The sequence below is a fragment of the Metopolophium dirhodum genome, chromosome 9, assembly GCF_019925205.1.
Source record: "Metopolophium dirhodum isolate CAU chromosome 9, ASM1992520v1, whole genome shotgun sequence".
Classification (NCBI taxonomy): Eukaryota; Metazoa; Arthropoda; class Insecta; order Hemiptera; family Aphididae; genus Metopolophium; species Metopolophium dirhodum.
Window position 1 is genome coordinate 17,945,483 of NC_083568.1, and position 258,424 is coordinate 18,203,906.

The following is a 258,424-nucleotide window of genomic DNA, read 5'->3' on the forward strand; positions in this document are numbered from 1 at the left end:
ATTGATTGAAAATATTATAATATCAAATTAAAAGACATAAAACCTGAAATACTTTCATATCATAAGGTTTTTATTTTTTTTGATTACCTATAATAGTATTTTTGTACAATGTATACGATAACGAAATAAATATACTGATAATTAAGATATACGCAACAATTAAATATCTACTAATATAATGAGGATTTATTATTCCAAATTCGGTCTACAGTTAGTGTGATTTCTGAAAAAACAAGTATTTACTTATTGAAGGGTTTAAATGCGTGTTGGAATGTGATGAGTGGTGACATTAAAATATTATTGAGGAATAAAAGTTTAATAACACTTTTGTTGCGCAAAATAGTGCTAATTTAAAAATATCATTAAATTCATTACTTTTATAATATATTAGATCAGGATTTGTTCTGAAATACTCTTTGAATATTATTATCAGTAACGTGTTAATAGAAGTTTTGAGTTTTAGTCGACGAGTTCCATAAGTCCAACCACAAATTACGGTTCCGTATAATATGGTAAATGATAATAATATATAATATTTTATTGTGCCAGTGTATTTATTGCAACCAGTCTATGATTATTTTATCAGCTACTATCATAATATTAGGTATTTAGTGACTTGTATATAATATATGTTTTATTAAACAAATACCTGTATATTTTATTATAACATAATGTTGACAAACTATATACATAACTATATTTTACATAGCTGTAAAAAATAGGTATTCATTTTTCGACAAAATATAATAATAATATTAGGCGTTTCCACGTCGGTCCGGAGACGCGTGTCGTGGCGCTGTCCCGAACTATAATGTGCATCGCACGGCGGAGATATTGCTCCTACCGGCGGAGGAGCATTTTGAAATTCGACTGCGCTCGCGACAGTCATCGGCATCCCATTCGAGAGGGTTGTCCGCGTGACCGCAACGGCCTCCGCGGAACACACATGTGTGATAATACGCAACAACAATAGTTATTATTATTTTTCGTCATCGCAATAATATTATCATAACCATTACTATAATAGTATTGTTGCCGTTATTACATAAAGCCACGCGGCCGCCAACGCGTGTGTGCGTGCAGATACAATTTTTCAGACATTGAACAGCATAATATTATAATTTTTTTTTCATACCCGCGCAGCACACGGAAATACGACATTCGACCGTATTTTTAATTTTTAATTAATTTTCACTCAACTATGATCTTCGGGCACACGTGGATTTTCGTCTGTACGTTGGTTGCGTACTGCTGTAAGTATTGATAAGTAAATTAATGTCTGCTAAATTATAATAATATTACAATATTCGAATATGTGACGAACTAACGCAATATTTACGAGATCGTAAGAGACAATAAAAGCAATGCATCCCTTATTAATTAAAATATACGTCAACGATTCTAAACAGACGATTCTAAGCAGACGTCGGTACATAGACGTGAAATATTTTAGGCATTTTTTTCTAATTCTTTCGGTACGTAGCTATAGGTAAATAATTTGTTTAACTTCTACAAAAAATAATTAAAAATAAATATGTTACGTCAAAAATGGACGTGTCGAGAGTATACACTGGAAATCAAACAGATTTAACTATGAAATGTGATAGCACAGAAAAACGCGTATAGTCCAAATATTTTATCTAACCTAAATTAATATTTATTATGTGTTATAACGTGAATTTATAGTTTAAACCTAAAATAGGTAGGTTAAGTCTTAAATTTATTAATTTTAAAGTATGGTTGCGGTTTTATATAACTAATAAAATCCACTACAAATAGGTCAATATTTAAAATGTATAGCTGTACAGGAGACGTACATTTGGTCAAATTGCTTCTAATATATTTAGTGGGTAATTACCTGAATAAATATTTTAGTACGGTCTCTGGCTGATCAATGGTGTAGCCCAAAACAAAACAACAATTATCCATAAGTATATTGCAATTAAAAAAATATTACAATTACATAAACCATTGTTATTATAATTGTTAGTCCTGAATAAAAAAAAAATAGTATAAAAATAATAGTGTTTTCAATGACATATTTTCTTTGTTAAAATATAATAAGGGACATCGCCGAATACATATATACGTATAGTATACACAAACTGTTCTTTTCAATTACATCATTAAACTAAAAGCTTGATATAATATAGCATAACAGCATAACAGCGTAACAGTATAACAGCCTTAGATCATTAACTTAAAAATCATAAAACTTGTTACTAAAAAGTAGTGTAATATTAACAAAAACAACTATGCTTGAAATTGTATATTAAATATAAATTAATAAACTAATTGTATAGTGTTATTTTTAAAAAAGTACATCGCACAGATACGCAGGTACCTATATATTAATTGATTAAATTTAAATTTTAGTCTTCGATTTATAAAATACAAAACACTATGAGATAAAAAAAATTTTAAAACCATTAAATTGCATAACTAATAAAATACTATATGTACAGTATTATATTTAGTCCACAAATGGACAATTATTGAACAATTTTTAGTACATATAAATAATTAAGTGGATTCATCTCAATTTTACGTAGGTATTCTAAATTTTTTTTTACGAAATACATTTTTCCACATTGTATAAGCGATTTAAATATATATATATATATATATATATATTTTTTTAATACAATATTTAAAAATTAAATTATACAATTTTTATATTGAATTTAAAACTTTTTCGTTTCAAAAAAATAATAAATACGGGCTGTTTAAATATTACTCACAGCTTACAACACAATAAAGACAACTTATTTTTAATTCAAAATTATAAAAACAGTTTTATAATTGATTTGATTTTAATAATTTTATTTAAGAATAAATCACAAGACTACAAAAGTGGTTTTTAGTTTTTAAAACAAACTTTGATTATAACTTCCTTTGAGTAATAAAATATTTTATCTATTCACAAATGTGTTGGTGAAATAAATATTACCATAGTAATATTATACTACACAAGCTCATGCCGTCTATTTTTATTCGCATTATTTTAATTCAATTTTTACCATAAATATCATATTATAAGCCATGTTATAAAAGTAATCTAAAATAAAATTCAATAAAAGATATATTTATAGTCCTTTGATTTGGAGTAACTTATTTAAATTCTTTATACTCACTATGATGGTGTTTTAATATTTTATATTATGCACCCTGTTGAGCATTCTCTGTATATCAATTAGTGAAATTTTTGAGATAAATAAATAAGTAATTTTTATTTTGTGTGGTTAACTATACAAAAAGGACCTCTATATAATAATTTAAGTTGGCGTATTTCCCTTGATTTTGATTCGTATCCAATTATTTTGTATTCTTTTTAGATTCTGAGCGGAGTGATGAATGTATTTATTTTACAATGATGCGTGTTTTTTTAAAATTAATTTTTATTTTTGTGTCTTTCATTAAATTTTGGAGTAGTAAAATTTCTTTAATTTCCTTCAATCTTGTTTCTTGTTTGATGGGAAAGTGAATGTAGTTGGTGCATCAAGGAGGTTACAATTCTCAGAAATTTTCAAAAGTACCAGAAAAACAAAAAAAAAAAAATTAATAAAAAACGGGAATTTCTTCGACAAAATCGATTTTAGTAAGTATTTAGTGTAACTCTAAAATAAATGACCCAATTTCTAACTCATAATAATTTGCATATTTTCGTGATTTTTACGTATTTTGTCAAGATTTTAAATTGAAATGCTACAAAAAAATATTGTAACTATGGATTTTTAATATTTTTCAAACGCCATTGTAACAATATATTAGGATCCTTGCATTACATTTTCAAGCTTTTTTATCCAACAAATAAAATTTAATTGACACATTTCGAAAAAAAACCAAAAAAATTGGAAACTGAAAATGTCTGTAAATAGTTAAAAACAAACAAAAATATTTTGAAAATTTTATCATGTATAGAAAATGATAATATAAACAACCAGTTAAAATTGCATGTTTCTATGGTAATTTCTTTTGGAGTTACACCAAAAACCAAAATCGATTTTGTCGAAAACCAATTTAGCATACAATTTCCAGGTTTTCCTTAATTTTTTTTTTGATTTTCTCGGCGCTTTTAGTAAGTAGGTTATTCTGTAACCAAAAAATATAAAAACACAGTTATTTTTTATAGTTATTTTATGTTCAAAATTGAACGAAATTACATAATATTTAATAACCAAGAATAACGATTTTAGTTATTTTTTTGTAATTTTATAATATCAATTCAACTTACTGGCTAGCGTTATAAATATGTAATAAGGATTAATTAAGGAATAACAATACAAAATATTTAATATAAAATATTCTGGACTGGCAAACCGTCTCCGTTCAGAATTGTTATTCGTATACAATGATATTATAATATCATTGAATACAAATTTAGTACCATCCATTACAGTGACCCACTTATAACCTACTGTACAGCTGAGCGACATCAACTTATCCGCTTTTTTTTTATAACTATTTTAACTATTTTACACTAAAAATATTATTTCATACGATAGATAATTAATAGTTTTATACAATATAATATGCACTGAAAGAGATGATATGATATTATGTGTTTACCAAAGATTGAATCAAATTTAACAGACTCGTGTTTATGTATTTATATAAACGGATCCGGTGCAGATGCGTACAGTCTATTTTTATAATTTGTCTCACTCACGTACAGCGTATTTACACAGAATAACATAAAGTCTCATTTGCGTACACACTCATTTCCCTTCACACTTGGTCAGGCTTAGGGAGGAAAAATTATGAGGATGTTTATACCACGATTTATATACCCGTGTATAATAACTATACCAGTGATCCAGCATTGACACTAATGTGAAGTATATCGTAAATTATTTAAAGTGATGCCCGCGTATGGCCTTTCGCTCGCTGCGCTGCGCACGGACAAAATAAAAAAACGAAAATATCCCTCGACTTGTTATGCAACACCGCCTCAAGTAGGTCAAAGGCCTACCTATATTTAGGCGGCAAAAGTATACGTAGGGAATTCCCAGCATTTTACGCTGTGTACGCAAATACGACTATAATATTCGTTTGTAGTTTGAACATCGATAATTATTGTGTGCGCAAGTGAGACGTACGCATGTGCACCAACATCATATATAAATAAAACGTCTAAGTTTAAAGAGATATTACATAAGTCCTTATAATTTGTTTGAATTGTATGGACATTTTAATTTTACACAGCTGAAAGACACGTTTTGATAAGTGATAACAATTTATTATTTAATATAATCTGTAATGGCTCAATTCAAAGTATTACAAAATATTGTATAATATTATTAGCTAGGTATCAACAAAAGTAAATGATAAAAATAAAATTAAGTTATAACGTAGTTATATATTATTAAATATAATACTATGCGAAAGTAAGGATAATAATTTTGATTAGAACTTAAAATGTAATTTAATTTGGGTTGAAGTTACGTAACGGGTTTAATTAATACAACATTAAATTACGTGACAAAAATTATGATTTACCAGCGAAAAAATCTTAACATTTTTATAACTTATAAATCTGAGTTTACATATAAATATTCTGTATTATAATGGCTTGTGTACTTTTACATATTATCTTAATTAAAATAAAAATTTTAACTTTTATTTTATGCTGTACGTACTTACCATTATTTAGTGTCTACGAACAATGTACTTAATTAATTTAAATTCCTTTTACCCACCTATCTAATCCACATCATAGGTAGGTACACTTATTTAGTATGAATAAAAAGTCTTCTGGTATTTTAAATTTTATTTGAACAGTGATATATACATTTTTAGAGAATTTTTTCATTTTAATGTACATATTAAATACACATTAAACATAGATGACTTGGGATCGTTTTGAAATAAGTTTTTCACATTCAATATTTATAATATAATGTAGGTACGAATTGTATTCAGTACCTATTTTATTGAACTGTATGTCTGTATGCACAGACATGTGCTTAGCTAACAATAACACTACAATGTCAAACGTTTAATTTTTACAGTAAATTGATACATTTTAACTTTTTAAATGAACTATTAAGTAAATAAAATTAAAACTTGTTTGTTAATGTACAATCATAATCTTAATTTGTGTTGTATCATGATTCCCAAACCACAATTTACAAGTAACATAGGTCCAGAACTTTTCCAACTTCACTACAGAAGATTCCTTGTCAAATTTACCACTAACAGAAATCCTCCGATTATTATAGCAATGTCCTTGAAAACCATCCACGGTAAACTACATTTGAAACTCAAAGAAAATGGTCAAGAGGCCATCTAAAGTTTAGATTTTAAACTAAAATTAAAACCAACAATAACAACCGACAATTCATGGTGCTATTAATGGATACCTTCCCAACTATGTAGTCATCTATACCATATTGTATTAATCTTGTAAGTTATTATGTAAAGATTACTAAATCAAATCAAGTTACTTATTAAACATACAAAATATACTGATATTTAATGATTTTTCATACGAATATTTCTAATTTATCGTACATACTAAATGGATTATAATATTAGTTATTACTTCTTTTTTTATACAATCTGTAAAGGAATATTTTTTACAATAAGCACAATTTATTGATGTTGTGGATTTATAAAAAAATAATAGAAAAAAAAATAATTAAATTTACAACTTTTCAGACAGGGACTTTTGTGAAGTGACTATCCATTGATTGAACTTCATAACATGTAAATATAATATTAATGGTTTTTTTTTAATTTACAATAATATACACAATAGAGTTAATTCAGTAATTAAAATAGTATAATAAATTAATTCACCGAGCAGAAAAAAAATACATTTTAATTAATAATGCATGCGTGTACACATTTGTATCATAATGAAACAACTTTTATATATACATGAAATTTTCACTAAAAGCATTAAAAAATATTATAAAACCTATAATATGATATTGTATTTATTGAAATGTTTCAATTGTATTATTGATTTTTAGTGGAGAAAAATACATACATTTATTTTTAGAAATTAGGTATATTATTTAAACTGCCTTCTTAAATTGTCTGCTGTTACCGAAAAAAAATCAAATTAAACTACTCGTTTCATTCTCTCCAACATTTTCATGGTTTGACTAATTTAGCATTTAACAATAATTGAAGAATAACTTATAAAAATACGATAAAAATATGTATAGATTGAATTCCATTTTGAATCAATGAATAAATTTTAATTTTAATTTTTTTAATTTTAACCTTGAATGTAATAGAATGACGTAAGTTGATTTGAAATTTGGACTGGTAAGCGATAATATGACACAATAATTAATGAGGTGGTTTATTACCTAAAAAATACGTGTAGCAGTGTTATCTGCCATTATGTATACCTCTAGGTATAAAAATAATCAAACAGTAATTAAAGTAGGTGCGTCGTCTTGGCACCCATAAATCGTCAAAACCCCCTTAGCATATCTCATTGTTTTGTACCCGATTTGCATCCATTTGTACCCTCCATACAAAAATTTGCGCCCCTTTCCCTTTTACGCAAAACCAAATACCCCGTCCGGGTGCTGTAACGACGTCGTATGGCAGCCGGAACCACTAGAAGTCAACCGATCGATTTCGGACCTATCACATCTTTTTATACCCGATTTGTACCCATTTGAACCCTCTACATTTTTTTTACCCCTTTTCTTTTTACGCAGAACCAAATCCCCCGTCCGGGTGCTGTAACGACATCGTACTGGCACACAGCGACTTTATTGGATACGCAGTGCTTGGTGTTTTTCAAAATCTTTGTTTTTCGGTTTACCTAAATGTAATAACTCATCTATGGTAATAACTAATTGCATTATATTACTATTTTATGCGAGTATATAAGTATATTGTTATTTGACAAAATTACTTTGTTATATTTTACTGAATAAAATGTTCAATTCTCAAGTTTTAATACAAAATCACGTTTTGATAATAATCTACTCCATTAACATCTTCAAATGTATATGGAGGTTATGTTAGTGGAATCGAATACATCATGTTAATATACACTTATAAAGACCAATATCTCCGTTTCATAATAATTTGAAAAGCCGTTTAATTAATACTGTTTTTGAAATACAAAATTAGTTTTTTTTTATTTATTATTTTGGTTTATTTTTTGGTAGGTACGAATACTACAAAATAAATTAAAGTTCCAGTGAAGTTATAAGTTCAAGTTACATTTAAATGAAGTTCCTGTTAAATCAAAGTTAAGTTCCATACAAGTTTTATTAAAGTAAGTTCCATATAAGTATTATTAAAGTTGAGTTCCAGCGAAGTTCAAGTTAAGTTCCATATAAGTACTATTTAAGTTGAGTTCCAGCGAAGTTCAAGTTAAGTTCCATATAAGTTTTATTAAAGTTAAGTTCCTGTCGAGTTAAATTCAGATTAAAGTTAAGTTCCATTTGTTAAAACTTTTTTTGGAACTTAACTTTAACTGGAACTTAACTTTAATCTGACTGGAACTAAACTTTAATAAAACTTATATGGAACTTAACTTGAACTTCGCTGGAACTCAACTTTAATAATACTTATATGAAACTTACTTTAATAAAACTTGTATGGAACTTAACTTTGATTTAACTCGACTGGAACTTAACTTTAATGAAACATGTATGGAACTTAACTTTAATAAAACTTATATGGAACTTAACTTTGATTTAACAGGAACTTCAGTAGAACGTAACTTTAATTTAACTTGAATGGAACTCAACTTATAACTTCACTGGAACTTTAGTTATTTTGTTGTAATTTAAAAATAGTAGGTATTCGTGGATTTATGAAACTTTTTGAGTATATTCTTATAATTATTTAAATACACGATAGCTATCATCTTCTCCGAATACTGCTGAATACGAAATTAATAATTATGATTTAATATGTTAATTTTAAATGTATCCGATATATTTTAGATTTTAGATTCTGAGCGGATCGATGACTGTATTAATTTTAAAATTATGTGTTTTATAATTTTTTAATTTTTAAAATTATTTTTTCTTGTGGTCTGTGTAAACGATAAGTATTTGTAATAAAGATTCAATTTTCATACATAATATTATATTTAGCACTCAGAATGTATTCATATGTTTATTTTTAGTTTAGTTGTAGGTATTTAGTAAATAATAATAGGTATACGAAATTCAGTTTTCGAATAATAATTTAATGTTTGTTTTAGTACCTACACCATAATAGGGAACTAAAATGTTGTAAAATTTCAATTTGGTAGGTGTAGTGTATAAATGATGTGGGTACAAATGTATTTTTGGTGTTTTTATGCTGTTGTAAGATCAATTTATGAGAATCCTTGCATTAAATTGTAAGATTTTTTTATGTGTATAATTATTTTATAGAAAATACTTACATATAAGTCGATCAGAAACTATTTCCACTGAATGTTAATAGTAAAAAGCTATTAAAATATATATTATTTGTATTTATTTGTTAATAATAATTAAGACTTAAATATTAGCAGTAATATTGTTCCTTTCACAAAATGTTTTTTAATTATTCTTAATTTAATTTACATTTATACGTTTGGCATTTATCTCAAAGTGATCTCTGAATAATCATTCAATGATGAATTTAATAGTTACATTATCGATTACATTAATTATTGGATTATAAATTAGAATAAACCACAGTTTCCAGCTTCTACTACAATATTATTTTATGTTTTTAATTTTTAAAATGCAATCTGCACCTTGTGCCGGTGATTTCACACGTAATATAATAAAATTGATACTAGTAATGGGTACCTGATTGTTGAATTAAATTATCTACACGATTTCAAAAAAAAAATATCTATGAAATATAAACATCCGCATTTATATTAACTATAAATTCTTAATTGTATGAGCTATACATATTACATATTATATTTTTCGAACAAATTATTTAAAAAAACAAGAATAATTTCTATTTTATGTCACACGGGTTGATCTAGCAACTGACTGCTACGACAACTGTGCAATTTTTTTTAAGCATAATCCGTTTTGAAAACGTCCAGAAAAGAGTCTGTTTTAAGACTGTGTGTCTTGATAACAACTAATTTAATTTAAAGTGTATTGTTATATTATATTATAATAAAAAATAATAATTATAGTAAAATATATAATTGCAAAACATTTAATACCTATATCTAGCCATCTAGGGAATAAACCACACTAAAAAAGGTGTAAGTATGCTAATAAAATACATGATCAATGATAATGATAATGTATTTATGTATATAACATTATATTGTTTTAAAAACTTCGCGCAAACCTAAGGTTATACCTGCAGGTGTATAGTACCTATATGCAAAAAGGTACGTATTAAACTTGGTGTGGTGAAACAAAGACGGCCTTTGGACTGTTCGGTCTCGTGTATTTTATACATTGCGCTTATAGGATTGAGCTTATAAACGCTTGGCAATAGATATTTAATTTAAGTCTTAAAGTAAATCTAAAATAGTAATAATATGAAAACAAACTTACGCGTAAACATGGACTCTTCCGGTGAAACCTAGCTAGATAGTGCCGCCGTCGCCGAAGAAACAGCTATCTTCATCCATCTTCATTTCGCTCCGAACTAAAACTTGAAAGTATCGAAATATTTTATGAAAATAATCGGATCATAACGAAATGTGTGAGTTTGTATTAGAGTATGAGTACCTATACGGTCTGTTGATAAATCGTATACACTTTTACATAAATCTTTGTGATCAGCAATGTACTTATTCTGGATTTCTATTTCAGTTATAGTTTGCATGCCAAATGTAACTATGCAAAACTGGTCCGCAAGTTTATAGACATTCTATTATTCGAATGCATTATCCCGCCAGTTCCTCTAGACATAGTGTTTGAGAAGTTATATTTTTTTGGTATCTAATTAAATTGCTATATGAATTTTTATAAGTTACTGCTATGTAGGTACTTGTGACTTGTCCAAAACTCGACTACCGGGTTTTAAATAAAGTTGTTCTATACTTCAATGGAGTGGATTGTTGCTATATCAAAAACGGGATTTTGTATTAAAACTTGAGAATTGAACATTTTATGCAGTAAATTATAACAAAGTAATTTTGTCAAATAATACAATATACTTATATACTCGTATACAGTAGTAATACAATGTAATTAGTTACTACCATCGATGAGTTATTACATTTAGGTAAACCGAAAAACAAAGATTTTGAAAAACACCAAGCACTGCGTATCCAATAAAGACACTGTGTGCCAGTACGACGTCGTTACAGCACCCGGACGGGGGATTTAGTTTTGCGTAAAAGGGAGAGGGGTACAAATTTTTTTATAAATAGTACAAATGGATGTAAATCGGGTACAAAATAATGAGATATTTTAGGGGGTTTTGACGATTTATGGGTGCCAAAACGACGCACCTAATTAAAGTGTTTCAAAATTTTTTGTAAACATTGTTTAGGTATAACGATTGAAAAATAAAAGTTGGTTGCTTAAATGGTGGCTTGTAGGCAGGAGCGGCGTTACAATGGGGCCAGGGTGGGCAAGTGCCCCCCCAACATTTTATTTTGCCCCTCTTTTGCCCCCCTACAGTTTAATGTTGAACATTTTAATCTAATCTGAAAATATATTTTATATTGAGCATTTTATTAAATACTATAATCTTAACATATTATAAAGCAAAGTCCCTTTTTCTTTCTGTATGCTTGGATCTTTAAAACTACGTAATGGATTTTGATGCGTTCATCTAGTCGATCTAGTCATCTATCGAGCTATCAGAAATGTTTAAAGAGTAGTTTGAACCACGTTAGATTTATACCAATTGCTATACCCAATTCACCACAAATAAATTGTTCACCTTGGTCGATTTAGTTCGCGAATCTACCCACATTTATCTGTGAACTGAGGTACCTAAGTAAGTACACCAAAACCAAAATACACTAATTTAATTTTTTTTTTCAAATTTTTTGGCGGGCGTAATCAGGTTGTAAGTATAACTAAAATGATGTTGGTGTAGTTAATAGCCTCAAAAAATGACTCGACCATTTTCAACATAAGTTATTTCAATAGATTATTACTTGAAAATTGGAGGGTGCATACAGCTTGATTTTTCAACTCATATAGGCTAAGAGCTCACATATGATTTTTTTAGCATATGAAAAAATAATTTTTTTTTGTCAATCTAAATGGTTGCAATTCATTATATATTATACTAATATTATAATTAGAAGAAATATGGTAGGATATACATTTTGTACAAATATATTTATTAAAAATACAAATCTTTGGCCTTGACAACGTTGGGCGAGACAGCTAGTATATTATAATATAATTCTATCCTAATAATTTTTAATTATTTATATTCATTTTATACTAATAACTAATGGTATGTTGATAGTTAGATATAATCATAATAATAAAATAAAATAAATAATTCTAACATCAAGGCTGGGCAAGTAAATGATTTTTTTTAACTCAGTTAAGTTAAGTTAATAAACACCAATAACAAGAAGTTTAAAGTTAAAATTTAATTTAACTCAAGGTTAACTCAGTTAAGTTAAAAGTTAATACACACTTTTTGTTAACTTTTTATTAAATTAAAAAAAAGTTAATTTGTTTATACAACGCTAGCGTTTTTAATTTTTTTCCACCCAAAACTAAATTTTAGGATATAGTGTTAATACTTCATATAGTGTTTCCATGTAAGTTAGATTCGAATGATATAAATTTTTAACTTTAAACAATTTACGATACATATTTTTTGACATGAAAACGAAAAAAACTGAAATAGTGAAATATTATCAAATTAAAAACAAAATAAATTAACTTAACTTACTTCTTAAAATGAAAAATTAACTCGTTAATTTCACGTTAATTAAGAAAGAAATTTAGTAAGTTAATGAAAAGCCAAAAGTAACTAATCAAGTTAAAATAAAATTAACTTTTTAACTCGTTAATGCCCAGCCTTGGCTAACATAATAAATTGCATTTTATTGATTTTTATTTCAATAGGTAATACCAATATGATGCTATTTAGATACTTAAAAAGCCCTCTCTGTATTTGTTTGATTGCAATGAACATAAAATATGAATGTGCATATAACACATTCGTATGTCATACACTCATACGTCATATAACTTTATTACAAGTTTATATAAAACATATTATAAGTACTTTAGGTTATACCTTATACCTACTTTGGATTCCATTATGTTAAAAATATGTGAGTAAATAAAGACATTTTATTAATTAATTATTTTTTTTGATTATTTAGAAATATAGCATATTATACCCAAAACATTTTTAGCAATACTTTCTAAATATATATTATATAAGCAAATTAGTGGGTGATTTCTATTATAATTTGCCCTTGTATCGCCACCCTAATGAAAAATATCTGGCGCCGCCACTGCTTGTGGGGAACACAATTAAAATATTAATCATACTACAATAATTAAATTGTAAACATTTACAAATAAAGAAATAGCAACAACAACAAATTCGAAGAAATCCGATGTAATGACAGTTTTTTTTCATTACCTAAAGAATAATATCATAAAGTTGATTTTATTTAATTTTTGCAGACACAAATGTAAATTAGTAAGTTTGAGTAAAAGTGAACTTTTAACTACCTATTCACTTAAACCAAACGTAATTAGGTATACACCCCTTATAAATCCAAGTACTGTTGAGTTATATATTTCTCAAATATCACTAGAATTTTTGTGTATAATTGATTAATGATAACCTTAACTGTATACATTCTAAAATGTAATGATATGATGATTTTTAGTTAAAAAATGTATACATTTTAAGTTAAATTGAATCAAAATTTAAATTACCCAAGAGTAAATTAAACCGTCTAAACTTTATTACTAAATATTTATTTGTAAAAAGTAAAAATTAAATCACAGTGTAGGTGGATTTTAAAAATTTCAAAAATAACTAATACAAAGTTAATTTTATTGAAAACCAAGTGACATCGATTACCAAGTCAAGAGCTGTACCTTTTTATAATTTATAAAAAGAGGAGCAATTAACTCATGATGAAAAGAAATGAAGAAAAATTGAAAGAACTACAAAAAAATAAAAATAATTGAAAAGTTCAAGGTTTTGTAAGTATAAGGTTATTTCCAGTACGAACAATTAATTTATAATACATTGGTCCTATTTTTTTTTCGCAAATGGGTAAAGATGTTTGTATTTTTTTTTCTTTTCTAAACCACGTTTTCTTCTGCTTGCCATATATACATATATATATTATATATATAAGCGTTATAAGCCATATTTATTTATAAAAATAAGAAATTATAACTATATAATAACAGAAAAATGAAAAATCGACAAATTGTAGTTTTTTTGTATTGTATTGCAGCTTTTTATTCTGCTCGTATATAATAGTATATAATATAATATAATGTAATAAACTATCACATGCATTTTATTCTATTGTTGTTAAGACAGTAAATGTCTTTTGTATTGAGCCTTCCGTCAAGTTTTAAACGATGTCTTTACGTCAAAAATTAATTAACCTTTAACACTGTAATAAAATAGCTAGCTTGTAGAATCATCCTTATCGGGGCTAATTGATTGTCTGTGTTCCATTATTGTATCCCCTATATTATCAAAGCTTAGTTCCTTTGGATACTGAAGTCTTCATAATTTATCATTGTGTATTTAACGTCATCAAAAACAATATTGACATATTATAGGCATTAATAATCATAAAAAATCGTATACACACCATGACGGTCTTCCAAATGTTGTGTGATATAAATGGGGGAATTATATGTATGGATGTTGCACGATCCCTACCATTTTTGAGATGATTTTTATTTATATAATATTATATTAATACAATATATTGTTTTTGAGTTCGATAGAACTGCGTGGAAATTTGTACATACATACATACATACATATAATATATTAGATACAGTTTATACATAATTGTGTATCCACTATATTGTATTCAGTAAAAATAAATTTAAAATACATATATTTTATCGTTTATCTCAGGTTGTAGTTGCATAATATCGAATTTGTTCGTGAATCATGATAATATTTGCCCAACTATTTTGTTGGCATCCATTATTTATTAGTATATAGGTTTGTTTCAATGTTTCATATTACATACCGTCCAAATGCTAAACAAATAAAAAAGCAACTATATCAACTCGTATAATATTCACAATAATGCACGCTATCTTATGTATTCCCCATAGTGTCAAGCTGCGTACTTCAAAAAACGCGAATAAAATTTTATAATATTGTTAACATTTTAAACGAATGATTTGGACAATTTATACCAAGCTTTTTGGTTAGAGAGGACGCCACTCCCGCATGATGTGCTGTCTCCGTCTTACAAACGTACGACACATACCTAACAAATTTGTGTTCAACAGTTCCAATTCCGTGTGGTAAGACCATCTGACCATACATATAATAATATGTGTTTTATACTTTTATCGTGGATTTTTTTACGATATTTTTATTTTTCAAGCAATTTATGAGTGGGAGGTACGTACAATTTTACAATTTTAAAATGTCCATAACTTATTTAAAATAGGAATAGTGTAAAAAAAAATGTATTACAATTATAATATTAAAGCTTAGGTTTTACACAAAATCATCGGAACTGCAGAACACAAAATTGCTATGTTTGTAGGACGGATACAACACATCACACGGGTGTGGCGTCCTCTGAATAGAATGATACCTACGTAAAAATAATGTAACGAACATCGTCTTCAGCAATGCCACACAAGTGTCAACTGTCATCAATTTTTAGATTCTGAGCGAAGCGATGAATTTATTGATTTTACAATGATGTGTGTTTTTTAAAATTTTTTTTTGTGTCTGTCATCACCTTTTAGGACAGTAAAAATGCTTGGATTTTCTTCAACAGTAACTTTTCTGATAGGAAAGTGAATGTAGTTAGTACTTTGGGAGGTCAAAAGTAAACATTTCTCAGTAATTTACAAACACGACATGAAAAACAAAAAAAAAATTAAGGAAAAACGGGAATGTTTACAAAAAATCTGTTTTTGAGAAAATCGATTTTGGTTTTTGGCGCAACTCTAAAACAAATGATCGTAGGTACATAACATTTTGACTGAATGTTTATATTAGCATTTTCTATACACCATAACATTTTCCAAATATTTTGACTTATTTTGAGCTGTTTACGGACATTGTCAAATTCCATTTTTTTTAGTTTTTTTTTCTATAAATATCAATAAAATTTTATCTGTTGAGTAAAAAAGCTTGAAAATTTAATAGAAGGCTCCTAGGTTATTGTTTCAAAGGCAGATGAAAAAAATTAAAAATCCTTAGTCACAGTTTTTATTTATAAGCATTTAAAGTTCAAATTTTGACAAAATACGGAAAAATCACGAAAATTAGCAAATTATTTTGAGTTAAGAATTCATAAAAATTTTTCTTTTTAAATCTAAGATTTGAAAATGTAATATAAGATTACTCATAAGTTTGTCTACCGTTATCAAAAAAAAAAAATGTCTACAAAAAACTTAAATTAATTTTTTATGAGCGTCTGAAATTTATATTTTTACAACATTTGATATTCATTCGATTTCTCATGTAACAATTTCCTTATTTTATTGTAATTAAAAAACGAATGACTGTAGATACTTGAAAATTTCACTGAATGTTTATATTAGCATTTTCTATATACCATAAGATTTTGACTCTTTTTGAGCTGTTTACGGACATTGTCAGTTTTCAATTTTTTTAGTTTTTTTTTATAAATATCAATAAAATTTTATTTGTTGGGTAAAAAGCGTGAAATTTTAATATAAGGCTCCTGATATATTGTTCTAATAGCAGTTGAAAAATATTAAAAATACATAGGCACAATTTTTTTTTATAAGCATTTAAAGTTCAAATTTTGACAACATTTATCAAATTTATAATTTATTAATTATTTTATAGTTAAAAATGTATAAAATGTTTAATTTTTATGGCTAAGGATTGAAAATTAAAACACGGCTCCACGTAAATAGGTTATATATAAATTACTTTATTCACAATAATATCATCAAATATACTTGGTAATATCATAGGCTGACTGACCGTTTTCGCTCAGAATCGTTTTTTTTATACAATGATATTATATCATTGAATTCAAATTTAACACCATCCATTACAGTAACCCACTTGTAACCTACTGTACAGCAGAGCGACATCCACTTATCCACCTTTTTTATAATGGCTGGTAGTGCATTGGCTTTTTTTAAATAAAAAAGTTTTGAATATAAGTCGACCGTGCTGTAGGTTTTTACAGTCACTAAATCAAAAAATAAAATTGCAATATGGGTACGATTAAAATAATATGTATTTAAGTATGAGATGATATAATATTATTTATAAATAAACAACAACGCCGAAATGATTTTTGGAACGGTTTTTTAATACGCCTATTGTCTTACGTCTTTTGTACGCCTACGCATCATAACTTACGTCACGCGATGATGCATTGCGTATAACATAAAATATATTATTATTGTATTGGAATGACAATCATACAAGTCTTGCACTTAAACTAATCAAACCACACTTGTAAAACGATTTTTTTCTGGATTTTTGAGATTTGTGCAGTATGTGAGTCTTCAGTTGTTATATCAGCTCTATTATAATAATTTTTGCGAACAATTTCACTATAATTGAACAAAGATTACAGGTATATTTTAACAATAGCTTCGAGACTTTTTTTTAATCTTTCTTTCCCATTTTATACAGATTCGTTGGACTTTATTGTAGTCACTTCTTGCATCTGACAGTATTCATTTTAGTTAAGAATTCGACTTGAATATTGATTAAATGTATCCCCACGTAGCGGCGGGTTTGGAATTTTTTCATGTAAGTTTAGTGAAAACGTCAGGCATATTGTTGACTGTACCTACTAGTAAACCACGGGTGTGCCGCCGTGCGTACCCGTGTTTCCTGTCGGTACGATTTTCTTTACCGTTTGGTCAGATTTTGGATTATGACCATGGGGAGGGTACTGTTGTCTTCGTTATGTCCTCCCATATCCCTGGCCGTACTTGCACAAGGGGGGTTTGGAATTCATCCCTAAGCCCTTAGACCTTAGTGTGGTGCTGTTCGCGCGTTCTGCACTGTGATTGGTGGTCCTCAAAAGGATCGTTTTCTTATGTGGTGATGCGTACCGTTACAAAATACTATATATTTAAATTAGGTATAACTTTAAAACTATGTCCGACTTCCAAATGTTGACTTCACCATCGTTTACGAATGCTTAACTACATAGGTACGTTAAAACAAATTACTGATTACGATGTGTACCTATACCTAAATTAATAATATTTTGATTAAGTCAGAAATTTGTTTTAATTTAATGTGTAGTAGAAATAAGATAACTGGCTGATTGTGTAAATTATGATTTCATCATAAATCTAAAACACGTTAAAATACGTAAAAAAAAAATCAAAATTCGTTATAGGCGCTGTGCGCGGCAGTAAAGTACAATTTTGTACGCATTCGTATAAACGTAAAATCGCAAACTTTGAAAAGATATAACTTCCAAAATGATCATTTCCACAAATTCTTTTTTGCTTCGTTTAAAAAAAATGCTGGGTAGAGTAAATGTATTTCTCAATATTGTTTAAGGAAAGATTACTTATCAATTTTTTTTTTTGTACCAATTTTGTTTAGAAAAATACATGTTGTGTAGAGTATATTTTTCCAGGAAGCAACATACCAAGTAAGGTGCTATAGCACTTTATCACCCCCCTCGGGATCTGTCCCTGACCCGACCTATGACATTAAAATATTTCATACATTGATAGATAAATAGTTTTGGACAATAATTTGAAGGAGGTTTCCAGGTTGGTTTATCCACAAATATCACACATGAAGCAAATCATACCCAATCATATAATATAATATGAACATATGTATAACAACCAACGGAAATAAAATAAATCAGATAAATACGAAAAATATATTTGAGATTTTTCACAATTATCACACATAACTTATCTCATCTCACTAATTCCAGTTTTAGAATTTATTTAGAGGATTATTTTTGATGAATTATCACAAATGATATACGTACCTATATATGGTCATATCAACACACTACATATGTACATAATATTGAACAAATCAGTAGAAATATGACATCTCAAAATATTAACATCTCCAACAAATTTTTTTTTCAGAAAATATCAAACATATTTATGACGTACTGAAGACCCGTTGTTGTTATGTTTGAAATTTGAATAAAAGAAATTCACATTCATAAAAAATGCAAAAGCATGATAATTTTGTATTCATAAAATCATTCGATGCCAATGACATTATAATATAAATCAACCAGACGAATTCAGTAAAAAAGTGTATCAAAGACGTTCTGGAATATAATCATGGAATGTAAAAAGTCTAATTTAATGGAGATGAGATAAATACTATATTGACAAAAATATAATATATTATAAATGTGTTATTATGTAAATATTATTTAAATGTGTAACCAAATATTTTTAGAAATTAATTCAAAGTAAAAACTATCGATGTTTGTAATATTTACATGATGTCAGTTTGACGTTAAGTTTTAAATTGTTCGATATGAAATATTATATTAAAATAATGTCTGAAACAAAATTTTTAACTAAATCCAAAAAAAAGATATCGTTTTTTTTTTGTTGCTTACCTATACCAGGTATTGTCATCATTATTATTTATTACGTAGACAACTTTGATGTTAATATTTAAACAACAAGTATTTTAATATAAACATTATTCGTGTACAAATAATCAATATTGTCATATGATTCGTACCAAAATATCAGACCATATTATTATTCTTTAGGTGGGTACACGTTTATTGAAAAATAATGTTTGGTAAGAAGATTAGGTAGCTATACTTTTAAGATATAAACATTATAAACATTATGCTTGTAAGTTTGCAGCAAAATGTTGTGTATTTTTGTGTGTAAACAAATACGGTAACATACAAGTAGGTACATATTATAATATGCAATATAACATATTATCAGTATTAAAAGTAATTTCATTTTTTTGAAGAAAAAAACAGAATATACGACTTTGTTCATCATATACGCAAAAACGTAAAATAAATATTGATCTCGAGAAATTTATCAAAACATATTATTAAAAAAATGGATTTGTATATTTTTCATAAACACTGTGTTCATTGGTCATGGCGATAATAATTAACAGCCTAATATGGGCTTATTAGAAAACAAACGTAGGCATTTGATTTCGTGAGTATTTTTATGACTGTGCCACACTATACCGCGGTTGAACACTACAATAAATGTATATTACCGGTAGGTACTAATTGGTATTCATACAGCGTATGTCTGCTTTATGTTTTAATTATTTCTCAATTTATTTGAACCGTGCATTTTTAAACAATGCATTCCATCAAAAACACTCATCACTGATAGTAAAAATGATTTTTTTTTTTTTTGTTTATAAGACAATATGTAAATCCACGTACACTATAAAATTAATTATTAAAATGTAAATATTGGTAAATAAAATTGACCATCTATCGTTTTGCCGTTAACTCGTATAGTTTTATTTACTTTTTATTTTGTTAACTTGGTATAACCCATTCAAGTAAATATATTTTTTTTCAACAATATTCATAAATCTATACATTATGAACTGCGTAAAATTATGAAAACTGTTCATATTTTAGATTTCAAATCCATCCTGATTGAATAGTTTGAGTGTGGACAAAATAATAAATAATTATATTAAAGAATCACTGGCAAGGATGAATTCGTAAGATAAATGTGTATCAAAAATTCAATGTCTAGACAACATCTGCTATATAACTTTTACATACAAATTTCTGGAAATAGATAAATTTACACACCATAGTAGATAAATCCCATTAATAGGTACATTGGATTGTATCTTTAGATACCGCACAGTGTTTTAAGAAATAGTTTTTCCCATTTTTCCTTAAAATTCATTCTTTTTTTTAATTTTAAATAAAGTGAATTTCGTTTTCAATTTAAATATAAATAAGAGATGTAAATTGTAATTTGAATATTTTTTCCACCTCGTTGAATATTAATTGTTAATATCTTTGATTTATTTATTATAATATATTTAGGTACTTTATTTCAATAAAACATTAAAAAAAAAGTATTTCAACCACGTAAACCGGTAACGCCGTCATATTTTAGAATGGATTATGAGTAAAATATGATTATAATTTTAGAAATAATTTTAAGTCTTAAAATTGCAATGAGCTTACGGTCAGGACTTTAAGGTGGGAGGAGTGATTTTGTGATGCTTCTAGCCTCTATGTCAGGGATGACAAACTTTTTAATTACTCACTGTCAATAAAAAATTGCATTTTATTATTCGGATTTGAACGACACAACTAAAGTTGACTACAATACAAACGTATATTATATTTTATATGATACGATCGGTCGTGACAAATTATAATATCGCATTATCTAATTTACTAAATTGTTTTTTCGTGAGTAAATTAAAAAATATTTTTTTAGCTCTAAAAATCTATAAGACAAAACTTTACCAAACTCGCAGTAGAATCAATATTTTCGACTACTCTTTTTGATCAGTTGTGTGTGTGTTTGTGTCATATAACAACAATAATGATATAAATTTAAAATTGTACCTGTCCAACAATTCAAACAGAAAAGTGTTGATACCTTTGCACAATATAACGTTAGTGAAGTAATACGTTATTGCATTTTTTTAATAACAAGTACAGAAATTATAGAGTTCACATTTTGTTTTAATTGGGTAGAAAAAACTTAATTTCGTTTGCAGGCCAAAGTACAGCTTACAATGTACATAATATTTAAGTAGTACGTCATACATTTTCAGACACGTTCGTGTTAAAAAATAAAATATAATATAAAGTCACGTTTTCTAATAAATCTAGTATTAAGAATATTATATAAAATATGTGTTAAAAAAAAAAATTCATAAGAGTATTATATTATATTATTGAAAATCCATACAAGTTATTTGTATTATTTATTATGTTTGAAAACTATGCACTTGCAATATAGCTAATATCTATATTATTTTACGAAATTGTTATAATTCGATACATAAACTGTAGTTAAATAGGTACACGCATTATGTATTTAATATACTGTATAATATATAATATATCAGACTATAAACTATGTAAAAGTAGAATTATAATTTATATTCAAACGATTTTGAAATGTTTACGAGTATAATACTTACAATAACAAACTTTTAAGAAGTTCAAGTACTTAAATATTAGAACAATATTATTTGTAAAGTCTCATTTGTATTCTGAATAATATAATAAGGTACCTTGACAATATTCTGATTTTGTCGTCAAATAAACTATATATATAATATTATCATGAATTTACTATTGGACCAGAGTTAAATGAATAATTTATGGACTACATAATTATTTAATATGAATATAATGAAATGCACAATAAAATAATGCGATTTTGCGTTTTATTATAAATCACCTTTATTACCGGGTATATACTTTCTGGAAAATAGAGTGACTAGACTGTGCTGTTTTCTTCGCCTCTATCATATAAATATACAAGGCACAATGACATTCAGAACTTATTTTGTTTAAAGACATTTTAACTATGAAACTTAAGACATTTCGGTTCAGCTTCAAGGCGTTAAAAATAGCATCCTTCTTGGTTTATTGTTTTAGCTTGGTGTCATTCGAGAGCTAAAAAATAGCAGTTATTACCAAAAAAAAAAAAAAAAAAAACGTCTGTTAAGTGTAAATGCAATACGATAAATAATTTGGTAAATGGTAAATCCAAATTTTAGACGACTATAGAATATCCTACTATTATGTATTATGTTAAGAATTAGACAATATTAAAATACAATGCTCAGTATTATAAGAAGTGCACTATTGTGATACAACACAGACTGCAGACTATGACCAAATATCAAAATTCGAGTGCACAATATATTAATAATAGTTAAATGATATATATTTTAAGAAGACGCGATACGTTTTCGCCGCCTGTTTCACGAGTAATGCACAGCGTAAATGACATTCCGTGTTTATGGCTCCATACAATATTTTAGTTACGGTACATGGATCCATTAAACATTTTTAGTGCTTTTATCAGAAGTTTTTTTTTTAATTATAAAATGTTTACATAAGTTATTAAAAATTAAAAATACAAAAAAGTAGAACAGTATTTAAAACAACTCTGTACCAACGCATATCTTAGAGGCATTAAAACAAAAAAAAAAAAAAAAATATTAAAAACACAGAAACCGTCTTTGTTTGAACAACATTTAAAAAGGGACTTACTATAATACCTACGCAAACTCAACTCTATAAATTTAATGTTATTATTTTTAAATGTTATTATATTAATACCTTTATTATAATGTTATAGTTATCGACGGTCGTTGTGCGTTTTACGGATTTATGTCGAAGTATATGATACGCACATAGTCACGTAGCCGATGTCGACGTGTGACGTTTATTATAATAGAACAAATTTAAAAAAAAAATTGCCCGAGGATATGTACCCATCGTCCATTACAGGCAAATGATGGCAACGACTGTTTGGTCACTTTTATACAATACTCGATTGATATAATTACCGTTACATAATATTATATTACGGGTTCCAATCATCCATACCATATCGCGAGAGCCATTCCCTCTTCCCATTTTACGATCCAAGTTTTTAATGAACGATCCATTTGTCAGAGTTATGCGCTCTTTGATTTGATATTTTGATACATTTTTTTTTTGTTATATTAAGTTAACTATTTGCACTATATTTTACCGTTGTAGTTACCAATAAGTACATTGTTATAGCCATTGGTACCATTGTCAACAGCCGATCGGTGTATTATATACATAATATATGTATATAAAATATAAAATAAAATATTACCTACTCTATTAACGATGGTGCATGGTAGATACAAGTTATTTGATTACAATAATTTCAAAACAACAAAATGTGGTCACACGCGAACACCCTTCAACGAGTAGTTAAAAATAAATAGGTATACATAGGTAATTTACAAATACATAATTCGTAAATATTCCGTTTTCGTAAAGTTAAAATCGTACAACATGTACATCATACACATACGTCGAGGTCTATATAAATGTAAATATTTAAACCGTGTGCGTTCACAACGATTTTTAACTGCATGATTATGAGTACCTATGCGTAGCCGACGTCGACGTGTGATGTGCGTTGTAATTCAAACAAATTAAAAAAAAATTCCCGAGGATATGTACCCATCGTCCACGCTCGGCAAATTATGACAACAACTGTTTTTGTCACAATTTATACTGCAATACACGATTGTTCTAATTGCCGTGATATTACCTACGCGACTAACAATGACGATGTATTGTGCAAGTTATTTGATTACAACAATTTAAAACAACAAAATGTGGTCACACGCTATAATATACACCATCCCCCCGGACAGACATGCCGCGACGAGTGGTTAAAAATAAATGGGTACCTATAATAATACTTATACGAATCCATAAATATTATGGATTATTCTGTTTTTGAAAAGTAAAAATCGTACGACGTATCTACGTCGCGCACGAGGCTTATATAAATGTAAATATTTAAACCGTGCGCCTTCACAATTACTATTAGTGTGTGTATGCAATATTTACAGCCATTCATTTCGACATAATATGCACATATTGTGCAAGGTGGATTCGAGGAATGGAAAACATCGATACAAATGAGAAAATTATTAACACAACTATAAACAACGTCACGCCGAATAAACACTCGGACCATGGCCGAACAAATAAAATGAAATAACCCGATTGTTGTAACGGTTGTTTTCGAAGTAAAAAAAAAAAAAAAAATACGAAATTAATCGTTGAAGGGAAATATTCCCGTAATTGATAAATAACTTAAACTTTTTCATATTATTAACTTTGTCGACGACTTTCTAATTATTTTGTCATTCCTTTGAACGGATTTAATTACATTATTACCAATTGGCCGTTAAAAACTTTTTGTTTCAGACAAAAATGTTTCATCTATATACTAAAATATATAACAATAATAATTGTCGGAGCTAAACACAGATAAATAAATATCCCATGGTAATAAATTACTATTTTTAAAATGTTACAAATTAAAATAAAATTCAATTAATTTCCACAATATAAGCGAGCATTATTATTTACTCATATATACATACTTACGCACATATAATAATTTAATTAACAACCACTGTCGAGTTTCGTTTTAAAATCATTAATTGAGTTTTATAAAAAATTAGTATGTCAAGCACTTACAAAACGATTTATTTATTATAATTTTTTTTTTAAACTCTTCGTTTTTCAGTAAGTTATAATTTTAAATATCTTTACTTGGAAAACATTTTTAAAACTGAATGTTTAGTTATGTAGAACTACGGTATTAAGTATTTTGTTTTTATTTTTATTCCGTATTCTTTCCCGTAAAGTATGTTTAATTCCAATCATTATAATTTTAACTCGCATATAAAATGATAACAACGATAATATTTAAACAAAACGCTAACCATTGCTATTTTCTTTATTCAAAATTATTTGGATATAATACACTTGAGTATAGAATATATTCTCTATACTATAGATAATTAGATACTTAAACAAAAAACAGCTTATAACTTTTTATTTCGTATTTTTGAGTTTGGTATAAATTACTTATTAAAATGTCCCCCTATTAAATATGCAACGCATAAAATTAAAAACAAGAATAAAGTTTTACATTTTTTACTACAATTTAATCTATTTTTTTTGTTTTATGGAGTAAACTTGTTAGATAGGCTGTAAATTAATTTTGAGAGAAAAATGTATTTAAGAGTATTTTAAGTTTAGCCATATTTGCTTAATTTATGGTTGGTATCATTTTATGTACATAATTTAAGAATACTATACAACAAAAACATTTTACAGAAATTTCCATTTTATCCTGGAACGGTAGATAATCATAGAAATGTAGGGTGGATTCATTTCAATTCGTACATTGAAAGTTGTACACATTTCTTCATTAAAGGTAGGTACCCTAGGATTTCCATTATTCATGTTATTTTAAATACGCATTAGAACACACGCACAAATTTAGCACAAACAGAAGAATTTTAACATAACCGAAAAGACAAAATAACAATATGGCGAGTACCAGCATCTGCTAATCAACATTTTAATTGAAATTCAAAAGGGTGATTTTTAAATTAATTTTATTTGAATAAATATATAATATATTGTGAAAGTTACCGATAAACAATAGCGGTACATAATCACCATAAACTTTGTTTTGATGTAATATAATACAAAGTTAATTTACATAGGTACGCATATTAGGTTGTATTTGTTTGGTTCCAAATAAAAATGTATTACTAATTTTTCTAAAATAATATTTGTCAACACGTACAATTTTAGGTAATTTTAGATAATCATATTTTATTTAGATGATCATACAAATTTCAGTTTCATAAAAAATATGCATGGCTAGTTGCTACTGTAAATTTTAATGTAAGAAACCATCACTAAAATCAAAGTGTGATAAAATATCAAACGGTGATAGGGACAATAGTGTTGACTATTTTACAATAAAAACTCAGATTACAGTATTACAGTTACAAAAACAATACGTTTAATATGTCCAAAATAAAAAATATAAAATTATGAATATTTTTTGAAAAAAAAAAAAAAATTGTTTCATATTTATAGACTATACTAAATAATTACCTATGGTATAAATAAATGATACACGTAAATACTAATCAGTCGCCAACATGTAGGCATAACCGTTTAAAATTCACTGATCAACAATTAATTTTTAAAAAAAAGGTGGGTAAGTGGATGTCGCTCTGATGTACAGTAGGTTACAATTGGGTTACTGTAATGGATGGTGTTAAATTTGAATTCAATGATATAATATCATTGTATAAGAAAAACGATTCTGAGCAAAAACGGTCAGTCAGCCTATGATATTACCAAGTATATTTGATGATATTATTGTGCATAAAGTAATTTATACATAACCTATTTACGTGGAGCCTTGTTTTAAATTTTCAATCCTTGGCCATAAAATTGTATTGATATTTATAGAAAAAAAAACTAAAAAAAATGAAAACTGACAATGTCCGTAAACAGCTCAAAAAGAGTCAAAATATTTTTAAAATGTTATGGTGTATAGAAAATGCAATTGTAAACATTCAATCAAAATTTCATGTCCTTACGGTAATTTGTTTCAGAGTTACACCAAAAACCAAAATCGATTTTCTCGAAAACAGATTTTGTGTAAAAATTCCCGTTTTTCACGTCGCTTTTGAAAACTACTGGGAAATTTTTACTTTTGATCCCCCAAAGTACCAACTAGATTCACTTTCCTATCAGAAAAGTGACTGTTGAAGAAAATCCAAGCACTTTTACTGTTCTAAAAGGGGATGACAGACACAAAAAAAAATAAAAAAAAAAAAAACACATCATTGTAAAATCAATACATTCATCGCTTCGTTCAGAATCTAAAAATCTCTTAGTTCTCATTTCGTTTTTGTGGTTTTCTGCAACTGTTCTGCGAAAATTCGCGCACAATTAAATACTGGAAAACTAATTATGCCGTCTACTGAAATAGAAAATACAAGTAGGTCCCTATTATATACATTATAACACAAAAACAAACAGTATGACGTACCACAATATTGTATATAACTAACAGTGGCGTAATTGCGAGGGGGGCAAGGATGGCGCTTGCCCCCCTAGAAATGTTTGTGGGGGCAAGAGTATCATTTTGCCCCTCCAAATAATCCACATTTAAAAAGTATTCTTAACAAGTCTGTTAACATAATATTATAATATTAAAATATTTTTTTCCTCAAACTACTCTATAAAAGTTTATATTTATTTTTGGTTTTTCTTGTTGAATAATATTATGTTGACGTAGGTATTGTCAGTGTTACTCGCATTATTCATGACTATTATTATCCGTGATTTGTGAACACGTTATTATCTTGAAATCGCGATTATTACTATAGGAACGGCCGAACGGGAGGTTGATTTTTTGCCCCCCCCCCTAGATTTTTATCCAGTTACGCCACTGATAATTAATATTATAGTATTAATATATTACTTAAGATTATTAAGCTATTAAATATCAGTAAACAAATATTTTATCGTATAATAATTGTTTGACTCTCTGATGTCGACAGAGTTTATAGTTCAATTATTATAATATGACGTACCAGTCGTACCACACGTTAGGTTATAAATGTTTCTGTTTTCATCAACATATTATGTTCTATGATGGTTTCGACGTATTTTCCGGAGATCTCAAACCAATTAATATAAATAATATAATTTATCCCGTCGGTTTACTGCACAGGCTTAATGTTATTGTTATTATTATTATTATTATTGGATTCTCGGAATTCCGTGTCAATCATAAACCGTTCGCGGGCGTACGTACATATTATATATTCTGTCATTCACACACGAGATTTGATTGCCTCTAATACGTACGGAAATAACAAACGTAATAATATGCGTGTACTGCAGATTTACTCACATTCGAGTGAGGAGTCTTTAAAAAATTTCTCGTTTTTAACAATAAAAAGAACAAAAAAAAAAAAAAAAACCGACGACGAATAATGTACACACGTGAGTTTTCACCGCTTTAATATTTCGATGACGCGTGCAAATTATATTGACAGTAATTATTGACGTTTTCGTGTTGTGCCGTTCAATTTAAATACTATTATTCTAATAATTTACGTCGAACGTCGTATTATTATATTTATATATTATATTGCATCCGTTTTGTTCGATTATATGCATTTCGAACGCGGTCGGTTTGTGTTGCTAATGCCCTTTTAACGACGCTTATTGTGAACGGCTACGGTGGTAGAAGTCAGGACTTATGCAAAGGCACGCGTTCTACCTTTTATCAAAACGCCGTACATTACGTGATATAATATTCGTCTAAATGGCGATACTGAATGAAAAAACCATGATTTTTGTAATCCAGGTGCGCCAATCACGTCCTATTTTTTTTTTTGACGAAATTATCACTGGGTGCTCGCTCATGATGTTTTATATTATATATAATACGTTACATGACCGATGTGTATCGGCTAATCCAACACATGAAAACAAAATATGTATTCAAGCGATATCCGACGTGAAAAGGATTTTTATCATTAAAAACAATTATTATTTGACGAGAAACTGAAAATACAAAAAAAAAAATAAACACATAACGTGACGTCAAAAACAAATTTTTAAATCGCGTTCAACGCATAACATATTGAATCCATTATTTGGCAGCTATCAAATCAATTGTTATATTATTATTATAGTTATTAGAAACGCTGTGCCATTTCGACGTTGAACTAATAGTAATAAAACTAATTTACTTAATAAGAAGGTAATTATTCGATTCCTAGGTGCCTATAGGGGTTCTGTTGGTGATAACTACTGAAAAAAACAAAAACAATTAAATCATATAGTTATTATAAGGTACTTGAAATAATACGAATGATTACATTATATGATTGTGTGTCGTTGCTCACGATGTTTATATCTTAAATAACAATATTACATATTTTTATATCCGTTAGCCGGCGCAGTGTATAGGCAATTTCGGTACACTGGCGTGTGGGTGGCCAATATCATGATAAAATTATTATATTTTAATATCTGACCCGATAACCTTGTTCGTTTGAGACAAGTGCCAGGGCCGTCGTTAAGGGTAGGCAGTGCTAGCATTTGCCTAGGGCCTCGCAATTCGCACTTAAATTTGATACCAAAATATTGTTCAAAATTATTACATTTTTTAGTTTTGTATTCATATTATTTGTTTAATGGAATGATTAGGTATATAACAATGTACATTTGTATTTTGTATGGTGACAAATATTAATTATGCTGTTAAGATTTAATTTATATTGGGTATTGTAGTTTAATTTAAATTTAATGCAGTACCGCCAGTACCTAAACATTGTTTTTAGTATATTATTGCCGTTGTAGACGTCTTGTAGCCCACACTCTTACCAGTGGCACGTCAAGAATCAAGATAACATAATAATATTATCGCTATTAATGACTAACCAGTACGGCAATACGCCGTGCTGTACGCTCGTGGATATTAATAGCTATTTGCTTTATGTATATATATTATATATATCTTTATATATAAATGTGAAAATGATAACCTTTGAGGTCTATGTTCTCGGAAACTACTGAACCGATTGTTATGATTTTTTTTTTAAATTGAAGAACTCATTGCAGAAAAGGTTTATGGTATTTGATCGATTCTCTAACTTAATAAACAAAGGAGTTATCAAGTATTATAAATAATGGCCTGTTACGTAATAATAAATAATAATAATAAATCAGTATTATTCTCAACTCCTATAACCTATAGCAACCATTAATAAACAACAATTTCTATCGTAAATCTCAAAATTAAAAAAAAAATAAATAAATAAAATAAAATCCTATTCTAACCTAACCGTACTAAAATCCGAAAAATAAATAAAAAACAAATTTAACCCTTTGTAAATATTAACCTATCTTCTTCCCAGAGGTCTAATCTACCAACTAACTATATAAATACACAGACTATAACTATACAGACTAAACTCTGGAACTACTTATCAGATCTTATATGTATATTGACAAAAGACAATAATACAAATCAACAAATATGCTCGATTAACCAATAGCAACCAATATACCTATTATAAACAGTTGGATTTTCTTAAAATTTTCTTTTATATAAACCTTCTCCGTGAATACTCTTTTGTTTAAAAAAAAATCAAGACATTTATAATATATACAAGAAGATCTGATGAGTAGGTAATTCCAGAGTTTAGTCTGTATAGGTATGGTCTGTGTATTTATATAGTTAGATTTATATATAAATTAATGTTTGTGGGTAGATTGGACCTCTGGGAAGAAGATAAGTTAATTGACAAAGGGTTAAATCTGTTTTTTTTATTCATCGGATTTTAGTACGGTTAGGTTAGGATTTTGTATAAATTGATTATATTAATCCACTGTAGGTGGAATTAAGTAAAAACGACAAACTTGGTATAACATTAATACTTTAGAGTTATATACTATAATCATACACTTACACACAAACAGCACGGGCCCCGCGATCTACCGCAGGTAGATTGCATACCTGATAATGTACTACTGTGAATCAGAATTTTTATTTCGGGCAACGGAAAAGTTAAGATAAATTTTGAACACAATACACCGAATATTAAATAACGAATTGAACAAAGTTTGAGTCATATAGAGTTGATACATTTTACGGGCAATGAAGTGTTCGGGATCAGCTAGTATATTTATATTTGTTTAATATACTAGCTGAGAGATCATTCTCAAAATTAAAGCTTATAAAAACATATTTGAGGAATACAATGACTCAAAACAGATTATCTGGATTAGCAATGCTATCCATAGAAAATGAAATGGCTTCAGAACTCAATTTCGACTCAATAATTGATGCTTTTGCAGCTAAAAAATCCAGGAAAAAAATGTTTTAATTTTGCATCATGAATCATGATCAATCAAATTTTGTTCTTAATGTATAATTATTATATAGTTTAAGCAATAAAAAGTATATATATTTTTTTTTTAATGTATTGTACATTATAATGTTCTATTTGAAGTTGACCACTTTAATTAAATTTGTTGTTAAATAAAATTGTTTTTTTCTTTTAAATCTATAGATACATAAAAGAAGATGTCCTGATTGACTGACTGACTTACCATACCTAATCAACTTTGCGTAACTACCTATAGGATTTAATTGTACAGATATATTAGGTATAATTATTACACATTTTTGGTCATATAGACGTAGGTAAGTCAGAGGGCTGTATGTTCCCTAAATCTTAAACGCTACCCACGCTTTTGATTTTCATAGTATTATTACTATTATTGATGAGAAATCTTAATGGTTTTATTCTACAATAAATTATGGGGCCTCGCATTTCACAATTTAGATATTGTCTAAGGCCTCGCAAATCGTAACGACGGCCCCGAAGACAACGATTAATTGCAAACAGCGGGGAATTATTTGTAGATTTCAAGCAGTGCGTGACTGCTTGAGTTACATCATATGGTTGTGAGTGTTCGTATAATGAATTATGAATCTTTAGTCATAGCCCATAGGTTCTATTTTTAATTTTGATAAACGTTGACGTTGAACAAATATTATAAACTGTAATAAATACATCATAAGATTTAATATTATAAGATAGTCCATTTATAATTTATCATTTTATTTGCATTAACACCGGACACACACGCGTTTGGGGGAGGGGTGAAAGCGGAGGGATGGTTTTTTAGGTCCGGCCACTCAAAATATCAGAAAACTAAGAAATAAAAAATAGAGCACCATTAATTCACAACGACTACCTACACAAAGGTTATGACATTTTTTTCAATACATATCACGCACATTAGATTATATTATCATCGTGACGTCGGATAAAAATGTTGTTACACGCGCCGTCTACCCGACGGACTGTTGATGTTTTCTATTCCCGATAAATATATTACGGTCGAATTCACACGCGTCCACGCGAGTCGTTTATTACATAATAGTATACAAAGCGAAGACGTGCAAACGTATATCACTATTATGCGCAAGGTCGCATCATAGTGTTTTCCTGATGTACGGTCGGGCCCAAAAGAGCGGTTGTGTGTTATTTTTTATATCATATTTATTATTTTCTTCCCCCTTTTCTTTCTAGCCGTACGCTTCGCCGGCGAAACACCACGTCCAACGACGACGTCTGGAAATATATAAGTACCTACGCGATTTATAAAAACTATCTGTTCGGCCGTCCGACCGACCGCTCTATTCGCTCGGATTCGCGTGTGACTGATTCTGTCGTGTTTCGTGTGCGAAAGGCTTTTTGAAATATTACGGTATAATAATGATATATTATTATATGTGCACGGTTTTGCGCGCGTCCTCACGTTGTATAACAAACGATATCGGAGTTCGGCCTCGGGCATAACCCGTTCGAATCTATTACCATAACAGTATTATATACGGAAGAACCTATATATTATAGAGTTTTCGCGGTGTATGTACGCACGATGAGCCGTGTCTGGGGGATTAGACTAAGACAACATTTAATGACCCCGGCCGGTGGCCCGCGAAACGTCGAAACAAAATAATAGTAACAATACGGAAAAATATAATACAATGTTTCTAAATTACATAATGTATATTATATTATATATCGTATATAATAATATAATATATTGTCATGGTTATTTATTCTAACTTAAGGCCTGTGATCAATATACTGATGGAAAGGAACGAGTTAAAATGTTATGAAGAAATAAAAAGCCTGAGAGAGTTCGTTATGCATGTTTCGAGTTGATTAATCGTATTAAATTGTACCTTGGCAAATATGTGTCGTATACTTTAGGTTAATAAGTCACAGACATGAAAAATTTACCAAATTAAATAAACTTTGTTCGTAATTTTCAAAAATTTTAAAATATGTATTGTGCACTATAATAATAATTGTTATGATAAATGTATGCTCATTTTAAATTTAAAGCATTAATATACGAATAGTTACATATTTTAATTACCGATACCTACTTTTTTTATATTTATTTGACGACCAATATGGACCGTGTCCAACGTTACAATGACATCAAGTATTATATACAAAGCGTTATGTAACGAAAACAACTTTTAATTTGACCTGCCGGAAAATAAATAGGATGACCCGTCGAAGTGAGCAACTGTCATATCTTTCTAATGCACCCTTGACATGACGTTGTATAAGTATATCGATTATAATTATTATATAAGCTCTTATATCGAATTTAGTGGTATATTGTTTTAAGTCCTCCACTGGAGCCTGGGATTATATTCATTTGTTTAATTTTCAATGGACGTTGTCGCCGTCGTCTAAATTTTTTAAAAACAAAAGGAACACTGACCATTTTTTGGACAAATATATTTACTAAACTTTATGTTTGTTGAAAGCATAATACTCAAAACACTATTTTCTGTAGTGTCTTAATATCAAAATATTCTGAATACTACATTTATTTCTTAGAAATATTCATTATAAATACACTTAAACAGTATTTTACCTGACATTGCAAACAATATTTTAGTTTAGCATTTTAACATTTCATTTCAAATTTCAATTGCAGAAATATCTCAATATTTTATAAAATTTGCTGTGAACTTTAATAATACTCAATAGTTGTGTTTTTTACTCGTATTTTTTATAGATAATGATATACACATATATAAATAAATGAAAAACAATTGATATTTCAAATTTTCAACAAAAATATTCCACTGACGCAAAATATGTAAATATATTATATCAGACTTGTAATAAAAATAAAATATATTATGTTTAACATGTCTGTACTGTCAATAACAATATTATACTATAGAATCATAATAATAGCTATAGTAGTATAGTAGTTAATGATGATCAATAGTACCATAATTATAAGGTCGACGATAAGTCGTTTCTTAGAATAAAAAAAAACTTTAGAACAAGATACGTCCACTTAATATTATGTTATCCATAAATATTTATGTTGAAAAATAAATTCAATGTTTCACATTTTTATGAAATGAAAACTTCAAACACTAGTTTAGCTGAACCCCTGTAGACACCTAAATAATAGATCAAACACTGAACACGTAATATAATTATTATTATATAATTTTATGACAACCATATTTTTAACTTTATATTGAGTCGTGGTCACAATTATAGCTGCGATACGTCTATGATGGAAATTGTGGTTTATAACGTATTGGAAAAGTGTGAAAACACTACGCAAAAATAAGCCCACGATAACCAACTACAAACTGGGCGTGCCTTCTGGTGTTCCACGCACTACCTATATATTATTATTATTATATTACAATTATTATTATTATATTTATATTATTATTATTATATTATTATTATTATTATTATATTTCTATTATTATTATTATATTATTATTATTATATTACTATTATTATTATTACAATATAATTTAAATTACACGATCCATTATGTATCATTTCGCCGGCGGTGCGCCGACGACAATTTACTATACGCATTATGTTGTCGCTCGCCGCGGCACAGAGTTTAATTTTCTTGCCAATTTGGCACAGCGAAACTCACTAGAGCCGAAGCACGTCGCGTATCTAACAACAACAGAATAACGGCAAATAACACGCTACGTGTACCCCCTCCCCCCCAAAATAAAACTCCATCATTACCTGCGAACGATACCGTCGTCATGTGACGTGAGCACATAGTATTATATATTCATATGTGTTTCGTCGGAGCGTTTTCATCGCCACCGTTTTTGACAAATAATAAATCTTTAAAAGAAATAAAATGCACTCACTCACAACTAAACTATAGAACCATATTATTACATTATATACGGAGTGGTTTATTCTACGTAGTAATTCTCAACGTTTTTTTACTCAACGTTTATTTACTCGATGCTCCCATTTAGGATTTCAATATCTCAACAACCCCCATCCGTTTTTAAAAACACCAGTGATATTTTTTTTCGGTTTTACACAAGTACAGTATATAGCAGGTTGGTACCTAATGTGTTGTAAAATATAAATCGTTTTATTGTTATACAGGGTTATTCATCAAGCATGCATTTGTTTAAATTCTGATTTCGAAAACTTTAAATATACTAAAATAGCATATTTTTTTATTATTTAAATTTTGTATATTATTTAAGGAGTGACGGAACAATATTAAGTATTTAAAATGAGAAACACTTTTTTATTGTATATTATTTATAGTTTTTTTTGGAAATATTGAAGTATTTAAGTTAAAATTTGAACGAACAGTTCCCGAGCTACTCTCAAAATTATTAATCCCCGTCGTAGCACACACAGAGTTGGGAATTACTTACCTACTGCAGATTTGATGTATGGCATTCGTAATTTAAATCGTAATATAGTGTATTACAATATAGGTGTTACACTATATTATACTGTCTTAAGTTAAATGGATCAACTTATAATATATTATTATTACATTCTTGTAGTTGAGATTTGTAATCTAAACACTTCTGTGCACAATACAAACCTTATGAGGAAGTAGGTAATAATATACACAATTATTAATATATAAATATATTAATTCATAATACGAATTTCATATCTAAATATATAGGATAATCGCCAATTTACTGCCTCACCCTGTATATAATTCGTATTATGAATGGCATACGTTAAATCTGCAGTGATTTCAAACGTCTTGGGCATTTTTGATTTTAAGGTGGTAATTTTGCTCATGCAGGGTGGGGCAGTAAACAAGCGATTATCATATATATTTAGATATGAAAATCATTCGTTTCACTGTCCCATCCTGTATTACACAATATTGTACAAAAAATGGATCAACTTATAATACTATATAATTATTACACTGTTGTAGTTGAGATTTTTAATCTAAACACGGCACTTCTGTGCACAAGCAAATCTTATGATCTTATATTCTTATCTAATAATAGCATATTATGCGTAATATATTGGTATTGTAAATTTTAAACTCACGATTTGTGGAGCGCGATGCTCCTGTCCGACAAAACGAATTGAATGTGAATTCAAATGGAGTTAGTGCCTAACCTAACCAACTCGGGTTTGCGATGACGAATAGTGAAATTTGTTAAAATATCATCAATATTGCCCAGTTGACGGTTTACGTGTGAACCTGTTTTATTATATTAATATTATAACACGAGATGTGTTAAACATCACAAACTACTAATTCAATAATATATACGATACCTATGTACACTATATTACAGTCCGTTAAAATATGTAATGGTTCTTGTCGATTAATATTATTTTATCATCGTTGCGTCTTATTGTATATAATTGAATATTTAGATTTTTAGATTTTGTAAATAATATGATACATTGATACGTATTTTTTTTGTATATGCGTAAAATAATACACAATATGTGAACAATTATGTTACAATAAACGCAACTACGCAAGTGATCGAGACGTATATTGTGTCACGTAGACACACACACGACACACCTTAATAGAGAAGAAACCCCGCACCCATTGATGCAAATTCATGAATTTTAAATACGACTTTAAATTTTAATTAATCTAATTTTACCGTAACGAATAAAAAAAAACCAACATAATATCATTTTTATATTTAAACATTAACGCTGTTTGTTTGGTTTTTTTTTAACCTATAAATAATTGAAATTAATTGTATTTTTTTTTTGAATATCAAAAAATCGTTACTCACACTAAACACGTATTGTTATCTCGTAATAATTAATGGGTTCATTAGAAAAATTTTTAAATATACTGGAATTTAGGTATTGTAATTAAATACTATTTAATCTGTTCGCATAAAAAGTACTAACTACCAGTTTAGAGTAATTATTATGTTTTACCTATTTTAAAAATTTGTATTCAGAGAATCGGTAAAAATGTGTTAAGTAAGTGGTAATAAAATTCCAAAATTTTTCAACAGTTAATTTAATTTCGGAATATCGGTGTTTTTAATTATCCAGCTTAATACTACTTAATTGTTTGTGCGATTGTATAACAATTTCATTTAATATATACCGTTTCGAACTTAATATGTTAAGAATTCAAGATGAAATCCAATATGGCGTCATTCGTATTTAATGTGCTAGCTATAATATTTTTTTAAGAACACAATTACTTATTTATAGAAATAAGAGGAAAGAATAATTAAATTAAATGAATTCAAACATCTTACTGTCTTTGTCTTACGCATAACATATATTTTGAAACTTGAATTTGTATTTTTTTTAAAGAATTCTTGAAATTCGGTTTTTTTACGATGAATATACACTGTAAAAATACGAAAAGGAACATTGTTTAAGTATGAAATTACAATCTTAAACAATGCACACTGTACATGTTTTCTAAGATAACAAAAAACAAAACATGTTCGGTCAACGCAGATAAACATTTTCTTCGACAGTTATTTGTAGATATATTAGTATTCTTGTCCCAAAGCTAATGTGAAAGAGATTCCTTGAAAATTCAAAAGTTGATAAAATAATTTTGTTATGTTTAAAATAAAATTAACGATATTAAAATAGCCATTAACAAAAAGTATAAGAAATAATAAATAATTTTACCAACATAATATTTTTTGGTTTAGTAAAATGAATCTGAAGACTCTGAACTTGGTTATGTCAACATGATACCGAGTTGAATGATCGTTAAAAGTTTAATGAAGTTATATATTTCATAATCACTATCATGGTTTCATCTTCATTAAAGTTACAAAACTACATAATCTAGCTAAATAATTATTAATGACAAAACAAAAAGTTACAAAACCATTTTAAGTATACTAACTAAATAACTAATGAAAATATGTTAACATGAAAACATGAAAACGTATTTTATAAAATCATTTTTTTTCAATACCTACGGCCAGCCAAGATTCATGTCCATGTTCAAATTTAGGAATCAGATTGTTGATAATGTAGGTCTTGCACTATGATGTAAATATTATCGAAAAAAAAAAAATGATAGAATGTTGACTCGACGTTTATAGGGCAAACAGACTACCACTGCTGTGACCAATGATGAATGACTAAACATTTGGAGTTTTTTCCATAACTATATTATAATAATCATAAATAAATAATTTGTGAATATTTTTAAGGATGAGATTATTTACCGTTAGCGTTGACCGATAATATTATATTCCAAATTTATAACAGAGCGTTCTGTAAACGATAATACCAAAATTGATGATTTTACTTTTTTACTTTTTTACGAATAAAAAATCGTTGATTCTATTTTGCATAAGCTCCTTCCAACTCGTTTATCTTAAATCCTGTATTAATAAAACCTTATTAAATGTTTTCACTGTGCCGTGTGTTTTGTCGTATATTTGATTGTGCCAAATAAACTAAAATATAATATAAGATTTTTATAATGCAAAAATATAATAATATTCCACAGAAAACCATAATTTTTTCAACATCATGACTTATCTAAATCTAACGATTAATTTATGACAACGTTATCGCAGATTTGATATATTAGATTAAACAATGCGCTCGATACTATAATTATTAGTATTATTTATAAAACCAGAATTCTCATACAACGAGGAACTGATCATGGCTAAATATGATCGCAACTTTGTGATACGCAGGTGTCATGGCCGCCACTGGCAGTGAATTTTATCACTTCGATTTATTTGCTAACAAAACCATACAAATTATCAATTTCTTGGCTAAATAAATCCAAAAATCACCGCCAGCTGAGATTCCTTTCCATGCTAAGACATGCAATCATTGTACGTGCGCAGCCCATAACGAAAATGCGTCTCAATGCGATCATACCTATATATTTAGCCATGGAACTGATATTATAATATTAGATTAAGATACCATAGGAATAATTAAAATATAACAAAATACCAACGGGATACAAAGAGTTGGATTACATTTTAGAATGAATAATTACTACGGTCCGCAGAGATTATGTCATAACTGAATTCCCTTTTCGTCCCTCAAGTCCTCGGGTGGGACCGTTTAGGGACTGTTTTGATTGTAATGTATGAAATATTATATATGTATAATAGTGGAAACAGAGTAATGTTCTTCTATATGTTTGAAATTCAAAATCAAGTATTGTTATTAAAGTTAAACGCGAGTATTAGTATGCCGATGACGTGATTTTGTCTACGACAAAAAAGAAGTAATTATTCCAAATGATATCGTTTTGTGGTACTTGTTTAAGGTTTTAGTAGATTATTAAAATATACGAATATATTGATATATAATAATACATTATTTCTTGGATTTGAGTACGGACGACGCATAAAGGGTAAGTTCTCAATAATTGAAAACTTAGGAGCAACAACAATAGCATCTCCATATTAAAATTGATTTCTGGTTGTACTCTATTAAGAAAAAAAAATTGCGTCGGTTGTTCGTTATTATACTGCTACAATAAGTTAGAAGATAATATTAATTTTTTTTACACAAATATTTGATGCACTAAGAGTTAAATCAAATTAATTTCCATCTTAATATTTTATGTTTTAAAGATGTGGACTATTTAGAATGAATAATTATTACTACGGTCTGCGGAGATTACGTTATGACTGAATATAGTGTAGTCACTCAAGTGCTCGGGGGGAACCGTTTAGCGACTGTTTCTGAACGTAAAGTATGGAATATTATATATTATGTATAGTCTAAACAAAATAATGGTTTTCTGTATGTTTGAAATTTCCATCAAGTATTGTTATTTAGTCAAACGCAAGTATGTCAATGACGTGATGTTGTCTAAGACAAAAAAAAAACAATTCGAAATAATATCATTCTGTGGTACATATGTATAATGACGGTCTAAGTAAATGATTAAAATATATACGACCATTGAAATATAATAATAAATATTATTCATTGGATTTTTCTGCATTTTCCTGTCGTTAAGGTTTCGATAATAATTATCCTTAAACAACTATAATTGGTTATTACCTTGATTTTTTTTTTACAGATAATCTTCGATGTACTAATAAGATGAAAATAGTAATTTCTTGGTATCTTAATATATATTTTATACTGTTTTATGTTTTAAAAAACATAGCGTGTAGGTTTGTCAATTCCATCGTATTGTCCCTTGGTCGGAGCTAGATGACATTTAAATACAAAATAGCAATGGATTACTATAATTCTAGTAATATTACTATTATATTCCTGTTGAATAACATTATTTATATTAATCTCAAATAATAACTTTTTTAAACAACAGCTCTATATATCAGTATTCAATATTGTTAAAATAACGTAATTTAATTTTTTTTTTACTTAGTATTTTGCAGAACAACTGTAGTTCCAATAACGCCTTATGGTTTACTGTCATCATAGTACAATTGCAATGCAATAAACAAATAATCAATATATAATAACATACAACGACACGTGTCGTTAAAAAAATAATTTCTATTGATATCATCATTTACATCTGAACATCTTAATACGTTATTTAAAACCCAATCAATCAACATGCCCCGATTTCCCCTACATAATATTATTAATGACCGTATTTTTGATTTGTCGTTAAATATTAAGCATATTTACGAGAATTTCTTAGGTCTTAACAACCAGTACGTATCCGCGTGAACAATTGGAATATGTAGGTTATACTCGGCGTAAGTATTCTGTTCGATAATCGTTAAAGTGCAGAAACGTGTGTGTTCGTAAGGGCGTGTTTTAATGATTGGGTTTGATCTGCAAGTGTGTCTTATTTTTAATTGCATTATCATGTCACAAATAGAGTCGTATTGGAAATGGTACACTTTTACGCTTCTCTCGTCGACTGAATTATTGTAACGCCTTAATACTATGAACACATATTATAATATATAATGTACACGTAGGATCCGAATGAATGGCGAAGTCTATAGTCTGTTTATCAATAACGTTGATTGCGTTCGGTATTAACCAGCTGTCCCGTTTTATTCTCCATTAATTGCATGGCCGCTCATATATGTGGGCAGGTATACACGAATAAAATTATTACGGATTAATTTTTAATAATAAAAAAAATGTTATGGTGACATTTTGACACCCATTAAGCTCTCTTTGGGACATAAAAACGAAAAAATAACATATTGTATAAAGTTATAATAACAATATAGTGAATTTACCTATACATTTTTCATTTTTTTTTTCACAAACCCTTTAGAGTTTTAAAACTCACATGAAATTGAAATAATGTTTTTGAAAAAAATATATTTATATATTATATTATTATGGTACCTGCTGCAGTATAATCATTAAGAGAATTATATTTTCGTGTTTTAGTTTCAATTGTTTTTTGTTTATTCGTTACTACAGTAGATATAATATAATTACCATTTAAATTCCAATAAATACTGACAACTTTTAAACTGGACAAGTTTAAACACCTAAAAATAACAAAATACAAAACATTTCATATTTATATTGTATAAAAAATGAACTGATTTTGATAAATTATTATTTTAAAAGCTGTTCAATTATTTCGATGAATGTATAATAAGCAGCTATAGTGAGTAGTTATTACTAACGAGTGTACCGTGGTTCACGATCAATATTTGGTTCATATAATTTTATTGAATGATAAACCAAACGATCAGATAATGATAACCAAAATAAAACTATATAATATAATAGAAAGTAACAATGTTACGTTTATTATAATATTATAATATATTATTATAGTATACGATCTTCATATATTTATATATCACTATTTTTAAATATGTATTTAATTACTTTTAGATGAGTAACAAACTGCACGTTTTCTCAATGATATTATCATCTAATGTAATATTTAGTATTTCATTACTTTTGTTTAATCTAAAACAGAATACCATATTTTTTCTTATTAGAACAAACAAGAATACAATCTGTAATAACATTTATACAATAGGTATTATGGGGCCTTGGAGAGGGGGGGGTTTACCTAAAAAACAAATGTACGCCTATATATCAAGTAATACTATATTTTAATATAATTAATAGCTTCTAATCACAAAACTTATTTCATTATAAAATTCCAGTGTTGATTACTGAAACTTACTATCAACTTAATTAGTTAAATACTACAAAATATATGAAATAGTTATTGAATAATGTTATGTATTTTGTACAACAAACGTCCCTTGAATTTAAAAACATAATTAACAAGCCGGGGATTAATTCATTTTCTTAAAACTCCCTCGTAAAATATTTTGAAATGCAGGTATGCATTAATAAAATATTAATTTATTGCAATTAAACTTAAAAATCGTTTGATTGGTAGTAACAGGTATTTTATCAAAAATGTAATGAGGTAGCTAGTGTCCTTGGAGGTACATAAATAATTAATATTTATTTATTATTAATTAATGTTTCCACGAATAGCACAAATTAAACACATTTCGGCAAGGCTGGGCATTAACGAGTTAAAAAGTTAAAGTTAAGTTAAAAAGTTAATTTTATTTTAACTTTTTAACTTAACTGTTCACTTACTAAATTTCTTTCTTAATTAACGTGAAATTAACGAGTTAATTTTTCATTTTAAGAAGTAAGTTAAGTTAATTTATTTTGTTTTTAATTTGATAATATTTCACTATTTCAGTCTATTTCAGTCTATTTCGTTTTCATGTCAAAAAATATGTATCATAAATTGTTTAAAGTTGAAAATGTATATCATTCGAATCTAACTTATATGGAAATATTGTATGAAGTATTAACACTATATCCTATAATTTAGTTTTGGGTTGGAAAAAATTAAGTACGCTAGCGTTGTATAAACAAAGTAACTTTTTTTTAACTTAATAAAAAATTAAAAAAACGTGTGTATTAACTTTTAACTTAACTGAGTTAACCTATAGTTAAATTAACTTTTAACTTTTAACTTTTTGTTATTGATGCATATTAACTTAACTGTGTTCAAAAAAATCATTAACTTGCCCAGCCTTGCATTTCGGACAGGATACAGGTTAATAATGAAATTTAATTTTGATCACCCATTCCGATTCGCTTACCTCGGTGCACAACTATAGTGGTATCTATAATGTTATAAGTATTACTATTGAAAACAACGATAACAATCCTAAGGACTTGAGCTGATATTTGAGCAGTTGTATTAAGTTTTTCTTTGTTTCACTCGCAGAAACTATGTGGAATATAATAATCGTAAAATGGCTCATTCAAAGTGCTGTGTAGCCTTTAATAATAACCAATCTTTATAAGAGCGCTACGCGAAAGTTTTTGAGCACTTCTTCCATAGCTCTAGTCATGCAAGTACCTATTAACAAGAAAATATAGAATAAACATTTTGAAATTGTGTAATAAAACCAATACTGCATTTTTCACTTGCAATATTATATCATGATTTTAAGCCGATGATTAAACAATATTAATTTGGTTGGTTAGATAATTATATTAAACGGTGAGTAAGACGAAATAGTTTTACGTTATTATGTTATTATTTATAGACGTATAGTGGTTAATCGCATACTTATTTCCAAAAATGTGTATACGAGGCGTACACCACAAACAAAAACTATCGCGGAAGGCGTGTTTTTATACACATATTATAAAAATGATTAGAGTATGATATTGTTTTGATTTAATGTCGTCTGTTAATAATAAAATCAAAACCGCACGTGTCTTCTAGGCACATCTGTTTATTTATTATGATATTTTAGTTAATATACAAACGACTTAACGCCATCGCAAATGATTTGGTTTTTGGACACCTAATTAATTATTGTTGTTTCCGATTTTCATGATCAAACGAAAAAAACATTCGTTGGGGGGGGGGGGGGAGGAGTGTTGCTTACTCGTTTATAATATGGACTGCTGGCACTCGGAAATATCATGATGTGATTTCATTTTTCAAATACCGCATGCCACGCAACTCGTATAATATATTAAAATGACACGACTCGAGTTTCGTGTGTGCCAATAGGTAGGTACCTATAGTGTGTTTATTCCCCGACATTTTTATTGCGCAACCTTTGTGTTCCCGGTGTAGTTGTTGTCGAATAAATGAAACGAACGGCGACGTCTTTTCCCCGCGAACCTCCCGCTGCGAACTGAATATTTTCACCGCTGGCGAGAAGGATTTAAGTGTCTGTGCATTAACAAGACGTAACAACTGTAAGACACGCAAAATATTTTAAACTTAACACGTGCGCCACACTCTTCCCGGCGGTGGCCGGAGTGGACTATAAAACGTTCGTCGGACAGAGTTTAATAATACCACGTCTACAAACAAATTATTTATTTATTTTCCAGGCGGAGATTTCAGTTCAGACACGGATGTGCTGTGTAAAAACAGTCTGGACACTTGTCTGAAGAACGTGTCCGTCCTATTGGATCACACCGGTCTGAACGGTATTCCGAAATCGAAGGCTGACGTGGACGTAGTTTGCAAGTAATGACAAGAAACACTAAGCAAGTGTGGTGATCGTGTGACATAACGCTACTCGATATTTTCCACTTCGAAGAAAATTTATGAACTATAAATATTTATTTATTTCAGCATAATTCAATTATAATGCAATAATAACAATAATAATAATATTAAAAGCTGATACGTATACGAACTGAGCTAACCTCATGTCTGGTACACGGAGTTCCTATACCTAGATAATTACAATATTAATATATAGTAATAATATATAAAATTTCTTATACAGTTAAAAAATTCACTTAATTTTTTAGATATACAATAGCATTGATTAAATTATATTACCAATATTAACATCAATGTTTCCTTAATTATTTATATTTACATAGAATATTATACAAATTTTTTATTAATAAGTAACCATTAATAATTGTAGATTGGCTTAGTAGAAATTAGGCAATTCTTACATTTTATTTGTTTTTATGGTGATAGACAAAGCTTTAGAAAAAATCAGTTAAAAAAATAAAATGCCTGTACCCAGCCCAAAAACATATTTATGTAAAAAAAAAATCACTTTTATAAATAATTATATTATTATACATTTTAGTTTCATTTTGCCTGATTTATGAATAAATCCCTATACCTGTTATTGTACTGTTGCCAAACAATATAATTCATAAAATACGCTTAGCGCTTAACGCTCGATGCATATTATTATGACCCTTTAAAATATTGTACCTAACTGTTTCGAGTTCATTATAATATTAAATAGGAATGATTCATTACGTATTAATAAAGTTGAATTCTCATTATCAGATACCCGCAAATAGTTTGCAATATTTGTGTTTTAGTTGCATAAAATACATTATGCGAGTGCTGCTTGTAAATAATCGGGGAAATCTTTTATTAATGTCTGTAGTCATTATGACTGTACCGAAGAGTGTGTCGGTCTGATCGAATTGTATGCAACGTAAAATTAAAATTATTAATAATATCAAGAATACAAAATATTAATACACAAATCGAGTGAATACTGAATAATAATATAATATAGACTTGATGAGTGATCATACGTACTGATTCATTTAAAAGCCTTTGCCACTCATTGTTAAGAAAAGTTTTAATTTTTTTGAAAATATTATTATTACATTAAATAACATTTTTGAAAGAAAAAAACATAATTATTTTGTTATCACTTTTATGTTTTTACTTTTTTAAATTCCTATATTATCTATTTTTGTTTTCATCTTTATATATTTAGAAAATTTTTAGAGTACTTCAATATATAAAAGTATAATTTCAAACGAGTAGTTATTAAATAATGAGTACCTAATTTATGAGCGTAGTAGTGGACCAACATTTAGCGGGAGATACAGAGACACTTGTTCTAACTACTCGTTTGAAATTCAAATTGTAGGTATGTATCAAAATACTTATAAAAATATTTTGGTTCATAATATGAAAGTAAAAATGTACCTATACCTATTGTCATTCAAAGAAGTAAAAACTTAAAAATTATCAGAATAAAAATTGTGAAAAATTAAAATTTTTTGAAATAATGAGTGTTAACACTAAAATAGTTCACTTTGTATATTATAATAATATTATAATATATTATACGTATGTGTGTTTATTTAAAATTACAATAATATATATTATCAAATATTTGTTTAATTTTAATTAAATCTTATTTTTTTTAAACATTGTATAAACAATTTTCAACTTCATAAAATTATAATCATTTATAATGATGGGACGAGTATTATAATTTGCAATTTAATGATGGATTATAATTTATTTCAGTCATATTATTATACTATTTTAAGTCATAATTTATTCCATTCGTTGACAATGGTATTATTTATATTGATGGTGTTGAATGTTGATAAACCTTTTTTGTTGTGATAAATGGATTTGTAATTAAATATAATACTTAGGTATTTCTGAATTTCATGCAATTATATGATAATTATTATTATGTTTAAACAGAGGGTTCAAAATGGGAATGAAGTGCTTCGATGATTTTTCAAATTTATGTCTATCATTAGAAGAAAAAAACATGGTCAGCGACAACGTAATTGGAGCCAAATATACCTTCAAATTTTTGTGCGACGACGAAAAATTTCAAAAAGGTAAATGAAATTAAGTGTATCTAATTTAATTATGATTAATTGGGGAAATGCCTCTTACTATGGATCAAGTCAATTATTATTTAATTAAGTATAGAAAAAAAATTTCACTAAATTATACCATTTTACATATGAAAATGAGTCCCGAGTTCAACGTTAAATTTACTATTTAATAATAATACTAGATATTATGATGTATTAATTTATTTTTAAAGTGATTTTAGATTCTGATCGAAGCGATGAATGTATTGATTTTACAATGATGTGTGTTTTTTTTTTTAATTTTTAATTTTTTTAATTTAATATTTTTATTTTTGTGTCCGTCGTCACCTTTTAGGACAGTAAAAGTTCTTGGATTTGCTTCAACAGTAACTTTTCTGATAGGAAAGTGAATCTAGTTGATACTTTGGGGGGTCAAAAGTATAAATTTTCCAGTCGTTTTCAAAAGCGACGTGAAAAACAAAAGAAAAATTAAGGAAAAACGAAAATTTTTATGCAAAATCTAACCTGAGAAAATCGATTTTGGTTTTTGACGCAACTCTAAAACAAATGACCGTAGGTACATAAAATTTTGACTGAATGTTTATATTAGCATTTTCTATACACCATAACATTTTCCAAATATTTCGACTAATTTTGAGCTGTTTACGGACATTTTCAGTTTCCATTTACTTTAGTTTTTTTTCTATGAATACAAATAACAAATATAAAACTTTATTTGTTGGGTAAAAAAGCTTGAAAATATAATACAAGGTTCCTACTATATTGTTATTTGTTACTATGATATTTGAAAAATATTAAAAATCTTTAGGCACAGTTTTTATTTATAAGCATTTTAAGTTTAAATCTTGACAAAATACGGTAAAATCAAGAAAATAATCAAATTATTTTGAGTTGAGAATTCCTAAAAATTTTTCTTTTTAAATCTAAGATTTGAAAATGTAATACAAGACTGTCCTTAAGTTTGTCTACCTTTATCAAAAAAAAAAAAATGTACAAGAAAGTCAAATTAAATTTTTATGAGCGTTTGAAATTCATATTTTTACAACATAAGATGTTCACTCGATCTCATGTAACGATTTTCTTATTTTGTTGTAATTAAAAAACGAATGACTGTAGATACTTGCAAATTTCACTGAATATTTATATTAGCATTTTCATAAAATTTTGACTCTTTTTGAGCTGTTTACGGACATTGTCAGTTTCCAATTTTTTTAGTTTTTTTTCTATAAATATCAATAAAATGTTATTTGTGGGTAAAAAAGCGTGAAAATTTAATGCAGGGCTCCTGATATAATGTTACAATAGCAGTTGAAAAATATTAAAAATACATAGGCACAATTTTTAATTTAAAGTTCGAATTTTGACAAAATGTATCAAATTTAAAATTTAATAATTATTTTGTAGTTAAAAATGTATAAAATGTTTAATTTTATGGCTAAGGATTGAAAATTTAAAACAAGGCTCCACGTAAATAGGTTATATATAAATTACTTTATTCGCAATAATATCATCAAATATACTTGGTAATATTATAGGCTGACTGACCGTTTTCGCTCAGAATCGTTTTTCTTCTACAATGATATTATATCATTGAATTCAAATTGAACACCATCCATTACAGTAACCCACTTGTAACCTACGTACAGCAGAGCGACATCCACTTATCCGCCTTTTTTTAAATTGAAATGCCCATAAAAAAAAACGAGTAAAATGTCCTGAATATTAAACAACAATAGTTTTTAGAATGAAATGTAATCCATGTTTACAAATCAAATATTATCAAAACTCAAAACCTATAATTACACATAACTGTTGGTAATCGAACCTTAGTCATTCAAATAATACCAAATGGTTTTTGAAAACTAATTATGTAATTTCAAAGATACATTACTAAAGTAACTACCAACTGTGTCAAATTGTCAATCTATTAAGAAACTGTAATTATGAAACTTTTGAGGTGCACCAATACGAAAAAGTAATTTTAGAGAAAACTGAAATAACATATAATATATATCTAAATGATAATTATAAAATCAATATAAATATATTCCTCTGTTCACTCGGATGATTAAACTATGAGCACTATTGCATAAATTAGTATTCTTATAAGATCTTAATAATTTTTTCGAAATAAAAATATACTCTATTTTTAGAAATAATCCAAATTATAAGATCTTATGAATTATTTTAGACAAAAATAATAATTGTGTATAAAATATTTTTATTTTTAATTTTATATCATAGCACCTAAATGTAATACGATGTTTTAAACATTCTTCTAAAAATATATTTTTGTTTGATAAATATAGTGTTAGCGTAACTTTAGAAGTTAGAAGTTAGAACTGTAAACTTAATATTCTATGGGTTTGTAATCAAGGTTTTAAAAGCACGTTATTAAATTAGTTATATAGAAGTAGTTTTTTATTATAATACTTCAAAGTCCAAAAACTGTCACCGTTTGTACGAAAACTTTCAAGTCATTTCCTGGAAAATATCTTATTCGTTCTGTACACATTTTACTAGACCGACGTTTAAATGGTGAATGCGGATTCAAACTTTTTTTTTTCAAATGAATCGTCGCTTCATACATTTAACTATATAATCATAGAGATAAATTGGTGCTCTGTTGTCCAGGCAAACCTTAGAAACGAGAAGAATTTAGTTAATTTGGGTAGTTACTTTTAAAACTATATTATATTTTATTTTCATGAAACATCATTAAGAACATTCTTAGTTATCATTATTTATTCATTGAGTGATATTATAATAGACTGTAGTACTCTTACATTCTCACAGAACCGCAATCAGAGAAATAGGCTACCTACTGTTTAAAAATAGTATTTTCAGTTTTTATTTTAAATGTTTATTTGAGATTTAACTAGCTATTTAGTTTATTTATACACGATCACGATCAAGTACAACGAGAATCTCTATTGAGTGAGTGGTCTCTAAGATTTAAATCCGAACTAACGTTATATGTATATACGTATAGTGTACACATAATGCTTTTCTGCGTGCTACTTGAATGGCGGAAACGTTTAAAACGTTTTTCTGTGGGATTAATTTCTAGAAAATAATTCATTAGCTAATAGGGATAAAGAAGTTTCTCTGAAAACCCGTTTAGAATTTATACTTTTTGTTGAGACTTTCATTGTAACACAATAACTTGAGTACAAGAAACTACGTAATTTATAAGTATAAAGTTAAAAATTTAAGGTAAAAAATTGTGAGAAGACGAGCAGCAGTAAAACTAAAGTTTGTCTAAATATTTATTTACAAAGTTAAATCAGCGTCGAGGACACGGTAAGCGGTTAACAACAAATTTAATAATCGTTGTTTTTAGCGAAAATATTAAAAATAATTTGAAAACTTTTTTGACAGAATATACTGCAGGTATAATTATGTTTCAACATTTTATGACATTTTAGCTATAAATTTGTTTGGTTTACATTATGCGTATATTTTTGTGATTATATTGAAAATGGCATTAAATATTTAAACATAATATAACGTAATATTTATTGTATACCACAGTTTAATTTCAATTGATGTTATTATAAATATAATATGATGTATGTATTTTTATGTAATATGTATTTATGTAAATAAACGTGATTCACTTGATCGCATTTAACTTAAATGCGTGAAGTGGACCTGTTGACTCATTGAAATGTGAACAAAATTGGTATTTTATGGAGTAATTGGTTCTAACACATTGTGTTGGCCTAAACTTATCGAAAATATTAAAGTTTTAGAAAACAAATTAATTTTAGAGTTTAATTGTTTCTAATTGATCAGCACGTAGGTATAATATCTACAAAACATATTCTTATCAACCAAACTCTGCAGTACAGGTTTATGAGCGTTTACTTATTAAATCAGGTTACTGTGTTTTTCTGAAATACAAGAAATTAAAAAAAAAATAATTGAACACGCCACCAACCATCGTTAATTTTAATCACGGTACATCGTACCAACATTATTATAAAGCAAGTTCATAGATTTTAGAGTAACTATAGATTTTAAATCTCAATATCATTATATATTCATATACCTAATGCTATTTAGGAATACTAAAATAAATTGAGATTATTTAATGGTAAACATTTTTATTTTCATAATAATACTATCATATTAACATTAAATAATTATTTGAATAGGGGGGACGAGGTGGCCGAGTGGTCTAACGCGACGGATTCGGCACAGCCGGTCCGAGTTCGATCCTCGACCACTGGGCGGCATTTTTCTCCGTGCAAGTCACGGTGTCCGGAGAACAAGTGCCGCCATCCCCCCACCCCGGGGCACGGCAGAAACCTACGGGTGCCCCATTAGAAATTCTGCCAAACACAACACACACGTGTACCAACCTACCCAATATAAAACCTACCAAACCTACCCAATATAAAACCTACAGTGCCCTCCCCACACCCAATGGCCTATGTTGCCGCGGGTTACCCAATAAAAAAAAAAAAAAATTATTTTTTTAACCATCGAAATCAAAGAAACTGTTTTTATTTAACACAAATCGCACACTCAACTTGTAACCGGGTCACAGGGAAATGAGAATAACCAAATACATAAAACTCAAACCTTGTTGTCAATAGTCTTAATCCGTGATAACTGATTTTATTTTGTGTTCTAATCCTTATATTCGTCCTAGGATAAAGAATATTAATTGCAAAACTACATCGAAAAATATATAAATTCAAAACAATATACAAAATTATTTTTAATTATATTAGTATACAATATTATTCAAAAACTCGTTTAGTGTTATGATATTATTATGATTAAAAATAATAATACCTATGTCATATTGATGTTTACACGATGAAACAGGAAATAAATATATTTACAAACAAATGAGTGTTATTGTTGTATAAGGTAAATAGTTATTTCACACTTCACCTGAAAATCTGAAATTCTAATAGAATAAAATAAGGAACCTAAATACACGGGGTTTTCATAGTGGAAAGTCATGAATAAGATGATCACATTTTATTGAATCATAATTATATTATATTATTATTTATTACTATCATTATTATAGTTATGGCATTTCAAAGTATTTTTGGGGTCATATTTTTTTATAAAGACTATTGTGCGTATGGTAAAAATCTGATTGAATTTTTGGATTAAAACTTAATACATAATATATAACATGGTCAATGAGGTACGTCATAAATTCAATATGTATATAGAATACCTATAGACTCAGTGATTGTCATATAGTTGAAATAGTATCAAAATAATAATATTTTATAAAAAAAAAGTGTATATCGAGTCGTAGATAAAATCCCGATCTCGGTTTAATTGTTATTATTACATTCAAACTATTATGTATACCTATCCGAAAGTATAATATTATAATATATTATTCCATTATGGCATTACAATATTACATAAAAACCAAGTCGTAACAACAATAACAACAATATGCGATGGCCTACACATTTTACATACAATTCTCAGGTTAAATTATTTTAATATATAGTCAAAAATAAGTAAAGACGAATATAATTAGAAAAATTTAGAAGAATACTAATTTGATTTGAAATTATTATAATCACTAATCAATATAATATTCACGTATAAATTATATAAAAGTATGCGAGGTATCCTGTCGTTACATTTTGAGATTTTTAATCTATTTAATTTTATATCAACAATTTTTTTTTGGCTATGTGTTACAAGTTTGAACAATGAGCTTATTCGATGATAATAAATAAAATAAAATAATGACATGGAAAACAGAAGAAAAAAGCCTTCCAATGAAGGTACGGAGATACTACTTTGGTAGGTAACAATTATTCTTTTAGATAAGCAGGTCACTATATACCACTGTCTTTTTACCCTTCATTTGAGATTTCCTGGAATAGCTGGGGATGATAATTCGGTGATAATATCGTTGGGATGGTGAGTATGTCTGTTGGAGAAGCGCTTATAATAGACCTTTCCTAGTTCAGTGACAGTGGATATTTTGAAGTCTGAGTAAAGAGTAATATTGGATACGTAGAATGGAGCTTTTGAGATAATGCGGAGAACATTAAATTCGAATCTTTGTAGATAATCGGTATTAGCCATTTTGGCTGAGCCCCATAGCTGGATACCGTAGGACCAAATGGGTCTTAGCGGATAACAATTGACATCTTAATAATTTATGTAATTACGTGTAGTTTACGCAAGTAATTCACTCCAATAAATAATTAAACTTAAAATTTCACACACAAAAATACTTTTGTTTTACTAAAAATCGTGTATTATATAGACTGTAATATATCACTTAAACCTTAATATCTATTATCTTATAGTAATTTATATTATAACTTAAACTCCAGTTGAATAAAATATACGATAAAAATGGATTTACAAATGCTCTGCTCTTATAATGGTAACGAATAATACATTTTTTGAGCACAGAAAGTACAGTCAATGTATACATAATATTATAATAAACACGCTATTCTTGTGTTATGTGTAAAACCCAATGTTAGCTAAAAAGGAACCTACGATTTATTCTGAACTTGGTACAATATTGGTAAAATGAACGGAACAAAGTTGAAATAGAACCACAGAGTCAATAACTTTTTTTTTCTAAAACATCTATTGGTTTAGAAATCTAAACGTGTTTATTTCATTTTCCGGCCAGTTTTTGACCCTACCTTCAGTTCCAGAAGTCCAAAAAACTAGTGATTAAATTATAGTTGTTTGTTTGTTATGTACTGTTGGTATATGTAGGCCTTTTTTTTGTCTTTATTAAACCGTCGACCGGGCAACCAACGTTTTGGGGTCGATTAAGTACGATAAAAAAATATTGAAAACGTTAAAATAACAACAACTTGATGATTAATTTTAAAATATTGGGTAGGTAGTTTATAATATTATTCTGCATTTGACTAACCCTCCTAGCCTAACCACATCAAGTAGTTTAAAAGTGTAAAATGGTCAAAGTTTTGTACCCATATTAATTATTACTAAACAAATAATATAGGTACCTATATGGCTGAATCTATATATAGTCGAGTGGGTTGTATCGAAGGTCGTAAGTAGATATAGTGATAATTTATAATATGTATTTATTTATATAATAAATAAATATGATTTAACCTTCGCTTCTGAGTACTTCACAAGTTTTAAAATAATACAAATCATAATAAATAAATAAACTTGTGAGCACAATTAAAGGTATAATAAGTAAATAATATTATCTACACCGAACACATAATATTAAACAATGTTTTAATAATAATATCGACGAAAGTCAAAAGTCTAAAATCCCAACGGTGACCAATTAAATTTTTTTCAACCATCGGTAGGTAGTCATTTACGCTATATTTTTACCCTAAACAGTCAAAGAGTACTTCTGTAATATATTTATTTAGGTAATTGGCTAAAATTGAAATTAAATTTTATATGGCCGAACTTTTTAATAAATTCAATAAATATATATATATATATAGTTAATTAATGACGCTTATACGGTTTGTAATAATTAAAACATAATATATTATGGCTGTTTTCTCTATTGATAAACAGGCTGACAGAATTGTCAGACAAATCGTGTGGATTTATGACCGATTTACAATATACCGGCCGGTTACACGCTATTAACTCCGATCAAAGTTTTGTAAATACTGGTCTCGTATATATTATTATTATTAATTGCTGGAATATATTTTCTATTTGAGAAATGCCAAAATAACTATATACAGTTTGTAAGCGTACACATAAAAACAATAAATTAATTTAAATTACATAATATTGTGTGCTTTAATAAACGGTATAAAGTATAAACAACAAATATGTACTTACCTATGTACTTAGAATGTTAAATAACAACATAAATATCAAGTTTTTGATAGTTTAAACTTTTCTCGTTATATATTTGTAATAAAATATATATTCTGGAATATATTCACACTAGTATAATTATTATTTTAAAAATTGATTGTTTACGGGTCCAGGAATAAGTTAGGTATTTCCATTGTTTTCTACCTCTGAAATATAACCAACAATTTAGTCAAGCCAACATATTATTATACATTATCTCATAGATAATACCTGAATTGGAAAAAAAAATCTTTGCGTTCAGTATTATAGAGAAACCGGAAAAATATTGCAATACCGTTCTAATTTATTAAATCGTCCAAAGCTTACATTTTATAACCTACTTCTATTATAGCGATTATTAGAACTTAGAAATACTATAATTTTATACAACACTCTATATTTCTAATGAATGACGAAATTAAATAATTTATAACTATATTTTTGAAGTTTATACAGTTTTTATTTTTCAATGTTGTAATTCCGAATTCCAATGAATAATAATATTATTGTTATTATGATATTACGGTTTTTGCAAATCCTTAAATGCATTACAGTATTACAAAATATGCAATCCCATCGAACCTTAATATTAACATTTCTCTTGTTTTGAATATAATACTTAACAAACTTTTATGACAGAACAATATAATTTATTACAATAAGTACATAATATATAACCAAATCATTTTGTATTCTAGTCTTAAAATGACGTCACATAAATGGTTGTTATATTTAAATAGATAGATATTCTGTTATTCACTCGAATAAACAAGAAACATACAGGAAATACATGGCCACGTTAATCCATCGCATGAATAAAATTATTATCTGAAGTGGTTTTACAACGAAACACCTAGCTATTACTATTAAGTGAATTAGGTAATGAAAGACGACATTTTCAGTGCAATCTCGTGTAAACAGTTTTCAAAATAATCATTTATGAAAAAAGTTATGGCAGTCTGAAATAGGCAACCGGAATGAAGATCCTTTCATTCCTAAAATTAAATTATTATTAGGCGTGTTATTTTATTCAATAAAGTAATAATAATAAAAAAAAATGGCTATTCGATGCCTTTGAAACTAATATTACTTTCATTCATTTTTATAATAGGTTTACCTATACCAGGTAAGAAATCCCTTCACAACCATTGATGATCGATCTGCGTCAATGCGTTTTTGCTATGTTGAACGATTGTATACGAAAATAAAAATAAGAAACATAGTATAACGTCCTCAAACTATATTGGTTTTGTAATGACACATTTTAGAAATAAGCTTTTTTAGTGATGCCAGTGAACATTTTTTTGAGCAAGAATACCTACAACAAAAGTTTCATAGGTATAGCCTTCCTACTTAGATTGAAAATTCGACACAAGCGGTACTCTAATGAGTTCATTCCTGGCATTTTTCATTTTAATTTTCCAGTAAATTGTGTAAAACAATTAATAATGATACTGCAATGGACACCTGAATAACCATCTCAGTTAGAAAATAAAACCATGGTTCTAAAAAAACTTTTGTTAGTCTAATTGTTGCTGTCTATTTATATTAAAATGGTGCGGTTGATAAGAAAACATTTTTAAAAAAAGTATGGTGATCGTGTGACATAAACGTGTAACGGTTACTCGATATTATCCATTTCGAAGAAGATGTATGAATCATAAATATGTATTAATAATAGTAACCATTAAGTGTACCTATATAAGTCTAGAGGGAATTAGGCATAGGCGCAATCCATTTTGCAGGGCTAACATTTTTAACATCGACGTGAGTGGTGAGGAGGAGGGGCTTCGATAATGCATAACTAAAAAACTGTATATTTTTGGGAAGGTTATTAGGATATTTGGAAGGGCAAGGAGGCTTAGCCCCCCTGCGATTTTCGCCTATGGGTGGTTTTACAATTAGGTAGTTTTTACATTTTATTCGCTATGGCGATAAACAAATCGTTACGCAAAATCTATTAGAAAATAAAAATATCTGTACCCAGCCCCAAAACATATTTACGTTAAAAATTAAGTTTAAAATTATTTCTGCTTTTATAATAGTTCCACAACTACATTGGTATTAAAATATTATTATATTATTAATTTTATATATTTTATTATTTTTATAAGACATGAAATGTTTGGTTTAAAAAGATTAAATACAAGATTAAAATTAGGTAACTAAATATTTTAACTATATATGCATAAAATATCTCTAATACCATGCATAGTGATTTAATTTAATGGACCTTAAATATTTTAATCACTTCAATGTGTTAAATTTTTACGACGGTAATTTTGTTACTTCTTAGTTTTTTGTATTAAAATTTATTTTTGTTTTGTGTATGAGATAATTAAGTATATTAAATTTGTAAAATTGCACTCGTAAATAATTCTTATCGGAACACTATAAATATTCTTAGTTCCAATTTTTGTATTGATGATTTAATATTGATTTAAATATTATAAAATACAATAAAGGTTTGTGTGGAAATAAGTTAAACGAGAAGTATACCCAGTTAGACGTATGGTAGGGGACTATGATAATATTATACTCTGCCGATATTTGGTTGGTTTAGTATTAATCATCAATATGGTAGCAGCCAATAAGATTACGCACCAATACATCTTTAAAATATACGTAATCAGACTGGTTCGTGTATAATTTATAAGACTAATAATTAACTTCTTTTTTTCATACAAACGAAAACGCTGCAGGTTAATCTGAACATAATTTTAATTTTCAAACTATGAATTGAACGACTCTGTCTTAAAAGTTGTTTAATTTATTAAATGTATTTACAAAACCCGTGCTTATAACAAGTTAACATTTTTATTGGAAAAACGTCGTCCGAGAAATAGCTTTGTGGACAATTAATAATTTTAAGTCATGGTATATGCATAACTAATATGTTTCCATCATAGTGTAACAGCAGGGCTTACATAAATAATCGTTTAAGACATTGTTTGAAACAAAAAACACATTATGTACCTAGTGCCCACTTTGAAAGTTGAAAGCATTTTTTATAATTAAAACCATATTATTTGAGACATTTAAAATCAACTATAGTAAAATTTACTCAAACTAAAATAACATTTAAACTAGTTACTTGGTAATTGTGGGGCACGTCTTGGTTTGGCAGGGTGGATTTCAGAGGACACCAAGATACAGTCAAAGTTAGTGTTTTTACGGGGGATCCATTTGCCGTAAGGCAATCATCATTTCAGAAAATAAAAAATTTTTTAAAATTTTCTTACAAGTTTATAGTTTTAAGTCATTCCAACACAACATTTTTGGAAAAAAATTATATTCATTTTTATCGTCATAATTTGTTTAGGTTTTTAGTCTTGAATGACGACATACATTTTTAATTTCATATTCTGAAACAGAACATATTATACGGAGTATTTTTATCTATAAAAATTAAAGTAGTTCATTAATTATAAGTATAGGTATTTAAAGTTTTAGATAAGTGGAGTAGTGGACTAACATTTTGAGGGGAACCACTGTGTACCACTCCACTCTTCTCATCCGAACTTTAAATAACTCATAAACTACTCGTCCTAAATTCCATTATTATACATCAAAATGTACCAAAAGTATTCTGTTTTGGAATTAGGAATTAAAAATGCATATTGTCATTAAGAAAAGTAAAGAATAGTAAAATAGTTGTTTTTAACGACTGATAATATTATGACTATTATAAAATATAAATATTAGAATATTTTCAACAACGTTAATAGTTTTTGAAATAATGAGTGTATTTATGTTAAATGGAGCAAATGGTGAATAATGTATAAACATCTTTTTTGTTATATCTCAATTCTCTGTTATGTATATAACTGTAAAGTGTATGTCAAATTGACACAATAAGCATTTCTACGTGATACGTGAATAAAATGCGCGACAGGAAAAAACTCATTAAAGTGACGAAAGAAGCCATTTATGACGTGCTTATTAGTTATTATAGTAGGAAATTACGACATGATTTACGCTTCAGAAGTCTACGCGGATTACCAAGAACTGATAAAAGATGATAAGTTTTGAATTTGTGGATTTGGATGAGATGATAAACGATCATGTGATCTATTACAGTTACATTTGGTTTCTTCAATTACGGTTTTCAATTTTGGATTCGTGTGTAATGTTAAGTTTGATACGTTGGGAGGGGCTTTATATTTAGTTTTCCAAAAGCGTTGTTTTGACAAAATTGAATTTTATTTATATTTCATTTTTTTGTGTTCCACCACAACTGAAATCCATAAGCCCAAATTGGTTTTAAGAGGGTTGTGTACAAAAGCACGACTCATGATCAGACATGGAACTGACACTTTCAAATTTTTCACGTGGATTATCCATATTTTACAAAAGTACAATAAATATATATAAATTATAGTATTAAATACTAATATCAGGATTATGAAATATAAAATAAATAATCAATAATATTATAAAACTATGTACGTTATATTATTTGATATTTTGGTGATAAGGTTTGTCTAGGAGTTGTAGTATTCAATACGTTTATTATATTTAATAAGACGTGTACTGTTTCGAGTTAATGATGTATGTGATTTTTAAGCCATTAGCATTTCACGAGACTGTAAGACTTTGTAGCCGAGTTACTCGTATTTCATAACATATATCTAATAAGCTAGGTACAATAAATCACTCTATAGATAGTAAGCAATGAGATCAAAGGATTGATCGGGGATTTATGTAAAAAAATAATAAATACCCAATATATTATTACGACGGTCGTCGAACTGCACCTTTAGGTGCTATATTATTAGGTACTAGGTAGGTGCCTACTGCAGAGTGCTTTCTGTATAAAATGGTACGTCGATACATAATAATACTGTATACGTGTATATACATTATGTGTGGATTATTTTAAGTAGGTACCCACCCGAAATCTATTTCCTTATAAATTACGTTTGCGTTTAAGACAACAGCAACGGAGAAACACTTCAACTTTTTCGCGTGCGTGTTTACAAAGAGAGGAAAATCAAAAAAAAAAAAAAAAATAGTAAAGAAATCTGACAATGTCCCGCTTCAAACCAATGGGTATTGTATATATTTGTTCGCGTATATACATACATTTATCTATATATGTAAATTTTATATAAGTGTTATACATATATATACACACACACAGAGACACATAGGTACAAACGATAGCGAACTTATTCGGTATATACAAAAAAAAAACATAATATACACACCGACCGTACCGCAGAAAATATAAATACGTCCCCAGCTCGATTCTCGCAGGTAAATCCGTTTTCGTTCGATTTGGTGGGAGACTTTTTTCCACTCCCTCTTGTGTATTCTTGCGTTTTAGATTTTAACTGTCGACAAACTTTGGAAACAAACATTAGTCGTACAGCGAAATCAAAACCCACGGTTGTTAAGTTTTTTTTTATCAAACTTTGCACGCCACTCATATTTGCGATGTGCATAGCAAAGTCAAATGATTATTATCTCGAAACCAATTTTGTGACGACATTGAAAGTACTGAAAAGATAATGTTATTTATAATATAGCAATGGCACAGCCTTAAAATATTTCATTTCACTGGAAATATTTTTCATCGTATGATATAATATGACATGACACGGGATGGTTATCTCATGAATCAGCTGTCAATATCTCAGGAAATTCGAGGAAATATTAAATTATTTTTTTCATAACGTTAAATTTACTAAACACACGCCTCATCTTTATCATAATACATATTATAACTCTGATTTAGGAACTGCCTCGCGCGATCCAAACGCTGAATATTATATGTAAATTATACAAGTTGATTCACCAAGTATAATATATTATTATGTCCACCCCAATTTTTCCTTTTATAATAAATGTATTCAAATTCTGATTTTTGGAACTTTTAAATATACTTAAGAGTTAAGGGTCATATTTTCAAATACTTAGATTTTGTATACCATTTATGGAGTGTCCTGTGGTGGACAGTGATACCAATTTATTATTTTCAATTCAGAATCAACATTTTTCCTGTAAATTGTTAACCGGATTACTTCATTGAACATTTTTAAATTTTTACATCGAAATTCAAACTAGTAGGCATTAGCTTGTATTTTTTTTAAAGTAAGTATATTCTCTTAAAACTGTACACCAACGTCACAACTTTTTGGTTTTGAATTTTCTCAGTACAAATTTCGATCTCGGTTTAATGGGCATTATTGGAGCATTCCCCAACTTGTTGGAATTAATTATCGTCAGTAGAACTTTTTAAAATTGTTGTGCTTCACTTCATAGGGGGGGGGCAACTATACGCACGTAAATATTTTCAATTTCTATCGATTATTACCTATGTATTTGGTCAATGGCGTGAATATCTGGTTTAAAACGATAATTACCTGTGTATTTGTATTTGGTCAATACCGTTAATGACCTGTGAATAATGTTATTTTCCGTTTAACGGTCATTATTTCCGTAACATAGACATATTTTTATTTTTTTTTTTGGTTTCATCACTACATGTTAGCCGTACGCTTTCACAATCCTTGGCTCCCATGCAGCATAAAGCACCCATGCAGCATAAAGCACCCATGCAGCATTAACATCTTAATAAGTATGACGACTCAGAAACTACGTGTTCGAATTTTGATTTAGAAAAATCAATGTATTCGAAAAAAATTAACTTCTCAATAATTTACAGTTGAAAAGTTGATTTCGTTTAAAAAAAAATAAGTTATGTGTCATCACAGTACACATCTGTCATTTTTTAATATTATTTTAATTCACGACCACAACGAAATTCGATTTATACTGTTTAACGTTTTGCAGACTACTTGAAGTATACGGACTGTTACCGGGCGATCAACTCGGACTGGGACTCGTGCACCGCACAGTTCATGTCTCTGGTCCGCGACGAGATGAGCGGCAACCAGTCAGAGGACGCCAAGGTGCTGAACCTGTGTTGGTAAGCCGTATATACTATAATATTATTATATTGGTCCTCTATTATATGTAATATAATATAGTATAGTCTCCTGACCTGCGATGGCCATCATATAATATAAAATGACTATTAACCGCCTAGGTATAAACCGGTACTATATTATATGCACATATAGCATATTATAATATATTAAATTGTCATCGCGTGCCGCGGTAGTATTGTTATTATACGACGGAAGCAGCAGATGTCGCTTAACACCGACTAATCTTCCGCGCCCTTCCGGTAGCGGTCCACGAGCTGCTGTACAGTTTATATATATGAATATTGCTCATAGATACGATATAATATATTATATGGAATAAATGTACACCGCACGCGTAATAGTCGCATCATCCCTATCCCCCCCCCCCCCTAAACACGCACCGCTCGTCATGAATGTACTCGTCGCGACTATAATAATAATGGTCTATATCATATTATTAATATTCGCGAGCAACAATCTAATATATGATATTGTGTATTATTGTTGTCTCGCCGTATACCTGTACACAATAATAATATGAGCGCACGCTTGTACCTCGTGACACTAAATATTATTATACATATACCTACCTAATATATATATATGACATATTATTATGGGTGTGTGGGTGTATGCCAACGTATTTGTACCGGGACGGAACAAGATTGATCGTCCGGATTACCCATCTATGATAATACGCACGAATAATGCGCATACAGAGTGAGTATATTTTAATGGCGATCGTCAATCGGTATCTCCGCCATCGAGTTTAAACGATTTACGTGTACAGTGGCTAGGTATCTTTTATTCACGGCCTTAAAGTGTTGCATTTTATTATCTATATAATGATATGTCCGGGGACGTGATAACAGTATTCCAGCACTCCAGTGTCACCACTCACAGCTCATTTCTATTCTTTGAATATTTTATATTATAATATTACATAATACTAGCTGTAAGATAAATGATTTATATAACACATAAATGCTACTCAATATTTAATCATAATATCAAAATGTTTTACGCTCCCTCACCTTCATAATAAAATGTATACGAATGCATATATTATAATTTATAATATTCAATTAGTGGTATCGACTAATGTTTTTTTAATGGTGTCTAACTATACATAAAAATGTTTTTAAATTAAAATATATAGGTACCTATTTTATAAATAATATTTAATTTTATTATCAACGTTCATATAAAACAATATAATATTGAACCAATTCGGTTAAAAAATAAAATTTTCTTGTATATGAAGACACTACCCAGAACTTGTATATAGACAGGTATATATAACGTCTCTGGTGCATATCACGAGACTGCAGTTTAAGTGTCCGCCGTCCGGAACCGTCTCTGCGTTTCATGGCCAAGAGGACGATACAATATTATTTATTATTTTCAAAGCGACAAAAGGAAATAAACGGACATAAAGTTTTTATTTGGTAAATACCTCTCGGGACCAGAATAGTATTACCTACGTTATTGCGGGGCATGTCCGTATCTACGTGTTTGGTTTACTATAACGATAAAAATGCATTATAAATACATCGTTGAACTGGTGCACAAATATTCAATGTATACTGGTCTAGTTTAGACCGTTATATAAGTAGTAGTTTTGGCGCAAATGCTTAGTCCTTATCCTTACATGTAGATTATTAGTACTATAACCGCAAGTAGCAGTATAATAGTATTCGGTGATGGTTTTTATCTCAATTTCAAACGAGATACATCGTACTAAATACATACTTGCAAATTTGCAACTCACAAATATAAATTTGTTGTTAACAACTGGTCAGTTGCTTGGTAAATGTAAATTATTCATTTTTTAAAACATGTAAAGTATAATAATTTTTCAAAATAATAAAAAAGGGGCTCACCATTTTTTCAAAAAATAATTATATTATTTTGTACGTTGGTAGTTCAATTAATATTATATTGAGGACGACCGTCGCCAATAAAATTGAAACGATTATAAATGATTGGCAAAATTGTTCTAATTATGTTTTTAAGCCTGTGGGTTATTATTATCGTACTATAGTAGTGCAAAATGTATTCCAGAAATCTCTAAGCCGTAGTATTATCTTTGTCAGGTCAATATATGATGACCTTAACAGTTATTTTAAATAACTAAACAATATAATTTAAAAATATGTTGAGTATAATTTTTTTTAAATATGTTTATATATTATGTAATATAATAATAGGAAAGTTCAAATAGGTAGGTAGTCGAGTTTCAAATCGACCATAAAATAAAATTATCGGCACGCCCCGACAATAAAGTGTACAATATATATATATATATATATATATATAATATAAACCCATAATAATATGGAGCCTCTGAGCCAATTCCAGTATAACGATTCGACATAATCGTCAAGATCGTCGATGAAAGTGTAAAACCATCATGATAAATTATCGTTCTTAATATTTTTTCAATATTATAGGCGAAGCCTACGCATAATTATTATTTCCGTACGGTGGTGGTGCAAAATTTATCCCGAAACAGTCTTTAAACCCCGGTATTATATTAACTGTCGAGTTTACCAGATGGTCTGCAGGTCAAGTCGACCCTACGGTAGATAGTCCTATGGTTTATACTGCCGTTTTCACCACGTGTATATAAAATTATTGAATTTATGCGCAAATGTGTAAATATTTCGACGATAAAACCTCAATTTATTCGCGTATAAAATCGCTTACCAAACGGTGTCTCAACTAAATCATTACAGCACCGCAAAAGGCTGCCTATATAATGTGTATAATTCAGCGTGAATTGGTTACCATATTATACCATATTATGCTATTTTATACCAACCATATCATTTTACGATTTATTTTCCTATCCATACTGCAGTCTAAGATGAAATGTCGTGTGTGACTGCTGTTGGCCCCGTCTATAAAGTTAAATCCAATTATTATAATAACAATTACATTTTCAGTAACCAATGGCAACCCTAAACAAACAAATATTCGTTTTTCGTGAGCCAACAAATCCCTGTTTGAGGGATTTACATATATGTAAAATTTAAAAATTTTGCTTCGAGGTGCACATCCTCGGATATAGGATGACTTATGAACCAAATTTCAAAACCACGAGTGCTATATAGACTTGGTTGTGGATAGCTTACACACACACACACACACACACACACACATAGTTTGCCTTTTATTAATATATATTTATGTTTTATCATTTAATGTTAATAATTAATGTTTTTCAATTGTTAACGTTAATTTTAATTTACCTAATGTATCCCGTTGCCAAAAGTGTCAAAAATAAGAGTAATTAAATTTGTTCAGTATAAAAATTAACGTAAAAATGTATGAATGGTATTTTTGGTATGGATGAAAATCGTAATTCATTTTAAATGGAAAATGACAACCATAGTTTAAATTATTGTTTAACAGAAATAAAAGTACGTAGGCTTTGCTCTACGCCGTAACTCAAATTTGACATATTCACAGGAACATACAAATTATATAACAATGTTACAAAATTGATGCTAGCATTCAACAGTAAGTTATATGTACATTTTCAAAAATATTTTCATGTTTATCTGGTTCATCAATTATTAATTGTATTCCTTTACCAAAACGAGTAGTTATATAACTTAAATTTTTTAGTGATACGTTAAGCAAATACATTTTATTATTCTGTGCTGGGCGTAAATGTATTGTAGAGTAAAATTCCATCCTATTAATAGGAGTAAGGATGATATTTTTTTACCCTTCTGTATATTCCTGACAAATATTGTTTAGAATCAAATAATACTTACATAAAAAACTATTTTACCTTTTATGTAAGAAGGAAAACCCATTCTATTTATTTATTTGCAGCGACAAGCTAACCAGTTAATTTCAAAAATGAAATTACTAATTACAATTACAACAAAAAACTCTATTTTAAGTACTTGAACATACCTCCATTTTCTACTTATAAAGTTATTAACTCCTTAAACATCTGTGCCTTTTGAAATTCATCAACAGATAATCTAAAACAATAGAGATATCATAACGCTTGTAAAGTCAATATCAAACATAATTGTTCTTTAAAAGATATTCAAATTAAAAAAAAAATACATTATAATTTTTAAAGTTTCATTAAAAATCCAATGTAAAACATAAAGAGTTTCATTAAAAAAGTTTTAAACTTTTTACTTTTAACTTTTAAGCGAAATGATTATTTCACTATGAAAATAATATTTAAAACATTAATAAATGATTTTGAAAACACATGTATTACAATATTAAAATACACTTGGTATTTCTTACAAGACTGTTTAATAAATAATAATATAAATATATACAATTTAATTTAAGACAAAAAAAATCTACGAGACTACAAAGGGATATAATCCTAATTACGAAGCACGTCAATCCTGATAAAATAATATCGAATTATAATAAGTATGAATTTAAATTCAATCGACTCTTGTGAGTTATGTCTTGTTACAAAACAATTATTTCCTATCAATCATACCTCTCGTATTAATGTATTATTCATAATTATAGTTTAGTTATTTAAAATTCAAAGACATATAGGGCGTATATCTCAATCGAAAGCCTGCCCGCTAAGCACGCTACTCTTTCGTGTCGTCGTGTCTAATATAATATTTTGCATTTATTTGTACAATTCATAAATTGATAAGATAATCAATAATCCAATTATTATACTTTGACGAAGCTGCCATGCGAATAAATAAATAATAACTAAACGAAGCTAATATAATATATTGTATAATATACTATATAGATATCATTATCAGTCATGTCATATAATATAGCATAAATAGTTATTTTTTTTATATTAGTTAATACAGTTAATTTGTCAGAGCTCGATCGTGTGTTAGAAACCATTTTGACACGATCGACCGAATTTTTTAGCCAAAATATCGAAAATGCTGTGCTATATGTTATTATTAGAAAGAGTTAATATTAGAGTTAATATTAGTATATAGGTAGATACTTATTTCTGTAGGAATAGTTGCTACACGGTGCCACCGTTTTACTACTCTACAAATCAAATATAGCCATCTGAATTTCCATGAAAATCTAAACACTCTTGGGGGGTGGGTAGGTAACAGGGATGACAGAAATGCATTTCGTGTAAATAAGTGCTTGGAATGGTTGGCATTCGTTCCGCTCTTCAGAGACTCTGTAAATCTAAAATATTTTCCAATCTGCTTTCTGGGGAACGGCAATCACGTTCACAAAGTGATAGATGTGGCAACGTCTCAAAAATAATTTAATGCTCAATCGTAACCTACTGCAGTTATTGCGGTTTACCTCACCCCTACACAGTGTTCGGATTAGATAAGTAGTTTTTTATCTAGATAAAGATAAAGATAAATACTTTTTTATCTAGATAAAAAAAAGTTACAATTTTTTTTTAAATGGGTTTTAAATTTAGATATATTTCAGTTGGGCACTAGGAACATAATAATAATAACGATGATATAAATAAAAATAATAACATTATTTATAAGCCATAAACATGGTTTGAGAACCTGTATAAATATTTAAATGCGTTTGTACAATTTCGCGATTTTTATCAATAAAAAATGTATCTAGATGAATTCATTTAGATGAGTAAAAAAATTATCTAAGATGAACGTTTAGATACCTTGTAACTATTTATCTAGATAAGATAAAAGATGAACAAATAATTATCTAGATATTCATCTCGATAAATTTATCTAGATAAGTCCGAAGACTGCCCCTACACTCCTTTCACAGTAGCTTTGCAAGTCAACCCTCAATTTAAATACCATAATATTATATATTTTATAGTTATGAATCAGACGAATTCCATAAATACTCAAATATCATAGAGGTTCATCGTCATAGATTTTGAGTTTTACTCTTATTTGTTCAAATGTTATTTTGACGAAGAAATCCAATTTCAATAGACATTTCTAATACATCTTGTAACAAGGAAACTAATTTAAAAGTAGCTTATTCAACAAGGCATTTTAAGGTTTATTGAGGGCCATTATGTTCATGGGGTTATTAGAGCGAAAACAAGTGTTTAAAATTAAGCTTTATACCAAAAAATTCTTTTCTTTACCATCATTTTTTTTCTTTAATATTTTACTGAAATAAAAATAATGTGAATTACAATAACGTATTATTACTTATCCACTGACCGTAAAAATAATAAGTAGGGTACTCCGTCAGAAAAAAAATATAAACATTTTTCGAATTTCTCGTACTTGCCTACTTACAACCGTAAATTATATAACGAAATACATTTTCCAGTTGTTATTACAGTTAAACAATTCACAGTGGAATTTCAATATAGTTTCATGAAAAAATATCACTTGTAATTAAATAGTGATTACCGCTCTTGTAAACTTCAGGCACATTTAAAGTAACATTATTATTTGTACACGATAATTAAAATCTTCAACGTCCTTTTATATTCAACTACTAAATTTTAAAACTTAAAAATCTACTCACGATGGTACATCTATTATTTTTGGCTTTAATTATATCGATCGTTTTCTTCTTTTGAAATGTAGGTATTAATATGAAAAAGTTTTCTTTAAATGTTTTAAATTTGTTCATTGACACTGCCTATAAAACCAAGATAAACATTTGTAGAACAAAATAGTTTACTGTCTGTAAGAAATACCAACTCACTTACTCACTACTTCTGAGTTTGTCTAAATATTAGTATGTTACTTATACGTACACATTAACAAATTTTCGTACCAAGTTTTGTGAATAATTGTGACGTGGAACTTTTCTTCAAATGTTTTTATTTAATTATACAACCCTGCAATTCATCTCAAAGTTAATCTTTAGTGTTGCGAGATAGTGAAAAAATAAAAATTATAAATATATACCTATTATACTTGATTTAAAGAATTTAATTTTAGTTAATTTATACATAATTAAATACAATTGTTACTTAAGAAAATGTAAATTCTCAACCATTGTTCAACTATAGTATATTGTAGACGCAAATATGCAGTATTCGATCAATTTTTAAATGTTTGTGCTTAAACGATAGATTTAAATATGTTGTGGTTTATTTTTCAGTTGAAATTTTCAGTCAAAATGTGTATAATTTATAATTTTTTACTTCTATTATCTAAAATTTTAATAATACACGTGATATTCAGAATTGTCTCTATCACTAACCTTAATATAGCCCGATTTAGGTATACAAAATTGTTGATCAACATTTTATTTTATTAACATTTAATAAGAATCTCATAGTAATTGTAAATTGTAATAGTACAAAATATAATATTTTCATGAACGACAATGATGATTTCATTCAATAAGACTTTAATATTGTTGATTTTCTGTTGTATGGTAGTGTATTGTTTAAAGTGTTTTCTGAATTTACTGGGAAATTTAAAAAATGACCATTTTAATGGACCATCTGTGACCAATTTCTAATCGATAAATATCGTGAGAAACAATTAAACCATTCGATTAGACAAGTAATGGGTTTACAAAAAAAAAACAAAAATATAGTTAAACAAAAACGCACTCTTTTGCAAGACCAATAGATTCTTTGTTATCTGCTGAATCAACTGAATCCGAATCCGAAATAAGAAGAGAATTAGAAAAAGTCAATAAACGATAATACACTTCCACTCTGCGTAGTTTCTTCGACAATCTTTCTTCGATTTCATACTACATTACTACGAAGTTATTGCCTTATTCATATAGTCCACATTACTACGAAGTTATTGCCTTATTCATATAGTATGATCTACTATATAATATAATAGAAAGGTCATCTGTGATTGAAATCTCATAAAATGACAATAGTTTTTGACAATATATTAATATGCTTTCCGAGTTATTTGAACATGTATATATTATATTCAGCTAATACAAATATTTTATTTGTTTGTGTTTTAAATGTTTGAATAAATACAATACATCTTCTATTGTGGTTCGAAAGAAAAAAAATTGTTTGCAAGAAGTACGTTTATATTTTAAAGATATTTAATACATTTTCGATTTCAGCTCAAACAATATATACAATTGACAAATAAAATTGATTCTTTCGTACACGATGACGGTGTTTTTCAAATTAGTTGTTATAGTTTATGTATAGTTACATAGTGATAAAAGTCACTTATTACATAGAGGTATACCAATATAATATTAAGCTATAATATATATATATATATAAATTAATGTTTGTTTGTTTGCCCTCCATATGGGTACTCAAATACTACTGGACCGTTGGACCGTGTTCAATAAAAGTTTTATCAATAGATGACTTGTGACTGAGGGGAGGGGGGTATTTATATTTTATTTTTGTAGGGTGGCTCACATGCGAACATATAATATAGCTATAATATTATATATCACTGTTAAACCCAGTAGGTACTCGATTTTAATTGAGATAACCATAAACCATTTGCATGGCATTTATAAATATTTACTCTAATACACTTATCGGATTATCTGCTTAAGCTCTACAAAACATCTCCAGATCAATAACGAGTGTAGCAATATTTAAAGATTTTAAAAGAATTTTACACCAAAATGTTATATTTTATTCGAATCAACAACACCAATTTTCTACATTACATTATTAGTATTTCTATTGTACGGTGTGAAGAAGAAAACGAATTAAACGCGTGTTTATAATAATCAATATAAAACATTAATAGGTGGTAATATAACTAAATAATTAGATTGTGATTTAAAATGTATTAATTAAATTATGTTTTTAATAAAACAAGTACATAACTGCGATATCATGTTTTATTATTAAAATGTATAGCGCGTTTGCTGTCTGTTGCAGAATGCAAATGAGTTGGGGCCCTTACTTCGGCATCTGATTGTGCTACCCATGATAATTAAAATATATTTATAAACATTTTGATGAGTATTTATTTTTCAGAATATAGAATATAACATTTATATATTATATTTTTCAAGAGTACAACCAGATAATTCAATAATAAATAAATAATAATTTAGACTTTAATTTGTATTACCTACTTAATATGTAATTCACTTCGATGAATTGAATTATCACTGAAATATTTATGCTCGCGGACATTATTTATATATATTTTTGTATAAACGGTCAAATTGTTCGATGAATTAGACATTAGGATAGAAAATAAATGCTTTTTCCTTGTTAACTTAATAAGCTGGTTATCCGGTATGCTAGGTAATGTTATAAGTTTGAAATATATTTTATTTTTTAATCTAATAGAAATATATATAATATGGGGTCTGATCATATTATAGAAAATAATTCTGAGTTAAGCTCTTACCTATATAATATTTTCTATTGACATACCATTTTTTTTTTTTGTAATTTCGGCAATGTCATCGATTTAAAATATTGACAGTTTGTAATTTTGATACAAACAATAATATTTCTACCTATTAGAATAATAAATAAAATAAGTTCCATTTTCAATCTATGCGTTCATAAAGTGAAAAAATATTAATTATTTTTTCAAACCCATTCCATTCACGCAACCTCAATAATGTTATTTTTATTCCCTTTCTCACATATTATACTTATTGTGCTTATTAATGTATATATTGCATATTTCTTAAAAAAATAAAAATAAAAAATCATACCCATAATAATATCTACAAAGTGGGTATGATCTTACTGAAGGTATCTAAAAAAAAAAAATTTAAGTTTAGATATTGTTGAACAGCGTGTGATAAATTCTTATACTAATATACGAACCAAACAAACTCAAACAATAAACGTGATGAATTATATTTTATTTTGCAGACTTTGAAAATCGAAACATTTACATATATTGTTTTGAATCCGTTTAACTGATGGAAAAGTGAAAATTCCATATAGATTAATGAGTTTCCTATAGTACATTCTCTCTTTTAACTCCCAAAAAGGCCTCCCTAAATATACAAGCATTATTGCGCTAAAAAAGGCGTGACGAGAGATTTATGTGCCATTTAATCAGTTTCGCGGAACAGCCATCAATCGAAAACTTTTGTATTGTTTTACTTAGCGACTTAAAAAATGTATCGAAAGTCGTCAGTAGCTAAGTAGTGCCTACGCATTTAGATCAATCGCAGGAAAACGAGTAATTAATGTTATTCGCACGGAATTTTGAACACTTTATTATGCGACCCACTGAGATAAAGTTATTATTATTTCATACAAATGATCGTTATAACTGTTGTAGTCTGTGGGTGTATAACAACTTGCGTATACTATTCTACAGACAAACGACATTGGCTGTTTAATAATTCGTCCCATTCGTAGTTTTTGTGCGGTCGTAATATCGTGTCTTGTGCTACAATATTATGTAGTATCTGTGACCCACCCAACCTAAATCATTAATTGTCTATTTATTAATTAATTTCACGGGCCGGAAGCCCTGCGAGTAAATGATTCATTCAGGTTATTTAACATTGACTGTGATTGCAAAGGCAGACAATGACGCAACAACGTCAACTTTCCAGAAGTCGTGCGTTGTAAACTTTACAGCTGCAATGGGTACCTTGTGGTAACCGTACATGGTAATAATATTATACCAAATATCAAATACTTAACAGTATCGCATAAACCTATATAGTTCGGTTCTGGGAAAAATATGAGGGAACCCTGTGATACCTGTAGCCATCATGTACCTATTAATGCGGACAACATCAACGCGATAATTGAGTGAAATATTTCATGCTTTAATGGTTTATCTTTATTATGACGTGCTGTATTCATCGTACCCATTCATTCGCGGCAGCACTTGGGCATAATGTTATAGTGTTGGAGAGTTTCGCCGGCTGCAGAAAATACGACTTTCGATGTCCAACACTATAATATAGACGTTAATATATGCGACGCTGACCTTTTGGGAAATTATCATGCAAGTATTTATGACACATACGTCGTTGATCGCTCGGTAAACGGAAAAAAGCGTGCACAATATTCGTATAAAAAAAAATTCACGAATCCTCAAAAACGTGAATATCGTCCTCGATTTGTTAATAATTATAATTCAATGTCCGATCACAACCCCGGATTACGTACACCGTTGCGGTGGACAAATCAAAAACGTGCACAATAAACCGTACATTCACATCGTGGTATATAAGGTATCGTGTGTGCAGTGTACATATAGGTACCTAACCTTAACCCAAGACACACATATCATTATCCGACCAAGTCTGCGTCTTCTCCGCGTATGGACATAGTTTTTGTATATATTATCCGCACGCGACGTCTCTACTGTGATTTTTTCGTATCTCTCTTTCTAGTGGTAGTTAGATAGGTACCTATAAAAGCGAAATGGAGTGAGAGGAAGATATAGAAGATAGGATATAGTGGTATACGCGCAGGTAGATTCGACCGTTCAATACTAACTAAATTGTCTTCACTAAAAATCGCAGGAGAAAAAACCCGCATAATACTTTCAAACAGGCAATATATATTATAAATAAGATAGAAAAAAATCCGAATAAAATAAATCCGTTCGGTCAAAAAACGTTCAAACCGCAGGATCAACGGCTTATTTGAGAATATATTATTATTTAAAACCGCGTAGTAGGTGAATAAAAAAGCGAAATCGATCTATATAATATAATGTAGGTACGCCATACATACGCTTTCCCATACGAAACGATTCTATTTAATTTATGAACTTAATTCGACGTATACGGTCGAAATTCGAGACGATTTCGTGTTTGAAAGTGAATTTATTGGTTTCACGGTGATGTTTTTCTCTGACTTTTTCTACTAACACTGTTAGGTATACTGGCAGGAGCGCACTAAAACATCCACGTACCAAACGCACCTCTGAGGATCGGAAATCAATATAGGTGGAAAAAAATTTGGAGAGATCATGTTTCAACATGTCCTCAACAGTTTCTCGGAGTGTAGAAAAAAGCTCCCGTCGACAACCAATCGAAATAATGAGAATAAATGTTGCAAGCATGCGCAATTTTAACCGATCTCCGCCCAAAATCGTCATTCGAAATTGATGATTTATTGTTGGTTTTGATTTTGATATTACAAAACACAACCACCTAACTATAGCGTCGAGGTATTCATCAAAGACCACGGTGAGTCTGAACAGGTCTCTGCAGTATTTTATCAGGTTTTTTTTCTACGTTGAACAATTATTGTTTTAAACAATTATTGATTTTATAAAAGAAAGAAATGTTTTCTTCCGAAAAATCCACCTTACAATCTTAAAACAAAGTACATTGCCCCTGTGTACATTTTTTGTTTTTTTAATAACATTAATTACCTATTCTGTCATATTTTTAAAAATAAATTTGGGTGTCTTATTCAAATGCATTTTAATTAAACTGGATCTCTTTGTACTACTAGTTCTGAAAAAGTTTTATTGTTTTATACAATAACAAAAAAACGAGTTTCCTGGCTTACTTTTTATTCCAAATAAAAATCAATTTAACTTTTAAAACTAACTCTTTTCTTTGTTAAATAATGCAAATAGTTTTGTCTTTTAAAAATCTCTTCAGCCTTATTAAAATGTATATATAAGAACCATGAAACTCACTCAACTCTGAACTCAAATTCGTTTCGTAGGTTTATAGATCATAGGTAATTGTAGCAATTTGCAGGTGCCTCCCTACTTAATGCGATGTATACATAAAAATATTAATACAATTCGTGACGTATATTATATTTAATATAAACTATTAATGCAGAGTATTTAAATTTTTTTATTGATCGTTTTTTTAGCTCTGGTGACATGGGCCATTAGCTTATACATTCTTACATTATACATTAAATATGTTTTTGGGTAACAATTTGGTTACAGTAACAGGGGGGGATTTTGTGACTTATGACTATAATATATTTCTTAAATGTATTTCTCTATTTCGACGGTACCTACTGAGGAATGACATGACTTTTTCTGGTTGACACTCGGGTCCAATTATTTCATATAAGTTCGTTGGTATATTAAGTTTTTCCCTTTCTTCTTCATTTTATCGGAATTCTGTCATCGGGTGTTTTACTGTGAGGGTAACTCCGCATGAGGTGCATTCCGTCGGTGGTTAGTTCTTAATGAGGTTAGGTTCATGTGTGAGGTGGGTGTGGCCGATTCTCAGTCTGTTTATTATTATTTCTGTTTTTCTTGAGGTTTTGTATTGTGGCCAGGGATTTATGCTTTGTTTTATTTCACGTAAGTTGTTGTTTTGGTTTAACCAATGATTTCGCCATATATTTTGTGTGATTATTTTTAATGCAGAGTATGTCACTAAATATAAATTAAACCAGTCGAGTGCCTTATAGTCGACCGACATAATCGCGATGGGTAATATCATATCGAAACGTGAGAAAAACACGTTAGGTATTCCCAATCCACTATTTTTGTAACTTTGTAAGGCCGGGTCACCAAACTATAGCCATCAACTGTCAGCTGACGAATAACACAACAATATATTATGTATAGTATTAATAATAATTTCAATAAATAATACAATAGTTGTAATTTGTAGTGAAAATATTTTAACATTCACTTCTTATTAGACACTTAGCAATTATTATTTTATATACTTCTAACTTTCAAGTATAGAAAAAAAATGTACAAGTAAACGATTCGCATTTGCAATATCGGTAGTACTGAAATATGCTTCTAAAAAACAAACACATAAACAATACATAATATTTTGTAACAAGTAATATTGTTATACTTGTATAGGTACTATAAGAATAATAACCGACATCAAACGTTCACAGTATACGCGCAGGTGCGTTTTTATTATGAAAAAACATATTTCCAGTACTCGTATACACTTGACATCCGTTTTAATATTTCGAAAGCATTTAATGTTTTTATTTATTTTTTGAATGCGAATGAAAATCTATAAATACGTACTCCTTATTATAGTATGCCTACTATTATATGATTACATACAATGGTAACGGTTATGCGAATACAATTGTAGATAACTCGACATTCTAAAAGTAGTTATGTCTACATAATATTATATTGTTACAAAACAACATATATAATATTATGATGATTAAAAAGTTTCATTTGTTTTCGAACATATTATATTAAAACTCTTGAACCCTTAATTCGTTATCGGATGTTTGCGCAATTCATTATTGTACACAACGTCATAATATATTATTACATCGCCGAAAACAATTAAAATAAATATATTAGGTAAGTAGCTAGTTAGGTAGGTATATGAAAATGCCAATTAGTGGCAGTGAGTACAACAGACATCTCATTAAGCTTATTTATTATAATGTATAATTACACTCTTTTTTACATTGTGTTGTATCTTATAATGCGATTTTAAACAATGATGGGCTAAATATAGTTTACTAAAGACAAAAAGTAAAAATTTACCGTTTAATAATTTGAAAAATTATCATAAATCAAATTGTAAAAATATTTTTTTTTTAATATAGGTACATTTTTAGAGTGAAACATGTTGATACATGAAATTACTCAAGTTTAAATTGCATTATAGAATAGTTAATAGACACAGTAAATTAATTATGAAAAAACATTTAAGAAATCGTTTGTCGATGTTCACGGCAGAGTGTGATCTATGAGTAAAGAAAAATCACGAAACAATTGCAAAACAAATGTGTTAGGAAACGATAAACTAAAAAAATCAATTTTTGTCCAAATTATAAAAAATATTAAGTCTATGGACTTAAATTTGGAATATTTTCAAAAGTATTGGGTGGTTTATCCTTTTATGAACAATTTAAAATTATTATAAATATGCCCTATAATAAGGGAACATAATATAATCAGTTTAGCCCACCGACAGCCGTGCACGAGCTAGCTATACGCTACTTATCGTTCTTTGTGATTGAACATTACTTTTAAATGTATAATAAAAATACCCACTATCCTGATCGAAAGCGTGCGAATCAAAGTGAGTATCTCGACACCAGGGGAGCTGAGGATCACCAGAATCCTATAGGAATTCTTTTTGAACTTAATGCGTTTGACGGCGCAACGTTCAGGCAATAATGGTACATAGCTGTGTAGAAAACCACTTTAAGAGTATATTCAATATTGACACATTATTATATTATTACTACATGTATGGCACTCCTCGTGTATTATATTTTTTTTACCCATGACCGTCATTTTCAGCGACTTTAAGGATAATAGTCGAGTTCTTGAGTTGTGCCATATGTGCTGACCATTTAACAGGTCCGTCCCGTACTTTCTCTGAAGTCCGTGATCAAGGTTCTCGCTGAACATATTTTAACCTTAAATGTTCAAGAAATACTGAGTTGTTTTTTTTTTTATAATATTTTGACTGAGATGAATTTTCTGAATAGTATTTTGACCCACGGAAATGGATATATTTTGCAAATCATATAAAAAAGCTTGGCTTAATCGGATATTTGTCACTTAAAATGAGAACCGACATTTTTATTTTTAGGGCTCTTGCAGATTTCAGTACAAAAGATAAAAACAATATTGTTAACAATGTCTCTATTAATCTATTATAAACATAACAATCACGTTGATCAAAGTTTTGTTTTTGGTATATTTCATTCTTTAATATAGAGTATTAGAGTCAAGTTCAATTTAATCATACTTTTAGATTCTGAGAGAAGCGATGAATGTATTGATTTTACAATTATGTGTTTTTTTTCAAATTTTTTTTTTTGTTTTTTTTAATTTTTTTTTTTTGTGTCTGTCATCACCTTTTAGGACAGTAAAAGTGCTTGGATTTTCTTCAACAGTAACTTTTCTGATAGGAAAGTGAATCTAGTTGGTAGTTTGGTGGTCAAAAGTTAACATTTCCCAGTAGTTTTCAAAAGCGACGTGAAAAACAAAAGAAAAATTAAGGAAAAACGGGAATTTTTACGCAAAATCTGTTTTCGAGAAAATCGATTTTGGTTTTTGTTGTAACTCTAAAACAAATTACCGTTGATACATGAAATTTTGACTGAATATTTATATTAGCATTTTCTATACACCATAATATTTTGACTTATTTCGAGCTGTTTACGGACATTTTCAGTTTTTTTTTTCTATGGATGTCAATAAAACTTTATTTGTTGGGTAAAAAAGCTTGAAAATTTAATACAAGGTTCCTACTATATTGTTACTATGATATTTGAAAAACATTAAAAATCCTTAGTCACAGTTTTTATTTATAAGCATTTTAAGTTCTTGACAAAATACGGAAAAATCACGAAAAAAATCAAATTATAATTAGTTGAAAATTCATAAAAATTTTTCTTTTTAAATCTAAGATTTGAAAATGTAATACAAGATTGTCCTTAAGTTTATTTACTTTTATCAAAAAAAAAAAAATGTCTACAAGAAAGTCAAATTAAATTTTATGAGCGTTTGAAATTCATATTTTTACAACATTAGATATTCACTCGATCTCATGTAACGATTTTCTTATTTTGTTGTAATTAAAAAACGTATAACAGTAGATACTTGAAAATGTCACTGAATGTTTATATATTAGCATTTTCTATACACGATAAAATTTTGAAAATAATTTGACTCTTTTTGAGCTGTTTACGGACATTGTCGGTTTTCAATTTTTTTTCTCTAAAAATCAATAAAATTTTATTTGTTTGGTAAAAAATCGTGAAAATTTAATATAAGACTCCTCCTAATATACCGTTCTAATAGCACTTGAAAAATATTAAAAATACATAGGTACAATTTTTTTTTTATAAGCATTTAAAGTTCAAATTTTAACAAAATTTATCAAATTTATAATTTAATAATTATTTTTTAGTTAAAAATGTATAAAATGTTCAACTTTTATAGCTAAGGATTGAAAATTGAAAACAAAGCTCCGCGTAAATAGGTTATTTATAAATTACTTTATTCACAGTAATATCATCAAATATACTTGGTAATATCTTAGGCTGACTGACCGTTTTCGCTCAGAATCGTTTTTCTTTACAATGATATTATATCATAAAATTCAAATTTAACACCATCCATTACAGTGACCCACTTTTAACCTACTGTACAGCAGAGCGACATCCACTTACCCACCTTTTTTTCTATTTGTTTTAAGGAAACAATTTATGTCAGTAAACTAGTAAGATTATTATACATAATTTTACAGTTTATGCACTGAACTATTATATACAGACAGTAGGTATATAATTATTGTAAAAAACGAAACTTGAGTAAATAAATATTAAATTAAATTTTTTCATATTTTTAAGTAAATAAATGATAAAGGTAAGACGAAATATTTCGAATGCATGACTTTGAATTTAATTTGGGTTTTTGTTACTGTTTAAAGGACTAATGTCACAAATGACTTAATATTACACCTATTATTAAAAAAATGTACACGCAAGCGCAAAACGTATTTTTTTTTTTATTTGTAACTTCCTTTTTTGTTTTAATAGAATATAAATTATTTAAATTATTTAAGCAATTTTGATTTCTTTTATGTTTTATTTATCATATTTTTAACACAGTCCACCTATAATTCTACAATGTTCCGTGTAATTTAGTATGTTTTTTTTCTAACTGTGGTGTCGTTATACTATTAAAAAATATGATAAATACTACATGCAAAAATGATAACTGTGGCTCACTCTTGGTAAGTGAATTTTTAAGATAAAAAAAAAACTTTACAAGTCAAAGTTGCTTAAAAAAATTTAAATAATTCAAATTCGAACTCAAAAAGGAGTTACAATTTAAAAAAAAATTTGTTTTGTCCTGCCTGGACATTTTTTCCAAAAATATGTGTAATATTAAGTCCTTTTATGCAGTGAAAAAAACCCAAATGAAATTCAAGGTCATGCGCTCCAAATATTTTGTTACCTTTGTCGTTGAATACACAGTATATTATAGAGGATGTAGTACCTTTTATGAAATTTTAAATTTATATACTGCAAACTCGAAATATATATAATGTAAAACAAAGGTTCTTTTGTGCTAGACTGTCAGATATTTTAATTTGAAACGGTTAGATACACATTATTTTTCATAAGAATATATTAATGATTCATTTATAGCAACTTGCAATACAATGGTATACATTTTTGATCTTATATTCTTATTCAAGTACAAATTATTACAATAAAGACATCTTGGAGATTATATTTAAAATAAACCGAGTCTGAATGATTCTATACCTAAATGTGAAGTTTTTATTACTACACATTTCTAGCATACAATTGTGAACATTTTTATTAAATTGGCTTGTGTATAAACATAAATATATATCATGGTTTAAACATATACCCACCATGATGAAAGGAATATTGAATCACCACTAAACTGTTTTTCATATAAATTATTTAAATGTTAAAATTAATTGAATGTTCATCATTATTATTTATTTCTTAGCCAAAGTTGATAAAAATATATATTATATTATATATACCTAATTAATAATAAATAGCATTTTATATAATCACAAGTTACTGTAACTATGCAATTTATTAATTTGTTCATAACCTCTGATGTTTTATGATATATTTTGTTAGTAAATTATAAAAAATTGAAATTCATAAATCTTGACTGTTCATACATTTTTTATTGTTTTAGCGCAAAACATGGTTTTCTGAACTGTGTCTATACTACAAGTAAAATCAAGTGTGGTATAGAAGAAGCTATTTTTATAAGAAAAATTGCTGATACATTATCTGAAAATAAATTTGTGTCATCAGCGTGTCGACATATTGAATTGGGACATTGTAACATAGCTCAACAAACAGCGTACAGTGTATTCACAATAATGTTTAATATATTTATAGTTACATGGTATTACAAAATATAATGTAAAAATATCTTGTGACAAAAATTATTTTATATTTTTTATTGTAAACAATAAGTAAACATATGTTGTATTGTTAATACTAACTAGTAACTAGTATAATATATAGGATACACAAGGAACGTAAGTTATCAATAAATTATTATTTTTAAGACACTAAGGTTTGTCCTTTACACATTTTATGTTTGTAGCTATTAATTAATAAAAAATAATTGAAGAAAGCCAAATAATTTAAATAAAGTAGTTAGTATTTTTAATTGTGTAGATACTATTTATTGCAACTAACTACATTTGTCGAGCCAGGACTAAATTAATTTTTCCTGATAACTGCTTATTGTGTATCCTTTATACCACAGTTCATGATGTATATCAATCATAATAATATAATGAGATCATATATAAACAGTGATTATTATGCAAATTATAAAAAATGTAATCAAATTAATTTTTTTTATATACATAATATTTATGTAATATAACATGTTCTCAATTTAATACTTTACGTTGATTTTTTAGTAGTAGTTGGCAATAATTGATCAGAACTATGTTTAGAGCTTTGTTTTTCAATGCCGATCAATAAACCGGCCAGTCCATACATAAGGGATAAAAATAATGCAAGTGATTGAACAATTACATAATGAGATATTGACATCCCTATATCCAGCCAACTGCCAGTATTTTTTATTAGAAATAAAAAATGAAGACCCATTATGTTGGACATGGCTAGCATTAGAACAAACACATTGATTGGTGGTATCTAAAATTAAAATATTTATCTTAAATAATTGATCATTTATCTCTAACAAAAAAAAAAGAAAACCAACCTTTAATTTTATACTGGTGAGGTAGAATGTACAACAAGTCAACAAAATAGGAGCAAGTATTTTGAACAGAACCAACCCCATAATAATAAATGGTGAAAATACTGAGACAAAACACCGTCCAATTGATGGATCAAATGAGTTAATAGATGCAATATTTCCAGTGCCGAAAAAAGATCCAAAGCTAAATAACAACTATAAAAGCTTGTCCAATTAGTTTTTACATATTAACTGTACTGGTAAATACTAATATGATCTTTGCTTACGAAAAAAAATGCATGTCTCCATTGAGTCCATAAGGTTTGACTAGAGACTTCAGATTTAATCACAATTTTTCTCCAACATGCTAATGTTATTACTAGAACAAGCATGAATAATACTTCAAAGTTTAATGATAGTTGAATATAAGGAATACCAATTGATAAAAGAACTGTTGTTTTGTTTGATAAGAGATTTGAGGTTTTTCTGATTAAAAACATTGACAAAACTAAAAAAAAGTACAAACATTTTTAATATTATGAAGAGTAATTTTCATAAATATTAAGTATAATAAAATAGTATATTACTTGATATTGTCCAAGCAACGATTTGGTTTACTGATGATAACCCTTGTTTATTTTCCATACTACTTGATACATTCACAACATTTACAATACCTATGAATAAGAATAATACTTGTAAAAATGTAGTAATCTTACGCACTCCATTTTGGTTTGTGTAGTGCATTACTCCGGCCAATAACAAAATAATTGCACCTAAAACACTGGTTTATACATTTTCTATTAAATAACATTCTAAAGGATATATACATTTTAAGTATTTACACGTAAATTATATTTGCATGACCATCAATAATAATTACTGTGGGGAAAGAAGCAAATAATGCAGAAGAACCAAATACTAAAACTATTTGAGAGGGTGAAAATCCTTTTTCTATCGAACAGCAAGTCATCCAAAAGCATAGTATAGATAAGGCTAAAGTTAGTACGCGACGTTCAAAAAATGTCCACACCTATGATTAAAGAAATAATTGTTAGTTGTAAGTTTACCTACTTTTAAGACTATTTCAAATTTACCAATAGTTCAATACCAATCAAATAGAATAATATTTCAAACAATTCTAGTCCTTTAACATGTATTATCATTTGCTTTATACGTGATAAATTAAATATCTGTAAAATCTTAGTAATACATATGCACCACAGTATTAATGGCATAAATGTGTACACATAAAACTGCATTGGAAGGGATTGGGCTATAATAGAATCAGTTATTTTAAAATTAAAACCAATTAATTCAACACATAGGTATTCAAGAGAATATTTACCACTAATAACAACTGAAGAACACACAGCAACTGTTAAAAATGTTCCATTGATTAATAACTTATGGAGTCTATTAATTTTTCGACACTTTTTAATAGGATTGGATTCAAGTATGAGTAGAGTAATCCAACCAAGACTAATAAATGTTATACAAAAAAGAAGTGGTAATTTGTAATATGTATTATAGTAATGAATTCCTTGTAAACTTAAATTTATCCACTCATAACATAGTTTCACCTATAAAACAATTAATCTTTAATAACATTAATCATTATCAATATTGTAATATTATTGGTAAAAAATTACACATTCGTCAGTTTTTGAGAGTTTAATCAATTTTGTAATATCTTGAAGATATTTATCCTGAACACTAGTACTGAGTGATTCATAAGGTGAATAAAATAATTTAAACAATTGCTGTTCAATTTTTACACGTGCTGTTGAAAAAGCAGCATTTAATTGTAGTGCATTAGCCAGAAGATATTTGGCTCGATCTTTAGCATCAGTGTTAAATAAATTTAAAGGTAAAATACCCTAAAAATAATTATAACTGATTATAAATTGTTATTTAAATTTTTAAATGAATACATACAACTGAATGTACAGGTATAGGTATACCAATTAGAGTAGCCATAAGTGGTGCAACATCAGCTTGATTAATATTCACTGGCAAGGAGTTTGAATGTTTTTTGGCATATGATAGTCCAGCACCCCAGGTAACTATAGGTACTTCAGTTTCGCTAACTGAGCCATCTCCATGAGAACCTATAAATATAATTATAGTTTAAAGATTAAATAGCTCCTAGGACACATCAGTGTTCAAAAATCTTACCCCAATCCGTCATACCGTGGTCAGATGTAAAAACATATGCTGTACGGTTATCGTTATAGTAAGATTCTAGTAACTGTTCTATTTCTTTAATACCTTTTTCAATATAAATTAAGTTTTCTAAATATTCTCTAAACATAACATAGTTTTTGAACTTTAAGGAATATAAACAGGAATAATAATAAAAATATATCTTAAGAACTTACTTTGAATGTGGTTTGTCAATATGTCCAGAAACATCTGTACCCAAAAGATGTAAAAATAATACTAATTTTTTTTTCATCAACCTCTTTTGAATCATTTCATCATTTTTTGATTCATCAAAGAACAATTTAACTTTGTTAATTACCCATTCCGACAAAAATACACTAGAACCATTTTTGCCACTAAAATCTTGTAGATCAGAATCATAGGTATAGGCGTGTACATTTCCCGCAATCGCTCCTATAAAATAACATACAAACAAAATTTAAGTTATTAATAATGTAGAAAAATTATGATATTATAATTACCTTTTTTGAACATTGAAACAATATCTGGACTACCCCAAGAAATGGTTGTATCACTTTTATTAAATACTGAATCAAATTCAACAATATTATCTTTCCATCCCTATAAAATATATTTTAATATAAAATATTTTTAACAAGAAGTATATTTGTAATACCATAAAAGATAAAAGATTTTATATCTTTTATTGATGAGTACCAAATAAATATTATAGGTAAATTATAAATTATTGGCGTACAAAACTTGGTATAATATTTGATAATTGTTAAGTTATAACATAAATAATTTTGTAAGTAATTTTTCCTAATGCAAGTATCAACGGCAGTAACTTCTTACTGATTGACAGTAGTTTAGCACAATTACTAATTATATTTATTTTTTCTGTTAGACGTATTACATATCAAAATTTTTTGAAAATAATATCAATGCAAATGGTATAGGTACAGGGTATAACTGTAACAGGAAGACAAATTAAATAACTTTTGTAATAATCAATAATTTTTGTTTTTACTGACTTTTGTGTTACACTTATAATATTATTTTTTATTTTTTAATACTGAAAATATAAATTTTAAATTTAATTAAAATTTATTTTGGTAAATAAAAATAGCCAATTAATAAATTTGGTTATTAGAAAACTTTTGATTGTAAAAACATTTATCTAAGACAGGTGATTTATTTTTTTTAAAGTAAAACTTATTAATTTTAAAAGTAATAACTTTTTAAAAAAAATTTTAACAAGTACTTATTTAAAAATTCTCATAAAATATTTAAAACATGTTTTTACCGGTCGTTACATCAGATTTAAAAATTCTTATTTTCAGTATCAAAAATTGAAATAAATAATGTTATACATGTGGCAAAAATGTCAATAAAATATATATAAAAGAAAAATTTTAAAAATATTGGTTAGAGCAAAAGATGTTTCATTTGTCAGGTCTTCCTGTTACACTCTGTATTTGTGAGTATCAAAGTAGATATAAGATCTTCAATAACGATATTTAACAATTTCATAATAGGTACTTTAAAAATAGCTGATGGATCTTCATAAAATCCAGCTATAAGAGCTATATGACCAGGACGTGACTCAGTTGGCACTCGAGTACGGCATATACCATGTGTAGCACTGGTTTTCAATAAATGTCTGAAAAATATTAAATAATAATAATATTAATGAAATAAAAACAATGTTAGTAAATTTGTTATTGGTTGGTACTTGAAATATAGGCTATTTCCATTGGCATAGTTGTAAAAAGTATCTGCACGTAATCCATCCCCAACAAATAGTACTAGACGATCAGCCGGTGGTTCGTAATCGACATGCTGGTCTGGTATACCACTAATGATTGGCGATTTGAAATAAATATCAAAAATAGAAAGTAATAATATCAACTGAGCAAATAATCCCAGTATTAAAATTTTCAAATTAACCATAATTTTTTCCTTTTTAAAATAATTTAACACAATGTAATATGTAAAGTATCTGCATAAAATATATTAAAAATGTAATCTATACTGTGCAAGTATATCCATCAGAATTCACAGATACATTTAAAATAATTTAATAGTAATGATTAATAATGTTATCATGTCAAAATCTATATTAAATACACATTACACACCACAACAATAAATTACAGTCACTCAGTCCTCAATTCTGAATGTTTTAAATAATAAATATTAATTCAAAATTGTAAATACCTAATAAACAAATAATATATTTATTATTATTTATATTATCTACGATTAGGTACGATACGGTCTTACGATAAGGTTTTTAGATTTATTATTTTGTAAGCTGATAAATGATAATCACGATTTACGATAACATACGCAGGTTAAACATCCGCGGCCTATATAGATAATATAATGTATTTTTCTGGACCGTCAATGACTCTCCAAATCAGCTGTGGAACTACTGACTGGCGACATCTAGTGGTATTTAAATGGAAACTCAACAATTCTAAACATAATACCATGGAACAATACTACAGTTCAGACGTGTCGTATGCTCGTATATAACTATATATACAAGCTATTGTATCGGCTTAACACTTTATATTGCTAGATGGCGCCAGTCAGTAGTGTTCCAGTGCTGTTTTGGCGAGTCAACTGTTCTATGATTTGACGGTCTCCTTATCACAATTCGTTGTGTAAATCGTAAATCGTGATGAAAACAATATTCTTATCAATTATATCTAAAGACTATTTTAATTTTATTGTTAAAAATTGTTATCACTTATAAGCTATTAAGTTTAAATGGTTTAATAAAAAATAATAGAAGTTTATAATATTTTGGTAGTGTCGAAAGAAAAAAGAAAAACTGAGAGTGGTGTTAAACTAGCATTGTCTTCCGGTTAAATTGTTAACTATTAAAAAAAAAAAGTGATTCAAATAATACAGCCATGAATAATTCGAGTGCCGAAGGTTTACCTGCCGTTATAGAAAGTTCGGATTCGTTTGATAGCGGCATCAAAAGTTCTTCTCGATCTCCATCATTAACATCCATTGACAGATGGCCTATATTTTTTTCATCTTCCAGAAAATCTAGACCAGAACGAAAATTTCCTAAACGTAAGTCATGTATAAAATTTCAATGTAATGTAAATCTAATCTGTATTTATCAGTTATCAACCATTATTTCTTTGTGGAAAAACCATTCGTCCCTCAACAAGTGAACACTTAATAGTTAATACTTCATTTTTCTAACTATGTAGAAAAAATTAGTAAATTTAGTAAGCTAACTTTAGCTAAACAGGTAATTGAAAATATAAATTTAGCCCTTAACGAAATACTGTCTATTCATATGGAATCACAAATAAAATGCATTGTGTATTTATCTTAAGTACGGGCTTATGTATAAATGTACCTTTATAAAGTATTTTAAAATTACCACAAAATAAGCAATAAGTTTTAAAAAAATATCAGAAAAAATCAGCCCATTGCGGTCTATTGTAATTTGTAACAACTAGTAAAGCTTTTACAGACATATAGTAGTTATAACTTATAGTTGTCATTGTTTGTTAACAATAATACCTAGATTTAAAATTAAAATACGCTAACCCAGTAGGTTATTTTAAGTGTTAATGAAATTAAGATAATGTTATAGTCTTTTAGCTGTAACAACATCGAAGATTACATTTTATAGACATAAAAATGTTTGTTAAAATGGATAAAAAAAAAAGCAAAAAAGTTATACACATTGAAAATTAGACTATTTAATGAATTTAAACTAATAAGAACTTGGTTATTTTATTTTAATAAAAAATGTTTAATACCTATATAATATCCAAGTGAATAAAAGTGAACCAATGCTACTTATAGGTACCTGACTTATAAGTTATAAGTGTTTACAAATAATTTATTTTAAATAAATATTATTTTATCAGTCATTCATTATGCAACTATACATTGATTTGTTATTAGAGCATACTGTTATTGTGATCAATAAAAATTATCACTAGGTAGAACCTATTTCTCCACTTTCTTCTTAACATTTCCCATAAAAAATTTATAATTTTTTGTTCTCAGTGAAAATTATTGAACAGTTTAAAAATATTATTGAAAATTTTATCTTATTTAATTACCTAATTAACAATAAATATATTATGTGTGTTATTGCAATTTTTAATTTTATTAAAAGTGAGACCACATTTATTTTTTGATTTGTTAATGTGCATAAAAAAATATTTTTAAATACCTAATTGCTCGCCTAATTGTTATGCAAAAATATGTAACAAAGCCAAATAGAAAGGGTGTGTAGTTTTAACAATATGACACAAGACATTTTGTTTAAATTTGCATAAAATTAGGAATATCAAATTGTTGTTTTTCTATCTTGAGACCTACCAAAACCTTGTTTCTTATAATACCATTAGCGGAATTTTGGTGAAATTACTGGGGGGCTGAGCATTATAATATGCTTATTACACCTATAGATACCACTGTACTAGACCCGCTCGCAATTATTTATATCAACAAGACAATTTACAAAGTTTGACATACTAAATAATTTGACCATAATTAAGTACAAAAAAAAGTTATGTGCCTTATCTTTAACATTTTAGAAGTATCCTAAACAGAAGTTATTAAGTTATTCATATTTAACTTAGAATTATAACCAATGGCGAATTTAAGGGTTCAAATAAAATCGGAAAATCCATAAGAGGTGCCTCGTACAAAATGTATAAGTCACATACTTACCCCCATAGCATGTTAGTACGTAATTTCATTGAAACCAGGATGATGCGCGACGTGGACGATTGCTGATAAACAACCTATGGGGGTATTATTACTTATTATTAATACTACATAATTACGATCATTCCAAGTTATGATAATAAGTTAGTAAAATCTTACGAATTTAATTAAATTTTATCACAGAATACTTTTTTATGATTTATTTTTTAATTCAGTTATTAAATATGAATTTTACAATTATAACTATTATTGTATATTTAGTCACTTTAAAATTTTGTGGGCCAGGGGGGCTAAAAACTGTACTTTGAACTTCTGGGAGGAACTTAGCCCTCCCCGATTTCCGCCCATGTATAATCCTACAAGTTGAAAAAAGCATAACTTTTAAGATTGTGCCACAAACTATTAATTTTGGAGAAAGAAAGATTAGAGACAATGTATTACTCAATTTATGTATGTGAAATGCTTTAACGTTTTAGCTTAAATAACTGGAATGGTATCTCAATACCAAGGATTTTTATTTTAAATAAATTGTGTGGATTCCATAACAATTTTAAAAATAAAATTAGTAAAATAATCAGGGTTCTTGGGTTTAAAACATATTATGTTTATAACAGTGTAAAATCCAAGTGAATATAGTGTTTTTTTTTTTTAATGAAAAAATACACCAGCTGAAAATAATTAACAGTCTACTCTCTTTATATCTTTATAAAAGATTACCAGAGCAGGACAGCCCTTGCTTAAATAAACTATTAATTATTTTATTTTAGGTACTTATTATAATATGACACTCCCTCGTATATTCTGGAATTAAATAATTCAACCTCAACCTTCTATAAAAACAGCTGATATCTTTTAATATCATTTGATTTTTAACGTAAAATAAAATAACCTATGGTGTACCTATTATTGTCTTATAATATTATAATTACAAATTACAATACTATAAAAATCACCTGCTTTTGTTTTCAGTGGCTTATTTACGGGGGGGGGGGGGGTCCATGGGTAACATATTGTGTTTGTCAAGAGGTTTATGAAACAGTTTCAAATAATTGCATACAAGTTTTTGCATATTATCATTAAATACCTATAATATTGATGATCGACTAATTGATGTATTAATAGAGTTCAGATTTTAAAGTATAATAAAATAGCAAAAAAAGCCTAAAATTGTTTTAAAAAAGCAAAAAAAGCATGACCAAAAATTAACATGGACCAGGAATAAAACTGAATAGTAAAAATTATTTTTAATTAAAAAAAAATTAACTATCATGTATTTTGCTAGATTTGCTGTAGTGAAACTGACTTTATTGTCCGATAGGATGTTTTTATAATATATAGAAAATGAATGCTCTACATCCACTGCAGGGATCGATACAATAGGTTTTTTTTTAAATTTTAAATCAAACCCATGTTAATTAATTTTGTTTGATGAAACGCCACACAGATTATTATTAATTATTTCCACCCTTTGCTTTTTAAAAGAACATAATTTAGTTTACTCGTAATTGCAGTTGCAATATCTCCATTAGCTTCATTCAACTTCTTTTCTGCGTTTAAGACAATATTTATACATTTTGTCAACGACTTGCCTAAAATGATACATATAATTTTGTATTATGATATTAAATTGTTTCAATACTTTGTTAAAAGTTACCTTTTCCCTCTAAAATGGTGTAATAATATCAGGTAGAAATCCAACATTTGTTGAAATATACGCAAGATTTGATTGAAGAGATAGTATTTTTACATTACTTTGACACATTGAGATTCTTCTTGAAAGTCTTAATACATTTAATAATCAAGCCGGTAACGAAAACAATAATAATCCAATATAACCATTTAGTCCGTATTCCAGGTCTTTACATTCCTTAATAATTTAATTAAAATATAATTGTATTATATTTATAATATACAAATTTCACTGCACATAATTGCAAAAAAGCAAAAAAAGCATTTACATAAAAAAATAAAAATCAATTGATTTATTCAACTAGAATGACATGAAACAAATGTATGTATAAAAATTAGATTTCTATCCCATATGTAAAAAAAGAAACATATGCTTTAAAATCCTAGCCCTAGATATTAATTTGTAGACAAACAATAGTAATTGTTTGTTATAAATTATAATGAAATCCTTATTAATTGATAGTACCAGCTATTTATTTTTTATTTTACACATCTATAGGAAGTATTCCTACAAAAAACAAACTGATTATATTTAAGTATGAAGGTAAACAATTTTTTTTCAAACCAAAGTTCTAATTGTTACCATTTAAACCAGTTGGTAAATGGTATTTAAAGTTTAATTCATGTATCATTCTAATATTAGTATATTTTATTATCGTAATGTTTAATTCCGGTGTTGTATACTACCTACCTATAATTTTTATTTACATAATTATTTTTTTTTAATATGTGTTTATATGAGCATAATATAACATCAATGTACTATAGTATAAGTCCATAGTATAATTGTATTAAAATATACAGAGTACTCTGAGTACTCTTTATCTCCAAAAGTATCTAATAACTTTTCCCCGACTTTTAGTCTTTATAAAATTAAAGATATAAAGACACAATGTGTTATGTACTTATGTAGGTATATATGTAGGTATTTCCAATATTTTATATTGTTTTTATTTTCTATGTTGTATTTATTGGTATAAACATTATTAACACTTGAATTTTACCCACAACCTCTATTTTTAACTTAACAATCTATGAAAATGTCAAATATTAAAGAAATTGTTTTTAAATGTATAACCATTTACAATTTAGATGGTAGGAAAGAAGTAATGGTAAAAGAAGCAAGGTCATATATAAACATTCTAAACGCTTATAATTCATTAATTATTAATCATAAACTTTTCCATTAATATTCAATAGGTACATCAATATTTAATATTTATATATCAATGACCAACGTTGTTGGAAAGTATTTTGTTTCGGGTTATGAATTTAGAAAATATAAAAATTCATATTTAAATATCAAAAATTGGTTTTGCTATAACACCGGGCAATTAATTAAATAAATAAATAAAGGCAATGTGTTGAAAATATTAGAATTTTGTTTGTTTAAAAATATCCAAGATTTGAAAAAAAGTTATCTCATCAAATATAAAAATAATAAGTATAAAGGTTTTGCTTGGAAAAAAAATCACTCTGTATAGTTATCTATGATACTTGATTACTGTGTTGCGCTCTGACCGCAGATACGTGTTAAATCTCAAGGGACGTAGGCGTAACAGTATACAAAATTAAATAAATACCATTTAGAATATACATACACTAAACAGATTGTCTAATTATTTGTGATATTTCTAAGCTTAGTCTATTACAATGTAATTTAAATTTTCAATCATATACAGATAGGTTTATCCTCAATAACTTACCTGCAATTGATATGGGTATCACGCATTCATGCCACATGAAATATAATCATTGATCAATTACATTAAATATTTTGATCGCACATTTTTACCAATGTAACCTAACTAAATGTCTTAACTTATCAGAACATCATTTTTAAAAAAAATAGGGAATATCGCTGTGTTAAGTAGGTCACTGTAATGGAAGTGTTAAATTTGAATTCAATGATAAAATGATAGATCGTTGTATAAAATGAAAAACTATTCCGGAGACAGTCTTATATTATTTCCTTGGATAATTTATTATAGGTATAATTATATTGCCATTAGTAATTTATTTTTATATTTGTAATACAGTAGGTTGATATAATTTTTCCCAAAAACAAATCGGTATAAATAACTTAAAATTAATCTAAATATTTGAAAATTTAATTAATGCGTTTGTATAGTAAAATGTAAATAATAATCTAAATTTATATGTAATGAAGAATAGTATTAATTATTGTCTGTAACATAGGGTTCAAGATCTTAAATATGGGTGGGGGTGGGTAGGTATTGAAATTTGAAAAATAGGACATTTTAAAGGTCGGTATAATACCATTATGAGGGGTAGGTCACATACAAATATTTGAGTAACACCAATTTTTTTTATGATACACCACTGGTATTAACAGTCAACAAATAATATTTTTTTAATTGCAACAAAAACTAACTTTAATTGTTAATTTTGACCACGCCCTTATTGTCTGGAACTGTCTTTTCCAATCGCCATTTCGCTGAAATTCTCAATACTTGAAATTTCATTTTAGATTCTGGGCGGAGCGATGAATGTATTGGTTTTCCAATGATGTGTGTGTTTTTTATATTTTTTTTAAATTATTTTATTTTAGTGTCTGTGTACACGTTAAGTAGTCGAAATAATGCTTCGATTTACAACTTCAGTTTCTTGTTCGATGGGAAAGTTAATATTGTTGGTGCATTGGGTAGGTCAACATTTTAGGAAAAACGGGAATTATTACGCAAAATCTATTTTGGTTTTTGGTGTAACTCTAAAACAAATGACCGTAGGTACATGCAATTTTGACTGAATGTTTGTATTAGCATTTTCAATATACCATAACATTTTGACTTAATTAAGGCTGTTTACGGACATTTTCTTTTTCTAATTTTTTTAGTTTTTTTATTCTAGAAATATCAATAAAATTGTATTTGTTGGGTAAAAAAGCTTGAAAACTTAATAGAAGGCTCCTAATATATTGTTTCAAAGACAGATAAAAAATATTAAAAATCCATAGTCACAGTATTTTTTTTTAAGCATTTAAAGTTCAAATTTTGAAAAAATACGTAAAAATCAAGAAAATAATCTAATTATTTTTAGTTGAGAATGTAATACAAGATTCCTCATAAGTTTGTCTATCTTTATGAAAAAAAAATGTCTACAAGCAAATCAAATTAAATTTTTATGAGCGTTTATATTTTTACTGCAAGATTGGATATCACATCTAGCGGTTTTGTTATTTTTTTTTTTTTTTTTGTTAATTTGTTGTAATTCAAAAACAAATAACTGTAGATATATGAAAATTTCACTGAATGTTTATATTCTTATAACTCTTTTTTTGTTGACTCTTTTTGAGCTGTTTACGGGCATTGTTACTTTTAAATTGTTTTGGTTTTTTTTTCTTTAATTGTTAATAAAGTGTTATTTGTTGAGTAAAAAAGCGTGAAAATTTAAAACATGGCTCCTAATATATTGCTGAAATAGCAGTTGAAAAATATTAAAAATACATAGACACAATTTTTCTTATAAGCATTTAAAGTTTGGATTTTGACTAAATTTATCAAATTTGAAATTTAATAATTATTTTGTAGTTAAAAATTTATAAAATGTTCAACTTGTATAGCTAAGGATTAAAAATTTAAAACAAGGTTCCACGTAAATATAGGTTATATATAAATTACTTAAATTACAATAATATCATAAAATATACTTTGTAATATCAATATATCATAGGCTGACAGAGTGTCTTCGCTCAGAATCGTCTTTCTTCTACAATGATACTATAATGACGTAACACTATTACAGTGACCCACTTGTAAACTTCTGTACAGCATAACGACGCCTACTTGACCACCTTTTTTTTTTAAAAGTTTTTTTGTGAACTAAAAATTTTTGCAATGGATAATAACACTAATAAAACTCTTGGTAGATAATTTTGCTATGCAAAGTCATTATTAATTAATATATAGGTATAGACTATAAATGTATAATATATAAAAATAACAAATTAAGATATAGCTATCAAAGTACACAAAAAAATTAATACAATTTATTTTTAGCCACAACCATTCTATAATAAATATTAATTATCGGTTTTATCGCATAATGTATGATTCTCCAGTATGACTCAATCATCAAGTTTCGAGTATTAATATAATTTTTAGTTTCTGAACGGAGCGATGAATGTATTTATTAATGCATTTGTACCTATTGATTTTACAACGATGTATTTTTTTCAATTTTTAATTATTGTTTTGAATTGTCAAAATAATGCTTTGACTTTGAGCATGATTTTGGAATCATAGAAAATTAGATCTAGTTTGTAAATTGTTGAGAAATAAAAATTGAAAATTCTCAGTATTTGGAAAATAATCAAGAAAAAGAAAAAACGGTTTGTGACAAAATCAATTTTATTTTTTTGGTGTAGCTCAAAAACTAGGTACTTTAAATTTTCACCAAATGTTTCATTGACCATTGTCGACAATGACAAATTTTTTAAAAATATTTCGAATTTGATTTTAGATATTTTATAGGCATAAGAGAAAAGTTTCATTTATTTCAGTTTTTTTTAATTATTGCCTATACAGGATACATATTTTTCTTTCGGCTTGAATTTTTAATATTAGCAGCCAAATTTATAGACGATACTAAGAAAATCTTAGTATTTAAAGTAAGTAAATACTTTTCACGACTGGTATTTATAAACAGTACTATAAGTTTCTCATAATTCATTAGTTGTTATTAGTGTAATTTAAAAAAAAGTTTAGCGACAGTAAGTTTTATGAGCACCTTGACAAAATTCTTCAAAATTACGAAAATTTGCAAATTATTATTAATTAGAAATTCATATAAAATGTTCAACATTTACCAAAAAAAAAAGTAAAAGTGTACCGGAATATTAAATTAATCTTTTAAGAGCGTTAGAACTTAGAAGTTCAAATTTTTATGACATTGGATATTAATTTGTAAATTAACGATTTTCTTATTTCTTTGTAATTCAATTACGAATAACGTAGATGCTTGACATTTTCGCCAGAGTTTTTTTTCATAATTTCTGATATTTTTAACAATTTATAGACATTTGAAAATTGTATAGATTTTTTTTTATACAAATCGATAAAAAAATTTTGTTGGGTCAAAAACCTTGAAAATTTAATACAAGGTCCCTCATACAGTTGAAAATATTTAAGATTGGTACATAAGAACGAGTTTTTTTTATTAACATTTTGACAAAACTCCTCTGTAAAATCTCGAAAATGTGCAATTTATTTTGTAGTTAAAAATGTTTAATAACTTCAATTTTTATAATTAAGAATTGAAAATAATACAAGGTTCTTATGAGTAGTTTAAACTGTATAACTTGTGAATGTGAAACCAAAAATTCTATAAATATATGTATATCTACACGATTTTTTTTATAGATATTTTAAGTTCAACATTAGACATTTAAACAAAGAATAACGATTTTTGTTATTTTGTTGTAATTTAAAATTATTATTCGAGGGTAATACTTGAAACGTCTAAAGTATATTATTATATTTTATATATACAATGACGTTTTCAAATTCAATTTTTCCGAAAATCAATTCAACCTAGGTACTTAGTGTATTACTATTTACTAATGTATTACTTTAAAAATATATTACTTTAATAAGAATAATATCATCATATATAGGTACTTAATAATACAGGACCGTCTTAACTCAGAATCGTTTTTCGTACGTTATAATGGTTGTTATTATCATTGAATTCAAATTTAACATATCCATTAGTCATTACAGTTATCTCTAGACACCTACTGTACAGCAGAGCGTAGCAATGAATTCCTGAATTGAGAATGTTTTGCGTTTAGAATCTAGTTTGTGTTTTTTTTTGTTTCATACGTCACCTTTAGGAGCAGTAAAAATATTTAAAAGTTTAACGTAGAGGGTGATTTTGGGTTGAAAATTGGATCTAATTGGAACATTGAGTGTCAAAATAAACGCGGATAAACTAGAATTTTAATGCAAAACCAGTTTGACAAATCGATTATATAATTTTGCTATGATAAGTACCTACTCCAAATTTTTACCAAATATTTATATTATAATTTTAGACATGAAATAATTTGTTACTTTAGGTCGAACGGTATCGAATTTATCAGTTATAGCTACTGGTCTGTACAAATTTTAAAAAGAATAGGTAATCAATGCTGCGTTCACCTACCTTTTAGGGCGAATGAGGCGACCCCCTGCATGAAAAAATACATTTATAAATTTAAGATCAACAGACTTTTGTCTTGATTTGAGAAGTGTAGGTCTCCTTTGTAATGAGTTGGTACCTATAAAAACGATATTTGCAACGGTACCGACTTTAACACCTCCTTCAAGCACCAATACTTTGAAGATTTGTATCTCGCATACAAATCAACGAAAAATAAAAACTTTAACGCGCAAATAAAAAAAAGAAAATAATTTTATTAATTCATAACCTTTTTATCATATGTTACCATTTTAAAATCAAAAGTTGATAGTGATTTATTCAATAAATATATGAGGGAAAAACTTAAAATATACAGTTTTAGAAAAGCATAAATCTAAAAGTTAAAAAAAAAATTCGACAAAAGTTAATACTTTTCGAAATAATTAGTGTACCCACTGAAATAGATCACTTCGTATAGGCTTCATGGGTACTAAGTTATTTATATCGAAAATACAGTCACAATTTTTATTTATAAGCGTTTAACATTCAAATTTTTACAAAAACTATAGAAATTTACAAATTATTTTGTTCGGTAGGTTACAAGTGGGTCACTGTAATGGATGGTGTTAAATTTGAATTCAATGATATAATATCCTTGTATAAGAAAAACGATTCTGAGTGAAAACGGTCAGTCAGCCTATGATTTTACCAAGTATATTTGATAATATTATTGTGAATAAAGTAATTTATATATAACCTATTTACGTGGAGCCTTGTTTTAAATTTTCAATCCTTAGCCATAAAAGTTAAAAATTTATAAATTTTTAACTACAAAATAATTAATAAATTATAAATTTGATAAATGTTGTCAAAATTTGAACTTTAAATGCTTATAAAAAAAAATTGTGCCTATGTATTTTTAATATTTTTTAACTGCTATTAGAACGATATATCAGGAGCCTTATATTCAATTTTCACGCTTTTTTACCCAATAAATAAAAATTTATTGATATTTATAGAAAAAAAACTAAAGATATTGAAAACTGACAATGTCCGTAAACAGCTCAAAAAAAGTCAAAATATTTTCAACATTTTATGGTGTATAGAAAATGCTAATAAAAACATTCAGTGAAATTTTCAAGTATCTACAGTCATTCGTTTTTTAATTACAATAAAATAAGAAAATTGTTACATGAGAAATCGAGTAAATATCAAATGTTGTAAAAATATAAATTTCAGACGCTCATAAAAATTTAATTTAAGTTTCTTCTAGACATTTTTTTTTTGATAAAGGTAGACAAACTTATGAGTAATCTTATATTACATTTTCAAATCTTAGATTAAAAAAGAAAAATTTTTATGAATTCTCAACTCAAAATAATTTGCTATTTTTCGTGATTTTTCCGTATTTTGTCAAAATTTGAACTTTAAATGCTTATAATTAAAAACTGTGACTAAGGATTTTTAATTTTTTTCATCTGCCTTTGAAACAATAACCTAGGAGCCTTCTATTAAATTTTCAAGCTTTTTTACTCAACAGATAAAATTTTATTGATATTTATAGAAAAAAAAACTAAAAAAATTGAAAACTGACAATGGCCGTAAACAGCTCAAAAAGAGTCAAAATATTTTGTAAATTTTATGGTGTATAGGAAATGCTAATATAAACATTCAGTCAAAATTTCATGTCCCTACGGTCATTTGTTTTAGAGTTACACCAAAAACCAAAATCTCGTTTTTCCTTAATTTTTCTTTTGTTTTTCACGTCGCTTGTGAAAACTACTGGGAAATTTTTACTTTTGACCCCCCAAAGTACCAACTAGATTCACTTTCCTATCAGAAAAGTTACTATTGAAGAAAATCCAAGCACTTTTACTGTCCTAAAAGGTGATGACAGACACAAAAATAAAATAAAAAATAAAAAAAAATAAAAAAAAAACACACATCATTGTAGAATCAATACATTCATCGCTTCGCTCAGAATCTAAAATATAAGATCCCTCGTAGTTTTCTCGACATCTGATTTTGTTGTTAGGAAGTTTAGAGGAAAATGTACTCTATCCCCGCCCCCTAAAAATAAACCCTATAGGTGCAAGGATTGTCATTGTGCACTGATCATACAGATATACAATAATACAATATAAATAAACGAATATGGAATTGTTTGAAGTTTCAAACCCTGGTTAACGAAGGTGGGGTGAAAAGGTAGTATCCGTAGCGATGCATTGTGTCTAAGCTAGGTTTTATTAAATATAACAATTTTGTTATAGTCTAGGACTCCAGGAGCTACTAACGGTTTGACCTTACCCATTTTAGCTGAATATAATGAAAAAGCCAATAGAAGGGTTGACTGGATCGTTGGGAGGGGAGAGGATTAAAAAAAGTCAACCAATTTTAGCCAATAGTCAAAACTAAATGATTCTAGATTATTTAAAGATGTTATAAAAAATCGACAGACAAAAATTCGGACTCAAAACATATAAAAAAAATGTTTATATAATTGTATTTTATTTTTTATATGTTTAAGTCCGAATTTTTTTGTAACATCTTTAAATAATCTAGAATCATTTTGTGTTGGTGGCAGACACGCTAAAATATCGGTTGACCTCCCCCCCTCCTAAGCTGTTCAACATTCTGCCGATTTGTTTATTGTATTCAGGAGGCTCGATTCTACATAGACTATAAAAAAATAAAGTTAATTAAAAAGGTCAAACCATCTGTAGCTCCTGGACCATTATGTTTTGGCTATATTTTTCTTAAAATACAAGTTAAGTGCCGGTGACCAGTGCGGATACAAGGAGGCGTCTATGGGGGCTGAAGCCACCCTTCCTTACGCTTTTGAACATTTCACTCTTGCCTACCTAATTATATAATATATGGAATAAAAAAGCTAATTTTGTTATTAAAGTTTGTTATTATTATTTTATAATATGCAAGTATGATGAATATTTTATTTACTATAAAAATTAAACTTAATGCCTATGCTTTCATAGTTTTATGTACATATACTTGAAGTACAGTTTTTCGTCTAACCCATTAGCCCTCCTCCCTCTTTAATTTCTAGATCCGTGCCTGCCGGTGACAGATCGTCATCAAACGGAAGAATAAAAATTGAAATTGAAATATTCTTTACATTTTTTTTCGTTCTAAGAGCGTCCTTCAGATCGACATTTTGAATCTCAATCGTCCCCTTGGGCCTCACCCTATTTGTGAGTACTGAGTTATAAAACCCACCCCTTCTGAACTGCGGTAGGTAAATAATAAATGTACCTATCTTTCCGTAGGTACCTACTGCTTTGAATTTTTAAATGTAATATCGTAAATATGATGAAGTGAGAGAACACGCGCGTTCCGTTTACAGTGCGGTAAATAGTGTTTAAAAAAAAATATTGACGTCAAGTCACACCTACACATAACACACGCACGCATACATGTCCCACCACGTCAAAAAAATCAGTGCACAAAATACAAATCACAATCGCCAATTATTCATGATTTCAGTCGGCCGTCAGTGTATGACGTGTGTTATGTTTTCACTACGCCGCCGCTGCGCAAGAGCACTGAGCATAACCGTACAAAATCGATTGTGTTACTTTTTTTTTTGATCGATTGTTCTGCATCACGATTGTTCGTTACATTGTTGCTGATTCAAAATATTAGACCATTGTCAATACTCAATATCGATAGTTATCATTTACGAATTACGATGACATAATAATATTACAATATTGTTATTTTTAACTTTTTGTCGTTTATATAATTTTTTTCTTGTCTGCCGCGGTCGCCGATGATTTTTCTCGCAGGCCACAATCGTAACCACTTCGATTTCGTCAAGAAAGCGAGTGCGCGCGGAATCGATGTCACGTACAACAACTACAAGTATACTCATCACAAGGCACAATCTAGTGAATAGTATCTACAAACAGAACAAACGTCCATACTATCGTAGTATCCTGTGTTCGCCGCGTAATGTATTTACTATATAGCGCGACCACCGAGCAGCAGGCAGGCAGCCAGCCCCCAGCGGCCGAGCAAGAAATCAATACTTTCCACCGACACCTAGTGGGACGGTGTCGTGTACGTTTTGAGAGGCGTTCTCGTCGTACACCGTCTTAATAAAACGAATTCTCGAGTCAAGTCTTGTAAGTTCGTCAAGTCAATATTTCGATAAATGTGAACCAGCTATTGTGGTGGCTTTATAATATTGTGTGTTTTTTTTTTTTTTACTTCCGTTTTTTGTGCTTCTCTATAATAATGTATACCTAGTGATCAATAATCCGTGACACCGCTTTATGATTTTCCATATTGTTATATGACCACCATAATATTATTGCATTGTATCATCGCTTGTCAGTTTTTTTGTTTTGATTTTTTTTTATATTTTTTTGTTTTTTTGTTTTTAGTCCGAAACCGAGATACCTACTTACCACCCATGTATGTTTGAGTAAACGATATAAATCAGGGGAGGAGGCTCAGAACAATGTCCGCCAAACAGACGCCATCAATCATTGGCAAAATTTACAGAGCATATGAAAAGCCGTCCAACCACAGTCATTGCGTTGTTCTGGAAAATCGTATGCAAGCTGAAGTGTTGTTGTTTGAAAACAACACTCTGTGCACGGCCACCGTCAGTGAGTTTGACACGTTCAAACGACAGTGTGTCAAAATAGTAGACGCCTACGGATGCCTTGGTGTTTTGAATGTAAACATCGAGAATAAAGTAGCACTGTTCTTGGTGTTGGTGACTGGGTGCCAGTCAGTTGGCAAGATATCTGATGCAGAAATATTCAAAATCACGCAGACCACGTTTGTTTCATTGCGTAAGCAACAGAGCGATGACTACGCATCCGAAGTACGGAAGCTTTTAAACAGTGGTAGTTTTTATTTTTCAAGGTATGTGTCACAAGATGTTCGTTTTGATTTGACCCTATGTGCCCAGAGACAATGGAATAACTGTGTTCCCGATAAACGTTTCTTTTGGAACCGCAATTTACATGTATATTTTATTCACTTTGGAATTGATACCTCCCAATGGTTAATGAAAATTGTTTGTGGCAGTATTGAGATAAAAACTGTTTATGCAAGACACAAGCAAGCCAGAATTGCTATAATATCAAGATTGAGTTGTAGAAGAGCTGGAACTAGGTTTAATGTCCGTGGTTGTAATGATGACGGTTATGTTGCAAATTTTGTTGAAACCGAACAAGTTATATACTTGGATGATGAGGTTACTTCTTTTGTGCAAATAAGAGGTAGTGTACCACTATTTTGGGAACAACCAGGAATGAATGTTGGAGCACATAAAGTAAAACTGTCAAGAAGCATAGAATCTTCAGCGGACGTTTATGAGAAACACGTTAAATCATTAACAGATTGTTATGGTAATATAATTTTCATTAATTTGTTAGGTGGAGCAAATTCAAACAGTAAAGAAAATGAATCTGCCTTGAGCTATGCATTTGAGCAAAAACATTCCACTTCAGCATTTTCTTTCATACCATTTGTTGCATTTGATTATCATCAAGAGTTTAAAAGTAATGGTGATAAGAGTCTACACAAATTGAAGAATTCAGTTAATCCATATTTAGACTCATTTGGTTTGTTTTATGCAAAAGGTAACTCTGTTGTAAAACACCAAACAGGTACCATGAGAATAAATTGTACCGATTGTCTTGATCGTACAAACTGTATTCAAAAATTTTTTGCTCTTGATATGTTGGCCAAACAACTGGAATTTCTTTGTCAAAATGAAACTGATCAAATAATATCAAGATTTGAAGAAGTATTTCAACAGCTTTGGGTAAACAATGGCAATGAGATAAGTAGAATATATGCTGGTACTGGTGCAATACAAGGGGGATCTAAATTATTGGATGGAGCTCGATCTGCAGCCAGAACTATTCAAAATAATCTTTTGGATTCTAGTAAACAAGAAGGATTTGATATATTATTAGCAGGTAATGCCTTTAACAATGAGTTGTTAGCAAAAGCTAAAGCATTACTTCCTTATAACACTTGGCAATGTCATCCAGATTTGGCAGAAGAAATGTGCAAAAAGTATAAATCTTATACTTACACGAGTAATTTAAGAATTTCTGTTGCTACATATAATGTTAATGGAGGTAAACATTTTTTGAACTTTGATTCTAGTAACTTGGAATCATTATCCAAATGGCTCTTGGATCCCTATAAAGTCTCCTTATTTGATCCATCAAAAAAGTTCTTCCTAAATGATAATAATAATCTTCCTGATATTTATGCAATTGGATTTGAAGAAATTGTTGACTTAAATGCCAGTAATATTATGGCTGCTAGTTCAAACAATGCAGACTCATGGAATAAAAGTCTTAAAAACATTTTGTCTTCTAAAAGGGATTATGTCCTACTTACTAGTACACAACTAGTTGGTGTTTGTCTGTTTATATTTGTAAAACCAGAACTATTACCTTATATTAAAGATGTTACTACAGACTTTGTTAAGACAGGAATGGGAGGAACAACTGGTAATAAAGGAGCTGTAACAGTGAGATTCACTTTAGATGCTACAAATCTTTGTTTTATATGCTCTCACTTTGCTGCCGGGCAATCACAAGTTGCTGATCGTAATGCAGACTTCAATGAAATAGCGAGAAAATTGAAAATTCCAATTCAATCGAATGATTATGTATACTGGTGTGGAGATTTTAATTATCGGGTGGATATGGATCGTTTAGATCTCATAAATCATGTACTAGATGGAGACTTGGAAGAAGTTTTAAAGTATGATCAACTTTTAGCTCAATGCAAGGATAAAAAAGTATTTGAAAATTTCTTTGAAGCTCCCATAACTTTTCCTCCAACTTACAAATATGACATACTATCAGATGAATATGACTCTAGTGATAAATGTCGTACACCAGCTTGGACTGATCGAGTACTTTGGTACTGTAATGAAAGTAATAGTTGGCCAAACGGTAAGCAAGTATTCTATGGACGTGCTGAAATCAAAGAGAGTGATCATAGGCCTGTAACGGCTTGTTATGAAATTGAAATTCTGTGCGTTGATCAAACCCAGAGGGAAAGAGAATTGAATGTAATATGGAATGAATATGGACCAATTGATGGAGTTATTTTAGTACATATTGAAAACACTGACTTTCCTCTAAATGATGAATCATTTAAAAATATAATGCTTCAAGGTTTGGGTTCTTTTGGTAAAATTTTAAATGCCAGATATTTCACAGATCATGCTGAAATCACTTATGAAAATGGTCGTTCTGCAGCTAATGCTTTAAAAATAAAACAAATATCAATCTACAATTATACTCTAATTTTAACTGCTAAAGATAATAATTGGGCATTAGCTATAAAAAATGAGATTGAAACTATCACAAACAACATTGTGCCCTTATGGACGGATAAGTTGAGACCAGCTCCAATGAGACCTCCATTACCTGCAAGGTCCGATCAAAGTCCGAATTCTGATGGAATGCCGAACTATCCACCACCCTCAAATGTTCCTTTACCACCATTACCCCCAAGACAAAGAATGCCTCCTCCACTCCCCCCTAGAAATGGGTGATGCTACTGTGTTAACTTAAGTATATTATTATGAGTCCAATATTATAATTATTAAATAACTTACCTACTGTATTCATAACATTACATTATATTTTAATTGTATGCAAAATTATGTTTTAGAGTATAGGCTATTGTTATTTATGCTAATTATTATCTTCTTTAATGTTACTTTATTAACTATTATTTATTAGATATTTATTTTAAAATTATATGTGTTATTTAATGTTTACATTGAACAAATAAATACTACATAACAATAATGTTATTTACTATGCATATTTCATACTTTGTTTTTGTTATTTAATTTTTTTGTTGTGTTGTTTTGCATTAGGATTATAGTTCCTGAAATTGTGTTTGCATGTTATTATTTCTGTTGTTTTTTTAATATAGTATTATTATTTTATTAAATTTGATTTTGATTTTAAACACAATGCTGGTACACATGAACCTTACTTATCTTTTATCTAAGATTTGTTTTGTTTTATTTAAAAACAAGAACGATGATGTTAAATAAATGGATGCAAAACTTGGACCCAAGCTCTCAAGATTTGTACTTATGTAATTTCCGGGTGTCAGTTGAGGGCGAATGGTTATGTTTACGTGAAATAACTGATGATCCATTATCTGATATTTTTACATCACAATGTCTTACATCTCCAGACTTACCATTCTTATTAGGTATTCAGTTACTTAAAAATCATGATAATTGTTATTAAAATACCATTTTATGCTAGAATAATACAATTTAAATTGTTGAATTTAGATCGTGACCCTGTGTTGATCGAGAGACGTAACCTGGTAAACATATCCAAGCTGATTGTTAAAGAACTAATTGAAAATTCACTGAAAAATGGACGTATGCTTGATTCAGATCATGCACCTTTACAACACTTTTTTATTGTCTTGGAACATGTCCTAAGACATGGGTTACGCCCTAAAAAAGGACTTTTGGGCCCCAAAAAAGAATTATGGGATATATTACAAACTGTTGAAAAGTTAACACCGGATGCACAAGAATTAACAAATAGTATTCGAGATTTACCTACTGTCAAGTAAATTTAAATTATTTTAACATATGAACTTTTTTAAATTACTATTTTTTCAGAACTCACATGGGTAGAGCAAGAGCTTGGTTGAGAGTAGCCTTAATGCAAAAAAAGTTGGCGGATTATTTAAAAATTTTAGTGGACAATCGTGATGAAGAATTAGTAGATTATTTTGAGCCGGATGCTTTAATGATGAGTGACGAAGCTATTATTATTGTTGGCCTTATGGTCGGCCTTAATGTTATTGACTGCAATTTATGTATTAAGGCAAGAATTCGCAAGATTTAAAATAATAAGCAAAATGTAATTTTGTTTATAATTTTATAATATGTTATTAGGAAGAAGATTTAGATTCACAACAAGGTGTAATTGATTTCTCATTGTATCTGCGCTCAAGTCATCACCCTAATCATCATATACAAGGCACTGTCAGTTGTCCTGATAGTCCTTTAGGTCTAGAGTCGGAAAATATGAATGTAGTACTTGATCAAAAAAATTATATAGAAGAACTTAATTGCCACCTCAAGTATGTTTTATGTACAATTTAATGTTGCTAGATAACCATTTTAATGGTTTTTAGGGCAACAGTGGCAAATTTAGAGTCCAAAGTAGAAACGCTTACAACATCAAATACTTTAATTAAAGAAGAACTTGATATGGCTAATAACAGTTATGCAGTGTTGAAAGAAGAAAACCAATTAATCAAAAATCAGTTGATCAAACAAAATGATTCTAAGAATGTAGATATATAATTTTAAACTTAATATAACAATAGGGATAAGATCAAATAAATTTTGGTCTAGTATTTCTATAAACATTCAGTTGTAATGTTGATAGTTATCTATATTATAAATTTATAAATATTACAGGCTGAACCTGTGACTATTGATGTTCCTACTGGAGATATGGATACACTTAAGCAATTTGCAGAGAATGAAAAGAAACAAAGAATTGAAGCTGAAAAGGAACTTCATTTACAAGTACATATTGTTGTTTACGAAATAAACAAAAATTGAGACAACTATTGTTTTATGTAATTAGATGAGCCTTAAAGCGGAAATGGAGGTTGCAATGAAACTTTTAGAAAAAGAAAGTCGAGAAAAACAAGAAAATATTGTTTCTTTACGAAAACAATTAGATGACATCAAAATGATTAATTTGGAAATGTATAAAAAATTACAGGTGAGACACACAACTAAATTAATATATATTATTAATTTTTTTGTTAAATATTAGTATTTAATTATGGTTGATGACTTGGTTATTTAAAATGTTATAAAATGTGATCTACAATATTGGGTCGGGAAATGATCAGGAATGTGAAGAAGACTTGACCAAAAAAGCTGAAATGGTGAGCCGGCTTCAAAAAAAAACTGAACAGATTGGTTGTTTGCTGAGCAATTTACAGTTCCACGACGCACAACAATTAAGATTGAGAAACAATGCTGGCATGAGGAATTCAAATTCAGACACTAGATTGGCTTCTCGACCAGACAGATCACTTCACCGACAGTCATATACTCCAGTTTTGAAAGAGAATGCACCAAGTCCTGAACCATTAACTGATCCCGAACAATCTAATAATGTTTAATTTAATATATATAAATATATAAAAATAAATATATATACTTATAGTTAAAATGCCAAATTTAGAGTAAATAATAAAAATTAGGTTAATTTTCTTCATATTTCTTTATCTATATAAACTAGTTGAAGGTTTAATTACAGGAGAGTGAGAGTTCGCTTAAGCACAAGTCAGAGTTTGTTTCTAAACTGGAATCAAAAAATGTAACATTAACCGAGGCTTTGAAAAAAACTGAAGAGGTGTATGTATTTATTAATTCATATTCTTTTATCTTTGGAAGGTCAATGCATCTAAATGCAATATCTATTTATTTGAATTTTTTTACATAATATTTTCATGGCATTTTGATTGTATAATTTATGAAAAACTATACCATTCAAAATGTCTGATAATTATGTTTTATAATAAAATTGTATTTGGGTGCATAATTTGTTTACGTAGGAATTAATAAATAAAAAAATGATGCGAGCCACAAACTATAAGTGAATAGGTTAACGATTCTATACTATTTATCTTTTATATTATCAACTTTTGTATTTACAATTATTCTGTTTTAGTGTATAAATGTCATTTAGTTTATCCAATATAAAATTTAAACATTATTCTATACACTCTTATATTCCTACATGATGACTAATGTAAACCAAACTTTGTATTAGTACTTTAAGTATTTGTTTTTCTTTATACCATTATTATTATTTTATAATATTTTAATAAAATATAGTATAAAGTGAGTTATATTGAATAAACTACTTATTTAATACTTATGCAATCTTCAATAATATCCCAAAAGTATTGTCCTAAAAAAAAATTGATCATTTACTTTTATTATTTTATTTTATTTAAAGGTTTTCATTTGTAGTTTTATGTTTTTTGCTTTTATTTTTTAATTATTCACACAGAATATGTTTTTGAAAAGTATTTTCTGTCAAAATCGACATTAAAAACTATAACATAAAATGGTTGTTAAAAAGTGTATAATAATATTACGATCTATAAAATGCACTATTACGTTCATAAAATAACAAACATTTTCAAAAATAAAAATTGTATTTAAAATCATTTCCTATTTTAAAATCTGGTGGCACTACAAAAGTTGTAAATTATCTCATTGTTAACCTTTCCCCTGTTTTTTTTTTTATGAAACTGATTAGTTTTAGTAAAATCAGTTCTTTAGATAGTTAGATTAGAACATTGATTTTGAACTTCATTGTCTTGATTCTAAAGATACTACATCTTTGATGATATTAATTAGCATTGCTGTTCGAGGGCAAGCCAACATTTCTACCTTTCCAACCTCTTACCTAGCAAGATAACTTCATCTTCACTGACTGAGTTGATTTCCTTTCCCTATATCGTCTCACCTGACTCTTCTCGTGTCTTGCTAATGATGAATCATTTTGGAATCATGTTAAATCTAGCATTTGACTAATCAATAATGTGTAATTATCTCTATTATAGTGTTATCTATTTTATTTTATTTTATTTACTATGAAATTGTCATATTGGCTTTTTGTTTTTACAAATAAGAAATTTGTCAGTTTTACTAAAATACCTCAAAAACATATTCTATAGACAACAATATGTGGCCAGAATGACAATATGATAGGATCTTTTATGATTTTTAAATTTTTTTCACAATTAAAATAGTGCTCGCAACATTTTTTTATTTATTTATTTTTATTTATATAAAATGTATTTCCTTTCCATTTATTTCCTTGATAATTGTAGATCAAAAAAAAATGAAGAGGAGAAGAAAAAAATATCTGATTCGGTACTTAGATACCACGATCAAATTGCTGGACAAACAACAACTATCGTGAAATTAAAAGAGGATTTGGTTAAAGAACAACAATCTAAGTCTGTCCTTGAGGAACAATTATCCAAGGCAGGAAATCAAACAACTCGTCTTGACGAAGAAATTGTTCAACTTAAAGCAATGTCAAATGTAAACTATTGTCTTGGTTTTTTAATCATTTACAATTTTGTTTAATCAAAATTTATTTTCACATGTATAGGAATATGTTCATTTACAAGAGGAACATCACAGATTGAAAGATAAGTATCGAGGCCAAGAACGAGCGCTTGAAGAGTTAGCCGATCAGTTGAAAAAAGAGATATTAAAATCCAATGAACTGGAAGAAGCCGCTAACAGTACATTGGCGCAAGCACACTGGGAACGCGACAATGAGGTGGCCAATTGCAAAAAATGTGAAAAAGAATTTAGCCTTACGAGAAGAAAAGTAAGACAATGTTTATTTATTGAAGGATATCATTCTATTTTGTTCTTGTAAATGTTTATTAATTAATTAATTTATATGTATGTATGGTTTTTATGTTACAAAAACAGCATCACTGTAGAAACTGCGGTGGAATATTTTGCGCCCTGTGTTCAGACAACACAATGATGTTGCCTTCGTCTGCTAAACCTGTTCGTGTTTGTGATGACTGCAACTTACTGCTTGTTGAAAGATACTCAGTCGTACCGAACAATTGACATAAGTATTAATAAAACTGAACATTTTATTTTTTTAAATACATAAAATTAAATATAATAGGTATTTTTATTTTATAATACAATAATTTATGCCGATAAGATGCATGATCTATAGTTTTATTAAGTTTATATTTTATATTGCCATAACTCATTACTTATAAGTATAATGTTTATCAATTAGGTGCCTGTGATTTATTCAATATACGTTTAATCAAATTATTACTATACCATATTATGATGTGTATATACAATATATATATATTTATATCTTAGGATAATTACCTATTATTCTTTAAATTATATAACATGAAATTATATTTTTCTAGTTGACGTACATATATTTAAAAATGGTTATTTTTGCTGCTATTAGTAGTCATAAGTTCTTGTTGATTTTATATACACATTGAAGTATAGAATATTATATTGACTTTATTTAGAAAAACATATTTTTGATATAGAACATTTTTATGTAGCCAATATTAATTAAATAGACTGCTAGGTATATAATATAATATGTTGCATTTTAAATAATTGTTAAAACATAACAAGCTATATTACTCTAATTCAATATTCAATACAACTATTTAGTTTGTTATATTTCACAAGATAATATTTTTTTAAAACATTAAGTATAAGTTATATTATGTTAAAATGTAATTTCTAATCTATGAATATTATATTATTGTTATACCAATGTTTTATATTAAGATTTTACAGTATGTGAGTTGTCATTAAATAATTATAATATATTATATATTTTTATAACAGTAATGTTTCATAATTTAATAAACATGCAATTATTAATATTTAGGTGTTATCTTATTTGTTGATGAAGAAGGCTTATTGTATTGATATATGAGGAACTTAATACCCCAGTACACAAATTCAATAATTGTCAACAAACTAAATCCCAAAAACAGACCTGCAATGCCTCCAAATGACACTAAATGATCATAAAAAAAAGTATGAAACTATTATTCAATGAATCAAATAAAACAATATATATTAATTTCCATAAAAAAAATAAATAGGTAACTGTCATAATATGTACCTAATGTTATATACATAAAAACATTTTCAATAATTATACCTAATAAGTAATAATGAATGATTATTCAATTCCGGCTATTTAGTATTTGTACATTAAAAATTATAGTCCTATAATATAATTGAGAGGTTATTACTTATTATTATTGTTTATAAAAAAAATTGTTATCTGTCTTGATCAGCAGTCCCCAATATGTGGTAAAACTGAATTGTACATTCTAATCGTTCTATAAAATCGAACATTCTACACTTTAAAAGAGTAAATAAAATAAAATAAGAAATTTTTTTTAAATTTTATTGGTATATTTTAGTTACTTTTAATTATTAGCATTCAAAATGTAAATATTAACCACGAATCCATATACCCGGGGTAAAAAAAACACCCAATGGAGGCCTATTTTTAAAATGTATTCATGGCACGGCATGCTACCTGCCAGTAATTTTCAAAATTAATATTTGGCCCTTTTCAAAATTTTAGTGGAGACCGCTGGTTTAGATGATATAATAATAATACATTTTTTTTTTCAGGACATTACAGCTTATAATGGTTTAAAATGTTTAAATAAATATTGAATAATAAAAAATAATAAATACATGACAGTCTATAAAATAGGTATAATAACGTAATCTTTATTACTAATAATAATTATTGGAAATTAATCTGAACATTAATAAACGATGAGCCTGGAATAAGACAAACAATTGGCTTGCTTAAATATTGCTTAAATATTGCCATGGCTATTAAAAAAACTCAGATGGCGCCACTAATTGGAAGGTAAGTTTAGGCAGTGGCATTTCCGGGGGGGGGGCTATATCTATATATAATATAATGTATAATATAAATGTTATAACCCCCCCTCCCCAAAAATTGTTAAACAATAACAACATTTTCATTTTTCAGATAAAATTTGTCAAAATTTTATTTAACCCCCCCCCCCCCCCTAAAAAAATGTATTTTTTTTTATTCCATCAAAAATCTAATAACTATTCATTATCAATTTCCGAATAACCCTAAAATAAGTTTCACTTCATCCACTCGTAGGGTTATTTTTTATTTTAATAAATTAAATAATACCCAGCAAGTCGATCCAGCCGAACGTCACGTCCCTCTCATACTTCACTGCTCCCTCGTTCCTATAGAATATGTCCACAGATCCGTAACTGCTCCTCGTCAGTGGCAGCGAATCCAACGAATAATCCACGTCCAGATCAAACACGCTTTCGTGGCACGTGGGCAAGCACTGGGAACAGTTGAGAGGTGACTTCATCTCTGTCAGCAGGAAACCTCTTATGTTGCCTATCGGTGGACTGTAGAAACGTAACTCACTATTGTGCTGTGCGATGCATAACAGCTGTGTCGAGTTGCATATCGGTATACGATTATCTAAAAATTAAAAGTATGTACCAGCTTATACATGTTATATTTTAATAATAAGTAACAAAATATTAAATCTTAAAAAGGCTATGCATTAAATACATAATAAATATAAAATAACATAAAATATTTATCAATTTTAGATTCTGAGCGGAGCGATGAAAGTATTAATTTTACAACGATGTGCTGTTTTTTTTTGTGTACACGTTAAGTAGTCAAAATAATGCTTCGATCTTTAACTTCAATGTCTTGTTTGATGGGAAAGTGAATCTAATTGGTGCGTTGGGGTGATCAAAATCCCATATTTCCATTAGTGTTCAAAAGCACAAAGAAAAAAAAAAATTTAAGGAAAACCGGAAATTTTTACGCAAAATCGGTTTTGGTTTTTAATGTAACTAAAACAAATGACAGTAGAAACATTTTCACTGGTTGTTTATATTAGCATTTTCAAATTTTCAAAATATTTTGATTTGTTTTGAACTCTTAACACTTTTGGACTTTTTCAGTTGCCATTTTTCTCATTTTTTTTTTTTTATGAATGTCGATACATTTTATTCGTTGGGTAAAACAGCTTGAAAATGTAATACAAGACTATATTATATTGTAACAATATCAGTTGAAAAATATTAAAAATATAGTCACAAGTTATTTTATGATTAAATTTGGACGAAATTACGTCATATTAAATAACCAAGAATAACGATTTTAGTTATTTTGTTGTAATTTTATAATATTAATTCAACTTACCGACTACCGTATAGACTACCGTAATAAGTAATAACAATATAAATATAATATAAAATATCCACACTGACAAACCGTCACCGCTCAGAATCGTTTTTCGTATACAATGATATTATATCATTGAATTCAAATTTAACACCATCCATTACAGTGACCCACTTGTACCCTACTGTACAGCAAAGTGACATTCACTATATTAGCATTTTCTATACGCGATAAAATTTTCAAAATATTTTGATTTGTTTTGAACTCTTTAACACTTTTTTGGACATTTTCAGTTGCCGTTTTTCTTATTTTTTTTTTTCTATAAATGTTAATAAAATTCTATTTCTTGGGTAAAAAGCTTGAAAAATATCAAAAATCCAGTCAATTTTTTTTTTTTGGAAGCCTTTAAAGTTCAAATGTTGACAAAACGCATTAAAATCACGAAAATATGCAAATTTTTTTGAGTTAGAAATTCATAAAATTTTTCTTATTAAATCTAAGATTTAAAAATGTAATACAAGATTCCTCATAAGTTTGTCTACCTTTATCAAAAAAAATGATGTCTACAAGAAAGTCTAATTAAATTTTTAAGAGCGTTTGAAGTTCATATTTTCACCAGATTGGATATTCACTCGATTTCTCATTATGTAGCGATTTTATATTTTGTTGTAATTCAAATATTATAAACCGTAGACATTTTAAATTTACACCATATGTTTATTTTATCAATTTATATTCTTGATACAACTTTTAAAATATTCTGACTCGTTTTGATTTATTTACAGGCAATTTCAAGTTTCAATTTATTTAGTTTTTTTCTTTATATGTTAATAACAATTTAATTTGTTGGATAAAAAGCTTGAAAATGTAATACAAGGCTACCGATATATTGTTACAATAGCAGTTCAAACATATTAAAAATACGTTGGCACATTTTTTTTATAAGCATTATTTAAGTTCAAATTTTGACAAAATTTATCAAATTTAAAATTTAAAAATGATTTTGTAGTTAAAAATGTATAAAATGTTCAACTTTTATAGCTAAGGATTGAAAAACAAGGTTCCTCGTAAATATTGGTAAATAAATTACTTTATTCACAATAATATCATCAAATATACTTAGTAATATATCGTAGGTTGACTAACCGTTTTCGCTCAGAATCGTTTTTCGTATACAATTATACTATATCATTGAATTCAAATTTATCACTATCCATTACAGTGACTTGTAACCTACTGTACAGAAGAGCGTCACCCACTTGTTCGTCTTTTTTCTTTTCATTTTTACTTACCAAGCATATTGAAATAATATGGACGGCAATCGCATTTTCTGTGTAAATAATTTAAACGGCATTCTATGAGACATGACTTTTGAGTGTACGACCTCGACACACTCAAATGTTGTTCATCGGGAAAATAACAAAACCGCTCCACCACGGGGAGCTGTTTGATTCTATCCGTGCTTATTGTGACAAATGGTTTTACCATAATACTTAGTTTAGTCCCCTTCTTTGCCGTGACAATGCTGCCCATACCGGATTCTGGATACTCGTTCACATAAAATACTTGAACCTGCGAAAAACAAGTCAAATGATTTCTTGGATCGTGTACCTATACAAAACAATATTTATTCCGAGGCCGTCTTAAAAATAATATTATTATGTATAACCAGTGGTTCACTCCAGTGATCACTGAGTACCTATACAATATACATATATAGATAACAATGGCGTAACGTAATTTAATCGTTTTTCACGAACCCTGACAGCCGGTTGACCAGTAATTATAGAAGCGTTTATCAAGCGTTCTGATTTGGCAAATTGCTTGAAAAAAATTTGCAATCCCGAAGTAGAACCGGCTGCTGTATTGCGTCTCAGTACACATTCCCAGTTCGTAGAGTTTGTATAAGCCGTATCCGTATCAGTCTCCAGGGTGCTAAACATGGGACTGAAAATACGTGTCCGGTAATCACCGGCTAATTAATATATATTATCGATTTTTGTTTAAAATAATATACTCAACGAAGTAGTTTATTACCAAGCCGATTTTTTAACAGAAGTCAACGAGTTGAATGAATAGCAAAAACCCTCCTCAGATCTCTGTAAGCTGAACAAGTCGCAACAATTGTAAGAGTGTCCTATCCAAAAACAAGCGTTGAACACTTCGTTACATGTCGGCATTACCTGCAGCAGATACGGTAATCGAAGAAATTCAAACGCACACTATTAAATAGGTACATATTATATAATTATATATTATATTTTGTACTTTGTATATTGAAATATTTTAAATATTACGTACCTATAGGCACTTACCTACCTGAACAATACTTAAGAAGTATAGGCATTGATTATAAACACAAGTATTTATAATCAATGGTATAGGTAACTAGTACGTGTACAGTACCTACTTACCTGTAACATAAAATCTGTAATATTAATGGTGGTTAATTTGGAAAAAAAACCACCTATTTCGTTATTTATGTAGTATAACATTCTATTGTAGAGCGGGTGCTGAAATAGTGTCAACGCGTTGAGGAAATTGTCCAATTCGGACTCTTGATATGAAACGTTTATTCTGTCGGCCACGTACTTATGGGCCACCAAACGTTTTATCTTGTCCATGGGACAGACGTTGACGGCTGGAAACGGGAGCGAGTACAACGCCAAGTGCGTGTCCTTGACCGCGGTAACTGTCGGCGAGGAGTTGAACTTTAGCCACATGGTATGTACTAGAATACTTGCGCAAACGAAACTAGTCAACACGATGACTAACCAAGCGCACCTGAAATAACGTATAGGTATGTCGTCGTCGACGTGTGATTATTGTGGTGCCGATCAGGGCCGGCTCAAGGTATAGGTGACCTAGGAACTGTCCTAGAGCAGAACTTTAGTAGGGGGGTGGCATTTTGAAAACAGCAATAATATTAATATTTTAAAGGCGGAAAAATTTGATTTTGCCTAATGCACTATTTTCGCTTGAGCCAACCCTGCCGATAGAGGCACGTGTATGTTTTACCGTCGAAACGATTTATAATTATTTTAAATAATATCAAACCGTTCAATGAAACTGGAATTATCTTTAAAAATGTATTGGACTCCGTGTACGGTACAGTAACGAGCGTATTCTCTGAAAATATTGCCCAGCCGTTTACTCTTGGCTATCGCCAGTCTTTCGACGGTTGAATAAGACCAAGCGAATTCTTTTTTCCAAAACGTTGGTCCCGGTTTGGGATTCATGTTTGTGCGCTGGATTCAAAACACGACTGACGGGTTTCTGGTAACTGCAGGTAGGTACTTACCAGCTATGATTTGTGTACTGAACGGTGTATTGAACGTATACAATATATTATAATTAAGGGTAGGATGTATTGAAAGATAAACACCAGTCGTTACACAATATGTTAAGTAATATACTTTTGAATTCGTTTATTATAATGATAGGTACGCGTTTATACAATATAATATAAAGGTATACCTATGCTAGCTATTTGCACAGTCTAATGATTGCAATGACACATATTTTCAGCGTCCAATAAATGAATTCGACTACACTCAATATGCTGAACCCCAAAAACAAGTTGGCGACACCGCCCAGTGCCACTGAAATGTAAATAAATAATTTAACTAAAATAATTGGATACATGATTATACACCTAGCTGTGTACCTATTATATAAATTCAGTGCTTGAATTTAGGAAGGAATGAATTTCTATATTATTTTAAACATGTTAGCGTACCTCTTCTAATTGTATCCTTATCGATAGGACAATTTAAATCTTCAGATACGCCCATTTTTTTTACACTTTTGCATTTTATTTCTAACTCAAGCACTGATTATATATTAATATAACACGTATAAGCGGGTAAATCAACTCTTCGTTTGTCGATATACCCACCTAAAAGATCTGTCCAAGCAAAAGTTATGTCCCTTTGATATTTTTTGGAACCCAAGTTTCCATATGCCACGTCCAAATAGCTGAACAGTTTCCAAACGGACGTTCTTTGATCTGGAGACGACTCCATCTCGATTTCATGCGTTGTCTCGTAACAAGTAGGTATGCACTGTGAACAATCTAGTGAATCACGTATGAGTCGATCCTCAAAACCAGGAGTACCTTTGGGTGGAGTTAGCATTCTAATATGACCTGCAGAACAAATTAGGTACTAATAAATAATAGTTAGAAATTAGAAACAGATAATATATATTATAATATGTGTGATTGTAAAGTTGGGCACTGCTTCAATTGTATAACTACTAACTAGGTATATTTATATTAAGCTAACTCGATACATCGCATTTTAAAAACTATCATCTGCTTAACGAGCTAAAAATTGTATCGTTTGAAGTTCTTAAATTACCTACATAAAATAAATGCAAATGTTGTACATATGCTTAAAACTTCTCAACATCAGAATTTAATGAATGTATTGGTACACATGGGGTGACATAGTTAATAAAATCCCTCTGTATAATTGGATTGAACACCATAATATAATGTTCTCTATATATTACCGGTAATTTAATATTATTATATATACTATTAGATATTATCGGTGTATGGAGTATAAAAAAGTGTGTACCTGAAGATTTAAATGTCTTATTGATTAGAATATAATTGAAATGGGTATACGCTATAACATTTTTAAAAAAGAAGTACCTGCTCCGTCTCTTTCTCCCACCATAATTCAAGCACTGGATATTGAAAACTTTTCACATAATATAATATAATATTATAGTAGGTAATTTATTTTTACTCACGGGTATTATGATTTATGCAAGTTAGATCTGCTATACCACACATTGGTTTTCCATCATCTACAGAAAATAAATGTAGTTATTGATTTAACTTTTTTTTTTAATTTTCACTAGGTAACAACTAACAACAACTTATGAGGAATGTTGTATTACATTTAGCCTATGTCTACGCGGCTACACTGCTCTACTTACCGGGTGTTACGAAAAAATACATGTGACAACCGCACGTGTACAAGATGAATTCCATGCGGCATTGGATCAGACACGAACTCTGCGTGTACACGTGATAGATGTACAACTCCCTTTCATCCGGAAACACGCAGCCCCGCGTCGCCACACTCAGATCTTTTACCCGACTACTGGTGACGGTTATCACCGGTGAAATCATGATGTTCAGTCGTCGGCCCTGTTCGGACCTCAACCATATACCGTCTCCCGCGTTTGGAAACTGGTACGACGTGTGGATCATGATCTGTGTGTAAATGTTATTAAGATCAGAATAATAATTACCTAGGTTTCACCGTCTTGAGCAATAAGCATTTGGGTTTGCGTATTTCGTTCGTACCCTAGCACCGTCTATGTCACGCTGTCCCAGGCCCAACGATTCGGACATATTTGTTTTGTACAGAAATACTTCTAGACCCGTGACTGTACCTACGGCGGTATTTCTCCTCAGTTCACATCCAGGATACATATAGTCATCTTCTTCGACGATGCCTTCGTTTTCTAACACTTCGGAAAGAGGGCTGCGAAAGCATATAATATGATGTGTTTTTATTAATTAATCATTAAATTATAATTATTAATATGATTGTCGAACACCGATATATTTCGCACGCTGCTTTTGTTTTTAAAATTGCTCACCCGCCTCGTGACTGTTGTTCAATATTAACTCGTCTTTAAATGTCCCTACTCTTATCACACGTTGTCTCTTTACTAAATGGCTCAATCGATGCCTCTGATCTTCTGTTGTCTTTTTTTTTCGTGTCCCTGTCTATGCAACAAGAGACCACTCGTTGCTCTACGCCATCCCTTCTCACCGTGCGAACTACAACCACCCTATACACAGAATGCTACATTTCCATAACTCACTTTAACTTTGTTACTTACTACTAGGTATTATACCATTAACACTTATCCTCTACCTCAAGTCTTATTTGACACATTCACATTATATTTTCAATTTTGTAATTTATATGTAAAATACTGTTGTTTTTTCTTCTTTTTAATATTTTTTGTTCTTACTATTACTGTTATTATTACTAATCTATATTTCATTGTTCTGCTGTTCATACACACACTGTTCATACACATCCATTTATATTATATACATAATTATGTAACTTGTAAATGTTTACCAAACTTAGGAATTGCCGGATTGCCATTAATTAATTAATTTAAAAAAAAAAAATAATAATATCATCATTCATTGGATCATTGCCCATACCAATGATTTCCAGCTTCGGAAGTTAGAGAATTGAACGAATAACAAAATCCTTCCTCGGTCCTCTGAAGCGAGAACGCGTCGCAACACGATATAATTTCACCGTGCCATTTGCACCGGCCAAATAGTTCATTACATGTCGGCAGTGTCGTCAACATAAAATCAGTTAAGTTTATATTTGTAAACAGTGGCAACAAGTGTTTGGCCTTATCTACGTACTCCGCCATTCGAAAATAAGTCGGCTGTTGCATCGTCGATAAGGCGCTCATTATATTCAATAATCCAGCTCGCACTGTATCGTTGTCGATACTGATGTACCTACAAAATAATAGATACCTATTAGATTTATTACATATTATAGTATTATTTTACGAATGGAGGGTTTTTCAAACTTAAAAGCCCTAAATGGAAAGTAGCTTTTATCGATGTTAGTATATTGCATTGGTAATTGATGATTTGATTACCTTGAAAAGTATTCAAGACCTACTGTCTTTTTGACCTTGATTGCTGGACAGATGGTAATCGAAGGGAATGGAAACTCGTACAAAGGCACATGAGTGTCTTTAACTGCCAGTTGTGTAGGTTTGGAACGGAACTTGAGCCATAACTGGTTGCCAATATAACATGCTGATAGTCCACAAATGGTTAACATTGTAATCCAAAAAATTCTGGAAACAAATTTCATAGAATATAATACTCCGTGGGAAAAATTGGCTTGTTGACAATTAGTAGATACAATGTACAGGAAGTCACAGTTTTTATTTATAAGCATTTAAAGTTCAAATCTTGACAAAATACGGAAAAATCACGAAAATTAGCAAATTATTTTGTAGTTAAAATTTTATAAAATGTTCAACTTTTATAGCTAAGGATTGAAAATTGAAAACAAGGCTCCACGTAAATAGGTTATATATTAATTACTTTATTCACAATAATATCATCAATTATACTTGGTAATATCATAGGCTGACTGACCGTTTTCGCTAAGAATCGTTTTTCTTATACAATGATATTATATCTTTGAATTCAAATTTAACACCATCAATTACAGTGACCCACTTGTAACCTACTGTACAGCAGAGCGACATCCACTTACCCACCTTTTTTATTATTGCCTAGTTATTACTTTATTAGGTAATCCTTAACAATAGGTAGGAATTTACAATATTTTATAATATGTATATTGTATTCACTATTCAGTGACGGCGGAAGGTATTCTGGGGCCCCTAGACAAATAAAGTTTTAGGAGTCCTAACTATAAAGGTGGTGCTCTTACTATGCGGTGCCCTAGTGGCCGCCACTGGCTCACTAGCTATAACCAAAAACATATAATATATGACTCAATGTTTTTCCGAGCAGTGGAGAAAATATCAAGACTTAATAACTTAGGTATATATTTACATGAAAACGATTTTCCAAAACACAATATAATATTATTTAATTACCTATACTGTCACATAATGAAAGAATTATTTTTGGAGTACCTACATATTTTACCACCATAGATTATTTATATTAATTATTTATATTATTTATATTATTTATATTATTTATTATTTACCTAGCTGCAATAAAAACTTGGATTAAAATATCTTCCTAATATATCATTAGAACGAATACAATTGTTATGTATAAAGTAATTTATATAAAACATGTAATACCTATTCTTAAAAAGTTTTCCCTTTATATGTATATTATTATATATTATGATAGAAATACTTCTTACTTGAATTATAAACAACCATCACGTAAGTACCTGTCTACTTCTATACCCACGTAACATTCATAAAACGGAAATTGTATGTTCTGATTTTGTTTCAAAAAGGATTTTACTATTCTTTAGGTAGGTTGTAGGTACTTAAGTTATATTACTACATTTTGGATATTAACTCAATAATGATTTTACGAATAGTGTTTATACTTGTAACCTATACATTATGTATCCACGTGTTTAACATTTTTGAAAATATTATTTGTATTTAAGGACAAACATAAAACAATAAATATTTTATTAAATTAATTAAAATTGTTATAGGCTTTCGAAGAGATACCTATTGAATTATATTTACAATATAATTAAATAAGGTAGGTAAAGATGTATGAAACAAATTAATTCATTTTGCATTGAAATACGTATTTTTGTAATTTCTATAAGTTCTAATAAGTAGATTTTCTTTGATTTATTATGTACTCGTAATTATGTTAAAATGATAAATGATAATAATTATTTACTATAAACACCTATCACTCTATTTCTCTATAACTCTTCTTGAGTTATTTTTATATCCTCTAAATTAAACGACAATGTTATGAATTCTAATGTTTTATAGTTTGCCCTGTTTATGGGTACGTTTATTACATCGGGCATTCCATAAACGCAATCCAAATTCCTTACATATTCTCATATTTTAATAAATTTAAAATAATACATTGCCGTTAAACTGAATGGAATTTAAATTTATTGTGTTATGTATGGACGACGGTGTTATAGAATATTAAGATTGATGTTATATCGGTAGCGTAGGATTGTAGATACCTACCTATAAGACTACAGCATTACAGCGTATGAATGTGTTTTGAATGGGATTTGTACCCATCTGAAATCGAAATGAAAAACCTAATAGATTACATAGTATCACTATTATATTAATTTATAACTCATATTAATTATGGTGTAACACCTAGCAATAATAATTTGTATTCTGGCGTACAAAATCGATGCTGAAATCGATGCTAAAAACCAATGCCGATCCTTCTTTACCGTCACAAAAAAAATCACCTCACCGAAGTTGAGCAATATGAAGGAAGGATGATACGCATAATACGGAATAGATTATTCACTTGTATATTTAGCGTTTAGCGTTAATGGTGCGGCATGATTATCGAAGTAATACCTAATTAGTAATTATGTAATCGTTGAGTAGACATTTTTGTATACCTATATTTTTTTTTAGTTTTAGACCGATATTTTACGGATCACAAATAAGTATTATCATTATGTGTTTATTTATTTCTTAATCTTTTGAGTGAGTAGCATATATATATATATTTATTATATTTTATATTTTAAAATCGGTGTCAAAAAGAGCAACGACATATTATATTATGCTAGTTTATTTTTGTTTCTTTGTTTGTGTTTCGTCTGATTCAACTACCATAAAATTCCTTATATAAAATATGTACCATTTGTGAAATTTAATTTTAATCAATCGATTTATTTTCATTTATCATTACGGACGTTGCTACACGTATCCACTTTTAATTATTTTTTTCAATTTACCATTGCTAAGCATAATATGTGTAGATTCCCAAGGCGTTCCCAAGGCACACATTTTCGTATTCCAAGGCTGCTCCTCAAAGGGTTAATAACGAAGGTACACACTTATTCGTAATTTTCAGAATCGTTATATTTATTCATATATCAAACACCAAACAAGTATCATATAATATAATCATAGTATCATCCCTATACTTATATTATGCATTTATGCATATAAATAGAGCGTACTTATAATATTATTACATTAATTAATTAAATTTGAAACTTTTTAAAACGAAATATTTATTTTGCGACAGCCATGTGTCGGAAAAAATGACCAATTGTTTCAAGTTGAACAAATATTAAACTAAAATAACGATACGAAGTTGGCTCCGTATAGCAACTACCTGCATTATATACAATAATATATATCTAGCTGGTAGTTCTAGGTTAGCATATTTAAATAATTAAATTTATTGAATACACTTATTCATTGTTATTGAAATATTAATGCAGGGTATACGGCCATATAATACGTTATAAGAGTTGCAAATAACACATGGGTACTTAAATATTCAACAGTCAACAGTCACTGCTTGGCTCAGACATCAAATATAGATTATAGACTGACCTATAATATAGCTATACTGCTATAGCCTATATTGTTAGAATAATATTGGTCCATTAAATTTATCTTATTAATCAAAATATGTTTGTTCATACAGCATATTACATACATTTATATTATTATTATATCGAGTATGTTACCCGCAACTCATTGTTTGAATAGTTTTCAATTGATCAACTTAATTTTAAAATTACGTGAAAATTGTACATTTAAGTATCTATCGGCTACCTATATAACGATAACTGCAGGTATCTATATAATATAATGTGAAAAATCGTAATGATAATAATAATATAATATACGAGAGTAATCTTGTTATGACAATTGATCAAGATGGCAAAATGTTTTTTTTATCAGCCTATTTGACGTCTATATAATATAATATTTTATTAGATGCGTAAATTCAAAAGCACAATTTATATATTTATAATTAAGATTATGACTTATGTAATTATGTCTTATTATGATATTTATGACTTTAAAAAGTAAAAAAAGTACTAACGCAAATGGCAAATATGCCTAACAATCAAATATGATGTTATAAAAAATGTATAAAAATGTTGTTGGTGATTGTTTTTTTAAAATATACTATATAATATTTTTAATAGATTATTAATAGAAACTAGGTATCCACTTGTTTCATATACCCTGCACGTTCGCTGTGATACCAACAATTTTATACCTAACAGTCACATTGCCTACGCGGGCGTACGCAAGGCCGGATTAGGGGGGGGTCTAGTCAGGGCGGAAGCCCCGGGGCCTTCTCAGGTACCAAAATGAAAGGGGCCCAAACAATTTTAAGCTGATCCTCATTTTTCAACGATTTAAAAGAATAGTTTTTCTATAGTATTTTAAAAACCATTTTTTTTATCGACAAAAACAACTAAATAGGAAATACCTAGAAAAGCACCATGGTAGAAAAGACGCATTTTACTGTTATTTAATATTTTCATTGATATCAATAATATCATCAATAGTTAATAATGTTATTTATGTTATTTATATCTAGTAATACTGCCAGTATTGGTGGAATACGGGAAATCGGCTTTGTAAAGCATGTTTTGTCAAAAGGGCCTATATGAAATTTCAGCCCTGGGGCCCAATAGGTTTTTAATCCAGCCTTGAGCGTACGTCTGTAAAAGCAAGTATAATATGATACGCTTGTAGAGCGTGAACGAGCACCCGTTCGTAGTTAATCTAATAAAAATAGCAATTTTTTTTTAAATGTCCTATGAAATCTAAAATTTCAAAAAATTACATACAAGGTATACAATTTACATTAACTTTCATAAAAATATAAAAAAATTGTGCTATAGTACCTAATAACAAAAAAAAAAAATGCATTTATAGTATTTGATCATGGGAAAATATGCAAAATATCATTAGTTATTTTCTACGTCATACCAAATGGATTAAAAAATTGGTTTGCAATACTTTTATAATGTATAACAAAAAGAAAACATTTAAAATAAAAAATCATAAATAATATATATTATAATTTATCTATTTGTTTTGTGATTGTGATGATCAAATCAAGATAAATGTCATTAAATTCCTGAGTACCTACGTCCCAGTCGAGTCGAACGCATTCGTGTTTGTAGAATCTAATTTAATTTATTGTATCAACGTGCGTATGATAATATTCATTATTCAAATTGTTAACATCACGTATTATCCAAAGTGACCGTTTATTTTAATTTGTATTATTATGTGAATCTACATATTTTATTAATTATAATGACGTGTAATATAAATCACAACATTTTTATATCGTGCATAAATATTTCGCAAATCGGCAATCGTATATTATATTAGATTCTGAGCGAAGCGATGAATGTATTGATTTTACAATGATGTGTGTTTTTTTTTTTATTTTTGTGTCTGTCATCACCTTTTAGGACAGTAAAAGTCATCTTGGATTTTCTTCAACAGTAACTTTTCTGATAGGAAAGTGAATCTAGTTGGTACTTTGGTGGTCAAAAGTTAACATTTCCCAGTATTTTTCAAAAGCGACGTGAAAAACAAAAGAAAATTAAGGAAAAACGGGAATTTTTACGCAAAATCTGTTTTCGAGAAAATCGATTTTGGTTTTTGGTTTAACTCTAAAACAAATGACCGTAGGGACATGAAATTTTGACTGAATGTTTATATTAGCATTTTCTATAGACCATAGAATTTTGAAAATACTTTGACTCTTTTTGAGCTGTTTACGGACATTGTCAGTTTTCAATTTTTAGGCTGACTGACCGTTTTCGCTCAGAATCGTTTTTTTTTTATACAATGATATTATATCATTGAATTCAAATTTAACACCATCCATTACAGTGACCCACTTGTAACCTACTGTACAGCAGAGCGACATCCACTTATCTACCTTTTTATAATATTGTGTTCGACGTTCGTATATAAATATGTACCTACATATTTCCAGTCTCCACTTCCTGTTAATGCTTCAAGTATGAAGATCGCGCGTAATAGTAATTAAAAAGTAAATACAATTTTGAAAATAAACAGTATGAACGAAGAATATAGGTTTTTATAGATATATAGCCCCATAAATGTGCTGCACTGCAGTATGTAATAATGTAACAAATTATGATGCACACATATATAACTATTATAATACCATGATTTCTATAATATTATTATTTATAAATTATAATCATTATATATTATTGAAATGTATAAGATCATTTAAGATAATTAAATTTATTAACTTATACAACTTATAAATTTGTAACTAATTTTCTTTATCAATTTTTATGGTTCTGACAATAATATTTGAGTATTAAATGTTCAATAAAATGTGGTGTAAATAATTTTTAATTAATATATAAGTAGGTTGAAACTTTTAAAGCTCATTAAAACTTTGAAATTAAAAATAATTTTAATTTCCAATAGATGGCTGTTTAATTATTAACTGTTTAGTTGTAGAAATTATACATTTACACCACAGTTAAGTTTTCATAATGAATCAATCAACGAGTTATGTATTTAATGTCATACTAGAAACGTAATTTTGTCTTTGAATAAATTAGAAAATATATACATTTTTTACGAGGTATTATGTGGAGGTAGCTTGATATGCCGTCTCATCTTTAAAATTTTATACTACCAGAAATGCCACTGGATTTAGCCATGTACCTAGAATAATATTCTTACATCGATTTCTACATGACTACATGACCGTTAATGTATTATTAAATAATTTCATAAATTAAAGCTGAAAATATAAATATAAAAATGTAGGTACTAGTTTATATTTAAAATATTGAACTAATACCTATATAGGTAGGTAGTTAATTATGTATAAGTATTTAAAGAAGTCCAGAAATATACTCTAAGGAGTGTTCTTTATTACAACCCCCTATTTTATCATTATTCTTAATATAAAGTAGGTATAATATTATTTACATAAAAATGATTAGACTGTGGAATGATACTCTAGTAATATTTGGAATACAGAATTAATAGTAAGTGGATAGAACAAAAAGATAACTAAAAAAAAAAATCGAAAAAATGTCGACCAATCAAGTGACAAAAAAAAAGCGTCAAGTCAAACCATAATTATTGTTATACCTGTAGATATAAAAATATAGTTATACATAAGCGTATTAGGTGGATAAAGCGGCATAAAGCTCAACCCACAAACCGTTTTATTGTTGGGAAATATTTTTGCTGGACGCCGTATGGAAATCAATTTTTAAAAAAAATTGCCAGCTTTTCCAAAAAAATTACGTGTTACCATAATATAGAGATATCTATATTATAATTATAGCTAACAATTTTTTTTTTACTAGAACGCTGCAGGGTGAATCCGGTTTCAAAATATTAATCTATTGTAACGACTGCAAACGACTCACTTCTCCAGCAGACTGGCTTTGGATATGTATCGCATTCCGTGAACCGTGCTGTGGCTGGTGTACTCGTCGATAAGTACGCACGACGATTTCGCAACGGTCGTCGCTCGGCCGACGGACAACTGCACAGCCGCCGGCGACATTCTCGGCAAGAAGTTCCGTCGTAACGTGGTCCATCTCCGGGCGACATCATCGTCATTTGGCGACATCGTCGCGTTCGCTTTCAGGACGAAACCAAGATGCTAGGAGTGAGTAAAACCATATAATATTTAATGTGTTTCTTCGACCCCGGAAATATTAAACCGTTGAGCAGTGCATAATATACGTGAATAACTGTTAGGTATACATTTATATTAATACGCGATGTTACATATTAAACAAAATGTGTGTTATGTTGTACCAAAGTCTCACACGGATTTCCGCAAGCTCTAACCTAACCGAGTTTGTGGCCCCTAAAAATTATCCCAACTCACGCCACCGAATCGTGTACGGAGATGAGCGTATTCGACCGACGACGAAAATAATATTAAATTACGGTATGCGCGACTGACAACCCTCTCCGCCCGCTGATCGGATGGAGATTACCTCACCACTCGATAATCGAAGTATACCGCGTGCAAAGGATTATTTGAAATTTCACGTACAATCGAATTTGAAGGGGTGCGTATGCCCATTGCCTATAGTTGTGGATGCAAAATGTCGTACCAATATAATGTTATATAATATGTGTGTAGGTAGGTAGAGCCGTAGAGGTCTGAGGTACTCATGTATTTCAGTCCCTGGGCAGCTGCTGTCTCGACGACGACCCAAGTCGTTCTATAGCCGTAGTTTAGTTAAATAAACATAATATTATATAGGTATAGGCAATAGGCATATTATGTACATGTATATGTATATTATATATAGTAGCTATACAGGTACACGCGTTTTATCGCAGCTCATTATTTATAATTTACTTCTTTTCGTTTCGATTTTTTTCTTTATTATTATTATTGTACAACTCGAAAACGGGGCGGCCACGAGAGTTATACAGGTATCTAGGTATTTTAATACCACAGTGGTTTTTTCTTGTACATATTGGTATAATACCTCCGACTATATTATGTTATACCTACCAACTACTGCAGCAGTGTTTGCATACAATTATTTCGCGCAAAGACGACGGCCGCCGTCACTACATCTATATGCATAGTATTACACGCCTATATTGTAATATTGTGTTCACTATACGTACACCTATACACTCTTGCACGGTAGACGTTTATTATATTTGCTTTTTCATAATATTGACGAGGCTCTGGGGCGTCCCTTCCCCTTCTCGGCCGCGCTGAGTTTTCTCAACCATTTTTACGCGTACACAAGCACGTGGCTCTGTTTGTATATTGTAATATAATGTGTATAATTACAACAGTTTCATATTATACTCAAAGTTCAGATACGTCGTGCATAAACGGTGGTTTTCTCATATTAACAACCCATAGTACATAGTATACCCTGGGAAAGTACCAATGGGAAAGTCGGTTTTAATATTTATATAATATGTAATGATAGTATAATGACCAAATACGACTTAGATATCCTGCAAACTATTACAAGTATAAGTATAAATGTATTAAGACGGATCGTCATGACTTATATAAAAAAAAAAACTTAAATCAAAGCAAAAATACTTTTTTTGCTATTACAACTATTACCCACTCATTTCCTTCGACTTTAATTTCTGCTGAGGTAGTTGAATCTTTTTTCTTAATGATTGTCCAGCACGTTGTTCTTTTTCTTAATCAATATTCCATATAGTCAGCTACTGCAGTGTCTTTCGCTAAATTTTTTAATCGCAGTATTTTGTCATTATTTCCTTCTCTTGTGACATTTTGTCCTTTTTAACAATAACTACAACTGACAAGTAAACAAAAATATTAAGCACACTGATAAATAATCACACAGCCATTAAATGACTAAACGAGGAATAACCACTACTATATGATTAAATCAATGCGCGTTAAACTTATTTTATTGTCTTAACTATAAAAAAACTCTCACTCAATTATTATACTTTTATAGTTTTATCAAGATACTTTTATCTGTTTTTTTTAATTAATAGCAATAATATATGTATAAAACTGTTCATTTTATAAGAAATAATAATTTAATAACTCTATACGTATATTTATTACGCTTTTATATATTAAATAAGTGAAAAAACTTAGTTGTTGTGTCTGACGTTTTCAAATTTGAGTGTGGTTTCTGGTAGAAAATTGAATCCTAAATACCATTTATCGACAAAATATATTTTGTTTTTTTTATGTAATTCAAAAATGAATAAGCGTAGATATAATATATGTGATATTTTACCAAATATTTATGTTAGCGTTTTCTAGATAATATATAATTTTACAATTAATTTGGTTCTTCTTGTGCTATTTAGTATTTATAGACATTGTATATTTTTTTTCGTAAAATATAAAAATATATATGACAATTTTTGCAATTTAATACAAAGTTCCTCATAAGCTGTTCTTACAAAATTACAAATTACCAAAAACAATTTTATTTTATAATCGTTTGAACTTTGAAGCTAAAAATTTGCAAATTATTTTGTCATTTTCAGTTTTAATATTTAAAGCTTGGAAATGTAGTTTACCTATAAAGTAACTTATTAAGAACCTTAGGTATACATCAAATCGATCGACACCGTTCTACAGTATAAAATATAACTTAATAACAATAATGTATGACAAAATATAATAATAATAAATATTTATGAAGTATATGGTTACTGGACTGGATGTTACTTATTGTATAAATTTATTACAGATTGTATTTATTCTTGTTTTCTAATAAAAAAAAATTAATAATAATAATAATTATTATTATTATTATTATAATACAGGTACGTATGCAATGTTTTTATTTTTGAAAAAACTAGTTCAACGTACGTATACCGTACTACCTACTTATAGAAAAATAAATTACTAATTAGTGACACACTGTTTTGCTCAAAGTCGTTTTCTAGGTAACTATATAGTAGGTATACAACATCGTGCTTTACAGTAGAGTGATTTCCCTGAATTTTTTTTGTTATTATGATTATAATGTATTCATTATTCATACATTAAAATAAAAATTGTAGGCCATGTCCTTTTATTATTCGTTTAGCACTCCTGCTCTGATTGTGTCACCAATTTAATACAGATTGTATGATTTAAAAATAAAAATTATTCTTACCTAATCTACTAGGTAATTGCACATTTGCACTTAATGTCAGCATTATTAATAGATATTAAATACCAACGGTAAGGACTAAGGAGCAATACAGCCCTTTTTTTTATAGGGATGACGATCGACAGACTTATATTCGATGTAGGTAAGTGACGTATTTTAAAATGTAATATTTTTACACGATCTTCGTAAAATAAATTACTGTACGGATATATTATTTCATCATAATTCTTAATCAATGTCCAATTTTTGTATGCGAACAACAATTATTGTTTGCCGTACAAAATATAGGCCAAAAATCCAAATATAACCTGACCATCTTAACTCAAATCAGGAACTCACCATTTAAAAAATTAAGAAGTAAGACATTTTTAAATCGTTAAGTTTTTTGTTCATTATTTCTGTTAATAAATTATGTATACTCTTTACCAAAATATTATTTTAAATATTTGTATTTGTAATAAAATAAAAAAAAAATTATCGAGGAGATAAGACAATACTGTGGTGACAAAGACTATATTAAGTCACCAAGACTAAGATACATTAAGGACATGCGTCCTGACAACGTCCCTCAAACTCTATTGAATTAAATCGATTGAAACTTGGATAGGTAATAGAATTTGTATCGAACACGTAAAGTTGGAAATCGATCCAATGACCAACAATCACAACAGATGCATGTTTAACATCCAAACGTGTACATTATTATAAATTATAATTTGAATTATTTAAATAACAAATGCGGTATAATATCATAACCTATATTATTTATTTTTTTTTTTTCAAAAATACCAGCAGAAGCTCTTTTTAATGCAACTTTTTAGTACATTCATACAATAATTAAAATAGACCATGTAATACATTAATAAAAAAGTAGGTAGAGTAGACTAGGTAATAAATTTATAACAATAGCAGATAGAATAAGAATAATAAATTGATAATCATGGTGATAACAATACAACATAATAATAATAGTATAACTGGATGATTAGTTCATCTAAAGTTATGGGTCCTCGTTGTCAATCATGATCATCCTAACAAGCCCGAAAGGGTTTATTATAGCATAGTTAGTGGTGCATATTAAAGATAAGAAAAGGGGAGTTAACTGTAGATAAAAATGATGGAATTTTTGAAGTTGAGGCAAATTAAAAGGGATGAGTAAGTATCACTATTTAGCAGCTTACGGAGAAATGTTAGCTTCACCCCTATTCTGTCAGCTAGATATGTCAGACCAAGGGACTGTGCTCACTGAAGTATTGGAGTGTATAGTGTAGTGTGGTAAATGTCAAATCTTTTGTACCTAAATAAGCAGCAAAACTTAAGAACTTTCGCTACACACTTTTTATTTGCTTACACAAATCAAAATTATTGGATCCCATAGGAGATCGCGTTTTACTCTAGTACAGATCGTACAAGGGCATAGTAAATGGCCTCAATTGAAGCACAAGTTAAATTCTGAACAGGTTATCTTCACAAAGCCAAGTATTTTTACCTTAAACAGATGCTCTCAATATGATTATGGTATGATTCAATTCTCTGTCAAAAATGTAACCTTGGACATTAACACCTATATATTCTATAAGATAATAATATGTGGAAAAATGACTTAAAGAATGGCATTGAATAACATTTCAAGGGATTTAGTGTTAGCCCTAGACTATCTCCCCAGAGTTTCACGCTGAATTGAGGTCGTCTTACAGTAGTTAACAATCAGTAAGAGATTTGACTTTTGTCCACCATGATGGGAAACGCATTGATTTCATTTGACTTCGGTACGGGTTATCGGAGTGGGTTGTGATTAGTGTCATTATGTTCGGTTGTTAATGACAAATCAATCGCTGTCATGATGTGGGACACAGCACACCGAACCTACGTTTGCCGTGAGATATTTATTTCAAAACTGGATATTCGCTTTCCACCCCCGCTCCCATGACTGCCGATATGTGATTTTTTATGTGCTGTTGGTATGTGATTTTTTTCATGAGAATATCTAAAACCACTCGTGTACGCCAAGAATCCTTCAGAACTTTTGAACATTTGAATGGAGTTATTAAAAATAATAAGTAGTCCACTGGATAATGCTAACATGCATTTCAGAGGAGAACGGCTAACGTCTCCGACCTCCGCGACTTGATGTTTCGTACACGATAAATGTTTATTTTTTTACTTTGTCACAATTGCAGACGATAAACTTCATTTCGGTAAAAAAAAGTCCGTTTGAACCAAATAGGTACCTAAAGGTACTTTCCGAGTTATTCTTATATATATTAAAATACATGAATCTCCCGCGGCAGACCCTAACACTGTCACACTATAATATTTTGAATCACACGTGATGACTGCAGTCTGCAGCGGTAACTATCGCCGCGCTCGACGTTTGACTGAATATAATAATAATAATAATACTAATATATGGTGACGGAAAACGCCGACAACGTCACCGGCCGCTGTTGATAGTACCGCCACCGCCGCCGCCGACGCACGCCACTGTTTTACGAGCTCACGAAGCAGAGGTGCCCACGGACAGACCGCGTGCGGCCGTAGTCACCGCGCAGTGTCGTCGCCGCCACCGTCATGACAGCAGTATCGTCCACGTACTTTTGGTCAATGCTCGTTTTCACGATGGTCCACAACACCAAAGGTGGGTGTCCAATTTAATCCGTTCACAGCACAAAATAATAAATACTATGTATATAATATAATATATTACTGTACGCGTATTGACACTAATCGTCCGTCCATAATATTACTATGGTAAACCGAATTTTTTTAAAAAAAATGCGTGCACAACACTAACGTACGAGGTATATACTTTTATAAACAACACGTCATATTATAGTGAGCACACATGTTGAGTATTTGAATAGGTTCTGTACTTGGGGTACTCAAAATACTTTATTTTAGTACTACAGATGACAATTATTTTCTAGTATAGTAGTACCACTTAAATATAATATGTTGTGTTGAATCTGACATAATTTTTAAAAATAATAACAACATTTCTGATTAAATATCCAAGGAGAACATAATAATATTACTATTTATAAAAATATTTTCAAGTACCTATCTCTAATACGTATACTTTTGAAAAGTATCTGTATATTTTGTGTTTGAATACATTTTGAAAAACCGTCGAAGACGTAGGTAGGTATTCCAAATGATTATTAGTAGTATTGTTTACATTACTCGGATATATAATTATAATATACCATTAATGTCTATAGTGTTGTCTGGATGAGAATATAAATTAGGTATGTTAAATATTAAATAATATAACGCGGTCCGTGTAATTTTGTTAAGGTAAACTTGTGTAAAACCACATGCTGTTGTCGGCTTTTGTCTGCAAAATTCACATAATAATATGTACTACTAGGTGATATATTATTACTACTGTGTGGATGTAGGATGTATAGTGTTATGTTAGTCCCGTGTAAACTAGAAAATAGTAGTTTTTCATTACACTCATGCAACAATCATGTAGATAGGTAATTCAACTTTGTGTTAATCGTTAGTATCTCATAGCCTATATAGGTACCTAATTTAATTTTCTATAATATTTGACGCCCTAGTTTTTAAATTTGTATCATTTCAATATTAAACTTTATAGAGTTTAAATTATTAATTTAAATTTTAACGTGATAATGATCGAAATTATAAAATAATTGCTCTGTAGTATACTATACTCTTACTCTATTCAAGATAAGAATGCCCAACTTCGGGGATGAATACTGATAACTTAACCGTCGGCTTAGTTATCTTAGGTAAGGTTAGAAAATACTATAATTTAATTGGGCATTCTTATCCTGAGTAGAGTATAAATATGATTCTAGGACGTTTACTGTTTAGAAGTTACTTTTTTTTATTAAATTGAAAAATAATATGATCTTAGCCCGTCTGCATGGTCAATTTAAGTTTCACATAAGACAATATGTAAAAACTATATCTTATGTGACACATAAATTGACAATGCATACAAATAAGTTTAACATTTTGATTTATAAACTTTAAACTCAATTAAAATTTAAAATAAATCTAAAAATCGTACAATTATAAATGTAAATGTTAAAGAAAAAAATATATTTATATTTATATACATACACTGCAATATTGATGTGAAATTAATAAAAAAAAACCTTGTAATTGTGTATTCAAATTTTGAAAGCCTATATTAAATATGATTGTAAAAATTAATTAGCACAACCTAAGTCCAATTCATAATCTCTAGAGGAAATGTATGAAAGTCTTAAAACTTTTTCTATCGTACACCATGTAATATATAATATGTATATTGGTATAACAACCTGTAATATAGTAGGTATTATTATGTGTGTTATATAAGCATAGGTATTAGTTATTACCTATACTAAATAATTTTTTTATTTGTTATTTTATAGAATGATTTCTTATTAATTTAATGGTTACATAAACATAATTGTCACGTAGGTATTTTCCTATATGATAGAGATATTATAATGTAGAAATTGGTAGGTCGAAGAAATGTAGAAACTCCTATAATTCTTTAAATAGTAAAATCTTGATGGTAACGTGCCTATTTAGTATTGTGTAGATATAATTATTCTTAAAAATTGATATTCAAAGTTTTGAATGTTTTGATCATTTTATTTATGAGTTGGAGTGAATAAGATGTTAGTTTTATAAGTTGAACATAACTTTTCTGTTTCAATCAACATTAACGTGATATTAATTTGAGTTGTATGTCACAACATATATCATGTATAATAAATAAATAAAGTTGCCTAACTCTTGAAAATATAAAATAATGAACATACCAGGTAAATCTCTCTCGACGGTTGACTACTTAGTTTGATAGAAAGCAGAAAGAAAACTAATGAACAGTAATAAAAATTTAGTGAAAAAACTTTCATATAAAACTTTTTTCGTATTTAAAATTATATTTATATTATTATTATATATTATAATCAAAGTTTAAAAATCCATAGATAAAATATTTGCAATTTTATTTATTTGCACACTTTTTATAAATTTTGTATTTAATTATGTAATTCAATATACCCTTTAATAAAATACTCGTGTCTGGTTTACATAGTAATTTTGTACTTCTTTATGTTATATGTTCAATATAGGTAGTTCATTTCCACGTTAATACGTTGTAAACAAAACGTAGAAAATAATAATAAGAACGATAATATATTGCATTTCATAGAATTAGATGTCCTAATTATTTATAATTAGTATTCTTTTTAATAACGTGCATAGATTATAAATATAAATTTCTATATTTGATATTGATAAAAAAAATGTATATCCATTTCAAATATTTTAACGCGTAATTATTAAATTATTTAAAAAACGTAAAATATTGTAATTTATTAATTAAGATATAACAAAAATTATTTGGTAACTATTTTAAATATAATAGTTATATTTAATATATATTAGTAATTTATTTTTCACCTTAAATTCGAGAAATATTTATGAAAATATTTTACAGAATAATTTATTTACATCATAAAAAAGGTGGATAAGTGGATGTCGCTCTGCTGTACAGTAGGTTACAAGTGGGTCACTGTAATGGATGGTGTTAAATTTGAATTCAATGATATAATATCATTGTATAAGAAAAACGATTCTGAGCGAAAACGGTCAGTCAGCCTATGATATTACCAAGTATAATTGATGATATTATTGTGAATAAAGTAATTAATATATAACCTATTTACGTGGAGCCTTGTTTTCAATTTTCAATCTTAGCTATAAAAGTTGAACATTTTATAAATTTTTAACTACAAAATAATTAATAAATTATAAATTTGATAAATGTTGTCAAAATTTGAACTTTAAATGCTTATAAAAAAAAATTGTGCCTATGTATTTTTAATATATTTTAACTACTATTAGAATGATATATCAGGAGCCTTATATTAAATGTTCACGCTTTTTTACCCAGCAAATAAAATGTTATTGATATTTATAGAAAAAAAAACTAAACAAATTGAAAACTGACTATGTCCGTAAACAGTTCAAAAAGAGTCAAATTATTTTCAAAATTTTATGGTGTATAGAAAATGCTAATATAAACATTTAGTGAAATTTTCAAGTATCTACAGTCATTCGTTTTTTAATTACAACAAAATAAGAAAATGAGATCGAGTGAATATCTAATGTTGTAAAAATATGAATTTCAAACGCTCATAAAAATTTAATTTGACTTTCTTGTAGACATTTTTTTTTTTGATAAAGGTAGACAAACTTATGAGTAATCTTATATTACATTTTCAAATCTTAGATTAAAAAAGAAAAATTTTTATGAATTCTCAACTCAAAATAATTTGCTAATTTTCGTGATTTTTCCGTATTTTGCAAAGATTTGAACTTTAAATGCTTATAAATAAAAACTGTGACTAAGGATTTTTAATTTTTTGCATATGCCTTTGAAACAATAACCTAGGAGCCTTGTATTAAATTTTCAAGCTTTTTTACTCAACAGATAAAATTTTATTGATAATTATAGAAAAAAAAACTAAAAAAATTGAAAACTGACAATGTCCGTAAACAGCTCAAAAAGAGTCAAAATATTTTGTAAATTTTATGGTGTATAGAAAATGCTAATATAAACATTCAGTCAAAATGTCATGTCCCTACGGTCATTTGTTTTAGAGTTACACCAAAAACCAAAATCTATTTTCTCGAAAACAGATTTTGCGTAAAAATTCCCGTTTTTCCTTAATTTTTCTTTTGTTTTTCACGTCGCTTGTGAAAACTACTGGGAAATTTTTACTTTTGACCCCCCAAAGTACCAACTAGATTCACTTTCCTATCAGAAAAGTTACTATTGAAGAAAATCCAAGCACTTTTACTGTCCTAAAAGGTGATGACAGACACAAAAATAAAAAAAAAAATAAAAAAAAAACACACATCATTGTAAAATCAATACATTCATCGCTTCGCTCAGAATCTAAAAGATACCTATATGCGTATATATATAATATATAATACAATATTATGATACTAACTTAATTATTCTTAACATAATTTCACTATGTAAAATTGTATTTAATCAAATACATGGAAATATAATTTTAATATTCAAAATATTACCCTGGTGTGTACATTGAGCACTCTTGAATAAATCTTATTCACGAGTTCGCGACAAAGAACATAAAAATATGTTCGACGTAAAATGAAATACTTGACATAAAATCCATTACAGAGTATTCTCTTTAAATTGGATAATCGTTCTTCAACTCAAATAACTTCCAACTACAAAATACCTAGTAATAATTATTACAACACTTTTAATATTTTTTTTAATTATAAGTGGTTCAATTTTAAACAAAAAATATTAAAGAATTAATTAAAGATTAACTAATTCTTAAATACAATATTGATGAATGTTGTAAATCTACGTATCTGTGTATAATACATAATATATATAATATATATACTTTATATAGGTATATAACAACTAGGAATGTCATATGGTGTATACTATATTATGATCATAGCGTTTTACAAATTCTTACGATTTTGTATCCTATACACTATTCCTTCAATACGAACATATAATATATATGTTCATATGTTCATGATTGTACGATACACAAATCACGTCAAGAGAAGCTTTGACTATTTGTCCGACATGATAAAAAATCCATATAATAATAATAAAACCCAAACTCTGACAGTGGTCTATATATACATGTATAACACTATAACGCATAACTATCAAGGAAATTGAAATGAGTGCTGACAAGTTTCATTCATTCGAATTTTATGACGCATAAAACTCTTACTATAGATTCTGTCAATTGGATAACATTTTATGTTAAAATTTGTATTATATCAATCGATTTATTTCAACAAACTATTAGGGAACAAATATTTATATTATATTTTATATACGTACCTATATAAGAACCATAAAACCACCGAAGACATCATTTTGATATAACCCTATAGTATATCAGCTAAACAATATGACACATACAAATATTTTATTATTTATTTTATTAATTACCTAACTGTTTCAAAATACAATGTTACAGGTGTACAACAAATACAAATAAACATGAAGAAATATCTTCTTTATTAGTTGTCATGATAGTCTGCTAGGATGATGTCTTCTACTCATGTGGTATAGGCGTAGTTTTAGCTTTAGATATTTTCGCTGATTTTGTATTAGAGAACTATACCTATGTACCTACTTAGGTTTTATATAGGCTATTGTGAAAGTTTTTGTATTGGTTAATTAATATTTATTTGTGGGGCAAATCCGTGTCTTTTCGCCGTTGCTTATTAGTTATTTACCGTTTGGCTTTGTGTGTTATTCTCAAGAATTTGTTTTGAATAATTTTCAATTTTTGTTTGGATATTATGCGTAAGTTAGTAGTGGTGTTATTATAAAATTTTATCTGCGGGGTTCAGCTATATCTTAATAAGAGGTGTAGGATTTTCATATTTTAGGCTGAACATTTGTGTATCCTTGATTTGGTTTTTTATTGATGTGAATTTTCCAAGTTAATTTTTCGTTTAGGTATATTCCTAACTATTTTACTTATCCTTGCAGTTCCATTGGATTTCTTGGTTGTTAATTTGTATAAAGGTTGGATGTGTACCTATATATTTTTTCAGGGTATTAAAATATTAAATACATATATTTTCAACTAGTTTTTAAGTTTGTTGACCAATTTTTTTTAAAGTAATAGTTTGATTTTATAAATCTTACATGCTATATTTCTTTAACTTTGAGAAGATTAGTATATGAAGTTAAAAACTTTTTGATGGAACAGGTACTCATAGTTGAAATCAATTTTAAAAAGCTAAAATTAAACTATTTTGATATGTAATGTTTGCATGCATAAAATACACATGTGTATACAATTTTCTCAAGTTTAACCTAAAGTTTAACTTTGTAAAGATGTTGACTACAACGTACTTAAATTACAAGTAATTAAACACAATATAAAAGTTCCCAAGATAAATCAATATAAATTATAAGTATAATAATATTCAACGCTTTGCACAACAAAATATTGCAAGAATCATCATTATTGTTATTCAATTTAGGGTAAAGAACTCCTATAAATATTTGCATTCTGGTAAGATACTAATTCATTTTCATGGTGTAATAACGTCAAATATTAAGTTTTAATTTGCATATTTTTACATATTTCAAAGTTTTTGATATTGAAAAGACGAAAACTCTACTACATTATTTTTTTAATCCCTTTTGCGTATTGTCAAATGTTATATGATCACCGAAGATAATAAACACTCGAAAACAAATCTTTCTTGCTTTGATAATATACATCTAATTTATATATTATATTGAAATTAAAATATCTTTCAAGTAGATGATTTATTAGTTTTTCGATTTTTAAATTCGAATATTTACCAAGTTATAAGATGCTTGAGATATATTTAGGTACTATCGCAGTATCTCAATTAGTCCTACTTTTACCGTTCTTGGTAATATTTATAAAGATATGATCTCAATTCTCAATTAAGCTCCAATTTAGCTAATTGTACAATCGAATAATATTCTCATTCTGGTTAAACGTGAACACGTCATAAAAGTTTGTTTAATTATACACTAATGGAACACTGTTTATAAATCGGAAAAATATCCAACAACCAGACGGTGTAAATGAATTATAAGTATTAATAATTAATTTGATTGATTTTAGTTTCTAGAGCAAAATGGCAAACTGAAATTACTATAACTAGTGTTATTAATATTACAACTTTAGACGCGATATTTATTTATTTATTTTACATATCAAACAGATGATATTAAAAAAGTATGTGGGTCTGGTAATTTGTTTGAAATACATTCAAAATTTACTTTCCAAGTGTTAAAGAAAATTAGTAGGTATACACATAGCTATTATGTCTTTTTGAAAGATTACATGCACATGTCAACGTCACAAATTGAAATTATGTTAAAATTAATGATAGCGAGCGTTTGAATAAGCAATTTATTTTGACAATATTTTTACTCCGATTACCTTTAGGTGCAAAATTACATGGATGATATTTCTAAAGAACGTGGTAAAAATTCACTTTTTAAATGACATAATAATATATTGTATATAAAATGTAATATAATAATATGTGTGTTTAGTGTTTACACGAAACTGCTTAGGACAAATCGTGAATTGCGACACACTCGTTTTTTGTCGATGTGGACAAAATTATCAAGAAGGTAGTATTATAGTATTATAATAGCAACGTTTTATTAATAAGGGTAACAAGGTGTACCTACATACAATGTTAAACATCGTGTTGAAAGCTTAATATCGTTTAACTAATCAATCATTTGACCTCTCGACGAAGTCGATATAATGTTATAGCCCCTGTATAGCATCGGTTTTTAAGTGCCAACAACCCGTCATTATAATATGCATTTCTTACATCGGTCTGAATTTCTAATATACATATTTTTTCTTTTGCCTTTTTTTTCTGCGAGAGGGTGGCCCGGGCCACTTAGGCCACTAAATTACACGTTTCGAAGTCATGCGAACACCGACGCGTTATTGCGGGGTTGCGCCGCCAACGGCTTTAAAACGGCTATAAAGGTGAAAACCGAAATATTTTCCTTTTTGTTTTTTAACTCTTTTCGCGGACGTGTCGGGCGATTGTTCGGACGAATCGATAACGTCGTATAATAATTATAATCGCAATAGGAGGCAGTATAATAAACGACGCAGTGAGCGTATATTTTAATATAATATATATTATAATAATATACAAATCACGATCGTGTATCGTATACAATATTATATACCTATACGTCTGTTTAATATTTATTATTCGGCCAGCCCGTATTCGTAAATGATCGGGTGTGTGTATATATATATATACGATATACCTATATACAGACATAAGTATCGCGAATAACAAAAATAATTTATTACGACGGTGTCAATAATATAATAGCACATTATTGATATTACAATAATATAGTGTCAATCGGGTAGCGACTGGCAGGTAGATCTAACTTTCTTTCTTATACCTAATTAAGACGTCCGACTATACACGCGTTCTGCCGACCGGGGTACCAATATAATATACATAATATGTTATTTATGTTCATTATAAATCAACGCGGGACCGTGTCCTGATAAGACCCAGTGAAAGTGTGAAAGGGACGACTCTATGTGGCGTATATACTATATAGTATATATATTATATTATATTTATATATTTGTGTATATATAACCTACGTGTGCGTGACTTATCGTTATCAATCGTCGCGTTACGCAACGGTTATTGATGTGATATTCGGCCACCACCACCGCCGCCGCCAAGTGGCCGTTATTATTGTTGCTTCTCTCGACAGAGTGAAATTAAAACATCGCTAATATAGTGACGGCGCGTGGCGGTAACGATATATATAATATTATATTTGTCAGGTATATACCTATACGCAATCACACCGTTCATGATGTACCTACTACTTCGTCGTTTGTCTTCGTCATCCGGTCTATACAGGGTGGTCCGTTTTTAAATTTGGCTACAATAATGTATTTCCAAGGAGAGTTTTGTGTTTTGGATAAAAAAAAGATTTTCATAGGATTTGAAGTAATTTTTCAAAATTTTCTTTTCGGTGTATATAGTGATAACCTTCAATGATTATCACTAAAATTCCAACTTCAAGATAATTAATCGGAAAAATTTTTACTTTAAAATGTTATCTACTTCATAATTTGTTTGGTAAACTTTAAGCGACGATATCGATAACCCAGGCAAAGTCAATTCTCGAGTAGGTACACTATTTATTATGACACATTAAAATCAGTTTTTGAAATTCTCATCTTTTCGATCGACCACGCACGTGGTTCGTCGTTGCCAATTAATATAACACGTGTGAAGATATTCCTAAATAAGAACTTAAATAAATCGCCAGTATAGGCAGCGACAGAAAATCATCGCTTTCGGCGATCATATACCTACATTTTAAATCTTCTCATCAATTCGGAAAAGTGCAGAACCGTTTTCTAAAAACGTTGACGCGTAAACTGACACCGAGTATGGATAGTACTGGAATACTGGATACATTGAATAAATAGTTTTCGATTAGTATTATACAAGTGTTCATGCGGAGTGAACGAGTGGAATAGTAGATCACGAATTTTTCGGTACACCTCTTCCCATTTTTTTTTTTTAAACTTTATTATGCCCTCTTTGTTCCTTTTGCAAATTGATTTGGAAAATTAACGCGTAGCCGTTTAAATGGATCACCCCGTACATTGTATTACGATTTATTATACGCGCGTATCTATTGTGTGTAGTAGGTATATAATATGTGGAATGGCAAAACGCGGGTGACCAGCCGCCGCACGTGAACAGACAACGGCCGAATGGCGTGACTGGCCGAATTAAAATATCACGCCGGAGCGGGGCCTGCCCCTCCCCCACCAGCCCCCTCAAGCTGAACACGAGCGCCCGGCATTGTGCCGCCCGCGTGCGTATTTATTGTCGTATATACATTATAATATATACGTAAGTACATAAGTACAAGTACAAGTATATTATATTATATATATTTATACGTAATATGTATATCTACGAGTGCGGACCGGGTGTAGGTACATAGTGAATTTATTACGGGAAACCGTAACACGCGAATCGCGCCTAGGCACACAATGCGCAGGGGGTCCGCCGAAAATCCTTAAAAGAAAAAAAAAATCCCGGCGGAGGTCTGCACTGCGCCCCAACCCGACGACCGTCCGCGCTGTCGTTATTTCTAAAAAAATTACAAAAAAATTGTTCCGTTACCATTTTTATGCATATTCTTTCCCTCAACACATTATTATAATTTTAATTATAATAATAGCCTCGCTCTTAATTACAATTTCACTTAATCACATTACGCGCGCGCCGATGTAGAGGCGGCGTTTCCAAAACCATTGCATATGCAACTGGGTCACTGAACAATGCGGGCCCCGATGCACGGCATTCGTGGATGTGGGCACCTCGTTTGAATAAATTTATCGAACAACCCTTCCGATTCACAACAGCGACGACGACGATATTATTATATAAGACACAACAATTCAGTTGCAGATCGAAGGTAATTTGTTGAGGTTAAGCTGAAGACTTAGCTTCAGAGTGGATTGGTAGATAGTAGGTTGCCTAGGAAAGTGAAATTCGGTACCTAGTAAAATTATAATTATCATTTATCAATAATTTATGTAAGTATATATACATTAGGATGGTCCTCATTATTTTATTTTAAAAATAGTTCAATTACAGACACAAGACACTACACTTTAAATTCGTTTAAATACTCATAAAAATAACCTGTGCAAAATCTTAGCCAAATCGAAAGAGATTATACTGCGCCACAACAACACTGAAATTTGAAATTAACCAAGTTTGACTGCCTCTAAATGTATTTATGTTCAAATATATACCCTGCAATATAGCACATAGGTATATATCATTCTTCTATAAGACTGACATTATTTAATACGATAATAAAGTATAAATCCAACTCTTTATAATTATTTGATTTGATTTTAATACATACGTTATACATTTTCAAATATTCAATAAAATATATTTAAACCATGTCATATGGTAGCTTTTACTACATAATACATATACAATAAATTTATGATATACAAAATCCTATACATAAAAAATATTATCATATAGGTAATATTAGTGTTTTACCTTTTTTTTAGTCTGGACGTGGGGTGGGTGTCAAAAAAATTAATGTGCCTCAAATTATTTAATAGTTTGTCTAGCAGAGCTGCGACGAGTGGTCCAATGATGTGCATATTATTATTACTATTAATATTATTTTTTATTATTATAAGTATAACTATTACGATTAAACGGATCCATAAATCGACGCGCAGGTCGAATGTAGGAACATAACACGCTTTGGGGCAGAGACACTCAGTAGCGGTGGACCGCGAAAAAATTTTGAGATAATTAGCCTCAAAATTGTTCATGGATGAGTGTATAATATTATGTTGAACTTTGCAGACATTTAAAGGCTAAGGGGGTGGGCATACATTTAGCCTGGTTTATGGACCCGTGTGAAATATCTTTAACTTTTTCCATTTTTTTGAGTACAAAAAATATTTAGTTTAGTCGTAGTATAGATTAATATAGATTAATTAATGATCGGAGGCATTGTGTATGAATAATTAGGTAGGTATCTGACTCTCGCTCACGCCTCTGTCAACATCCATTTTCAGGACACAAAATTATAAATGATAGGTAACAACTTATTAAAATGGTAATTATATTTTCAGAAATACTATTCAGTGATACGCCTAAATTCAGCGACCGCATGGACAACTTAACAGTAACAGTCGGCCGAGATGCGATCCTCGAGTGCGTCGTAGAATCACTGTCGACATACAAGGCAAGTTCATAAAAACTTACGAAATATTATCGCAGTACTTTCGCTTGAATAATATTTAAGTATAACTATCGTTGTTGTATGGCTATATGCCTATATACTTTAAAATACTATGAAAAATACTAACTAAAAAAATATAATACCTACCTTATTAGTTTAATTTCATTTTGACATATGAGTATAATATCTCATTTTAGAAATTCATTTTATTTTAATCCTTTAACAAATTACAATCTACTATCATTATATTATAATATAATATTTTAGCCATAACATTACGAGCCCCTTAGGTCCATCGACCATCGATATCTCCATCAATCTAATATATTATGAGTTGTATCTTTATGAGTTATATGTACCTATAATTGATCTTTTTGAGTTCATCCATATTATTTTATTAAAATTTTATTATTCAATCAATATTTACTATTTAGCACATTCATATATTTAATGCGCAAAAATAAAAAACAAAATATTTTTAGGTTTATTGATATAAATATATTATATTATATAGGTATTAGATACCAAATGTTTGAATCTGAGGGGTCATGTATCATGCATGAGCAGTGAATGAGAGTAGGTATACCATACTACCGTCTATTCGTAACCAAGCGAAAGCTAAAAACCATTTATACTAAATACTCATCGATTCATTACATTTATTACCTAATTTAGATTTAAATCCCATTCACACGATGTATTACATTTTTTATTTCAATCACATTTTACGTTTAATTAATCACATTGATTTAATCAACTAAACAGTTGAGAATTTTAGTCAACTGGATTAACTTTTATAGTGGAATAATTTGTCAACATTTCAACCTATACTTAAGTAAATTTGTTTTTAAATAAATAGTTTGTAAAATATATTCACTCATCATATTCAAGTATTAATACTTTTTATTTATTAATGCATTATAATATATTTTAATGGTTACTAATACATTTGATTTTCCATGTTTGTTTATGTATAAAGATAGTAATAAATTAGTATGTGTAGTAACTAGTAGTGTACTAGTGTAGTACTGTTGTACTGTGGAGTGAACACTTTTAAGCCTTAACTTATTCATCTGCTGGATCTGCTTAACATTTTATTTAGTGTATATTATTTATTTGGCTTTTGCAAACATAAGTTTAATCTATACTTTATAATATTTTTATTATATATGTCACAAAAAGCACGAATTTTAGAGACGGTAATTTGTACCTATTTATCAAAATAAGCATATTTATAATTGTAATAATTAAAAAAAAAATGTATAAGAAGTAGGAACTAAGTATACTAAATACATTTATATTTTATAAACATATTATTCAATAATATAACATAATTTATCTTATATAATATATTTAATACGACCATAGACAATTAGACGGTAAACATTTCACGACTTATATTATACCCTGTACTATTACACATCATTTTTACACAACAGATTTAAATCAGATTTTTTATCGGAAACTTCTAATTTAAATTTTATATTCTCAAGCAAAATAGTAAAAATATTGATAGACAAAATATTGACTATTGAACCAATATAGTTTATAATGTATGACTATAGGTAGTGTTAAGGGTAGTAGCAGGGCGGTTACTACTTAGAATTGTACTTCTTTAATTTAAAATGCCTATAAATAATAAAGCTTTGGTTCAATAAATTGATAGTTCTTCATCAAAGTATACTACTCTAAAATATGAATATTGTTTAAAAAAAATAATATTTATTTTTAAACAACGTATAATAACATATAACATTATTGGGACAAAAAATATGAAATAATTTAATAAGTAGGTACTTCAAATTATACGTTAATTATTATGCAACAATTTCAAAACCGTAAACATTTGCTTGTGAAATATAATATACAGTATACACCCTTTATCACATAAATCAAATTTTATATGTACAATGAATATTTTTTCCAACATTTATTTCAAAAATTATACGTATATTATAATCGTATTAGAACAAATTAACGTACCACCCAATTAAACTGTGATTTATATAAGTGAATTTAACTTTATTTTATCCATCTCCTTAAGAGATAAGAAATTATATCAGAGCACCTACCTACTAAACAAAATTATGTCATTACCGTTCTCTATAAAGATTCTCGTTAGTCGTCAGTCCCAAACAGTTAAATAGTTACACTGTTGTAACGTAGAACATAATAATGTTCTCTAAGAAAAAGTATAAGGTGAAAAAAATTACGTTTAATTTTCTAATGGCAGTCAATAGCATTAGTTGAAAGAAATTGCCAGATTATTTGGTGTTACTTTATACGTGTTTATTATTATACTATAAAGTAAAATGTAAAACGAGTATCTGATGTTAATTTTATTTTTTTCATAAAGATATATTTACTATTTACTATTTTTCATATTTGCGAAGATAAGTCACTATATATAGCCACTATACATCGTTGTGAAATTAAATCAATAATTAAATTAAAAATAACGTTCTACTATGAGTATTTGATGCTATAAAAAAAACCACGGAGGTATAATATTATGTTATAGGTACAATAATGGCTTTAATATTTTGAATAATATTAACTATTATTATTACATGTTCAATATTCCAATACTGTAGGAAAGTACATAGTTATATTTACAAATTGTGGTTTACTAATTAAAAATGATAATCAGTTATATTAAGTATTAAATATTAATAATCATGGATTATGAGTTATGACTAAATGAATCAATAACAATATCAATAATAATAAAAAAAAAAACAAATACGATTAAACTTAAAAACAAAAAAAGGTGGGCAAGTAGGTACCACTCTGATGGTCATGTGGGTTACTATAATGGATGTGTTAAATTAGGAATCAATCGCTACTCCTTTGTCAAACGCTTATAAAAAATTAATTTGACTTTCAAGTAGGTACCTATATTTTATTTCAACTCAAAAAAGTTTTCAAATGTTCATTATTTTTAAGAATTTTGTCAAATGTATAATTTTAAACACTTGTAAAAAATATTGTGATTTTTAATGTTCGATATATTTTAAATAGTATATAAATAAGTTATGAGGAACTTGTGTAAAATTTTCAAACTTTTTGACCGAAAAAAAAATTGTATATCGACATTAACAGAAAAAAAACAAAAAAGTTTAAAACGTAAAGTATTTATAAATAACAAAGAAGTCAAAATATTTTGAAAATTTTATATAGTATGGAAAATAGTCATAACCACATTCGATGAAAGTTTAAAGTATCTACAGTTTGTTTTCGAGTTATTAAAAAAAAACAAAATCGATTTCAAAAATCCCGTTTTTTCTTAATTTTTTTTTTGTTTTTTCCATGATTTTGAAAAATAATAGTAATTTTCTATTTCCACCTCTTGAAAGTTCCAACTAACTGAACTAGACCCAATTTTCTACCAGACACCACCCTCTTGGCACAATAATTAAAAATAAAATAATTTTTTCAACTACTTTTAGTATATTTAGAAACAACTATAAATAAAAATTTTAAAAACATAATATAGTAAAATCAATACATTCTTCACAATGTTTTTATAGTTTAAATTTATATACATTAAAGATTAAAATACTAAATTGTTAAATAATTTAATAATAAATAATAAACATGCTTAAGTTTAAACAATAAAATATTATAACATTATGCAAATACATATTATAAGATAACATTATAACCTATCCTAACGTTATAAACAACACAATCATTACAACCAGTATATTGTGCACAGTAAATTATCATATTACTATATTAGTATATTACATTAAGGTCGAATTGGCAGGTATATAAAAATATGCGGGTTTCATGTATTCATAGTTGCTGTATTAAGTTTTTTATTTCCGAAAAAGGGTTATTCAAGCGTTATGATTAGGTTAATCTTAGGTATTCATAAATTATGTTTACACTATCCGCATATGCGTGTAAAAAGTTAAAGAACACAGTAAATTAGTTTGCTTAGTGACTTTTAAAAGTTGTTTAAAGTAAGAAAATCAGAACATATAATTATATAAATTGCATTTTAATTAAACAATAATAATTAGCTCTTTGAAATATTTAATTCAATATCTAGTTTATTTATATTTAAAATTAAAATTATAACATATATTTGTTTTGTAGTACGACTCGTACAGTCGTACCTATTAGGTTTATAAATATACGCGCTAATAAATTTTTTTTTTATTTTTATTATCTTTGAAATGTATATTTTACTTTGGACCCGAAACGTGTTAGAGAAGTAAAACCTAAACGATAACATATTAATTATTAATATACCAATGTTATATTAGTTCAGTTGCAAAATTATCAATAGCTATAGCAATGGCTATAGGTTTATTTAATATAAATTTAGTTCATATTATGATCAGCGGTCACCCAATATACTGACTTATATAATCCGCTCATTAAATATCAATACTTGTGGTGATATTATTTTGTAACACTATAATAATATAATATATTGAATAATGCGATTTCGTGACTCTATGTCTTTAAACTAGAAATCTATTCGAATCATTCAGCTGCTCAAAGATGTATTATTTTGTTTTATCTAATAGTTGAAACTCGTTAAACTATACGGCACATGTACATGGTTGTAAGTTTTGGTGGATGGTTCTAACTTCGTATAAAACTCAACTATATATGATTGTGAATTACCTCACGTGAACCCGTTGTTAGATGCTAAAGTTTGTCAGTCTCTTGGGACGACCATTAAAAAAAACTGCTTTTATTTCCTCACGTACATTGATTCAGAGTTTAAGAGGTAATTAGAAAATCAATTGTACCTATACATTATGCATTTATATTTTATTGGCATTACTGATATTAATTAATCTGTGTAAGTAGGTAGACATTTTATCTCCTATATACCTAAATACCTACCTAATGACTAGACCTATAGTATTCATATGACGATTATATTATACTGAGACAGTTTTGTAAATTAATGTACCTGCTGAAAACAATTTTTGCATACGTTTTATATTAATACTTAATTTTTATACTAAAATATTATTTTTAACAATCAGCATTAATTATAGTACCTATTAGGAGGTAGGTTCCTTTGAAAAAGTAATTGTTTTAAAGTATACATATTATTTTTTTAGACTAATTGAAGTAAAAATTGTCATAGTTACTATAGAACTGCTTATTTTAGAGGAATTTTTTTTGTAGTAAAAAAACTCCACCAAAACTTTCAAATGGATAGTAGCCCTTATATTGATTTCATCAATATTGATAGTTGAGATAGGTAATTTTTGATTTCTTTTTCTAAGTATAAAGAAAAACTGCAAATACGATTAAAATAGTGTAAGCAAGTGCGTCGTGTGACCTTAGCTTCGCTTCGCTCAGAACCATTTTACGAGTACCTACGATGATTTATCATTGTTTTCAAATTTATAATAATAATACACCACTAGTCTGCGCTGAGGTCAGTGAAGCGTGACGAGTGACCATTACCCGGTTGGGTCTATGTATCCTTTCCGGCTATTTTATTCTAAAATTCTATAGCTAAACATATTTTCTTATCCAAATATCACTAAATTACTAAACTATTTAATACAACAAAATAAATACTAACAGTACAAATATAAATCAATTTTTTTAGTTTGATACTCAGAAATTATTTTAAAACGTTTAATGTTAACCTAATCAAAGACAAAAGTAGAAAACGAAAGTAAACAAAACGATTAATAAGTTATTATTTATAACTTACTAATCTATTAATTATATTAAGCCAGGTAGTAGTGTAGTACTGTATTAGTTATATTCTAATAGTTTATACAAAAGAACGTTAGTGTTTTGTCTTTTACCCGGAGTTCATAAAGACAAAATGTGTCATTTTTCATTCTAAAAGTTGTTTGTTTTATGTGGCCTTTCAAAAAACTAACAAGTAAACTAAAAATGGTATAGAAAACAAAAAAATAAGGGATTAAACTTTATGTTTCTATTGTATATGAAAAAAAACCGAAATCCTTCCAAAAGAGTCCTATGCCATCCGATGAAAATGTGTGTTATGTTAAAGTCCTAAGATAAATACATCACATTGATGTCTATGGATTAAACAGAGTGCTGTTTAGCCATGTCCTAAATATTAAAAAATAAATAAATGTTTGGGAAATCATTGATTTATTTTTATTTTAAATCTAACCCTCCCCCCCCCCCTCATAACAACTTACAATGTTATACCTTATATACTACACGATCATCTAAGTATTATATATTATTTATTTGATTTTATAAAAGTATATATACCTGCTAGAAAGTCTAAATGTAAATACCGACATAATAATATTATGTTAAACTAAATTAGTATCACGTAATTTTATATTTTTTTTTTGTTTCATTAAATACATAATATATTAATTTTTAATATTTTACATAACTAAGGTTGAAATTTGAGTCTTATTAAAAATCATTTTATTTGTACCTTACTTAAAATTATATAAAAATAATGTGATTGTTACTTATTTTAACTAATTTTTCAGTCTAAACAATGTAGTAAAAACTTTATCTAATATCTAGGGTCAAACAATGAACATCGTAAAACAAAGTTAAACTTCATTTCATTACCACGTAAGTTTTTAGTACAGCATTTAATTATTTCCTGTAATAAAGACATTTGTATGAAAAAAATACTATAAATGAGTAATTCCGTGGAAAAAAAACCCCTGCATTTAGAAGGGTTGAATATGAACAGGATTACAAAGAGACAAGAGTACACAACTCTGATTGACAAAATAGAATAACAATATAGAAAACGAGAACAACGAAGTGTAAACATATAGAGATCCAAATGTTAATATTGAATTAAATATTTGTATTTCAATAATATATGAGGACAGTTCCATAGAGACCAAATATTATTAGTATGTGTATTGTATATAAACATAATAGTATGTAGTATATATGTACTGTTTGATTTGAAGGGACGAAATTAATTTTTTTCTTCTGAAATAATCGGTAGCAACAATATGCGGAATCTACAATTATTGTTCAGAAAAATCAGCATGAAAGGCATTATTATATTTAAAGAAATAATAATATCAATCGAGTTATATAGTTTGTTTTATCCATTTCAATATTATATTATAATAAAATATCTTGACGCAATTACAATATTTAAAATGCAAAAGTTTAGTCATGCAGTCATACTTAACTATTACAATATTATAACGTAATTAAATAAAAAAAAGAATATTTTTGAACTTTTGGCATCCGTATAATGATGCTCCGCTGTTTTCATTTGGACACTATAGGTCGGGTGCTATACCATATTATATTGTGTTATTGTGTTAATCAGTTAAATTAACAAAACTATGATGATTGCAATATAGAAAATATTTTGAAAAGAGTAATAAATTATTAAGCGTGGGTAGTTTTTTTTCAGCTTAAGAAAAACATTTGAAACTTGAAATTGAATTTCTCTTAAATACTTTTAAAGCTTAAAACGTTATTTATATAACCTGCAGTATAAATTTAAATACTCAATTGACATTTTGAGACTTGATTACTTTATATTTTAATTTATAATCAAAATAATACCGTAAATAATTTTTTCAAGAAGTCCTGTTGGTTCTTTATTATAATTTTAACTGTTTTTTTTTTTTTTTGTAGAATAACAGAATCTTTGAAATCTCGTACATTTAATTTTATCTTCTAACTACTTTTAATCAAATATCCATTAGTTATGTGTATTACATTTATTTTATAAAAAAAATGTATTGAATAATCTCTCCAAGGTTCAAAGGTTTATGCAGGTTTTCTATAAAAATTCTGGGTACTTGGCAATTATGAAAACCTCTATAACATTTAAATGTATCGTACGTTTGTGGTACCTACTAACACTTAGTTTTTATTTCATACATCGATATTCACGGGCATTTGAAGTACTTTTATTGCCCCAAAAATTGCTATCCGAAAAAGAACACATCATTGCAAATAACCAGTAGAATAGCTTTTTCGTTTCCGTAGAGAATCTAAAAGTAATCTCATTAAATATTTCCTGTTTATTTGTACTTGTATAGCATTCCTACTCTTATTATTAATTAAAAATACATAAAAAAATACAAGCTTTAATATTTACTAAAGCATAATAATAAATTATCGTATAATCATAATGTGTATATATTAAATTGTTCAGACACTTAATACACAACTTTAAAGTTATACTTTGATTTGTTTGTTAATTAATTTTTGTATAACCAATAGAGTTTAAGAATAATTATTTATGTATTAATTTTGTTATATTATATTATAACTATATATAATATATACTTTTGTTTTGTTTCTTGATAATTATTCTATTTCTATGGCTTTAACTTTGTAAATGAAAAATACTTTACCGGTTAAATATTAGGTACCTATCTACTGTATACAAATAGAAAGGTAAATTTTCAATTCATCCAAGTTGACCCTTAAAATAATACAAACAAATGGTAATAATAACAGTTTAAACTCGATTACAGTACTCTAACCGCTTGAATATGTGGGTACTCCGAAACAGCTATTACATATCATTGCAATCATTGTATATTTTACAACTAAAACACAAGTCTGAAAAACCCATGAAAATATTTTCTAAATACTCTTTGGGTCAATATTACAAAATAATATTGAAATATAAATGTTCATAAAAAATTTTGAAATATCTTATAGATAAATATTAAATATTTTTTTAAAAATATAAATTACCAAATATTATGTTTGAAAAAATTATTAATCATCAGTTCTATTCTTAAAAAGTATTATTTTTGAAATTGATAAAATTATGGGTATTCATTTTCAATAATATACTTTTCGGCTTTAAATTCCGGTATCGCTTCTTGGTCAGATTATCCTTTTCTCGTCGTTTCAAAACCATAATTAATTGTATGTTTAAATAATATTCGATCATGATTTTTGCTACACGTAGGTGTGAAAAATAACGTAGGTCTAAAAATATTAAGGACTCCGTATATAGACGCCACCGCGGCCAGAGCAATTAGCGCCCTCCCCGTCGCGATCTCAAGAAAGTGTCCGCCACCTTACCGCCTTTGTTCGACGCTTCGTCGTGACATTTTGGATGGAGAAAATGTCAATCGAACCGCGGCAAATGTCACAGTCTATTTTTTATTTCATTATGATGCCCCCCCCCCACACCACATGCACACATCATTATTATATATTATAATTATTAAATTATTATCGTATCATATCCCTTACACGTTAATTGGTCATCGTTTTTATAATACATACGATTTCGGTTCTATCGAATTTCACTAAATCACTCCACTCGCGCATTGTTGTCGTGGTTATCCGTGTATAAATCCTGCGGGAGACGCGCACGAATAGTTCTGCATAGTTTATAATATTATTATTATTATTATTCCATTTTACAGGGTTCTGTGTGTCCGCTGTTTTTTTGTTTTTTTTCCGTACATATTTTTCGGGTGGAAGAAGTGAAGAGTTTGCGGAAAATAATAATAGGGGATACCGGCCGCGGTATTCACGCAAACCACTATCTATTGTACTCGCGGGACTCTGGCGCGAGGGTACATAATATATAAATTCTAGCACGCCTAATTACCCGAGTGACCTACCATGTTGTATTCCCCAAAAATTACTAAGATCTTTAATTTTAAAATGTTCGGTTCCCAAGTGTCGTCGTGGTACACTACTTATATAATAATAATTTATAATATGGAAGACACAATGACACTGCCACGGTAGGTGTATCTACCTAATATAAAGGATTGCGGACTTTTTTTATGGCGACAATTATTACTATCATTCTCACTCTGTCTAGTGTGAATATTCCGTATCTGTATAATACGCGTAATATGTGTGCTCAATAATAACTCAATTTATGGTAGAAAAGTGTTCTAGAATTTTGTGGAATATAATATATCAAAAATATAATTTTTCTTAGATCGATATACTTAAAGTTAAAAATAAGTATTTCACTTTAAAATAAATAGCTTAGGTATAATGTAATGTTTTGAACGTTTTCGTTGTCTGTGTGGTATTATAATATAGTCATATAAATAGTAACTATCCCTTAAAAATTGTTAAAAATATATAAACATTTTGTTACAATATAAAAACTTACATTATTTAATTTATTTTGTTATTCGTTTCTTCCGTTTTTCGATAAGATAATGAATCCAACGAAGTTCGTTTTAATTTATTTAAAGAACGTTTTGTTCCTATGCGAACCGAAAAATATTTTAAATTGAGTACAACAGGTTAAAAGACGACAAGAATTCAATTATTCAAAGTGGTCTTGAAATATCGAAAGCAATTTAAATTTTAAGACTAAAAGCAAATTTCAAAAATAAAAGGAATCATATACAACGGTATATAACATACTTACATACTATCTATAATAAAGTATATGGTCGATGTCTTGGTGGTATATATCTACCTAGTACCTATATGGTATGTTGTATGTTTATAACATATGAGTGCTACCTGCATTTTAATTCTAGAAATTTCCATTTACATTTTGTGCGTTTTTGACATTCAACATGAAAAAGATAAACGATAAATAACGTATTTTTCTATAGTGATAAATAATAAATCGGTAATCAAATTTAATACTTACCCGCATGCACATTGCACGAACACGATGCATATACACGAATACACGATATATTATATCCATAACCATTTACGACTTACGTAAGAGGTTTGGGTACTGTGTGTCTCGATAGACAGAAGAAAAATGTATAAAAAGGCGTACTATGTAAAACTATATTGGCACCGATATTGGCCAGAATTTTTTTTTTTTTTGTAGTAGGAAATAATTTTCTCAGCACTAGTTTTATTATAATAATTACCGATAATTCAATCGTGTATACACAGTATACACACAAGTACTATACATGACATAAAATATAATAAGAGTGGCATATAAGTGCTAGTCGACGGAGCGCAAACGTTTACTTCTCGAACGAAATCTCTGCGGTCGGTGTATGAAGTGTGTAAACATAATATTTTACATAGTATAACTGCATATTATATAGAGTCTGTTGCTGCTGTGGTTGTGTCAATTATTGAAATCCAATACTAATTATTATTGTTATATACCTTGCTATACGACGTATACGAAGAGTTTTGCGTGTAATATAATAATTATTTCACGCTTATAATGGCTGTTGAATGTTGATATACCCGGCGGCGCCACGTAGATGTATACATATATGGTTTACACTGCAACGTGTATTTATACATAATACTTAATAGTTGTACTATATATGTAGGTACACATTTACACATTGCATATTATACATATTGATGTAAATGTGATTGTACCCATTATATGTGTGGCAGTATTTATAGAATGAACGTTTTGCACGCGAACGATTGCCCCGCAGACCAACTAAATATTATAATATGTACCTAGGTATACACATGCCGGGTGCAAATAGGGGGTGGAGGCTTTTGGGACTTAGCTACCCCCAAATTATTCTAAAGATATTGAATCCAAAATGTTTTACTGCCATACTGAACGTCGAGAATGATATTTTTACAGTTGTGTAAATTGAAACACTAAATTGGTTTGCTTTAACCGAAAAGTGAGTTCAATTATTAATTGTACTCTTTTGACTATTATAACTATTATAATAATTATTATTATCTCTATTATATTTTAACCATTATGTTTATTCTAATAATTAATAATTATAATGTTAACTCTTCAAATAGGTGTATTATTGTACTATTGAAGTATACCTATTAGCTACCTATATTACTTGTTTTTTAATTTGTAATACCTATTACAAGTTATTCAGAAGTGAACATTCTGTGAAAAAATGTTTTTTTTTGTGAAAGAATAGAAGAGAAATGTGTCTGAAAGTCACTGAAACTTGTATTCGCTATATAATATGCTTCAATCTATAAGTGTTTACTATTACGATATCGGTGTTGTGTTGCCACAGGTCGCCTGGCTGAGAGTGGACACACAGACGATACTGTCCATACAGACGCTCGTGGTGACGAAAAACGACCGGATGGAAGTGACCCACACGGACCACAGGGTGTGGAGGCTGCACATCAGAAACGTACGGCAGAGCGACCGTGGGTTTTACATGTGCCAGATAAACACGGACCCCATGAAGAATCAAATCGCGTATCTCGACGTAGTCGGTAAGATTCATCGAATACGTTTCACGTTTAAAAACTTTTTTATTACCTATTAATATTATTATACAAAGAATAAATTAGAATCCAAAGTAAAATGTTCAAGTCTAAGTTGTATTTTCATATAGTCATATCAAATTCGATATGTCTTCCGCTGGCAAATCCCGTCTCTATATGACTATATGATATCTAGAAGACTCCCAGTGGCGTATGTTGGACAGATTTTTAGGGATTGCAAAAATACTCTGAGCACAGAAACACGTGTGGGACTTACATCTCCCAAACATACATCATGATTTACGGCCTATTCAAATGGGTATCTACCCATTAATTATTATATTATATTATTATACACCCTAACAATAAAATATGTAGTATTAAATATAACTAATTAGTACTATGTACCTAAACCTTGAAATTATATTTTATGCATGTACCTATTATATAGTAACCGTTTTAACGAATACCATGCAATATTATTCTTTAAATGTATTATATATTTCTTCGAATATCCATTTATAACAAACAATAATTTTTCAACAATCTTATAATACTACGTAACATTTCTGATTTCAAATGTTGAGGTGGTATAAATTGGACAAATTGTTTAGAAATCATTGTAAACGTTACTGTAGTTATAAAAATGAAAAAAAATCAATCAAATCAAAACAATCAACAAATTATGTCGTTTAAAACTAATCTAAAATTGTATTATGGACGAAGATAATAATTATTATTGTCGCGTTAATGCAAAGTTGCGACGGTTCAAATTTTCGTTATTTCATTATTACAAATTATTAAATCTTGAAAAACCTACCCTGGCATCATGTAAAACGTCACGTCATTATATTAGATACCATGGTTATGCATTTATAACTTATAATACAGTTCCGTGACATCGTTGAATATAATATGCGCGCCATATGACACGTCATGTACCCACAGTGTTTGCTTAAGATTTTTCCATTTGAAACCAAAAGTCATTACAAGCACCTCCCAAACAACCCAAAGGTAATTCCCAGGACCAATTATATGCGTTAATTATTCTTGATTTATTTTTCTGTACATCGTGATAGCAGGTGTTTTCCTACCTAGTTATTAACTGTTGAGTTTCGGATGTTGTTTATTATTAATACGCAATTCTCATTATACTTGTACCTATATTAACTGACCGCAATAAAAAACCCAACAAATAAAATGCCATTTAATTTATTAACCTTCTAAGTAATGCGATTATATATATTTAAAAAAATACATAAGAATATACATAAATACTAAAATACATAATACATCCGTATTAACTATTAACTAAATATAATATATGGAGATAAGTAAAGAGTATACGTGTTTTGATGATCTGATCGTATTCATAGACATATAGGTAATTAATATATATTAAATATATATTATAATTATTAAAGTTATTCTTATCAACAGATTACAGCTATTGTAATATAATATTTTGTTATGTTGATCCAATGTAGTCATGGGCGTACACAAGGAGAGATGGACAGGTCTTCAGATCCCAATATGGTCTTTTTTTTATTAAATTCTTTGAAATGTTTTTTAGAAAAAGTTTAAAAATATAATAGGTACTGTTCATATTTATAAAAACTACCTGATCCCGAGCACTTCGTTGCCCGCTAAATGTATCAACTCTATATGACTCAAACTTTGTTCAATTCGTTATTTAATATTCGGTGTATGGTATTCAAAATTTATCTTAACTTTTCCGTTGCCCGGAATAAAAATTCTGATTAAGATTTATTCTGATACAGCAGCACATTATCAGGTAGGCAATCTATCTGCGGTAGATCGCAGACCCCGTGCTATTTGTGTGTAAGTGCATGATTATAGTGTATAACTCTAAAGTATTAAAGTTATACCAAGTTTGTCGTTTTTACTTAATTCCACCTACACTGGATTAATATAATCAATTTATATAAAATCCTATTCTAACCTAACCGTACTAAAATCCGATGAATAAAAAATAAATTTTACCCTTTGAAAATATTAACCTATCTTCTTCCCAGAGGTCCAATCTACCCACAAACATTAATTTATATATATATCTAACTATATAAATACACAGACTATAACTATACAGACTAAACTCTGGAACTACTTATCAGATCTTCTTGTATATATTAAAAATGTCTTGATTTTTTTTTTTAAACGAAAGAGTATTTCACGGAGAAGGTTTATATAAAAGAAAATTTTAGGAAAATCCACCTGTGTATAATATATTGGTTGCTATTGGTTAATCGGGCATATTTGTTGATTTGTATTATTGTCTTTTGTCAATATACATATAAGATCTGATAAGTAGTTCCAGAGTTTAGTCTGTATAGTTATAGTCTGTGTATTTATATAGTTAGTTGGTAGATTAGACCTCTGGGAAGAAGATAGGTTAATATTTACAAAGGGTTAAATTTGTTTTTTATTTCATTCATCGGATTTTAGTACGGTTAGGTTAGGATAGGATTTTGTATAAATTGATTATATTAAGTAAAAACGTCAAACTTGGTATAACTTTAGAGTTAAATCATACGTACGAACAGCACGGGGTCCGCGATCTACCGCAGGTAGATTGCCTACCTGATAGTGTACTGCTGCGTATCAGAATTTTTATTCCGGGAAACGGAAAAGTCAAGATAAATTTTGAATACTATACACCGAATATTAAATAACGAATTGAACAAAGTTTGAGTGATATAGAGTTGATACATTTAACGGGGAACGAAGTGCACAGGATCAGCTTGTCTATACTATTATATAAAGAGGAGTTGTTAGTTACGATTATTGAGGTTAATCTCTGGAACTACTGAACCGATTTCGAAAATTCTTTCACCAACAGAAAGCCACATTCTTTGTGAGTATCATAGACTAATTTAAAAAGGGAATTAATCACCCCTGGTAGGTTCTCAAACAGGAATTTTAAGATTTACGATAGAAATTGTTGTTTATTAATGGTTGCTATGGGTTATAGGAGTTGAGAATAATACTAATTTATTATTATTATTTATTGTTACGTAACAGGCCATTATTTATAATAATTGATAACTCCTTTGTTTATTTAGTTAGAGAATCGATCAAATGCCATAAACCTTCTCCGCAATGAGCTCTTCAATTTAAAAAAATAATCATCAGGACGATCGGTTCAGTAGTTTCCGATAACATAGACCTCAAAGGTTTTCATTTTCACATTTATATATAAAGATTTGTTGTTATTTCACTATAATTAATAGCTTACATATTTAACACATTGCACTATAGCAGCAAGTGGCAGCAAGATACAAATTTGATATAGATAGTACCAGTGTACAACTTACTATAAATAGTGTTGGTAGTATATTATAATATACACAAAATATAGACAATATATCTAACCCACCATCCTAAGGCATAATTTGTTATAATCCAGGTCCTTGCGGGGATATAATATAAACGCGGTATTATATATTTCTATCATAGGTACGGCTGAAGAAGTAGGTAATAGACGAATAATATTAACAAAAAAAAAAAAGAAAATAGTTTTAAATGATTCGGTATTTTAGTATAACGTTTTGAAATATAACTAATGTATTAAATATACGTTTTATTATACAAATACAATCCATAGGTATATAATCTATATAACTATAATATATTAAACTTCATAAACATGTACACGTAACTTCTGCTTCTTTTTCTTCCCCAACTATTTGGGGCTCTGGTCCTCAATTTCAACTTACTACGATCCTTAGCATCCTCCTCACAAACACAAGTCATTCTCATATCGCAATCTATAACTTCAAACCATCTCTTTTTCGGTCTTCCTCTTTTTCCATCCACACTCATGTTCTTCGTCACTGAAACTGCCTCAGTTTTTTCTCTTCTTAAAACATGTCCTAGCCATCTCAACATATATTCTCACGCATTTTGTCAACTAGTGAAGCCACTCCTATACTACCTCTTATATATATATATATATATATATACTCATTTCTTATTCTGTCCTCTCTCGTCACTCCACTCATCCACCTTAACATTCTCATCTCCGCTATACTCATTTTCCTCTCCATTGTTTTATCTATTTTAACATGTAGGCATATGTTTAATATGATTTCGCGGAGCTAGAGTTTCACCTAAAATTATTTTTCCATAGACTATATATTAATAACCTTTTTATTTTTTTCGTGGTATTTTAAATATCTTAAAATGTCTATATTTTGTTCATAAGTTTTGTTTTCTTCCACTGATCGGGGATCAGCCGTCCCCCATACCATACAAAAGTGTCATTTATGCCACTGAATGTAGTGTCTATCTCCGGCGATATAAACGTAGCCCGTGTGTACCTACAAAGGGTTAACGGATTAACGAGAACATATTAATAAATAATGAGTATTTATACCTATACCTATACCTACCGTACATAAACTGAATCAAATGTTAAATACCTATACAATCCTAGTGAAGATACGTTATGTATATAGTTATTATTCACGAAATAACATCTGATAGTATTAACTCAAGTATCTAAAACGTGCTATGAAGTATATGCTAATACATTTTTTATATTACACTATTGTATCAGTGTGTATTACTATAAATATAATGGGTTGCTACAACATAAAGTCTGTGAAACACTGCCGTGTAATTTTAAAAAATACATATTTTTACAAATCTGTTTTTGACTTTTTTAGTGCCTCCAGATATTTTAGACTACCCAACCAGTTCAGACATGGTAGTGCATGAAGGTAGTAACGTGACATTACAATGTGCCGCTACAGGATACCCAAGTCCAACGATAACATGGCGAAGAGAAGACAACCATAACATCGTGATTTCTAACACGTTAACTGGTAAGCTTAGACTATATTGTTTAAACGCTGAACCAGAACATATACGTATACTTTGTAATTATGTAACTATAAGATTTTTACTCAAAAGTTTATTTATAAAAGTTATTAAATAATAAATGGAATTTAGACATTTAGTTTAGTATGCAGTGCATGTATGTATTTGAAAGTTCGAGTGAAGTAAATAGCCGCATTAAAATGAAACAATTGTGATAATATCATCAAATCAGAAAACTTTAAACAAATTTAATTTGTGATTACATTTTTTTATAAATAATTATAAAATGTCAAATGCATAGTTAAACATTTATTTACAATAAATTATTATTAATTAAGCTCTAGTTTAATATACGTTATACCTATCTGGATATCTTTACTGGAATACTATTTTTACTAGAATATACTTGGTATACCTAGGTAATAAGGTAATAAGTACTACTGTTGTTGTAACTTATAGGTGGGTACAAAATATTTGATATATATATATTTTTCTTCAATGATTCTTTTCACTCGAGTACTTACATAATATAATGAGTACTATGTAATATAATTTGCGGAACATAGGGTTATTATTTATAACAAATATATCACATAATATAGCAACCCTGAGCCCGGAGATAAATCAATAACAAATTGTATTAATAAATTATACTAAATAATATCAGGATACGCATATACATATACTGCGTCACTGCATAAAGTAAATAGGTACCTATAGCTATAATAATATGATGCATACATTGAGAATTATTACTTGTTTTTAAATATTTATGATATAACTATTCCGCATACCAAGCGCGTATTGTATTTTTATTAATGGGAATTGTTTGTATTTAAATGACATTACAGTATAATGTATTAATGTATAATATAATGGATGTTTCATATTACCCTATTTTATTGGAGTACAAAATTCAAAGTTTTGATTGAAAAATTAATTTGTGTTCTTCCGATGTTTAACTGTTGACAGCATTTCAATAAAAATAAAATATTGATTTAGGGCCATTATTTTATTACTTGAAATAATGTGACATTTCACATTACTCGGTATAGATTTAATTTTGATTTGTCCATTAGTCAAAACAAATATGCAAATAATATACGGACAATATTCGTTTTATTTATTAAATAAATCTATTTTCTAATTATACGGATATGTTTGCCTTTATTAGGTAAGTATTATAGCCTATAGGTACTGTGGAAATTACAAAAATGTTACAATTTTAATATCAAATGCCGATAATAACTATTATAACGTATACAGAATTCGAAACTAGAAAATTCATTTAGTTTGTATATAAACTGTACATATACCGTATAATATTATTGAAAATGTACTGTTAAATTAATATTATTTTATCTATACTATTTTGTAGGTATCTATCTACAGTAGTTAAGTATAATAAAAGTGATTGATCGGATGTGGTTTTTGCTGTACGGAAATTCAAAATTTATGATTTAAATTAAAATTACAACTTATATACTCATATAGCTTATCAGTATAGGTAAAATAATTTCAGCTATATACAAGTGTGTAAATATAAGATTTTAATATTTGAATGTATAGTATATTCCCATATCGTATTATAGTAGTAAAAACAACAACAATGCGGTACGATAACTGATACAGAACAATATTATTATACTACCTAGGTACCTACCTATTAAATATTAATAATATGTATCTATATTGTATCAATAAAACAATTGATTGACTTGTCGGACCTAACCAGCAGACGCTGCATATTATTAATTTCTCCAATTGTCTGTACAGTTGCAGTAGTGGATAGCTCCACGCTTACCTTTCACCGTGTGACAAGACAACACATGGGTTCATATCTTTGCATTGCTTCCAATGGCGTGCCACCGACAGTCAGCAAGCGCATTACTCTGATCGTCCACTGTATGTTCTCGATATTTGAAAATAATCCATACGACATGACCATAATAATATAATATTGGTCCAACTCAATTAATTTGTACTTACAATTACCCGCGATATTTTGCAGTCGCTCCCATGGTTTGGATTCAAAATCAACTGGTCGGTGCTTTTGTTGGAGATCGATTGTCAATAGAATGTCACGTCGAAGCATTCCCGAAGTCCATAAATTATTGGTCGTCAGAAAACGGAAACTTACTGACTCAAGGTAGACATATCATATACACAGGTTATGTTATATCATATATATATATAATCATTATATTCATATTAAAACTAATTCATTATTAAAAACTAAATATAGATTATTATTTATTATAATGATTGCCAAACTAATAAAAGTTCATTTTATAACTAACTAAAAAATAATTGTTGACAAAAAAAAATTTCATCTAAATTTGCATTAAATGTGTTTTTTAAGCATTGTATTATTTACCATTCACTGTTTCGTGTTGTTTAGATATCTTGTAAATAGTTATTTTATTGGCCTAAATTAGTTTCACCATTATCTTTAAGATTTTAAAATGTCACAGATTACAATGCAAATATTGAATTACAAAATACCTATAAAATAACATTTTCATCTCCAATAATGCTGACCTATAGGCTATAGCTATATTAGATTATAGCTAAATATATATTATATATATATTATAGCTATATACCTATACCTATATTAATTTATTATACTTTAGTGCGGTATGTATAGTTTTATTAAATTTTTAGGTAGTGATCTACGGATCTACCTAACTACTATAATTTATAAATTTATTTGTACCTACGTAATTTTTAAATAGTAAAATATTTAGGTAATCTGACCTGATTTTTGTAATGTCTCCTTTTATTTCAATATGTTAATAGATACCCACCTGCATAAATATTTATTTGAATGTTAAAATGTCCTATTGCAGGAGATAATTACGATACAACGTTAAAAGAAGTCAATTATAAAACAGAAATGAGATTAACCATTAACCAAGTAAAAGAAGAACATTTCGGCACGTACCATTGTGTTTCAAAAAACTCTTTAGGCGCAACGGACGGGACTATCAAAGTTTATAGTAATAAAACATACTAATACAAACGAATATAATTCAAAACTATAATGATTGTATATACCTAAATGTTTTTTTGAATAGAATTACCAGGAAAAAACTGGAACAATAATTATCAGACGTCCGTGACGGCTTCAAATAACGGCCTGCAGCATATTACAGGTATAATAAGTACTAAAGTAGGTACCTAATAAAAGCATAAAACTTATTCACAAATCATAACTCATAAGTATATTAACCGACTGTCTTCCGTACAATCTTAACAAAATGTATAATTAATTTCCTTTTTTTAAACATCATACAGTAGAAGCGGCTTATTAGGAACACAGATAATTGATACAATTGCGTTATTGAAAAAATCGGTTAATTGACACATTTCACCTTGGTCCAAATGTATTCACAATAAACGGCTTCTACTGTACCTATATTTTAACTATACCTACGGTCCATAAGAGGACAACAAAATCTGATACTTAAACATCTTTGCAAACTTGCACTTTCAATACCGTAACTATAGTAAATAAATAAGTACCTACCTCACGTCCAAACTTATACTGACTATAACATTTACGCCAATCTGCAGTTGTCAAAAAACAAAACTTTATAAGGTACATATAGCGTGTATACTGTATAAGGTAGTCGTAATAGGTAGGTATTCTAAATAATAAAAGTTTCGAATAATCAAATAGCAAATATGTACTCAAAACCAGCAGAACGGCTACCTATTCACAAATTTTGTAGGATTTATTTCAAACAAGTTTCCCAACAAAAAACTGTTTCATTGTTAGGAATTTTGAAAGTTAGTATGCACTATTGCAACCTTTGCAAAAATTATAATATTAACTTACAAACCTTGATACTGTACCTAATATTAGCACAATGTCAACAATTTAGATGGCCCATAACCCATGATAATAAACAGTTTTATACATACATTTTTAATTTTTCACAGTGAACATGTCATTCTAATCTCAAAACTAATAACATGTTAATACGTTACACGCTTTTTAAAATCACAAATCTATTGATATATAAAACGCAAAAATTAGAATTTTTTAGATTGGCCATACCTAATTGTTTTTAAACGTCGATTATTTAGTGCATGATGGCCTATTTTATAGAAGTATCCTTTATTCCGCGATCATCATTAAAATAACTTCTAATTTTGCAAATACGACGAAAAGTTTTGAACAAATTTAGTGATGACGTGAAATCAATGTTTATTATTTTCTTAAATCTAATTTTTTTTTATTGTATACAGATTGCCTAAATCGAACCCCTTAAATATCGTTACTTATTTACACCCTATTTTTACGTATAAATCATAATTTTATGTTTACAGGGTCTACGTCTAATAGAGAAGGCAAAAATAACTGTATGCCGATCAATCCTAAGCCTGCGGTAATTTTTTATTGCATTGTCTTATGCGGAATACTGTTATCAAAATCATCATGAGCGTTTATCAGAATGATACGTTATTTTTCATGAAAAACAGGGTACCATAAGTATGTAAAGTTTGTATATTGTTTATGGTATAATGTAATTAGCTGTCAATATCGTGTTAACTATACGCATCATTTTATATAAGATATATATAACAATAGTGGTATGATGGTATTGTAAAGATAATAAGGAATTGTCTACAGAGAATATCTTAAATTTTATTTGACAATATTAGCGGATTACAATATAATATTATAAGACATGTTTTAACAATAAAACAAAATTCGTCGTGTACCTATGTAAATAAACCGTCAAATAAGTAGGTATTGAAATTATACGAACAATCGCAATAAGACTAACGTGATTTGTGATGAATTGTTTTGTTTAAATACTGTTTTTCAAACAAAATGTATTTGTACTTCCAACCTCGGTAGGTATAAGATGTTCAAAATTATTTTTGGATAGGTGCCTGCGCTGTAGCCTTTAATTCTGTATTTCACAAATCACAAGTTTTATATATTATATTATTATGTATTTATATAGGTACCTATAATAAGTACCTATCAACCTAGATTGTTGTAAAAAATACATATTTTTTTTGTTTATTTAATCGTTACTAAATAGACATGACTAAATACAATATCATTGTCATAGTATGATGTCATTAGGTAAAATATTCAACGTGCTGAAACGTTTCAACGAGCTCCTGATAAAACTATACGTTTTTATTTAATAAATAATATTATTAATATTGTTATGTTTTTTATGTGTACAAAATAAGTCTTGAATCTTTTTCTTTCTCTAATTTTATTGTTACCTATATGGCTATATTAAATCATCAATATTATTAATTTAGACGGTTATTACTTAAGTTATTATAGTAGGTTTAGTATCATGGGCACCTATGTAACCTACTAACCTATTGGTTACTTAAACACTACGCGATAAATGATAATATTTTATTCGAGCAAGAGTCAATGATCAAAACAAACATAAGTTATTAATTCAGAATTTGTCATAAAATTAATAACATTCTATACCACCATCGTGGCGTGTCTATATCTTCTATATATATAAAAATAAGTGTACATTTTGAATAAATTGTATAACTCAAGATCCACCAAACCGATTTTGATAAAAATTTCAGGACATATTAAGATTGATATGTAGATGGTTTCTGTGAAGTTTGTACGCTGTGGGATAAGTGGTTCCGATATTATATTATTATTATATTATATTATTATAGTATGACAAATTAAGTCTGTTGTTGAAAACACAACATTTCAATATTCTAATCAAACCTATCGTGTATGGGCAGATGTCTAAATTCGAGACTGAATAATCATTGGATACCTGCCTATTAAAACGTTGTTTTGTCATATAAATTATTTCTAATGAATATTTGGTAGTCAAATAGAAAAATAAAAAATAACTAAATTATTGTAACTGTGTGTTGATGTGTCATACTGGTATATGACTGAAAGAGGAATGGAGCACTGCAGCACTGTGAACAATAACAAAACATGAAATATTCATTTTTTTGAATTCATTGTACTTTTATTATCTTTACTAATAAATTTCAAATTACATCTCTATCACACATTATAAAAATTGAAAAAAACCACTATCTAGTCTCTTAGTGCAATGAGCGTATAATATTTTTAGTGAGTCCATCTTTAGCCAACACAAACAAACTGGATGGTTTACCCCCGCGAGAACATGCCACTTATATTATAATTGTCCGTTTTAAAAACACGGTGTACCCAAATCTAAACCACAAACAGACATCGTTTGGCCTTGAGACCTATCGATTGTCATTGCGAATGCCAATCTAATTGGAAATCGAACCTGTTTGAATTCAATTGGCACATCTGTGGTATAATAGGGATTCGTGGTAGTAATACATCTTCTCCTCGGAACTTGCCATTCAAAATAATGCTGGTAACGATAACGGTTTTCATCAATTTTTTAATGACTAATCGCGTGCCATTACACAGCCTTGGTGGGTTCAAATTACGAAGTAATAATAGGAGTTCCAACGTTCCGTTGTAAATGGTGTGGTGGCATGCCTGGCAAATCCAATGAATTCAAAAACTCTGCTGGATAATAATTTACAGTTTCATTGGTATCGCAAACTGTATCGATAGATTTGTATGACACCGCAAGTACCCTGGCAACAACTGTTGTATCTTGAAATTCAAGTCGTTGACATCCACATTTTTTACTGCCAAAATTGCTCTTTCTGCCAGCCACTCATGGTTCAAGTATTATGTGCGTATATAGGGAAATATCTAGCCAATGAGATCATTTTGCGAATTAATGACTGTGCAGAAATCGTTTGGCAATTTTATGCATCCGGTATTTTCATGTAAAAGCTACTTTTCTATCACTGACATCCAACAGTTGTTTTGAGAATGTTTCAGCGGTTGGATCTTGAAGCATTTGAACGCGCATATATTTGCTTTCAGAAATAAATAGATAGTAAATAAATAATAATAATAAATAAAATAAATATTATTCTCAAATCTTATAACCAATAGGGCAATAGCAACAATCAATTAACAAAAATTTCTATCGTAAATCTCAAAATTTATAAATTTTTTATATATATAATATATAGATTATATTATACGAGTACATCCAAAAAAATCGTAGGTATTTAGTTCATTATAATGTAATTCAAAAACTATAGTATTAGGGTACTTACCCATAATATTAAGCCAACATTAAACATATCGATTATCGATAGCTTGTTTCTAAATGTCGGGGGGGATGCGTACGAAGTTAGATATTTTATTGCGTATCAGTGAACCATTATTTGCTTATAATTTTTATATAATTGTTGGATCTGGTCTAAATAGTAATTTCCTTTCTTCCGAACTTGGTTTTTCTTCATATTATGATATAATATATAGATATGATCGCGACTATATAAACTCCGATGTTTGCCTATGTGGTGCACCCACCGAGTTTAATTTATAGGTAAAGTGGTTATAACGTAATACCTACCGTAGGTACCTATATACATACTCCTATTTGATTAAAATTCGTATTTTATATAATATTATTCTATTACATGGGTATGTACTTTATGTTAAAATATTCTCATAACATTCAATACATAATAATAATAAATTTCTTCAAACCTATGTAATATTTTTCGTAAAATATATCACTTTATATTATTTAGGTAGAAGTACCTATTTCTCAAACTCAAACGTCAAATGATATTATAATAATATGATGAAATAATATAATATAATTTCTGTGTTCGAAATAAAAACGGGAACGCAGATGAGGACTGTGGTCAGGTACCTACCTATATCTGTACGTTTATCACGAGGGCGGACTGTGCAAATGTTCAATGGAATATTGTTATAATGTTATACCCATTGAAAGTCTGCGCTCTTCAAGTCACAAGTAGGTACCTACGTAACCGCTACCAGTACAATATGGCTAGTGGCTACATAAATACAATTTACCTCACTTATGACTTATAGTAAACTTTGAATAAAAAATAAGAAACAAAGAAAAATTGTGCGGTAGACGGCAGGTAGGTAGGTAATTATGATGTTATTCTACCTACCTACCATGAACACAAATGTTATCATTGCATATATGCATGAAATTAATGTAAGTACAGTCTTAAATCCATAGACAATTGGATAAATCCTTTGATATGCAAAAATTATCATATTATTCATTTATTGCACTCAACAGCAATTATATTATTTTGTAAATAGATTAAACATTTACAGGGGTGGGATGCTATTCATTAGCAAAAAATAGGTCCACAGTTGTAAAATAAATAATAATAATAATAATAATAATAACTTTTTAGTTAGCATTATGTAATATTATTAAATATCATAGTTTTAAATTATTGTATAATATTAATATATAATTCAACTTTTATTAAACAATATCATGTGAAAAGCGCTAGGTTGACCCAATACAAACAATTAAATAAATATATTATATTACAAAATCGTCTGGACTTTACTATAGTATTAAATCTGATTATACGTCATAGACATTATTGTCTAAGAAATGCTCGTGCTCTTTTGAAATATTATTTATTTACTTAATTTTTTTTTTAAACATTATTTTTTATAACAATTATTATTACTTACGTTACTAATGAACCATAAACCTACAATCAATACAATAAATGTAATTTTAATAAATCAATTTCCAACTACTAACTAATTTGTTGTATTAATTGTTAAATACTCAAATATATCTTTAACCAATAAATTCAAAAAAGTTAAACAAAGTTGTAGATCAGTAAATAAATGTAAATTTTTATATTTTTTTCCCCATCTGTAAAATAGTTTTGTAATATTGTATACTTAACTACATTTATTATTAGTATCATATTATAGCATGAATTGTTAATTGTTATTAATAATTATTTATTATCATCAAATAAGCTTTGTTGTAATAATGATACAATGTTATTTGTAATATATTTTGCAAATAATGTAAATAGTTCTAATTGCATAAAATTTATAGAAATTTAAATAAATACCTACCTATGTAATTGTACATAATACTAGCTTTTTTGTACTTTGAATTGTTTATAGTACAAATAAATAACCGTTATTGAAAGTAATGTTAATATTTCGTCTATGTAAATTGTAGTACCTACCTACCATTAATAATATAGGGACCTTAAACACATTGTTTTTTTAATGATTTCTTGAAAAATATAAGACATGTAATGTATGGTGAAAACTTATTACATATCCACTACATATTACTACATATATTATAAAATAAAATAAATGCATAATATGAAACTAAGTAATAAAATAAAACATTTACAATTAAAGAAATATTCAACATTATTTCTCTAATTTCCTGGTTGACGAAATACTTAATGCACCACAATAACTATATTTACAAATTATATTGCAAATTATCAGTTTGTTGTATGAAAATCTCACATAAATTGCATCAGTCAGTCAACACTTACACACAAAATCAGAACACAAGGTAGGTACAGAAAAATATATAATTAATATATTATTGTAATAATTACTCTTAAATATTCCATGTTTGCAAGAAGCAGTATTTATAAGTTAAAAATGATAACAAATAAACATAAAAATATACAAAAACATTTATAAAATTATTTAGCTGATCGATAGAGAAGCAAATTGTTCACCAATGCTTATTAGTTGTTCAACACCGGTTTCATTACATCCAGACGCTTGAGCAGTGTCAGCCTTGCCTCCACCTTTACCATTAATACATGATGCTATTTTGGTTACCCATTTATTTGCCATGAGCCCTTTTTTGTTTAAGTCTTTAGAAACTACACATTGGCAATATATTCTTTTGCCTTCTGTATCTTCAGATAATAACATAATTGATATATTAGGCATGTCTGCCTTCAACAATTTCAATACTGCATCCATTACTTTAGTATTGGAACCTACATCGAGCTTATAAATAAATACCGTTTTCTCTGACTCTGAACATATCTTTGTCTTAATTGATTTTGCTACTTCACTGGCTAGAGCTACTAGTTGTTTTCGCTCTTCCTCAGCAATACCTTTTTTTAAACCTGATAAAACACTTCTTAGTTCTTCTTTTACCCAATACGGTATTACAGACTTATTTATCTTATCTTGTGTATCAATTATAGCTTTAGATAAATTTACATCTGTAGAATCTAGTTTCATCACATCTTTTTTAAGTTCCTCACCTTTATTATATGCTTTTGTTGCTTCTGGACCAGTTACAGCAACTATTCTTCGTATTCCCTTAGATATTGCTTCTTCGGAGAGTATGGTAAAACATTCCATGTGTCCAGTCTTATGCAAATGAGTGCCTCCACAAAATTCTACAGAAGTTTCTAATCCTGAATTTCCTTCCGGATCTGATAAAAGTTTATCTACAGCAACTCCTACTGAAACTACCCGCACTGGATCCGGGTAAGTTTCATCAAACATAGCACGTAAGCCTTTTATACGTTTGGCATCGTTTAATGGTGCAATTTTAGCATATACAGTATCATTTCGTTTAATTACTTCATTTGTAAGTTTTTCCACCTTAGCAACTTGATCTCCTGTTAAAGCTGCTTTGTTGTTGAAATCAAAACGTAACTTGTCTGGGGCGACCAAAGATCCTTTTTGATTTAAATTATCGCCCAAAACCACGCGTAAAGTATGATTTAAAGTGTGAGTGGCAGTATGGTTATTCATTACAAATCGCCTTCTTTTTTCATCAATCTTCAAAACAACTTTGTCGCCCACTTTTAAGCTACCACTTTCAAGAATTCCAACATGCAAAATATATCCACCACGTAATTGAACATTATTAACATATAACTCTGTGAATTCATCTTTGACCATAGATCCTTGGTCATAAATTTGTCCACCCTGTTCAGCATAAAAACATGTTTTATCCAGTATAATTCCACATTCTTGAAATGTATCTACTTCATTAACAAATTGATTTATCAATCTGATACTCAATACTGTTGATGTACATGTTTCAAACGTATATTCAGCGCCCGCGTCATCAGATGCAGCTTTATAGTTATACTTTGGTGAATCGTCCGTTGTCAATATACCTTTTGTCTGTAAATCTGCAAGAGCATGAACATCCAAGGAGATTACCTCTTTATCACCACCAACCTTGTTCTGACTAATAAGTTGTGCTTTTTTTTTTGCTTCTTCATATGCTTCCATGTCAATAGTAAATCCTTTTTCTTCAACCATCAAGTATGTAAGGTCTACAGGGAAGCCATAAGTATCATACAGTTTCCAAGCAACTTCACCAGGTATAACTTTGTCAGTCAACTTCAATATAGTTCTATTTAAAAGGTTACGACCTCGCGATAAAGTTCTCAAAAACTGTTCTTCTTCTTCATTAATGATTTCTATTATCTGTTGAGGATCTTTGGTTATTTCAGGGAATGTATCCCCAAGTAAATCGACAACAACATTTACTAAAGTTGCAAAGAATCCAGGTTTGCCATTTAACTTTTCTGTAGCATAACGAACAGCACGTCTAAGAATACGCCTCAACACATATCCTCGACCAGTATTGTCAGGACTTCCTCCATCAGATAACGCAATTGTTAATGTCCGTGCATGGTCAGCAAGTACTCTATAAGCCATATCTTTTTGATCAATGTCATCTGCACCCACTTTACCTTCATAAGGTGGAGCATTTGTACCGTTTTGAATAGCTACAAACAAAGGTTGAAATAGATCGGTATCATAATTTGAACGTTTATCTTGTATAACCGAAACAAGACGTTCAAATCCCATACCACAATCTATATGTTTTTTAGGTAGATTATGTAGAGTACCTTCTTGATTGCGATTAAATTGCATGAATACAAGATTCCATATTTCTAAAACATCTGGATCATCTTGATTGACTAAATCAGCAGCTAATCGATTACCAATACGATCATAATGTATTTCTGAACAAGGACCACAAGGTCCAGTTTCACCCATTTCCCAAAAATTGTCTTTCATATTGCCAGGAACAATATGATTTTCTGCTAATCCTAATTTCAACCAGATATTTTTACATTCTAAATCTGGTTCCAGACCAGATTTTTTATCACCGCCAAAATATGTAACATACAAGCGATCTGGTGATAATTTAAATTCTTGAGTTAAAAATTCCCAAGCCCACTGACATATTTCGGTTTTAAAGTAATCGCCGAATGACCAGTTTCCAAGCATTTCAAAAAATGTGTGATGGTAGACATCCTTACCAACATCATCAAGATCATTGTGTTTTCCCCCGGCGCGAATACATTTTTGAGTATTGACGGCCCGTTTCCACTTGGCCATATCCGAGGATGGAGCGACGGTACCCAAGAATATGGGTTTGAATTGGTTCATTCCTGCGTTGGCAAACAACAACGTAGGGTCATCTACCGGTACAACAGACGACGAATATACATATTCGTGACCTTTCTTGTCGATAAAGAATTTGATATACCTATCCCGGATCTCTTTGGCAGACGGAACCATTGTACTTCAACTAGTAATGCGTTTGAACTCACAAAATCAATCTGCAAAAACATTGTATATGTTTATAATAGAAGGAAATGGAACGCTAACATATTTTTTCAAAACTAGTGTGTAGACATACTTCAAATACAAGTAAGTTTAGAAAATATATAAATAATTTGTCATTATAAGTAAAGAAATATATATAAAAATTATGAACAATGTTATTTAATCAACATACGCATTTATAAATGATCATAGGCGTGCACACAGGACCCTTCACCAAAAACGACTAGGGCCCTAATTATTAATTAAGTGTAAATTAAATTAATAAAATTATTAACGAATTCAAAAATGTTGTTCCTTTTAATCATTATAAGATTGTATATCTATATATTGTTAAATAATATTTATTAGAATGAATAATAAAATGAAATAAATATTTTTAGTGAATTTGATATCTTTAAAACATTTGTCTATATCTATAATTGTTTTCAAAATTATTGTAGGCCCTAATTTTTAGTGTGCACCCCCGTAACCAAAAGTCTGCGCACGCCTATGTAAATGATTAGTATAAATGAAACCGTTATTGTCATTACTATTGTATACTATATTATGTAATTACTAATATTACTATTCTAAATGTTTTATTTATTAAATTTTTATTTTTTTGTGAACTCAAACTTCAGCATTACAAGCTAATGCTTATAGGTGATGCGTGTAACCATAATTAATTTAATTTCGTTTAATATGTTATGATATGCTTATGTTACATTTGGTTACAAAAAATAAACAATCATTGTTATTATTATTACTGTACCTGCAGTGGACAGCAAGACGACAGTGGCGACAACGATGGTGGATACTAATGTCTACTGGATGCAACTGGCGAGTGAAGGTAATGTGAAATGTGGTAAATCGTGAGGTGAATGCGATTGACAATAACCCTAGGGAGTTGTTCTGTGCTGAATCCTATACAATAAGCAATTACTAAGTACTAAGTAGCAACCAAGCAACGTGTTCAAATAATATGAAATTGAAAGTCAGTCGTCTGAAAAACATGCCATGATAAGTGATAAGACCATATAAGATCCGGGTTGATAACAAATGTTTTTTGCACGATTAATAGTAGACAGAGTTTTCGAATCACTACCTTTTGTTCCACAAATTGTTTTCCAAGTCATTTTCTTCCAACGATATTAATTACCAAATTTTACCTTTGTTTATATAATGAATATTCCTATTTTACCAGGAATCATGATTATTTTTAATCGTGCTATTTACATATTTTGTTTCAATGCGCGTAATATTATTATACCATTATACCTATTATTCTATGATTATACATATTTTGTTGAAGTATATTTATTCCAATGGATGTTTGTTCCATAGTTTAGTTGTTCCACAAGAATTATTACACAAACATTTGGAACAAAATATAACTTAAATATTATCAAATTCAATCCACGGACTTGAGATCTTCCGTGCCCCGTGGTGTTTCAATGGCACTATGATCATAGAACAATATGATCGTACATAAATACATGATAATACAAGAAATAAATGCGCGGAAAAACATTTGAACTGCATTTTTGGTTTATGCGTAGACATGATACCATGTTGGATTGCACAAAACATTTAATGAATCAATAGCACGGACTAAGATATCTAAGTCCGTGATCAATAGTGAGCTAATGGTTCCTTAAACAAGATTTAGTGGCCCGTGATTGGTTTATTAAATTTTTAGTGAATCATTAAATTCAATAAATTGTTTTTATAATTTGTTTAAAAAGGACTGTATAAGTCATAAATTCTCTTTTTCCAATATTTTAAAATTTAATACAAGATTCCTTCTAAGATTATCTACTTTAATCAAAAATGTCTGAAAAAGTCAAATTGAATCTATATATGAGCGTTTGAATTCAAATTTTTACAACATTAAATATATTCATTCGACTTCTCATGTAGCGATTTTCTCATTTTGTTGTAATTCAAAAACAAATAATTGTAGATACAGTGGCGACGTCGTGGCGGCGCGGGACTGCGGAGGGGGAAAGCGTCGTTCGGAGCTTCGACATATACTTGGAGCGTCCATGCTTTTGGCGGCAAACCCTTTCCGCATTCGAACAGACTGATTGGTGTTCGGTGTTGACCGCTATAACCAAACCGTCCCTGTCGGTTGTCTCTGTGCTTGCCTCATGCCTTACGTATACAGAATGACCTGTAATGCGGGAGTGTGCGAAGTGTGTGTGCTTGCGCCCCCGTCACCTATGCAGGTGAACACCCGTGGCTATGTCACCTTTGTCCCTACACCTGCGGCTGCCCCATAAGTCGTTGATGTTGACCACATGGGTCACCGGTGAGGTGAGTGTGGTGGGTGGTGAGGTGGTATAGGTTTGGGATTTAAGAGTGGGTGCCGATAGGTGGTGTGGTGACGGAAAAAATTCATAGGTAGTTGGTTTTTCGTCGTTACGAGTTACCGAACTGATGATGGCATAATTTTTCTCCGTCCGTACTACCGAAAATATGTGATGATGGGTGACGAGAGGTGGGTGGAGATATCCAACACGAAGTCAAAAACGCCTGATAAGCGTCGAAACACGCTGCACGTAAATGTTATATGTTTCCGGATAGTTGTACATACGGAAAGTGTAGCGCGCTCACCGCACGATAACACCTACCGACTCTGATTCGGATAGGCCAATATTTACGTGCGGGGCGCGAGCTGGTTTTAAATCAGCACAAATTCCGTGAGTGATTGTTTGGACGTTTTAGTATATCTACGCGCTTGCGTGAGTAACGAAATTGAATTCAAATTTAATACCATCCATTATTCAGTGACCCACGTGTAACCTACTGCACAGCAGATCTACATGCACTTGCTCACCTACTGTACATGTTAGGTTAGGTATGTACTATCTGTGATTCAGCGAAAACCCTATTTCAATACAAGGTCATCGAACTGAAATATTTAGTGGTACCTCTTAACGTGAACACACTGTAGATAGATTGCTTCTAATTATTAGACCACACTAAATTTAGCTAATATTTTTAAAGGAGAAAAGTGAGCTAGCGGATTGCATCAGCTAGTAAACGCTACTACATACTGACAATTACCACAGTGGATCTACTACACAAACGGCGTCTACGGTCTACGTCAACAGGTTAATACAACGCGGTCGGGTACATTATTACATTTTTATTATATTATTACATTTTTATTAAATTATTACATTGTTAGTATATTAATACATTATTATTTATTACATCATTACATTATAATAGAAACATTGATTATTTATTTTACAATACGGGACGAACCCTTTAATACATGAATACATATCATCCATGTACATCTATTTGGCAGTTATCACGAAAATTATATATTATGGGAAAATGCATATTAGACCTATTATAATAAGAAGTACACTACCAAAAACGTGAATGTGATAATAATTAACTAAATGGTTGAAATGTTTTTTTACGTGATACCAAACCGAATGGCGGCGGCGTGGACGACCGTAGATCCGCGGTCCGTACATCTCGTACAACTCGAAGATGTCGGGCTTCGGGGAAGTTGCAGGCGAGGATCCTTCACAGTCAAGTTTGGGAGCTGGACTTGGAGGCACGGGCGCGGGGATATTCGGAATTGATACGGTGCATGACCTGCTGCCCTCCGGCGAACCACGTGGACTCTTTAACAACTCTGGAGCATCGCCATCTGGATTTTGACGCACGGGGATATTCAGCGTGGATGGACACTGCCTGCCGTCCGTAAAACTTTTGGATTCACCGTGTTCCAGTCTTCGAACCTCGTTGCTGACCTGCCGAAACTTTAGGTTCGGCATTGATCTATATTCAATCACGGTCGCTATGTCTGAGGTATCAGTATCGACCAGGGCCAAGTTTGACGTAAAGACATATCTTTCATGCACCCGTAATGTCTTCAAAATAGAGCTTTCGGCCAAAGGCTTGGGTGGATTGTTTCGGAGGTCGTTGAAAACCTGTTCCATTGTTTCATTCTTGGACAGGATGTGAATGTCGGACATATTAATTTGTCTTTTAATATATAGGCAGATGAATTAATATACGTTTTAACTAGCTGACTGCTGACTGAACAAATATTAGTAATGAACGCAAGAGATAAATATCTACAACTGGTAAATATGTTACATAGATACGAATTGTTGATTTTCCAAACGTTAATTTTCATGGCAACGTTATAATATGTGTACGATAATTATTTATTAAAATTTTTTTAGTTATAAGTACCTACTGCTCAAAAATACAAAACTAAAAGTTTTTTTTTATTGTTTAACTAGTTTAAGAAAACATTATTTGATGTTTCACATCTGGCAGGCGTCCCGCAACGGCTACGGTTTTTTCATTATAAAAAACTAATAATTTGTATTAATTATAACAATAGAATAATAATATTATTTATTCATCACTAATATGAAGGATTTTTCACAACACATTTTAGATTCTGATCGAAGCAAATTATATTATATTATATTAGATATTATTAAATATTAACCTAACCTAAAGATTAACCAAAATTTGAATTTTTCTTTTTTCTCTGTGAAATAGAAACGATAAAATCAAATCACACACACAAGGGCTACGCATATGAATGAATGCTTATTATAAACTGTACAATATTTATCATGACGCATATAGTTAAACAAATCCTTTAATAATATGTTATACGGTGGATGATGTAACAACTGATGCGCAATATTAGTCATAATTTATAATCATATTATATTTAATCATAATTCATAATCTGTTTCTGAAAATGTCCAGAATTAAGAAGCGGAGTTTGAATCTTCGTTCTAGACTATAATAGTTCTTACAGTCCTTCTGGATCTAGCAGCAGGTGGTAAGTCTTCATAACGATTGACAATCTGTTTAATAGAAGTTTATTATATTATAATCAAAAATAAAATAAAATATATTATAATTATTGTAAAATATTTAATACCTATCTACGAGTATAGTCTTTTCTGAAAATCGTAATAAATACTAAAAAAAAATTGAGGTGTAGGTAGGTATAAACATAGGCGTGTTTACGGGAGGGGCCGGGTGGGCACTGCCCCCCCCCCCCGGAAGACTGTGCCTCCAAAAAAAAAAATGACAGGATAAAAAAAAAAGTCGTGTGATGTGTACCCTGCAGTACCTATAGATTTTGATTAATTGTAATTTTTTTAGTTACGCATCTATTAACTAGTGATTATATTATCATATTATAATATTATGTTCATCATATTATAGTTTTATCAGTTGATATTATCCAATTACCGGTTATAATTTCAAAAATGTTTTTAGATATTTTACGACTTGTTAAAATAATTTAAATTTTGTCAGATACTCAAAATATAATATATTACCTACTGATTAGTTAATAGTTTTACAATTTGTATGTTGTTTACCTTGTATAATGGATGGGAAAAAAGTATTGTTATTGTTTTGACGATGTTTATACTTTTAGATCATAATTAAAAAATACTCCTATCATTGTGAATTTTGTAACATAAAAAATGAATGTTTTTTCATTTCTAAAAAAAAAATAGGTTTCACAGTTTAAACATTTGTTGTGCCCCCTCGGCCACTAAAGTCTGAACACGCCTATGGGTATAAAAAATGTATACCTAATTTAATAATAATATGATCTACCTGCATTTTGTGTAAGAATAAAGTGTTGCCCGGCGAATTATATAGGCAAAATAGGTACATTACTGCAGTTTCAATATTAACCATAATCATTACATCATTTCAGCTTATCGCAACTTTGTTCGCCGATAGAGTGTGGTTGCTCACAAACCAAACCACATCTTACTCGACCGTAAAATATACCCAAATTCTTAACTTAAAAAAAGTAATGACATTTTAAAAATAAACTACATTACTTTAATAAATGTTTTTAGGCTGACAAACTGTCTCTTTCGAACCGTTTTTCGTATACAATGATATTATTTCATTGAAATCAAATTTAACACTGTCTATCCATTACAGCAAACCATTACCATTAACTTTAAAACAAATGAAATTATTTATATTTGCATTTTCTATATACGATAAAATTTTCAAAATAATTTTATTTGTTTTGAACTGTTTACGAATATTTTCTGTTTCCAATTTTATTAGTCTTTTAGATTCTGAGCGAAGCGATGAATGTATTGATTCTACAATGATGTGTGTTTTTTTTTTATTTTTTTTTTATTTTTTATTTTATTTTTGTGTCTGTCATCACCTTTTAGGACAGTAAAAGTGCTTGGATTTTCTTCAATAGTAACTTTTCTGATAGGAAAGTGAATCTAGTTGGTACTTTAGTAGTCAAAAGTTAACATTTCCCAGTAGTTTTCAAAAGCGACGTGAAAAACAAAAGAAAAATTAAAGAAAAACGGGAATTTTTACGCAAAATCTTTTTTCGAGAAAATCGATTTTGGTTTTTGGTTTAACTCTAAAACAAACGACCGTAGGGACATGAAATTTTGACTGAATGTTTATATTAGCATTTTATATAGACCATAGAATTCTGAAAATATTTTGACTCTTTTTGAGCTGTTTACGGACATTGTCAGTTTTCAATTTTTTAGTTTTTTTTTCTATAAATATCAATAAAATTTTATCTGTTGAGTAAAAAAGTTTGACAATTTAATAGAAGACTCCTAGGTTATTGTTTCAAAGGCAGATGAAAAAAATTAAAAATCCTTAGTCACAGTTTTTATACACCATAAAATTTTGAAAATATTTTGACTCTTTTTGAGCTGTTTACGGACATTGTCAGTTTTCAATTTTTTTAGTTTTTTTTTTCTATAAATATCAATAAAATTTTATTTGTTAGATAAAAAAGCGTGAATATTTAATATAAGGTTCCTGATATATCGTTCTAATAGCAGTTGAAACATATTAAAAATACATAGGCACAATTTTTTTTTATACGCATTTAAAGTTCAAATTTTGACAATATTTATCAAATTTATAAGTAGTTTTGTAGTTAAAAATGTTTAACTTTTATGGCTAAGGATTGAAAATTTAAAACAAGGCACATAATTTTCTTTACACCATACAATTTTGAAAATATTTTGATTCTTTTTTAACTGTTTACGGACATTGTCAGTATTTAATTTTTTTAGTTTTTTTCCTATAAATGTCTTATTCTCTCGGTAAAAAACCTTGAAAATTTAATGAAAGGTGCCTCATAAGCAGTGCTGTGAATTTAATGCATTTGCATGGGTTTTTTTGCTACACTGTATAAAAAAATAGATTCAAGCAAAATTTGTTTTGACTTATTTATAGTTCAATTAATACGAAATCTTATTTTGCATATTTTATGGTTTAGGGCATATATATAATTGCATGTTTTCATGATTTCTTCATATTAATGCTTATTTTCTTAAAATATTTTTATTTTTTCGACCCATTCGATCTAGATTGGTCTAACAAACCCGTACCTATGTCATAAAACCGATACTAATTTTTTTATAAAATTATGATTGTTCAGTGTTCTTAAATCTACTATTTACTAATCCAATATACGTATATACATTCGTAATCTTTTACAAATGAGAAAAATAAATAAGTACCAACCTAGTATGTAAATTAAGGATTTTTTTTTTGTAAACGATTTTTAATTATTATTCATTAATTCTAACAGTTTTATCATAAGTTGTTCAATGCTCATATAGGATATAGCAATTAAAAAATATTGAAAATACAGTCACAATATATGTTTACGTGTTTAAAATAAAAATTATTTACTATCATACCAAAAAATCTAAAGAATATACAGACTAATTTTTATCGTACTGAAATTTGAAGTTCAAATTCGGACGTAATTAAATATTTAAACGAAGAATAACGATTTTAATTTTTTTGTAATTTAAATATTATTCATGGGTACTTTCAACTTTAAACGTTTAATGTTTATTATTATATTGTATACACAGTATATGATATTAATTGGATAGTTGTACCTTAATTAAAAATTGTGTTAACTCTTAATTAATCTTAAAGAACGACTAATAAATAAAAATATATATTTTTATGAATTATTACAAAAAAATATTGACTATTACTATTTTGAAATGAACAAAAAACAATTTTTTTAATAATGATTTCATACTAAGCTTCTTTTTCTCATGTCTGGTACCGGTGACGGAAGGATTGGTTGACACAGTTAACTAATGATTAATATCACTGTTCTAGGGATTACCTGATTTCCTGATTGTTACTTACCAAGTCCTGAAGTCCCTATCTTTGTATAGGTTTCTTCTATGTTCTTTATTCTACTAAACTCTATTTTCCTACTATGCCTTCTATTCTAAGCATATTCAGTATGTTGATTTACTATAATTTTATAGGTAGATGAATGCAAGCAGTACATTATGTAAAAGTTAGTTCAAGTCTAATAAGACAGCCGAACAAAAACATAGGATGCTGGATGATTTAACTATAATACAAAGATTGAAATATCAAAATCATAAAAGTTTTGTTCATAAATAAAAGGTTTTAGCAGTACAAATTCAATAAATTTAATAGAATGTAACAAAATTATATACTTAGATAGTTTTACATCTTACAATACTTATATGATATAATACAAAATACATTTTAACATTTAATTAGATGCAAGCAAAACATTTTTTAAATTTTCACAAATAGGTTCACCCATTAGGAAATTAGGAATGATTGATCCGTGTAACTTTAGTTTTCAGAATTTTTTTGTTTCATTCCCAGATAATATCCTGAAACATATTTCAATTAGAGACATAAACAAATTATTATTTTATTATTTTAAAGCAGGGGTCAGAAACCTTTTTGAGGGCAAGGGCCAAAAAATATACATACAATTTTTCATGGTCCACAATTTGAATATAAGTACGTATAATATAGGTATATAGGTATACCTTATTTGATTTTAAACTTAAATGTATAGTCATATAAAATTTAGTTTAGTTAAGTTCATAACTGTTAGGTTTATTAACTTAACAAGGTATCTACAAACAACATTTTAATCCGCAGTTTCCAGTCCATACTATTATTATCTTATTTCATGATTTTTATACAAATTATAAATTTTACTCACAAGTCACATAAAATTTCAATGAAGCCACATGCGGCCCACAGTTTTCCCAACCCCTGTTATAAAGGACTGTATATGTACTGTACTTAAGTCAAAATATATGCTAAATATTTGGTATATTTAACACTATTTTGGCAGTTATTGGCTATTGGAAAAGTCCTTTATTTAAGGGAAATCATTACTGATGAATAAAATGTTAAAATGCTGTATAATTCATCGAAACCTAAATCAAACATTTTTTTAATTATTTCAGAAATGATTATTATTGTTTGTTGTAAATTTAAGTATACGTATGCCATATAGCACGAAGAATTTATTAATTTAATGGTTCATAGAATTTAATGGACCAATTACGGGACACTAAATTATACTTGAGGGATTATTAGTTAGCTCACTATTGATTCGTTAAAAATTTACTGATTGTTCATGTAACCCGGCATTAGACAATTATAATAGAATAAAACAATGGTAAATAAAAGTACTATAGAATAACTCTTTTTTCTAGACTAGCTTAACATTATTTTTTTTAAGAAATTGGCCACACCTGTTTTTTGTGCTCCAGTAGCCCTAGTTCCTAGAAATTCTCCAGACCCCCCCCCCCCCCCCATCATATTGAAAATTCCTGAGAAACCACTAAGCTATTGTCTATTTTTACCACAAACCTATTCATACTGTTTTATGGGTATTGACCCAAATGTTAATAACAATGATAATATAATATGATAATGATATGAATATACTAATATAATAAAATTTGATGTTTATGGTAAAAAAAAAAATTCAGCATACAAACCAGTATGAAATCCACTCATATAATATGACATCAGCATTGATGTGAGAGCTTCCCTCTCAGTCTTAGGTAAATTTTTTATACTGTCTGGCGGTGGTGGGGGTGGTGGGAAAAGGACTTCTGTATTCTTAAGACAAATAAAAAAAAAACATTTAAGTCACTTATTAATTATAACATATTATTTTTTTTTTATTGTTTTTTTTTTTTTTATTGACATGTATTTAGAATTTATTGATTTTTTTAAAAAAAATTTTAAAAGCCATGTTCTGTTCTGTGTGGCATTGCACCCATATATGTTGTCTTACACATTCAAACATACCAAATTTTCATTCAACAGTTTCAATAGTGTGCTGGTAGTTTTAATATTAGAATGAATTGACCTATTAACAAACTTTTAGGTAAGAGCATTAACTGTGTTCTCTCGTTGGTTTTTTACAATATTTTAATTTTTAAGTGAGTTATGAGTATGAAAAATATCAATATTTAAACTTTAAAACTAAAATATAATAAAAAAACCAACGAGAGAACACAGATATGTTCTTACCTAAAAGTTTGATAATAGGTCAATTCACTCTAATATCAAAACTAACAGCACACTATTGAAACTGGTGAACGAAAATTTGTTATGTCGTACATGTGAAAGACGGATACAACATATGTGGGTACGATGTCGTCTTAAGAGGATATCAGGGCACCATTTGTTTTCTCTCTCTGACCCATGCGGTCTCACCCAACATAGCAAATTATATGTTTAGCAGAATCAACCCTGTGTTGTTATTTTTAATATTAGAGTAAATTCACTTATTATCAAACTTTGATCTAAAAACATTACCCATGTCCCTGCATTAGCTTTTTTTTAATATTTTAATTTTTATACAATTTATAAGCATTTTTAAATTGTAATAATTTACACGCTCATACCTTACATAAAAAATAAAATATCATAAAATAGCGAATGTAGAGATACAGGTAATGTTATTAACTTAAAGTTTGATAATAAGTTTTATTCATTCTAATATTAAAAGTAATAACATAATGTTGATTATGCTGAACATAAATTTGTTATGTTGCACATGGGTTCAGAGACAAATAGTGCGCTGACATCCTCTAAATTAAAATAGATAGAAAACATTTTTAATGTAAATTTTTAGAAGGATTTACAAATTATTTAATTAAATATATTATACCTCATATCTATTTGTTGATTCAGTTTGATGATTCTTATTAGCATTAACCTGGAAAAGTTATAAAAATGTATTACACAGTGATATAAAATTATTTTTTCCTCAATCAATATTAAAAAATTTTAAAATGTCCCGTGGCATTATTAAGTTATTATAATTGAAGACATTTTAATTTAATTTGGCTAATATTGAACAATGAGAATTGATTTTTTTCTTTCTAATGTATAAATAATGATTTATAATAAAACACCACATCATGTGCAAGACAAGGGTCTAATAATAAAATAAAAAAAGATATTTACTGAATAACTTAAAAAATCAACAATATAGCATTAGCGTACCAGCATACAATTTATATATATTTAATATATCTCTATAATATATGGGTTAAACATTTGAATATAACATATTATATTTATATATTTGTAAAAAATGTTATTGAAACCTATTGAACTTACTTTTTTCTTTAGTTTGTCTTTCACAATGGATTCACTGCTTTCCTAAAATGAGCATCAACATATTAAGCAATTATACAATAAAATATTAAAATAAAATATTGTGTTTAATACATATTAAGATAATCAACTTTAATACTCAGTGTTTGTCTTTTTTTTCAATAATAAATAGATATTATAATAGAAATTATTACAGTTTTAAATTAACTTAATTCAAAATATAATGACAAATATACCCATTAGAACATTAGTGAAACAAATGTGTTCTTTATTTGAATATGAAATAATTAAAGTTTCATTTAGATTTTAATATAGTTTTGATGTATAACACAAGAAAACAAATAAGTCAAAACTACTAGGTATAACGGTATAAAAAAAATACTGTATATAAACAAATTTCATACATTAACGGAAATGTCATATAAATTATCAGGTATATACCTATTTAATTAATATATTCAAATAAAAATAATTACTCCATTGTTTAAACACAGCTCGGACATTGAATCAATAGGAGGTAGTTTCGCCTTGGCCTTCTTCTTCACTTTTTCATACTGTTTGTCATAACTATTGATGAGATCTGAATCATCAACGTCGTCCACCTTTAAATTCCCAAAAATATAAATTACAACCACTACACAGTATTTAAGCATTTCAAATCACTTACCGAATTTCTGTTAAAAATTTGAGTATATTGGCTATCAGACATGTTTAAGTTTAAAATGCAACAGTGGTTATTTTCCGACGTGAAAGTATTTGATTTCTCGTCCTGCCCTGTGATTGGTCGAATTATTGATAAGAAAAATATTGATAAAGTATTGAAAAACCCGCGTAATTTATAATATAGTCTTCAAACATTTTAATCCCAGATTACAGATAATAAAACTCATAATTTTATATTAATTTTCAAACAATTTATCTATAATACAAAAATTATAATATTTCAAGTATATCCTACTGATCAAAAATACAAAACTAAAAGTTTTTTTTTATTGTTTAAATAGCTTAAGAAAACATTATTAATTGATGTTTCACATCTGGCAGGCGTCCCGCGACGGCCATTGTTTTTTTATTATAAAAAACTAATATTTTGTATCAATAATAACGATGGAATAATATAATTATTTATTCATAGCTAATATGTAGGTATTTTTCATAATATTATAAATTTATTTATTTATTATTATATTGTATAATAGGAAAATTTCAAATTTTATTATTTTTTTAAAAAACATTTTTGTTAAAAAAGTGTTGGCTCTGCTAAAAGAACTTAAAAGCTTTATGCTAAGAGAAACCTTAATTTGATGTTAGTGAAAATTTAAAAAAAGTCGAGCGTATAATTTCACAATATTTTTTATAAGCACCTGAGGATAGATTTTGACAAAATTTGTCAATATCACAAAAATTTACAAACCGTTTTGATTTAGATATTCATAAAAAAATGCCTATGTATATTTAATATTTAAAAATTTAAAATAAGATCCACCATTAGCTGTCCTACATTTAATAACACATAAAAGTTAACCTGAGACTCAAATTAATTTTATTATGCGCGTTAATTATTAAAAGTTAAAACATTGGATACTCGCCCATAAATTAAAAACATATTGTTTTTGTTTGTTAATTTTTTTGTTTTGTTGTAACTTAAAAACTAATAACTTTATTGTAGAAACATTTTCACTAACATTGTATTTTATAGTTTTCTATACATGATACAATTTTTTAAATATTTTGATTCGTTTTGAGCTATTTATAGAAAATCAATTTTTTTTGTAGTTTTTTTCAATAGATATCAATTTAATACAATGTTCCTCATAACTTGTTATATAATAGCAGTTGAGAAATATTAATGATACATATAGGCAAGGTATATTTTTATAAGTATTTAAGCTTCAAATGTTGACAAAAATTATCAAAATATTGAAAATTTGCAAATCATTTTGTAGTTAAAAAATGTTCAATTTTTATAGCTAAGAATTTAAAATTTATAGCAGTGGTTCTCATAAATATTGTATTTCTATTGTAGTCATCAAAAAATCTAAAAAATACCTATATATAACCTACGAATAGTTTTAGATTCTGAGCGAAGCGATGAATGTATTGATTTTACAATGATGTTATTTTTTTTTTTAAATTTTTTTTTTGTGTCTGTTATCACCTTTTACGACAGTAAAAGTGCTTTGATTTTCTTCAACAGTAACTTTTCTGATAAGAAATTGAATCGATTTTGGTTTTTGGTGTAACTCTAAAACAAATGACTGTAGGTACATGAAATTTTGACTGAATGTTTATATTAGCATTTTCTATACACGATAAAATTGTATTTGTTAGGTAAAATAGCGTGGAAATTTAATGCGAGGCTCTTGATATATTGTTACAATAGCAATTAAAAAATATTAAAAATACATAGGCACAATATTTTTTTATAAGCATTTAAAGTTCAAATTTTGACAACATTTATCAAATTTAAAATATAATAATTATTTTGTAGTTAATAATTTATAAAATGTTCAACTTTTGTAGCTAAGGATTGAAAATTTAAAACAAGATTCCACGTAAATAAGTAAATATATAAATTACTTTATTCACAATAATATCATCAAATATACTTAGTAATATCATAGGCTGACTGACCGTTTTCGCTCAGAATCGTTTTTCTTATACAATGATATTATATCATTGAATTCAAATTTAACACCATCCATTACAGTGACCCACTTGTAACCTACTGTACAGCAGAGTGACATCCACTTACCCACCTTTTTTTATTATAGATATTTGAACTAATTTTGACGAAATTAGATACCAATATTTAAACATTTTAAATGAAAAATAACGATTTTATTTATTTAGTTGGAATTTAAAAAAATAATTCGAGGCCCATGGTTACTTGTCTGCCACTTGAAACTTTTAAAGTATATTATTATATTTTAAAATGCAATTTTTTTTCTGTAAACTTTATAATTTATACTAGGTACTAGCTAGGTATATAGTACCAAACTACTAATGCCAAATAATAAAATAAATCAGGTACTTTAATCATATACTTTTAATATTACAGGCTGACTGACGATCTTCGCTTTCAGAATCTTTTTTTCGTATTTACACATTGATTTAATGTCATTGAATTCAAATCACATCCATTGTATAGAGTCACAACTACTGTACAGCAAAGCGTTACCCTCTTGCCCACTTTTTTTTTTTATCTAAAAGAAGATTTCTTACAGGTTACAGGCTGCATTGAACTCCGATTTTTTTTATTTCAAAAAATGTATAAAATAATTTGAAAAAAAAACTTAAACTTGTCTTATTTTTAAAGACATTTTATTATAAAGTTTGAGATTAAAATATTTAAAAATGGAGTTCAATGTGGACACTAGCCCAGAGCCAATTGTGAAATTGCAGGTTCAATTAAAGCATTGCATGTATACATATTGCATGTATATGTACACTGTTTACAGTTTTTCACCATGATTGATTAAAATCGTTTTTGAGGAATCAACAAGGAAATGTTAGATTGTCAGGACTTACTTTGATGACTTATCGACTTATTGACTTAGATGTTAAATTCGTAGTAAGATAACATTAAAATATATAAATAACACTGTCAATATTTTTTATAAAAGAATCAAAAAAATAATTTTACTTAATAATTATAAAATTAAATTGCGGAGTTTTTATTTGCACTGTATATGTCATAATTATAACCACCCAGCTCCCTAAAAAAATTATGGCTATGTTAGTCGTGCTATGCTTGACTAGTGATAACTGATAAATTGACCCATAGTGAAAATAATTCGTATATACGCCACTGTCACTCTCTATCAGATTTTTTTTTTAAAAAAATGATCAAATTTGGTTGATCCTCCAGGAGTACAGGACAGGATAATAATTATTCCCGTAAGGCGTAAAGTGTATTTTTGTTGAGAAAATTACATTTGCTCTTAACTTAAAATAACCCGTTGGTCTACACCACGAATTAAGATATAAATTAAGGTATATCTTAATTTCGTGGTCCACACCCTATTATAGTATTACATACTATCACAACACATTTTAGGTTCTGATCAAAGCAAATTATATTAATATTAAAAATATTCAAAACTTGATTGTGCATCTCATGGCAATTAATTCACAATCAAACAAATACAAATAATCAAACATGTACTTGTGAACCGAATCTTGTGATTTATTAAGCATTTTATTATTGTAAATATTCGTCAATATTTAAAACTAAATTACGAGGCAGTGGCGCAGTGCAACAAAGCTTATCAAAGCAACAACATAGGTATCCGAAATAACAACACTTTAACGAAATATTACACAGCACATTACACCGTAGGTAACTTACACATAATATTTGGCAATATAAAACATACGGTCCATGTGGCTTAGATTATATCACGAACTAAGATAATATGGACTGGTGGCGACATGATGGGCGGGTGGTAGTGGTGCGGTCATGTTTTAAAACGTAGTTTCCGTAGAGAGGGAAATCTTGCAACCGAAGCCATCGTAGGGTTATTTTCATGAACTACCAAGTATCAACTATTCAATTTACTGTGAACACATTCCGTTCGTTTGCTGGTCGGCGGGCGCGCGCCGTGCAGTGGGTTGTATTCTTCTTTGTTATCTATTATTTTTACCTAATATATTCCCTCGTAAATTCGTAAATAATAATATAAATATTAAATCGTGTTTATTATTAATTATTAGTATGAGTTCATGCTAAACGCTAATACCTATACGGCTATAATACAATCTACTTAATAATATACAGTTATATATATAAATGATTGTAACATTATTTATCAAAAAATTTTATTTTAACTGTTATATGCCCAGACAGTTTTTCAGTCAGGCCGTTTTAGCCCGGTGTACACTGGGTGTCTGGGCGTCTTGCGCTTGAAAGTGGCCGTGGGTACTTGATTCTTGTGCAAGCATGTACAATTTTAACTTATTGTAAGATGTAAGATGTAACACTTTAAGAGAACAGTTAGTGAATCGTGAATGTTTTGACTGTGTATATAACTATTTAATTAAAAAATATTTTTAATTTTTATACGCTGATCAGCAATGTTTCAATAAGAAATCGATAATCTGTGGCTTACAATTTCAAACCATTTTAATATGTTGTATTTATTTAAATAATTTGAAAGAGTGTCAATACTTTCAAATAGATAGCGTTTCAGTCACTAAATTTCTCCCACTACAGAAATACCGTTGAATAACTTGACCGCAAATATTAACACCGTCGCCAGTCCATACTATCTTAGTTCATGGATTATATAAAAAAATAGTACCTAAAATACTTTAATAGCAATAATATTATCATAAAATATACTTAGCATAGGTAATCACATCCAGGGACGGCACCAGAAACATCCGACAGGGAGAGAGGGTGTATTATCATAGACGCAAATTGGGGGGCTAAGTTCCCCCCCCCCAAAAAAAAAGCCTAGGACATTAAATTTTAAAATGCTATATTGCAATGGTCTGCTTGCCTTTAGTATATTCAGCCCCCCCCCCCCCCCAAGGCAAAAGTTGAAATTGCGCCTATGGGTGTCCTACAAAATTTTGCTGACAAAATATTAAATTAACCGATTTCATAAAAACTATCATTAATGACGAATACCTAACCTAATTCTAAAATAACTTTTTGCCGTAAATCAAATACCTACATAATATTTTTTTTTTGAGCTTGAGCCCGGCATCTAAGGCCATTAGCTATTTATTTTTGTTTGTTTGTAGTTTTTTTTTGGTAGGGGTGGAACACGTGTGTGTTTGTTTTGGCAGAATTTTTGATTTGGGCACCCGTAGGTAGGTATATGCCATGCCCGGGTGGTGGATGGCGGCACTTGTTCTCCGGACATCGTGACTTGCTCGAAGAAAAATGTCGCCCATGGCCGAGGTATCGAACCGGCGTCGGTGTGTGTCGCAGGCGACGCCTTAGTTCGCTTGGCCTCTTCGTCCCCCGATAAACATTTTTATTTTTGCATTTAGTAGTTGTCAACAATTTTCTTTTCAAAATAATTAGGTAGGTACATTTCAAATACCTACCTAATATATTATATGAGATTACCAAATGTTGATTTGATAATTATTGGGTATTTTATAGTTTAACTTCTACTTGGTCTTATAAAGTTGTTTTAAATATTGTAATTATCTACAATATTAGAATATTGTTTGTTGTGAATTTCGATTCCGTTCAATAATAATAACAATAATAATAATAATAATAATAATTAATAAATTCGATAGTAGTTGATGATCCATCCGAAACGTGTTAAAAAACTTGGCGAAGGTTAGTGTTATGCCGTGTACGACTACGACGCCGCGGTGGTGTAGCGCCGTCGTGCGAGGTTAAAGTGGTTAAACACATTACACAATACACATACAAAATACAAATACATACCAATAACAATATTATAATATAGTAATATACGCTGAATAACAAACCGGCTCCCGGCCGCCGGTCCACGAATTCGACGCCCCGCGGCGGAGGTACGCGCGGGGGGCTGATTGTCCGTTAATCGTACAAAGCACGCGGGAAAGGAAACCTATTATTTTATACCGATGGACGGGACAAACAAGCCAAACGGACAAACAAACCAGCCTCTCATGGAACGTAAACACGACAGATTTGAAAAATTCACCAATAGCGTGCGCCGGCGCGGCGTCATCGTCATTGTTTACCACCGGGTCCGACCGTTTTCATGATAATCCGATCAGTTGAGAATTTGAGATTCCCTCGTTTTCGGGTTTTACGTGTTTTGAGTGTTTTTACTTTTTGCCCGTCCGTGTGGTTCCGTGGCCGTTCGCGCAGTACTTACATAATTGACGAAACATTTTTCTACTTTGGACGCACAGTTGAACAGGTAAGATCCGATTACGTTGTTACCGGCGACGAAATTCGTTTCCCGTCTTCTCGGTTCGCCGATTTTTTATAAATACCACACAACCAAAACGGTAAACCGCTCGCCAAGCGTTTTTTTTTCTAGGGAGGGGAAGGAATTTTTGTCGTCGTTTTTTTAAATTCTCTATCGTCACGAGGCTTTCCCCGTTGTTGGAGGTCTCCCGGAGTCTGTAAATTGAGGGTTTCGTTATTTTCGATTTGGCAACAAGGCAATGTCGCCGCCGCCGCCGCCGAAAATACCTACGCGGTGAATTTTTTTACACCCCCCGTTTACAATTTGCATTTTGCACTAGTTACCACTTGTGGTGTTGCGCTATAATATTGTGACCGTCGTACGTGTTCTGATTTTTCTTATAGTTTTTGACACTTCCTGCTTTGCATTTATTGTGGGTGAGTATGTTATCAACTAGGTACCCACCTAAAAAAAATGTGTGGTTATTTGACAGTCGTGTCGTACGACAAGTGACAACCATAATAATAATCTGTCGCAAAGATTATTACGTTAATATTTCTATAATCTTGTATTCTTTTACTGGTATGTTATCGATAACTGCATGGCTTAACTAATTAAGCCATGGGAAAATGTTTGTTCTGTAACATTAGGATAATGTTTGTATTAAATTATACAACATAAAAATAAATAAATCATTTTTATTTTCTATTTTTAAGATTGCCATGTTAACCAGAAGATCAAGGAAAGAAGGGATCGCTTCACCGAGCGATGCTGAAACAACGTCAAGAGCTAAAAGATCAGCAACACCATCTAAATCTAAAAAACCGGCCACTCGTCGTAGCAAAAGTAAATCTGTAGAGAGAAGAATAAGAACTCGATCCAGATCGGCTAATAAGACTATTAATGGTCCTCGAGTGGTTCTAGAACGTTATAACCCTAAAACAGAAGTTCCAGTTGTCAAAAAGAAAGAAATCAAAAGTAAAATTGTTAAACTTTGTGGTACCTTCTATTTATCAATATAATATAATTTTGACTTATAGATAAAAAGGCTGTTGAACTTGTTGATTCAAAATCAAGAAAGAGTCCAACACCTGTAAAAGAAGTTAACTCAATAATTAGTCCTGCTACCCGCAATATAAGTGACAATGTATGTATTTCATTCACAAATTATATAGATTGATAAAATGTTGAAAATATTAATTTAAATTTAAATATTTGATGTTCTTAATCAGTTGAATTGAAATAGAATTTTTTTCATGGTTATACATTAGTAGGTATACTGTATGTTACTAAATTATGTAGTAAGTGCAGATTTTTAGGTTCTTAAAAGTTTAAAATATGGTTCTAATATGTTCTTAAAAAACCTTAAAATATTCTCTTAATCCTTAAACTGGTAAAATATGTTTCTTATTTACTTCAAATAAATTAAAAATCTTTAAACCAGTTACAATAGAAATATATTATAATGTATAATATACTGGACAATTCTTTTATCATAGAACACTTTGTATTTCAAAAAGTATAAATTTAATGTTTTTGGAGAAAAAAAAATGTTACTGGTTTTTGGTTAGGTTGTAATATATAGTATAGTGAATTTAGGTAGTTATAACTTCTTTTTCGCATTCACACGTGTCCTTTTGCCGTTTAAACTGGTAGAGAGTGGGGATGCTTAGCAGGGTTTTTTTATAAATATTATGATTATTTTAATTTTAATATGCTGTGCGTGGGTAATTTCCTTTTGACCCTCCTCTCAGTGTATGAAAATAACACTAACCAAAGGTAAAATTGCTTTTCTTTAATATATGATTCAACTATTTTGTATAGTGAATTTTAATTGTTATTATTTTAGAGTTATCTTATATTTTTTTTTAAATTTGTTTAAAGATATCTGTAACATCATCATCTCAAAGATCACGATTGGATTACAATGAAGAATCTGATGATGAAATTAAATTGTCAAATAATATAACAAGCAAGACTTATCCTGTAGAATTTGGAGGATTGTTTGGCCATATTGTATTGACCACATTATTACCAATATTGGTTATCCTTGCCAAAATTGCTATAAAAACTGTAATTAAAATATTTAAATTTTATAGTTTTTATTGATCTTAATCATGATGTTTTTTTCAGAAAGGGAATTTAATACCTTTTCCTCGTGGTTATTTAAGACTAGCAAACTATTATGATCAAGATGTGTTTATATGGACTGCTGCTATTGTGTTTCTTCAATTGTTAATATCACTTGTACCTTTAGCAAAAAAATCTAAATCATTAACAAGACTACCACTTGGTGATGATTTTAATTTCATCTACTACAGGTTTTCAGGTTAGTTACTTAAGTATAATATGTTTGATTAATGTTAATTGTAAATGTTTTCATTTTAGGATTTTTCAATTTAGTTATAGCTGGTTTGATTATTTGGGCTATGGATTATTACAAGTGCCCGATAAATTTTGTTTTAGAAATAGTGACTAAAAAGACTGTACCTCATATTGTAGCATCAGTTTTATACACATTTATTATTTCGATAATTTTGTTTATAAAAGCTAAGTACATAAATCAAATTAACAATAGTTCTTTTAATTTTGTACAAAAATTGTTTATTGGAACGACAATTAACCCTACATTAGGGCCTATTAATATCAAATTGGCTTTTTGTAGATATTCAACATTAATGACTGTAAGTTTAACTAAAAAATAAAATATTTTTATTGTGTCTAATTCCCCCAATTATTACGTTTTTTGCAGATTTTATTCAATTACCTTGTGATTATGGACTCTCTTAAAAATCCTGTTAATATTCATCTGTATTTTGTTGCTGGACTTCAAATATTCCATGCGATAGATAAACTGATTTTTGAGTTCAATTTATTGTCTTCGTTTTATTTACAAAATGAAAAAGATGGATATTGGACTATTATTCAACAATTTTTACAACCGATTATCAATTTTGTACCCATTCAAATTTTACTTACGAATAATTTGTAAGTTAAGTGTAATATTTACTTAAATTCACATTCATTAATCATCATATATTTTGTTTGTTTTTAGACCTGTTAATTATATCATTTTGAGTATTTCATCATTTATCTTTTTATTTGGCTATATCTGTCAACGTTATAGTGATTTTACTAAATACCAGTATGAAAGAAACTTGACATTTGTCTATAAGCCTTTGTGTAAGTAATACATTTTATTTTTATAAATATTTGTTTTCTTATAATTAACCACCATTTTGTTTATAGATGTGAGAACTATTGTACATGGTCTTTGGTCATACGTGAGGTATCCTAATTACATAGGGACCATACTTGTACATTTAGCCTTAGTCTTGCCAATATTTGAACCTAACCTTGGCAGCTTACAAGCATCTTGGCCTGTACTTTTGTATCCTTTGTATTACATAGTTACTTTGTCCTACCAATGTGTGCGTATTTCTACCCACTACCGTTTCCAGTATGGTAATAGTTGGGATTGTCAATATATAGCAAAATGGAATTTAATACCAAAAATATATTGAATTTATTTTAATAGAAATAAGTCATATTATTGGCGATAAGCTAATTATCTGTAACGGGGAACTAGTAAAATAATATGTAAATTATACACAGCGTCCCCGTTACACCTTATGACTTTTAATCGCTAATAATGTCTTTAAATTTGTGTTAGATTTTAAGTTACTTTAATTTGTTTTTATTTGTATACTTGATTTATATATATTTCTTACTAATTGAGGAATTTTCAAATTTTAATTTTAATTCCATTTATTAATGTTAAAAATTAAATTATCTAACTACGAATAATATTTATATTGTGATTATTATTCCATGTTTTTAATAAAATTACTTTCAAAATAATGTAAGTTAATAATAATGCCATATTGATAATGTACAAAAAAATGTTTTAATTACATTTAAAGTATGCGTTAATTTATTAATTAAAATTTTACTATTTTATGTGTATAAGTAAGAAGTTAACTGCTAAGTAGAAAATATTGCTGAATAATGTACATAATAGAATGTTAATTTTGTACAAGAATTATAGAACATGTTTAAAAAGGTCAATTTTAATTTCATGACTTGAAGCCTGTATAGTTTAATGCCTACTGTGTTTTAAAAGGTCATCTAAACCAAAAATTGACTTTTTTTTATCAAATTGTATGTATCTTAAATTATCTGGATTATAATCAACAGTATATTATAAATTATTGGTTTTAGATCATTGTAATACTACTTAATATATTTTTATGTTTACAATATAATAGATTTTTTTTTTATAGTAATTTAAAATGTAATTAGTGTTACATTGTTGTAAATAATTTTTTTTTTTATATTAAATTACCTTAATTATAAATATTTTGTAAATAAAGAGATAATACTGTATTACTAACGCAAAGTTAATTCAATTAAACTTAGAAATGATAATTAGGTACCAAGCATAGGCGCAACTAAAATCAAAATTCTGGGGAGCCCACCTTAAAGAACTATAAATTTAAATTAACCCATAGGTGGCTTATATCTAAATCAATAAGGAATATTTTTAGTTGCGTCACTGGTACCAAGGTTATTTTTAATAATCTCTGAGATACAATTTGTTTGTCATAACATATTACATACATAAAAATCAGTTGAAACTTGAAAAAGGTGGATAAGTGGATGTCGCTCTGCTGTACAGTAGGTTACAAGTGGGTCATTGTAATGGATGGTGTTGAATTTAAATTCAATGATATAATATCATTGTATAAGAAAAACGATTCTGAGCGAAAACGGTCAGTCAGCCTATGATATTACCAAGTATATTTGATGATATTATTGTGAATAAAGTAATTTATATATAACCTATTTACGTGGGGCCTTTTTTAAATTTTCAATCCTTAGCCATAAAAGTTAAACATTTTATACATTTTTAACCACAAAATAATTAATAAATTATAAATTTGAACTTTAAATGCATATAAAAAAAAATTGTGACTGTATTTTTAATATTTTTCAACTGCTATTAGAACGATATATCAGGAGCCTTATATTAAATTTTCACGCTTTTTTATCCAACAAATAAAAATGTATTGATATTTATAGAAAAAAAAACAAAAAAAATTGAAAACTGACAATGCCCGTAAACAGCTCAAAAAGAATCAAAATATTTTCAAAATTGTATGGTGTATAGAAAATGTTAATATAAACATTCAGTGAAATTTTCAAGTAGCTACAGTCATTCGTTTTTTAATTACAATAAAATAAGAAAATTGTTACATGAGAAATCGAGTAAATATCAAATATTTCTTGTAGACATTTTTTTTTTGATAAAGGTAGACAAACTTATGAGTAATCTTATATTACATTTTAAAATCTTAGATTTAAAAAGAAAAATTTTTATGAATTCTCAACTCAAAATAATTTGCTAATTTTCCCGTATTTTGTCAAAGTTTGAACTTTAAATGCTTATAAATAAAAACCTTGACTAAGAGTTTTTTATTTTTTTCATCTGTCTTTGAAACAATAACTTAGGAGCCTTTTATTAAATTTTCAAGCTTTTTTACTCAACAGATAAAATTTTATTGATATTTATAGAAAAAAAAACTAAAAAAATTGAAAACTGACAATGTCCGTAAACAGCTCAAAAAGAGTCAAAATATTTTCAAAATTGTATGGTCTATAGAAAATGCTTATATAAACATTCAGTCAAAATGTCATGTCCCTACGGTCATTTGTTTAAGAATTACACCAAACACCAAAATCGATTTTCTCGAAAACAGATTTTGCGTAAAAATTCCCGTTTTTCCTTAATTTTTCTTTTGTTTTTCACGTTGCTTTTGAAAACTACTGGGAAATTTTTACTTTTGACCCCCCAAAGTACCAACCAGAAGAACTACTAAGAAGTTGAAGATAATCCAAGCATTTTTATTGTCCTAAAAGGTAATGACAGACGCAAAAATAAAAAATAAAAAAAAAACACTTCATTGTAAAATCAATACATTCATCACTTCGCTCAGAATCTAAATTGTATACCAATCTACTTGTAGAGAACCTTAGTCAGTGTTTAGTACTATAGTCTATAGTCATACATTTATTACTTGTTAGTGATTAGCTGACCTAACAAATACCTGGATATTTGTAAATCGCTACAAAATTGTGTCCCTTTTTATTTAACAATTATTTTTAAAATTAAACACTTATTTTGAATATTATTTTATACTTGCATTTGTTTGTTTTTAAATCAGTTTCAACAAATAAGAAAAAAAAAATTTTCTTTTAATATTTTTTTTTCTAGGTAAACAAATTATAAGAATTATAGAGCAAACTTAAAAAAAGACTTCATATAATTTTTATTTTTATTGAACCAGTCTCAAGTATTTCCACCAAGTAAATTGCAGACAATATACAGTGAAATATATATCAGCTGCATAATAAAAACAATTTAAATGATTTAATAATTTATGAATGTACTTAAAAAATACATTAGCCAATATTCGCTAATGTTTATACAAATACTTTTATGAAAGAATATTTTTATGTACTTATGTGAATTTGTGTGTCACATAACACATAGTTTAACATGTCTTAAGTGAAACATAGATTTTCTATGCATTTGGGCTTTATTAATTATTTATTTACTTAGCTACAGTTTGAGACACTCTTCTCAAATGCTTAATTATTGTGTTCATTGTTCAATATTCAATTGCATAAGTTTTATTTATGTAATTCCATTATTGATTAATGAATTTATTTTAATAAAAAAAATTAAAGTTCCTATAATCAATATATTGTTTATAACTATATGATAGAATAGTATCTATATGATTTAATATTATTTATGAATAAAAACACTATAAGTTAAAATTATAGACCAATTAACCAAGTTGATAGGTCTATGGTCACAATACCTATACCTATACATTTTTGTTTAATTTACAGTGTACATGTAAGAATCAAACTAACTCCAAATCAGTAAAACTTGTGATTAGCACTGCAAATATTTTATAATTATATTTTACAACAATAATTGGGCTCTGCAGTACTTATCTCACCTAATGCATATAAATAATTATTTTGTTTAGAAAAGATATATATTTAATACATTCATGATCACAATATCTACTATATTTATCTACTAATTTGTTGAGCTTTTTTTCTTCAATATACTCTGCAACATGTAAGTAGCATATTATACTATGCATAGTGTAAGCTATTCAGTCAAATGGAATCACGTTCCTTGAGTATTGACGTATTGTTAAATTTTTTGATTGTGCAATGGTGTTAAAAAAAAACATTGTATTTATTGTTGCAAACGTAAATTATTATTATTCAACAGAAAAAACAAAAACGTACACAACAATACGCAGTACCTACCTAAGTATAAGAAGAGGTAACGAGGCATTATATAAGTATTAGGTATAGCATATGATGTTATTACCTACGACCTTTTTGCTTTTTGTATTCATGGCAGAAACAAATATATTCATATAGACTAAACATAATGATATTAGATACCTACCTACCTATTGCCATAGAACTGCCGTTGCAGTGGATTGTGGTAGGTACATAAAAATCGAACGTTTTAAGTATGAATTAAAATAACATGTCATATATGATATAACACACGATTTTTATATAATTTAAAACACTGGTCGATCGAAAAGTCACGCAAAAAAAAGCGTAATAAATCGTCCGCATAAAATGATAAAAATATATTATATGCTTAGTTCAAGAACACTACCGAGGACTAATGACAATTTATTATTAAAAATATATCTGGAGTCAATAAATACCGACGTGATCAACAATATCCAACCATATCAATAATTGAAGGGTCGAGTAGAAAAAAATTTTATAAAGTGAGTTCTTAAAAATCGTTTTTACCGTACGGACGAGAGCACCTATTGTGTTATATTTATAGGTATAGCCATAGGCGGCCATAGGTGAGTTGATTCCCGAGACCTACTTTATGGATTAGTTGATACCCGGGTCATCAAGAGGTATTTACCATTTGATTCCCAGGTCAGTATATGTCACGGTTTACTGGTAATCTCTTTTTAAAAACAATGTGTTAGGTAGGTATATATTTTTACCAAATTACTAAATTTTTTTAATAATAATTTTTTACCTGATTACTAAATTTTTAATTTATCATAAATTTATTTGAATTTGTCAGCCAACCTGGTGTTTCTTGGGTTAGGCTAATAGGCTGAATATTTGACTAAAAATTGAAAATAATATATAATGACCAGGGAATCAACTCAACGGTATCAGAGCAGGTAAACAGGTGCCCAGGAATCAACTCGTACGCAGCCGACATAGGCGTAGTTATGGCCAGTTATGGGGGGGGGACTTAGCCCCCTAGTTTGAATAATAGCCCCCCACGAGTCGTCACATGTCTGCCCCCGGAATAGCTAAGGCCCCCCAAAAAATTTGACCACTACGCCAATGGGTATATCATTATTGCAAAAATATTACGTCATCACCCCTACACATCCGACGTCGTAAAGTCCCGCACAGTGCACACATAAACGGTCTGTAATCATATTATATACCTACTGCTACTGACCATCTGTCGAAACAATTTAAAAATTGGGAAAATATTTTAAAATGTCACATATAAACATTAACATTCAATACATATCCGCTCATTTTAACGCTTGACACTTCAATTACGTATTAATCAATAACCGGCAAGAATAAGTATCGAGGTTTTGGGTCTGAACCACGAATTAAGGGCATCGGAGCCGGTGCATTTTTAATACAAGAACATGCCTTACAGGAAAAACTCAAACGCCCTAAAGGATATCCGGATTTCGTTAATTTTATTTTCATTCAAAAGATCAGAACATTTTGCAGATGAGATCAAAGAGCCCGATTTTCAAAATTATAATTATAGAAGCTAAAATAATAAAATATGCATTTGAATAATACCCAATATTTTTTTTTTCTAATACTATTTAAAATAAAATAAGATTCGGGCTTCGATTCGACCTGTAAAAAGTTCTCATCTGTCAGATAAAAAAAATATCAAAATTCGACATATACGATATATACCGATCAATAAGGCGTGAGAGGTTATTCCTGTCAAATCATTTTTGTTGATATAATACACCGTATCAAAGCAGTAGATTAGTGGAAAAGTATTATAATTTAGGTAGCAACAAAAATATCAAATATAATTTTAAAATTTTATAGAATTGCGGAAAATTGAAAAAACCGGCACGGACACCCTTAAGAGGACGTCACACCCGCTTGTGTTGCATGCGTCTTATGCTTATCTTTCTGCGTTTGTAGTAGTGGCTCCAAAATTTCGGAACATATAGGGTAGACAATTATCTATGCAACAGCGTGCCTATATTTTAGATAACATAAATACAATAAAAGTTATTTGCTTTTAAACATTTCGTTTTTTTTGGTTTTTTCATTTGCTTATAAAAAATGATTGGATAGTGCTACTAAAAAAAAGCACGCTGTTGCACAGATAAAGTTCTTCCTTACGTGTTGTGAGCATTTTGTAGTTCTACCGCAAATATGGTGCGAGAAAAGTTGTCCTGCGCAAAACAGTTTTTGCTATGTTGTACATTTGTAAGACGGAGACAACACGCGGGTGTGACGTCCTCTTAAGACATATCTCAAATCCGTGGTCTGAACAATAACATTGCCAATATATATTATCACGGCATAGTATAATAATACTAATAATATTATATTATAATGCAGCGGCTGTCAAGCGCCATTATTTCCTATCGACTCTTCGACCGCCCAGGCGCTCCAAACGTAATTATAATAAAATATATTAATAGTTTTTAAAAAAAAAAAAAACGATAGTAATATCGTAATTATTTAGGTAGTTTTATGTACACGCGGCGTCCTGCAACAGGTGGGCTTACACCTGTCGCGGTTATCCTGGGAACGCTGTCGTCGTCGAATTGATGCCGGCCGACAGCAGCAGATTGCCGAGACGCGCGACCGTCGATTGCAGGGGCGGCGACCCTGTGTCGTTGCCCGAGTCCGCTATGCCTTGGAGATAACTGCTGTTGAAATGGTCCATGGGGTCCACCATCGCGGCTCCGGCGGCCAATATCTTGTGGTAATCGCTGCCGGACCAGCTGACCGAGAAGCCGATCTCGTAGTGTATGATCCTGTCCAGCACGTAAGCGAACACGCTACCCGCCGTCGTACCGGCTATGTACGATATCGTCATTATGTTACCTGCGTGACGACAGACGACTTTAGTATAGTAAGTTATATAGGTGTATACCGAACGGACCGAATAATATTACCTATATAATATTGTGGTTGCTTGTTATTAGTTCTTATATATTATATATATAGGTATAGTTACCTAGGTTTAATATATATTTATATATCATATAGGTATTATGTACTTATAAGTCATAGGTAGGTATCGTATCTATAACCGTCATTTGTGAATATTTAGTAGCTGCTATAGAGCCCACATGTGGCCGACGGAGGTATTCTATGTGGCCCGTAACAAAATATTTTTAAAATAAACCAAATACGATAATAATAGTAGGTAATGATAATACAACTGAAAAATATATAAAAAAAATGTTTTACACTATTTTTTTATGTGCAATTTGAGGCTTGAGCTTGTGTTTCTTTTACTAATAGGTAATGAAAAAGCTGGTTTGAATTCAGTTGAATTATTCGTACGTTTATAATATTTGGTGGCTCGCTGGAAGATAATTGTTTACCAAAGTGGACCGCCGAGGAAATATGTTGGGCATCACCTGGGCTAGACGCTATATATGATTTTAATTTTTATAGTTATACAGTAGGAACTGGTACATAGTGCGTAGACTGATACCTGATTATACCTCCCTTTGTGGTTACGCCCTATATGTGCTTTAGTGGAGCGATTAATACATCGAGCGGTCAACCCCACCCGGGCCATTAACCTCAATACGAGCTCTACCACTATAGAACTATCATATCCTTTGATTGTGTGAGCATTTATCTGAATTCTGATTTTTAAGTACCTATATCTTCCAATAAATGTAAAAACAAACATATTTTTAAAAACTCAATGATATTTTATATTTACCGGCGAGTTCGCGTCGTTCTTCGACGACCTTTGCCGGCGCGAAAATCATTGGAACGCTGCCGGTGATGCCATTGGTAACGCCGAGCACGGCCGTTTGCAGAACAATCATGAATTCACTGATGATTTTCGTGTGGAATGGATGTTGAACTAATACGATAAGTAGAATGGCAGGAATCATGAACAGACGTTTTTTGGTGCTCTTCAGTATTTTGTCATCCCATCGTTCGTACGAATAAGCTCCCAATAACTAAATACATATATTATAGGGCATGGGTATAACAATTTAAAATACCGTAATAATTTAGGCTACCTATATATCTAATATACGCATTGTCATAATAATGTAACTAATAAGTAATAAGTACCGTAAAATCAGGTAACTCCAAACTTACGGGGTAAATTCGGAAAAAACAATTTTTAGTTTATATAAATTTATATTGGATCTTTTTGATAAGGGCATATTGGTAAATTGAGAACATTGTTACAAAATATTATATAAGTTAGTTGTTAGTATTTTGAACAAAAAAACTACATTGGCCGACATTTCCTATCTACAATTTATATTGATATTATCAAGGTAAACGAATTAGCTATAGGTATATTCAAAATACTCTATTTTTTAATTCAAAACTGACAATAGTCACAATGCATTGTGTGTTAATTTTATTGAAGCATGGTTTTTTCAATAAATTTGTTATTTTGTAGGTACACTATAAATGGGTATCAATACAATTTAAAAAAAATCTAAGAAGTATTTTTTTGAGAAGTTTAAAAAAGTGGTGCTTTGTGTGTAATTTCGGACACCATTGATTAAGTGCGTAATAATAAATACAAATTGTATTTAGTTCTTTTGTGATATAATAACAATTAGTATTTCTTAAATTGTTTAGTTATTTAATTCAAAATGTTTTTTTTAAAGATTGCGGGATCAACAAATCTATTTTTATTTAATTTTAATTTTATATTAATTAGAATTTTTCCATTTATCTTATTAAAAAGTATTTAACAAAATAATTTATTGTTCAACATCAATAAATAGTTTTTAAAGAAAGTGAAATATACCCCAAGCAGAGGTAACCGCTATAATAATAACATCGTTTTTCTATGAATTTATATGGGTGTCCGTGGGTGTTAACCCATTCTGCGGTTAACTCCGGTTGATCTTGAACTTTATATAAAAGTTCAAATATAATGCTTAGGAGCTAATAATTATTTTCTTGCATGTATTGGCTGTATTAAACGTATTTTACAGAATTCTAGATTCATTATTTTCGGAAATATTCGAAAAAAATATCAAATTCTGTCCGGAGTATGGTAATAACTAGGGCTGTGAATTCATAGGAAAGTGCATTTTTTTTTGGTGATTGTAAAACATAGCTTTGTGAGTACATAATTTGAATTATGTAATAACGAATCCATCTACGAAACTTTTATTTTGCATATTTTTGCATTTTTTGACGTTTTTAATTTTTAGGTCATTTTTTCCCATTTTTAGGTCATATTTTGCTTTTTTAGTTCATTTTCTAGTATTTTTAATCAAATTCCGTCAATTGACTTGTTTGAAAACATTTTTTTTTTATTTTACACGGGCTGTATATATTATGTCAAATTTATATTTTATTAAATAATATTTTACACAAGTCACACGCTATATACGGGTTAGGTAAAGTTAACGATTCGATAAAATAAGGCAATTGCTAGACAACTAGATAACTTAGATAAGTTATTGTGGCATATCGTATATCAGTCACGAATTTCCAGATTAAGTTATTAGTAGGTATTTCAGTATAATATCGTTTAGTACCTATTCGGCGGGATTGGTAAATTGGGTCCCATATGACCTTATCTCGGTAAATTGGGTCCCGGAAAAAAAAGGTAGTAGCCAGTAGGTGTAAGTTGAGTCCCGAATAAAAAAACGTTGTAGGTAAGTTGAGTCCCGGAAAAAAATATATAAATTAAAGTATATGTGGTTTTTATTATATTATGTTCTAAATAAATAATATATGGTATAAATGATTAAAAAATTGTGTACCGGGAAAAAAATGTCAATACGCTAATTAATATTATAGTACGTAAAATTTTACAATATAAATCGTGAGTGTACAGTGAAGTGTGTTAACAGTAAAATGCCGAAATCAAAACCGCTTTTCTCGTCAACATTACGAAAGTACGTCAATGAATTTGGCGGTGATATTTTTAGTACGGATGGTACAATATTATACTATAATTTTTGGCATTTTATATTCTTTTTTTTGCATTTTAAGTGCATATTTTATTGCATATTTTTGACATTTTTTAAGGTTTTTTTAGTGCATTAAATTCACAGCCCTATTGATAAAATTATAACACAAACATTGTAAAGAAGGGTACCCATAAAATAAATTTCTGGTTTTATTAAGCTATATTATGGATTTTGAGTATACAGGGAGAAATGTGTAAGTTATGTTCGGTTGGGTATTTTATTATAAAGGTGTTTTATGCCCATCACCCATACATTTATTTATCAAGTGTAAATTCCACTGCACACTAGTATCCACAATATAAAATAAATACATTAAAAGTACCTACACATAGTTCGTCAAAAATAGTAACAATATTGTGATATTTTCATACAAGTGACATATTAAATAAATTATACAAATATTCTACATTTTTTGCCCCAACTTGAGGTATAATATTATTATATCAATAACGTCTTTAGAAAAATTAACGTGCTCGAAATTCTAATGCTGCGGGCCGACGAGAACGATAAACATATATTACTGGCCGGCTAGTAGTAATACACGTCGTCGTCGTCTGGGAGATTTTCTCGGAGATCGGTCTCTGTGTTGGACGATTTGTATTTAGCTCATTAGCAATTCTCGATTAAATCCCAACATACACGTATACATATTATCTTCGCTCAAACAAAAGATGGCAACTAACTATTATAACATCGACGCTGTAAACGTCATATTGCTTGAAATCTTAGAAGACATTGTTGTCAACATTATGGATGGCACTTACGCTGACGAAACAGACGAATATCTCGTGGGTTTAGTTACCCTTCTTCTGTCTGCCATTGATTCGGGCGCTACTACTGCGAGTGGCGACGATCAGACCCCGGAGTCGGAGCCTGAAGGACAAAATCCGATTCTTGGAGGCGCAGATGGACAGGAGTTCGACGAAGACGCCGAGGAGTCCGTCTCCTTGCACAGTGATGGATTGCCGAGCGGCGACGCGCTGTCATCTGCAGCAGAGTCGGAGCTTGCTCCGATCCCAGAGGCAGCACCACTCGGCAACAACAACACTGTCCAGGAAGACGACAATTCGAAAATTTCGGAAGCAGAAGAGGACCATTCTGTATTGTTGGCGAGCAGCTGTACGTCGTCGTGTGGGGACGCGCCGTCCTCGGAGTCGGGGCCTGTCGATTCCACTCCAACTCCTGAGGGCGGACCGCTCGACGACGTGTTGCGTACAGAAGACGTGTTGGATGAGAAAATTGAGCCGGTCAGGGGTATAGTTGTAAAAAATAGTCTTGGTGAGCTGGTCGGTTGGCTGGACCCGGCGGCAGCACCCGGAAAAATCGATCCACCTCGTAAGAGGTGGAAAAGCGTGAGACGCTTTTTCCGGGCTCTGTGCTGCTGTCGATGAGAACCCGTCCGCAGCTCACCCCTTGGCCGTAGACGACGGGCAGGATGACGGTGACACATAGGAGGGGAGGATGTGAGAAAGAGCATGGACGGTGCGCGGCGGTAAGTCGCCCACGCACGTTCTCCGGTCACCCGCGGCGCGACGGGTTGTTCGCGGGCGTAGCGCGCTCGGTCGTCTTTGACGCGCGAGACCCTCTGGCGGCTCGGCGAGCGCCCGGCTGCAGTTACGGTCACGTGGAGCGGCGGCGGCGACGACACGGCGGCTAGTAGTAGAGGTACCGGCGCGGGCAACGATTCCGCCCCGACGGTACACCGACGATGACGACGGCGATGGTGACTCGGTACGACGGCAGCGGCGGAGACCTTGGCATGGGGTGAGTGGTATGGAGATTTGCGTGCTAGGAACACGGGGACGTCAGCGTCGCTGGATCCAAGGAAACTTAACCCGCGGCGGCGGAACGAAGAAGCGGCCGAAGGGACAACGCCAGGGCGAAAATTACCGAGAGTTGAGGATCGCGCTGCGGTCCGCTGACTCTCGCCTTTTCGCCCCGCGGTAATCCCACATTGGCCGCTTCGCTCGTCCTCGCCGGTTCCGCAGCACAAAATTTCGATTCACTCGCTCCGTGTCTTGGTCTTCGCCGTCCGTCGGCAGAGTCATCGCGCCGTCGACCGTCAACGCGCACAACATCGCGCACTATAGCCGCCGTTCGTCGCCGACATCCGTGGTCGCTCTGCGGCCGTATCGGTTTGGCCTCGCCGGCTGGGCAAGGTCGTCAAGCGTCCGAGCAAACGCGCCCGCGACATACTCGGCAACCCGCGGGACAGGTCGTGAGAACGTGCAGAGGTGACCACTGACCAGTAGCCAATAACATTGCATATATCCGCACCAAAATTCGCCATCTTGCATCCTCTCCCCCTTGTTGATTGTGTCCCGACCTCCTGCCCGACGTATTTTTTTTTCCTTTTATTTCTTTAAATTTTTTCAAATTGTCTAATTGTTCATATATTGTAAATTTCGATTTTTTTTTCTTATTCTCGGCCCTTTTAATATTATGAACATTTATTATATTATTGATAGCCAATGTGCTAATTTTTTTCAATAAATATACTATTGTTTATACATTTTTGTATTATTTTTTGTTTTTGTTATTAATAAACAAATTTTGTGAAAACAAAAAAATATTGTTTCTTTTTTTTTATTTTGTCGAGTGTATACCTAATCAATTGTTACAGATTTAACGACTAAAAAATCGTTAAAATATATAATTTAAATAAAAAAAATCGTTAGTTAATTATACAGAGTATAAACGTTACGCTACGGATATTATGATATGTACCAAGAAATATTTAAGCCATCAAACACTAAAGGCGACGAAAACTGTTGAATAAATCATAAAATAACGCATTACACCGCGGCGGGAACGACATGGACAGTTTTATAAACTATACTATACGAAGGTTCTAAATAACAATATAATTTTAAAAAAGGTGGATAAGTGGATGTCGCTCTGCTGTACAGTAGGTTACAAGTGGGTCACTGTAATGGATGGTGTTAAATTCGAATTTTTTTAAATATGTTTCAGGTGAATAGCATTAACTTAATGCAAACGTAAATTCAAATTCAATCAACATTTTTATTATTTTTTTTTTTTTTTAATTAACACTTTTTTGTACTAATGTTTAATATCCTGTACTCAGTATTAATATAAATATAAAAACTAAATTAAAAACCATTTTTAATAAATTTTATACTATAATTTTTGGCATTTTATATTCCTTTTTTTTGCATTTTAAGTGCATATTTTGCATTTTAAGTGCATATTTTGCATTTTATGTGCATATTTTATTGCATATTTTTGACATTTTTTAAGGTTTTTTAGTGCATTAAATTCACAGCCCTAGTAATAACTAATAATTGTAGGTATAAGTAATACGCACTAATACTATTCAACAATTTAACAGTCAATACAGATAGGTACCATTCTGGAGATAAGGTTCTAGTTCTTATAATTCATAACTTATAAAACTATAGAAATGTGTTTTTTTAAAACCCTCAATCCTATAGGCGGAAATCCAATAAAATTTTAGGGTGGCTATACCGTTTTTAACATAATGTGAGCTGCTCCTTCGCTCTCACACAACTAAAAAGCTGTCTGGGTTTTTTTGTTGGGGGGGGGGGCTAATGGAACATTTTTGGGGGCTCAATTGCCCCAATTCCCCGTCCCGATTTCCGCCCATGCTCTCCTCAATAGTCAATACTACATCGCTTCGAGATATAATTTTTTATGATGTTATCGATGTTGATGTACAACATTATTGTGCGTTACCACTTACCTTTCCCATAAGGTCAAATAAGTTGAATACAGTCATCACGAGTACGGGCATCCACGTGCCAAATCTCGGGCTGACTAGATCGGAAAGTACTCCCGGGTATATGCTCAGCGTCACGAAGTAGCAAAGGAAAATCGCCAACATTTGTTTCCATATGATCTTCGATACTTCTTTCCTCAACTTATATCCACCTGTAGTTAATATCGTAATTATAACTTTGATAATATATGCATATATGGCCATATAATAATATATTATGCAGTAAGAATAATTTTGTGTTTAAAGATTCTGTGGGGACGTCGACATATTTTTATGTAACAGATTTGAAATTGTTACAATACATTCCAGCCAAAGAGATTTCGTTAGTATATAAGATACCATTGTCCATTAGGTATTACTTTAGTCTTTTTTAAATGAAAAATGAATACGATCCCAAAAACATTTTCTATTTTTTCACCATTTCAGAGTCGGTTACAAGTCCAGTGCCAATTTTAAACTACGCCGAGTGCAAACACCGCAGTACTACAGTAGGCATGGAGATACCTACTGCAAGCATGTTTGATAAATGATAAAAATGACTAACATTTTGTTTAGTGTTAAAAAATTACTTTTAAAAAAGTATTCTGTTCCTATTTCCTATAGGTAATGACGTAATGTGCATAGGTGTTGCTGTATAAAATGTAAATATAGTACACTGACACAGTTGACTGTGTATAATCGTTTTCAAAACGATAAACTGCAGTGTTCGAACATATTAGCCTAATTTCAAGTTTTGCAAGACGAGGCTAACAATTTGACCAGTGTTTGGTACCACTGTATTGTCGTCAAAGTAATTTTAAATTTTATAATATGCACAATTATATAACAAAAAAATTAAAAATTAATCATACCATTAGTCATTACCCCATTTACTATTCCTAAACGTACAAACACCTACCACTAATAATTATAGTCGTAAAAATCCAATCGACCGTATAGCACCTAGCTAATGTTCACCATACTTTCCTTTTTTAAGCTGGATACCTATAGTTCCGTTTCACTTCCACTGACTTGTTGTACACTTATACTATATGTATACATTTACCTACAAATTAGGTACTGTATAAATTACCTACCATATTTTGGACAAAGCCCGTATTTAATACAATTAATTACATTGTTGATCTTTACTCACTCTTAAATGAATCCCAAAATTCAGACAAGGTGGATTTCCGTAGCTTAAAAGAACTTCCTGTTTCCACATGTACCATGACGTCTTCAACTTTATACGTTGGCACACTATTTGCGTTCGGATCATACATGGGATTTGCAAAGCTAAATGCATTTTCGTCTTTAAATATTTTTCCAGTGCTTAAACTAGTTTCAGCAAATGGTTCTGGTTGGGATTGTTCGGAATCGACCTACATATATTATAAAACAATAAAATACTCAAATACAATTCTTAAAATATACTTATATTATATTAAACAGTTACAAACAATTATCTATAAAAATTAAGAATTGTTTTTAAAAATCTATTACGTATGGAGCACTGGAGGAGGCAACAGGGTCCGCCCGCTTCACCCCCTTGAAGACTCGCCCTAACTAGGAGCATGAACCTACAGTTAAATCTCTTGGTAATTCTGTGAGATTTAAACTGCTTCAATAATCAATCATAATTTTAGGTAAGACACTTTTTATTATTATTTATGTTAGAAGTTAAAATGCAATAACTATATAAACTTGGTTCAAAAATCATAATAAAAATATAGGTATTCAAAAGTAAATAATAATAAATGTTTAAATAGGTAAATTGTACAGCTATTTGTTTTTGGTCATGATTTAGAATGTACTGCACTCACCATTCGTTATGACCATTTTTAAAATGAACTTAATATGAAGATAAAAAGGACGTCCACAGAGAATTAGCTCTCTGGGGGCAAAATGTAAAACCTAAAACCCTTAAGGTCATAACGGCCTAACATTACCATACTACATAATTTACATGAAATCTTTACACGTCGATAATCAGTATAAATGTATAATACTATAGGTATAGTCAGAAACAATCTATTAAATTAGATAATCGTGTTATGTGCGATGGGTTATGTATTATTATTATTATTTTTATAGGTACCTATTTACTTTGTACATCGTGGCCGAGCTCAACTCATTGAGTGATCGAAATATTTTATAATTAATATAGTAACACTGTAACAGTGTTTATATTGTGATTAATAACTTATCGACCAGTGTAATTTTTAACAAACCATAAGAATTATGTTTTAATATATGACGTCATTACGTCAACGTTAGTACACTTTAAATCCCGATTGCTTGGCATTTCCGTCATTTCATCACTAATAGTATACAAAAGTCGAAAGTGCGACGGTTTCTCAACATTTCAATATTTTGGTTATAATCATAGAAATAAATGTATTATTTATTTAAAAATCTCAAATTATTAAAAAATATTTTCTCGGGCTTCCGGGCGTCCCTGGACGATATAGCAACTATAAATTCGGTTTAAGAACCTAATAATATGTGCCACGGGACACATTAACTATAATATTAGTCGTAATCATTTTATTTAAATAATAACAAATAACTAGCTGTATTTTGTTTTAGATTGTCACATTAACATATTAATATCTTACATATTCTTCGGTTGGTTCCAATGAAATTTTTTTCTTCGAATCTTCACTTCGGGCAATGTAAAATTTGACAAAATCAGACGATTGCACTATTTGGAACAACACGCATGACGTCATCACTACCAGATGACTTATCACGAAGAAGCTGAACGTGCTTACTCGTAAGTCCTTTGTCAACATTTTCGTGAATATTCGGTTAATGGACACCCAAAGCCCGGCAGCACCTTGAAATCAATCATTACAGTATATTAAATAGGTATAGTACACTCAACTGCGGAAATGCTTTGGGTGTACGAATCGGCCGGCCAGCTCCCGGATGGATGGCCACACGGGATTTTTAGCTACAAATCCTTGGCACACATACCAAACGTGTTTCTACCAACCGTTTTAACCGTTCCACCCCCCTACAAACAAAAAAAAAACGGCTAATAACCATAGTTGCCGGGCTTATAAGCTCAATAAAATAAAAATAAAAAAATAGGTATTATACCTATATACTCTCAAATAAACATTTAAACTACGAATCAAATAACCTAGTATAGTATAATGTAATAAATTATATTGACATGCAACGCTGTTAAATGTTTTTAATTATATTCTTCTAATAGTCTAATATTTTCCACGTTAATCTATTTTAACCGTAATTTATGGATATAGGTACAAACTTTCTCCAATCATGACGGCCTGCGTGTATTTAATAGGCAGTATACTGGTGTATCCATAAAAACTGGACTGCTGGACTGTCAAATGAAAATACGTATAGGTAGTAGATAAATACATTTATAAGTATACATTTGTTAAAATCGTTTTCTTTTGAAAATTCGTTTACTTGTCGCGCCCCATGCAATAAGTCCAATGGCTACCAAGTTGAGGCAATATGACGTATCCAGCGTGAACAATTCCTCCCACAAAATTTCCACAGCACCCACGAACAATAGCATCGAAATCGTCAGTCCATAACCTGTAAAAATAAATAACTACATATTATACATGTGCAAACACAAATTAATCGTCGGAATTAGTTAGGTATGGTGTATACGGAAATTGTCTCGATAGTGCGTTCCATATTATATTGTGTGTATACCGATATTGATGCGACACGTGAAAGACAGTGTTTCGACGAGCAGATTGTTGGTGAGTACGGCGACAAACGCCACCATGATATACACGATCGTCATGTCGAAAACTACCATCGAAACAGGATATTTGTTTTGGAAGTAATCCACAGCCATGACAAAACTACAAAATAAAAAAAAGAAACTTTGACTTCACAGTTTATATTTACTCTTTAGTCTTTTTACATTTGGAAGAAGTTTGTAAATTCAATTTACAAAAAGTTTATGTCTGATACTCTGAAATATGTCAGAAATATATTTTATTTGTACATTATAAATGCTTGAAATGATTAGAATTAAGATGCCCCAATATATACACGCATTAGTATCATGTGTCTTAAAAACGTAGAACAGCAAATTTACGTTTATCGGCAGAACCAATACATTTGTGTAGTTAACTTTAATATTATAGTGAGTTAATATAAGTAATAACCTATTCTATGGGGTTTTTGTTTTCAACAAAATCAATGTTTATTTATTAGTTAAATTATTGTATGTAGTATGTACATAACTTCATCAGTCATCACTATACGACCGTTAACATAATAGTTATAGCTCAGTGCCTCAGTAGCTGTCTCATACTAGTACAATACCTATACAAGAAACCAAATACCAATAAATGATGCTCACGTTTTAGTTTCGCCAGACCTACCTATACGGCTATACTGCGCAGTGCACTATGCATACCACGACCAGATATTATTATTTATTACCGAGACTGTGCAAGTTAATGATAATTTTTAATTAAGTTAAGTTAAGTTGATAGAAATCATTTAAAAAAATTTAAAGTTAATGGTTATTATACATTTTTTAAACTCAGTTAAGGTCAAATTTATATGGAAACTTACAATTAACTTATTAACTTAAGTTTAGTTATTTATTTATTTTAATATATACCATTATGCCGAAAATATATGTTCTTGAGAATTGTGAGAATTTGTAGGTACCTATTACCTATAGGTAATAGGTATCATATTAGTGTTTATTTTTATAAACATGATGCAATATTAATTATTACATTTTTAAGTCTGGAAAAAGTGCAGAGTAAATTGAGACACGTATACTATATGTACATCAATAATAGGTCCCGTAAAAACTAATGAATGTGCGCTACACAAATATGTACATTTTAAAATATTATATACAGGTACCCAAGTATTGAACCCCTCAATTATATATAACATATAGAAATTTTAAAAATTAAAATGTAATTCCTATCACTATAGTATTTTAAATTTCTATTATATTTGTATTTATTAAAAATGTCCAGGAATCAGAAATTAGGTATTGTATACAAAATTGAAAATATAAACGCTGTTTAATAGTTACATTATTTTTAAAGTGGTTAAATTATTATTCTATTAGTACCTATTTATGCCGATTTCTCTATGAACACTCAATAAACTTAATGAACTTTGAAGTTATGTCAATCTTCTTTCATCCCAGAACGAAGCCAAGTTTATACCCGTCTAAGAGTTGAAAAACGGCTTTCAGCTGTAGCAATATTTACAGGCCACCAATTTTTTTTTTAATTTAATTAATTGTCTATATTATAATTAGATGATTAAATTAAACATTTCTTTCAAAAAATGTGGAATGATGTATGTGTGCAGGTATGAGCTTCGAAGGGGTTTGACCCCTTGCCCCCTCTCCCAGATAAGTCCAAGAACGGGCTGCTAAATAAAATATAAATAGGTTTAGAAGGTGGCCCTGCAGGTTCCCTTACAGACTATAATATAATAGTTGGTTATCACTGAAGTCTAAAGTTCTTGTAACAGAGTTTTTTTTTAACTATACACGTTCCCTATATATAATTATTAATTTTGTACACTTAATATCAAAAACTATCGCCCCTGCAGGCTATACTATGTATTTAGCATGGCGTGCTCACGGGGGGGGGGGGAGTGAGGGGACGGCGATGAGAGTGTCATATATCCCCCTGGTCCTTTGGTTTATTTTTGTCGTATAAAATATATGATAAAACAAAGAAATTTTCATTATTAAAGTGTATTTACTATGTTGTATATAAGGGGGTCTGAGAATTTAGTCAAAAATGTATATCCCGGATCCCTCCCCCCCCCCCCCCCTTCAATAAATCTGAGCACGCCACTGGTGATGTATAATATATATATAAAATAGGTGTACCTGTTGTACGGGAATAGGAAACCGGCGCCCGCCAGTACCATGGCCATGTAAGTCTTGCCCAAGTTGTCTACCGGAGGCGTAGCCAGTGGACAGACATTGCCGCGTTTTCCTAGGGCCACGTAGCCCCTGCTCAGGTTCTCATCCATCACGACGCACTGCAGCAGCGACGATCAACCGCACCGCAAAGATTTGTGCACGCCGAATAGCTTGTACCTATACTTCACGCATAAATACGTACGTGATATCGCTCGTGTGTAGCGTCCGCAGTCTATTTCGCACGGCTAGCCATATATTAATTCATATTTTATCGATACACAGTTATAGTGTACGCCGTTATATTGTTGTTATTATTATTAAAATGTTTTATCAACAACTCGAAACAGCGCGCGCATTATTGTTGTTGTTGTTGTTGTTGTCGCTGCAGTGATGTTCGACGCGCCACCGTTACACCCACAATATATATACGCACACCATTCAGACTTACGATAATCTGACCATATTGCACACACACACACGCACGTGAAACTCGAAAGCAAACTCGTGTAAGTGTACGACTCTAGTCCGAGTGTGCGCGTCGGCGCCGGCGTCATGCGCGCGCGTGACTTGCGTCTGCCTCCTGCAGGAGTCGTGCGGGGCGGAGTTAAAAAGGAGAGACGCGATCGATGAATGGCTCGCGGCCGTCGACGAAAACCGTTTGGTGGCCGACAAGTCGAATACATATGTATATATAATCACGTACACATAATATATCGTATTGATACAGTTGTGGTTTATATATATGCAACTCCCGTGCAACCTGCAAATGGATAGTAAGGTCAGGATCGTGTGTATATAGTCGTGGAAATGATATGATGCTGCAGCGCAGTGACTGCAGTTGGCAGGACACTCTCGCGATGTTTAATGATGATCACTCGTCATAATGCGACGAGGTCCCCTCGACAAAACCAGTGTCTCGTTGTATTAGATTTATTTTGTTTTAATACCTATACATTTTTTAAAGGAATTTATATTTTTAATAAATTACATCAAGGTTATCTAGGACTCATCGATATTAGCTATCTAAATATATAGGTAGCAACTGTAAATTGTAATTCGCCAAACAGCAATGCCTAATTGGTATTATATTATATTATTTTCTGTTTTTGTCTAACATACGCGCAACATAGGATTTTTGACGGATCCTTTGCCATACATATCAATTGATCTAATGAAGTGATGAGAATTCTGAAAACAGATTTGAATTCGTCGTCAAGTCTACTTGAAATCGACTTTCCCACAATTTTGATTTTTTGATTTTAGCTCCTCCAAAAATTGAAATACAAAAATGTTTAAATACTCTTTTTTAATATGACGTTTTCTGGAATTTGGGGGATAATATCAAAAATGTGGAAAAGTCGATTTCAAGTAGACTTGACGACGAATTCAAATCTGTTTTCAGAATTCTTATCGCTTCAATAGATCAATTGGAATGTTTGGCAAAAAACATGTCTAAAATACTATGTCGCACATGTGTTAGACAAAAACAGAAAATAACGGTATCGAATCCCCTTAACCAAATCTACATTTATTTTATCTACAAATATTTAGGTTTTTCATTAATTTGTTTGTTTTAGGGTATAGGCACCGGTTTTTTTTTACAATGTCGAAGGCTTGAAGCCTTACCGAAAACCAAACCCATATCCCGTACTCCCAGACACCCTACATCATCACTAGAACTGTTGACTGTGCATTTCATTAAATTGAATGTTTTTGAATTGGTTGCAAATTATTGCCTAACGAGATACCTATAATTGATTTTTTAAGCATAATATTAATATGCTAAAAAATATATTGCCATTTGTCAGTGACGGCTTTAGGAGTGTGTGTTTGGGAGCTGCAGCACCCACCGTTCCGCATAGGTATTGCATTTTTTTTCTATAAATTACTTAGATATAAGTTATTACGTAGAACTAACTGTATTAATTGTAAACTACCAAAAAATAGGTTAAATTTGTTTTTACCCTGAAGACTGAAGTTATTCATAATAAGTAAATAGTCCTAAGGAACTTTATTATCATCATAGCGCTCACCATAAAAAGTCCAAGATCTGTCACTATTATTGGTTATTTTGAATATTTAAAATGTTTATTTGTATTTCTAATACATATTTTCGTTACGTTCGGAGGCTAATGGCTACCTTTATGCTATACATCCCTGAAAGTCGTAAGAGGTGAATACTTTTATCTATTTAATCATATTATATGAAATCGTACGGCACCCTTAAAAATCACTTAAATTTTGATTTTGTTTGCGTTACAAGTGGCTAAGTCAAAGTACTTACACTAAGTCATCAGTCATCACATTCACATAGTCCACAGTAATAAATTCTGACAATATAGCTATGCAATTTTTCTTTAAAGTTTAAAGCAACCAGATTTTTGTCCATAGACCACAGTAAAATATACTAAATGGCAATACAGACATACAGTAATACATTATATACTAATACTAACATATTGTTTATCTTATTTATCAGGTAAGGATTCAAAGCACAGTTCTGGAGAGGTGCCCAACTGCCCAACAACACAAATATAAATTACAAGATAAGGTACATAGATTATAAATACGGCATTTATAGTATTTATAATTAATGGTAGTATCCAGCGTAGTCAGTAGCTAAGCCCCCCCCCCTACCATTGACTGTGTTGACCTTAAAATTTTATCAAGATTAAAAAAAAAATAAAAAGTGTAAATAAATGATATATTATTGCATTTGTATACTTTGCGTCTTAGCCTCCTCCCCCCCACCATACAAAACTCCTGGCTACACCACTGCGTAGTAGGCACTCATATGTTTTTCAGTCTTTGTCCCTGTTATTTATTTTAATTTAGTATATAAACTAACTAGTAACTACTAACTTCTTTATTATAATATTGTACCTCACCACAAGCTCTGCTTAATGGGGTAAATTAAATAATTAATATACTTATTGACTATTGAAACTGTATTATTCACTCAATAAAAAAAAAATAAAATAAATATTATGAAATTGACGATTATTTCTTTTAGGTAGGCGGGAACGCAGTTTGAAAATATACAACTTTACGTCGTGTCGAGCGGGATTTCCAGCTTGGCGACACTGTGGCGCAGCGGCGGCGACGACCTTGAATAATCGCCAAGAACGCCTAATCTTTGCACTCTAATCACGACAGCAGCTGTTTTTCGCGGACGGGAGTGCAGTCGTAAGTTGTGGTTGTATTTGTGCCGTGCGTTGACCGCAGCTGATGTAGTTGTTGTCGCTTGTCGAACAAGCAGCGGCTCATTCGGAATTCGTATAATCGCATCACCGACGGACCGACCGCCCGCCCGCCCGCAACGCGACAGTTTCGTTTTTACCACTCGAGTGATAATAATAATACAATATCGTTGTACGTCGTCGCTGTCGTCGTTCGCGTTCTTCTCTGCGTCGAACGTTCCAAACACCCGCAATTCTCGCGTTACCGTTCGTAATAATACTGACGCCGTCATCAGCTTTCGGGCGCGGTGAGCGTGTACATTTTTTGGAAGAAAACAAAATCCGCGATTGCAAGAAATTAAACACACGGGATCTCTCACACGTACACGGTCGCGCGCGCACGCTCAGGCACACGCGGGCCGCCGATAATATTATATTACGTCGCGATTCATAAGAATAAATCTATACTGCGCGTGTGTTTTTTTTGTTGTTGTTATTGGTTATTACTCGTTTAGCAGTTTCTCGTCAGTGTGATACCCGGTCGTGTCGGTGTCGTTTCTTATTCGCCGTCGTCCCGATTCCCCTGCCCCGTGTGACGTAATTCGCCCAGCGGAGTTTCGCGAACGTCCGTCGCCACGATATTTTGCTGGATTTAGTTTTTCTGCCTTTCCCGATCGGATTTCCAGCTGCCGAACACCACTGACAGACGATCGACGACACGATCATGTCGCTGAACACAGCTCATGTGCAAGGTGGCGGTTGCCTGATACACGCAGGCGAATGGTGAGTCATAGAAATTTGATTATGTATGCCCCGTGACGTCCGCTGTACCACCTACCTGCGGATTACTATTATTATTGCGGATAGTACTACCTATGCACTCGGTGCAGAATTCGTTGCAGCTGCGACCAATTGCATTTCGGGCCGCGTTCCGCTGTCCCCTCTTACTTTTTCCGCCTTCCGGACGAACCGTTACAGATATGTTTCCCCGCGAGGGGCTCATTCTCGAACAGAATTCGTTTGCGAATGCGGAATGGCATTCGAAGTTTCAAACTTCTGCGTGTCGCAGGCCTGGGGTTACGGCACCTGCTTGTCGTCAGTGGTACGCAATTAGAACACACTCACACCTTTAGTTTGGACTACATCCAAGATGCCTAAGCAGTGGTTATCATGCCAATTTTTAAGACAGGACCACCAACGCTGTCCAATATGTTATAATATTAGGCGTTATATATATTTTTTTCACCGTGTACCTACTTTCTGTATTTACACTTAACTTCCTTGCACTTAGGTAGCAAACAGAAAAAAATTTTTTTAGTATTGTAATGTTATGTAACAAACTAATATGTAATGCATTACCTACCTACCTACTTGTTCTATATTTTTTTGGTTATATTAGGTACTTAGATGGAAATTAGAACTGATCTTTGTAACACTTAAGATACATCATATATTTCACCACTGTTAGCAATATTCTAGAATATTCTATGAGTAATCATTATTTCATTGTACTTTCTAATGCAATTTGATGTCATTAAAAAATTTATTTAAGTTCTATTAAGTACCTACTATCGGCATTTAGTATTTTAGATTATAATAGCGGAGGGATGAATGTATTGATTTTACAATGATGAGTGTTTTTTTTTGTGTCTGTTATCACATTTTTTCTGTTAGATTTTCTCAATTTACTTCCATTATCAACATATTGAAGCAGATGATGATATTTTTATAATTGTTGTAATTAAGTTTACAATTTATTATAATAGGCACCTACAATTAAAAATGTATTAATCTGTTATGAACAGTATGCATTTGCAATATATACCATAAAATACTGTAGGAATCTATTTAGGGGCATTTTTACCATAGTCGTTATGGCAATGCCCCTGGCAAATCATTGTAATTGCACCCCCAACCCCACCACCATAAAAAAATAAGACAGTTTTGTTAAATCACAATTCTAAATTAGCCAATGTATCATATTAATTGATAATTTAAAATTCTTTTTTTTTGTCTTTCCTTTTAAATTCTTAACCTGAATGGTTTTTCAGATCAATTTTTTAGTCTACCTATTTATGGAAAATTTGAAATTTTTACTTAGGTACTACTCAAATAAAAATTAAATATGTTTATCTTTGGCTTTTTTTTTAACCAAAATCATGTTTTCTATCCAGTAGGTAAGTACCTACTGAGAGCTATACCGTTAGTGGTACCTAGGTAATCAGTAGATTTTTAAGAATCCTCGAAAATTCAAAATCTGGTGTAAAAAAATTGCTACTATTTTGGCTACTATACTCTGTTCAACGAAAGAGTGCATGAGCCGCCCCTTCAATAATGTCCAAGTCCGCTCCCGGCGATGATCATAATTGTCAGCTTTCGGAGAGAATCAGTTGCACGTGTGGCGCTCTCATAATATATAGTGTTGGGGTCATTCGAGGGGTTATTGGAGAAGGAAACGGAGCCTCAACGAGCTTTTAGTCGTCAGTCTACATGCGCAAAACCTGTGGGCTCTCTCGTTGAACAGAGTATAGTGGTTTTTCTTGTGGTTTACTTTCTAATAAGTACTAAGTAGTATACTGTTACAATTATTATTATTTTTTAATGTACCAATATTTCTATGTACCTAAATGGTTCCCTGTATTTTTAGAGCATTAGGTATTAAAATAAAACTCGTAATGAAATTATCTAGGAACATGGTAATGAACAAGGAAGGTCATGTTTGTACAATTGTTATTCAGTACTTATGTACCTACCTATAATATTATTAAAACAAAAATCTATTTTTATATCAAGTATAGGTAGGTATAGGAATATGGAATTCATAATATTTACCTCAATACCTACCTATTTTCTTACTTGTAAAAAATGTACTAAAAACAAACATTATAAATACTTTATAAAATATTTTTTATAGTTGTGACCTTGGTTGTGACAGGTATGCATCTGATAAATTCAATTTGTGATTACTAAATTAATATTTTGTTCATTATCATTACTTTTGTTTTTTATACTTAACAAAATTAATAATATGAGTAACACATTGTCCTGCCTTGAATACGGTCTCTGAAATATCTTTAAATAATGCTTTAGGTTAATAGGTACTTCCCTGTTTCAATGTAGTTACCTAAATATAAAAATAATAAAATTGTAACTTGTGTAATTATACATTTATGTATTTTACGATGTAATTTATAATATCCCTAATCACTGAACCATATAAATTATAAATCATAGGTAATTAATCAATAAATATCCGAGTATTTACTATAGGTACTAAGGCTTGAGATGTGAGTCCTATGACTATAAAACATATTCCTAAGACTTTTTTTAAATAAACTGATGTCATGTTATATTCGTCCCATAGGTAATTATATTCTTTATGTGGATGTCTTCTGGCTCCAGAGGTGTTATTAAGGATGTATATTTGTCATTTGTGATTCTCATATTATGAATAAAATTTAACATATTTTTGGTAAAACGCAAGGAAAAAAGATACTTAACAATTTTTAACAAATAAACAGAAATGTACTTACGTAATGTAATCTTCTTTTCTTTTTTTTAGCATTATTTTGTTTACTGATGCTGTTACCATTGACTTTCACGGCCAAGATGGCAGAGCATTTCATGGTTCTAAAGTGGGAAAACTTTTTTTAACTACTCATCGTTTGATTTTTATCAACAAATCCGACAAAGACGAGCTTTTATCATTTAGTATGCCATTTGTTACTCTTAAAGATGTAAGTATCTTTAAAACTGAAATATATAGGTAATTCAAGTTTTTGCATGTTCTAATTTTGAGATTGTTGTAAAAATTAGGTTGAATTGGAGCAACCAGTTTTTGGTTCAAACTATATAAAAGGTAAAGTACGTGCTCAGCCTAATGGAAACTGGGTAGGTGAAGCAAAATTCAAATTGATATTTAAGAAGGGAGGTGCTATTGATTTCGGAAGAGCCATGTTAAGAGCAGCATCAATGGGTATGTTTTTTTTTACATATAATATAATTGTACCTATACAGATCTATATTCAATATGAATCAAAAAAATTAATTTAGCTAATAATAACTATCCTCAAATGGATAATCCGCCGGCCTACGCTCCACCTGAAGGTCCATACTATATGGCTGATGTTCCGTACGGTGTACCTCCTCCTGGCTACTATGGATGGATGCCTTCAACTGCAGCTTTCCCAGATGCACCACCTCGTAAATATATATTTTGTTTTAATGATGATTGATTTTTAGTAAAATTTGTATAAAACACATACATATTTGTTTTTTTGACACATTTTATTAATAATTAAAAAAAATTGGCTGAAAATAGTTTAAATATCATTATTATTATTTTTTAGCTCAATCTGTCTATAGAACCGATATGCCTCCACCATATCCAGGTATTATTGGTTTCACTGGTAATCCAGGTTATGCAAGCGCTCCACCTGCACAAACAGCTCCACCTCCACAACTTTTTAATGGACAAGGTATTAATAGTTTTGGATTTAAATAATCACATTGTCTTGTATATTTGCCAGTAAAATAATTTTTTTTTACCACTATTAATATGTTTTGGTGAAAATTGAGATCTGTACTTATATACCATGCACAAATTACTTGTATCACTGCATGTTATATAGTTAAATCACTATTTTAGCACTTATAATATTATTTGTACTTTTAATATAACTCATTAAGGAGATTCGATACCGTGATTTTCTGTTTTTGTCTAACACACACGCAACATAGGATTTTAGACTGGTTCTTTGCCAAACATATCAATTGATCTAATGAACTAATAAGAATTCTAAAAACAGATTTGAATTTGTCGTCAAGTCTGCTTGAAATCAATTTTCCTACATTTTTGATTTTAACTTCTCCAAAAATTAAAATATGACAATTTTTAAATTCCTTTTTTTAATATGACATTTTTAGGAATTGGGGGGATAATATCATACATGTGGGAAAGCCAATTTCAAGTATATTTGACGACAAATTCAAATCTGTTTTCAGATTTCTTATCGCTTTCAATAGATCAATCAGAATATTTGGCAAAAAACACGTCTAAAATACTATGTCACGTGTGTGTTAGCCATATAACTAGAATCCCCCTAATAGGATGTTACACCCGCATGTGCTGTCTCTGTCTTACAAACACATAATTTGGCAAATTGTACGCTCTGAATAATATATTTAACTCTATTATGATAAATATTGGAGCAAACTGACCTATTATTAAATTTAGAAGTGAGAATATGATCTTGTGAACCTTATAGGTTTTTTTTTTATATTTTAATTTTAAACCAAGTTATGAGTATTTTAAAATTGTAATTAGTTTGCGCATTTTAAAATACTTATAACTTACTTTAAAATTAAAATATAAAAAAAACCTATGAGATACACTAGATAATATTTTCTCTTCCAAATTTTATAACAAGTCAATTCTCTCCAATATTAATCATAACAGAGTTAAATAGAGTGTTCAGAATGTGCAATTCGCCAAGTTTTGTGTTTGTAAGACAGAGACAATGCATGCAGGTGTTGCACCCTCTTAACATTAATATTAATTTCAATGTCACTGAGTAAAATTAAATGTGATTCTACGTGTGATTAGTGAGATTGCATTGAACTATTTTTTTTTAAGTTTGTTTATTTTACCAGTAGTATTTAATTTTTTCGTAGATAATACCAATATAAATGAACAAGTTAGCGAAGAAAAAGTTAAAAATAATCAATAATGTGATTTGAATTAAAAGGAGCATATAATTTATCAATACCTATATAATAATATAAAAGTAAAGATATATATTAATTTTTTTTAGTACAGTGCTACTAAAATATATTGTTTTACTAAAGACTGTTATACCATTCGGCTGTCTAAAAATGGAACACAGTAATACCTCTTATCAAAATAGACTTTTTTACATATTCATATTCCCTGATATTTTTTATTCTAACCTCTGCAATATTACCATTAGCTTATAATTTAGTAACAAGTAACAACCATAGTATTTGTACGACAAGTTTTTTCAAAACCCAAAACACAGATCTACAATATGACATACAAAATTCCTATACATTGTTATCAAAAATTATTAGTTTAGTAAACTGGCTCTCCTGCAAAATATTAGAAGTGGTAGTTACGGTGTTTTGTTTTTGGACAGCCACATTTTAGTTACCCTAATTAATAGTGTGTATGTTATAATATAAAATATAAAATTTCAAAAAATCTGGTCATCAAACAAAATATTTTATAAAACTACTATAATATTAATCTTTAAAAAAAAAATTATAAATCTTAAAGTAACAGATGCATAATATTTACAGATGCAAAAGCAGCAGAAGCAGCACAAAGTGCATACTTTGATCCCAACAGGCCACAGATGGCTTATGTTCCACCACCATCATATTATGTAAGTTTTTATGTTATAATTATTTAAAAAACATGTTATATCAAAATTATTATAAAAATAAAAAAAAATAAATATATTATACTCTGTATGGTATTAGAAATTAACTTGTCTATCAAGTAAGCTTCTTCAATAATATCGATATTGTGAACTTTTTTTTTAGAAATTTAGGTATCGATAATCGTAATATATCGTTAATCATAATATATTGATAATCAATGTACATCAAGATAAACTGATTTTCATGCCAAAGCTCTTGAATAATATATTTCAAAACAATCAATTGTTAATATAATACCCACTAGCTACTACCTAGTGGCTAGTACCCAGTCAATTGAGTATTTGAGTATTGGCATATATGATAGTCATAGAGATATCGGAATATCGATACCTACATTTTTTTTTCAATATCGCACAATTTAAAACGATATCGATATTCAAAAATATATCATTGAAGAAGCCTACTATCAAGTATCTAGTCCAGAGAGATTATCAACCTAAATGGTTTTTATTGGTACTTTTATAGTTATACATACCTGTTTATAATACAACTATTGTTTTCGATATCCAAATGTTTCTAGCACCTCAAGTCAGACACTAAATTGTCAATAAAATAAAAAATTTTTGACCTTCAAATCAGCTCTTATAAATTATTTCTATTCTACCATCAATTATAGTACTTTTATTTATTATTTTTTCATTTAAATAATAAGTTACTACAATTTAACATTTTTAATACCTAACAAATAATGCATAATATGTTTGCTATGTGTAGTATAATATTGTAAATAGTTGGTAATAGTTGATCACTCACTGAATTTAAATGAAAAAAGTAAAGTTAAATGATGAATTTAATACATATAGTGTGATAACATTTTTAATACTAATATCATGATTGGCCTCCAATATAAAGGAAACAGATCAGTTGATTCAGTGTCACTTAATATGTTCTGGTTTTTGTTTGACAACTGTCTAAAATAAATAATATATTTTTTTATTATGTTTCAGGAACTTCCTCCACCTTACAAAGAAGCCGAAAATAAGAAGAACGATTAAAATTACAAAAAAAACACATGTTTATGTCTACATTCCATTGATTGTTTTTTATAATTGTATTGTTTTTTTTTTTTAAGTGGTATTGAAATATGCAAGGATCTTTAAAAATGTGATTATATTGCATCATTTCAACAGTTTATTTATCTTAGTCAATATGGGGATAATTACCATCACATTTAATCATACATTAGAAATCGCTCATTAACTTTTTTTTTAAATTGTTTTTATTCAATGATGTTAGAGAACAAAAGTAGTAATATATCAAAGAAAGGATTGAAAATGATGCTTTAAAATCTCATGTGTTTCTGAGTTAGACATTCATTTAGTACTTATTTAAAACATACTTTTAGTCAATGCAATGTCTTTATTTGTGTATTCCAAGTATGTCATCTCCGCGTTAACACATTATTATTAATAATTTTTATATTATACTACGTCCACTATGTGTACTATTATAATCACTATTAAGAAAATGTCATACTAATTATTATTATCCTTGTAAATATTTTTCATTAAATGTGTTTTTACAAATTCTGTTGAATAATTTTAGATTTCAACGAGTTCTTACAATATATTTTTCACTGTCGCGCAAGAGATTTATTGTATTTTATTTATGGGCGATTTCTATTATATCCATATGGTTATTTTATTCAAATATTATACTATTTTTATACGCTTATTTTGTTTCATTTCATTTAGTTATATATAAAAAAAACTATATATTCTTCATAATAAAAATTAACTGAAATATTTTAGTTTTATTTGACATTGTAAATTATTTACTTATATGATTTTGGTGTACAAGGTAACTATCAACTGTTATTACAATAATAATAATACTTCACCTCTTGGCTACGGTTAGATTACACGTAAAATACCTGATGAGGCAGCAAATGAAGAAATTAACTTAATTAGTATCATAATATTATTATATTTTGAAAAGTTATATTTTATTATACAATAATATATAAATATAATATATTAAAGCAAATGTACTAATTGCGTTAACTTATAAATATTTTCCTTCATATTTTTGAGTTTTATGCGTGTAATAAATTATGCTATCATAATAATTGTAAATACCACTGTATCAGTGGTAGTTACCAATTTAAAGTAATTAATGGTGTATATTGGTTAAGATATAAACTGCACTGACACAAACACAAGTAGGTACTCAGTATGTAGTATGTTATTAATAAATTAATTTCATACTTGGCTTATTAGGTAATAGGTAGTTCTTTAATATTACACATATTCGATAGGTAGAATTATATGCCAGTGGGGTTTGGGGAAGATTTTATTGTGAAACGATGATTCAAGAAAACAAAAAGTATTTAAATTTGTAATTGATTATTCGGTCGGTACCTACTATGTTGTAACAAAATATTTTCGAAAAAACCTATTTTGTCAGTAAATTAGTACCTATTCATATTATATAGGTACTGGTTGGGTGGTACTGCTGAGTGCCTGCTTTTAAATGCTAACCTCCTGTAAATAACCATTAAGGGCCAGTTGTACCGTCTACGGTTAAACTACGATTAAGCTTAATCAGCTGATAACAGATATTTAACCGTGCTAATTCGGCCGGTTAAACCCTGATTAACTTTAATCATAGACGGTACAACTGGCCCTAACTCTCAAATTTACTCATTACCTATACTTAACCTATATTTTTTTTTTTTTTTTTTTCATTGGGTAACCCGCGGCAACATAGGCCATTGGGTGTGGGGAGGGCACAGTAGGTTTTTTATATTGGGTAGGTTGATACACGTGTGTTGTGTTTGGCAGAATTTCTAATGGGACACCCGTAGGTTTCTGCCGTGCCCCGGGGTGGGGGGATGGCGGCACTTGTTCTCCGGACACCGTGACTTGCACGGAGAAAAATGCCGCCCAGTGGTCGAGGATCGAACTCGGACCGGCTGTGCCGAATCCGTCGCGTTGGACCGCTCGGCCACCTCGTCCCCCACCTATACTTATTAAACTGTATAGATTGTAAATAATTTTAATAAAATAAAGATATCACCCAAACCATAAATTAAATGTGTTAAATAATATGTTAAATCTATGGCCAAACTATTTTTAATAGGTAGGTAGCAGTTGCTGAAATTTAATGCTCTATAGTGTCAGCAAATGGAGATCTATTATTTTTCTTATATATTGTAATACAGTCAAATCCGCTTAATTGACACACATCGGACGGTGACCAATTTGTCCCCATTATCCAGACTGTCCCGATCAACCGAAGAATATAATACATTCATTCGGGACTATCATTAATGTCCCCATTAAGCGGGTGTCCCGAATAAGCGGATTCTACTGTATATAAGTTATTGTTGCTATTCATGATTCATGGTTACAGAAAATAAAATAGTTATTGTGATTGTTTATTAACTCATGTCAATACCGATTACCGAATCACAGACGTAGGTACCGTATAGAATATGATATTGTGATTTGAATAAAGTTCGCATACCTGATGCCTAGCAATAAAATAAGTCAAAATATTTTACGTGCGTCGCCTAGCCATTTGTATAGTATGTGAATTTCCGTTGGCATGATAGCTCACAAGCAGTCGAATCTTTATAAAAAATACCGTCTCTTGAATTTTAACAACACATACAATATTATGTTACATGGGTAAATACTAAATGCATGGACATTTGGTAACTTTAATGACACACGGGCGTTTCGGTATCGCCGAGACGGTCACGGCATCGCGCTCTACCGATCGTGGTCGGTCATGAGAAACTCAATTTCGATCGTACGTCACCGCTAGAGCGCGGTGTCCGACCTCTGCCGACTCTCACCAGTTGTCACCAGTGTTTATTTGCTGTGTATATATCACGGACTAAGATGCAACGGACAGGTGAGGAGTAGCTTATCGGTGGCCTCGAAAGTATATACAAGAGGCAAATACGGGGGTCGTAATCATAATAAATTGAGAGTTAACAGCGCCATCTGTATAAACCACGGACCTTAGATCATATACAATGGATGGAGTGTGTATTTCTCGTATACCGAGTGCTGTGTCCAACATAACTTTCCACTACCCATTTGGTTTCAAGGTACAAAGAGTTATGACGCATGCGTTTCGCCAACAATCACTATGAAATGTCCAATGAGTGGTGGGGGGTCATGTGGACCTTAGAACATATTCAATGGATGGAGCTACTTTAATCATTTGCTGTGTCCAACATAACCAACCCCCCCACTTGTTGGTTATTTTATAGTGATTGTTGGCGAAACGCATTCGTAATAACTCGTTGTACCTTGAAATTAAATGGGTGGTGGAGTGTTATGTTGGACACAGCTCGGTATAGGAGAAACACCCACATAGCTCCGTCCATTGTATATGATCACGGTATAAGATCATTGTATAAGACACGGACTGAGATACAAAATGTGACGCTAAATAATACCACTGGTAGCGCTGAAAGCATTCAATTATGAGTGTTGATGATAACAGAGGAACCTTTTGCGGGCTGTCCCCCGTCCACCATGTCGTTTCCAGTCCATTATATCTTAGTCCGTGGTATATAATATTATACAACCGAACCGATGGGATAGTCTTGAGGCGCTCTGAGTGATCGACGTCAAACCAACAGCCGTACGGCAGACCCCGTGACTATTCTTTACGACATGTAAAATATTTTAAAGTGTACCTCATTACAACATTATCAATCGCTCCACTGTGCAACAACGATTCCTTTCGGATATGGCACCCGGAGTGGCCTGAACGTTCGTTCAACTCTACCTTCGCCTGACAAAATTTTTTTTCCCAATTTTAATTTTTTCTTTAACCCGCTGGTTTTCGGAGAGTGTAAAAAATAACAACACATTACAATCGTCGTATATTTTATATCGTATTTGAATATTTCATTATATTATTTCACCAGTTTAATAATGGTAAATACCGCTACCGCATGGAATGGTGTGAACGGGTTCGTATGGTATAAATAGCTATTACTACGTGTTTACTTGGCGTGCTTAGCGATAACGACACTCGCATGTCTTTGCGGCTAATAATACGTGTTCCTATGGATTAGAAAAAGGTTTAGGGTCCAGCTTTTTAAATTTTCCAAAATTTTATAAAATTAATTGAAAATTAAATTTTATATTTTTGTTGTCACCTTAGTTAATAACTATTTTTTCACTTATCTACCGCCCGATGCCCCGATACCTAAATTTCAGAAAATTAGTAACATGTGAAATTGTGTGTCTACGATGTCAGATTACTGATTACTGATCAGTATAGTCGAATTAATAATGCTTCGACCTATTGGCTATTACCTATTACTGGAATTATACCTATATTAGCCGCTACCTACCTACTGTATACAATATACGTAGGCAGTTATATTATATTATATATAGCGTGTTGGACGCTGTTGGTAAATTAGTATAGTAAATTCACGTGTCGTTGTTTTTACAGCGAAACTTTTGACTAAACGTAATAAACGGAACTGCTGCAGACCTGCACGCACCGCGGGATGACGATTTGGCCGAACGTGTCTTATATATTATTTTATTTTATCGCACCTACCTACCTATTAAATTTTATCACGTGTCGACACACGTTTCACGCCGAAGGGGACGGACTCAGGATCCATTCTGGCTTGCTATAAACAATGTTTTGAAGTCGGCAAATAAAAAAAAAAAAATATGTTAATCGAAATTTTTTATATTTCCAACCGGCAGTGTACATACACGTTTTGTAATTATTAATAATTTGTATAGTTATGCGAATATTGTGACTGACCTTAGCAAGCGGTAAACGGTAACACGTAGGTACAAAAATATATTGCAGCCTTACAGGGTGGTTCTAAATAATACTTAGCACATGTTCAAGGTGTATATAGCTGTGGAGCTTTAGCATTGGGTGAGGGGGGCATAAGTATTGATCAGGAAGTGGCTTATGAGGGCCTAGTAGCTCCAAAAAAATTTATTTGAAGTTAAAGCCCCCCTAAAAATTAGAAAATAAGCAATCTTCAGTACAGATTACATAATTGTGTATGGATAATTTTTTTATTATTATTCAGTACATATAAAAAATATTTTTTGCCTAAAAATGTATTATATGTGGAACCTATGTGATATTAATTTTTTTTAGATAACATATGCCGCGATTCCCGATCAACACACAATATACAATATCGAATAATATTATATTGTGTTTATATAATTATTGTACAGTTGTGATTTGTATCTATATAATATAGTTTGACAGTGGTGTAGAGATCTGTTTGTTACCAAACGTTTGAGCCCCCCTCAATGTTTAACAGGATCTGCACCTATGCTGCAGTAGTTGTAGCTGGTACCTACTACCTTATATACAATAATAATAAGCAAATATACTGTGTGCGTTTGGATTCGGTAAGTTTCATAGATTTCTGCATCGCCCAGGCGATCGAAGGGTAAACGAGGATTAACGTTGTACATTACACCTATACGTGCTGTAATATATTATTATAATATATCCGCAACATTCGGCATTTCACGTACACTCAGATCGTACCCGCTATTAAATATTTTCGTTTAAACTTTAAACGTCGTGGGTCGACCGCGAGTCCGCGACAGAGCTCCACAAAATCGCTTTGACGTTGTAAATGAGTGCGTGCGGAAAAAATGGTACCTACCTATTTGGCTATACCTGCTATGTAAATTCTGTATATTGTAAACTAGAAATATAATATAATATCGTTGGCCAGCCACTATTCATTACTTTATTAGATTTTTTTTCATAACGATTTGTACTATGCCCCTCTCTGAGCACTTGGACAACAATACAAATAAATAAATAATTATACTGTGAAACTTAATTATACTTTTTTACGTTTGTTAATACTATAAGGTGTGTAGGTTTATATTATTATATAATTATAAATTAAAAAAATTGTATTTTATATGCAAAAATAAAATTAAAATTCGCCATGATATTGATTTGATCCAAGAAATGAAGAAAACACTATTGTTGTTCTAAGACTTTCTCAGTGCCGTAAAAATTATAGGTGCAGGCGGTGCACAGCTCTGGGACCCGCAGGGTCAAAGGGCCCTTGGGCCTTGGCGGATAGATGTCAATTTTTTTTTTAAAATTTAATTCATAATAATTTAATTATTATAATGTATTTAATTTCATGTAACGAAATGTAAAAGCCTGGTCCGTTTTACTTGGAATTGTTTATCAACATATTGGGAAATTTACTAAGTCAAGAGTGACATAAATAGATTTGTTGATTATTATGCGTGATATCGCGATACCGATACAAACACACACACTAAAAAAGTACGGGGAGCAGAGCTGACCGTTCTACTTTATTCACCACTATAGATATAATATAGGTACCGATCGTCAGACGACATTAATCATATTTAGCTATTAGCTAATATGTCTATGTAACTGTTATTTCCTTGTTTACCTACTTTAAAGTGTAAAAATGTAGAATATTATGTTATTGTGTTTGTGACTTGTGTAACATACTTATACTTTCATATTATATAATTCATATTTTTATTATCTTATTATTTCTTAATATAAATATTTTAATATCAAAAAGTTCCCAGTGGTGCGGCCAAAAGAAAAGAAACTTCAACAAACACAACATCTTTTGAAAACAAATACAAAAATTAAGAATTATTTTGAATGCAACCAACATGTTAATGGTAAATTTAAAATTGTTTACACACAAATGTTTATCAGTTTTAATTATATTAATAATAATTAATGTATTTAGTATTTTAGTTTATTAAGTATCTTGCATCTTTAGTTATAGTCAATTTAACTGTATTACATTAAAATATGTTATACATACAACATAGAAAATATAAAATTCAATATTTTCTAGTGTTTTACTTAGATGTTAAAAATGAAGACAACCAAGACAAAATGATTGCTGGTAAATCTACTGAATCGTGTACAATAGAAATGCATTCAACTAGTACTCAGGGTTAGTATAATTTTAATTTGTTTATCTGTAAGTAAACTACAATTTTATTATAATTAAACATTTATCTAGAGAAAAAGCATAAAATCTAATAGGTACCTATAATTTAGGCACCCATTACTTTTCAATAACTATAATGCATTATTTGAATTTACGTATAGTTTAACATTGTGTTAAATTTTTGTTATTCATATTTGTACCTATTTTAAATGGTATACAATTTATAAAAACAGAAAAATACTAATATATTTAATACACAATAATACTCAATATACTTATGAATTATGATATACCTACCCAATACACAATAATACATTAATAAATAATAGGTACTCAATTTTTTCTAGTTCGATAATTTGTGTGTTTTCTACTATTTTACTCAGATGTTAACAATGAAGACAACCAAGACAAAATTATTGCTGGTAAATCAACTGGATCGTGTACAATAGAAATGCATTCAACTAGTACTCAGGGTTAGTATAATTTTAGTCAATCATTTTTATTCATTAAAAGAAAATAGCTACCTACTTCACTAATAAAAACTGATGTTTTTAAAAATCAGGTACCTATATTAAAATAATTTATTATTTGTAAATCAAGTAGGTACCTAACTATTTTTATTCTATTACATTAATAATTAAACTTGAAGTTAGATTATCCGACTGATCGTGGACATTTTAAAGGATTTATAATAGACAGCAAACTTAAACGTAGCATTTTGACTTATGGTCCTTGTATACCGTTAATACAGTTTCCATACAGGATTGTACATGGCAAAAATAGAAAATTTTCAGTTGACTATTACAATATGAAAACTAAAACTGGTGTTATAATTTCCCGTCTTTGGCTCTGTTACTCTGTTGAATTAGATAAAGTATACTGTGAAACATGCTGGCTTTTTGTTGATTACAATCATCGAAATTTTAAGTCAGAATGGATTGAAGGCATTGATGATTGGCAACATTTGTTCCAAAAAATAATTTCTCATGAAATATCAGGTCCTCATTTAGTGCATTCAATGCAACTTAGACTTGTATGGGCAAATAAGTGTACTATTGATAAAGAGTTAGAAGTTCAAATTTCTAATGAAGCTAAATACTGGAGAGATGTTTTGGAAAGAATAATTAAAATAATTTTAAGTCTTACTGCTGGTAATTTGGAACTCCGTGGTAATGAAACCAATCAATTTTGCGAAGGAAATTTTCTTAGAACAGTAAAACTATTTGCAGAATTTGACCCACTTTTAAGAACACTTCTTGATGAAAAAGATGGCCATATTAAATATCTAAGTCCAGCTATTCAGAATGAGTGAATTGAAATTTTATCTTGCAACTTAAGGACAATCATTTGTGATGAAATAAAAATGTCTACTTTTTTTCTATAATTGTTGACTCAACTCAAGATATTACAATATTATAGGCAGTCACTGCATCTCTTTCTACCTACAAACTTTATGTCAGAGACTCAGAGTTCACAAAAAAAATAGGGGCTGTTATCGCCACACTCGCGTAAAAATGTCCATGTTCCGACGTGGCAGATTTGATCTTCAATGCTTACCTATATGTTGTTATTACATCATCGATATCTACAGCTATAGTGCGGAAGATCGGTACAGGTGGACTGGCGATCGTCGATGTACAATATTATGAACGATGACGATCTATATCGACGAAAAAAAAAAAATCACGACCTGGATCCGAACGGGAACTTAACGCCAACGGATTTTAAAGTTTGAATCATTCCGCCCCCGCCGATCGACCTTTGAAACACACGACTTTAAATTAAATTGATATTTTCGTCTTTTACCTTTTTATTTTTTCTTAAACGTCGCTCGCCAGAGGGTCTATATATTATTAGAGATGTGTACGACGATGACGTCCATATTATTGCGTATAAGGTTACTGCAGGTTATCACACTCGTTTAATGTAAAAGTCTTCGATGACGCGGAACAGTGTGCACGACGGTCACTCGTGGCGTAACTAACGGATTGTAGGTATGTCTATGGCCACGTACAAAACGTTTTCAGGATTTTTTTTTCCTACGGTCCTTTTCTGTTGTCTTTACATCGTTGTGTACGCGCCTCACTATATATATTACTGGTATATACAGAGTGTCTTCTTCATATGTTGTGTGTCAAACATTTGTGTTTTATCGTTAGAGTCTTAGGTATGTTTTTTAAATACATATACTTCCGCCAAGGTCCCCGGCCTAAATATATATCATAACTGCAGATTGTACTTTATCAGTATAAAATCATGATACCGCGGTTCATAAAAAATCGTAAATGCCGATAACTGTATATGTTATGTATTGTATTATTTGTATTAAAAAAAGTGTTGTAAAACGACTTCTAAAATCTAATGTGTATATATATATATAAAAATAAAGTCATCAAAACACATAACATATTATGTCTAGATTTACGACGAATCGACCGTGTTTCGCGGTCTGTGTATATAACATACAACTGCCCTGTATAATATACAACACACACTCATGCACCTCATCTATATACGCATATCATCGTATGGTTCACTGGTTGTAGTCGGCAGGTACCGATTTCTCACGGACGTATAATGTAATATATAAGGTACTACGCGATGTGTGTATCACATATACATATAGGTACATAACGGCGGTATATATACCATACGGAGCGTCATATTTGTTCTGGTCCGGAAAGCGCAAGACGCCGTGTTCTATCTTCTATCCCTTTACGTTGTTTCGCGTGTGCGAGTAGTACTTACCTACCCATGTGTGTGTGTGTGTGTGTGTGTCTACTGTCTATAGTTATATAATATTATATGATATACACTGCAACCGCTTTTACGCTGATCAATACGCGTGGAGTTTGCCCGTCGCGTCAGATGGGCCGCATATTACAATATACTATTATAATATAAGTACTAAAATAACGCGTACGACGATGGGGGTACGATGATTATTATTATTATTGTGTAAGCGCCGTCGTCTGGTTTGATCGATTTGAAAGACGGAGCGGAGATCGCGGTCGTTCCGGCGCGGTGTTTTTTTCTCATTCTATTTCTCCTATATCTTTGTATAATATATTATAATGTTGTATACAGGTTTTATTTTATCGAATCCGCGAGCGCGAAAGCGACAACGAACGGCTTCGTTTATTATATTACGTTGTATACATATTACCTGTACACACAGTTGCGGTGGGGCGTGCGCGTATGACGATAATAATAATTTATAAAGTCGAGCGCGTTTTATTTTTCACCGGTAATCTTGTAAACGTTTCTGTGCCAACGACAAAATCGCATTATTATACGACTTGGACGGTTGGATGCGTATCGTACGGTCGTATACGGTTCGCATATATACTCTATAAAAATAATTATAATAATTATTATGAAGTAGGTGATTATATAATATTAATATTATTATATTATAACTAGCAACAATAGTATATGATATACTGATATATTATAGTGTCGCTATTAAACGGGCGCCGACCAATCTCCGCCAGTGTACAATTTATACACTTAATACATAATAATGTAATATATGTACAATATCTGCAGCGCAGATAGTTGCAGTGGCAGCCGATGACGCCCGGCGGACCGAAACTCGTATTGCTACGTATTTGGACCACGAGAAAACTTTGGTCATAACCTGCAGGGCCTGTGAATATAATGCACTGAGAAACTACCAAATATGCATGTATTTCAAATTAGATGAAAGATAGGGAAAAAAAGAAATTCTGAACTGAAAATTCCAAAATAAACTCAATAAAATAACAGTTATGATAATGACTTAAAGAGTGTAAGCACCTTTAATAACAATAATATGCAAAAAAGAATAATAAAAATGCGTATCTAACTATACTAAATATATAATATATCTATACAGTATAGTATACCTATTGTATATTGCAATACTTTCTAAAATAAATAACTAGACGAGTTTCATAAAATAAACATTTTTTCCAAACTAATTTTTGTAAAATAAGCTCTTTATATTTAAATATTATCATGTCTATATTGGTATAAATATCTATAAGACGTCAAATCCATCGTTCTCCCCACAAACATCGAAAACAAATATTAAAAAAAAAAACAGTTGTACGCGATTTGTCAAAAATATGCAAAATACAATCTCATATTTAGAATGGTAATGTCAAATCAAATCTATATCTCACACTTCTGATTTTGAATTCAGAAGGAAATTCATGGATTTGCAAAATCACGGAATTCTCAATGCTGGTCATTATCTATGGTATAACTTCTCATTCAATCTAAAAAAAAATATATACACATTATTATAATATGTTAGGTACACTCCCCGCCAAGATTATCTCGGGCCTTTTTTTTCGTCAAGTCATAAAATGTTCAGCTGACTGCACAATATGGCTTTATATACCAATTATGTATTTCTATTACACCTTTACTTTACATTTCATAAAGGGTAATTAAAACGTTTTCACAAGACTTTTTTTCATGAATTGTTTATATATTGTAATTGTTTACTCCAATGTTTAGACCAACTAAAGTAGCTGGCCACTAATTGTTTTCCATTTTTTAATATATACAATTTTTCTTTATGCGGCGTTGGTTCCAATATAAGATCAATACGTTTTTTATTACACGTGACAGAATAGTGTCAAGCCTAGCGACACCGAAATATTTTTACAAAACGAGTCATTCCATGCTGGGGTAGCGATGACAAATACTTATAATATGTATACGAATGTATTAGAATAATTTTGGTGCTATTGCAAAGGAATGTATATAACTATGATGTATTACAAGTTAAAACGGCTGTTTTTCCCGTAAAATTGGTCAGTAAGGAAAATTCTCAGACAAGCGTGATTCGGTTCTAAGATATAACAAAAATAAAATTCATATTTTTTCCGTTTTAGTAATTTCCATACATTTTGTATTGAGAATCTTTCGATTCGTATGCACTCAAAATAGAACTTTTTACATTATGATTTATACGAGGTTGTGTAAAAATAAATTGATATTTTATACGCGCACCTCAAGTTTCAACAACTATGTTATAACAAATTGTTACGTGACATCAACTATATAAAACGTTGCCTATCTCTGATATACGGTGTAAATATAAAATATATCAAACGGAGGAAAACGAGAGGATTTTGATGTTAAATTCGACAAGACACTTAGTATTTATACAGAGGACAATTTAACGTATTCACATTAAAAATTAAATTGTAAATATTATAATGTATTTTACTTTGACGATGTGCTGGTCCCAATAAATGGAGCAAACGGTGAGACAAGACTACTTCGGATCACGTGTTTGTAGCGGGATGGGGGGGGGGGGGGGCGGAGGACCGTTATTATATATTTTCTAAATTTTCCAAAAATTGTTATAGATGTGGTGGGACTTTGTGATGATACAGAACTAATGTTAAAAGAATAGACACATGCGTCCTGGTAAAATATTATATTATATTATAATACAATTTAAATAGCCCATCATAGTAGATCGTACGTCATGGACAACCTGTATTGTGCCATACACGCGCCGATGGAGTGTAGCAGAAATGCCTATCCAATGCGCCGTGTTAGACGTTCGACGTCAGATATAACAAGTAAATTATAATATAATTATTAGAAATATTATTATGGTTAAAATATCGTTAACAGCTACATATCGTATCCATCTAGCCACCTCACCTCACCTACCTACCTACCTACGTGTTTAATGATTATAGAAAATAATATTTCAACGGTCGCCACCGGAACCATATCGGTACGTACTTTTCTCAGATTTTCTAATATTTAGGTGCAGACCACCAATGACGTATAAACATAATATACACTATAACCTTATTTTATTATATTATTTTATATAATACGTTTTAAAATATGTAATTGTTCTTTAGGCTAATACATTTGAATGGTTCTATAAAATACATAAAATAAAATACCAAATATTTGTTTTAAATTGACGAGCTATAAAATAATATTACATACTTATATTAATATTATTATTGTTGCTGATAAATGATAATATAACCACTACTATAGTAGTATACTGAATTTAAAACTTAACTTTTTTATTATTATTTTTTTGAAACTTAATTGTTCTAATCAAATTATCTATAGGTTTCTTTTGCGCTTTTAGGTTGCGTTTGAATCATATTTTGACAGATAATGGTTACTTCGTCTAACAGAAAACGAGTCGTTATCTCCTACAAATAATTATTAAACTATAAATATTATTCAGCAATTTTCAGAGGAATTTTTATTAAGAGAAGCCAAACTTGTTTTATAAAATAATTTTAACCATACAAAGTATATAAAATTATTTTTGATTTACTCAATGTAACTATAATCTAAAATCATGCAAATTACGAAAATTGTTGTGATATAAATGCATTACTATTATTAATGAAATAAATTTTTATAGTATTTTCAATGATTGGAGGGGACGTGGGTCAGAGAAACATACGTACAATGTCGACAGGAAACCTCGGCGAGATATATTGCACGACCTAATGGCGACCGAATATTAATATTACGTACAAATAATAACAATTTTAATCGTAAGCGACTTTAATGTCTCTGCGCCGTTATTGCAGAGGGCTATAATATATTGTCCGACACGACATAAATGTTCTCTATACGTCGTAAAATAATACACGGACACAGCAATGATGATATTGTACGGATCGTGTAGAGGGAATTAAATTTTCACGCTTCCTCGCCTCTATATATTTGGAAGGACGAGCGCGTTTGTGGTTTTTCTCGAGCTTTATCCATCTCATTTTCACTGTCACATGTCGTCGAGACTATATATATAGTAATCATAATAACAATATATTATAATAGCGCGTCGACATCATAATTATTATCATATTATATTTGTCAGAGATCGATTATTTTTCAGCGTTCACGCTTTACATAAAATATACATGATGATATATGGTATAATTTCTGTATTGTTTATCAATATTCTTATATTTTTTTAAACTATACTAATACACTATATAATAGTACTACTCATACTCAATCATATACAGTGCGTATTTTTTTTTTTGTATTTTGTTGCGGTGAAACTTAATGCAGTTTTTTTTCCCAAAAAATACTTTTGAAACCAATACAAGTTCATACACTAACAATTGTATACGATTTTTATTTCATTAAATTGTAGAATTTAATACAATAATTGTAAATTATTAACAAAAATGAAAAATTGTAATCCTTTTAATTTGTTTATTATAATTAAAACAGTACAAACATTGATAATTTACGTAATATTTACAAACATTTGTTTTTAATTTTCCGAGTAGATAAATTAAAATTCAAATATTATTAAATTGTTTTATAATTTATTTTAAACTATACGCGTATAAACCCAAAAATTGTATCGATAAAAGCATGTGTAGGCATTTTATTTGAGAACATTTTTCCAAAATAAATTATTTTACACTTCGTTTTAAGAAAATATTTAAACTTCATGTAAATATGCTCTTAAAAAGTTTTAAAAAATAAACACATAATAATATAGTGATTTAGAACACGTAACTAGTATAGGTACCTATATTTTTTTTCTTCCCTTATATTATTAATTATTATCATGCACTTTTGGACTTTCAGTTGGGTGAATTATTTAGTTGGCGTGGGTGTGCATTTATGATCAGTATTAAAAATATTCTTACAAAATAAATTTCTCGTTTAGCTATTTTATTTTTGTACACTGTCATACTTTGTTTATATCACATTTCTGTTGAATGCCTATTTTATGTCAAGGATTTGAAAAGCATTGTCGACCCTTATAATTGGGTCTTAACGTTTTTCTTTGAGCAGTTAATCATAATTTGTGCAGATTATACACATATTTATTATATATATATATATATATATATGGTTTCGTCGAGTGTTAATATTGTAATATATAGTATTAAGTGTACTAGTTTTTAATGTATAGGTAAAAACAAATGTTTAGGCTTTATAATATTTTCGGGTTAAGATTCTATAATTAGATTAACATTGTACTTATCAGATATAGTCAGATATAGTCAGATATACTAAATTTTTACTCCATTTAATATTAATTAAATAAATAAATTATAACGTTAGCACTTATTGTTATGGACACATCTGATTGTATAACGAATGAGTTGACATTTACGCACGTGCGTGTAAATTGAATAATAGTTTTTAACACGTCAATAGAACTCATCGTGACTATTTTAAGGTCTATTCACACATGTCCGGTCCGTGTCCGGTCCGTATCCGTACCGTCCGGTCCGTGTCCGACGTTTTTACATTGTATGGCTTAAATTTAATGTTATCGTTTACACTTGTCCGTTCCGTACCCGTTCCGTGCCCGTTCCGTATCCGTCTCGTCCGATTCTATTTGTTCAAAACTATGTTTTGTCGGATGGCACTGATACGGAGACGTATTTTCGGTACATATAAGTACAAGTCAAGTATTAGATACGGTATTTTGAATACTTTTTACAAGTATTCTGAGTACAGTATTCGGAATACTTTTTTTCTTATATAGGTATACTATACTTGTATATATTACTAATTATTACTTATTAATTATATTAATTTGAATATAGCTAATAGTTAGCCAGATGGGCGTGTATTTAAATAATGCTCATTTTTAAACACAGAATTGAAAAAAATAATATTTTTGTTATTGAAATCTAAATCTACTAAAAAAAAGTATTCGAAAAATATTCGGAATACTTTTTGTGAAGTATTTTGAATACTTAGGAATATTATTATCATAAAGTATTCTACCCAAGTCTGCATGAATGTTTGTTTTATTATTCCATGCACGGAATGTATTTTATAACGTAAATATAGGTAATTATAATAATAATATGTATTACATTCAAAATTCAAGTTTAATGCCATGTGTATTTTTTTCCAAAACAAATCATATCAATTCAAATATAAATACAATTGAATTAATAATATATGTATATTATTTTAAATAATATTTTTAGTTAAATAATTATTGTACACTTTTTTAAATTAGTTTACTATATAGTTAATAATATCAAAGTATATAAATGTATGTAAATCAAACAAAATACACTTAATTAAATTTTTTCATTTTGCCACGGCACTGAACCAGCTGAGGAATTAAAAAAATGTTTGTATAGTTCTCGAGTTGCAAATGCTGCTCGCCCAGCACCACCTCCTTGCATAGGTATATCATTCAAAGTTATGTTTGAAGTTGGATCATTCATATTTTGAAAATTTTCAGTGACACTATTATTATATTTTTTTATGAAATTATGAAGAACACATGTTGATAAAATAATATAATCCACATTTTCTGGCTTCGATTGTATCCTCCTATTATAAACACGAAACTTTTGTGCTAAAATCCCAAAGCAATTTTCCACTACTCTACGAGTTCTACAAAGACGATAATTGTAAATTCGTTTTAAGGAATCATCTAGTTGCTTCCCTGGATATGGTCGCATCAAGTACGTTTTCAGAGGAAACGCTTCGTCTCCTAATATAACGTATGGAGCAGAAATGGTGGTTCCAGGTAAAAATTCATCTTTTGGAATATTTAACGAACCATTTTCTAACGATTTTCCCAAGTTAGAGTGTGCTAATATTCCGCCATCACTGTTTTTTCCATAAGCGCCCACGTCTACGGCTATAAAATTGTACTGTGCATCAACTAATGCAAGTAACACGACAGAAAATGTTTTTTTATAGTTAAAAAAATGTGAACCAGTATTTGGTGGTGCTTGAATAGTGACGTGTTTTCCGTCCAACGCACCTATACAATTCGGAAAATTCCAATTGGTCCAAAAATCATTTGCAATTTGTTTCCATCTTTCTTCTGTGGGTTGTGGCATTACTTCTGACATTAAATTTGTTACTATACTTTTACAAGTTTCAATTACAATTCTATAAACAGTTGTATGACCTAGACGATAACTAAATGAAATTGTCGTGAAGGAATCTTCTGTAGCCAAAAATCTGAAACATCAAATATACCTATAATTTTTTAATTACATAACAATTATAAGAAAATAGTAAAATGATAATTTAATAGTTCGTTTTAGTTTATAAATATTATGATTTAAATTTAAGTGTAAATATATGAATAAATACGTAATAAAAATATTTTCTTTATGATATTATTGATGTGTAAAATATAAAATAACGTATTAAGTAAGGCCCGGAATTATGTGTTGGTACTAAAACAGTAAAACATACGAAATATGACATATTATAAATATATAAATGTATAAATTATACATTGGTTATCATTCAAATATGCAAAAAATATACAAAATAAAACTATGTATTCCGGATCTATTGACTATAATTCAAAATTGTAACTTATGCATATAAATCCGGGCCCTAGTAATAAGCATGTAAATATTATCTATTTTGAACTTAATATTATTATAATGAAATACACTAGTTGTTTTATTATTATAGTATCAACATGTAATTATAGGAAAAATTTGCAAAACTCGTTGGAACAATATCCGAGATACTACCGGTTAGGTTAGGTATGCTCTTTACATATATTATGACGATGAGGCCGTCCTCGTCACTGCCCACTGGTACCCATATTATGAGTGGTGTAAAATTAAAAAAAAACAATTCGTTAAGTATATGCTTGGGTGGGTACCGAATACTCGGTAGTCAAAGTTGTCGATATGTGCGTTCCGTTTGTAATATAGTTTACGATGCCTAGAAATCAGATTTGTAACTGAAAAAAAAACGAAAATACATAGGTACTTGGAATGAAGAACGAAATAATGAATATCCGCAACAGCTAACAAGTTACAGCCATTATACGTTATTATTAAACATTGTGACACGTGCAATTATTACTATAGTAATTTCGAATAAGATTTTGTTTTTAATTTTACATATCTAATTATAGTATAAAAACTATAGTATATAAATAAACAAAAACAAGGGAAATGTGCATTTCGTATATAAGTATAGTAGGGTGGTGCTTAAAATTCAACTTTTAAAATATAATTGTGACACCTTGCCAATTTGTTCTATATGATATAAATGAGCTGTAGGAAAAGTTTCAGGTGTAATAATTAAGTTTTAAAGGTCGCTACCAGCAGATAAAATAATGCTACAATTTCGCCAAAAATAGGTATAGTCGATAATTTCTATAGACCTATAAAGATAACGAGAAACACATTATTTCGATAATATGGACACAATATTATAATCGATAATTTCTATAGACTCATAATGATAGGAAGAAACATATTTCACTACGGGTGTCTTGGTCACAAATTCATAATCAGTTTACATTGTCATCGTATTCGTGTTAAATGTTTGAAATTGTTGTAGCTTTTTATACTTATTTTGTGCTCAATTTATTTTTTTTAACGTTAATCTCGCAGTTACTATAGCTTATTAAACACGTCTATTATGTCAACTAGTATTAATACAGTGGTTTCGACGAGACAAACGACTGAAGTATGGTTTATCGGTCAGATGTCACAAAATTTAATTGAAATTAAATTACCTTCAAAAAAAGAGGTAGAACTAGAAGAGTTTCAACCAAGAGATGATTATAAAGAACTATTGAACCTATGTATTATTTTCTTGGGGGGAGTTCCTAAAAAAGGTATATATTTTAGATTCCCTGGTGGACTTCATCGTGCTCGATGGATGGCAAAAGCCATATATTCCTTAAAGATATATTTATTTAGAGGACAATTTAAGCTGACAAAAAAAGAATATGTAGGAATTTGTGACATTTGTATTTTTACTGTAAGAATATACATAAAATATTGGTTTCAAGCTGCTACAGCGATTTACTCACCTAGAAATGACCTACAACTATTAAAAGCTTTAAAGAAATACGAAGAAGTAAATGTAATGATTTCTAGAAAAGCTATGAAGAAATTCCTTGGCCATCTCTGGTACTTATCAGAAGAACTGATCGCATTCGCCTTTTTTGACGAAAATGTTTCTTCCGAAACAAAAAGAAACATGGTGGTTGCTATGAAAAATGAAGGAACGGAGCACCCAGTGAAACGCATAAGTTTGGAACCCGATATTGTTTTAAGAAAAAACTTAGAAGATTTTGTAACCGACAACACTCGCAAATTCTTTGACGTATTAGGAATTTCTTCTCAGTTTTTTAATAAAGATGTCGACCATTGGATGAAGACGAAGATTATAAAAAAAAATGTTATTAATATTAGGATTTTATTAATATTTTATTAATATTAGGATTTTCTTAATATTATCTTAATATTAGGATTTTATTAATATTAAGATTTTCTTAATTTTAGGATTTCATTAATATTAGGATTTTTTTAATATTAAGATTTTATTAATATTAGGATTTTCTTAATATTAAGATTTTATTATAAATTATAAATTTATTTATTTTATTAATAATATTATTAATATTATACATATGTTCATTACTGACTAATATTATTAATATTAATATTAACTAAAAAATGGGGGGTCCTACTAGACCGAAAACAGTCGGGCGGGAAATATCCATTTACCCTATAATATAAATAATTGTTTTAAGAAAAAACTTAGAAGATTTTGTAACCGACAACACTCGCAAATTCTTTGACATATTGGGAATTTCATCTCAGTTTTTTAATAAAGATGTCGACCATTGGGATGAAGACGAAGATTATAAAAAAAGTAAAGCAATCGTTTAGTCAATGAGAGTTGTCAACGATATTGCAGAGAGAGGAGTGGCTTTGATGGAGAAATATAACAAATTACACACCACAAATGAAGAACAAAAACAGTTTAGGCAAAAATATCCGGACAGAAAAAAATCAACTTTAATATTATAATAATGTAAATACTTTTAGAATGTAATTATAACATAGCTAATTAAAATAATAATACCTACCTTATATGTAAAAATTATACTAGATAATAAAATATACAAACGATTAATTTTTTTCGAAATTTATCAATTTTCAATTCTTGGTAGCGACCTTTAAAAAAAATTCAAAAAAAAAAAATTTTACATGTAATAGTATCTCCGAGGTAGGTATAAAATAATTACGAGGTGCCCTCAAATAAATTGAAGAAAAAAATTTATTTGCCCATATAAGCATCACCCTAAAGTATAGTGTTGTTATCATTTTCCGAAATTCTCACTCCTGCTACGCATTAGCCATCAAGGCGGACAAGACATAAACATATAAATTGTTTTCACGTTATAGTTAATTTTTTTAAAGATGTCTATCGTATTACAATTCCTAATCAAAAGACATAAGTAAATCAGTAAAAATAAAAATATGTGAAACGACATATAGTTTGACTTTTAAAATTGAAAAATAACTACAGTGAATACCACGTAATATGATCACATTAGTTCAGGCCATTTTGATTCTAATAACCAGTTGATTCCATAAAGCATTATTTTTTTCACTATAATATTTGGTTTGGAATTTTCATTTTTGATTCCAATAAACGGTTGATTCTATAAATCAGTGATCGCATTGCGCGGAACTCACTGTATTACAAAAAGTGCAACTATGCAGCAATACACACTCTATATGCAGTTGGATAATATATGGTGTGTTTATTGTTTATGAACTTGTAATGTCCCCATCACTGTTCGTACGATTTTTAAATTTCATCGTGAATGAAATTGTTAGTGATGAAAGAACAATTAGGTTGGAAACATAAAAATCGTTTGAAACGGCGTACATTCCTAATAACAAAAATAGTAACAATATTACAATATGACGTGTCATAATGCTGCACACGCGTTGGCCCGTCTTTGAGCGTGTATTCGTTGGACCAATAACGATATATAAATATATTGTGCACCATATGCGAGGACAAAATATTATAAATGATTACACTATATGGGGAATCGGTGTATATTTTTTACACGACCATATCCGTTTGTAAGTACGTCGAACCGTTATTAAAAACGGGGGGTCGGAGAATGTTACACGTCTGTCCTGCATGCAGCCTTTGTTATTAAAAACTTTCACGAATCAAACGTTATGATATTATTTACGCGTACCACTGCGAACTCGCGCGCACGAGAATGTCCGTATTGTATAGTTGTCTTATTCGCCAGCTCATGCGTACATAATTCCGCACGGAATTCGCAGATCGAACAACATATAATAATAATACCGCGTAACTAGACGTGTATATAAGTGTGCGAATAATAGTAACTAACCCAACCCACAGGGTTCACCGTGTACAGCAGTGCGTCCCGCAATAACCGGACGACTTTGTAAATGTACCCATCCATCGGCGGGGCACGATATTATAATATATAACCTACTTGTTACGAGTGTACACCGAGTCGTCGTCGGTGTAAATAACTTGCAACTTTAGCCACTTCTGCAAATAATATTATCGTGCACGATATTGCGTTCTTTGCATGCGACGCGACTGACTGACTGCTATACAACAATATATTATTATATGTTATTATTACTCAGCGATCGTATATTCGACACACATATTTGACTATATATATATACATCCTTCGTATATATAGGTAGGTGGTATACGCGTTATTTGTACGGTTTGAGTTTATTACAACTTTCGCAGCTGCAGCCTGTTGCGGATACGTGTGGGTGGTTATATTGTCGAATCAAAAACGCGTCCTGAAATTTTTTTTCGCGGCATAGGCACGTGTATTGTAATTTGTATTTGATTGTCGCTCCCCTCTATGTCATCGCGTGTATACTATACAGAGCGAAACGTCCCGGGTTTTCCAGTTTTCGCGTATATGATGTCAATATCGCATGGGTAAGCACGGTGGCCCACTCCGTACCTACATTATACATGTATATTATATAATATAATATACACAGCTATGAAGTGCGTAAAACAGTTTCCACGTGACACTATATAGGTTACCTATCTACTATATGTACCTACATCTGTGGAAAATTAATATAAAATATTAAAATTAGGATTTCCCAAAACGCATTCTAATATATAAGAATTTACCTACTATTGTGATTTAATGGCGTGAATTCCAAAATGTATTTTGTATTACCGAGCTAGAATATCGTGTCGGTGCCGGTTTTTACAGTTTGAAAATTATATTTTATATTTTAATTACTTCCTTAATTATAATATTTTCCTACTAATCTACAGCTTGATACCTATTTAGGAGGGAGGGGAGGTGGTGTTTGATAAGGTGTATTATACAAATAAAAATGACTTCACAGGAAAAACTCTCACATACTCTGTAGAATATTGAGATTTCGTTTTTTATTTTATACTTTAAACAGTGGTAGAAAAATAACAAATATTGTGCATTACTCAAATGCATATTTTATCTACTATAATATAATTATAATTTTGAAATCGGGCTATGGCTGATTTATTACATACACTATTTTGATTACTAAACATATAATTTATGGTTATCAGCTATTACATATTGAAAAAAAGGTCTACCCCTCTCATTCCCCTGTTTGACCACCACTAGCTGATCCGCACACGTAACACCAAAAACGTGCAGCGTTTAACAGTTTAACATAATTAGTATAATTACTATTCGAATGTTTGATTTTCACTCCAATCTATAGTTCTAAATTCATTGGCCGGTATACCTATTTGTTTACAAGATCAAATAGTTTTCGAGACATTTCGTCGTCGATCGTCGGTATATTACAGCCGAGTTGTTTTGTATAATTGGCTGGAACAATTATTACAGCCTCTGACCAGAAAGATGACGTTTGCGATATTAAGCTCTAGAAGTTTCGAATTTATGTTTTACTTCGAATGTCGGTGGAGTTAAATCAGGCGAACTGTGATGGAATACGGTGTTGTTATCGGGTGGGGGGGGGGGGATGTCGAGGAGACAAAATTTGTTAAGACATTTACAAATTGCCCACACATGTATCATCAGAGTTATAGTTGTATAGTTGTATTGGTATATGATATCTATACAAAGTGAAACATTTTTTTTATATTTATCTATGATTTGTGTATGTATTATAATTCCGAAAATACCAATCACTTAATAAAATAAAAAATTAGACAATTAATTGAATGGATTTATTATTTACTTGCATTTAAAAATCTTAAAATGTTTCACATCATCAGTGACCTGAATATTTCACAACATCCTACTATAAGAAAAAAATCATAAAAAAAGTGGAAATAATATCGTTTTATTAATACTTTACTGAAAATGTTCTCTTTAAATTAAAAACTATAATGATGAAATATGATGTAATAATATTTTTTTTTACTGTGTATATACAGTAAATACAGTATATACTGTGTATTTACTATGTATTATTTGTTCACGGTTTTTGAACTTTAATTGTTGAAAAAATTTAAATAATTATTAATTTGATCTCCTTCGGTTGATTAAAATATGGATGTATATATTTTTTTTTAACATAGACGAGGAATTTAATTTTAAATTTAAACATCAATATTGGTACCCATGGGCGCCCATAGGTAAAATTGTAGGGAAGGGGTTAATAAAGAAATTCTCAAATATAAGATAATAAAGATTTAATGTTATTTTCACATATAAAAGTAAGTATGCTGTTATGCTAATTATTAATAATTTATATATTATATAGCTAAAAAACATTTTAATAAATAAAGAAAATAAATAGAAAATCAAATAATCCAATCAATGATTAGGATTACGGTTAGGTACGTGGTAAACCACTCTATACTTTCCACTAATTAATAGATAATGTAGATACCGAATTCATTGACGTAGAACAAAATGGGTTTGGTTTTGAATTGACTTGTGCAGAAACACTTTTCGATGTATGTGACTCAAATACAAATTTTTTTAATTTAAAAATGATCGAATACCCATCATTAGAAGTCACAACATTAAAATGTTGTCCGATAAAATATTAAAATATAAAATATTTGTAGTATGTCATGTTTATGGGTTTACCACAAATTATCTGCAATCAGTAATTTTACGCAGGTACCTACTGACTATACACTTTAATATGATGTTAATATACGATAGAAATCGTGTATTATACCGTCATAGTATATTTTTATACTTATTTTATATCGTGTTTCAAAAAAAGAATTTGTCTTGGTATAATTAGATAATTTTATGATTATGTTTATTGAATTACAAGTTTATATTATTTTTTCCCAAGGGGGGGGGGGGCAAGATAAAATACTTTATTTGTATTTTATCTTGCCCCCCCCCCCCCGCCTTATGGACGCCCAAACGTACCTAGTGTTGAACTTTTAAATAAAAAAAAATTATAACGTTTAAATCACCAACACTATTACCTTGTTTAAGGATCTATTAATATGCTGTGTAAGTATATTATTATGGCGCCATATAGTCTTGAATGTATCAAATAATATTTATTTAACCATCACTCATCTACATTATACGCTTGCAGGCCATACTCATTAAATACAGTCACACAGTTATAGTTGTCATAAGTACCGTGATTATGGGTAAAACTAGTAGTAATATTGTCGAATTTTAATGGTTTAAGCTTAACGTATTTTCAGGGAAACTGTTATTTAACAGACTATACGCTTCATAAAACTTAAAACTTAAAAGAAATATTAATGACATCTACCAGATTCACTACCTTACCTACTCACATCGTTTTAGTATTCCGTAACTTCATTAAAAACATACCACTAGCATTTAACACTATATTCAATAAAATCTAGTTGCGTAATCTGTGATATAGTGAGAAATCTTCGTATTCATTTTTTTCAACGATAAAAATGGCGTATGCCTATAAACGACCCAAATGAATGTATTTATAGAGATTTGCAAACTATAAGGTCGACGTATGTGGGCTTAGTGCTTCGCGGCTTTTTGTGGAAAATGAAAAATGATATTCTACTCCTAGATAGAAACTAATTCCTAATTACGTCACTGTTTAAATCAATATAGCATTGCCTATGTCACTTCGAAATGCGAGTATATATACTTTATGTAAGTCATAATATGTTATTTTAGATTAGTTGAAACAAAATGGATTTCAAATTGGATGTTCGAAAAGGTTTTGGTTTACTGCGGCGAATATTAGTGGGGCGTTTCAGCAAACATCTCTAAGTCTGACTATATAGTATATATATTATATATAATTTTCTTTCTCTACTCTTTATGTCATGATCGATACTTTACACGAAAACCAACTTGACTCTTTTGTAAAAGAATTGCTGAAAAATCGCCGAAATATATAATTATGATTGGTAGCATAACACAAAGCAGCGACGTGCGATGATGCCATATGATGGCGAGGGGAGGGGTAGCAAATGGGTCCCAGAAACCACCATCCTACCGAAATTTCATTACTTTATGAAAATTGTTTTAACCAAGTATTAAGGTTTTTATGTTTATATACTAATTATATTTATACAAGCAAAGCAGTTCAATCACTAACAAAAAAAAAACTCCGGGTGTGCTCACGAAGTTCATCAACCGTTCAAATCTTAATTCTCTTGGGATTTTACACATAGGTACCATGAGTCATTTATATGTTCTTAAAATGATACCCTAACTAAAACGCCTAAAGCAGAATTTGTATAAACGTATGCAAGAAACTATTATTAAGTCAATTTTAAATGTATTAAATATTGGGTTGTTTCTTGTACAGTCGTACGTATAAAATATATAACTATTAATAATATTATATAGGTACTCATTGATTGTACAATTTATTAAGAAGGCGTTTAACATATTTTTTTTTTATATAGCCTCTAAATGTATGGGTTGGATTTTAATAATAATTAATACAGATAACATTTTATAGACACCGTCCTGACATAATTCATTTTCAGAAATCTGCAGTTACCTATATGATAATGTTTGCAGTTGATATATTATGTTAGTGCTTGGGCCGAATAAAAAAAAAAGTGAGCATTAATGTATTTTAAAAGTCTTATGATTATATAATTCAATTTTAAAAGCAAAAAACACGTAGTGTTTATGTTATTTGTTTGAATAAGAGTAAGAAAAAAAGTGGTTTAAATTTAATAAAATTCAAATAATCTAAGAGCAAACTTACGCGATGACTACATAGAAAAGAAATTAACTGTAAAAACATTTTCTCGTGTGAAAGACGAAGATAAATTAAAGGTAAAAATACATAAGAAAAAATAACATTTATGATGTGTTGCGCGTGTTAATAGTAAAATACATTTGAAAGATGTAAAAATGTATGTCATCATAAAATTATTAAAAGAAACGTGCAAAATTTTTTCAATAATGCTTTAAAGCAATATTGATAACCCGTAGCTCTGATGACTCTGATAACTTTCCAATTACAAAAGCACTTCAGAGGTATTTTATGCCTTTTATACATAAACAATATATACAACATTAACCTGCACACTGTCCACAATACTGCAGTTAAGGATCATTATCTGAATTAATTGCAGTTCAAGGATGTACGAATAGGTAACTAACATTCTTTGGTTAGTTGTTTTTTGATACAAATCAGTATATTTTTTTTAAATCATTTAAAAAAAAAATTGAAAACGCTAAAATAAAATCAAGATAAATGTTTTTGTTATTTAGAAATAAATTATAAACAAAGTGTTTTAATAATTTAATGACTATTTATTTGTTTATTAAAATATTCATATTATATTATATAATCCTATAATACATATAGGTACCTATATTTATAAAAAATTTCAACTAGATAGGTAATTTTGCATGCCTTCAAATAGATTTTTAAGAACTAAGTGTAACTATACAATTTACCGACACAAAACTATTCAAAAACTATTTAAACTCCAAAGTACTGGTGTTCGCAAAAAGGAGTACCTACTAAATTATGAACAAAACAAATTTAGGATTAGACCATCTTGTATCTTTATAATCATTGAGTAGAAAAAGGTGCCATCAGCTTTGGACGAAGTGATTGATTTTGTTTTACAATTTACGTTTATGTCCTTTGAATTATGAATAACTTGTTTTTGATAGAACCTACCTATAGAATTTCCATAATCTCAATAACTTTTCGTTATTAAACTTTAAGACATATTATAAAGATGTATTTCGAGTTCTAGAAAACTTTTTATCATGTAATTGAAGCGTTTCAACATTTAAACGATTCGTATGTTTTTTTATTTTGTTTACACTGCATATACTAACTCAAAGCAATAACGTTTATTTTAAATCAAAACCAATAAGTTGTTTTATAAGTGCATATATTTTCTGAGAATGTAGGGGACTTTTATAAATACTTTAATCAAAATTTACTCAAGTGTGTTTAAAAATCTATATTTTGCTGACTTTAATACCATTAAAATTAAGGGGGAAAGTAGATAACTGCTCTGCTGTACAGTAGGTGTCGAGTGTCTTGAACATTCTAATGGTTTTTAAAAATTTGGCAAAATTACCTATGTATCTTTAACATTTTTCTATATCTATAACTAATAGAAACTTATGAGGAATCTCGTATTGAATTTCGATGTTAGTCGAAAACAAACTAAAAGAAGATTTTAAATATCTCTATATATTTATCTAATATTGCGTAAAACTTCCGTTTCCCTATTTTTTTTTTTTAATAGTACTGAGAATTTTAATTTTGATCGCCTAAAATTATTAACTAGATTCACTTTCCTACTAGAAAAAACATTGAAGTGGAAAATCAAATGCTCTAAATCACATGCTCAGAATCTAAAATATGAATAAGCACAGTAATTCAATATTTCAATTGCTCGATAGTTAAAACTTAAAGTTACCTACTTAGTTACCTATCCACTATGTTTCTGTATCATTTTATAAAGTGTATATGTTGGTAATAGTTAATAATTCATTAGTTCAAAACAATGAAGTAAAAAACACAAATTATCGGGAAAGAATTTTTTATACGCGCAATTTAAATATTCAATATAATCTGTACTTGACCTAACCCATCTACGAAAATCTAGAAAATTTTCTTATGCATAAAAGTTAATAAAATATGTCTACCATATTTTAAATTTGAATTTTAGTTTAAAAAGTACTGTTTTTTTAAAATTAAATATTAATATATATTATTATATCTGAAATATTATAATATGATTAACAATTAAATAAAGAAAAACAAGTAGAACAAATGAAACATAATGCTCGTATATGTATTATTAGAATATTTGAAACTAATATGGAGAATGTAATGAAAGACAGGTTTTAATATTTTATTAATGGTGGCTTCATTAGAGGGGAAAACATTGATATATGAAAAATTAAGACTGAGAGAGGAAAAAAAGGTATTTTGAATTTAATATCATGTGGAGTTAATTAATGGTTTAAAGTTATTCGCATTATAATTGTGTCTGTTGAAAGGCAAAATAGTGAAAAATGTATTACCCACAGTCCATAGATTACGGCGAAATCCTAGGATGATACATAATATCTACACAACAATATGTATGTTCAAGTATAGCTTTTGTTAGTATACCTATGCGAATTGCGTCTATACCGGCTTTGTGCCTATTATGTTGTGGTATTCATCATTTTCTGCTCTATTAAAATTCTAGATACGCGTCTCAATTCATTAGGGATAATACAGCATCGACTTCGTTGTTTTCTACCGACTGATAAAATTATAAACATGTGTACAGATACAGATGTTTTCCAACAATAAATAATTCAATAACGTTTTATTTTGTTAACTTTGTTATTGTTCATTTTCTACAAACTTTGATTTAATAACAAACATTAATATTGCCGAACGCCATATTCATTCATGCTGTTTAGAGTAAAGAGTTACAGTGTTAGAAGCTCTAGTAAGCCTTAAAGTAGAGCGATGAACAGAGATTTCATCGTTTTTTTTTTCTTTCAAGAGTTTTCAGAGCTTAGTTGAAATATAAGGATTTGGATGGTTTTTCATCTGAAATGGTTTATGCAGCATTATTCGGCTATCATCATAATTTTTTTTTCATATGAACTTGTATAGTATTGATATCTAATTAACCATTGTTTATGTTAAACCGTAATATTATAAAATCATTAAAATTCATAATTATTTTTGATACAAAAATTGTTTTTTAAACCATTGAGAAAATATATTAACATATTATATTTTTCCTTTTATTTCCGGATTTGCAAAAAACAAAATTGTGTTGGGGAAACATAAATCGTAGTTATATCAAATAGATATAAAAACTGAATTAGTTAACTTATACTGGCTACTACGGTACTACCCACAATCCTACAATATACATAATATAATTGATTGGAATATTGTAAGTTAGTAACTTCGAATGGAAGCAAGAAACAATTGGGTTTTACACCAACGTTTATACTTAATATGTTTTGTTACGCATTGGAAAGCACTTCCAAGTAATAAATATGTTCCGATCGGAATATTAGTAGCATTATTGCGCTCAACCAATAAGAAATTCATTGTAAGCTGTAGTCTGTAAGTAATAAATATACATAGTATATGCACCTACCCTACCTACCCCGAGTGTACAATATATTAACAAACCTTTTAAGAAAAATGTCTACAAAACGTATAACTCGTATAAGCGTCTGTTCAAATAATCATTCAAACCTATAACGGATTTGTATATTTATTATTTATATAATATGAATATTGCGTACGATCGCTTGATAATCAACATTATTTTAATATTATTTGATCCCTGCGTATACTTATTGCATTTGAAACATCAAACACATCATGATGAAAATAAGAAAATATAAACATATAGTTCATTAATTTGTCTAACTGCATGAAGAATATTTGTGTACTAAAAACGAAATCGAAAAAAATGTCCGATTTTGAAGAGTACAACTACGTTTATTCTAAGAATCGTACCTAATCGTTATTTGGAAATTATTTTGTTTTTTGACGTTTTTTAAAATAATATAGTAGTTTTCGGTGGGTATAGATAATATTTTATGTGCTCTTGAGATTGATGAAACTACAATATTGGCGTTTTCAATAGCTGATGCCGTAAATATATAATAGAAAACATACAAAAAGGTGTACTGCGTACATATTTATACATGTAAGTTATAATCGTACTTCGTGAACATGAAATAATAATTAATCAATTGTAAAAAACCAATTTTATAATATTTCAAAAAAAAATTATGATTTTCCTTGATTACCAATTTTTTGAACATTGTTTTTAGTTAAACTTTTTTTTTTAATTTAACACAAGTGGGTATCCTGCAAATTGTATGTAATAATGATTTAGTGAGTGGAATTTATACAATAATTTAATTATTTTAATATATACCTACCTTGTACATTTATTAGTTTAAATACTTAGAATAGATTTTATTTTTGTTTCATAAATATATTATATATATTATATATTATATACATCATATGGTTATATATGAAATTGCACTAATTATTAGGTTAAAGGTTCGCATAACAGTAGTACACATATCATTTGTTCATTATAGGTTCAATATAGGTATACTTTACATTATATCAATTATAATCTTAACTAATATAAACTGCAATTGTGTTCACAAATTAACATTGATATAATATTAAGTGTAGATGTATTTGTTATGTACCTACTTATGTCTTATATAAATCCAGTCTTATGATTTTCGTAGGTATACCTACGTTTTGGACAAATGTTAAGTATCTTTTGACTCGGACCAGGAACTTGATTCAAAAAACATGACAATTATGTTAAATGTTTTAAAAAAAAACGAATCTTATGACGTAAAAAAATGATAAAACTAATGGCCTATGGAGCCGAATTTGTATTTTTAATCAATAATAAAAAAGTATAGATACATTTCAACGCTTGTAAATTAATTTTGATAAAGAGACGACAAAAATAAATTATCATACTATAATATAACATTATACAATTACCTATTAAGACTAAAATAACATTTTAAATTCGCTAGAAAGTAATTTAAATAATTTTTTTATGAATACAAAATGTTATTTTAGGTTAAAATATTCATGAACGCTTAAGTTTTCATTTCTTTTCATTCAGCCAATAAATTGTAATAATTACTATTTTGACGGCTTATAAAACGCAGCACGCCCATAACTAAATATATCACCTGCAAAGGTCATAAGCACACTTTAGTATAGTTTTTATAAAAGACTTATATTATTTTATGATTAAAATATGTTCGAAAACTATTTTTCATAAATCATAATATTATAATGCACGCGGGGGCCAGGATGGACCAAGACCAACACCCTTGCATGTCTCGACCTCATATATAGTGGCCGCCCGATATTGTAATTTTAAGGTTACAAAAAAAACTATTTTGTTTTAATTATATGATGCACCTACCTATTATACGACACGTATAGAGGTACATAATAGTGAGTGCGTTTAATGTGCACATTTTATAAAATTTAGTAATAATTATTATCAATGTCCGTTGGATATTATATTCATATTCTTGCAGATGGTGGATCATGAAAACGAAAGCTTTATCTCTAATAATGATGATTGGTCTAGGCGGGCCCGTGGACTGCCTGAGTGGATACTACTTGCGTCTATCAATGGTAAATTAAGTAAGTAGTAAATTCAATAGCCAACTTGCATCCAGCTGGCCGTACGAAAGTTGGCTAACGCTAAGCATGATAATATGTAATAATTAATAAATCATTTTCTTTACATATCTACCTAGGTATAGATACCAAAAGCTAGGAGTTCTTTATTGTAAAATAATAATAAAAAAATAAATAAATAAATCATCGACTTCGATTATGTATCAAATATTCGAGAATGGTATATTATAAGTTACAAGAGCGTTATAAATATTTCTTTTTAGATTCCAACAGTATTACATATTTTTTGTGACAATTCCACTAAAACAATCGTATTATTTATCAAAATTATTTTATTCATAAAATTGAGTTCTTATAGTACCCACGCTGCTATGGTACAGTATCTATAAAAGATAACAAAAATTGAAAAATGTATTGGATGTAAATTTTAAAAAATGCTCATTAAGTATGTAAGAACCTATTGTTTATAGCTCGCAGTATAATAATATATCCTTAAACGAAAATATTTTCTGAAATTAATTTGTATTTCATTAAATTATAGAATAATATACCTAGGTATTGGTCTCGCTGTACATAATTAAATCTTAATTAATAACCCATGCAATATATTGTGTATTTATCGAATCTCGTACGAATATTAGTCGTCGTCATACAAGCCACAAGGTGACATGCGTAGGTGTAGTACCTACATAATTATCTCGATAAAATAATATTTGAAAGAGAAATAGTTAGCAGAAAACTAATTATCGTAATCGAATGTCGCGGACTAATTAAATACGATGATTGCGACGTGTCAACAATAAGTTGTCCTGAGGTATTTTTTGTCGTTTGATAATAATATAATATATTGTTCGGATTTTCGACAAACCAATTACTATAATTGTTCACCCACCGAAGACGCATGTCTATAATTTATATCATATTATATTATTATGTGTACAACACGAAACGTTTAATCCTATCAGCATAAAATACCATATAATTTAATATATTATGTTCACGTACATGGAGGGCGGTTCTTTCAAAGCGTAAACCAGATGATATCTTAAAAATAGAATGAATTTCAAAACTAATTAAATTTATTTTATTATAAGAACAAATATAAGTAATGTTAATCATGTAGATAAAAAACGTAAAATAAACTATAATATTTTATGATCTTAAAAACGTATACCTTCCTACCTATATATTTAAAAAAATGCTCGTATTTCCCAAGATAATTCCTTATATTATGAATGAATTGTATTTGTTATTATAATATAACACAAATGTATACAAATTTAATTATTTATAACAATACAATTTGCTAATGAGAATCACACCGTGTATACTTACGTTATATATAACAAGTGTCGTGTGGTCTTCTATACCGTCAACAGCATAGTTAAAATTATTATAAATAATTTGGAAAAATATAGTCGTACTGCTAGTAAAATATAGATTATAAATCGGTTGGTTATAAAACGGCACAACAATGATATCGACGAAACTTCAGAATTCCCGTATATTATTACTCTGTGTCTCTGCACCTAATAATTTCTGTCCATGACGCTCGGGCGATTTGCGTCGGTTCGCACGTTCGCAAATATAACAAAGATATGAGAAAAAATTCACGTATACATAATGTGTAACAAGTATTATATACGATATTATATTTAAAATTAAGGAGCATAAGATTGGCTGCACAGACGGGACACCCTTCGAAATCGTGTTACACCACCTGTAGAAACTCTGCGAGGCTACTGAATAGTGTCGGTGAACACTCATAAATATCAAATACCAAGAACCCATTATAGACCAATTTTATTCGCTTTAATCGTAGGAGGTACCTACGAGTTATGACACGAACATTTCATGGAGAATATTCCGCTTCCACAGTAACACATTATATAGGTACGAATAATAATGATTAATGATTATAATATTGTACGTGCAGTATAATAATAATTATAATATAGTAATGTCGTTTTGAAAAAAATCCCGAATACAATCACAGCGATATATTGCACAAATCGTGCATTTTTTTCTGAATTTTTTTAATTCGATTTGCACCCCCTACGCATATATTACCTATAGGTAGTCAGCGCATTACAAAATATTTAAAAACAAATTTCGACCGGGACGAGACGGACGACGACGTATTTGGCTGTTCCGCTATCATACAGTGACGGCGGCGGCTTGAATAGCTATTATTATTATGAAGCGACCGCTTCTTCTAAATGGGGGGGAGGGGTGTTCATAATGATAGACTCGTTTATAATTTATGTAATTTTATGAATTGGGTTTGACGGTGGTTGTGGCG

At 29.4% G+C, this 258,424-nt stretch overlaps 13 protein-coding genes across 20 annotated transcripts; 8 read left to right on the forward strand and 5 right to left on the reverse strand.

Moving 5' to 3' along the window:
* The first annotated feature begins 863 nt into the window (after positions 1-863).
* Positions 864-81,053, forward strand: LOC132952621 (uncharacterized). The gene is made up of 5 exons (XM_061024955.1): positions 864-1,253; positions 44,839-44,977; positions 46,943-47,085; positions 61,714-61,849; positions 80,330-81,053. The coding sequence occupies exons 1-5, from the start codon at positions 1,202-1,204 to the stop codon at positions 80,559-80,561; spliced, it is 702 nt and encodes a 233-aa protein (XP_060880938.1). The 5' UTR covers positions 864-1,201; the 3' UTR covers positions 80,562-81,053.
* LOC132952620 (GPI ethanolamine phosphate transferase 1) lies at positions 81,035-85,783 on the reverse strand. Its single transcript, XM_061024954.1, has 14 exons — positions 85,260-85,783; positions 85,067-85,187; positions 84,046-84,145; positions 83,740-83,977; positions 83,537-83,664; positions 83,297-83,469; positions 83,011-83,238; positions 82,707-82,941; positions 82,456-82,634; positions 82,204-82,391; positions 81,946-82,142; positions 81,646-81,866; positions 81,383-81,574; positions 81,035-81,315 (listed from the first exon to the last, which is right to left on the reverse strand). Exons 1-14 carry the CDS (start codon positions 85,475-85,477, stop codon positions 81,058-81,060), a joined length of 2,676 nt encoding a protein of 891 aa, XP_060880937.1. The 5' UTR covers positions 85,478-85,783; the 3' UTR covers positions 81,035-81,057.
* Positions 85,784-86,265: 482 nt separating this feature from the next.
* On the forward strand, positions 86,266-109,380 carry LOC132951610 (RUN and FYVE domain-containing protein 2). 4 transcript variants are annotated; one of them, XM_061023410.1, is made up of 12 exons: positions 86,501-86,617; positions 104,130-104,311; positions 104,397-104,685; positions 104,739-104,946; positions 105,018-105,205; positions 105,260-105,419; positions 105,549-105,659; positions 105,721-105,861; positions 106,408-106,505; positions 107,996-108,212; positions 108,283-108,507; positions 108,615-109,380. In XM_061023410.1, exons 2-12 carry the CDS (start codon positions 104,134-104,136, stop codon positions 108,759-108,761), a joined length of 1,962 nt encoding a protein of 653 aa, XP_060879393.1. In that variant the 5' UTR covers positions 86,501-86,617; positions 104,130-104,133; the 3' UTR covers positions 108,762-109,380. The 4 variants fall into 4 exon arrangements, with proteins under 4 accessions (XP_060879394.1, XP_060879391.1, XP_060879393.1 ...); XM_061023409.1 differs by lacking the exon at positions 86,501-86,617 and adding an exon at positions 99,882-100,215; XM_061023411.1 differs by lacking the exon at positions 104,130-104,311 and having other exon boundaries at positions 86,266-86,617.
* LOC132952502 (uncharacterized) lies at positions 109,380-126,108 on the reverse strand. Its single transcript, XM_061024805.1, has 16 exons — positions 125,865-126,108; positions 118,579-118,782; positions 118,118-118,432; positions 117,236-117,416; positions 116,863-117,142; positions 116,674-116,730; positions 115,811-116,059; positions 115,409-115,514; positions 115,218-115,230; positions 114,970-115,160; positions 114,327-114,696; positions 113,950-114,095; positions 113,673-113,859; positions 113,205-113,484; positions 110,884-111,192; positions 109,380-109,704 (listed from the first exon to the last, which is right to left on the reverse strand). The coding sequence occupies exons 1-16, from the start codon at positions 126,068-126,070 to the stop codon at positions 109,562-109,564; spliced, it is 3,237 nt and encodes a 1,078-aa protein (XP_060880788.1). The 5' UTR covers positions 126,071-126,108; the 3' UTR covers positions 109,380-109,561.
* A 5,450-nt stretch (positions 126,109-131,558) lies between these two features.
* On the forward strand, positions 131,559-169,387 carry LOC132953104 (lachesin-like). Its single transcript, XM_061025677.1, has 9 exons — positions 131,559-131,721; positions 143,333-143,445; positions 155,346-155,553; positions 160,233-160,391; positions 162,163-162,291; positions 162,398-162,535; positions 163,239-163,388; positions 163,467-163,544; positions 164,725-169,387. Exons 1-9 carry the CDS (start codon positions 131,655-131,657, stop codon positions 164,835-164,837), a joined length of 1,155 nt encoding a protein of 384 aa, XP_060881660.1. The 5' UTR covers positions 131,559-131,654; the 3' UTR covers positions 164,838-169,387.
* Positions 169,388-169,828: 441 nt separating this feature from the next.
* On the reverse strand, positions 169,829-173,860 carry LOC132953102 (alanine--tRNA ligase, cytoplasmic). Its single transcript, XM_061025676.1, has 2 exons — positions 173,631-173,860; positions 169,829-172,872 (listed from the first exon to the last, which is right to left on the reverse strand). The coding sequence occupies exon 2, from the start codon at positions 172,829-172,831 to the stop codon at positions 169,964-169,966; it is 2,868 nt and encodes a 955-aa protein (XP_060881659.1). The 5' UTR covers positions 172,832-172,872; positions 173,631-173,860; the 3' UTR covers positions 169,829-169,963.
* A 7,427-nt stretch (positions 173,861-181,287) lies between these two features.
* LOC132952197 (uncharacterized) lies at positions 181,288-190,880 on the reverse strand. 2 transcript variants are annotated; one of them, XM_061024399.1, is made up of 7 exons: positions 190,743-190,880; positions 184,995-185,101; positions 184,804-184,929; positions 184,331-184,372; positions 183,876-183,923; positions 182,692-182,815; positions 181,288-181,560 (listed from the first exon to the last, which is right to left on the reverse strand). In XM_061024399.1, exons 2-7 carry the CDS (start codon positions 185,034-185,036, stop codon positions 181,520-181,522), a joined length of 423 nt encoding a protein of 140 aa, XP_060880382.1. In that variant the 5' UTR covers positions 185,037-185,101; positions 190,743-190,880; the 3' UTR covers positions 181,288-181,519. The 2 variants fall into 2 exon arrangements, with proteins under 2 accessions (XP_060880382.1, XP_060880381.1); XM_061024398.1 differs by lacking the exon at positions 190,743-190,880 and adding an exon at positions 188,679-188,821.
* A 70-nt stretch (positions 190,881-190,950) lies between these two features.
* Positions 190,951-195,589, forward strand: LOC132952192 (delta(14)-sterol reductase LBR). 2 transcript variants are annotated; one of them, XM_061024390.1, is made up of 9 exons: positions 190,951-191,205; positions 191,913-192,174; positions 192,237-192,343; positions 193,081-193,269; positions 193,330-193,525; positions 193,585-193,880; positions 193,949-194,184; positions 194,252-194,379; positions 194,446-195,589. In XM_061024390.1, the coding sequence occupies exons 1-9, from the start codon at positions 191,044-191,046 to the stop codon at positions 194,718-194,720; spliced, it is 1,851 nt and encodes a 616-aa protein (XP_060880373.1). In that variant the 5' UTR covers positions 190,951-191,043; the 3' UTR covers positions 194,721-195,589. The 2 variants fall into 2 exon arrangements, with proteins under 2 accessions (XP_060880373.1, XP_060880374.1); XM_061024391.1 differs by lacking the exon at positions 190,951-191,205 and adding an exon at positions 191,412-191,633.
* A 2,880-nt stretch (positions 195,590-198,469) lies between these two features.
* Positions 198,470-215,114, reverse strand: LOC132952194 (equilibrative nucleoside transporter 4). 2 transcript variants are annotated; one of them, XM_061024392.1, is made up of 9 exons: positions 214,103-215,114; positions 211,927-212,081; positions 211,672-211,803; positions 211,508-211,582; positions 210,846-211,066; positions 209,384-209,609; positions 208,213-208,400; positions 202,247-202,493; positions 198,470-201,390 (listed from the first exon to the last, which is right to left on the reverse strand). In XM_061024392.1, the coding sequence occupies exons 1-9, from the start codon at positions 214,246-214,248 to the stop codon at positions 201,080-201,082; spliced, it is 1,701 nt and encodes a 566-aa protein (XP_060880375.1). In that variant the 5' UTR covers positions 214,249-215,114; the 3' UTR covers positions 198,470-201,079. The 2 variants fall into 2 exon arrangements, with proteins under 2 accessions (XP_060880375.1, XP_060880376.1); XM_061024393.1 differs by lacking the exon at positions 214,103-215,114 and having other exon boundaries at positions 211,882-212,019.
* On the forward strand, positions 202,502-208,044 carry LOC132952196 (uncharacterized). The gene has a single exon (XM_061024397.1). The coding sequence runs from the start codon at positions 205,160-205,162 to the stop codon at positions 205,877-205,879; it is 720 nt and encodes a 239-aa protein (XP_060880380.1). The 5' UTR covers positions 202,502-205,159; the 3' UTR covers positions 205,880-208,044.
* Positions 215,115-217,200: 2,086 nt separating the features above from the next.
* Positions 217,201-225,769, forward strand: LOC132952195 (WW domain-binding protein 2). Of its 2 annotated transcripts, none has more exons than XM_061024396.1 (7): positions 217,201-218,100; positions 220,880-221,054; positions 221,134-221,293; positions 221,371-221,520; positions 221,667-221,795; positions 223,648-223,721; positions 224,727-225,769. In XM_061024396.1, exons 1-7 carry the CDS (start codon positions 218,042-218,044, stop codon positions 224,772-224,774), a joined length of 795 nt encoding a protein of 264 aa, XP_060880379.1. In that variant the 5' UTR covers positions 217,201-218,041; the 3' UTR covers positions 224,775-225,769. The 2 variants fall into 2 exon arrangements, with proteins under 2 accessions (XP_060880379.1, XP_060880378.1); XM_061024395.1 differs by having other exon boundaries at positions 217,211-218,100; positions 223,636-223,721.
* A 2,928-nt stretch (positions 225,770-228,697) lies between these two features.
* On the forward strand, positions 228,698-232,236 carry LOC132952503 (uncharacterized). The gene is made up of 4 exons (XM_061024806.1): positions 228,698-228,715; positions 231,329-231,434; positions 231,617-231,718; positions 232,099-232,236. Exons 1-4 carry the CDS (start codon positions 228,698-228,700, stop codon positions 232,191-232,193), a joined length of 321 nt encoding a protein of 106 aa, XP_060880789.1. The 3' UTR covers positions 232,194-232,236.
* A 287-nt stretch (positions 232,237-232,523) lies between these two features.
* On the forward strand, positions 232,524-233,027 carry LOC132953022 (uncharacterized). The gene has a single exon (XM_061025573.1). It carries the CDS (start codon positions 232,524-232,526, stop codon positions 233,025-233,027), a length of 504 nt encoding a protein of 167 aa, XP_060881556.1.
* The last annotated feature ends 25,397 nt before the right edge of the window (positions 233,028-258,424 follow it).

Coding starts and splice junctions, on each gene's coding strand:
- LOC132952502 (XM_061024805.1), bottom strand. CDS start 126,070: ATGTCGCCAAATGACGATGATGTCGCCCGGAGATGGACCACGTTACGA. Junction 116,060..116,673: donor TTGCATAAATCATAATACCC/GTGAGTAAAAAT, acceptor TTTGTTCTGCAG/GTCATATTAGAATGCTAACT. Junction 113,860..113,949: donor TCTGTTAAAAAATCGGCTTG/GTAATAAACTAC, acceptor ACGTATTTTCAG/TCCCATGTTTAGCACCCTGG.
- LOC132953022 (XM_061025573.1), top strand. CDS start 232,524: ATGAAAACTAAAACTGGTGTTATAATTTCCCGTCTTTGGCTCTGTTAC.
- LOC132952195 (XM_061024395.1), top strand. CDS start 218,042: ATGTCGCTGAACACAGCTCATGTGCAAGGTGGCGGTTGCCTGATACAC. Junction 221,055..221,133: donor CATTTGTTACTCTTAAAGAT/GTAAGTATCTTT, acceptor TGTAAAAATTAG/GTTGAATTGGAGCAACCAGT. Junction 221,294..221,370: donor GTTAAGAGCAGCATCAATGG/GTATGTTTTTTT, acceptor AAATTAATTTAG/CTAATAATAACTATCCTCAA.
- LOC132952503 (XM_061024806.1), top strand. Junction 231,435..231,616: donor ATGCAACCAACATGTTAATG/GTAAATTTAAAA, acceptor AATATTTTCTAG/TGTTTTACTTAGATGTTAAA. Junction 231,719..232,098: donor GCATTCAACTAGTACTCAGG/GTTAGTATAATT, acceptor TATTTTACTCAG/ATGTTAACAATGAAGACAAC.
- LOC132953104 (XM_061025677.1), top strand. CDS start 131,655: ATGACAGCAGTATCGTCCACGTACTTTTGGTCAATGCTCGTTTTCACG. Junction 160,392..162,162: donor GATTTCTAACACGTTAACTG/GTAAGCTTAGAC, acceptor TTGTCTGTACAG/TTGCAGTAGTGGATAGCTCC. Junction 163,389..163,466: donor CGGGACTATCAAAGTTTATA/GTAATAAAACAT, acceptor TTTTTTGAATAG/AATTACCAGGAAAAAACTGG.
- LOC132952621 (XM_061024955.1), top strand. CDS start 1,202: ATGATCTTCGGGCACACGTGGATTTTCGTCTGTACGTTGGTTGCGTAC. Junction 44,978..46,942: donor GACGTGGACGTAGTTTGCAA/GTAATGACAAGA, acceptor ATGTTTAAACAG/AGGGTTCAAAATGGGAATGA. Junction 61,850..80,329: donor AAGGTGCTGAACCTGTGTTG/GTAAGCCGTATA, acceptor TTATTGTTTTAG/CGCAAAACATGGTTTTCTGA.
- LOC132951610 (XM_061023408.1), top strand. CDS start 100,554: ATGTCCGCCAAACAGACGCCATCAATCATTGGCAAAATTTACAGAGCA.
- LOC132952194 (XM_061024392.1), bottom strand. CDS start 214,248: ATGGATGAGAACCTGAGCAGGGGCTACGTGGCCCTAGGAAAACGCGGC. Junction 212,082..214,102: donor TTCCTATTCCCGTACAACAG/GTACACCTATTT, acceptor TTTATTTTGTAG/TTTTGTCATGGCTGTGGATT. Junction 211,067..211,507: donor GGCCGTCATGATTGGAGAAA/GTTTGTACCTAT, acceptor ATTGATTTCAAG/GTGCTGCCGGGCTTTGGGTG.
- LOC132952197 (XM_061024398.1), bottom strand. Junction 184,930..184,994: donor AAATTTTTAACAGAAATTCG/GTAAGTGATTTG, acceptor GGGAATTTAAAG/GTGGACGACGTTGATGATTC. Junction 183,924..184,330: donor AAGACAAACTAAAGAAAAAA/GTAAGTTCAATA, acceptor TAACTTTTCCAG/GTTAATGCTAATAAGAATCA.
- LOC132953102 (XM_061025676.1), bottom strand. CDS start 172,831: ATGGTTCCGTCTGCCAAAGAGATCCGGGATAGGTATATCAAATTCTTT.
- LOC132952192 (XM_061024390.1), top strand. CDS start 191,044: ATGATAATCCGATCAGTTGAGAATTTGAGATTCCCTCGTTTTCGGGTT. Junction 192,344..193,080: donor CCCGCAATATAAGTGACAAT/GTATGTATTTCA, acceptor ATTTGTTTAAAG/ATATCTGTAACATCATCATC. Junction 193,526..193,584: donor CATCTACTACAGGTTTTCAG/GTTAGTTACTTA, acceptor TTTTCATTTTAG/GATTTTTCAATTTAGTTATA.
- LOC132952620 (XM_061024954.1), bottom strand. CDS start 85,477: ATGGTTAATTTGAAAATTTTAATACTGGGATTATTTGCTCAGTTGATA. Junction 82,942..83,010: donor TCTCAAAAACTGACGAATGT/GTAATTTTTTAC, acceptor ATTGTTTTATAG/GTGAAACTATGTTATGAGTG. Junction 82,392..82,455: donor TGATTGGTATTGAACTATTG/GTAAATTTGAAA, acceptor CTTTAATCATAG/GTGTGGACATTTTTTGAACG.
- LOC132952196 (XM_061024397.1), top strand. CDS start 205,160: ATGGCAACTAACTATTATAACATCGACGCTGTAAACGTCATATTGCTT.